Raw genomic sequence first — 288,358 nt, 5'->3', positions numbered from 1 at the left:
TCCTGCTGCTTCCATTGCCCTTCTGTCTGACTACTGTACACTTCTTTTCAAAACCTCTGTGCTATTTTTTACATTTTGTAGGTAAATGATGACAGATTACATTGTTTCATTCTATTCTCTTAGGTGAGCTTGTTCACAGGTGAGCCTTGCAGTGAGGTTAGGGGCTTCCTCTTGATGCTACCAAATTCTGTGCCTCCCCCTTGGAAAATAAATAAATAGATCACTATTCAGACACCAGCAACAAAGGAAGATCCTCATTGTTCTTCTAAGCTCATCTGAAGAGTTTCCTCTCAGTAAGAGCCTGGCTGTAAATATTTAAATTATTTCTGAAGCAAAGAAAAGGTTTCTATAAAAATCTATTGCTGATTTTGGTATCTTTATACTGATTTTAAATACCATGCATAAACTACTAATTAGCTATTGAGTTTCCCTCTGCACTGTACACATCAAGGATATTATGTTTCTTTCTGTAACAGGGAAAGGGATTTCTTTTAAAGTCTCTTTCAGTTGATTATCCATCACAACACACATTGCATTGCATGTGTGATATGATATTCAGGGAAGGTGTCTTGATCTGGACAAGCAAGTAAGTTAAAGACAGATCCAGTGGCAGGCTGCAATTCTATGAATGTAACACTAGGTATACTTCTAAACTAGCTTTTCACATGCATCACAACTCTTTTTCCCTCTTTATTCTCCTCATTCCCACCTACAGATGGGCCTGTAGTAGGACCTCAATTTGCAAGTTTTTAGCTTTCTTCCGTGTATACAAGGAGTATGACAAGATGCCATCTCTTGGCTCCCCTATTCACACCGACAAAACCGTGATACTCCTGTCCCATATGCATCTCTTTTTTTTTTTTTTCATGAGAGTAAATAAATAAGAGGTTAAGAAAGAAAGCCATCAAGCCTTTCTCAACTTGTCTCATAGAAAGCAAGAGCCTGACCTCTCAAGAAGACAAGTAATTAACATGTAACCTCTTGAAACACATAACTCCTGTGCCAAAGCTGCAGGACAGTTAAAAGGACAGGAAAAAAAAAGCTAAAAACACTAAAAACACACTTTTCATAGAGACAGTAAACGTGAACTATGTGGTGCTGCACATGAACTAGCCTCAGTACTTGCAAACCAAAGCAAGAAATTACCTGGCGCCCCATGGGAAGGGATTCGTGGCAATTCCTGCTGAGCAGCTCTTGAAGAACTCTGTGGCAAAGACAGGCAGTGAAGAAACCACCAGTGACATTTGGAAAGAAAACAGTGCATCAAATCACTACAACAATGCAGCCATAAAATGAATGTAAATGGGTTTTACAACAATTGCTACATTCATAAATAATCATAATATCCAAATTTATTTCCTATTTGTGCTTTTTTGGCCCTTCATTGCCTACCAAAACTAAACCTTAAATAGTAGCAGTTTTCCTGGTTTGTTAGTTGTGGGCTTTTTTTTTTTCTTTTTTTTTTCCCCTCTCCCCTGTTCTCTTCTCCTTTTCTTGCTGGACTCTGCAACATCCTCTCTCTAATGTGGGAAATTGAACTTTCACATAATGGTACAATTCCCAATTGTAGCTCTCTTTCTAACAGCAGAAATACATCTCTGTTCCCTTTTAAGGTCAGTCCAGATGGTCTAGAGCAGACTTGCCCAATAGATGTTATTTTAACACTCTCCAAAGTGATTTTGCCCCCCCCAAAATTTTTTTTTTTCTTCTGCAGAAACTTTTATTACTAACAACTGGTGCAAAACCACCTACCTTAACTGAAGATTGAACATCTTTCACATCTATTTGAGTCAAGATTGTTGCTATACATTGTTTATATTGTACCAATGATGCTCATTTCACTTTCCTTATTGCTAAAATGAAATTCTCTATTTGGTGACTCAGCCCCCTGATGTTATTACTCAGTCTTTTCCACTGCTTCACACCAACTACAAGCACTGGGAGAGGACTATGAAGGTCAATCAGCAAGTACCTCCTCCTGCATTCCAGAGCATTTACCTGATCTGGTTTAGCAGAGTTACGGATTAATTTATTATTACATCTTACTGATGGGAGGAGGAGGAAAAAAAAAAAAAAACACTACCTGAGCACAAAAATTTGAGATTGAAAAAACATGTTTCTTCCATCCCTTCACTAGTAATATCAGAAGAACAAAGAGTCCCAGTTGTTACAGACAAGTGCTGTCATATTACCATGGCCATAAAATAAAGGTCGTATATTTGGAACTCTTCAATGAAAAGAAGGCAGCCTTGGGTAAAATGTGAAGGTGCAGGTTCACAATTCAAACATTCATGGTGGAACACTAGCACATGGGAATTTACTTCAAAAACAAATAAAATATTCTAAGAAACCATTGCACTCATCCTATACATGGCCAGTTCTCTCTCAGACTGGTAGTTCAGTCCTGCATATAACAGTGAAAATGATTCAGGGGAGGAGAGATGCGTAATGAAAAGACAAGGAGGAAGGAAAATTCTTCCCAAAGACTTCTCTCAGCCCTAACATCTAATTGCCATATGACCTAGGCTGTGTCACAGCTTCCCTGCATAACAAAGATTTGGCTTTAAACAGTCTTGAGTAGACCATTTTTAACCCATGAAGAATGCTGCAAGTAGGTCTGTCAAATATTTTCTGTTAAGACGCTTCAACTAAAATTGACACTAATATGTTGGGGGTCATGTTAGGAAAGAGAAGTGTATAGGCTTTCCACAGAACATATCTATTTCATCTCATATCTAAAATCTCTTTTGATAAGATGTTGCAGCTCAGAAACTGAATGTTGTATGCTCTGTCTGAACTGGGCTCCTCCAACAGATTAATACCTAACTATTTTGTTAGGTATCACATCACCTTCTGTCATGGGATCTGTCTATACATAGTGGCTTCTTTTAGGCTGGGGGCATAAAACAACTGATCAAAAATTCCAAACTGTTTCTTCAGAATTTTCCAATCAAATTACTAGATGCAAATCAAAATATTTTTGGACTTTTCTGAAAAATATTTTTTTCACTAAACTTTCTATAAAAGACTATGTTTTTCTATTTAAAAATTACAGATTTACAGGTTAATTTGTTCCACAGATGCTCATATGAAATCCATGCTTTACCCCATGCAAAATGGATTAGGATTTTTAAAGGTAGAAGGAATGCTTTGTTGGGTGGTGTGCCTCAGTCCCAACTCAGCCAAGGTTAATGTTCTTTTAGCTATTTAACCTTCCCTGTACCTGAGTCTAAGGGCTGTTGTGGTTTAACCCGGCTGGCAGCTAAACACCACACAGCCGTTCGCTCACCCTCCCCCCTCCCTCTCCGGGATGGGGGAGAGAAAAGGGAAAGTGAAGCCTGTGAGTTGAGATAAAGACAGTTTATTAAGACAGGGAAAATAATAATAACAATAATAATAATAATGATAATAGTACTAATAATAATAATGTGTATGAAACAAGTGATGCACAATGCAATTGCTCACCACCTGCTGACCGATGCCCAGCCTATCCCCGAGCAGCCGGCCCCCCCTCCACCCCGGCTAGCCACCCCTATATATTGTTCAGCATGACGTCAGATGGTATGGAATACCCCTTTGGCCAGTTTGGGTCAGCTGTCCTGGGTCTGTCCCCTCCCAGCTCTTGCTGCACCCCTAGCCTGCCCGCTGGCAGGACACAGTGAGAAGCTGAAAAGTCCTTGGCTTGGTGTAAGCACTGCTCTGCAACAACTAAAACATCAGCATGTTATCAGCACTCTTCTCATCCTAATCCAAAACATAGCATCCTACCAGCTACTAGGAGGAAAATTAACTCTGTCCTCACTGAAACTAGGACAGGGCTCAGGCTACTTTTCAACACAAAGATGCTGTCAGGATAACCATTCAAAATTTCAGGTATTTGGTATTATACTTCTAAGATCACTGTAAGAATGAACAGTGTGAGAGCTCACACATGAAGATTACAAGAGAGATTTTCTTCTTCAGCTCATCCACATATAGTAAAGTACTAATATATTTTAGAGGCAGTGCTTTGAACAGATCCCACAACCAGGATTTCAGTCTATACAAAGACGGTTGCTATAATGTAATACATTAGAAATATTTTGTCTTCACTTTACAATATAACCATTATATTTGATAAATATGGACCAAGTACCTTCATATACCAAAATATGAACAAGCTTGAATATATAAGTATGCTTCTTTCTTTTTTCTTCACCAAGAGGGTTGTCGCACACTGGAACAGGCTCCCCAGAGACACAGTCATGGCACCAAGCCAGTCAGAGTTTAAGAAGCGTTTGGACTGTGCTTTCAATCATATGGTCTGAATTTTTGGATAGACCTATGTGGTGTCAGGAGTTGGACTCAATGATCCTTGTGGGTCCCTTCCAACTTGGGATATTCTATGATTTTTTTATTTTTTTTTTTAATTCTACATAATATACAAGCAACTTAGATATAGGAAAAGAAAGACAAACAAACAACCTTTGGCTGTGGTATGTGACTTTTTGCAGAACTGTGCTTAAGGTTAGGTCTCCCTAAGAAGGTTTGCTTTCACAAGCTACAGATACATATTGAAATTTGCAGAATTAACATATGGGAGGTCTCAGACCATATTACCACATATTCTAAATATAATCAGTAATTACAAATTATGTCATCTGAAACTAATTCAGACAGCAAGCCTATATTTTGAGCTCACATCATACTGGCCACGTGCATTCCAATCTGTCTATATCTCCTGCTTCCTTCTTCAAAGACTTGCAGGTGCCTCAGGATCACCTTCCATGCTGCCCCTTCTGCACAGGGCATGCTGCCCAAGTCCATCTGCCAAGCTACCTTCCTATTCAATGTTTGCTTTTCATGCTGCCTGTAGGAATGAGGATAGTTATAATACCATGTCAAATGCACACTAGAAACATACACCTCCCTGAGCTGACCAGGTGATCTTTCTTCCACGACCCTCATTATCTTCCTGTATGCAACATACTATTCTTTTTGTTTGTTTGTTTGTGTATTTGTTTGTTTTTCTATTCTTCATATCAGAGTAAGCATTTTTGGGTCAGAATCTACAGACTGAATTCTTGGCTTGCTTCTGACCACATGCATAGATTACCTAGCACAAAACAAACTTAGTGACTATGGAATTATTTTTAGTTGTTTACTTCGTTACTAATTCTGCTCATGTTAATAGCAGTTGATGAGTACTTGATACTTTAGAGAAAGCTATCTTCCTTATTCAGTTACTAAACACTGAGTGAGGATTCTATCTTTAGGCACCATTTGTTTTAAACCTTGGCTTTTCACCAGATGCTTCAATTTTTCAAGCTAAATGAATTGCAACTATTATTCCACTGTTAATATCTATGCCACTAAACATCAGCATCAACAGCTTCCATTGAAGAGTTGCATTTGCTGTCTTATTGTTAACAACTTCTATTTCAGCATGTGTTGATGGAAAATATAAGGATTTAGATTTTAAGATGCTGGCAGAAAACAAATCCGTATTTTGTTGCTCTAGTCCCGTCTGGAATGTATTGGAAACAACTTTATCTGCCACCTCTAAATCCTATCCTGAGGACTGTAACACCAGCCAAGAATGCTTAAAAGAGGTTCCCTATCAAGATGCTGTTTTTGTTAGACTGTGACTCATTATCATGAATCACTGTATGTTCATCATTATGAACACTTAAAGTCTGGTAATCTTTTTTTATTTGATTTCAAATTATTAAAATCTTTAAAAGGAAGCACATATGCAACACAAAGCACACTGATGAGCAGCAGCATTTGGCAAATATGTTAAAGACAAGGTGATAACATCAATCATCATGTTACTGTGAATGCAAATAACTGTAATTATTAACATTATTTGTTAAGCGTAGAAAGTGTGATTTGTAGAACACATATCTGTACAAATTACACTGTAAATTGAAACTGACTTCTGTCGTCAGCAAAGCTGTGTAGGCTCATGTTGGCCGTAGCAGTCCTGATTGCTTAAAGCACAGGCAGACACAAAGGGTAGCCCTACCATCCCTGCAAGGCCCTGACAGACCAGAGGTATGGCTAGCAGTTCTTTTTCTTCTACTTGTTGCCAACTCTTTTTTCAGGAAGGCAACAAATGGGGGCAGAATGATCATGGTTTTGCTGACTAAAAATGTCAAATTTGTGGAAAGGAATCCGAAAGCAAGATTTAAAAACACAAATAACAAAATGAAACAGAAGCACTCAGGTTACCAAACTATTCATCTGAAATACCAATGCTGTCATATGTGGGAACATATTTCCCTGTCTGGAGAGAACCCAGTCATCGCAAACGTGAAACCATTTCAAAATGATTGAAAATTGACAATGCATTTGATAGGAGAAGGATATGGCCAAAGGTCAGGAATTACAGGAAGAAAGGACTAGTCTGTATGTACAGTATTCTTTCCATGAAAAAGATTTCAAGAAAGCAACAGAGAACATTAAGCTCAATAGAATAGTGCCCAGAGAGTTTTTGAAAACATTGATGAAATTTCTGCAAATTAGCAGACTGGACAGTGAAGATCTATCTTTTACATCTTCCATATCAGCAAAGTGAATCACAGGCATGATGATGATGTGACTATTTAAAGCAATACATAAGACAGTACCAGCCCTCCCCAGGAACAGATTTCTTAATGGAAAACTGGTGGAAGAACCTTCTCTATCAGTCTGTCTGGGAAACCTAATTCCTCCAAAAAATATGTGTGCGTGTGTGTAATTACATAAGTTTCAGGAAATCCTGGCCTGAACAAAATAAAATAAAATAAAATAAAATAATAAATAAATAAATAAAGACAGGAATATAAATGTAGGCCAGACAGGGGATACGACACTAACGACAAAGCAAAAGGAGATCCATAAAGAGACAGGGATTCCTTTACTAATGAGGAATTTTACAGAATCTCTAAATATTGCCAGTCTCTAAAACAAGTGAAATCATTTAAAAAATATAGTGAAGCAGCAAGAAAAAGCAAACTCAGAGACTCTTAGATCAGTTATATCTAGTATGTTATTTTTTATATTATGGGGAAGCATAATGGAGAAGTAATATTCTTGTGGAAGACTGTCAAAACTATTTTAGTAATAAAGTTTATTACAGTATGCAATTAGTCATGAAGTCAAGGATACACACAATATACAGTCACAAAACACAGCATACTGTCTCTGGAACAAAACGTTAGATGGAGAGATTGGTAAGATTCAGGATTTGCTTCAAAGACTTGTCTTGGCAGCACAGAATACAACTGGGATGAGATACAAAGAACGAAGTCCACCACTGTACTAGATTAGAACCTTTTAGCACTAATATTTGTGATGTCTCACAAGATTCTTACAAGAATAGCAAAACAAAAAGAAAAAGGCCAAGCTTGTTGCAGTTGAAGGATCTTCCAGAAAAAGGCAGAAAGAGGTATAATGGAACAGGATGGTGTTACCACTAATGAAAAGAAAAGGAACTGACAAACATTTGAGCCAAAGTGGCAATAGAATAGGGAGAGCTTGAGGAATAGTTGCTTACATTTGATATTAAGCTTGGAAGGAAATCCTGCAGTTAGTTGAGGGACTGTGGAGCTTGGCACAATCAAACTGGGATCAATTTCCACAATTACTGAGCCCACAAAAGGCTCCTGTACAGTTCTGTAATAGCGCTTCCCTGCCTCAGCTTACCGCTACAGCTGTCCAGACATAAAATGCTCATTGAAAATCTTGGCAGAGTATCTTTTTGGGAGCCACAGAACAGAATTTAAAACAGACCCAGACGGTTTTTTGTTGTTGCTTTGGATTCAGGTTTAGTGAGAAGAGCAATAAGCAGAAAACAAGTTTTAAGGAAACAGCCTGAAATGTGTAGAAAATACAACACACAGCTTCCAAAGAAATTGTATCAACAACCTTTCCATTTCGTATGTTTGGATGAATTTCACTGAAAGCTGGATCAAAAAGGCATTCTTCAAAAGCCTTTACCCGAATGTCTCCAAATTTGGTCAAAAGGAATCTTTAATCAAATCATGTTAAAAAAAAAAAAAAAAAAAAGCTCAATTACCACTGCACATTTCAAAGTTATATATCTAAGCTGCTTGCTTCATTTCCTATTTTGCAGCACAGTAGTATTTACACTTATAAAGCCAGAATCAACAGTTGTTGTTTTTTCTCTTCCTTCCTCTCCTAGAAAAAGGGACCGGTCAAGGCTACCCTGGCCAAAGACTAAAACACTTTGTACATCAACTCTCTGCAGGGAGGAAGAAAGGGATGAGGGACACTGGAGAAAATTAAGTAGTCATTTCAAAATAAAACCAATGACATGACACTGAAGTGCAGCCAGAACTGCCACGTGCCATTGTAAACAGATTGTGTGAACAACTCTATCACTGTAGTCATGAGCAGATGCTTGTGTCAGAGAGGAGAACTGCTTGGACAGGTCACAGGTCATGCTGCTCCCCAGGGGGAGCAATTGATGACACAGATCTAATACAGTTCAGCACAGCAGGATCATGTCACCGTGGGACAAGGATTCAGAATACAGCTATGTTGTCTTATCTAGCAAGTTTTATTTCTGGCTGACAGAGCCGGCCTTTAGGGTCTCCAAAGACGCAAATCCCAGGCTCCTTTGATTTGTGAAACTGGAAATGCTTGCTGTAATCTCAACTTGTTTAAAAAATAAGCATGTTTCTATCCCTGTTCTACCCTCTATCTTTCAAAATAATCTTGACAACATCCACTGACTGACAGAGTTGAAAGTGTCATAAACGTTTTTATACAATCAAGTTATTTCCACAGTCAGAACAAACAACTACCCAGAGCTGACCTCAGAGATCTCTCTCAAGTTTTTTAAAGGATCTCTGTTCATTTCAGCTGTGAAGAACAGCACTGCTCTGGCTACCAGGGCCAATTGCAATTGCTCACAGCTGTAACAACTTCAGCATGCAAGCAGGGTAGGCAAACCACTAATTCGAAGCCAGAGCTGTGGCCTGAGAACTGGGCATAGAGGGGAACCTTACAGAAGTCTCATTCCTCTGAGGAAAGTACTAAAAACCTAACTGGGCCCAATGGGAGCCAAAGAAAAGAAAACACTGATCACAATCCACCATCTTGTTTCTGCTGCTTCCCCCCCATCTCCAAATCCTGGACAAACTCCTTGAGATTCTGCACAGACAACATAGCACTCCTGTCCAGAGCATTTAACCAGGGTATCCCCAAGGAGTCATCTTTGCTGACACTCAGAAATAACTCCTGTTAAAGTTGTGGGTTGTGGAGGGTGGAAAGAGAGAAGAAAAATCATCTCTACTGAAAGCTCCTTTATCTCACCAGCTCTGCTATTTAGCTTCCAAACACTGTCATTGCTACTTTTTAGAATGCCAGTCCAAGTCCTTTGCAGCCACAACTACTATGATGAACAGTGGGTAAAAGGATTACTTCTAAGGCTACTAATGGAAAAAAAAAAAAAAGGAGATAAAACGCTCTTATGGACTGAAGAGTAAAACATAGATAGAGTAGCCTGTAGAGGGAACAATTTGGATGTGTACAGAGCAAGAGTGCTTTGAAAAATCACCTGTATCCAGGTTTTCTGGATCTGCCTAAATCTAGAAACAGGTTTTTTTTGAAGGGGGGGATCAGAACATTAAATGGTATTGCCGCCTACTTTTTCTTCTGAATGCTAGAACCATCTACATTAGCAGTTTTATGTGCAGCACAGGATTATTTTTTTAATTTATTTTAAAGTGCAAAACCACCTTGCATTTACAGGGGATATTCCATATACAGTAATTATTGCCTTTCAGCACAAGATGCATACTTGGGGAATTAGTCATGTATGAAGTGACACAAGTCACTAGAAGATCCAAGTAAACATCTCAGACTAACAGGATGGTAGGTATATTTTCATCTATGATATCTTGTGGATATTGCAGCTGTAGGATTCTTCCAGATTTTGACTGACACATCAACCCCTTCAATTTACTCCTGAGCACTAGGAGAATTAAAACAATCTTCTGAAGCAACCAACCTACTCAAATCCCACCAACACAGAAGATATAACTTTGTCTTCACATAGCAAATCATTCGTTTCATAACCTAAACACTACACTTGCATTGCTTACAGTAAATAAGTTTTAATATTTATCTATTTGACGTTTCCACTGTCATTACATTACCACTAGATTCTCCTACCTACAGTGTTATCGCTACAGCTCTTTTCTTCTGTTTTTACTATTATTTTAGTTGTAATATGGCAACATGAAAGAGCTCCTGTAATACAATCACATTTTACCAGCCAGTTCAAAGAACAATAAAAACAGTATCTGTCCAAAAGATTGTCCAAGTCCAAGTAATTTGCCCAATCTTTTCTTTGAATTTAATCTGTCATTGATGGATCCCATTTACTTTATCCTTTTCAGATACCCAAATTTTTGTCCATCTTCTGCTACAATTCCACTTATCTCAAAAAGCATACCTTTCCTGAACTGACCATATATTGTCCCTTTCTGCAAACCTTTTAGAATTACATAAAATTAGGCTCTTTAAATCATGTGGCTGAATAAGATGGGACTAGAGGCTCCTTTATCTCAGTAACAATAATTGAAATGAGTACCTTATGAAGTACAGAAACCCTTCACCAAGTAGACCCTGCTTACAATTTCACTGGACACTTATTTCCAACTTATTAAACACCTAGCAGCAACTTTCCGAACTTGTGCAGCCATCTTACTATAGATCATCGTTCTTGATATGTAATACATTACATAATACTCCAACACTTCATCAAATACCTTTCCAAGAACAGAAGTATTCTTTTTTTTTCCTTTGAATTCAACTGATCTCACACATACAAAAGATTGAAATCAAGTAACAATGGCATGAATACTCTTAACTCAACCCAGTATATTATCTGAATGTTCTCTTCCTGTCTTTGAGCTTACTGACTCCCTAGCCAGTTAACCTGAGATGAACGAAAGAAAATTAGCATTTCTTACCTTTATCCTATGCTTTTTCTGTATGAAGATTTGCACAGCCATGGCAAGAAACTCTAGAAGAGCACTACGAAAGTGGCAAGATATTTTGCATATTACAAATTAGTGGACTTTACTGGAAATATTAAAAAAAAAAAAAAAAAGCATGTTTCAGGAGGAGAAAAGAGCTCATTACTATCAAGGTCTGCAGAGAAAACTCGTTCTGAAATGCTCAGGTGGAAAGAAAAAATTGGATTTTGAAGTAAACTGTACTGAAATAGAATCAATTTAATTTTCTCTAAAATAGGACAGGTCTCTTACTGGACCTTCAGACAAGCAAAAATCTAATTTGCTATAAAAACAGATCAAGAGACAAGCATAAAAGTTTTGTTGTTGTTCTGAAAGACAATATCTGGTAGACAACATGAAGTGATGGATTAATTTGTGATTGTTAGCAGAGCAAAATACCAGGACTATCTGTTTTATAACAAAGCAATCTGAGACTTATTTTCTTAGGATTCCCAGAATTAAATCTGTACTTCAGTCATGGAGTCCAGAAGAGAAGGAAACCATCTCCCAGACAACGTGAAGGGTTCACAACTCTGGTTCTAACTAGCTGTGTTCTGGGGAATCCTCTTTGCTCAAGAAACCCTTAATGACTAAAACTTCAAGAATCTCTGAAAAATTCCTACAAATTAAATGTGCATAAATACTGAAATGTCTTGGGGTAGAATGCAGAAGTAAGAGATCATAACAAAGACAGGAGTTGTCTTCAAAGAATTTGTTTATTAATTTCTTGCATTATTGTGGTATCATCTGCCTGTGTGACTAATTATTCTATGAGGAAGGGAGAGGAAAACTGTATACCAGTCATGGAGTTCTGTGCTCTGAAATGTATGTATGCATAAGCAAGCTTCCAAGGTGGATCAGAGATCCTGAATTAGAAGGTAATTTAGATGAGTTTTCCCTCTACAGACCTGAGTCACTGAAGGATGCTAGCTGATTGCATCAGAACTGGAAAGCACACTCCTTGCATCTTTCAGGTCCATAAACCATAACAAGATGAAATGCAGGAAACATGGCTGAAGTCATCATTCAAAATTTGAAATGGTAAATGGTGTCAAACACCAGAGGTCATATATGTGCCTCCACTCCCTTTGCTTCTTTGAAATTGGAAAAGCATCAGGAATAAAAGCTACATACCTCTGAACTTTAAGAGCACCTCCGTCACCAGGTCCAAATAATGATGACTAGTCTTCTCCTCTGAAAAGAATCCTTTTGCAAAAAGAGAAAAAGACAAAAGGGTCTTTTGCATAAGCTGTGTAGATGTATCTGACATAATACATTTATGAAAGCTAAGATCTACTATGTGACAAAATTTCATGCCAAAGTCTTCCTCAGAGCCCAAGGACAGTAGAATGAAAAAAAAGTGTAAAATGTTCCTAGTGTTGTCAGCAAACCTACCACCTGCAGGAAGCCCCATCCAAGGCACAAGGTGACATTTCTGGTTCCACCATGTTAAACTTATAAGTCTTAGTGGCTGGTAACAGAATAGCACCACAGTAAAATATGTTGGCTGTCACGGACTTTGTTGTTGTTTATTTGTTTGTTTTAAAAGGACTGATGACACACAAGCCCCACAGAATTTGCCTGAGAGCAGGTTATGATGTGGAAACCATCACACACACTACTGACGAAGACAATCTCAAACAGATGTCCTCAACTGTTACATAGATCATTCAGAGGATTTCAGAAAGCTAAAATCATGATGGCATCCACGTAGTCATAGAAGCTGTCATTGCATACGCTGGAGTGCCAGCTATGTTTAGTGTAACCTAGAGATGTATATGTCAGATGATTTCTTTGGAGATGCAGCCAGTCTAGCAATCTTTAATGAGTTACACAGGTAAATTTTCTAACAAAAGTTATACTACATAATCCATTACTACCATTAAAAAACTGCAGGGTAAATTCTTTCATGCAAAATGCATCAAGGATGTCTTACCCCCCAAAGAATTCATTAAGGGTGGATCTTCTACTCAGTTCCCTCAAGCACTGCAGTCAGGCACAGAAGCAAAAAAACGTGTTAAAAGCTTTTGCAGGAGCTTGATGTCTTTCGTCTGCTTTTTTTGGATATAGTCAAGGGCTATACAGGTGTATGCCAGATGGGCATGGCTAAACTGCTTGTGTTGACAAGTGCAATATTTCCAAAAGTTTTGCTGTTTTTCTTGGAGAACCTTCCAGAGAATGCCTAAGACTTCTGCCATGTACTTCATTAAATCCTGGAAAATTTTAAACTTGTCTGTAGAGGCCAGGAGAAAATGAGAATATTACAGCTGGGATTGGATGTTGCTCTGCTGGAGTTTGAGGTTTTTCTCCACTCTGTCAGATAGCTGATGTTGGAGAAACCGAGTTGTATGAGAAGATTTAATGCAGCCTTTGAAACTGAAGAGTTTCTTTGGAATCAGTGGGCAATGCTGGCTTTGTGGGCTAACAGTAAGTATTGTAGCTGAGGAATGAGAGAAGATGGCAGTTCAGCCAAGCTTATTAACATGATGAACAGCATAGAGGAAGACATAGTAGATGGAAACACAATATACGGTGCAAGGTCCCGTGAAGTTCTTGCTGCAAAATCTCAGTGCTCTTTTCCGGAAGCCGAGCTGCAAGGAAAGAAGAATCTGGCAAAATGAAGGGAGAAAAGAGCAACCCTAAATGGGGGAAAAATAATTCTTTTCCTGAGGTATTTGGACCACGAGCAGAGGAGCTCAGCCTGAGGTCACTTCTCCAGACACTCACAACCAATGCAGTGCTATCACAGCCTTTCTGACCCAGTTCACCACTACCTTGCTGTGCTGAGTTTTTTTGTTCATTTGTTTTGTTCATTTGTTTTGTTTGTTTGGTTTGGTTTTCTTTTTCCCTAGGCATTTCCGGAAACTTAAATAAAGTGCAAGATATTAATTCAGTATTACTTATTCTTCTTGGTCTAGTTTTAATGACAGATTTCCTAAGAAACATAATAATAATCTCCCTAATCCAACTTTCACAGATGGCTCAGTTTTCCAAATATTCGGTATTGTTTAGTTTTTCTCTATTATGGTCTGTATAGTCTATAAACTACAAACATATGGTTTCACCTTTGTCAGCCTATCTGCATCTTCTGCAAACATTTATCTCTTAGAAGAGGCCACACCTTGGCAGAAGATCATGTCCCATCCCTTACCTCTGAAAAAAACAGTATTTTACACTTTCCTAAATTCCTCCAGAAAAGTTAACTTGGATATGCCACCACAAATCAAGTCATGAATTTGCATATATTGTTTCAGAATTAAGGCAACTAGTTGAATTCAAATGACTCTACCTATATAGAAAAAAAAAATAGACATAAAGGAAGACAAATTGAATAACAAAAATAATCCCAGAGCACTGGCACCGATATTAAGATTGATTTAGTACACAAGAATGAAAGGAGCACCCTATCTCTTGGACATCAACCCAGGGAACCTGAAAAAGAGCTTACTCCTTTCAGCAAGAAATGAGCCTATGCTTATGATAAACCTTCCGTCTCCTCCAAAAAAAAAAAATGGCAAAAATAATCCACGTCTATAATTATGACTCTTTATACCCCAAAACCCAGCACTGACACAGATGTAAGTGCAGACAAATGAGGCTACCCTTAACAGCCATGACTGAAGAGAACTGCTACCTCACTGACAAACAAAGCATCAGGCTGAGTTTATTTAAAAAAATTCTTCTTCCTCAATACAACAATTTTTGCAGCAGGCAAAATTTTATCCATGTCTCACTTGGACAAAGCACTGAGAGCATTCATTGACATTGCCTGTTGAATATGATAGATATTTTTTTAAACCATGGAGAGAAAGTTTCTACTTACACGTTTAACTTTCCTAAGATATCAAAAAAGTGTAGGATATAAATCAGTTCTCATTAGAGTTTTTGTATTTTTTTTTAAATACACCAAGCATCACTGTAGATTTAGACAACTGTATGTTCACTGACTTTACAGTGTGTTATATGTTACTATTCATGAACCAGTATCCACCATGTTTGTCAGTACTGAGCCTTTTTTCTAAGGTCCTCCAGAGTAGCAGGACATTTTCCCCCTTTCTGAATTTTCCCCTAGAGTAATTCTAGGTTCCTTGATCTCTTCTGCATAAATTGGCAATTACTCAGTTGCTAAAGTACTCAAGTAGACACTCTTTCTCAGCACAGGGCACAAATTTTTCCAATCACTTCTCTTTATAGCTTATTCAAACCTAACGGGTTGTTGACAGTTGCTGAATCCCTGTATTTCATAGGGATTTATTGTAGCATTTCAAAGTGTTTAAATCTCTTTCTGCACTTTTAGAAGACCCGCAACTTTTGAATACAGTTATTAAAAAATGGAAAGTGAAGATGCAGTGATTCACTTTAAACTGCAGATTTCCCAAAAACAAAACTTAAGCTGCCAAATGCAACCGTCTTAGCCAGCTTCTGATGTTGTTTTTATGTGGACATGACTGCCAAGTTATGTAAATTGAGTCAGTTTTTTCTTTGTCTTCTAAAGTAGAATCCAGAATCGGATTTCTCATTAAATTTATTTGTAGGGCTTTTTTCTTTTCTCCCTTCCTCCATAAATGATGACCAACTCCCTCTTTTTTGGATGGTTTTCTTGTTTACTTGTTCTTGGCTGAGCTAACAAACCAAAGAGCTACATAATCTACATGTAATTATTCTAATATATTGTTATCCAAATCTGTAATGAGTCGGTGTGTGTATCTGCAAATTTTCTCATAATGAAGTCAATAACAATGCTATTTACTTCGACGAGAGAAAGTATTCAAGTTTGATGCTAACACCTACAATGGATCAATTGTTCAAGGTGATAATTAAAAATAGCATCAGACCTTTGCGCTATAATTGTTTTTCTTGGCATATCATCATACTTCACAATGTTCCTTAGTTGATCATGGTGAAAGCTTCTAAATAAAACCTGCAAGCACATGACTGTGTTTCTTCTTCCTTTCCACTTGATGGCCTTTTTGATGCCTGTACAGGGATTATTGCAGCGGAAATCTGAGAAAGTTATGGTCTTCCAGACTGAGACTAGCTTTACCTTCATATCTTTCATTGATAAGGTCTGTTGCAGATTTTTCACAGGAAAGTTGCATAACATCACATTATTATTTGCTATGGTTTTCTTTAGCATGTAGGTGGCAGTGACAATTTTTCATTTATCCACAGATTTTTCCTGGTCTTGTGCTTCATCCAAGTCAGCAATTTTATCATTTATCTTGCCATCATATATATCTACCAATTTTTACAATTGCATGCTCTTCAGCTGCAGTTTTCCTGCAATTTTTTAGGGGTTTCTTTTCACAATTTTTGACTCTACTACTTCCTTTGTCAGTGTCCTGGGTAAACAGTACACATAGGACAATCTGAATACATTGATTCTCATTGCTTTTATCTTTCTCTGCTTCTATACCTTTTCTTGTTTACCCTTGGCAAATATTCCAAATTATGCAGACTTCCTGGGAAGGATTTTCTGGAGGTATTTGGAGGTACTACAGCATCTTCCTATCACCAGAAGTTTCAGCCTCAATATCTGTTCTATTCATGTACTTCCTCCTAGCTCATCTTTCACAGTCAATTATTATAACTACAAACTCATAACATTATGAAACCTAGCAAGTAACTTTGCTTCACAGCAACGGCTTGTAAGAACAAACTGAGGGGTAATTTGACAGACATCTCAAACATATAAGGTGCCTGCACTCCAAGTCATTTCTTTGAAATCCATTTGACTCCACAACTTAAAGAAAAAAAAAAAAGAAAAAGAAAAAAAAAAAGCTCAAATCCTACCATTCTTTTCATAGTAGAGCATCTCTTCCCACCCCTTCCTCCCCCATATTAAGATCCATGCCCAATCAATGTCACGATTTTTCCATTCTCTCAAGGAAAGATTTTTCTAACACCTTTTCTATTGAAGTTCGCAGGGTAGAATCACTCTTACCTCCTCCACATGATTTGCAAAGCAAAACAGTATGTAGATAATATAGATATAATGTATTCATTGATCTTAGCTACTATTTACCTGTAGAATTTTAAAATACCTGCAAATTATATGTTTGTGCTTTTTAATTAACAAAATTGGGAAGGGTTATATATACATATTTATATGGAATAGTCATTTTATACCCTGTAACTGTTATGATAAATTAACATATCTGGTATTTTTTCTGTTTTGTTGTTGTTGTTGTTGTTTGTTTGTTTGTTTCTCAGATAGAATGTCTGACTTGAGATGACAGAGAACTTTGAGCGTTTGCGTCTTCAGGTAGATTGCACAATGCTCAGGTGTGACTCAGTGTCTTTTTCTCCTTTTCCAGAAGTTCTTTTCAGAAGCACATAACATTTTCAGAGCACAAAAGTGACATTGGAAGCTAAGATCTGTTTTTGGAAGTGTCTGGAGCATTCAGAAGTTGCTAAAAGAGAGTTGCTCTTACTCACTTAACTAGCTTATGTGCAATCTCATGTGCTAAAAACATCATGCCAGACAAGGGTTTTCATCTGTGTGAAACTGTAATTGCCTGTTGGTTTTATCAATGTCATCATAATTATAACTTTAATTCTGTATTTTAACCTCTGCAGTGGATTGAGATACCCCAGCTTCAGTTGAAAACTCATTATGTTTGACACCTGTTAATTCTGATGCCACAGTTGTGCTAGGAGTTCATGTGCTTGGAATAGAGCTAACCTTAAGAGAATCACTCAGGCCAATATATAACAAGTCTCCTTTGCTGGACCTACAGGCAATTAAAGTACTGCTGTTGATCTGAATTACTGTCTACCAAGAAACTGGGTAAGGCTGGGTCAGGGGCCTTCAGCAGCTAAAACACATTGGCAGAGGTGAAACAAATCTTATTTTCAAGAAATGTCTTTTCCTGAGCACTGGCCCAGACCACCAGCAGAGCCCTTGTGTCAGGCCAGCTGCCAGGCCCTAGGATGCTGAACCAAGCCTCTGCGCTCAGTGGGGATGAGGTCAGACAGAGGCAGAGCATTCAGGTCCACTTGCTGTTTTCTAAAAGGCTATTAAGATCTCTAGAGCTTTCCAGGCTCTAGTTAAAAGTTATTTTGCTAATCCTACTTTCTTGCTTTCCAAACACACCTTCTTTTAAGGATTTATCTGGTCTCTTCCATAACCAGGTATTTTTTTGTGGTGAAACAACAGGAAGGCCATGGCACTTCCTCCAGAAGCTGTAGTTTTCAGATTCTGGGATATGCAGACCAAGAAAAGGACCAGAAGCATGGTTATCACCCAGGAGCACCTCTACCTGTGAATCATGCTGTGCCTATTCAAATTGCTGGGGGAAGATGGGAGAAGAGGGAGTGAGATGTATTGCATAGGTTCACTTTCAGCAGATTGGAGCAGCTACCAACCAGCTTCTGTAAATGGTACCAGGTTAAAAAACCTCCCAAAACCTACCTGAGAGAGACCAGTGTTTCTCTTTGCTTTTAGGTGGCCCAGGAGAGAAAAAACTAAGAAATTAAGTGATTTGCCAAAATCAGCCATGGTCTTTGTGACTTAGCCTGGACTGTAGGTTGACCTACATTCTTTTCCTTTCTCTATTGCCATGGTCATGTCTTTGATCCTGGTCTGTATAGATTTTTTGTTTATTTCTTCTTACATGATCACACCATTGCTAACTAAAGTTTTTCCAGGTGCTGCTGCACAGAGGTGCAAAATTCTCAGTTCAATTGCTGGTATGGTCCAATCTCAGCAAACCAAGCAGCAGAGGGTCCAGTCCCTCAGTGACAGCCTGCTTTATTCCTTTTTATATTGTTATCTTTGCATTATCACTCTTCTTGCCTCATGATTTATTTTAGAATGTTACAGTAACTGATTTAGAAAAAGTGATTTTTTTTTTTTTCTGCCAAGAGTGCACAGCCTCATCTATTGCTGTGATACTGGAGTCTATCCATTATTTGTTCTACACCCAAATTTTACCATCTGTGTGCTGCTAATCTGGATTTGCTGTCTAATCTGTGCATCACCACCACACTCTCAGCTAAAGAATATTAGGGATTTGCTTGAATTCACTTAATTAGAAACTAAACCATTCAGAGAGCTATACCAAAAATAACTTGATTTATGAGTTGGCAGTTTAAGTAGCCCCTCAGCAGCACTTAGCAACTACTGCTGATGTAAGATGTCTCTTGATTCAGTATCATCAAGGTTTGAAGTGAGTCAGGTAGCTCCAGCTCACATGCGTCAGAGTTGGCAGTTCACGTCTAGAGGAAAAAAATCTGAGACTACTCTACAAGGCAAAATCCAGCTAAGAAACCTAGCAGAAATTTACTGTGAAGTCATGAAGTCACTGTCTGGGAAAATAAATAAATAAATAAATAAATAAAAACCACTTCTATTAGGCATTTTCACCTTACATGTCAGGCCAGTACCACAAAACAGATAGATAACTCTGAACACACTTTACTTATTTTTTTCATTAGTATATTGAATTGTGGGAGAGGTGTAATATATTCTCTCTACTTCACCATTTCATCATTTTAAACACAGCTTAATTGTTGATAGTTATTTTCAGAAGAGCCACTACAGTGTGCTTGGAGGGTGCAAGAAAGTCAGGAACTTCCTCTGCTTCCTCAGTTTCAGACTGCATTCACTTAACATGATCCTTTGTCAAGACAGAAAACAAAAGGGACAGGTGAAAGTTGCTTGGTGGTGACTCAAAACCTGCTTTCACTCTAGTGTTTCTATGCCCATCAGAAAGTCAGAGTAACGCTTGCTAAAGTACATCAGGAAAAGTCAAATATTGTAATCCCATGTTCCAACACTTTTTTTTTTTACTGCCCCTTCCCCATGGCACATAGCTATTTTCTACCTTGATTATTAGAGGTCTGGAAGAAGGGGCAGAATCAGAGTCCCAGGAGAAGTAGGGTTACTGGCAATGGAAAGGAAAGGGCAGCTATGGAATGAATGCCTTAGGTTTATACCTGAAGATGCTCAAGGCTGGGAGAGAAGACAACCACCAGCATCCCTCCAGGTGGGAGAAGCAGCCAGCAATAGAAAGTGCACTGTAACTGTTCATTCAGGAACAAGCTGAGATGCCCAGCACAACCCTGAAGAAATATATATCACTCCAAATGAGATGGATGCTTTTGAAAAAAAAAAAAAAAAGAAAAAAAAAGAAAAAAAGTCCTCCCCACCCCCTAAAAAGGAAAAAATTACAGACAAGATATATCTGATATATTTCTGAAGATGAAATGGACTTAAATACATTTAGGGGTGGGGACTGATTATTATTGCTGTAAAAGAAGGAGTAATACCACTCCCCATGCCTGATGGGCAATGAAACACATTAGAAAGCAAGGCATCAAGAGGCTAGAGTGACTTGGGAAATCAGGGAATGAAAGGAATAAATGAAAAGGTCAATACATATAAATAGCACATCTAAGCACACTTTAAGTATTTTATAACCTGTTAACCAAACTGAGATTCCAGGAGAGTAGATAATAGAGAAAACAGAGGCAGATGAATGGAGAGGAGTAGAGGAAAGGAGATAGGATATAGTGATGAAGTAACTTATACATAAAATTCTGAGGTGAGAGGTAGTAGGAGTTGTACAGCTTTAAATTCATGTGGTGGTAAACATCAGTGCTTTGCTTCTTGTAGCTAGTCCAAGAATAAACACATCTATGTGAGAACTAGCCCATGTGACTGAGTCATGCACATGTGCTTCACTGAAGGAGATCTCATGTAGATCACAGATAATTCATCTGATGTAGCATTTGCTTGGGTAACCATGCAATTTTCTGTGAACAGCAAACTAAGCAGCCGTACAAAACATGCAGTTCATTTCTCTCTTCTTCCCTGGGGCAAATAAACTTCTTTATTTTTTTTACTGCATTATTTAACTATTTGATCCATTCAACTATTTGATCCATTCATATTTCTCTCTCTCTTTTTCATTTATGGATTTGTACCATATGCGAGTGCTCATTGCAATCCAGACATTCTGCATTCATAGAGATGCAGTAAAGACAGACACATTTACAGACAATATATATCCAACAGCTTGCCTGAGATGGAGATGGCATTAAATCACTTCAGGGTACACAGGGACAGTGTTTCAGAAATGCCAGCCATTAGCGGTCTTCCTGAAGGATGCTATCCTACAATTCATTAAATAATGCATGGTAGACACAATCATCTCCACTACAGTCCAATCAATTCTCCAATTTCAGTCCTTGGTTTTGAACATGAAACTCATGCTCTGCTATCCAGTGCCTTGTCTCTCACATATTGGCCATGCTGTGTTGTGTTTGCTCTCCCATCTCATTCTCTGTGCTAGATGTGGTTTGCCAATGTCCTTCGGGAGGTAGATCAGTTGGACTTATTTTTTCCTCCTATCAACATTTTGCAGTTCAGATTCAAACTAAGACAAAAAAACATCATCATTGTGGGCTGGACAAATTTAAAAGTTCATAACAGCATGGTGCTCTTTCAATTTCTTTTCTTGTTATGACATACCCTTGATTATGGTTTCATCTGTGTATCACAAAACATGCAGCACAAAAATTAACAGATTAAGACAAATTAACACTGCAGTAGAATTCATGAAGTTTTTCCAACTTGAATGTCACTGTTTTTTACTTACACACATACAGAGACATCTATAGCATTTAAATGAGTTTTACTTCCTATTATCCATGACCACACACATCCAGAGATGCTTAAATTTAGTGTTTTTTATAAGTGTTCTTACCAGGTGGTCTTTTTTTCCTTATTTTCTCTTTTTCTCAAGAAAGAGGGCACACATGCATAGAAAATCCTGTCTCACATAACTTATAGTATTGGGTTTTTGGGTTTGTTCTGTGTTTTTTATTTTGGGTTTGTGTGTTTGTTTTTTGGTAATATGCTACTGCTTATACAAAAATAAAAATGTGCAAATGCCAAAGATTTTCAAAAGGAATACCTTATAGGAATATATCATACCTGGGAAACAGCAGGAAACATGTCAGAACAGACATTTGTCTGCTGGTCTTCCTCTTTCTCTCTATCCAGTACAGCAGGTATGCATTTGGTTAAATTACTTCAACTTAAAATGAAAGCTCTGTTTTTGTACAATGACTTACTGAATTCTATCTTGCTATCACAAAAGGGCTGAATGTAATGGTATTCATAAAACCAAACTATAATCCCCACAACCTATTAGGAATACATTTATGAGAGTAAGAATCTTGAGAGTTATCCAGTGTTTTGAATCTTACCTATGCACCATGGATATTCCCTGCATGCACGTCTCCTGAGTGCCTTTTGATCCAACAAAAGAAGTTGCACACATTAGGCCACATGAAGCGGAAGCCCACTTCACTGTCAGAAAGTTGCATGACAAATATATCTCCCACTACAGACCTGTACCAAAAAGGAAGCCCACACTACCCTGCTGTTGGAACATGCTGCATCTTACCTGCATTCCCAGATTTCATGCATCATGTTCTGAAAATTGTCACACTAATTAATACTAATGGTGCATTGGCATGGTATTGGGAAGAAATAGTAACTTGCCTTTATTCTGGTGAAGAAATAGGATATAGATGCACAAGTCCTACATGTGAAACATCATGTTCATCTACATGATGTTCAGATGAGATGTCTCTGGGCAATCTGCCTTAAAGATGCTTTAGTGAAAAAACGCTGAACAGGAGCACTACTGTGGAGCACTTAAAAAGAGTGGCCAGAGATCCCACGGAGCAACTCTTAACAAAGTTGCCTATAAAAGTGTTTATGAGAGCTACATAGGCACAGGATCAGGATGCTGGTGGACTGGTCAGTATGCCATGTGCAGCAAAATCTGTGCTGAAATTCTATTTGCAGTGAAGTTCCACGTCTACTCATCTGAAACCCTGCATGTGCTAAGAAGCATTTTAAAGTGTTTTCTCTGTATTGATGCCAAGCCTTGTCACTGATTATACTAGAAGTACATCCATCCTGTGAAAAATCCCTATTGAATTCAGAGCTAAGCAAAATCAGACCTCTTGTAAAGTCCCCCTGTGCTTACGTGCAAGGAATAAGTCATTATTTGTGGAGGGGAGACAAAATCTAGTTTGAAAATGCAAATTTCTGTGTGCTAATAGAAGTTCAGCATTTTGCAGTGACGCTGATGCAATAAAAAGCAAACCTGCACTTCAAACAAGACAGGACAGACATAAAATCTTCCTGTCTCTCTTTAGGACTTGATTATACTTGCTTTTATTTCCTAGCTACTGACTGGATGCCATGACAACATGGAAAACCTTTATTTGAAGGCTTAGCATGTCATATAACAATAACCAGATCTCTATCCCTGAAAGAGGCACACAAACAAAACAGGAAATAAAATTGTTTATGAGGAAAGTCCAATTTGTACTTCTGTTGTTTAGCACCAATTATTTATCATGTGAATTACTTCTGGACAGGCTTTAAGCTCATAAACCAGACAATATGATAGCATCTGAAATTATTCCATGGGTATCAATTAATTATCTTGAGATACAAATCAAACTATCGATTTCCTACCCCACTGAAGGCCAGAAACATTCATGATGTTTCATGACATTCTTGAAACATAGCCTGCACCTATAATGGAAAGAGGCACAAGGAACAAGGTGAAGTACATAAAATTAGGCTGCAAAGTTCTTGACTCCTTGTTTCTACAACTTTAAAGACTTTCTCTTAATTCTAACACTCAAAGTAGGTACTTTTGAGTGAGTGGACGTGCTACATTTAGTACTATAGCAGGTCAGTACCTAGTGGGGTGCTCTGCCCCCCGTTGCACAGCCACCCTACAACATGTAAAGAGCCCAAGAAGAGGATTTCCCAATCCCCTGCCTGCCAGGTGAGAGACATTTAGTTTATTCAAGGGAAATTCAGTGGAGAGGATGCTGGCATGTAGATTATCCCTAACTATTCTTGGAAAGGGCACTCTGCTTCTTCTTTACTTACTGATGGGCTTCCTGCAGCCCTTCTTTTGCTGGATCCAACAGGGTTTTAGGTGTGCTTCAAAAATACCCTCCGGATCAGTCAGGGCTCCTCCTCCTCTTCAAAGCTTTCAGAATTAGATTGGATTGAAAACTTCAAGGATCTCATTAGCTGGAGAATAACAGCTGCTACAACCGCTTTAAACATGGAAGCCAGAAGAAATATAGATCATAGAATCATGGAATATCTGAGTTGGAAGGGGGCCACAAGTATCATTGAGTCCAACTGCTGGGTCCCCAAAGGACCACCCAAAAAATCAGACCATGTGTTGTCTAAACACTTCTACATACAGAGTCAAATAAGCAAAGGTTTAGGTTGTAGTTTAGGTAGTATCCAAGCTACAGATTTGAAATACTACCAACAACTTATTGGTACACTAGTAATCTCTTTAAATAAAAAATAATAAAAAAGTCTAAGAGTTAAATATAAGTTAACTACCATAATTTCTGTTGCCACTAGGCAATCCTCTCCCATACAAACTGAAGCTCATTATTTCTTAGTGTTTTAGAAAACTTAAACCTTGCTGGCTACATGTTCTTTTTCACTGCACATAAATGTATGCAAGAGAAAGGAATTAAATACCTAAAGCTCCACTTAAACAGATTCCATCTTCTGTTGTGACTTCTTTCTGGAAGGTATTGGGACATATGAGTAGAGAAATAGATTAACATGAAAGCTCCAACAGGGCAAGATTTATTAAAGGCCAGGGATCCTAAGTTGCATTATTGCTGTATCCATTCACGTCCTATTTGCAATGCTTTTTATCACACGATTCACAGATATTTGAATAACTGGATTATAAGCCTATATAACAAACTCTACCTATGTTTTCATAAACATCTAAAACTCAGTAGACAACTACTGTAAGCATCTTTGTTTTATAAATGAAAGCTTAACATGAACTGTGACCTTTCTATTTTGCACATGAATAAGAGAACTGTGACAAATGCAGAAGTCTTTACATCAGGTAAATTCTACAGAATCTGTGATCCCAAATAAAAAACAAAACAGGACTCTAGAATTTGAGCTTCCAACTCCCAAATACTAAGAACAAACTTTTTTCCCATGTCACCTAAAGTAAGCAGATTTCTGCTTTCAAAGAAGATGATCTAGGGGCTCAGAGGGATAGAAATGGATTAAACATTGACTGAAGCTCTTAATGACTTTCAGGAAGAAATTCAAACGTCAGGTGCTGGTCTAGGTTCCAGAGGCCCGTAAACATTATATAAAGAAATGAAAATATTGCAAATAGTCTCCTGCTCTTTGACAGACATTGCAATGACATTCCTGCAATTTTCTGTTTTCAGTACTCACATACTTGTCCTTTGGACATTCCTCATATTAAACTCATACTTATATCTGCTGTTTACAACAAGTCTCTAAGGCAACAATGAGGTTGGGCAAATAGTTTTACTTTGCACAAGATAATAGGTAATTCAAAACATCTTTTTTTTTTTTTAGCAGACTTAAGTCATCTGCACATTAAATATTACAATCGATTATGAGTCCAAGAAAAGTCAACTTGTCCAGCTAGACAATAACAAAAATTCCAAAGTGCTGTAAGCTCTCATTAATTTACAGGGTTAGGGCTGAATTTCAGGGGTGCGTAAAACAGCCTGCTGCCAAACATCCACCCATTGTAACCACAGGGTGAGGAAAAAAATGATTAACTGCAGGTTTTATTGCCAGAGAATACATATACCACATAGTTTCAGCCAGGGTGAAATTCACTTCTGTTCACAGGGTCTTACTGGCACCTACATACACACCAGGTGCAACACATGTAGGATCCAAAAGGATCTGATCTAGAGCTCAAACCAATAGAGAGACCACTCAAAAACAACTGTTATCCCCTCTGGTCTAAATTATAGATTGATTGATATAGCTCTGATTTTCTCTCAGTACAAGTCAGAAACAACGGTTTGATCCCACTAAGGCATGAGTTTCTGTGATTCCCTGAACTTGACATGGTGAGACTAATTCCCCAGCATATAAAATGAATCTGTGAGACATCCTTGAAGATGCATAGAAACAGAGTTAACACAGATAACACTGTTTTGTCATGAGGCAAGAAGCTCTTCTCCAAAACTTTCTGTTACTCTGCAATCACTAAAGGATCAGAGCTCTCAGGACCTTAACAAACGAGCCCTTGCAGGATTATGTATTTGGAACGCTGGAGCCAGAGGGAGTTGAAACAAGCAATGTCGACCTGGGTCAAACTCTGGTGGCTGAAAGCAGGAGCGTGTTACTCAGGCCGAGGTGTGGCCTGCAGACATCTCACTCAGCACACTGAGGTCAGCAAAGGGTTGCTGCAGGCAGTGCTGACAGCAACATGCAGCCCAGAGCAACACCCAGGTGATACCAGTGCCATGGCTGGACCCCGAGCCAGCTGCACGGTTCCCACCCTCTTAGCAGAGCTTCTCACTTACCACCTCGGTTGCTCCCCCAGGCCATAAAGAGCTCACTGCTGTTATGTTACGGCCTGTGCACTCTATAGCCATAATCTCTCCAGCAACCATTGCTGCCATGAGCTCCTGAATAAAAGATTATTTGAAGAAAAAGGATAGTTTATACAAAAAAAGGTTTAAATTGATTGATATATTTTGCTTGGAAAAAGGGGATGTTTGTTCTGCCTCACACACTGTAGGCCTAAGTACTCGCCCTAAGTACTGCTGGCAGTTTTTCCCTTGTAATACACACTTGCATCTGTGGCAGAAGTACAATCACACAACACATTGCTGCTCTGGAAGTGAACAGCCTAAAATCAGTGCCTCTTCAAGGCTTTTTACATGCTCTTGTACAGTTTAGGGCTTGATCCTGCTAACAGCTCACTCACTGAACAGGCCCCCATTGAAACTGGCTTACATCCTAGACTAAGAAGGATTGCGCCCTTGACATTTTCTTCCATTTCATCGCTTTTCTGGTTTCTGTGTATTCAGGTGTTACTAATTTCTAACTCAGCTAATCCCTATGCTTAATGGGAAGACAGTGATCCCAGAAATATCTGAGAATAGCGTAACATCAGCTTTGCAAGCCAGTAGCAACAATATCAGTAAATCCCATAGACCCCATAGAAGATACTATTGTCTCTGAACTCCAGTACTGTGGAATAGAAATACTTTAAAAAATAATAATAATAAAAAAAAACTTTATAAAACTACATTTTACTTCATGATACCCAAAGTGTTTGCATGGTAAAGTAAGGTCACGTAGCTTACCAGTAATCACTCTGGGACAGTTCAGTCAGCATAGATCTCACAAGTGATATCTGTCCCTCTGATGGGGGAAGGCCGGGATCTCTTGAAAACCTCGGTCCTTCATGTGGCAAACATTTGTTCCACCTTCCCACACGAGAGGGGCACCAAGGCTGCAACATGACTGTTCTAGAAGTCCTTCTATTGAACTTCATAGTACTTGAAAGTCCGAAAGCAGAGGCAATTTCTGGCTTCCACAGCAGAAACATTTCCAACTGCCACATAAGGTAAGTTATTCCTCCTTTATTGAGAATTCAGAGCAGATCCCATTGCAAGTCACACACCCGTTAGCATGGTGGGAGCCCATTCCCATGGTGGGAGATAACATTATGGTTACAAAAGCTAACTCTTTTTTGAACATCAGCAATGCTGAGGTGCCACAAAGTCTATCAGCTTGTCCTTTATTTTTACTAATGATAGATTTCAGGGGAAAAAAAAAAAAAGTCTGAGCTCTACTCCACTTCACTGATCGCGAAGGAGGAAATGGACTAGTAGGATAGTCGGAGTTGGACTCGATGATCCTTATGGGTCCCTTCCAACTCAGGATATTCTATGATTCTATGATAAGAAAAGACCAGATTGACCAGATTGTTAGAGTCACATCTAATAGTAGTACTATAGCTAATTGTTGTGATGTGATTAAACTATTATGAGCTGATATTATAAAAATCTGTGCAACTCCCTCACACAACTGAACAAGCATGGATTTATTATAGATTCATATGTATACATTTACATACGCTCATATATATATACACACACATACACACACACACTTAAATCAATATCCTTCTTGGAATCTCTCTGAAATGAAGCAAAATAACCAGTTTTGAGGATAGACTTTTTAAAAAACAGAGGGAAAATGACCCAGATCCACCAGAGCATGGAAGAAAAGGTAGTAGCATACAACTGGCTACACTCCTTCCCACATAAAGAATAACATAATATTTCCAGATCAGCTTTGGCATGATCTTGAAGGGCTTTTCCAACACCCCATACTACATCTATTGCCTTTGGAAAGAGACTAATATATAAGGAACAGAGAGAAAAGAAAGAAAGGATAAGTAGCTAGCTATTCTTCACTTGGGAAATGGTAGCTAAAAATTATAGGCAAAATACATTGCTCTGTGCCCTCCTGAGGACCAATAACTGGCATTGGAGAGGCAACACTTTCAGTACTGCTTTCAGGTTCATGAGGGAAGCATCTCATTCATGAGATTAATAAGACCTACAAGAGTGCTCCTCTATCAGCTGTCTGTCTTTTTCCTTTTTAATCCCCAATATTATCAGGGGAGTACTTTGGTTGACTCAACTCATGTCTTAAGAAATTATAGACATCCTAACATGACCCACCTGGTCTGCAGCTATTGCTAGAGAAGGAGAATGTTACCCAAAGGCTCTGCATTATCTCTGCCAGCTCTGTGCAAATACCCTACAGTTTAGAAAACATACCAGATGCCTATATTTAGGAGCTTGAATTGCTCCCTGGGTGACTATTGTAGCCACAAATGGAGACTTTGTTCATTGTAGCATTATTATTTATTTATTTATTACAAATATTTGCATTTTCTCTAGAAGCTATAGTAGCACAAACAGGAATATAAGACCCTTTTCTTCCAGTAGAGAACTAGGGTACAAACTGCTGATTAGCCTGGGAGGTGGTACATAGGAGAATGTAGTGGTTTGGTTGATGCTTCTCTTCCAAATTTGCATGAGTCTTGGTGAAATTTGATTGCTACCAGATGTTTTCTTCGAGCATTACAGCACAATTTTTGGATGCAGGTTAGAAACTAAACAGATTGACTGCTTTCATGGAATGCTTCCTTTTCTGAGACAGGAGGGATGTCTCCTGTGACTAATACTATAGCAACTTTTGCACAATAAATAGAGTGTAAATTGTGTGCGTTTATATCCGCCCTACCAGGCACTAGTACATACAGTATCTCGTTCTCTGTTACCCTTTGTTTTTTGGAGCAATGGAAGTTTAGAATTATTATTTTTTTTGAGAATGAAACAAGAAGTAGCAGATGAGAGACTCCAGCTTCCATCTTGCTGTGGAGAATACTAGTAGCCAACTTCACTAAAAGTCACAGATCCTGAACAGAAGCAGAGAGACATGCTCTCGAGAAGATGCCACTATTCAGAAGACTACAATACAGATATAGTTGGGGCTTATGCATACCTACCAGAAGATCCACATTGACTTGCACTTGAAAAAATGTTTTTCTTGAAAAGCCTCGTTTGTACATCTGAAGAATGGAATTTCTGGCACGTCCTGTTAGAATGAAACAGAGGTACCATTGTCATAAAGCTGCTTTACAAAAAAAAAAAAAAAAATCCTAGACTGAAAGAAAAACAACTGGAGTCACAGTTGGATCACAAGCAACTGAAGCTCTTGGGCTTGCATCCATTAGCTGGAGGTGAATTGAAATAAACTCCCCATTCCACAGACTTTTGGCAATCTCCTGGGAACTATACTCACCTCCAAAGCTATAAATAAATAAATAAAATCAGCAAGTCCAGACCTCCCGCACCATCCTATTTGACATAATAGTCCACACTTGGGTGGTCCAATTCGTAAACCTGCCTCTTTTATGACAGTGGAAAACACTAAATCATGCTTGTGAAAACTAAATATCGTTCCCAAGAAGATACAAAAAAGAAATAGAATATAAGCAAGAGTAAAAGCAAGTTAAGTGTTCAAGAATGAGGAAGCAGAATGAAAACAGTCATTTAAAATAAAACTTGCCACCCCTCTCCACTCTCCCTCCTTCCCCCCCAACATCCAAGCCTACAATAATACCAGCAGGGAATGTCTCCTGCCCCCAACTGTGGAACCACAATGACTCCAGTTTTGCCAAGTGTTGAACACCTGGCATTCTCCATATAAGAAAGTCAAAATTTCATGAGACCTCTTCTTCCTCCTGCTGACACACACTTTCCAGAAAAAAAAAAAAAAAAAAAAAGGCTGTTGAGGAGAAGTGCAAAAGCTTTATGTAGTGATTCAATTCTTTAACTTTATCCTCAGGCTGCACATGGTGCTTTTGCATTTCCCTATCACTGTTATTTTAACAAGGGCTTGTAATTCTCCCTACAATATAACATACAACTGCAATGTGACAGTGTAAAGTGTATCAAGTTGCATACAGAAACATTTGCACCTAAAAAGCTTGCCTGTGGTTGCATACAGTTCTTGCTGGAAATTATAATACACACCATTCCCAAAGCCTAGAACAAAACCAAGGAGTCCTAAATAGCCAGTTCTCCACTACTGTCTCACCTATATATATATATATATATATTTTTTTTTTTTTTCTGCATGGATTCCCAATTAATAATACATCATTTTAGGAACAAGACTAGTAACAATCTTCTTTTAGTTTTCATTACAAATCTTAACTGAAGCGCATCTAATATTGTACAGCTATATGCTCATTTCCCACTGCCAGAGTATATAGATAAAAATAGCCTGTAACATTGTAAAAAAAAAAATGGAACAAAATGGAACCTCAGGCATTCCACACATGGGATTAAGTTTAAATCTGTTTTTCCTATTTTATCTGAGTAACGTTCAGAGCTTGACATTGCAAATTAAGTGGGATTTACAATAACAGCCCTCAGGGTTACAACTTCTTTTATATGAACTCATGTGAGACTACATACCATGAGACTGCTAACTACATTTTTCACCTGTAATACCAGACTGAAGGGAACCTTGACCACTGAAGATTGTTTTCACCTGCTTAATCTTATTATCTACCACAGAGATAATCCTGATGGATCTCACTTCCACCCTCCCCTTCAAAATGTGTACTACTTTGCTTTCCCTACTTGCATAACCTCCAAAGATCGTTGTGTTCAAGAGATGCTTGCCAGTGCAAAGATCTTGTACCAGATCATGTTTCAGGTGTGTATGAGAAAACTTGTCCAGCTGCTGTCCAAGTATCCAAAAAAACAGGTTACAAGCATATCAGCTGAAATTAATGAAGTTAGATCGTTCAACAGCTTGCATAAATAGTCAATGAAGCTGCACAGGATTTGGTTGTTGGGGTTTCTGATCACATCAATTTTGCTAGAAAGATCAGGACTTTCCCTTCACACTCATTGGGTTGGGGTTCATATGCCCTCAAATCATAAAACCAAATTTTTGGTACTCCACCAGTCAAAATATGCACTTTCTTTTCAAGGCATTACATCATACCTCCTGAATTAAAAATCATTAATCTTGATCCTCCTCATACAGTTTTACACTCTTACACTCTTACACTTAATATACAGAAACTGGGGAAAACATGGACTCTAACCAGTGTAACACCAAGGATTGGGTTGGGCAGTCTGACATACAAATACATCTTATAGCTCTACTAAAGCAAATAATCAGACATCTGAAGAAAGTAAAAACAAAGTAAATGAGGTTTTCTTGCAAGAGAGTTCACCAAGAATTAGGCACCCCTTGACTACCATTTCTGAGAAAACCACATTACCCTCTTACCTTAATCATACCTAAGGACAGACATCCCAACATTCCCCACAATTCTTAGGATGCTTACATTAAAATCTAGTCTTAAAACAAACAAAAAGCAACAACAAAATCAACAAAACCCAAACCCCTTAAAATATAAATGATGAATACAAAGTCAAACATACATGACTTGATTTTCCTTTGCAGCACAGCTGACCCTCCTGCAGAGTGCAGTTTTAACTATACATGAAATTTTAAATTTCTCTTTGATTTTCCTAAGTATCTACACTATGACATATGTAGTATAATTATATAAGCCAAAATGATGAAGAGATGCTGATAAGTAGAGTATATATGTTCTGTACACAGAATACACAGATATTTAGTAATTTTTGTAGCATATATACAGAATATATAGAATACCCTGTTGTCTATTCTATTAACAACCTTTTATTAGAAAATAAATCTCGAGACCCACAGCTTTACATGTTAGCAGGTTTAAGGATTTCTGCTTCAGAAGGCTCTCTGTTTCAGAAATCCCAGTAGTATTGTAAAGCACACAACTGTCAATTTAAATAATGGATAATATTTACTGTGGAAATGACAGAGCCCATCTACCTGAAAACACTATCCTCATTTCAGTTCATTACTTAACAACAAAGTGAAATCTTTATCCCATATTTTATCTGTTTTATAAAGTATTTTGTATATAAGAGTACCCATTGTGCCTACAGTAGAATGATTGGCTTGTTTGTTGTTTTTTTTTCACCATAAAGTCAGCTGCACAAAATGTGAATGTATGAGTTGTACGCAGGCATGATTGCAACTGCATGTTCACAAACCACTTACACTGCCTGCAGCAATTTCTTTTCTTCAGACTAGAAAAGGGAAAAAAGCACTTGAAAGGAGACAATAACTTTTGCTGAATCCTCAGTTTTTTAAACGTGCACTCAACAAGAAACCAGATTTGAAGGACAGGGCATACAGAAGTAAACAGCAGGGCAAATCAAGTTGTTTGATGATATCCTGTAAAGAACTGCTATTAAGGCTTGACACTAAGTGTTGTATCACCTTTTAAGAACCTAGACACAAAGAAAATTTGTGTTATGCTCGTGTAGATGCTTTCAGCGCAAACAAGGAGCCAAATATCCTTCAGAGGGAGAGAGATATCTTTCATGAAACTAACAGTATGGGTAAGTGTAGATTCCTTACTATCTGTTTTACAACCTGTGTTTGAACCCAATTTTACCTCATGGTTTGGTCATGTACTACAGGCAGATACATTTCCCAATGCCTTGTAATTTATCACTACATTAGAACCAACCACAGTCTGCTGATCATTACTAACTGTACAGTTAGTACCTACCCTTACTTATGCATTATAGCCTACTGTCTTTCATTCACACAAACACGTTTTAGAATAAGACTAGTTAATCTATCACTGCCTCAGGGCTGGAAAACAAAGCCTGCACTGAAGAAAACATGATTTTTTCCTTTCATGTAATCATCTCAAAGGCAGCTGCTTGATAGAATAGTACTAACACAGTGAATACTTTGTTAATTTAGAAATACTAGTACAGCTAACTCAAGCATCAGTCCTAGACACTCTGTACTCTCTGCTCCTAAAAGAGGATTATCCGATAACTTGTGTTTACTAAAGACTCAGTTAATGCATCACCCCCTGCATTTCTCATGGAACCTTGCTAATAATAGTGAACAGGTCCAGAAGACTGGAGTCATTTGGGGGTCATTTATCTAACAGTATTAAAACAGATCAGGAATGTAGCAAAAAGGCTGATCACGCAAGAACCCAGAAGTTCATACAAAGGTAACTGACAAGTAGGGGAAATGAGAAGTGGGTTGAGGCATTAATGGGCAAATAGGGGTTGCCATTTTAGTATGGTTTCTGAGCACTTTTCCCACTCAGTGATGAGATTTCTTTATAAAAGCTAAAATCCACATACAGTTTCATGCTCCAGCCCCTTTCTGTTTCTCCCCCAACCCTAACAGAACTTTTTTTCTTTTTTTTTTGAAAGATTTAAGGCATAGGGACTCTCAGACATCAAATATTGTATGGTTTAATACATTTTAATTATAAGCTGTCTTTACCCTGAGAAAACAAGAACTTGTCTGCCCAGAAGTTTTACCAGTACATCACACCAATACGAGTTATACTCACCTCCCAATGTAAGCACAAAGGCATATTTATCCCAGTGACTATTCAATCTGGACTGATGTCCTTCCTAGCATGCATCTAACTGAAGAAAACCGCCTGGTGTCAGCAAAGTGACTACAAGGAATTTACGTTTTACACCAGTGTAAGCTTTTAGGCAAATTCACTCTTCCAGATCCAGATGTGCTAGGAGAAGAGTTCCATCTTTAGACTACCATTCCAGTAATTTATCACAAAGCATTCAGATCATTACACTTTACTTTTCTTCATTTAGTAGTAGGTTAACTTGAACATTTAAGATAGCTGATCTCATGTAACAAAAGATACATTTTAAATAAAATGTATCTGCTTATTCCTCTGTCTCTAGTTTATCTAGACACTATTTAATAAAACTGGTTTGAAGCAGTAAACAAACTGCCCTCTTTTTGCGATGCTTAGGATAAACTGGTTTTCCTTCATCAAAATATTTTAGAAAGTTAGGAAAAAAACTGTGTATGCTAATCAATGTTATCAGATGTAGGGCACCTGAACAGTATCAAAGTGTTGAATTCCAATTTATTTCCAAGACAAATTTCTCAATTCAGTTGTGCATCATTAAAGAAATTTCTCACAGAAATATCCACTATATCACATCCCGGTTGTATTTCAACACTGGTTAAGTGTGGCTCCTTTTTGGTAACACAGTTAAAAAGAAGCAGTGATCTTTTCTGATTTTCTTTTATAGTATATGGACTTGTGCCAGAATGGAACAACAGCAAATAACTTTGGATGCTTGAAAACACGTTTTTATATCCACTGTTAAGCAGCAGAATTGATGTTTTAAGCAGTAAGGGATAGAAAGAAGGTTATAAGAGGGCATATTCATTTATTCTTCCCTTTGTTTTTACTTTGTGATGTTGATTTCAGGACCAATTTTCAGTCTTCTGCTCAGTCATCATTTGGACAGAAATACAATCAAATTTGGCTATGGTGGTACCTTGGAACCTCAAATGAGAGCTTGAGTTCAGAGTCCATCCTGCAGACTTGTGACCTAGAAGATTGCAGAACTTCTGCCTCTATAGCTGTTTAGCTGGTGAGACCATCTCCATATACCATTCACCTCCTGTATCTTAGCCCTGACTACAGCGTGCACGCACGCTAATCACAGAACCCTTTTGCCACATCTGAGTCACCTTTCTTACCAGGATGCAAGCATCCTGTGCTCAGGTGAGATGCTCCTAAAATGGTCAAAAAAGGGAACGGGTAAGCAACCATTGCCAACAAATTTACTAAACCAAACAGAAACAGAACCCAGAGTTGGACCAGTTTGAAACCAGCTCCTGACTCCAAATCCTTTGCTGTGAGTGGTGTCTTTCGAAGCTGCAGCTCAGCTGAGCCAAAGAGAAAGGGAGTATAGTGAAATGTGGAGGGCTGCAGCAGTGGTAAATCACACAGAAGGATTTAGAGTAAAGATGCTGTGAGTTACAGCATACTGTGAAGAAGAAAGTGGCAGAGAACAATGGAGAGAACATATTAATTTTCGTTATATTTTAAACTCTATCTTTCCCCTCAAGATTTGCCCTGAAAACACTCTGCATATGGATGATGCTTTAGTACTGGAATTCTAATGAAAGTCATCTTGGAAGGTAAGAATGAACATTTTTTGCCTGCAAACCATTTGTTCCTTCCCTGTGGGTGCCACTTTTCCATGGAAATCAGCAGAGTTTCTTTTGTGGTAAGGTAGTAACAAAGGAAAAAAAAAAAGAAAAAGAAAAAAGAGCCCCCAGATTGAAGACAACTGATCTTCAAAGGGCGAAGGAGGAAGAAAGTGCACACAAGAATGCAATGACACATTGACTTTTGGATTTTTATATTTAAAATGTATGATCACTCAAAACACACATCTTTAAGACTGAGAACTAGAGTTTTGTCCCTTAACATATACGAAACTATGATGAAGTGCAGATGGCAGCTTGTGTGTTGAGTTGGCTGTTTCATAAACTCTAATTGTGGTGGATACAAAATGGAATTCACCTCATCCATCTGGAATAAACGTGGGATTATCACTTGACGATTTTGTGCTATATAGGATTGCAAAATATCTTGCCCATCTCTACTCTTTGGCATGTTGGGGTTTTAACAATGAGATATAAAAAAGAATGCAGAGCCCAGATTATCTTTTATTTACAGAAGTGATAAATTAACCACTGGAAAGATAAAACCTGCCCAAGCAATCATTTCTCCTAACTGACCTCATGCTTAGGCACTCCTTGGAATGAAATCAGCTTTGGAAAAAGTCATCCATAATTGAAAACAAATGGGGACAATGCACAAAAAAGGTACATCAATAACTGACTTGAAGCTTCAGACAGAGGTTACCTAAAAGCTCCATGAAAGCTTGAATTTCTGCTAAATAAGCAGCCAATATCTAGTGACACATTGCAAAGCTATATTCACCACCACTTGCCAAATTACTGTCCATGTGTACATCACAGATAGACCGAACAGATTTGTTTTTTAAAAGAAAAAAATAAAACAGTAACTGCTGTGCTCCTTTTAGCTGTGGAAAAAACAGTAAAATCTACAAGGTCTGCAGTGCATCGTACAAAACATACAGTCAAACACCATGAAAACATACACAATTTTGACCCAAACCACCACTTTTATGAAATAACATCAGGTTTTGTGATGCACATGCAAGTGGTCAACAACTGCTTGTGTACTCAGACCTACGAGCTAACTCAGGCATATGCAATAAATAGTTACCTGAGTTATAAAAACATAGGTTTTTAAATCTGAAGATTATTTGGTGATGCCACTATGCCACTTCTGTTGGGGACATGGAAAGAAACCAAACAGAGTAAACATATCTTATGCTTTTACATTTTGTAAAATGCAAAACATTTACACACAACAATATCTAAGAATAAGAAAAAAGGCTTTATCTCTTAAATTCCAACCAAAAATTATCTGATTTTTCCATACCTCCTGATAAGCACCTTGCTAATATGTGAAAACTGAAAAACACCTGGATCATAAGAAAACATCTTCCTTTGCACAAACAGAAACAACCAAGAAAAAAAAGAAATAGCTTTAAACCAGAGGATGAAAATCCCCAAAAGCATCCAAATCCTATTTTCAACTGTGACTCTTCCACCACTATCCCATTATAATTTCTAGTCTTCTTCACAGTTAATCATCCATTGCCTTTCAAGTAACGGCAGAACAAGTACATAAAGCCTATACTTCTGCTCTGGCAGCATTTTGCATCCATTTTGGATGACTACCAAATTGAAAAGCAATGTTGATTTGGCTCAACAAATTATTGCATAGCTGTTTGCCAAAAAGAACGTGAACTGAGGTTTACTCACCATCAAATACAGAACTGGATATGCAGAAACACAAAAAAGAGGCTGGGTAAGAAACTTGCGTCTTACCACCTTCTCCTTGCAAACCCTTGCCATAGCAAGAGTGAGATTTAAGTCTAGATCCTCAGGTCACCGGCTTGTCAGATTCATCGGATGATAAGCTACTCACATATTTTTAGCCTTCATAGTTGTGAGCAGAAATTGGAAAGCATGACCCAAGAGTGCAAAAGGTACTGATCTCCACCTGAAATTGCAAAGAGCCTGAGACTATAACCACAAGTACAACACATCAGAAACTTGAAGACAATACTATCACAATCCCTGGAAAGCTGCAGAGAGGGTCATAGGCTGGCCAATTGTCCAGACAACTGCTAAAGGAAGTAAAAAGGGCTGTAATCAAAAAATGACTTGGTATAAGGTAAGACTCAGGTTCTACAGTTCCTCACTGGCACTAATTCCTGGCGTAGGCAGGGAGCATGGCCCAGCCACTGCTATGTTATTCTTCTATGTCTGACTATAGAAGATAATTTCTGAGATGCCAGTTTAAAATTTCAGGCTTTAATCAGGAGCAATAAAGACATTGCAATACTTACTGCATTATCTTGCAAAGTAATTACCTTTCTTACTATACTGCATCACCTTTCATCTACTAGAGGATAAAGGTTATGTAAGTGGTTGCAAACCAGTAGATGCACAGCAAAGTTTTGGTGCATCAAATGTCATTAGAGACCTCATGCCATTGAGGAAATACATTAGAAAGCAAACCAGCTGTAATCCTGCTTCTTGGAAAAAGCATTTTATTCAGAGAAGTTCTAAAACCACCAGCTTAGCAGAAGGTTTGATACATCTTGCTGTTATTAATTCAATGCTTCTAACTAGTAAAAACTTCTACTGCAGCTATGAGTTCAGAAAGTTTGTTTTAATCCTGTCTTGTACGGGGTTACCCATTTTACAAACAAAAATCCCACCCTGACAAAAGGACAATCCAGATATAAAAGAAACTATGATTCTGATTTTAGCAGCCCCATTATCCATTCTCCTAAGGTGAATACTTGTATGAAAAGTCTTGCAATTGGTAGGATTTTTTTTCCTTTTTTTTTTTTTTTCCCTTCAAACCCATGCTGAAGGTGCCAGATTTTCACTTAAGCAGGAGAAAGCCTGACCTGACCAACTTCAGCAATAGATACAGAACTCTATAAACATACTTCTGTCATGCACCTTCAATAAAATAATCAGGAGGTCAAAAGTACAGTCTTAGGTATCACTGGGGGAGAAAAAAAAAGAAAAAAAAAAGGTAAATAGCAAAAAGAACTGACCAAGCACCATGATTAGCCAGCCTCGTTTTAGAAAATTTGAGGATGCTCAATTCTTTGAGTACTTAGATAATAAAATAAAGTATGTCTTTAATGTATTTTCACTTATTTAGTCAATTCTATTCTCCTCTGCAGCCTCTAAGCCTCTACTCTCCTTTGCAATATTGAGACATAGACCGTACAGTATTACAGGAGATCTGTTACAGCAATACATAATTCCATCCTATATCAACAAAGGCAACAAATTACACATAAAGAGACCAGTTTAGAAAAAGCAAGTAAACACCTGAAATCATATCACTACCGAGGATGGTGGATTGCTGCCACCTTTTGGTTATAGATTGCTATGAAATTAAACTTCTACCTAAAACAACATATAATGTTGCATACTGCGCATACAACATACAATCATATACTGCGATTGGGGTCTTAGGATCTGGGGAAACAGTGGAGTTGGGACAAACACCATTTATACTTTCCATAAAATGCAGTGTGTGGTCGAATGCCTTGAAATACACTTACCTTCCAGCTTAAAATATCTATTTTCTACCACTTAAGTCAGCTCCCGTTGAGATGCATACTATGGTTACTAAATTATGAAAAATATTCTAAGATTAAAATTACTAAGTATATTAGTTTGTGGGGACAGACATGACTCCATGGAGACAAATACATCAGAAACCACATCGTGCAGTTTGTAAAACTTGTAGTAGATTACCCAGATGAGGCATTAGTCAATATAAAGCTTTTGTTTTGTACTTTCCTCCACAATAATTCATTTTTGAAGAACAATAAAAAAGAACTATTTAATTTAAGAGGCCACCTTCCATCCCAAAACCATCTCTTTGATGTTTTTACAGAATACATTCAGCTTTCATGCTCATGTGTTTATTATGAAAGCTATTACCAACCAGTCAATGAGAAGTAAAACATTTTTAAAAAATTGCTGTCACCAGAAATTTGACCCATTGGAGTACTCTGGTGTACACCATAGATTTGACCCCATGGTGTACTGTAATGTAGGTGGCACTCTACCTTACCACCTGAGAACGTATGCAACATGTGAGGAAGTAAATACAGATGACTGTAACATAGAAAGTGTCCACCCTTCAAATCAACCACTTTCTCTAAACAACCATGGAGGGAACAGCTACAATGAAACTAACAGATGGGCACATGACTATTAAAAATCTTCCTACCTATTACCTTCCTTAAAAAACAGACAAACAAACAAAAACTACACAATCCAATCAAATGTTATTTGTATCACACAGCACATGTATCTTGGTCAGTGAGGACATGACATTCATACATAATGAATAGGAAGTAATATCACATGATGGCTCTGAGTACAGAGGGAGTAAGGTTTTTAATAAGTAATTACACATGAACTTGCTCACTGTCAGCAGAACGTCTCCTGACATCCTTTTATGTTTCCCCACCTTCCCACTTGTTTAAAAAAATCCAGCTGCAGGCAACTGCTAATTAGTTTGGCTTTCCGATACAGTTGCTGTATGCACACATCTGCTGTGCAATAAACACTGTTCTAAGTGTAATTGACGTATTTTCCATGCTCTAGGAGAGATTATTTATGACATGAAGAAAGAAAAAGCAAGCAGGGTCCAAGCTCCTGCTTCATAGTCACTTGAAAGTAAAAGCTGCAAACTGTTGTTTAAAGTTAAAACCATTTAACATGCCTTTATTGCTGAAAGGCAGCCTTTAATCCCACATTCCAATGCTTTGCTCCAAAACAACATATTTACTAATCTTTTGGCCTTGACGTTATGTAAATCCAAATATATATTTCACTCCCTATACACGTTTAAGCAGCTCACGTTGAACATTTTGGCTTAAATGAATCATAAGCAACATCCTGTCCCATTCCCCGATTTCACAATCTGTTTCAGACAATGGATTTGAACTGAGGTAGACAAGGCAAGTATCCGTAATGAAGTCCTCCTGAAGTCAGTGAGCCTCTGGGCAGACAATATGCTTGTACAAATATCACTGAACTATGTGAACTTAGATATAACACAGATAAAACAAGTCAAAAAAACATGAAGTGAGTAATGATATTCTGACAGATAGGGTCTCTAAGCTTGGTCAGTGGCATTAGGTTGGACAGGGATTTGGTCAGTCATATCTAGTGGAAGGTGTTCCTGCTCACAGCAGCAGAGCTGGAACTAGGTGATCTTTAAATTCCTAACTCAAACCATTCTATGAATCTGTTACAGAATTAGCTTTTGACTTCGTAATTGTGCATTACTAGTATTCAAGTGTTTCATAAGTCTATTTGGGACTTTGTTGTAAGTCAAAAGTTGTCAGGAAGTGATTACATTTACATAGTCTGTGGTTAGACTAGCAAAGCATCTGGCTTTAGGTAGCATCATTTTCATTAACTCATTAAAGCTGAAGCAACCCACTCCCCCAAAAATGCAGCAATAAAAATACACCATGGTGTTATCCAACAGTGATCTGAAAGCTGATGATCTGAAATGGCTATAATTGGAGACAACTGTTGGGAAAGGGTACAATATCTTTTAAGTCTTTTGCTGGATATTCTTGAAATCAGCTGTTCCCACAAACGTGTTGTGACATTTTTACAGTGACATTTTCATTCAAGTTCACCTGTCTCCCTAATAGAGTAACACGGCAACAATCAGAGCAGGTTAATCTTCACAAATAACTGCAAGAGTGGGTGGTCCCGTGTCGTGTCATGTCATGTCCCCCCCCCCCCCCCCCTTTGGCAAATGTAACAAATTCAGCTGTAACATACTTGAAGCAAAATTAGTTTAGGAGGAAAATTTCTTGAAAACATCATATATGAAGTTGGCTGGTATATTACAGCATTTTTCTTGGTGAACTAACCTACACTGAAAGATAGCAGACTGGCATACCTGACACTGTGGAATGGACAAGTCTTGTCAATTTGTTAAGCATTAATCTGGGAAGTTCACCCTCTAAAAATCAGCTCTTTTCCGATGGCTATCACCATAATGCCAAATTCCAAACAACAAGACAACTACTCACTCTTCGGTGTTGCCATCTGTGGGAGCATTACATTCCAGACCTGAGGAGAGGATAAGGACCTCCCACTCATCTGCAAACTCACCTTTTTTATTTATTTATTTTTTGCTTTATTTTAAATAATTTCTGAGTGTGGTCTTTTCACTAACTTGCAGTTGGACTTGCCCAGTCAATTCCAAAACGTACATTCCCTTTTCTGTTCTTACCTTTTGGGTTCCCCTCAAGTAACCAGCTGTTAACTTACACAGTCATGTACAATGTTATGAGGCAAGGATTTGTAGACCTCCAATGTACAATAACCTATCATTTTTTACAATGAAAACAGTTTTCACAAAAACTTCCAGAATTCCTGTACTTGGAAATCTAGTTCATAATTATTTCTAGCCTAGAATTGAACCCGGTATTCCTAACACTCAGCCTACACATACCTATCTCACAAGCAGTGTCTCCTCCATCCCCTCTTGTTCCAAGTCTGCATGAAAGATGACATCCACTACTGGTCTGAGTTACTGCTAGCTCTGATAGGACAGCTCAATACAATAAGCCTTGTGGATATCAACAGATACCTCCCAGTTCATTATCATCGCTGAAAATGATGGTAAAATGTTATTATTACTAGAATTAGTATATACTTCAAAGCCATTTAGGAAATTACAGATAAAAGTACTTACAAGACCAGTTTTGAAAAGTTAGGGCATGCAAGTATTACCGATACACACAGAACTTTACCTTGATCCACCTCTATACTTGTAGTACTGTGTACTACAATACATTGCAAATGGACTAGCACAGAAAGTACCTCAGGCCATGTAATTTATTCAAAAGATGGGACAGAAAACATAAGCAAGTTAGTTAAAATTTAAGGATTATAAAACATTCATAGAGCCAGATAACAGTATCCCAACTATACTTTTCATTAAAATGAAAAAAAAAAAACACAAAGCACTGATTACATATGATCTTGATAAAATTACGTCAAAACCCAAACATACATACTTTGTAGATTAGTGTAGCATAAAAACTAAGGCACCTAGACAAATAGTCTGTGGAGAATTTTTCACTGTTAGGACAGCTGCAGTATTTGTATTTGAACAAAAGCAAGTTCTTCATATTGTCAATTCTGATCAAAAAGCCAAAGAATACTGGTAGTAACAGTGGTCTACAATCATCTCCACCTAGAAAGAGGAAATTCTGAGCTGCTATGTCCTCGATCCAATGTTCTACTCTAAACAGAAACCATTAATCTCTTTTTCCCCACACACCCTCCCACCCTCACCACCAGAAGATATCCTGAGATTTGACTGCATATCTAGATCTGTCACCTCTATTTTTTTTCAACTATATTCATGGAAATTAACAGAATGGATGTTTGAAAAAGAATCCTAATCTTTCAGAGTAAAAGGTTTCACTGTTGGTTAAATTTTATTTTATTATATATTAGAAAAAATATTATACTGGCGATTACAACAGTGAAACCCTTTGGCACTGTAATGATTCTTCTCATTAATATACTTTGGGAGTCAACTCCTCTATTTATACCTGTGAACTCTGATTCATCTCATTATAAGCATTAGACGTCTGCAGCTGTATTAATATGACTTTAGTCTCAATACAGTTTATGTATTTGCAAGCAGTTTTTAGAAAAAAGGGTCCCAACTGAAAAGGCACGAAGATATTCCGAAGGACTTTAAAACATTTTTCCATCATATTGCTCAAGCAAAACAGAACAGTGCAGATGTGTGGGTTTAGTTTTTTCCAATAAGGAAATTGTCTAATTCAAAAAATTTTAGTAAAAGTTGAAGTAACATAGTCTACTGAAGAGTATTAGCTTGGAATAAGTACATACCAGGATAACTAATGGAACCAAAAGGCATCTCTACTTGACCAAGAAAATCCATGTGATATTAAGACCATCTTCTGCTGCTGAAATGTTTTGTTTAGAATAGATTGTTTTAGGGATCAAACTGCATATTTTACTTTCACAACCATGTGCATATAGGGGCCATTCACAAAACATCCACTTTAACGGTTTACAGAAAATGACTGAAAGAAACCATAGATACAGATCACTGCCTTTTTAAAAGCAAATGTTCTCAATGAGACTTTTTTTTTTCCTGTTACATTTGTCACACATTAATGTGAAAAGAGAAATACTTGTGATTAGGTTCATAAACCAGTGAAAAATGTCAAGGCAAGAAGTGAGGATAAATCAATTTCAGACTGAAGCATGAAATAAGACTGGTTTTCTACAATAAACAATTCACATTATGCACGTAAAAGCTGTAAGGTACAGAATCAACCACTTACATTCCTTTTATTGAAAACAATGCAGATTTAAACATAATTAACCTGTTTGTCCACAAATTAGTCCAGATGTAATTAGTAATTTAAATTGGAAACTACTTACATCATCACTTTATGGTTTATACTTAAGTCAAGAAAAATGCACCAAGTGTTGCACATACTGCAATTGAGCCAAAACATGAAAAATCACAGTAACTTCAGAGAAACTACTTAGATGCAGCCGATGCATTTCTACCCCAGTTTTAAAAGTGATTTAGTAGATAGAATGAGACCTATTATCAATCTAACAGCTGTATGCTATGCCCAAATGCTAGGAAGTATTCACAGAATTACACAATGATTTAAAGACCACCTGGTTCCAACCCCCTGCCATGGGCAGGGACACCTCCCACCAGACCAGACTGCCCAAAGCCCCATCCAGCCTGGCTTCGAACACTTCCAGGGATGGGGCATCCACAGCTTCTCTGGGCAATTTGTTCGAGTAGCTCACCACCCTCACAGAAAAAAAAAAATCTTCCTTATATCTAATCTAAATCTACCCTCTTTCAGTTTAAAGCCATTACTCCTTGTCCTATCACTACACTCCCTGACAGAGTTCCTCTGCTGCTTTCGTGCAGGCCCCCTTTAGGTACTGGAAGGCTATGAGGTCTCTCCAGCCTTCTCTTAATAACCCCAACTCCCTCAGCCTGTCTTCATAGGAGAGGTGCTCCAGCCCTTTGATCATTCTCATGGTCTTTCTCTGGACTCACTCTAACAGGTCCACATCCTTCTTGTGCTGGGAGGCCCAGACCTAAGGCACTGTTCTAGGTGGAGTACAGCAAGAGCAGAGTAGAGAGGGAGAATCACCTCCCTTGACCTGCTGGCCACACTTTTGATGCCGCCTAGGATATGGCTGGCTTTCTGGGCTGCAGGCATACAATGTTGGCTCATGTTGGGTTTCTCATCAACCAACACCCTCAAGTCCTCCTCCAGGCTGCTCTCAATCTATTGTTTCCAAACAAGAATTTCCATCCACTTAAGTGGTAGAGTAGTTCTTCATTCCCAAAATTCACTCAAAATCCCATTATTCATCTTTAGAAAACTCTGAGAGTCAAGCCAACATATTCCAAAAGGACTGGCAATTTTGGATATAGCTATTTGAGTGCACTTCAACTCCCTGAAACTGTAATTTTCAGAGAGCTGGGTTTGGCACTTGGTCTTTAAAGGTGTCTCAGAAACAGGATGACCTAAACATCCACAAACTCAGTTGGGATTTCTGAAAATCCTTGCTGGTGTCAACCAACAGTGAATGAGTAAACATTTCATCCCATGTCATTTTTTGCTCCACATCACCAAGCACCAGCATCTACTTTAAAACTGTGCCAGTGTAGTTCAAGCATGTAGCATGCCAAAACAAATGAAGACTAAAGCCTCTGATCCAAGTTACTGTCACAGCTGATGAATTTCCAAATCAAACAACTTTAACTCCAACCATGATCTATGAACATATGAACTGTTTGCTAACATGATCTAAACATAGCTGATGCCTGCCATGTCTGCCTGAGAATGTAGGCTGGAAGAGAAAGCTTATTTCTGTATCAAAGCACAGAATTATTCATGTTGAGAGGTACCTTTGGAAAGCTTCTAATCTAATCTCCTACTCAGCACAACACTAACAACACTGAATCCTGACCAAGTTGCTCAAGGCTTTGCTTGGAACTTGAAAACCTCCAAGAACAGAGACTTCATGATCTTTGGAAGCAACGTGTTCTAATGCTTAACCTTCCTCGTACTGAAAAAAGATCTTCTATTTCAAATTGTGACCATTGACTCATCCTCCTGCTGTGTAGTTCTAGCACCACCTTCTTGGTAACTCCTTAGCTACTGGAACACCACTGTTAGGTTCCCCCAAAGCCTTCTCTTTTCCAGTCTGAACTTGTCCGGTTCCCTTAAGCCTCATGGTACACGCTCTGGCATAGTTTGCCATGACTTAACTTCAACCATAAAATTAGTAATTTTCTTTAACTCACCTTCTGTAATATGTTAAAGAATACAGAACCTCTGACCAAAACTATATAAATGGGAATATTTATACACTTATTGTATCAGGCTGGAAACAGACTGCAATGAAGGGTAAAATAACTATAGGTTTGTCTGGATGGCATTTCTCTACAAAGAAAATAAATAATCCAACTGGGAGAAAATGCATTCTCTAGGTAATTGGAAAACGTATTCCCAAAGGAAAGTTGCTCAGAAAGACAGAAGGAAGCCTCTAGATGTTATATATCCAGAGATAAAGTATCTAGAACTACTCAAAAGGTGGAGGGAAAAAAAGCAAGTTCATTAATGCTTTTCAAGAAAAAAAGTAAGGAAAAGAGAATTTTTTTTTTTCAGAACTAATAAATCTCTACTGGCATACTGTGACAGTTCTATCTGTCTGGCACTCTATCAAAGCTGGAATTCAGAGGCAAAGCAAAAAAGCAGAAAGGTCTGAAGCAAAAGGTCTGAAAGCAGACCTTTAGAGAGAAGTGACTGTCAGTTGAGACAAAACACCATCAACTACATACATAATTTGTAGAATATAAATAATTTTTAAACATGGTTAAAATGGTTTTATTAATTCACTTGGATGACTTCAAGTTAAAATTGCCAGAAATCCACTTTCCTTTTGATTACTATGACAAGGTTAATTAATCCCAGCGTATCTATTTGTTCCTAGGTGTTTTGATTTTAAACCTTTAAATTTTTTTCCCTCCAAGAGAGAAGTTGTATTATGAAAACATCAGATAAGTATTTAAATATTTAAGTGTGTTTCACCACTTAGGGGCAAAATAAAAGAGACAGTGACATGCTTACATTTACCTTTGAAAACTTCATTGAAATCTTACAATTTTGAAGCTAATGAGGTTTGTTTGCTTTGTTTTATTAGAAAAAATACTCAGGCAAGGTCTACAATCATCTGTCAATTATAAATGACTTACAAGAAACTCATGAAGCAATAAAATTAAAAAAATACAAATACAAACTATATCTGAAACACTTCTATTTGGCAATTTTATAACAAATTCATAAAAGAAACAAAGATTGCGGATTACTTTATAGGTACAGAAAAAGCAGTAGGTGAAGTGCTCAAGCAAAAAAAAAAACACTGCATTTTTTTTCCAAAAATAAAGTCACATCACTACAGATTTTATGAGTAATACCCTTATTAAACAACCATTCCAGAACATCTTATATTAGTGGTGCTTTTAATCTGCACTTTATTTTGCTTGATAAGACTTTTTTTTCATGTATATAAGTAACATTTTTAACCCATTGGTGCTAAGCAAGACTCTCGTGTCAGTACCAATGCGGAACGCATTTGTATTACATTAGGATATGCTCACTTTTGCAACCAAAGGGTTACTTCTAACTTTTATTCTATTTAATAAAAATTTAGTGTAAAAACTGCTGGTTATTAGTTTCACTGTAGTAAATTCCTCCCCAATAAGGAGGACTAACTCTGCAGTTTGACTGCATATATCCATACAAATTTTACATATTAGTTCCTTCCAATAGCAAGGAAAAAACTAACTTCTTGTTCACTATTAGAAAGGAGCGCCATGTATTAATTATGGGTACTATTCATCCCTCTAAGATTTCTGGGAAGGATGTTCAATGTATTTTTGTTCTTACAACAGATATTAACAGTAGTATATAGTCCCTTAGGTATGTAAAAGAAGTTTTTTTTTTTATTGTTAAGGAAGGTGCTTTTTTAAACAATTCTTCTGGCAGCACTAGTGAATTACAATATCCTTCAATATTATTTCTACCGTAATATATACATTTTAACTTTCATGCCTCTAGAAAAACATCTACAGTACATTTCATAATATAAAAATATATTACAAATCTGCTGAAATATTTACAAGCAATGTCCTATCATCTATATGCAACATTTTTGTCTCCATACAAAGACTAACAGGTTAGACACATCTCTATTTGTCAGTTAAAAAAAATCCATGGCTTCTTGCTTATTAAGCAAGAAAATGATTTTATTTTTCTTTTCAAAGCCAACTTTGGTGCATAAAGGATTGATTTTCTAGATATATTTTTTTAAAAATACCATTTTCTTTACATCTAGAAAACATTAGGCCAAATAAAAAAGTATACTTTACAAGTGAATGGGGGGTTCTACAGGGACAAAAAAGTAAAATAAAACACCAGTAACACTAACTGCTAAGTAGAGGTTTTTCAAAAACCGTCCATTGATACAGATCACATAAGAGAAGATCTCATTAACATACTATACTACTCCTGAAAAGGGGATCAGACATACTGCAACACTCTTAACATCTTTAAACCGTACTATGTGTATTTGTAGTTGAGTGGAAAAGACAAGCATTCCATCAACATTTTTTTTAAACATTATAATTCAACATATCTTACGGATCTGAGAAAGGACACGAGGTTACAAATGACAAATGATTACTATCCACCATACTGAAAGGGTAACAGGATAATCCCTTGCTAGCTGTTTTATTGTCTGGCATATTATATTTTGTTAATATTGACAAGAAGCCTAATAGCTTGTTAACAGTTCTCCTGGGAATTGTGAGTAAATGGTGATGGTTACTTTTTCTTTTCATCAAATATGAACTACTGTATTCACTAAAGAAAAAAGCAGCTTAAGGAAGCAAGCATGCAAAGCCTTTCAGTTGTTCCACTAAGTTGCCAGAAGAGTGTTTGCTCAGTCTCCCACTGTACCATTCCATGAAAATGTGGATATACAGTAATATATTAATATATTCCACGGAAGCATCAACTTCATTCACAGAATGTTTACACTAAGCATAAATATTTATCTAAAAAAAAAGAAAAAAAGGATGGGATTTGACTAATGTGCAACTTTATTTCTAAATCCATTGTCAGTGACTAAGACTGAAGGTGTCCCCACTTGCTTGGTTTTTACCTCTTCAACCTCTTCTGGGGCATTGTTCTGTAAAAGAAGATAAGATAGTTTTTACAAAAAGACCCTGAGCTGTAAATTCAAGTCTGCTAGAGTATATTATGAAATCATGACTATATACAATCTATTTTCATTTATTTTGATTACAACTAAAAGCCATTCTATATGATTCCTAATTAGCATATATTTCAGGTGATGATTTCAAACTTTCTATTAGTGTCAACATTTTATCATGACATTAATAACTGTGACACTGAACTCTCCTAGCCACTTTTTCCTCTATGAAAAATTTTGGTCTTCAGTTTTATTTCTTTGATCTCCCCCAGTCGGTCCCAAAGCTCTTTTTAATCACATACTGATCTATACTGATAAAAAAATCTAGTAAAAGATTATGTGTAGGGACGTTAATTTTATTCAGACGAGGGAGAAAGGGTTGTTCATTTTTCCCAATGGACTTCATCCCAAAGGTCATTTTTATTTTTAAAGGTTATTTTTTTCTTTTCAAATCAAACCAATATATCAAGTTCTACAAAGGTAATCAATATAAAGGCAATTAACACCTAGATTAGATTATAAAACAGTCACTGTGTTAAGTGGTTTTATAATACATAATCCAATTTCCTCATAACATTTGTATGATTTACGATTAACAATAATAATTCATACACTAAAGTAAGTATTTTAAATACTTACATTTTAAAAGATAGCACGCATAGTATGATGATTTATTTTCATATTGTAAACCAAGCTTTCATTAATTTGATTAGTGAAATACACTGAATATTAAAGGTGAACTGAAAGGCTTATTGCATATCAAAACCTCAGATTAGCATTCTAGGTACTCCTTTAGACACTCGTTCATTGGATGTTAACAAACATAGAAACAACGAACTTTGGTTGAGGCTTTTTTCTCCCTCCCCAGCCATTTTCATGCATTTTTAAATAAGCCTATAAACACATATCTTTGCATCTTCAAAAACTTAAGAATGAATTAAGCATTTCAGATTACCTTTAAAAACTGTACACACATACAACTGTGGGTACTGACAATTATGTGAGCACATTAATACAGAGAGGGGAAAATCAGGAAATTATTAGAAACAAGATGGATTAGAAGCCAATCAAGTCCTAAAAACACAAATGTGAATGTAGCTTAAAGACAAGTGATATGTATTGTCCCCCTCCAAAGGATTTTGTATTAAAAAAATAACAGTACTTGTACACAAGTACAGATTTCAAGGTAATACTGCATGTATTACAGCTGAGTACAAATTATGTAAAGATAAATTTGGACTTTAAAAAAAATTGGTATACAAACCAGTATGTGATCTTAACAGAAGTGATCTTTCAGGATTCCACTGTATGTACCTCCTTTACTAGAATTTCTGTACACCAAGCACAAAAAAGTAAAATACACTTGGTAAATACACACATTCCCCGTTTCTCAGTAACTAGAGTTCAGTTCAAGAAGTTAATTCTGAAACAACTTAAGACCTCAGAACTTAACTACTGGACGCTGACAGGATTAAGGCTCCCTGTTCTGGTGTATAATACATTAACAATCCTGATTTCCCAACGTCAAAAAGTTAAGTGAGGCTTAAGACTATATTTAAGTAAAGAAAATTTCAAAATTAGGACATTACCTGTATATGTTTGGGTCCAGAAGCAAGGCAGTATCTTTTGGTAGTTTTGATAAATGAACTACTTTAGTTTTTAACTGATGTCGCTCACTTTCATTTACCCACACATCAGGCAGACTATGAATAAATAAATAAAATAAAAATATTCAAAAAAGATCAACTGTTTTTCTTACCATAAAATTATGCGGTAAACTAGTACATATGAAGTTTCTAAATGTAATCGCCACATTTCACTGGATAAAAAACACCTTCACTGGAGCAAGGAAGAGACAGCCAATCTTTACACATTATACCTCAAAGTCTTTCAAATTCTCAGCATGAAAAAGATGCTGAACGGAATTTAGATTAATCCAGAAGAATATTAAAACAAACATACAATGATAACAGTATTGCAGTGAAACAACAACCTCCAGTTTAATGGTTTAATTTGAAAATGGTAGCAGGAACTAAACAGATCTTTCATACCTAGTAAAATAAAGTGTTTTCAAATGATCTGATGCTGTCAAAGAAAAGAAAAGGAAAGTAAAGGCCAGAACTTCAGCCACTGAATTTCAAGTCACACTATTTTGCTTCCTCCAAGGTCAAAGCTTTTAGTGTCAAAATGCTCCTACTTAGCTGATGTTAATTTTTCAATTCCCTTCTGAGGAAATTCAGGCAATCACCATAAAGTATTCTGGCTATGTAACAGTTTTTATTGTGAGACAGAATAAAACTTGGTCTTTACACATTAACGGAAAGATCTTTACACGTTGCCTCAGTGCCACTTGCAATGAAACCACTGGAAGAGGGCTGGAGGTTAACTCACGCATTGATCTATATTTTGTTCTTTAAATCTTTGAAACCAAACCTGTCTGCTTCTGATCTGTTTATTGCATTATTGCTTTTTTTTATGGAAAGCAAATTAAGTTTTTAAGGCCCTGCTGGGGTTGTCAGGTTGTTAAGAGAGACAATGGGCTTATAGAGGTCATGAGTGCCTTATAAAAAACCAATTCCCATCTCTAAAATAAAAATAAAAACAAATCAGTATTTTTTTTTAATTTTTATCACCCATGGGCAAAAAAAATCATTTCAGGCTGGGGAAAAAGTTTGTAATTAAGAACCCTAATATTCTGAAACAAGTTTCAATTTGAGAAGAACATCTAAAACTATCTAAACAGTTCTTTTGTTTGTTTGTTTGTTTTTGTCCAACCAAAGCTATATGCAGTTTTACAGACTTCTGGAAATTATTTCTTTTAGCATTGAAAGTTAAAATTCAAATTCAATTTTTTGGTTAAAAGAACTTCTATCACAGAAGGAAAAAGAGTTTCTCCAGTGATACTATTTCCCCCTTTCAAATGAAGGTGTAAAAAAAAACAGGATGCAATGTATCTATCTATTCAGATTTAATATGGCTCATGAAAGATGAAAAAACATTGTCTATAAAACTTTTTATAAAAAGTGGGTATCAACTTTTTATAAAAAGAAACATTACGAAAACAATTTAATTAGAAACTGTATGCTGAAGATACAAAATGATTTTTAAAAAAAGTAAATCTTTTCACATAGAATCACAGAATCATTCAGACTGAAAAAGACCTCTAAGATCCAACCTTTAACCTAGTACTGAAGTCCACCACTAAACCATGCTACTAAGTTCTACACCTACACATTTCTGGAAGACCTTCAGGTAGGTGACTCAACCACTTCCCCAGGCAGCCTATTCCAATGCTGCAAAACCATTTCAGAAAAGAAATTTCTCCTAATATCTGACCTGAACAACTGGCGCAACTTGAGGCCATTTCACCTCGTCTTATCTGTTGGTGCTTGGAAGAAAAGCCCAATCCCCACCTTGCTAAAGACTATTGGAAATATAAAGACAGAACCTCAGTAAAATAAGTACTGCCCCCCCCCCCCCAAAAAATGAAAAAGGAAAAAAAAATCAGGATAAATCCCTGATCCAAAAAAAATCCAAGTGATAAAGGCGTGAAATAGGAAACTGATTAAAGACTATGTACTTTTCCTGAAAAAATACTTAATGTACAGAAAACCTTGAGCAATTTAACAGTTTCAAAATGACTCACATATGAAAAGGTGAAATCATTATTGTTGGCTCCATCTGCAAGGCTGATGAACAGCTCAACATGATGGAAAATAACGATCATGAACGTATTCAACTTTTCTAAAGTGTGAGTACATTCCTTTTGTAAGACAAACGGATGACATAAGCCATGATATCTTGCTTTTGCTGTTTCTAACTGTAATAAACGAGATGAAATGGAATCTAATGAATAATTCAATACCGCATCATTCCATGCAGGAAGTACACCCTCTACCTAACCCAACCAAGATGTAAGACATATCAATACAAAGGCCGCTATCCCTTTGAACTGACCAACCAGCTCTACATCTATCAGGGATGTCTTAACATTACAGTCTTCTCCAATGTAGAGAATCTAACATTGTATTTATTCGCATGAGCAAAAAAATCATTTAACTCTGTATTAAAAAACAAGTCCTTAATTACTTACTTTTCATGCTCTCAGTGTTTTATAATGCTTTTTCTTTTATCTTAAAATAAGTCTTTATCTGTAATATTTTAGCAAGAATAATCTCAAAATACTGTTACATACAGTATTACCAAACTGACCTAAAAGGCAGCAAAGAATGACATTTTTTACTACAATATTTTAGTTATTCTTTCCGACGTTTAACTGAAACTTGTAGTCTACAAGTGCTGCAGAGAGCTGAAAAAGCTACAGACAGTTTAAAATTGCACCAAAATGCCAAACACTGCTGCAGGTAACTTACCAGCAACCCTATTCCTCTACAGATTAAAGTTATAATTGACTCGCATTGCTGAGTTCATACTACTGCACATGACTAATCTGGGACACTAGAAAACTGAGTAATTTAAACCACTTCATCAAAGCAAAAGTTAAGAGTTTATTACACTAAGGCTCTGCATCACCTTCCCACTCAATCACTTAAAAGGCAGCACTGAATCTAAAAAGATTCCTTTGTTCTAAGTTCTAATTGCAAAAACTATGACTATTTCATCTGAAACTTAGAAATCCTTATCTAATGAGTCCTGCCAAGTTAGAGATATTTTCCTGGTAAGAACAACATTACTTTTAAGAATGAACCTCTAAACCTGCGCATCCTACCTAATTATGCAGCTATAATCTTAATGCAATCTTAGTATCTCTGTAACTTTACCTGTGCGCAGACGTATGGACCCAATAATAAACTATTATAATTATACTTATCTTTAAAAGAAAAAGTAAGTAATTATCTTTAAAATTGTGGAAAACATGGATCATGCAACACTTGCTAGAACTACTTCTCATACTGCCTGTCCTAAAACTACTCTGCCTACTGCTCTCCTAGAGCATAGTGGAAAACAAGTATTTGTTCTACTGTTCCATATAGTAAAGATCATAATATTTACATATAAATTCTTTCCTTTGTCAGGAGGAGGAAAGTAGATCCCAGCTATTTCAATGAAGTAGATAAATTATTTTTAAAGTATTTCAGTTACTACTCCATATATCCCAAGACTATCTGAGGGCAATACTCGTGTTCTGCATTAAGTAAGAGGCAACTTACTTGGAAAAGGGCAGAACGTGGAAAAAAAACAAGAGAAAAAGCAAACAAACATGGTGGAAAGGAAACTCCAAACTTCAGTGGGAAAACCCAAAGAAGCAGTAATATGAGATGGACACTCTGAATGACCAACTGTGGTTATTTCACTGTTAAATTGTAGCACCTATGCAAAGATTCTTGTAGTTCTACCATTAGACCGATGATTAGAAATTTTTCAGTGCCTAAAAATATTTGAGGATCACGACAAATCAATGGGCAAAAGAGCTGTCTCAGTGATAAATTTTCCCATGTATGTGGCTGGCAAAACCCATCTGAATTCCCCCATTCAATAATTAGAAGACTTTGTTATTTATACCCATAGTGGCAAAATGCATTAAAAAAATACAGCTTAAAGTTTACGTGAACTGGTATCAGAATCTAAAGACTCAGTAGCTAAACTAAAGTCAATTAAAAGTACAACACGGTTGCTTATTTTTTAAACTTCCAAATTACTTAAAACAAACAAACAAAAAAAAACATGAAGTACATAAAAACAGCATAACAATTAAGTGACAGTTCATTTACCCCGCCGTAAATCTTTCCCCGTTTAAATCCTATCATATCACTAGTAATATACTTACATGTCCTCTGGTGTCCAATGAAGCAAGAGTTTTATTTTTCCAGAATCTTCTTTTCTTTTAGCTATTACCTGATAATAGTTACATAAATCATAATTAAAATCAAATCCACTCTTTTTCTTGCTCAAATTAAGTATTCATGTTCAACTGGACATTCAGAAAATGCAAACTGTTTTACTTCTTAACAGCTGTATTAATTCTATACATAGGTAGAATGTACATGTCACTATTAAAGCAGTTCTTAGCAAGGTTTGGTGTTTTCATTAAAATTTTGTTTTAGTATTTGCTTACTAAGTGGTCCCTTTAAAAAAAAAAAACATGCATACACAGTCATCTTTAAAAGGGTTCAAAGCTTCTGGAGTAGCAGCTTAAAAAAAAAGGTGCATGCATTCTTAGATGAGGTTCACAAATGCCCTTTATGAATACATTCATGTTTTCACAAAATGTCTATAGAAAATCAAAAATTAATGCAGCTTATATTTTAATTCTAGTATGACATAAGGAAATATTCTCTCATAAATGCTTTGACATCTGGAAACCATCATATGTATAACTTCCTAGGTAACCTTTATTCATTCCCTTTCAACATCTAAGCCAAGCACTGAATGAAGCAAAGGCTCCTTGGAAGAATTCACAGGCTCACAGAAATTGTTTAACTCATACATAACAGGGACCTTAATACTGTATTTAACGCATACATACCAGGGACCTTAATACTGTAGAGTGCATGTTACTACTACTGTTATATGAATGACAAGTACAAATGACATGTCAAAGACCTGTTGACAATCCATAATATTTAAGCAGAACATACACATTCCCCTGGTAAAAGTTCCAGCTAAGAAATGACAACTCCTTCCTTACAGTTTCTCATACTAGCTCACAGTAGAGAAGCACATAAAATGCTCTCACAAAGAACAATGCTTTCAGGGGTATGACCCTGAAGCTTAACACCAATCTTTAGTCAAAAGTTAAAGTTAGAAATATAAAAAGTATAAAAAAATGAATCTGTTCACTCAGGTGTAAATATACTCATCAAAAAACAGCATTCGAAAGATAAACCCAAAATATTCTGGTATTCAGGGAAAACAAGGAAAAGCCACTTTTCTTTCACAAAAAGCTTCCACTTCTACTGATCTGCCCCTAGCTTCTCCTTTCCTACATGTTACTATATACTCCATACAGTTTAGGCACACAGATTTTCTGATTTGCTTCTAACATCAGTCCTACTTTTTGCTCTGCTAGGCACATTTATTAGATCTTTCAAAGTTTCTACACACAGCCACTGTAGATAAACTCAAAAAAAAAAGTCATTAGAGAACTTTTAAAGCATAGAAATGCGGCAGGATGGCAAATGTTCTTCATGAAAAAATCTAAACCAAAATGTAGTATATGGAACATAAAGTACCGAAGTCCATAAACTGCATCAACCAAAGTAATTCTCCACAACTGAGTATCATGGTAAATTAAACTTAGTCTCTTCTGGTAAGTTAAATGTAGTCATGACATTTTAAGGAATTCACAAATTTGTTTCCAGCTGTATTGTTACAACTATGCAGCAATCTTCTCAACAAAAATAAAGCCCAGAGAGAAGTACCCATGGATTTAACAGCCAGATTATTAATACAGATACATTTGAGGTATCTGAAGGTATAAATATACTAGCAGACATGAACTGAGAGAAGTGTTGAGGCACTGAGTTTCTTGAATTCAGAAGAGTCCCTGACGAGGGACTCTTTATTAGGGAGTACAGTAATAGGGCATGGAGTAATGGCTTTAAACTAAAAGAGGGTAGGTTTAGATTAGATATAAGGAAGAAATTCTTCACTCAGAGCGTGGTGAGGCACTGGAACAAGTTGCCCAGAGAAGTTGTGGATGCCCCATCCTTGGAAGTGTTCAAGGCCAGGCTGGATGGGGCTTTGAGCAAGCTGGTCTAGCGGGAGGTGTCCCTGCCCATGGCAGGGGGGTTGGAATTAGATGATCTTTCAATTCCCAACTCAAACCATGCTACGAGCCTGCAATAATAGGATACGGTAGATAAATGTCAGTAAAAATCATTTTTCCAGTAATCTTTGCCAATTAGACAAAATTTAATCAACTTTTCCATTAAAAATATTATCAGGTTCTTAAATTTAGCTATTTGGACTATTGCTACCATTTTTCCTCACAAGTCTCAAGCCATATCCATAACTCGATACATCGTTTTGCTAAGTTTGGAACAGGGATGAAAACCCTGACCTTTTTTTTTTAAATAAAGATTTAGAGAGCAGTTCTCCAGTCCCTTCCAACTTTAAGTTTTAGCCTTTGCCCAGAACTCAGATTCTTATTCTGCAAACTCAGTTTCTTTGCTGTAGATTGGAGCACCTGAGCCAAATGATGTTATAGCTCACTTTACAGGGCAAACAAAGCTCACCAGCTTTTCCATTGAAAACCATACATTTTTCTGTATTGTCAAGTTCATTTTCAAATTAACCTTCAGGTTTTAAGGAGAGGCATATGCTCTCTCATGTAATACAAGCATCATGGATATCATATTAAAAAGTTTACAGGTGACTTTGTGAAATATTATTTGGACATAGTAAACTAGCTATATCCCAGTCAGAGAGAAGAAATATTCTCCACAAACCGCTCTTCATCCTATTTAAAACTTTAAGAATATGAGCCAGGAAACCAACCAGAATCAACAAGCCCTACATATATATTACACCTAATTACTAGTTAAAGCTGGGACTGCTGCATCTACTGGGATTTACAGTGTAACACATGGTGATTCCAGAACCTCACAGAGAACCTGTGCAAACCACCCAGGATCTGCACTCATCTACATTCTCCAACACCAAGAACAACAAATAGTATTTATAAACTAACAGCTCTGACATTAACAATTTCTCATTTACAGAAAAAAACTCAGGACTCTTCAGTACTGCCATCACCAGACTGAAAAAAAGAGATGTTTGTAAAAACTTACACTCTGCATTCCTCCTCGCCCCCAACCCCCCCAAAAATAGGCCTAAAAGGGACTAAAGTAACAACATTATACACACAAAGAAGCTTAACGAGAGGAAAAAGTAACTTTTAACTGTAGGGAATAAAAAATGTTGTTTTTCAGAACAGAAGAACTAATCATGTACAACACAAACTATGACAAATAGAGTTAAGGATGCTTTCACAGACACACTTGCATCCAATGTGAATTTTGCAGATTGTTTCTCCCTATTATCAGCTTATCTTATCCTTGCTAAATACTCTGGTGTTGTTTAATATTAAAGTAGTATGTTTGCTGTTAGGAGACAACAGAAATATTTATATAGAGCTGCCATTGCTTCTTCCAACATGTATTTTGAAATTGTCAAGTTTAAAGTTGTGTTTGTTTGTTTTTTAAGATATAAAATGTACTACTTTAACTATAATCAGCGTAATGAGAATTTTACCATTTCCTAGGCAGGCTAGAGTCAGAAATGCAGCTATGATGTAGACAAAATGGCCAACTGAAGAAAAGAATCACTATTTTGACAAAAATAATCACTGCTGCAATCAGGTCTGTGAAAGTTACAACTGAAATGGAAGATATCTAGCTGGTCTGCAGTAACTGCTTTTCTTGCTCTGAAGTTTTTTACGAAGTTCTCTACAAAGTAGTAATTTTAAGTCCACTTAAGTTTTACATTAAAAAACATCCTGTAGATGCACAATACAGTTTTATTTGATATATTATTATATTATCTAAATTTCACGCACTGTCCCTGAAAGGAAAAGAAACTATTTTGAATTCATCTCTGTAGAGGAAACCTGCAAAGTTGTCTCAAATGAGAAGTGGAGTTCTGCTGACCTCTTCTGGAAAAAGAAACAAATTTCACCTTCTTGCATCTTTATTCATTCTCTGTGTTTCGAAGTTTTAAGATGTCAGAACGTATGTAAATAACATCAATGCATGTGATCACTGAACTAAAAACTCTAAAAAATATTTTAGAGAATTAATCCTATCCATGAAAAAGAAAAAAAAAAGATGGGGTAACCTATAAGGTACATTCTTTAACAGCTTTATACCTGTTCTTTAGGTTAAATGGAAATGGCTTGACATTTTCCACATGACAGTGCAGAGAATCAATACAGCAAGAATTTGATACCAATAAAAAAGCTCATCATAAAAATAAAATCATAATGAAGTCATAGGTGAACTGTAGATAGCAAAAACATTTCTGCAAAACACTTTTATGACTGTTTTACAATTCTCCATGTCTATAAAGAATGGGTTCAAAAAAAGGTTGATTTATCTACAGTGACTGCATAGAAATTATTTACATTAGAAAATTTTCAGTATATCTATCTTGTAAAATACTGCATTATGCTGACATACTTATGCTGCATAAAAAAATAAACTTACACCAATTACCTCAGTTTTCAGCGTTCACACTTTTCACCTTTCAAATTAATGCCCCTGATAACTATACATTTTTTCTTCATCTAAAGGTAGACCACACAAATCATACCACATTATTTAACCAGTGAGCATTCAAATTTAATTTCCTAATGCTTATAAATTATGCAAAATCTGTTTGCATCTGAGGTGACCTTTAGCTCAGTACAATAATGTACATCCATAAGACTGCTTCTATTCTTTTTTTTTTTTTTTTTTTTTTTTAATTTTAAAGCAAATTTTAGGCAGTTTCATCAGCAAAGCTGATGTCAGCACAGCTCCACACAACTGTAGCGGCACCTTAATAGGGTAGCAAAGTGCACTGTATGGCCAGAATCTTAAAGCAGCTCTGCCACTGAAACAACTTCTCCCACAGCTGAGGTGTAAGTAATTTCTAGTCTTCAGATCTAATCAACCCCCTACCATCCTAAGTGGCACAAGCATGGATGAACTGAAAGGGTCTGCACTGCTTCCTCCAAATTAATTCGAAGCACTTCTAGAGCACATTCTTCCCTCTAATTCCACCTCCTTATGAATTATTACAACAGACAGAGGTGAGCTTCCACAACTGAACAGTCTCTCCGTATAACCTTTCAGATTAAAGCAAGCTGTGAATTGAAAGACAATCTGCTTTTCTCAAAGAATTTTAAATTCTGCATTTGCCAGGAAAACTAAAATAAGACCTAAATTCAGTAACAACAAAATAAGGCACTTTTAAATCTCCATTTGCAGCTGGTGCTCAATGCACAGGAGTTCAGCAGTAATGTTTTCGGAAAAATGTCCAACGCAGGCTACAGAGATTTCTAACAATCATCAGAATGGGAGGAAACTAAGTTTCATGCACATAAAATCATACTTTGTTTATGGAAAGAGAGTGACAGTTCAATAGTTTGAATCACTGGTTAAGATTAAGCCATAGCTGAGAAGAGAGCAGTCACAGCATTCCTTCCTTGGACTGCAGTTAATCGTACACTGGTCTGGCAATTTACAAAGACCCTTGTTTTGTCCCATCCTTTGATTATTTTCTTCTTAAAGAAGAGTCTCTCTCTCTTATATGCCATATCTCTCAATTTAGTAAGAAAACATGAAGTATTAAGGTTTCTGAAATTCTGATCCCTCTATCCCAATTCAGAACTTCTTTCCCTATTTTTGAACTTTTCTAAATGAACACTGATGTCAATCCTATCCACAGGTAGGTGAAATTAACAAAAAAGGATATGGAAACAGGACTGAAGAACATTTCCCCACCTGGTACTTGCCTTCCTGCACTTCGCTGACATTTGGGTGTAAGTTTATTAAATAAAAAAAAAATGAAATGAACAACAATATATTTATATAGTATGACATCTTTTAAACTGAAAAAGGAGTAAACATAAATTTAACATCAACATCTTAAAATATTCAATTATACAATTACTTTTAGAGAACTCCTTGTGATAAATAAGCACTGTGACTCATGACCATAAAAATGCCATCTGAATTGCATTCTTATTTAGAAGATTTTTTTCTGTCAAATATACTTGCTGTCAGGTATTTCCTGGAGTGTATCAGACAGGAAATGTTGCAAGCTATTCAATTTGTGACGTAGAACCACTACTAACACCACTTTTAAAAACTTAATTTACTAATAGAAATGGGAAAAACGATAATGTAAAATACACACTATTACTTACTTCTGATTAAAAGTCTGCATTACTAAGAGGAACACAGCATTAGATTTTTCAGAAACACAGGTAACAAACAATGCATAATTTAATACTTACAGTACTATGAAATACAACACTGTGGCCTTTTCCTAAACTTTCTATATGTGCTGAGAGGTTAAAGCAGATGGCTCGATGTCTTATAGCATCCAGTGTTTGTGCATCAAAGAAGTCATGAGGTCTTGCTAGAAATAAGAGAGAGATCCTTAGTGATGAATGCACTGAAAGCATTCTAGCACATTCAGGCATGTAAGTAAATCTGAATTGTCATTAGTAAACCATTTATCATTATAAAAATAGGACTATCTTGTCAAAGAGCTGTAAACATTAATTTAACCAGGAGTATGTACTGACCCCAAATGTGGAGTGGTGATCCATTCAAGTCTGGTCAAACTATATTCCCTTTAGATGAAATAGCTGTTTTGACAAACTGAATTATGCTTGTTCAGTTTTTAAACTTCAAGTGAATTTTATTCATTTTTACCTTTCAGAATTACGAATTCATTTTTTTTTGTTGAGTACTTCTGGGATCATCCATTACTACCATCTGTTAAAAGAAGAAGTCCCCGTACAAAGAAACTAAAGCCAGAACTTGTATTTTAATGCAAGAACAGCCCAGTAAGTTTCCAATAAACATCACAACCTAACTGGCCAAATCACCCTTAGAGCATCATCAATAGTTTCAGTATTATGCTGTAATTTCTTATAAATAGTATTAAAATACTTCAAAACATGATAGCGCAGTCTACATGTTAAAATCTATACCTTATTTTTGAACTCTGTTAAAAACAATCTACCCTGATGTAATTTATAATTACATAAAAAAAAAAAAGTTATTTCCAGTGAAAACTGGGATGCTGCAAAGAGATCTATCTACACTGACAGTGAAATAAGACTGCTCGGTACTGCAGTGGAACACAAAGCAGAGGATTAAATAAGAATTATTGTTAACATACAGAAAATACAAGCTCACCAAAAAACGCTTTATCTCTGAAGAGTAATAATAAATAGTCATGTAAAAAAAAACACTGCTAGACATTTCTATGTAGAAGTTTTCATTTCACACTTTGATTATTAGTAAACATTTCCTAGCCAAGAAGCACCTTCTACATCAGAAACTACACTTCAATCTATAAAGAGTAGACTGCAATCAACATCCATCTGATATTTTATGAGTAGTCTATAAACAGCATGCACTAGTAAATAATTTCATAGATAAGTGTTTCTTGAACAGTAAAAAATTACTGAGCTCCAATTTGGAGTGTAAAGATCTATTAATTCTACACTAACAATAATCTAACTGAAAAATAACTGCTACTAAGCACGTATTTGCACATGCTTAGAAATATCTCATTCTAAGATTTTTAAAAAATATAACATATTACAGTAGCAGAACTGTATGAGTAAAAGTATTAATGAAAGCATTAACATTTTTAAGCCTTACATGAGAGCAATGATTCAGTATACAACACTAAAATTAAAACTAAGAACAGTAGTTAAATTATGTTATCAACTGTATCATCCTATAATCTGCAAAAACAGCGATTTGCCATTCTCTTGTCCTTAATTAAAACAACTCTTTTTCATCAAGATTATCTACCCTTTATTTCAAAACAAATTACAAATTCCACTTTCAACTAGTATTTTCTACTCTCCAGAGACTAATTGTTGTTAAGCATTCATTTGTGTATTATGTTCTGTCCTTACCGTATCTCAGTTGGATACTGCCACTTAGGCAATCATCTCTCTGAAATGTTTTCTCACTGTAAGTGGTCACTTCTCATGCTACAGAAGGTCACTGATGCAACCATTTCTTACATTGAAACTATTAGTCTATCATGTAAAAAGGAGTATGGGTCACATTTTTAGGCATGGACTAAGAGTTTTCTTTCTTCATGCAAAGTTAAAGAAGAGTTTGGGGGAAAAACACAAGCTTGTGTATACAAACAGACCAAAGAAAATGGGTTCACATTCTATTATTACTATAAAGTACTGAGTAGTAACAGATATGATACGTGAAATTTACAGAGTTCAGCATCTTCCAAGAGGTATCCCTTCTACTCTTTTCTTCTTCCAAAAAAAAAATAAAAATAGCCTTATCTCCCTTTGATGTGATATTCTGAAGTTCTCTACTACAGTAACCCAAATGCTGATTTAGGCAGTTTGTTATATCAGATGCAAGGAACTGTAATATAGTAAATTATATGATGTAATATATTTTGTACAATATAGAGATTCATAGAATCATCTAGATTGGAAGAAACCCTTGACATAATCAAGTCCAACTATCAACCTGATCTACTGAGTCCCATCACTAAACCTAGTGCCACGTTCGCACGTCTCAAATACCTCCAGGGATGGTGACCCCACCACTTCCCTGGGCAGCTTGTTCCAATGACTGACTGCCCTCTCTGTGAAGAAATTCTACCTAATGTCCAATCTAAACCTCCAATGGCACAACCTAAGACCATCTCCTCACATCCTATCATTTCTCAACTGAGAAAAGACACCAACACCCTTCTCACTGCAACCTCCTTTCAGGTAGTTGTAGAGAGCCTCCTCCAGTCTGAATAACCCCAGTTCCCTCAGCTGCTCCTCATAAGCCTTATTTTCTAGTCCCTTTAACAGCTTTGTTGTTCCTCTCCACACACCCTTGAGGAACTCAACATCGTTCTTGTAGTGAGCGGCCCAAAACTGAACACAGTACTCGAGGTGTAGTCTCACTACTATAATGGGACAATCGCTTCTGTAGTTCTGCTGGCCACACTATTTCTAATGCAGGCCAGGATCCCATTGGCCTTCTTGGTCACCTGGGCATGCTGCTGGCTCATGTTCAGCTGGCTATCAACCACCACCCCCAGGTCCTTCTCTGCCAAGCAACTTTCCAGCCACTCTTCTCCAAGCTTGTACCACTGCATTGGGTTGTTATGACCCAAGTTCAGGACCGGGCAGTTTGTCTTGCGACTGAACTCAGCCCCCATAGATATAATCTATCCAGACCTCTCTGCAAAGCCGTCCTACCCTCAAGCAGATCAACACTCCCGCCTAACATGGTACTGTCTGAGAATTTACTGAGGTTGTACAAACCCCTCATGCTGATCATTGGTAAAAACATTAGAACAAAACTTTCACCAAGAACTGAGCCACTGGTGGCTGGCTGCCAACTGGCTTAACATGATGCACTAGGACTCTCTGAGCCCCGCCATCCAGCCAGTTCTTCACGCAGCAAACTGCACGCCTGTCCAAGCCATGAGCAGCCAGTTTCTCCAGGAGAATACTGTGGGATGGTGTCAAGCAGTTTACTGAAATCCAGATAAATGACATCCACAACATTTCCCTCATCTCCTAAGCAGGTCATCTTGTCATAGAATGAAATCAGGTCAGCACGGCAGGACCTACCCTTCAAAAACACATGCTGACTGCTTCTGATCACTCCAATCGTCACATATTTGACAATTTACACAGGATGGTACTCGAGATGATCTGCTCCATAACCAAGGTCAGACTGACAGGTCTGTAATTCCCTGGATCTTCTTTCCCACACTTCTTGCACATTGGAGTTACATTTGCTAACCTCAGGTTAACAGGGATCTCACTGGTTAGTCAGGACTGTTGATAAATTATTTAAAGTGCCTTGGCGATCACTCCTGTCAGCTCCTTCAGTATCTTTGGATGAATCCTGCTCAGCCCCATGGACTTATGAACATTCAAAACATGTTAGGAGGGCACTTAGAGCTTCCCATTGGATTATAAGGGCTTCATCTTGTTCCCTGTCAGTCTTCCAACTCAGAGAGCTGTGTACACTGAGAACAACTGGCCTTACTAATAAAGACCAAAGCAAAACAAGGCATTAAGTATCTCAGTATTATCCTAATCTTTCATTACTACATTTCCCCTCACATCCAATAAAGGATGGAGATTCTCCTTAATCCTCCTTTTGCTGTTGATGTATTTATAAAAGCATTTTTATTGCCTTTTACTATGCTAACCAAATTGAGTTCCAGTTGGGCTTTAGCCCTTTTAATTTACTCCCTGCAAAGCTTGACAATGGCTCTATAGTTCTGCTGAGTTGCCTACCCCTTCTTCCAAAGCTCCTGAACTCTTTTTCTTCACAAACTGCAGAAAAAGCTCTTTGTTCAGCCATGCTACTCCTCTCCCCCACTGGCCCAACGTTCAGCACATTGGGATGGTCTGCTCCTGTGCTTTTGACTGTCCTCTGGAAACCAAAAGTAACAGTTCTGCTAATCACCTTCCTTACCTCAACAAGGAACAAAAACTATCATTTTGACGATCACTGTGCCCAGGGCAGCCTCTAACCATCACACCATCCATGACTCCTTCCCTGTTCGCAAACAACAGGTTAAGTGGGGCACCTTCCCTCGTCAGCTCACTCACCACCTGTGAGGACGTTATCCACACACTCCAGCTACCCCCTAGAATGTTTATTCTCTGCTGTACTCTATTTCCATCTAACATCTGGGAAGCCAAAGTTCCCCATGAGAACTAGGGTTAGCAATCAGGAGACTTCTAGTTGCTTGTATAATTTTTCATCTCTCTCTTCATGCTGGTTGGATGGTCTATTATAGATTCTTACTATAACACCAGCCTTGCCACCTTTCCCCTGACTCACCAAGAGACATTCAACCCTTTCATCACCACCGCTCAGCTCCCTGCAGTCAAGGCATTCCCTAACATACAGGGATACCCCACGTCTTCTCCTTCCCCATCTCTCCTGAAGAGCCCCAAACCACCTATCCCAACACTCCAAGGAGGTGAGTCATCCCACCACGTCTTACAGAAGCCAATGATAACATAGCCGTAAGACTTAACTAAAACTTCCAGTTCCCCTTATTTTTTCATGCCATGTGTTTGTGTAGAGGCACTTAAGCTTGGCCCCTAATGAGACTGTTTAATTTGGTGAAGTGGCTGGAATTTCTCTGTGCTGCTCTTCAGGTGCTCTCCCTGCTGACCTCTAACCCCTCAAAGCAGTAAGTTGGGTCAACTGAGGTTCACCTTAGTTTAAAGCTCTCTTTACCAGTTTGGCAAGCCTGACATGACAGATTTTTCCTCTGCAGTCCCCAGAGCAATGGAACAGTTCTGCAAGGGCACCTCAGGCAACAGGGGAAGTCTCTTCCTCCTGCTGGTCTTTGCTATAACAAACTTCCACTTCTCTGTGGTTTTGGTATCACTCCCTTCTGTGATGTTTCAAGAGGGAGTTTTTGACTGTGAGCTCACTGCAGACTATGTATAGAACCACCTACCTCCTCAGCTTTCCTGATATTGTATAGCCTTCTCACCACCTCAGGTGGCCGAGCTGCAGGAGGTCCTCCACCTGGAGGCATCTTTTGCAAGTGTACTGGGTCTGGCTGGCATGGAGTTAACTTTCGCTGCAGCAGCCCATATCGTGCTGTGCTCTGCACCTGTAGCTAGAACAGCATTGGTATCACACCAGTGTTTTGCCTATCACTGAGCAGTGCTTGCACAGCACCAAGACCCTCTCCAACCCCCCCAAAGCCAGTAGGCCAGGGGTGGGGAAGGGACATCACCACAGCAGCTGACCTAAACCGACCAGAGGGATATCCCGTGCCATATGGTGTCACTCTCAGCAATAAAAGGCGGGGAATGGGAAGGAGGGTGGGCAGGCTCTCCTTATGAAGACATCTGTCCTCCCAGACAACTGCTATGCCTATTGAGGGCCTGCTTCCCAGGACATGGCCAAACATCACTCATTTATGAGAAGCAGAGAATGACTTTTTCCCTCGCCAGTTCCCTCTTTGCTTCCACTTGGCCTTTGCTTGCTCTTCCCCACCTTTTCATTTTCCCTTTATATTATCACAGAATCATAGAATGGCTCAGCTTGGAAGAGTCCTTAAAGACCATCTGGTTCCAACCCCCCTGCCATAGGCAGGAATGCCGCCCACTAGATCAGGTTGCTCAGGGCCTCATCCAGCCTAGTCTTGAACACCTCCAGGGATGGGGCATCCACAACTTCTCTGGGCAACCTGTTCCAGTGCCTCACCACGCTCTGAGTGAAGAACTTCTTCCTAACATCCAATCTAAATCTCCCCTCTTTCAGTTTAAAACCATTCCCCCTTGCCCTACCATTATCTACATGAGTAAAGAGTCCATCTCCATCCTTTTTATAAGAGGTCTTATAAAAAGGATGGAGACCCCTTTAAGTATTCACCACAGTACAAAAAGGACGTGAAACTGTTGGAGAGGGTCCAGAGAAGGGCAGCAAAGATGGTGAAGGGCCTAGAGGGGAAGAGGAGCAGCTGAGGTCACTTGGCCTGTTGGCCTGTTCAGCCTGGAAAAGAGGAGGCTGAGGGGAGCCCTCATCGTGGTCTACAGCTTCCTTACAAGAGGGAGTGGAGGGGCAGGCGCCAATCTATTTTCTTTAGTCACCAGTGATAGGATCCGCAGGACTGGTGTCAAGCTGAGGCAGGGGAGGTTTACGCTAGACATCAGGAAGAGGTTCTTCACTGAGAGGGTTGTCACAAACTGGAACAGGCTCCCCAGGGAACCAGTCACTGCACCAAGCCTGTTGGAGTTTAAGAAGTGTTTGGACTGTGCACTTAGTCACATGGTCTAAAATTCTGGGTAGACCTGTGCAGTGCCAGGAGTTGGACTTGATGATCCATACGGGTCCCTTCCAACTTGGGATATTCTATAATTCTATTGAAAGGCTGTGATGAGGTCTCCCCGAAGCCTTCTCTTCTCCAGGCTAAATATCCCTAGCTCTTTCAGCCTTTCCTCATAGGAGAGGTGCTCCAGCCCTCTGCGCATATTTGTGGCCCTCCTCTGGACAAGTTCTAACAGGTCCATATCTTTCTTGTACTGGGGGCTCTTATCCTTATTGTTCTTATCTCAACCCATGAGCTTTCTTCTTTCCATCATACCTTCTTCTTCCACTCTTCTTTTGAGGAGGGGGGGAGTGAGACAGTGGTTGTTGTGCAGTTTAGCTGCCCAGCAGGGTAAAACCACAGAAGGAGGCAGGTTTGACACTCATCCCTGCCACAAGAGAAAGGTCTAGGTGCTTCCTGCAGTCGGACCTGCGCACTGCATGCAGCCTTCGCCTTCAGCAGCTCTGTCTGGGTGGAAGTGTCAGACAGTCCTGTGGTAGGTGGATGAGACGCTCCAGCTCAAAATTCAACCTTTATCCTAAGACCAGTGCCCACCGTCCCCTCTAGGCAACTGTTACTGGAGCTTGCATCGTCAACAAGCAAGGTGCACAGCTCTTCCCACACATCCTTTCACGCAAAATACTGCACAAACTGCCGCACCCTCCACATCCCTGTCTGCGTGCCCTGGTCACAGTGCTCCTGCTCACAAGCCCTTCCTAAGGCTGCCTTTTCCGTGACTGGGGCTGGCGACCCAAGCCTCATCAGACTCTCTCCCAGGAGCTGCTGGCTCATGGCAGGCCTCTGTTACCCTGGGGTTTCCCTGGCTCTGAAACATCCGCGCCCCTACACCCAGCTGCCAAACTAACCAGCTCCAGAGCAGTGTGCCTCACTATGTGACATAAATATATGACAACTATTTTTATGTGAAATACTTATAAATACAGATGTAGAGGGAGAAGAGAGGACAATTCCAAAATTTTGCTTTAAGTTTCACACAGCATTTTTTTCCAGGATTTACCATCAGACAACATTCAACAGACATAGAAGAAAGGGCACAATTTGTAAAATGCGCACGAACAGCTTTATTAATTCTTTAGTGAGTGTTCAGCCCGTATCTTCTGCTCCTCTTAACTCTATTCCCTCAAAATTATTTTTGGAGTAAGGCATCTCCCTTCTTTCTTAATACAAATTCTATATACATAGATTATTTACGTAAATGAAAAGCTTCTGATAAGTAGCCCATTAAACGAAATACCAAGTCCTGTGTAACTAATATATTCCCACTGTAAATTCCACAAACAGGAGATTTTCTCATCCCATGCATCTTTCTAGTAAACTCAATTGGTACAGGTGTTAGCAACTATAACGCCTTTTTTTCTACTGGAGAAGCAAGGTAGTATTGTAAATAAAATCTCAGGTTCTACAAAATACTTTGAGGTAGCTTAAAAAGAGCAATGCTAGGACCTCTAGGACCTGTTTTAGTGAGACACTTTCAATATATTTGGCTCTCTACCTATAAATGAGGGACTATGTGCGGCAATGAGGATGTTTAAAGGTATACAGAAGAGAAAGAAAGCTACTGTGATCCTGAATTGTTCTGCAACATCAAAATTTATACGACAAATCAGCTAGTCTTTATATCACTACTAATGTAAAAAGCTATAAATGCATGTATGGTAAAACATGCTTTTATCATAGAGGCACTCACTTCCAAGCTTAAAAGCACACATTGTTCACAGAAGAGGAAGAAAGAAATGCAAAACAGGTTAAGAAGAGCAAGATGTTCAGAAAGAAAGAAAAGAGTAGCTGCCTGAATTGTCTTTATACTTTAAGTTACAACATGTTCTTGTCATATATAAAGCCACAGTAAAGTATTTAATTTTTTTTAAATTATTATTTATGCATTAATGTCTTCCAGAGGGGTTCAAACCTTCAGATATAAAACACAGGTCTATACAGAGGAAGCAACTTTATTTTTTTGCTGTATTTAAACCTTTAATTTATACATGAGTGTGCTTCAATTGCAGCATGTATTAGCAATTAATTGTCAATATTTGTTTATTCATGAATATCATTAAATATTAATGTTCAATATTAATAATAAACAATATTAATAAGTAATAAAATGTTTAATATTAATAAATATTATTTATTCATAAATATTTATTAAGCCATTTGCTTGTTGAAAAAAAGTTTGAAAAAAAGTGTGTAATCAGACCATGAGGAGGTAGAAAGAATATGCTAGCAATATTTTTTTTCAGTAGAAAGTTTGTCTCCTGACATAAAAATAACTCTTCATTAAATGATTATTTGTGAATTATTTAAACATTGTACAGTACTGAATAGCATCTTGCATTATGGGAGGGGAGGGGGTGCTGCCCTCTACTTTAGGGAAGGGTTGATTGAAAGGAGGGGAATGGTTTTAAACTAGAAGAGGGGAGATTCAGATTAGGGGTTAGGAGGGAATTCTTCACTCGGTGGTGAGGCACTGGAACAGGTTGCCCAGAGAGGTTGTGGATGCCCCATCCCTGGAGGTGCTCAAGGCCAGACTGGACAAGGCCCTGGGCAACCCAAACCAGTGGCATCCCTGTCCATGGCAGGGAAGGGGTTGGAACTAGATGATCTTCAACGTCCCTTCCAACCCAAGCCATTCAATGATTATACCTATTTGTCATAACTTGTAAGCCTACTTGCAAAGAAAATGGTACAGAAGTATAATACCTCTCCTTTTGGACACTTTTTAGATATCTAAATATAAAATCTACATTCCTGGCTTTATGTACTCTAGACTGAAAATACTTTATACTCTTGTTCTGTTGCTTTGGCCTCTTGCACTCCCCACTTCTTATAAACACAAAATCTACGCACTTGCACACCTCATTCTTTAACTAAAAGTAAAGCTAAGAAACAGTAAGATGACCAAAATTATATCAGCCCTTTGTCAAGTTCAGCAAATCAACAATAAATCACAAAAAGTTTTAAAGAAAAGCTGCCAATACTTAGCATTTTCAGAAAATGTCATCAACTTTGGATACATTTCTGGGTCACATACCCTCTGGAGAAATACATTACAGTAGTCAGTTCCCAACTCGGTTAGAGATGAGTTTTTGCCTGAAGGCAAAACTATACAGCCAGCACCACATTTGTCTCAAGAAGCAACAAGATAAGAAATTGCTCAAGCAGCTGTCATTTTTCTTCCTGTGCAACACCTGATCAAGACAGCAAACCATTCAAGTTCTACCGCTGAGTAAGTATTATCGGAATGCTGAAGACCAATTATATTTCTTTTTGCCATCAATTCATTCAAGAACTTTCTATTTACTTCCCCCACCATTCTATGGAGATGACTCTGTGCATATCTGCAGAACAAACTCTGCAGTATATTCCTATTATGATTGAGACATCTTAGCAGATAATTCAAAGTTTTAACTACGAAGCCCTGATTTGAAACTGCTAAGTCAATAATGTTTATCAATTACGAATAAAATGCAAATGTGTAATAATACTTCTACATACATTGGGGAAGAAATTGAATTAGGATGCATTAAATCAGTCACCTAAAAAGATCAAAATAATTATACAAGCTAAGATGCAACTTGGTAATCTCTGAAAGCTAAGTAATTTGAAACAACCAGCCTTAGAAATCTGTATTCTGTTTGAATAACAGAGTCAACGAATCAAGATAGCCTTCTAGGGACCTACGTTACTTTAAATAAGTCTCTTCCTTTACACCTAAGATGAACTAATAGATGCAAAGTGACCGGTTAACTCTATTGATCAGCCTTCCCTTCTTGAACCTTCTCATTTACATAGATTGCTAAAGGGAAATGTCTTTGCAAGACAGAATCTGAGAACAGATATAGCTAACTTCTTTAAACAGTGAATCAGTGTCAAAACTAGAGGAAATCTTGAGATTTATGTATGTGAACAAATATAATTTGCTCATGTATGCTTTAAAGATACTCAAGTGTCCCCTCCCATCTCACCTCCCCTCTTCCCCTCAAAAAATGAATACAGACCACCATCATAACTAAAGTTAACAACGGCTCTTCCAGCACTGAACTGCATTTTTGCCACACAGTACAGAAGGAAAAGACACAGGAATAAACTATGGTGAATTCTAGGAGATACTGTAACTTTCCAGGACAGACTTCTTTTAGCTCAAGGCAGAAGAATGACCACTGTTCCATTAGTTTCCAGTTACGTGTAACACAGGTAAGGTTTAAAAATAAATCACAACCAGTTTATAGTAATCACTTAAGACCACTAGTATACGCATCCAGCGCTGCAGTATCATTTGAATAGTTGGTAACTGTACTTCTTCACAGAAACAGAAAGATCAACACAGTTTAGTGTTCTACCACAGAAAAGTTCTGGCAAAATAAGACTGCAATTGCTGACCCAGTGAAGTAACACGAGTCCTCCAAAGCACCATCACTAAAATCACACTGCCAGGCTGGAGACAAGACAGACAATTGCTTTCTTATGAACATAGTTACATCTTGTACTGTCCACAGAAACGCAACAGGCACAGTGGTTCATCTAAAAAAAGGGAAAAAAGTATTTTGTCCTTCTCTCAATCCTGTAATGTTGTAATGTTCACATCACAGCGGGAAAAAAAAAAATCATTGAAGCTTTTTCTTCAACTACTAGTAGTAGAAAAAAAATGAATGGATTTTTACATCTCTGTACTCTAAAATGCAACTGTCAAAAATAAGTTTAAAAGTTAGTAACTAATCAATTCAGTACTGAAAAGTTGTAGCAAAAGCAATTATGAGACAGTTTGTTAACAATTGCCTTTTCTAAAAATTTCTGCACGTAAGAATCTCTGAATAGATTTGAAATAGTTATTAGTCTGACACTAGGACAATTCAGGAATTAAACAACTGGATCTAAATGGACTAGAAAACATAGTGAATAAGCGATTATTACCACTGACAGTATCCTGGCTCGAAGAAACAATTCACCTTAAATTGATAAGTCACACTTCACAGAACATTGATTCATATAAAATTAACAAGCCTCAACTGTGCAGAGAAAGAATAAGAATACAGCAAGTCAAATCTCTTCAAAATTAAGCCTGTGTTATGCTCATAAAACTGTCATTACACTAATAAAATGTGTTGTTGTGGATATAAAAACATCTAGGAATACTTACGTAATGATCGTCGTCTCTTGTTCTTTAACTTTCTTCTTTTATTCATTCCAGCTTTAGATGGAGATTCCTCTTTGGCCTTTGGCTGACTGGCAACTTTTGAAGAGTTCTGCTGGCTGAAGTGTGTGGGCACGTGACGGGCAAGTCCTCCCTGAGATGCAAAGCTGGCATTGCACCCACCAACTACACACTGATGAGGGAAAAAAAATAAAACGACTGTATCAGTGCACTCTGCACTATCAAACTCATTCACAGAGGTTTGATAGATCTTTCAGTTTGCCTTTTCTGGCTCAGCCTCCAACACACTAAAAGACAGATAAACTCCTAAAGACCATGAAATTCTAAAGAGAAACGAAAATAATCTAAAATTTCCATCTGAACTTTGTAACTCATAATTTTTCTGTGGTGTAATCACCTTTTTAAATGCTATATAATATTCTACAATATTGTATAGCCTAAAATTAATCTCGAACAATGCAGTAAAACTCTCTTCACAGAAAAACACATCTGAAGATTTTTTTTCCTACACACCAGCATTATCCCCTTGCTTTTCAAAACGCTACATAGTTATTCTGTATTTCTCAACAGCTCTATGGTCTTCCCTAGTGGTAAATAACAGCAGTGTTCTCTAATCTCCCTCTTTCTTGTGAGAGATTAGAAGTAAACTTTTCAAATAAAAAAGCATCCCTACCAACACCGAATTTAACAAAGCTTAGCGCTTTTTATAAATGCTATACAAGGTCAATATCCTTCACTTCTGACTTGAAGTGACTTCAGTATCTTGAAAGTTATATTAACGCTATATATACACACTTATTTTGCAAGGTGCAATTACTTCAGAAGTATTTAAGAAAGTTCCCGCTCAAAGAAAATGGCCTCTCTTTCTCAAACAGAAAAATAAGACTAGACCCAATAACAACTAAGCAGAAACACAGAAATCACAAGATACATGCAACTAAACAAGTACTTTTTTTTTTTTTTTTTTTTTTTTAAGTATTTGGTTTATGTTTACAATTATTTTTATATAAAATAAATATTTAAATTCTATTGTTGGGGTGGAAGGCACGAACTTTTTCTCTTGTGCTCTCAACTTAGAAGGGTAACAAAAAAATAATTAAGATATGCATTTCATCATGGGCTGCAGTGAATTGTGTATCCACAACTGATTTTTCTTCTCCTGATTAAACAGTAGTAGGACAAATGAATTCAGTATCCAGTAGCAAAAACCACTCTAAACCATTAAAAAGCTTTCCTTCTTCCACATCTGTTTTGCTTCCCCCAATCCTTCCTCTCTTAGCTCTCTCATTTGTATCTCTCTTCTCTAGCACTCCCCTCCACAGCAAACTGATGAGGCAGCTGTGATAGGAGTTCAGCAGCAAGTAATGCTGCAACTATATACATAATGTAAAAATTTCTCTGAAGCATTTGCAAGCTCAAAGTAATCTGTCCCAAGCCTGCCCATTTGGTTGAAACACAGGACAACAGGAGCAGAATACCACTCAGTGTGTTTTGTCCCTGATACCCAACTTTGCTGTTTTCCAACTGGGGCTGTAAAAGAACTGAAAGTTTATTTCTATCTCAGACCCAGCAAAAGGTTTTCATTGATCATCATAAAACATGAACGCTATATTCCTAAAGAAAAACCTCCATAACCTCCAAGGACTTAATACTTGCTATAGGAATAAAAAATATGTAAGTACATTACAAGACAGTGAAAGACAAAAATAGGAGAACATTTTTATTTAAATGTTTTTAGTAAGCTTAAGGAAAGTTTAAGCACTAAGCTAACTAAACACTTGTAATGTTAATATAACTCTGTATGTTCCTCTCTGACTCCTCCACTAATAAGCATCTTAAATTTGAGCCGACCTCTACCAAAAACCTAACTATCTGTAACTTTTTACCTTGCCCTACAATTTACCAAATTCAAACAACAGCAATATTGTACACTTACACCGTAGCAGCCTACAATAAGACGTCATACCACATCTAAATTCAAATAAAACAAGAGATCTTGCTCTCATTTAGGGTACAGGAACCTCAAAGCAATCCCACAATCAACAGATATAGACAAAATACACGCATGCATTAGTTTGACCAATTTTTTATTCTCCAGTTTCATAGTCCTTGAAGCAGCTGTGTTGCTCATAAAAGCAGTTTCATGAAACTAAACTAAGCAACTAAATCTAAGCTTCGGTTTAACTTTCATTAAGGTGCTACTGACAAGCTTCTAGCTCTGATTCTACAAACACCAACAAAAGGAAAATGAACACAAAACTACTCTGAAGTTCAACCTTACTGAGGGATTAAAATTTCAGTCTTGCCAATGCCTGCTAAAAGTAAAAAATAACCTGAAGTCTTGGTACAGTGCATACATTACCATATGCCAAATTACTTAGGTACAGTATAAAAAGGCAATACCTTCTGAAAATAATACATAAACATTGTGTCAGCCACATTTCTAAATCACAAGTTCTTAAGACCTCTTATGGAATTCCTTGTCAGATAGGAAATATGGTTTTATGACTAACTACAGCTTGACACACAATGTCTTAAGTTGACTTTTGTCTAGTGTAGAAAAAAAAAATCATGGATATCCAATACAAATTCTCTACAGAAGCTACCAATTCTCTTAAGTTTTACTTTTAAAAGCCCCAAACGTTAAGTCCTCAATATATGTAACCTGCAACCAGAAATTATCTTTTTCCAGAAAACTTACTTACAGTCTGGAGCTCGGTATCAAATATTTGCAAAGACCATCACATCCACATTTTGTGTAGTTTGACACTACCTGTTATGTCATCGAATAATCAACAGCTGATATATAGATATAATATATCAAAGATGACACAATGTCTTTGTAGTGGACAGAAAATAGTAGAAGAGGAGAAAAATCTTACCTGCTTTTTTCTTTTTTTCTCTAAAATAATATATCCAGCAATCCGTTACTAACGGGTAAAGTCTCTTCTCTCCAAAGATAAAGGAGCAGTTCAGGCTGTCACTTCAGGATCTCTGGACGGTAAGTCACACCAAATCAGCTTCCCACCAGATAATCATATAGATCTAGAGGGCTTCTAGTAAATCAGACTCAACTATTATGCACAACTTTAAACCAATCTCTTAGTTTTTCCCCAAAACCCTGTATATCAAAATTTTGCATTCAGTTTGCAATATGATAGGTTGGGTCCGGATTGGTGGATATGTTACTTCAAGAGAAAATAAGTCAACAAGTAAGAAATTTAATTTCTCCAGTGTACCCATACCCACCATTATTAATGGGCAATAGTGACCAGTGACTTTAACAAACAGGATATAAAAATATCTAGTAATACAGATTTTTTCTATTAAATACAAAGTAATCAAGTACCCTTTTTAGAATATATAATGTGCAATTTTTTTCCAATAGATCTAACAATAATATTTTAGACATCTGGATAAACCTTACTGTCTCATCATCTAAGCGTTCAGGCAGAATGACTTTACATTTTCTATCTGAATCTGCAATGCTCTAATGGACAGAAGATGTCCTGCCAAAAGAATAACTGACATGAATTCCAAATGAGGACTGCATTTGCTTGGCTTTGTTGTCTAGATTTCAACAAACGTTCCTCTATTATGAGTCATATCATATCAATTACTCCCTAATGAATTCTGGAAGTTACAGGTGGTAGAATGAGCACAAAATTCCATTTTTACTACTACATTTTTCCCCCCTCTTAAGCAAAGGATGCAAACCTACAATAAATTTGTGTATCGTTACTTGTTGTTGCTACTGAAAGCATTTACCCCATGTGAGCAAACCTTGCATGGCTGATCTTAAACATTAAGAGCATATCCACATGTGAAAGCAGTTGGTTGCATATGCACAGTTTTATTTTCATAGTCTTCCTCTGCAGAGGATTGCTATAAGCAATTATTTTTATAATATCTCCCACATATTTAAGCTCACTCTACCATTTGTCCTTTCATTGGGCCTAACACCTTGCATTTGGTCATCTATACTACATGCTAAGAGTTCTTTTGGTATGTCTACAAGTAACTAACTTTTAATGCCTTCTGCAGCAGCAAGTAGCACTTCAAAAAATTCTGAGTACCAGAAACAGTGCTAAAAAAATGCAGATTGTCACAGCACAATAACTATTCAACTGTTTCTAACAGCCAAGTTAAGATAATTCTTTCTCAGCTTGCCAAAGACAGTCACCAGCATCAGTTTTCTATCTCAGAAAATTATTCCTCTAGTTCCATCTGTCTGTATGTTCTGAAAGCCTGAAAGTTTTTAAGTTGTTGAACTTCAGATAGGACAACTACTACGTGATGATGATACTTCGAGTATTTCACCCATTTCTAAAAAGCTGCAAAAATTATACAGTAAAACTATAAAAAAAGTAATATCTAGCTTTCTCTCTCTCAGCTCTGGATAGAAAATGATATACAAACATGAACATACTGAATATCTTCAGAGAAACAATTACATGCTCTGAAAACACCTATATTAAATGAATGCCTGTAACAACAAAAAAGGCTGGAAAAATGGCTAGAACCAGACTGTTATAAACAAAGAGAACTTCCAGCAGCACAAAAGCAATGAACTTCAGGTATTAAGAAGAGTAGTGTATCTCCAAAAATACCTAACAGTGGGCCCAAAGAAGGCCAGTAAGTTCTCAGATCAGAAATATTTTGCAAGACCAGTCTTTGATCCTCTTGACATGAGAAACAAATTTAGCAAACAGCGCATCCAAAGAATGACTAGAAAAGCATACTGCTTTGCAGAAATACTTGATTAGAGACTGAAAACTAGCATCAATGGTAACTGTGTCTCATTTAATTGACACACTTACTTTGGAGGGATTTATGGGTGCCCTAGGTAAGACTATTTTCTAAATAACAAAAATTAGTGATGATGGCCTCAAATAAAAATAAAATAAAATCCATCTATGTGTTACACATGAAACTTAAGGCCAACAGCACTAAAACGTTTAGGAAAAGGGAGGAAATTAAAAAAAAAAGGCAAAGAAATCTGATGACTGAAGGGGAACCAAGGTCCAAAGTTCTGCCCCGAAGATCGAACTTATCATTTTTGCCTTAGTTTAGCAGATGAATCAGATGTAAAATGTCTTCTAATTATCTGATCACACACTATTAGGAAATTGTCCCATATAAAAATAGAGCTAATAACTCAAAAATAGGTATTCATAAGCAAATTTACCTTTTCTATGTCACAGGTATTGTAGTATCGAGGGGGACATGCTAAACCACACAAACAGAAACCACAGGAGAAATTTACAACAATATGAAACAATTGTCTTTGCAATTTAGAAGTGGGTTCATCTCGGTGACAAATGAACCATGCAGTCATGTAGTTTATATGCATGCATGGAAAAGGCAGGTAAACCCACAAAGACCTTTTAAAATAAAAGCAGAGAAGCTAATTTACAGTAGGATACAGCCTTTAAATCAAAGGACAGCATTACATGCATCACAAAAATTGAGAATTAAACCCAAAATGGGCAACTACATAAAACGAATTCATTTGCAAACAAAAGGCAGACAGGACAGGGACATATTCTTCAACAGAATAGTTCTGCAAAAGACAGCTTTATGCCTGAGACAGTCCCCAGCTGCTTTTCAACTTAAGAAAACACTTTTTTCCTCTTATTTTCATTAGAGGTATAAGCATGTAGCAGCCTGCCATATATTTATTAATCTCCACTCATCATCAAACAATTTTGGTTTTCCTCCTGCCTTTACAACAGTCTTCCCTTTACAAGAGCTTCATCACCTTCCTAGCTAACGTTCTTTGCCTTTCTTAAAAGAATTCTGAACAGTTCTCTAGACAACAGCATAAAGCTCTATCATTTCCACTGCCTTCTAAGTCGATTCTTCACAAATCCTGACATTTATTTATTTTTAACAAAACACTGAATGACTTGGCATTTTCAGTGAGTACTATGAAGTGACAATGACTGCTTTTTTTATACTAGAATTAATGTATTCTTATGAAGCAATACTGGGGGGGGAGGGGGGGGGAGCTGGGAGACATTGTAGTAATCAAGGACAAGAGGTATTTAATACAACCAAATAGAAAAATTTTGGTTTTGCAAAAAAATCTGAGCCATTAGGATTTATAAGAACAGCTAAATGCAAAAAATGCTTAGTTTTTGAAAAACTGCCATAAAATGAAGCAGTAACTGTTCTTGAACTGATCAAGACTAATATTCAGCACTCTTAAATGCTTTTGTATCAGACAACAGATTTCAAAAGCTTGAAAAAGAAAAGGATCAAGTGAATAAAGGGGTCTAGGTAACTAACAAGTTATCACAATCACATACTTGGCTAAATCATGGGGGCTCTGAAGCCTATATTTAGCATAAATGAAAGGGGAACAAAAGAAGTTATGGGACCAGAATTATCCTCTATTCAAAGCCCCCATGAACAGATTGAGAAATACAAAGATAAAATGCAAACAGAAACACTGAAGACAACAGTAGGAAAAAAAAATGAAGTAACAGACTTTGAGCCATGACAAACTAGTGCAATAGTCGCCTGCGTTTTATTCTTTCCCCTAGTATGACTAGAAATTACAGAAAAGTATGTACAATTTCACCAGCTAGTTAACACAAGATGTTTATCAGAATTAACTGTTTGAAGTCTTACAGCTCTAGCTGTAACCAGCTTATCCAAAAAAATGGGATATCAGCTTTTACCGACTTTACTAGATAACTCACAAGACTCAAGAAATACTATTATTTCCTGAGGTATGCCTACCTCTTTTAAACCCCATGCCTCTAAATCGAGTTTCTTTGATCTACACCAAGCAGGTCTACAAACTAACCTACCAGAAGACTTTTAAGACAGAAACCTGCTATTACACTTTAAGGCACATAAACTACTTAGTTCTAAAATGAGAAGAAATAAGGTACAAGTTTCCTCTAATGACTCATTTTCAAGTTTGATTCAGGGATCAGCAGTTACAATTAGGTTACTAGAACAATCACATCTGCAAGATCTCAGGGATCTATAATCCTTACACTATGCTTTCAAGAGTATGTTAACTTAATTCCTTTGAACAAAGGAATAAACTCCAGAGCAAGTTTGCAAGTTCCCCCACCGTCATTCACTCTGTCAGAAGTTTTCACACTAAATTAAGCAGTTTGGAAAAAGTCTAGTCTTTACAAAACTAGGGGGAAAAAAAAAAAGCTTTCACTTGCATTGAACTATTTTTACTCTCTAAGCTTTGAGTATAGTTCTGTTATCTGTCACAACTACTGTTAAAAATCTGTGCAGAAGTAGTAACTTCTGGAAGAGGTCACTGTAATAGAAAAGAACTTTTTAGTAATAAAACTGCCCTAAAATAAATAAGCAGATGACATTACATGTGAAGAAAGAGAGGAGAGGGTAGTAGAGAAGTAGTGACTAAAACTTGGTGAGGCTGGGGCAAGGAGGGGGAGAAAGATATAAAATGCTACCTACATTTAATAAAAAGCCCTAATTCATTTTTTAAATCCTAGATGGAAGGAGAACTTCAGTCTGAAGTAGTGTGGGTGGAACTTACCATAAAGTGATCCAGGACTGACAGCTATGAACTGCCCCAACTGTATCCATAAGAGGATGAAGCAACTCATTAATAACGGATTGGTGGATATGGGAATGATAAACACTACTATACCTAGAATTGCAGGTACAGATTAGGGGGAGAAAGAAAGAGAAAGTTAGAAAATACTACGTAGGAAATACAGTCAGCTCAACGGTCCTGCATTCCTGACTTCCTTATTATTCTCAGAGAGGTTAACCATAAATAGTCACTGACTGTTTCAACTGAATTTTGTTAACAAGAACAGCTCTTATTCAAGCACAGAATGTGTACCACTAGGCATCATCCAAAGTGTAAAGCATGAAGCAAAATATCTCACTGTTACAGTGTGTAAACAACTCAACAGGAAAACGTACACAAAAGTAAACTTAACCATTATTTAGTTTTAGATTCCCCTACCATTTATAGATTAAAAGCAACAGGGACAGAGAAGAAATAATGGTATCTTCAACTGTTTTCATAACAGAACACGATCTTTGGGCACCATCAAAGCAAAGACCAAAGCTCAGCTAGCTTGATATGTTAAGAAATCCTCCTGTGATGGCATTTTTCAATTAATACATTCTATCAGAAAAAACGAATAGGATCGCTCTTAAAATAAAGGATGATGTACCTTGCTATGAACCTTACCTTGAAAGGTTTGTCTCCACTGTGTGTCAGCATATGCCTCTGCAACCAACTTTGACTTGTTGAAGGTGTATTATATACTTTGCAACCTTTCCACAAGCAAACAAACACCTAAAGAAGTAAAAACGTGGTAAGTTTACTTAAGTCAAAGAAAACAGAAAAAATTTCAAAGTAGATTAGCAAAGAAGGCTGTTTCCACAATACAAATTAGTTCAAAGAATTTTGAAACCACCATTTATTTTGCATCACACTTCTCATCTCACCAAGGCAAAAATAATTGCAACCACAAGTATTCAAAAAAAAAAAAAAACAGGTCAGTGAAACAAATGTCAAAAGCCAAAAGATGCTTCAGATAAACACAATCAAAAAGCCACAACATCCAGCCACAGTTTGTGTTTGTACTGCATATCAGTATCAGAGATATTGAGATAGAAAATTTGTAAGCGATAAAATTTACGTTTTACGGATAGCAAAGATAGAAAGATGGTTTATGCTCATAAGCAAGTAATGATTTCATTCTTTGAGAATGGCAAAGTCTTAAAATCCAATTATTTAAATATCAGTTTTATACTATGGAATACTTGATACCCCTAGTTAAGGCCTTCCACTCCCTTCCTGATGAAGAAAGGGAAAATTTTTCATAGGATTCAAAACCTACAGGTGTTTGGCTATTCTGGTATACAGATTAGTCACATGCACAATAGTGCATTAAAGAGTAGAACTTACTCATGCTGCTTTTCTCTCTCCTCTCATTGTGTCTATCTATAACCTAGAGAATAAAAGAGCTCAATGAACTTGGCTTTCATTAGAATTTCCTCAACAAGTCGGAGGGCAGAAGGGAGGAGGAAGGGATACAGCCCTAATTTTTAGCAGCAGAATACAGTCCCCAGGAATAGCATTGTCCAATATATTTTCAGAATACCTTTCAGAACTGCAGGGAATTAACTGAATTTGAGCTTCTTGTTCTCTTTCAGAAAGAAAAAAAAATGAATCATCAAAAGACTGTACTTTCAAAACAAAAGAACAGCCAGACGAGCGTGCGATGTGCTTTCTATATAACATACAGACACCTCAACTTACTAAAGCAAAGCTTGAAAACCATGCATGCCTGTATGACTGATCAAGGTCTCCTGACCGATAATGCCCAACTGATGTTTTAGTGTCCGCTGCTCATCAGTTTTAAGATCCCCTGCAGCCACAGAACTGAAGTGTGAGATTCCTGTCAGTGCAACAGCTACATAACTATCTCAAAATTTCCACCATCAATGGCAAACTGCAGAGCACTCAAAGGAGAACAACAGATAGTTGAAAAGCAATCCCCTCAAAAAAACATGCACTTGGTTTTACAACAACCCCCCAGAAACCCTAGCAAGGCTTCTTGTGACCACCTGTCTAAAATCTGAACCCAAAATATTTCTGACAAAGTATTTCAGAAAAGTAAAATTATTTCATTACAGTCTCCTGGGCTCTTCATTGTTCTGGTTCGGGCTTCCTGGGCTGGTTTGGAGCCATTATCATTATTAGGTTGAAAAAAATACATTATAACCATACAAGCAAGCTTATCACATTGCTTTTAAGTTCTCAAGAAGCAGATATTCAAATTTATAGTCACCGAGTTGAGTAATATCTGAAATCCTACCAAAACATGATCTCTAACAACACTTAAACGCCTCGCCAGCAGGTGGCAGACAAATCCTTGAAACCGAACAGCCAGCATCAGTCCCTTTCCACAGCATCTAATGCAAGAACTATTTGAAAAAGAAAGCAACTCCACCACGGGGAATAAAAGTGTGAACTGAGGGCAACGCTCAGGCGCTTGTTTGGTGCTTCCAACAACTGTCTCATTCAGAAAGACAAAATACAGTCTAACATTTTCAATGTGAAAATACCCACAAATCATGCCACACAATGTGAATGAGCAGAAAAATAGTTAAAAAAATCTGGAAAAATCTTCCGATTTCTTTTTAAGAGATTAAAAGGGGTTATGGGTGGGACAAAGGTCATGCAGTTACGTTGACAGCCCCCAGGATACTGATACGCCTCATCCATTTAATTGTCTTATACAGGATTCACATAACACTTTCATAAAACTGTGAATAGAACTACTGAAATCTATCTCACGAGTGACTAAAAAGCTAGCTCACTAGCTGGATGATTCTGCCTAAAGCTTGGACTTGAAAAAGAGTCACTAAATATCAAGCTGGAAGTTCAGTCATACCAAATAACAATAGCTAAATGCAACCAGTGAGTCATACCTGTCACGGTGACACAATTACATAGGAAACTACATAATGTGATGCAAATTTGCATCTTATTTAAGGCTCTTGTATCCTTAAGATAATACTTAATGACCTAACATTTGACATATTCACATTTTAAAGAAGAAGCAAGACAAAAGTTGAAAATAAAGATTATTCCAGGTTAAGAGTTGGTATTAGCTGTCCAGTTGGTATTAGCTGTTAGTTGATATAAAGGTAGTTTACTTGAAATATTCCAGGCGTTAAAGGTAATTTGGGAGGCTGGGAAGCAGGTAGTTAAGTACAGAATTGAAATTACACTATTTGGAGAGGTGTTAAAACATTAAAATTGTGAAACCAACCTAAACTGCACCACTTGACCAGGTATTAGACCAAAAGATGTGTGCTCATACATGTACCTCAATTTAAAAAATAATACTAGATGCAGTTATATTGAAGATATAACATCCAAAGACCTGCTGTCAGTACTACAAACAGAACTGTTTTGGTAAGACTTTGTACTCCCAAGATGACCAGTTTTACATCTGCCCTATAACATATTCTGTTAATATATAATTTCTAATAAAACTCTATTTGTAAAAATAATCATGATATAACTTTGCCTGAGTTAATATGCAGAAACACATACACTAAAAGTTGTAAGAAAATGAATTCCAAGTATAAGCACTTAAAACCAGCATCCTCAGGATGCTGAGAAATTAGCAAATCTATTAAATATCCAATAAGTTTGAATATTTCATTAGGAACATACTATATTCTTAAAGGTAGCCATTCAATCAAAACCACAGAATACTAAATCAAGTGTGTTACGGAAAACACTGCAGCTGAATGCCTAGTACCACACCACTGAGGGCCCAATATCAGTTGCCAGTAGCTAAACAACTGATACTTTATAACATAAAACATAAAATTTACTACTGTCACCACAGAATAAAACAACAGTAAGAAAGAGGGAGGAAAAAAAATTAACACCAACCCCTCCTCGTTGACCATCCACATGTATGGAGCGAATATGATCTGCCAAATCCGGGCTGGAGCTGAAGCAAGCATGGCAGTGGTCCCAACAACAGTTGTAAGCGATGCTTTTTGCAGAGGAGGCAGGAACTCCTTGCCCATTCATCATTACTGGAGTTGAACGCCCACTGGAAATTGTGCTATCTACATCCATAATAGTGCTGCTTATGCTGTAAGAAAAGGAGAATGTTTGTATTTGTTACACATTAATGGAACATATAAAAACTGTAGCTCTTTAGGGCTTTGCATCAGATTCATTTAGACAGGTTAAAAAGAAGACTTTAAACTTACTTATTATGGCTCATCACTTAAAATACAGTAAAATATTCAGTCAGGGCATAACCACTATCACTCCATAGTATAACTTCTTCTGGACACTGTCAACAAAAGGGAGAGCTGGAAAACTTTCCTCCCATTCACTGACTTGTGAGAAAATTGTGTGTGTTAACATGGTTATTTTTAAACTACGTCAGTCATTCATTGTTTTTGCTAAGCATAGTGTTTACCAGACATATATCTAGACCAGCATCCACAACTAACACTAAAGCCTTAAAAATAATACAGAAGTGAAGTTTTACAGAATGTTTAAGAGAGTCCTGCACTTAACTCCAAGGCCCAGCAGCATGTCTATCACACGCATAATCTAAACTACTGTGGTTTTTGTTTGCCTTTCGAAACTTTGCAGGGTCATTTTTGTCAGCTGTTCTGCTCTGTATCTTGGCAGAAAAAAAAAAGCATGGAGTACTCTTTTCATATTAAGGCAAAAAGCACAGAGATAGATATTGTTCCTGGATAAGAATTAAATAACTACTGACATAACTTTTTTTTTTTTTTAAACCTTGTAAACTTGCTCGTTGCCTTTTAGAACCCTTCAATGTTTCTGTCTTCCACAAAGTCATAGAACTAAAGAACAGCTCTTCTTTGAAAGGACCTCAGGAGGTCAGTTGGTCCAATTTGCTGCTCAAACAGGACCAAGTGAGATCAGGTTGCTCATAGTCTCATACAGTTAAGTTTTTAATGGATGTTTTCAAAGGTTGGAGCTTCTGCTACCTTTCTGAACAGTTTTTCCACTGTCTGATTAACCTCATTGTGGGAAGAGGGAAGAATTTCCCAGCGTCTCATCAGAATTTCCAGTAAAAAAAATAAGATTCCCTTTGCAATGCTTTCCCATTAAGATTTAGTTTTAACTACCCCGAATAATTTGGTTTCATGAGCAAACTCTGATCTGGAAGAGAGAGTTACCAGTAAGGTAACTTTGGAAAATGCTGACTACCACAACCCAGACAACCTTTTGAAATTGCCTTCCAACCCATTATTCTCCTTATATTATTAAAACTGAAAAGTTATTCTTAGGCTTTTGTTTTCCAAGTTAATCCAAATGAGAAAGTTTTAGAGACCCTGTCAACAGGTTTGGGCCTTAATAGAAGTCTATCAAAATATAATAAAAGTCTTAATAGAAGTCTATCAAAAATGAACTTGCTAAGTATTATACAAATGCCATGCTTTATTTTTGATTTTCAAAAAAAGGTCTAAATTTACAAGGCATGCCTTCTCTCAGTGAAAGCCATACTGGCACTTTCCTGCTACAGAGCATTTTTCCATGTGCCCACGATTATTCTCTTCCATTTTCCATATCCTGAATACACCCAGCTTTCCATGCCCCACCTGCCGCCCCACCTGCCACCCCACCTTCTTTCTTCTGCACTACAAAAAGTAGTCTTGGTTCCTTTCATAACGTAAATTCACAATCTGTGACTAGTGATAAAGCAAAGGTGGCTAACAGAAGCCTACAGATGTGGTTTTGAAACTGTTCCATATTTGTATTTCCCCAAAAGCCTGTTTTACAATCGCCAGAAACATCCAAAAAAAATGCAACTAGCACTGAGTTGAAGCTACAGTCCTAACAGCCGCTAACTGCAAACCACTGGATATAGGCATTAGTATCTTTCTAAGAAATTGCCATGCTTTAAGTGTAAAATACGTTGCATTCAATCCCTGTTTTTCCCCCATGCCAGGCCCACTACAATAGATGCACCAAGGAACCGACATTCCTTCCTCAGCTGATACCTATGCCAAAAATTACTCCTGAAAGTAAAATCAAGTTATGGAAGCAAAATCTACCAATGGGATGAAAAAGACAATTATATAAATAACTTAATGCAGCTCCCACACACCTGAGCTCTAGAGTTACCCAAATAGTTTCCACAAAATCAGCTTTCAGCAGCAGCTTTGAACCCAGACAAGATGACACAGCCCGACCACTTCTGTTGAACAAAGTAGCATTACGCTGATCAATGGTTCCAACAGGAAGTCACTTAATGAAGGCTGGGGAGGCACTACAGACACACTGCTCCTACAATAGCCCTCTCTGATCGTTTCAAGTGAATAAAGAGCCCTCACTTTCTCATGGCTGAAAGGTACTAACGTATGGGATTTGATCAACGTTTTATGCAAGAGCTCAAACTTCCAAGCTATTTACTGTCAGTCCACGTTTCACTGACAGCATTACTACCATTCCCAAAAACCCCACAAACAGGCATATTGCAAAGAGACTAAGCAGCAACACAGTGCTGGCAACCACAAGGACAGTCTAAGACTGGTTATTCAGCTTAGTTCTAAGGGTTCCCTGCTTTTAAAGCTTGGTCTTGAGTGGGAAAGCAATGAGAAAGCACAGCCCAATACAAGTTCTGTGAAGGATGGGTGCGTGCATGTCTGCATGTGTGGTTTCATTAGTTCACAGGCATGCAGCACAATTAACTTCTAAGCTGCTATGAAAAAAAATCATTGATGAACTTGTAGCATGAGAGAGTTTATTTCATATTATAAGTGCAATGCAACATACACTGACCTCCTCAAAACCACAAGTCTACATTTTTACAGCTCAGGAAACGCAGATACTCAAGCTTTTTTTTTTCCCTTCAATATGCTATCCTACTTGTAGAAAATTATTCTTATTTTTGGAGAAAAATATGTAAAAGTTGGAACTAGTAATAATGATCCAGCCAACAACACAATGGGTATGTTTATTAATGACAGGAGAAACCAATAACACTTAGAGAGCCAATCTGGTTGTAACGGTTTAAGTGTTTGCTTAGTCTAGTTCTAACAGCCTAAGTGCTTGCTAAAGGCTAATATTAGTGTTTCATCCCTGGAGGTTTTTAAGAGACGTGTGGATGAGCAGCAAAGGGACATGGTTTAGCAGCAGGACTCTGTAGGTCAGGCTGTCGGTTGGACTTGATGATGTTGAAGGTCTCTTCCGATCTAGATTATTCGATGACTCTATGATCAAAATTTAATATTAGAGCAACTGGAATAAAAAGATTGCCCACAGCATTTAAAATAAAAGGTAACGTACAGAATTTCTTGGAAGCAAAGGATGAAGTATTATACTGGACCATGCTCCTATAGTCTATTCAAGAGATATGAAAAATTAAAAATAGGTAACTGAAATCCAGATGAGTGATAATATGTCAGTATTTAACAGAACTCCTTCCTTTCTTCTAGTTTGCTTAACCAAGACATTAGAAGTGCAGATGAATATTGCTGTAACAGAACCTACTATAGAAATAGGTAAATTGCTTATAAAACACAACGGCCAGGGGTCACACAACAGGAGATCGCCATTCTCTGACTGTTCTTCTGACACATTCCCGTAAAATGCAAGAAACTTGCTACTCTAATATATTCCTTTTCAAGAAATAACCAAATTTTAAAAAGTATGTTTTTTTTTTTTCCTCCAGAAGCAACCTATTGCAGGTCATCTGCCATCTAGTACTGCTGTACTCTAAGAACCTAGATTTTTTTTTTTTTTGGGGGGTGGGGGGTTCTTTCTCAGTGAGTTCTGGGACACCTGGGAAAGAGGTAAAGCCCATGAAGACAGTCCATGAAAGACCTAAAGACCAGCAACATCTGACATGTTGTGTACAGCTCAAGCATGCGTACATTTTCTATAGTAGGCCATATGCTGAGAAAGTATCAGGAAGCTTTTCACAGAAAAGTTCACAGCCTATATGGCATCAGAGAAGACACTTGACTTGGAAGGTCACTTGCTCTTCAATTGCCATTTCAAGATGAAGGAGAAAAATGATGGTAGGTTTCATAATCGGAACAGTGGCTGCTGCTGAAGTCTGTCAAGAACTCGCTGCAATGCTTTTTGCTAGATCTGCTGATTTACCTACCCACTGTGTCATTCCTCTGGATTTCAGAAAGGACACGAGAGCAGGACGCTCAAGTGGGTAAGATGTATGCACACATTCCAACATTTTATCTAGCCCACTTGAGTCTTTTCCCAGCCTGAAGCATGGCAACCCAGCCCAAACAGGGCTGGACTACTATGGCAGTGTCCGTGTATCTTTCAATCTCTGAATAGGGATTTCCAGTCTAATCTGACACTACCTGCTTAGTATGATCCAAGGAAAGGAAAAGTCCTGTAACAAAAGGGAAGGTAATAATGGAAAGTACATCTCCTGCTCTGCTTTCTTTTTGCTTTCCCATCTGAAATCTGCACCTCCAAATGAGGAACTAATAATATGCATCAAAAAGAGAACATAAAAAAAGTAAGGAAAGCAGAGACATTCTGGAAAACTACAGATTAAAAAACTATATATATATATATATATATATATATATATATATATATATATGTATCGAAACATATTTTAACTAAATAATTTAAAGCAAGCTTTCCCTTGCCACCCCCACCCCCTCAGTCCTTTTTCCCCAGCCAGGAGATCTGTTTAAATCTGGACTGCCACTATCAAAGCAGAATGACACTAGTCGAACTTAAGCGCTTGTGGCATTCCCCTATTGCTAGTGACAGACAGGTCTGGGTTTGCTCCCAAGCTGTAAGCAGGCTCCAGCTCTATTGTAATGGATCTATAGACCATAGCCTGATGAAGAACATTAGACATTTGAGTTTCAGAGAGTTCAACTCAGAGGTCATCCCAAACAATAGAGCATCAAAAACAGTCACTGCTGGAGAGCCTGCATACACAATAGCTGTTTTTAAGAAGCACCATTCAAACGACTGACTAATTACTAAAATTTAAAACTGTTACAGCAAGCACAACATAGTCTTCCAGTTTGTTACTCCCCACTTTCATCCTAATCCAAGCATCAGAATCAACCTGAAGTAAAAAAAAAAAAAAAAAAAAAAAAAAGTGAGATTTTTAGGACTGAATGCCATTCCAAAACGCCTACTAAGCCACTACCTAATTTTTACCAAGCCTGTAAACACTGGCAAACAATGCCTTCCTTCCAGGTACAGCAAGGTAGAACTGAAAATACAGTCTTCTCAGAAGAGCTGGACCTTTTCCTCTTTTCCGATTTTTCCTATATTAAGATCAACAGCTTTGAAACAGAACTTATTTAAAGCGCATTCATTAAGCAACACAATTAATGTAAGCTTAAGTAGAGGAATCATTACCTCAAAGGCAGTTTGAGGTCTTATTTTTACATTTTACCTCTAGCTAAAAATAATCACCTTGATAATGAGGATGTATTAAGATTTTTTCTTAACCATCCCTTTCATGTTAAAACATTAGTACCTGCATAGCCTATGGTGTATGTGAACCAAATGCATCTTGCTGCTTAAATCCAGTCCAAACTGTATTTAGAAACAATCCTGAAACTAAAGCCTTAGCAATAGTAGCTTAAAAACTTGCTAGAAGTTAGCAGCCATTTCTACCTTATAGAGAGAGAACACACACAAAAAGTTCTTTAAGCATTTTCAGTCCTGGCTTGTTATTCTCCTTTAAGGATTTGAGTGAAATTAAGCCATTGTTGGAGTCGTGTAAGTACAAGTATTCCCTTTGAAGAAAGAAAAAAAAACACTCCAAATTCTTCCCGACTTAAGACACACAAGTTTCCAACCACTTAGCTTACCACATTCACATTTGGGTACTAACTGCTGTGTACAGTTAAATGTGAATGAAAATATAACAAGCCTGTGATCTAATGCATTCAAGAAAATGGCGTATTGCACATCATTCCTGACACACACACAGCTCCCAGAGGAGATTGATTTCCTCACTACTGCAAGTAATCCCTTCCATTGAATTTAATGAATGAAATGTCCCAAATTTTTTCTTTCCCTGTTTTTTTAATCTGTCAGAACAACAGACAGTAGGAGTCTAGAAAGAGTATCGATAAAAAAAAGAAGCAAGAACAGCATAATTGCATTTTTACTTTCCATGAACCCCCATTAGACACTGGGAACATCAAGAAATAGTAGAGCCAGGCACCAACCACATGCACAAAATCCCAACCAATTTACTATTATATTTTTAATGTTTGCTAGACATACTCCCTCTAGACCTTAACTGAAGTAACCTTCCCTCAGGCAAAATTCAGACCTAACAGATGGGCCTTATACCATGCCCTTGACGGTCAACAAGCAGTAGTTCAGCCTGATCAACAGGAGCTCATTGCAGAGCTACAGTACCTCCACTGAGAATGCTCAGCTTCCAGTCCCCAGATGTTTCGTACGTGAGCAGAGGACCCAGATAATTTCAGCTAACACCAAGGGAAATGACTTGACAGATCCTATAATAAATAAACTCATCTTGTAATGGAACAAATTTAAAACCAACATAGACTTCATGGAACATACACTGCAGCATTGCTAAGAACACAGCAGAATAGCCATCAAGATGCACTAAATGTGACTGAGTAATCTTTTAAAACACTTTCTTCTAAACTACACAGTGATGAAGTCATAAAGCATCAAATCCACAGAAGACTGTCTCTGACTAGATAGAAGCATAATTAACATTCAAGAATCCAAACACTGTCAACCTCACTGGAAGTAGGTGGCTATTTTAAAGGTAAAAAATACCGTGCTAGTTTCTTTAGCTTTCCCTAGCTTGTGAAATATCTTGTTATTTGCACGAAGCTTCAGCTGTTTTGTTCCAATTCATATGAGGTAAACTTAAGAAGACTGAACTGAACACTCAAACTTAGAATAATGGAAAACTCGTGAATGACAGGCATTTCTTACAACAACTTCAAGGGTTAAAACCTAGAACTCCTACAGAAAAGCTTTTACAACATGGAAGACCAAATCACAATTAGGTACTAATCCCCACACAAAACAAACAGCACCAATCCCAATCATTCAATTACAAATGCCAATTCAAAACGGAACAAAAATTTAAAGGAAAGAAAAATGACTTGCCTAGTGACACACCTGACTACTACATAATCTTCATTTCACCAGGACAAGTCAAGAGCGAAAAGAAACACGTCACAATTTACCTCATTTCTCTATCCCTTTTCAAGCCAGGGTGTAGAAGTCTGGGGCACAGCTCAGACCAACAGTTCCACAAAAACTGCAGGCCACCTAGCAGTTTTTCAGCTTTTTGAAGCCACCAAGTTCAAAGTGATTTACACTTATTATTTCCAATAGAATTCCAATGTAATCAATGGACAGGTGAAGATAAATCCTCAAAGTATGAAAGCGATTACATGATGAACCCTGAGCTCCCATCCTTGATAGGATACATCTGTCCTGCATCTGCCGTAAGATTTTATTTTTTATATAAATCTGTCACTTCCAAACATAGGAGCAGCTATATATTCTCCAAGCATTGCCACATGATTAACTTTTGCCTCTTCATGCTCTGCTCAAGAACAGGAACTGCAGAGCAAAGCTGTTAAAAACTGAAGTAGGACAAACATTGTTCAAGAGCTAACAATTTCAGTTGTAAATACCAGAAACGGCTAAATTAGCTCTGACATGAAAGCAGAGAAAGAATAAATACGGCTTTGCATTAACATTTAACTTTTGCTGACTTTGAATGAATATCAAGTAAACTTTACTACCAACCTCTTCACACTGTTACTATCAGAACATCAACATCATGACTACCAGTATTTAATAAAATGCAGTTCACTTTGCTTTATGATCTCCAAATGAACATGTCAATTTAAAAGTGAGATTAAAGCAGATCCAAAGAAAAAAGGAGAGCTCACAAAACATGAGCAACCACTATGAGCCAGCAACAGAGTGAAGAACTTTAACACCTGCCTGAGCTTTTTTTGTTCCTTTTTCCACCCTCAGCAAGTTCAGTAATTTATGATATATCTACATTAGTAACACACATTTCTACTACTAAATCTGCAGGATTATCGATTTAACTCCCCAAATCAAATGTTTGTGTTCCACAAGCAAAACAGCTCCCCTTATTTTAATGGATGTAGTTTGACTGCAGCATTAAAATGTCATGATGGTTTGGAGCTCCTGGAGGCTGTTTTTTTTGTTGTTGTTGTTTTTTCTCCATTTATTCAGCAAGTAATCCAAAGAGAATCTTCAAAGTTGAAATAGCTTAATCTACCTACATTTCTGAGCTTTCCTATTAATTTTCCTTAGAACACATCCAAAACCATTTCATCCCTGATAATAATCAGTTTCTGAATTCAAAAAAAAAGCTACCAGAAGAAAAAAATAGCATATGGAGATAAACCATCATCAAAACAAAAACGGATTGCAGAATACTAAATGGCTGCAAAAGAATAAGATCATTCATATGGCAGTAAGAATTGAAAGTATCTGGCTGAAAACAAGACAGAATTACATGAAGTAAAAGTCCACTACCGTGTTTTAAGCACTTAAGAACTTGTGCTTCTGAGTCATTTAGGCTTTTTGTTTGTTTGGTTTTAACTCAAACCTATGTTCACACAGATGAAGTTATTCTAACACAAGTTTTTCAGAATGAACAAGGCTTAAGTGTTCTGCAGCCTTGAGTCCTGTGTGCAGTTTTGGGTGCCACAGTATAAGAAAGATCTAAAACTGTAAGTGTCCAAAGGAGGGCTACAAATATGGTGAAGGGTCTGCAGGGGAAGACACATGAGGAGCGGCTGCAGTCCCTTGGTTTGTTCAGCCCCGAGCAGAGCAGGCCGAGGGTAGCCCTCATGGCGGCCTGCAGCTCCCTCAGGAGGGGAGCGGAGGGGCAGGCGCTGAGCTCTGCTCTCTGGGGACAGTGACAGGACCGGAGGGAATGGCATGGATCTGGGACAGGGGAGGGTCAGGCTGGGTGTTAGGGAAAGGTTCTGCACCCAGAGGGTGGTCAGACACTGGGACAGGCTGTCCAGGGCAGTGGTCATGGCACTGAGCCTGCCAGAATTCAAGAAGCATTTGAACAATGCTGTCAGACATAAGGTCTGGTTTTTGGGCGGTCCTGTGTGGAGCCAGAACTCAGACTCCACGATCCTTGTGGGTCTCTTCCAACTCAGGATATTCCATGATTCTATAATGCTATAAATCAATCTTAAAAACAAGTCTAGAAAACTTGAGTATCTGTAGATTACTAAGAAATCTACATAGTGGAAAACAAGAAGTCAGGGAGATAGTTTTATTTAGTGTGACTACTGGTAATATTAAAATTTGTTTTGAAGTTTTTTGAAGGAACAGCTGATTTTAGAGTAAAGCTATTTCTAGATTAGGTGTAAATACCTAGAAAAGGGAACAACACTGCAAACATTTCAGTTTGATGGTATAAAACTGGGAGAAGATAGAAAAGCTCAAGATAGAGAAATCAAAGAAACTTAAAATAACAAACGTGTACAGGAAACAAAACATGACTGAGAAAGCATGTTATGAATCACCAGCCCTCTAGAGCTGTTTCCACTCTCTTGAATCACCTACTTTGATTATTTAGATTGTCAGCCCCAGAATATTTGGGTTATGTATTAATTTAACAAAACCAGTTTATCACCTGAGCTGTAGCATACAGAGGAACAGATAATATTATAAGGAAACTTGGAATATAAAGTGTCAGAAGAGCACTGAGAAACTACAGCAGGTTAAATGTGCATGCCTTGTGATACAACAGCAAACAGACTACATATGCAAAAGCATTACACATATCAAGAAACTGTAAGTGGTTCTGCCTTAAAGATACAAATAACACTGACTTTCATTTCTGGGAAACAATTCATCTTCAACCTGATTATCACCTTTGAAACTTAGGGAACGGCAACAAGTGCTTCATCATTTTAAATCTTCACTGAAACACAATCAGTAGTTAAAAAAAAACCTGTCACTTCTTTTAGCATGCTTTCCATTCTAAGAACCATGATTAATACAAAGTGGAAATAAAAGCATTGGAAATAAAAACCTTCAGGTATAGTGCTAAGGAAATCCCACCATGTGTCACGATTACTTTCCCATTCACAGGATACCTATCCCCACTCCTGAATATCTAACTTAAAAAATAAGCAGAAGACAACCAGAAAAAGATGAAAGTGTCCCAGAGGAGACGCACCTCCCCCTCCAATTTCAGTTACTGTTGTTTGACTTAAGAAAAATAGACAGACAGGACAGCCTTCTATGAAATAGCAACTTCATACTTCAGTGAAGAGTCGCTACTTCTCAAGTATTAATCAGGCATCAAAAGCAGAGAAACCGGTGGAGTTTTACTTCTCTAACTCATTCAGTTCATAACAGAAAGGTCATAATTATGGTCTGATTCTGTTCCACTCGACACTAAATTAACAACTTGTATAATTTGTCTAATCTACAGTTTGGCATGTAAATCAGCCCCAGGAAATCTACCAAAGAAATGCCAGAAGTATTTTTATTTAAAAAAAAAGTTTACAATTCTCTGTTTACTATGTAATGAAAGTATTTCCTTAAGAACTTTTATATTTGAAGCCTTACTTACAACACGAACTATAATGATCAAAGTAAGGACCTCACTGCAATTTTGCAGGGGAACTGGTAATTTGTACAAAATGCTGCCTGGAACAACATTAATCTTAACAGTAAGTGGAGAATCTTTATATTGCATTCTTATTGAAGTATACTTAATAAATGATACTACCCCTAATATGTGACAATCTTGTCTTTTACAAGCCTCTAAACTCAGATCACTTAGGTTCACTTTACTGATACTTCACAAGCTTGTTTGGATTGTAGCAGCCTTATAAAGTGCATCATGACGACTACATGACTTTCGAGATGGTATCAAATTAAATCTTTTGCTTTTATATAGCTAACGAATATCTTAGCATATGCTATATATATATATATATATATATATATATATGCATACTCTATTAAAGAAAGTATCCAGTACAACTATACAACTAATCAAGCGAAGTTTAGCAAACGATAGTTAAAAAATTAAATTTTAGTGTAAAGAGAACCATAGAGAAGCAAATCAGACATGGAAAAATGAAATCCCAGGTTGCCATTTTTTTTGGCATTTTACCACCATGAAGGGAAAAAAGCATACCGCATCTTGAGTGAGAGGCTGAAGATTTCTTTCATCAATTATTTATTTTTTAGTTCTGCAGAATCACAACCTGACAATTGTAAACATCCTAATGCATCACAAAACCAATGATAAATAGCAGGCATAACAGAAAATGAAATATAAACATTCCATAAGGAACATTTATCTGAACATGTTCATTTTCTAAATACCAACAACTCTAGACATTAAGCATATAAAATGACAAAAAGGAACCAGTTACATAGCTGGATAACAAAACAAAAAATCTCTGACTTGAAAAAGCTTCTAAAACTACCACTTTTGGTTTTTTTAGCAAGCTTTTTTTTTTTTTTTTAAAGCAACAGGGGTAATGGTGGAAAAAAAAATCTGCTGCTTAAGGTAGATAGATTTACATTCCCACCTATTTCCCTGAAATTACTTGGCTCCTCTATGGCAGGCGCTGATTTTTCACTTCTTTCAGGTTAAGCTCTCACTTTTTCCTCAGGCTATTAGGTATAATTCACTCCCTATCATACAAGAAAGTTTTCTGCATGCATCTCACTTTTTCCCCTTGCTGGAAACACCTATTCCAACCTCAAAGGCTCTATCTGCTCCCTTCTAAGCTATGTCCCCACTTTTCACCCAGTAACAGCCTGCACTACAACAAGCACAACGCACTGGGGTCTACATTTACTCCCATACTGCTACTGCCACATTCCACGTCATATCTGCATACTGCTTATTCCCCCACCATTATTCTCTAATTGGATAGTTAATTGGATACTGTTTTATTTCTGTTTTAATTAAAAAAATATATAAAGCTATTGGAAAGATGTGCAGATCTGAGCTGCACTAACAGCAGCAATAATAGAATATTTTTACTGCATTACCCAAGAAGTTTGATCTGTGAGCAACTTCAGAAATGCACCTCACACTTTTCCCGAAGAGATGTTCAGGCTACATGCAATACGCAGCTTAACTGGAAAGTGTGTGTTGGGTGGGGAGGGCGTTGGAAATCAATGCAGCTCCTTCCACTACTGCCTAGGAAATCCCCTAAAGTTGCTCACCAATACAAATCTCACATTCAAAAGTTGCCAGACTTAATGGTGTCACAAAGTTAAGCAAAACGCATGTAGGCCTGTGTGAAGTACAAACCCAACATAAGAGTCATACCAATTATCTCTTACACTGAATAGGAAATTATTTCTCAAATTCTGTGAAGTGTATTTAAATATTACTACAAACACAGTTCATTACAGCAAGCTCTTTCATCCGGTCCACAAAAAGACCTCATGTTAACCACTCAATTATACCAAGCAACAACTCCAGTAATAAAGATACTAGCTGTTTAAAGTTTCTGTGCTGTTTTGTCTTCCCATCAAAAGCTATTTTCTTCAGTGCCAGAAAGAACTGAGCATAACAATTACAGAAACAGCAGTTTTATTCTGCAATTTGAAAGCAAATAACAACAAATGCAGACAATACAAATATAATTTTGAGCAGAATTTTGAAATCTCATGTAATCTCCTATGCGGCCCACTATGACGCATCAGTATGACACACACACTACAAAAATGGAATGACTTAACCACCTTGCCATAAGTGTTAATGAATGATTCTTCACTTCCTGGATAGGAACAAGTGAGACTATGCAGCAGAGAGGCCTGAAGCACTTTTTAATCTGGTCACATGGATACATGAAGCATACCTATTAGTACTACATGCCTTCCTGATTATATTTCAGTTTTACTATTCTGCCTTCATAAACATTACTCTTACAATTCATGTGTCACTGCCTAGCCTGCCTTGAAAATTACTCACTTTTGAAGGTTTAAGAACTAGATCAAATAAGAACTGCAATAAGAACTCTAAAGAACTAATATTTTTAAATCAGCGTGCATATTAGAACATTGACTATGCCTTCATTTTAAACACGGTTAAAAAACTAAGGCTAGATTCTGGATTCTTCATCTTTTCATCTAAATCTCTTATTGTTCAATCTGTTAGTTTCATTCTGCCTTACTTCATTCTATAAAAAGAAGAAAATAAAAATCTTAAGCTATAAAATGAAGAACATAAAAATCTTAAGCATAAAAATGTTTATTATTAAAGAAAACCTTCCTTGAAATGGGCATTTTCAAGACTGAGTGAAGAGCTGCTCACCTATTACACTGGGACAGAATATTTCTAGAAGCATTCTACAGGTCTAATGTGATTAAGATAGTTAAGTTTCCTTGAATATTATTTTTAGTCGGGTTCTCTTAGAAAGCTGAAGCTTACGTTGTCACATCGTCAGTCCCTCCCAATAACTGATTTCAGGGGCGAATAACGATAGAGGTGAAAAGGCTGTTCTGTGAAAAAGACTGCGTCTGAGAAAGAGATTGCTGCATGGGTCCAGCAGCCACATGTTAGGTTTGGCCTACCAGCTACTCAGTGAGCACTGGTACTTGGTCAGGAGAACAGCAGGTGCACACCTCTGGCTGAAACATAATTTCAGTGCCTCTTACCTGGTCAGTAAGAGGAGGGAGCAAAGGATAAACTTCTAAATAAGGCTAAAGATGATGTAAGCACAAAAGACCAGTGGTAACTTCTAAGCAAACTAACAAGGCAAATTCACAAGGGTAAAAAAAAAACACAAACACAACAAAATAAGTAAAGCCATATGATATTTTAACTTCTGCTAAACATTTTACTACAATTGCAAAGTCTACCCCTGCTCTCTAAATCAAACAACCTGGTAACAAAATTACTTCAGATTTGAATACACTTCTGTAATAAGCTTTCAACCTAATAACATTCAAACAATTTCAGCAACCTAAGTGTTTGTAAGTAAATATTGTAGTTCAGCAGTAACTGAGCTGCAGACACACCTTCACTGCATTCATATCAGCTATTTAAACCCAAATCCCTGCATACACTTAGGTCTAGCTTTGAAGCCCAGTGATGAACTCAGCTACTTTTTTTTTTTTTTATAATCAACTGAATCATTATTTTTGCTTTTAAAGACATAGCAAAAGTTTCTCAGCACTGTAGAAAGATTACTTGCCCCAAAGGACGGTGTAGAAACGTATCCATCCTTTCAGCACTTGTCTGAAGTTGGAGAAAGTCAAAAGAAAATTACCAGCATTCACATGCTAATAATAGCCTTAGTCCTAACTGTAAATCTGGAGGATAACTAGACCTGAATGCAGCCCATTATTAGTGAGACAGCTGATCTGATCTCACTCAAAAGTAGTAGGCAAACTTTAGCACAGTAATGGGAACACGGCATGGTTCCCAGGAAAAACCTGGGCCTGGTATCTCATTGATCTGTAACCATTCCAGAATTATTGCACTGAACTCTCCCTACTGATACCACTGAGCTGAAAATGCCACCTGGTTATCCTAGATATCAGTTTGGGTTTTGCTTTTTTAGGGGGAGTGTGTGAGTGTGTGTGTGGGGGGGGGTTAAATCTGCTTTAATACAACATGAAGTCCATCTATGTACATGGGAAAAGCTAGTTAAAATTCACCCCAAGTTTTAGGGCATCAATATTTAACATATTTGTTTCTTGTACTTTTTTTTCAAATGCTTACAGATTTCCTAGAGTAACACACCAAATTATTTATTCTCTATTAGCAGATGACTCTCAACATACTCTAAAAACATTAGTATCAGAAGTAGCTGAACAGTAGCTATGTCTTGATTACATGCAAGCTTTCCTGTTCAGTTTTAGATGTAGTTTGTTTTGTAGTTCATACCACTAAAACAAATTTAAACAGACAATTCATTGATAATTAAAGAGAATGATAAAGGCTGTACACAGAGAGAGAGGAATTTGATCACTTAACGAATTCAGGCACTCTCACCACACCCTCTTATTTATTCAAATTTTCTAAAGAGGAAACAAGAAAAAAAATCCTAAGCCTAGGGGCATGATCTGAATGTTCGCAAACCTGCCTACACCAGGCAAATCTTTACCAAGTACACTCTTCTGCCACCTTCCTCTTGCTTAACCTAGGGACTGTGAATTCAAGCGTGTTAGTGCAATCTCCCTCTCTCCTCCCTCCCTCGGGTAATCTTGCTATACCACAGTCTGTGAGACAACATGGCACCGAGTTTCTTAGGACTTCAGAGACAAAAAGTTAGATTCTTCATTCAGGACACAGGCAGACAGCAGAGATCACAGACTGCTGTACAACATACTACTCATATAAAACATCACTTCACAGATAAAATATCCTCCTCCAGTACTTACAGAATTTATACTTTAATTTAGCGGTGACCAAACCAATGAACGGTCAAGCCTTTAAGGAATTTAATACGTTATCATAAACCTGCATCTCCACCTCTACATCCAAACTGTTCCCAGTTTTCTGCACATTTCCTACCTTTTGCAACACTCCGCTTGTCTGATCATCTTAAAGACGCGCATTATGCTCTCAGCAGCTGCTAAGGGGCAGCTATCATTTGTATCAGTAGGCCAAGTGACTTGGACTACGCATAGCAAAAATAATAATGCGGTCTACCCCACACTGCAGCAAGGAGTGTACTCAAAACAATTTTTCTTTTTTTTTTTTTTTAATCATCAGAAATAAATGGCACTCTTGGTAGCATCACTCTTTTCCTACCCAACTCAACAAGCAGGCTGTGAAACTACACTACAAAACTCCCTCTCAGCATCTCTGTTTTCAGCGTGGAAGTTCCAAGATGAAACTTCGCAAAGATTAAAACCAAAAATGCAGCCCTTGCTTAAATCACTAAACACAAAGGGTCTCACTCGGCAGCTCAGTTTGCACCAATGCTACTGGAAAGGAGTGCACACAGATTTAATTGTGCCACTATAACAAGAGAAGCATGAAAACAATGATAGAGAAAGAAATGTACACTAGGTCTGGAGCGTACAAGTAAAATGTAATGCAGTTGTTCTGCCAGAAAATCCATGCAACTAATTTCTGTTATTTCCTTAACCTATAAATTGACAAGACTCAAAAAAGGTCAAGATTAGAAAATCAAAAAAAAAAAACCTTAAAATTCAACTATATACTTTTTGTTTCTCCAGAAATCTACTCCCATACTTATGGGATTTCAAGTAAAAAACTCAGCTTTCAAAAAAAAAAAAATACCACTTTCCTATCTTGCACAAGTTTGAAGGAAAGAAAACGTAACGCCTGTGAGCCCTGAAGCCTCAGAAGTCAGGTGGAAACCAGAAGAACCATTTTTTTTTCCCTCTCTTATGGCTTTCATGCAATTATACAGTTTTGGGGAACTGACTCATGCAGGTTTTGTTTGTTTGTTTTTAATCCCTTGAGGTTAGCTCTAGTGATGTCACACTTCTGCACCATGGGTATTTCTATAGCCACACAGAATTTGACCTAACATATTTAAAGTACGTGTCTGGGCCAAAATATGTAATTCTTCACAATTAATAATGAAACTTTCTCAAGAAAAGTAACAGAATTGTTTGTACTAACTCACTCATTCTACAATGAAACCTGATGCTTTCTTAATGCTAAACTGAAAAAAAAATAGAAGTTTCTTAAAGTATTTGAAAGGACTTACTAGCGAAGGGAGCGACAAAATTCTACTCCCACGCCCATTTTTCACTCTGTTTAGCCGTTTACCAAATAAATCGTATCACACACACCCAAGAAAGCCACTAGCTAAGTCATGTTCCTTGAAATGCTCGACTTCATGGGCTAAACGAGCCCTGAAATGCAGAACTCAGCCATGTGTGAGAATTTGCTTGTGCCTTTCCATGAGAATCAAGCCGAAGTCATGGCAGAACAAGACACATACCTTCAGCATGTGAAAAGTAAACGAATAACCTTTAAAATTTGCTGAATTCAGAATTCATCCAAAAAGGAATCTGAGCCTCAAATTACTGAGCCCTACTTAATCCCACACATGCTAATCACCCACACCTGCTTAGTGCTGAAAGGCCGGTCCCTTTCCCTTTGGGTGCAGCGGGATTTTGCCCTAGGCGGGAGGGATCCCCACTCCCATTTGAGCCCAGAGGAGGCAGGACCCGTGCCCAGCACATCTCCCCCCTCCCCGTGCCAGGGCAGCCTGTCCGGGCGCATGGCACTACCCGCAGGGCTCCCGACAGCAGCTCCCAAAAACAACACCGAGGCTGCTCGGGGAGGGGGGGAGCATCGCCCCGGGGACCCCTCGGGGCTGCGGGCGGGCGCTCCCGGGGCAGAGGGCCCCCCCACAGCCGGCGCTGCGAGGCGGGGAGGCCCCGCAGGACATGGCGCCCGGCAGCCTCCCGGCCCGGCCCGGCGCGGGCGGGCCCCGCACTGACCTGTCCTCCGAGTCCATGCGGCTCAGGGGCTCGCCGTCCGACGACATCTCCAGGCTGCCCCGCCGGCCCCCCGACGTGGCGCTGCAGCTGCTGCTGCCGCTGCCGCCGCCGGTGCCGGTGCCGTAGCCCTCGTCGCCGCCGCTGGACACGCTGCTGCTGCTGCTGGAGGAGCTGGAGCTGCTCCCCCCGCCGCCTCCGCCGCCGCCTCCTCCGCCGCCGCGGCCCAGCCCGGACTCCTGGCTGCCCCGGGGGCCCTTGGGTTCCTCCTTGGCGTCGGCCTCGCTGCTGCCGCCGGGGCTGAGCGAGCGGGTCTCGTCGCTGCAGCAGCCGCTGCTCGTGCTGCCGCTGCTGCTCCCCACCAGGCTGCTCGCCTCCTCCTCGCCGCCTTCCTCCTCCTCCTCTTCCTCCTCCTCGTCTTCTTCCTCCTCCTCCTCCTCCTCTTCCTCGTCGTCCTCGTCCTCCCCGTCCCCGGCCTGGCTGGCGCTCTCCGGGCTGGGCTCCGACATGCTCTCCGCCTCGCCGTTCAGCACCAGCAGCGGCTCCGGCTCCGCGGCGGCCGCTACCGACGACAACAAGGACGAAGGCGACGACGAGGAGCTGCCGGCGGCGGCGGCAGCAGTAACGACAGCGGCAGCCGCCTCCTCCTCCTCGGCGGCCGCCGCCTGGCCGGGAAGCAGCCCCTCCGGCTCCGCCATGTCGCTGCGAGCGGCCGCCATGGCGCCTGCCAGTCGCTAAGAGCCGAGCGGGGCCGGGCGCGCGCGCGCGGCGGGGGCGGGCGCGCGGCTCGGGCGCGCGTGCCCGGCGGGCGCGCGGCCGCGCGCTCTCGCTCCCTCACTCCCACTCCCACTCCCTCTCCCTCTCTCTCTCTCTCTCCCCCCCCCCCACTCCCGCCCCGCGCCCTCCTCACCCGCACAATCGCGCGGCGGCGGCGTGAGCCGCAAAGAGGAGGGCCCGCAGCGCCACCACCGCCGCACGCGCTACGGGAGGCGCCCGGGGACAAACAACGGGCGCAGGGCGGGGCGGTGGCGCCGCGCGGGGCGGGGCTGCGGGGAGGGGGGCGGTAACGGGCGGGGCGGGGCGAGCCAACGGTCCCAACGGCCGGTCCCAATGGCTCCCGTGTGGGATGGGGCGGGCCCGGGCCGGCTGCTGGGGTCTCGAGCCGGGGAGCTCTGGGCTGAGGGGAGGCTGAGGAGAGCGGGCGGCGGCGGGAGGCGGCGGGAGGGAGGGAAGGAGCGAGGCGCCGCGCTGTCGGGACGTGGGGTGACAGCAGGGGGGGACGGGGCCTTCGGCTGGGCCGTGGCATCGTCCCGGGGAATCGTCAAAAGGCGAGCCTGGCCGAGACACAAAGGAGGCAGAAAAAGGGATTTTCAGCGGCGCTGGCAAAAAGGAGCGAGAAGGTCCCGCTGCGCAGCCGGGAGAGAGCGGGGAGGGTGAGCCAGGCGCCGCCTTAAGCCTCCATTTGCTGCGAGGAAGCGTTTGGCTCCGGGGCAAAGCGGCATGGCCGAAGGTGAATGCAGAACATAAATTACTTCGTTTAAGTGGAAGTAAACCCAAAGAGTTTAACGTGCTAAAAGCTGGGGGCGGGGGGGGGGCTTGGTTTTGTCTCATAAACCCGAGGTGGAGGTTGTTAACTTGGTTGAGTTGGGAATTGTGCCCTCTGAAGGAAAAAATAGCTACGTACGTGTAGAAGTGATAGATGAACAGAATGATTGCCAATCCTATACAGGACTATCAAAAAAAAAAAAGGTGAAAAATGAAGACATTTTAATATAAATATAAAATGGGATAAAGTTCGCTAAAGGTAGGTCACGCCAGGCATTGCTTCTTTCCAAGTGTCTTGTCTGCATAGACATCAAGAGAGGATTTGTTAAATTGTCACGTGGAAGCGATTAGCAAAAGTTTATGGGATGGGGATTTTCAGTGAAACAGGAAGGTGGGTAGAAGCTGAGCACAGAGATGAAGTTAGGTAATTCGACATTTTTGGAGGGATGACGAAAATAATTGAAAGCAGAAAACAGTATTCTGCATGGATTTAAAATATCACATATAGATTTGTCAATTTTTAACCAATTCTTACAGAGTTTGCTACATTTAAGAAAAAAATCACAAAGTGGTTGTAGTTTCATTTAAAAACAAATGACAAAACAGAACCACAACTCATTCCAGAAAAACATTGTTCATTCTGCGTAATAGGAAGAATATCACTGATTCAAGTTATAGCAGGCATACCTGGCATATCCACAGAGATTTTAGATTCAAGGAAGAGTTAACCACATAGGATTAAAATCTGGAAAGGGTGCTCCTAAAACGTGCATTAGCTTAATTGGGGATGGCTCCTAGCCCATCAACATATGTAGCTGATAGCAACATCAGCAACACAAAGTGTAGCAATACGAGAATATAATGCCACAGTGGTGAAACTGAAAGTGGTGGACTACAGCGCTGGAGCAAAGGGACACGATATTGAATTAATCTTTCAAAAGCAAACGAATAACATCTTTAACCTGCAGAAAAGCATACACAAATTTATGAAACCAACAACAGTAAAAAAGTCATGCTAGCTTTCCAGATTTTTTCTAGAAACAAGCCTCAGCTAGAAAAGTGGAATTGGTAAGAATGTTTTTAACAAAATAAAACAAACTGCAATGCTGTTTCATCTGTGTAGTATATGTATCACTGTTCTAACCCTATCAAAATAGTCACCAAACAAAACCCTGAGCTTCTACATCCTCTTTGCCTCTCAGTACCCCCCCCCCAAAAAAAAAAAAAAAGTGCTCTATACTTCCTTCTTTGCTTGTAAAGGTGTGGCACTCCTGTGGGTGTTACTGTCACTAATCTCATCAAACAAAAAGCGAGGTTTAAAAAACAAATGAAACCCTTTGATTCAGTCAGCAGATAGCAGTAACTGAAGTCATTTCTATGCCATTGACCCCTGCTGGAGTTCTCTGAGTGCTAGCCGTAGCGAGGAACAGAATTGGAGAGGTATCAGGTCATGAGAACCCAAAAAGATAAAATAGAGCTAGGTAAAAGGCAGCTTTCACAACTTGAGAATATGAGCAAAAAGGGAAGGAGGAAAAATGTATCTCAAAGAACTCCGTGTACCTTAAGATACATTGTCCAGCTCCATCTCACCGTGTGCTCACAAGCCTGTCACCGTATGCTTTTTTTTATGAGGTCATGTGTGCACGCACAGCTCCTTGTGTTCCTGTACCAAAAGCTGACAGGGTGATTCAGACCGCCCACTTTCCACTTCCCTAAGTAGAGCAGTAGAGACGCCAGCTCATTAGGTAATTTGTGTATTCAAAGAGGGTCAGGGAATGAAACCTTGGGACACAAATGAATAGGAAGGATGGTACGAACCTGCCTAATGGAAATCACTTAGCATTTAAGCAAGAGATCAGTACTGAAAAGGTCAGTCATCAAAGACTCTGATGATCTTTGGTGCCCTGCTCTCAGTTTTTCAAAACCACAAAATTCTGCGTCCAGGCTTGGTCCTCGAGCACTATAATAAAGTCTTAATCAAGCACGGGGAGGAGTGATGACTTAAGTCTCTTGTTAGTGAGATTCCTCTGTAACAATTTATCCAGCTTAGTAAAGGCAAATCTCCCTTTTCTCCAAGGTTTTTGACTTTTTCATACACTGGCTTGACTTGAAAGAAGAGGTCAGTCTGAGAACAGGTGAGTCTAGAACTTGAAAAAGTGTCAAAATTAATTGTGTTTGAATAGTCTGATAAAAGATCAAAGCAGGAGATGTCCTGTTAGGAAATCCTTTAGAAAAATTAACTTATATGTCCAGTTACACTTCAAGTGTGAATGTTATTCTGTCATTCATGCAAAGGGCTTCTGGTATGCTCAGTCTAACTTGGTATGATCATTACAACAGGGACAGTACTTTGAAGCTGAGATAGTTCTGCTGAGAAATAATAATCTGTGGTACTTGGAAGTACCTATAAACAAGGTACAACAGAAAAAAAAATCAGTAGGCTAGCAAAACTTTGTTCATGGTCAAAGAGTTGAAGTAGAATCATTCTCCACTAGTACAAGAAAAAACAGCCTACACAAACCTCTGGAAGAGACTCATATTGCTTTGCAGACACAGCAGAGCAGGCAGAAGAAATGAAGAGTGTACTTTTTATTCTCTTACCTCAGGATCACATGAGTGCAGGGAATTCACACTGACATCAGAATCAATAATGAGCACACTCCAAAGTAGTTTCTTCTTTTCTTGAGTCACAACAATTCTGCCATTCTTTTTAAAGGACAGTTAGATGAGATCATCATCAGATTTGGTCCACATAGTGTAGGTTTTTTGAGCTTTTTTTCCTAATGTTGATCAGCATCATAATACTATGATATGGGATGCAAGAAAAGCAAACCACTTCAAAATAGTGAGAAAGGTCTTTAAGGAGAGGGAAAAAAATTACCATAGGCCCAAGATACAAGAAAAATTATATGCACCTGTTAAGATGCCACGGGAAATTCTGTAGAAGAAGGCATTTGGTCACTGAGCTCTCTTCTGCTCCTGCCTCCACATGCGTGTCTTAAACACTGCAGGAAATTCCTGCTGCGTGCACCTCATGACTCATCTTGCTCACAATATTCTGCCTGCTCAGCAGCTTCTGGAAACTGCACTCTTCCCTTCTTTCTGCCCCACCCTGCTTCATACAAATTCAAGGTCTGGAGGAAGAGGCTGCAACCTACCACTGCTTCAAATAAGCATCCAGCCCTCATTTCTCACCCTTCCCTTCAGACCAAGCTGAAACTGCCTCATTCTGCAATCCTGACCCCACCCTCTCCTGCAGCACCCAGTTAATTCTCCCTTTAAACTCAGCTTCCGCACTCTTTTCTTTTTAAAGCCGCCTTTAATCTTTCCCCATATTGTTTGCTTGAAACCATGGACATGACCATAGGAAAATTCAAGCCCTGTTTAGGTTGGTTCAGTCTAAGGAAGGCAGCCAGAAATGCATGTTGGGCCGGAGGCCCTCTTTTGTTCCTAGTGGGCTGTGAACCCTCTCTGGGGACGTACACTGGTGTTGCACAACATTTTTTGGCAACTGAATATCTAGAATTCGGATTCTAGGTATTGCTAGGGTCCCTCTTCCCTCTCTTCCCTGCCCCTGTTTCGTTGCAGCTGTCGTGGTGACACACTGCCCCTTCTGTTCTGCCAGCACAGCTGCCTGTGAAATTCATGCCATGAGCTAGACCAAGGAACTGAGTTTAGTGGTAATAGAAGGAAAAAAAAAAAAAAAAAAAGTCATTCTGTGGATGTTGAGTCAGGAAACTTCAGGAAACTCCAGACAGCTCAGTTGAATGAAACTGTGTACATTAAAATAAGGCTACACAAAGAACCAACAGTTTGTTCAGGGATGGAATGTATCCAAACGCACATTTTAACTTTAAGTATATTTGCATTTGTATTATTGTAACAACTTGCAAGATCAGAGCATCTGTGTGTTAAGCTGTGTATAAGCACAAACTGTAAGAGGAAGCCCAAGTTCTATAGGTATGCTGATACAATTGAAAGGAATCAAATATTTTACAAATTAATAAAACTTCTTTAAAATACATGCTAACTGACATTAAATTTGCTGTCACATGATACTGAAAGAAAACAAGAAGCAAAACCAGAAAGCAGGAATATTTCTTATAACTGAAAGATTTTAAAACTTTGGGTTCAAGGAATTAGAAGGCCTCATAATATGGTTCATTTATGTCTGTTACAGCTTGTTGCAAAAACTGAAACATAAGCACAGCATTTCAATAGATTCTATTTGGGTAAGGTAAACTCATAGTTAGAATTGAGAACCAGCTCAGAATTTGCTTTAAAAGGAAGAGTAACTTGCAATACTTCTATACTGGTATACCTAACTGAGTATTAATCCTGTCACCCTGTCTCTAAATTTTTGTGAGTTCCAGGGACTTGCTTAAGTATTTGCTCAAAATGTACTTTGCTTTCCTTTGAAACTATTCAGAAAGTTTTCCACATTGCAAAATTTACATAGTTAATAAAATACATCATAGAAGAGATTAAATATATATATATGCAATACTCTAACAGAAAATAGAGATTATTTTTTTTGTCATGACTATTGTCAATATTTTTGCATTATGTTCAAATAATGTTTGTATAAATTATCAGAGACATTTTTTTATCCTCCCAAAGTACCCTATACCTCCTTGTGTACATTTTTTACTTGATGTTTTTTTCTTTTTCAATAAAAGGCAGCCAAAATTCTTGCATCTCAGAAGAATCACCATTCTTAAAGGCTGCAATGTAGATTAGTTTTAACCAGAGATAATTAACATATTTGCTTCCAGATTAAAGAGTCTTTACATGCTGTTAATTTGGGGAATGCATGTTTTCTACATTCTTATGCAAAACAGAGCTGGGTTCCAGCATTAAATGAAGGTGTACACCCAACCACAAATACAGGGTTGCCACCACTATGTCCATTTATTTTCTGTAGGTCGGTTACTACAGATCATTACAGCAAAAGCAGGGGTAGGTTGTTGCAACAGAGGGGATGATTCTGCCCAAGCACGCTGGCCAGTAAATAACAGCATTTTTTTTTTCTTCTAAAAATGTAGATGTGATGTCAAGAGCGAGCCTTTCTTTGCACACATGGAGATTGTTTTCAAAACCAGAAAAATAATCAAGATCTTGCATATTGCAAAACCGGTGTGTAACCATTACAACCAAACAGAAATGAATAATGAATTGAATGCTAATTAAATACAAATCACAGCTTGGAAGGATTACAAATATACAGCAGCTTTTCCATGTTCTTCTAGGATTACTTTAAACTACCATTCTTCAGTTTGTGGTCTTATCTACAATACATGTTTTTCATAGACCAATCTTATTTTTTTTTACATTCATAATTTACAAAATTTAAATGAAAATTCCGTTGCAGAAATCTAGTTATAGTGTTTTTCCTCTTTTTTTTTTTTCTTCTTTTATTTTCTTGAAAGAATCTCATGATTCTTCAAGACCAAACTCTTATGAACACGTGTCCTTCTGACCACAGTTCTGGGCTTCCCAGAACACACTGCAGTGGGCCAGGCGAGGGGCTCTGGAGATGCTTAAGGGACTGGAGCATCTGTCAGATGAGGAGAGGCTGAGAGAGCTGGGACTTTTCAGCCCAAGAAGTGAAGGCTGAGGGGGATCTTATCAAGATGTATAAATACCTGATGAGGAAAGTAAAGAAGACAGAGCCAGACTCTTCTCAGTGGTGATGGGCAAGAGGCAATGGCACAAACTGAAATACAGAAAATTGTATTCAAACATAAGAAAAAACTTCTCTCACTGCGAGTGTTGTCAAGCACAGAAGAGATTGCCCAGAGGGGTTTTGGAGTCTCCCTTCCTGAAGATAGCCAAAACACTTCTGGACATGGTCTTGGGCAACCTGTTCTAGCTGATACTGCTTTGAGCAGGGCGTTTGGACTGGATGATCCCTAGAGGTGATTTCCTGCCTCAACTATTCTGTGATTCTCTATAAGTGAGATACTATCCCAAAGTTACACAAAGACCCAGCCATCATCAAATCTGCAAAACCAGTAAATATTTTTCTGTGTTCCCAGACATAACCATATATCCTGGCTTTGTCCCATGTCCCCATGGGGTTGAAAACCATGTTCACAGCAGTCATCCCTTGCACTGGGATTTCTGAAGAGCAGAAGGGAGGCCCAGTTAGCAGCTATAGAGGCTGAACCTCAGTTCATGACAGAAACCAAGTAGTGACACCCTGCAGGTAGGGTTAGATGCAGCCCGAGAGACTAATAAGTGAATTCAGAATTCCCGTGACAGCACGTATAACAAATTTAGGGTCCTGCTAAATTCTGTGAGATTAAAAGTAACCAGCAACTGAGAATACATATGTTTCATGATTGCCAGATCTTGGCACGCTAGAGAGTTAAGGCGGAGCAGTTATCCTTAAGAGGGGCATTTATCACAAAGGCTGGTCAGCCTCAGGCAAGATGCTGCCATGGATCAGGGTGTCAAACTCTAGATTTCCCAAAGCCTTAACAGCTGGACTAGTCCTCTCCCCCCTGCTCTGCTAATGTTACAAGAAAAAATAAAGTCATGGAATGTTTGTCAAACAGCTGGAGACAGACAACATTAGTGTATATAAATAGAAGCTATTATTTGGTAGGCTTGAGCATGAGCAATCGAGTACCTGAATTTCAGAAAAGTTCAGATCTACATCCAAAAACTAGCTTTTCCATTACTACAGTATTCACTGAACAGCAGACATCATGCTCAAAGTCATTGAAACTAATGTAACAATTACAATATAATTTTATTGTTATTTGCTACCAAGGACAATTATTTATTATAGCTAGTGTATTTCTCTTCTGAGCTATCAGGGTTATGCTTCCAATTCATAACTCTTCAAACCTCTCCTGTAAGATCAATGATCTCTCTGTCATGTTCATGGAAAATTAGCCAAGTCCACAGAAGTACAGTGTCCCTTCCTACTCTCAATCAAACAAATCTCAGAGAGGGAGATTGATGAGAACAACCTACTTTTCCGTGCGTGGCATTCACTGCATGTGAAAAGGGGTTTCAGCAGGCCCGAGAAAGTAGCTGTTGTCATGACAGCACTGGGAAGCCCAGGGATTGAAAAGACCTTCATCAGCTCACTACAGCGATTCTGTGCCAAAGGAACCGCATTGCCTGTCTGCAATACTGACAACAGAGCCAGGGGAGTGCCTGCTTGTCAAATACCCCTGGTTTGACTTTGCAAACTTCCCCACTCTTGCCTTTTGAAGCTGGAAAATACTTGCAATCTATTAAAAACTGGAATTCTCCTGCACACCTCTTCCCCTTCAGTACCCATGCCCCTTCTCTTGAATTAACCTCTCTTGTTTAACAGGGCAGCACCTAGCCTTCCTGTATTCCCTGTTGCCCCTCCCTGGCAACAAAAATGCCTTGGAGACAGCAGCAGTAACCTGCAGAAAACCTATCCAAGGACCAGCACATTCTGCGGTCCAAGGCCGTCAGTGTAACAACTGTCACTCCTGTTACCTCAGGTGTTACAGGCCAGTGTGCCTTACACTGTGATGTTTGCACGGCAGCCTTGGGGAAAGAGTCTGAGAGGATTTCTGTGGCACTGTCAGCTGCTTGGGGTCATACTCTGACAACAGTGGGATCCTATCTGGTCAATTCTGGCAATTCCATTGCACGTAAATGAAATGTCTCATGCTGCTGTTAGGAACCCTGCTGGGTAATTGCCACAGGCACCAATTTTTGGGGACCTGTGAGACTATTCCATTCACAGTGAACCTTTTATTTTACCAGTGACTGAAAATGATTGCTGCATGGCTGAGGTCCTCATGATGTAGACAGGAAAGGACAAAGTAAAGCTTTTTTGACTCTGCACAGGTTGATTGAGTTCCAATACTGTTTATTTGAAGCACTAGGAAATATAAACATGAACATTTGGAAACTTGCATTATGCCCATGCTGATTATCACTAAAGGAACAGAAATTTAGCTTTGACACCTCCCATCTTGGAACTAGCACCCTAATTTAAATATCAGAGATGTGTGCTCTCAGATGAACCCTACAAGCCATGTCTAAAATCCGGCCTCCCTGGGACTGATTGCAAAATTCCCATTGACCTCAATTGGGCCAGAATGTCAAAAAGCCCAAGAACTGGGGAACTGAGGAGTTTTGAGAAACACATAGCAAATCCTGATATTGTTGGCCTATGGTGAATGGCTGCGAGCAGGTGGGGACTCAATATGTATCACAGGGGAGACCCTAAGTTGTACCGTGACCCTCCTGTAATTCAGAATTTAAATAGTTCAGCGGGTCCCTCTCTCAGGAAGCTTGGAACATGCTGCAGAATCAGGAGACCTAAAGCCTAAATTAGCTTAATGCCCCAATGACCTGCCCTGCAGATGTGCTACGTGTCTTCTAATAGGCAAAGCAGCGATTCCCTCTCCTGAAGTCTGTTCCAAGCTCAGTTACTCACAGACTCACCAAAGCAGTAGATTATATAGGACTCCACAAACCATTTTATTATTTTGTACTGCAGCAATTTAAGCATGGTTAGGATGGACAAAACAGACTCTTTTTCACAGGATTTCTCTGAGCTCTAGCAGTCTGTCTCTGAAGCCTTCCACTGAAAGCTGTTGTGATACGTATACTTATACATGGAGTGCCTGCTACAAGTTTTTAATCACATAATGCTTGATGCTATTGAATCTTTAAAAAAATATTGTTTCAGAGATGAACGTTCATTGTGTGCTTAATAATTTTTGCCTATTGACACATTCAAATTGTATTCAAGAAGCAAATACCCTCCAGCACTACTTTTCCTAGGCAGTTCAGTGCCTCCAAACAACCTACTATACTACTTAAGATAAGATACAGAAATGTGGCACTATAAATTCTTAGCAATCTGCTTCTTGCTTGGAGTATCAGGACAAATGCCATTGGTTTTGCTTTACATTACATTTAACTAGATAATTTATCAGAACCATTATCTTCAGACTTGAATTTCTAGATGGGTTTGGCAATGCTAAGTACTTGTTTCATCTTGGTGAAAAGTAGATTCAGTTATTTAAAGCCTGGAGAACACATGAGTCATTTTTTTACTATAACACACTTCAGAGCAAGGTGAAAAAGATCTAATTTTAAATGTAGTGCATCTTACGACAATTCATGTCTACAGACATGTCTTTCACATAAAACTGGGAATGACAAGTTGAGAAAACTATTTGATTTAGGTTGTGCTAGTGTGTGAGAGGCACAATAAAGAGGCATATATTCTATAATAAGTGTAACTCAGGCACTGAAAGGTGTTACAGTATCAGCTCTGTAGAGAGCCATGACCTACTTCTGCCTTGTTTCTTCCAAGGAAAATCCTTTTGTCCCCACTTCAAGTCACGGTTTCTCTGCTCCTTGCTACTTTGAGCCCCCACTTCCTGATCTTACACAAATGTTCCTCAGCCATATTCACTTTCCAATTTCTCTCACAGCCCCAAGTTGCATGTAAAGAGGCAGCAAAGCAGCCAGTTTAAAATGGGACTTTACAGAGGAACCCCCCCACACAATTTATTTTCATGTGGTTTCATGTGGATTCAGTGCCAGACCAACAGCCACAAAACACTCATCTTTCAATTTTGTTATATTTGCACGTCTTGGAGATCTTTTTCATACTAATACAGTCAGATCTGGAGAGTTTCTTTTATTGCTCTGGGTGATCTCAGTCCATCACCTGCACTCGACTGCAGTAACTTGCTTTGGCATATTGCATGCACATTCCATTACATACAACTTATTATTATCAACTTATGCTCTGTAGTGTAATATATATGTAAATCTAAACAACACAGTTTATATCATGCTTAACAAACTATGATAAAATAAATATTGGTTTAAAAGGTATGCATATATTAAAACATGAAATATTTGAGTTACTCCCCTCCTCCCTTACCTAATTATAGTATTAATGAGCAACACGCTGAATTTTGACTGAGATGCAGTAACCACAAGAGGTTGGGCTCTTGCACAAAAGATCTCCTGTCATAATGTCTGCAGTATGTGTATATTTAACTTTTAATCATACAAGCTGTCCACCTGAAACCAAGGGGCCGCTCCCCTTAGGGCTCAGGTCTGCTGTATGAACACGAACTCTGTTGCCTTGATTGTACGAGACTCCAGATTCAGACGAGAACATATTTTCTGTTTTGCAGTAGTTCTGTAGTTCCAGTTTAATATGACTGTCCACTTCTTAATGGTTGCTGTGTATGATAAAACAGCAATACCGTAACATTTAAAAGCCACTTCATCTTATGGTTGGTAAAGCAACCCTATTTTATAGGGCAAAAGAAAAGGCTCTGAGATGTGGCTACAGCCCTGCAGAGAAACCTGTTTATGCAGAGTCACATTGGGAACTTCTTTCATGTAGTTTAAAATATCAAGCCCTTAATATTTGAAAATACACAATAAACATACAACACTGGATCATTGAGTATGGAGGTTAATAAAAATACAGCCTGGCATTACCATTAAAAAGGCTCTAATTTTTTCTTCACAGGTAATTAGTTCACACAATGAAACAATCTCCTTTCTTATCCTGGAAACACATGCATAAAACAGCTCAGATAACATCATTTACATACGGGCTGCCGTGTACACATGTTAATGTCTGGCAGTGAAAAGTTCAGACAAGTTTGTAATCCCAGATTTCCTGTGCGTGCTCCGCACCCAGATTCCCAGAAAGGATCCAAAAGGGATGGGGACACCCAATGTCACCAGGGTGGCAGGTCCGCTGCTCTCTGTGCTGTGTCTGGACAGCTTGCAAGTCACCCAGTTTCCCAGCACACAAGACTCGTGACAGTTCTGGACGTTTTAGCATCAGAGCTCTTTTCAGCACATGTTGGTATTCGTGTGTCGCAGTTTCTTTTGTCACTCATTTCTGCTTGTGGCAATCTTTCTAAGCCTATTGAGCACCCTCCACTGCCTTTGTTGGGGTTACTATATTGCTTACTATTGGAACCAATCTGCATTCCCATTTAAAGTGCTATCATGTCACCCATCACCAATCATTTGCTTTCATCCCTTAAAACTTCCATACAATGGCAACCACGCCATGAGGACAAAAGCTGGAGCAGAGAGGGAAAAGAGGCAAGCAACAGCAGCAGCAGCTGGGCTAAGCTTGTCCTGCGGGGTCCTTCCAGGTGTGCCCTCCACCTCAGGCTGACGGTGGGCATTGATCTCCTGCCCCTGCTTCCCCTGGCGGCACAGCTTCGCTCCCCATCACAGGTACTGGATATGAGCTCACGGTGACCACTTCAGTGTCAAAGCCAGCAGGTAGTCATACCAATTTTATGGCACAAGCCAGTGATGCTGTCCCTACTGAAAACTGCAAGAAAAAGGGAAGACGGTGTGGGAGGAAAAAGAGGGAAAGTCTCTTATTGCAGTAATAGTGATTGTTAGCGACACTTTTCTAAGCAAAAACCCAGCTTGCTGGGCACCTTTAAAACCAACAGCATATACCCCTACTCTTGTTGGAGGTGGCCATCTGATTAACTGACTAGAAAGTCAGTTTGCTGCAAAAAAGTCGTTATCCCCCGATACGCCAAAAGTTCCAAATTATATATACGAGTATAATTTTCCCAATGTTGTAATTTGAATATTAACCAATTCCTCTTCTCTAACACTGTGCACTAAATGGTTGAGAGGCTGATTCTCTATTAACTTCTATCTTGTAAATAACGATCAGTATCTCATATGTAACCCAGACATTTTGTCTTTATTACAACACTTACTGTTTGCAGCATAATGCACTAGAAACAATAGTTACAAAATAATAGTGTTGATACAGGCTAAGCAGACATTTTTTTTATTATTTTTTTAAAGGTGCTTTTAGATCAAACAGTTCCAGGTTTCCAATCAATTTCCTAGCTCAAGAAATGACAACTTTAGCTAGTCCCCACTAATACACAAGTTTGCTTTAGTGCAGTACCAGTGCCTGTATGTGTAAAGTCTCTGGGACAGCCTCCAGGCAAGAAATCAAACATGAAATATCAAAAGTCACAAACACCAGAAAAAGTTAATTGGAAAGTTCAGGTTTGTTTTTTTTTCTCCTTCCCATCTATATATGACCATTACAGCACTTAAAATGAGAAAATACAATAGCCACTAATGGCTCTTTCTAAAACAGGTAGATAAGCATGAAAATATTAAAAAACAATAATTTATCTTTAAAGCTAAAACATCTGAAACAGCCTCCTTTTTCTTGCTGACTTAGGATTTTACCAAGAATGAAGTTGCACAATACACAGGGCAGTCGACTACACATGGAATAACTGTCAAGAATGAACAGAAATTCGTATTGTGACAAGGTGACTTATGAGCTGAGAGTTGCTGAATTTTACATTTATTTTTTTGCAATCACTTTGAAATGTACTTCCGTCAACTAATGACAGTTTTTTTCTAGTAAATATATTTGTACCTACTAACTATTTGATTTCTAGCAATGGTACTAGTACTTTGAAAAAATCTTTTCTAAACAGGATCTATTGCCTGAAAACGGGATATTCATATGCAAGTTACTTGGAAGTACTGGATTCCTCACATGATAATGTTTTGAGTCTTCAAGATACTAACCATCTGAACTTTTTAGCAATTTCAAGCAAGAAACTGGTGAGCTGGATTCAGTTGTCCCTATGTTTCTGTAGGGACAGCTGTTGTATGGATAAGGCATTTTTTCTGTACAAGAAAAGCAGATTTTACACACTGGGCTGAAGGAGTACATTTAAAACTGCAGAACAGAATTCTGCAATCAATTCCCTGCAGTTCATGAAAACCACCAGATGAAAGATGAGGAACAGGTATTTTTTGGAAGTTTTCAGCAACCAAATCTCTAGGTCAGAGATAAATTTTGCTTCTTCTACATAAAAAGTTAAACCTGCAGGGTCTGTATTTTTTTTTTCCTTTTTAAACTACACCGATTTCACCTTCAAAAGAGGAAGAGGGTGTTTCCATTTTTAGTCTGAAATTCTTTGAAGTATTCCTGTTCCATAGAACAGGGATCTGGATAGAATTTGACAAAAAATTAATTCCTTATTTTAGGTTCGGTTTCAGCAATAAAGAAGTTAATGAGATCACATCTGTTTTTGTCCTGTTATACTCTATAGCAGTCCACTGGAAACAGCACCATTTGCCTATAGCTTTTTCTTTTATCTTGAACAGAGACTAACCCAGTCTAAACACTGTTTTTAAACACATCCATAGCAAGACTGCACATGAACCAATTAGCAACCATTGTGATGTTACCTACCCATAGCTACAATTAAGAGTTGCAGTTTCACAACAGCAGCTAGTGTCTAAGGCAGACCTTTAAAATGTTTTCTTTGGCATAGGGCAGAATGGAGAAACATCTCCAAAAACTACCAAAATCTTAACTCCACAAGTAAAATTTGAATATTGATACATCTGGAACAGCTGGGTAACAAGTTGTGCGTGTCGACTTCAGAAAGCAGCTGCTTTTAGCCTTCATTTTGGGCCAGATATTTGCTTTCAGCCACCAGTATATTCTATTTTATTTCGTAGCAGCTTCTTCAGTGTTCCCATATGGACAAGCTAAGCAGCTCCAAGGATATAACTGCAAGTATATATAGTGCTTTTTAGAAGAAATAGAGGCCAGATGTTGCTTTTTTATCTTCATGTGCGTGCATCCCTTAAGAAAGTTAAATTGTTTCACATATAGTATTAAAGCCAGGTATAGGCAATTTGCTCATAGGCCATTTAAATGTCAACTTTCTAAAAGACGGAAAATAACATTTTAACCTACAATTCAAACTGAAATAAAATGAGACTACCCTACAATAACTTCATAAAATAAATACAGCAGAATCCAGGATCACAGGGACAAAAGAAAAGGCATGGTGACCCATTTCTGAGATCTGAATGAGCACTATTTATGTTTTTATTAGAAAAGAAAGAAGTTACCTTATTGTTACAATACAGTTACAAGTTTGATGTAAAAGCTATCCAGCACCACCACTGATTAAAGACCTTTCACTCTGCTGCTTTACACCCCCAGGATATAACCTAACCCATCCATCCAAACACTAGAGAATTTAGTACATCTGTTACTACCACTGTAATCAATCCATTAACATCTCTCACGTATGTACTCCTGGTTACTACACCTCATGTATCCAACAGGGTGGGTAGTAATTCCTTCTCAGACTGTCCAAGAAAAGTAACTTAGATAAAAAGCAAACTGGTTTTAATTTCCCTGATTTTCTGAAAATAGGACATTATTGTATTAATGTTATGACAGATATTTGTAAGAAAATATTAACCAATTACTCTCCCCCCCAATAATATTTATGAGCTCTTTCTCTGTGAGACAGTCCACAACATACAAAAACTGCCAAGACACCAACTACAACTTTTTGAGTAATGTCACTTTATTAAGGGACTGAAAAGAATCACATTCTCTAGTAGTCTTGGAACAATGCAAACGGTGAACAAAAGACAAAAATAGATGTAATTGGTTCCGAAAAGCATGAACATCTGTAGAGAATGTGTTGCATTATTCCTAAGGTCTCTTGCTTTTGAAAAAAAGCACATGTTCTTTATATACAAGTGTCAGTGCAATAGCCAATAAAGCAATCAGAAATATAAAAATATCCCAGATACAAACTTAAAATAAATGTTTGAAAGCTGACAATATCAGTATTCTGATATTTCTATATATCTGGAAGGAGTATGATCACTGGGATGAGTTATTCGGATGAGGCAAGAGACATTAGATGCTCTGTGATAACACAAAGCCATTAATCTTTTTCAGTGAGACAAAAATAGAGCACCCAATGAAGCTGCAAGTTTTTGCTGCAAGTGCCCACAGGAAGTGAAATTATGGTCTGTGAGCATTACTACATTCCTGCACCATTTACGTTTGCCATCTTTGCCAACAGTTGTACTAGCAAAAACTTGCAAATTCTCCCACCCTCCCCCAACTTCAGTATAAACTGTACATACTGTGCAGATATTCCAAACTGACAACTGCTTTAAACACAGACAAGATCTATAAATGTCCAAAAACCACTTAGTCATTCTTTCCTTTATTGGTTGCATTTTTTTTTTTTGGCAGCAAAGTCAGGAAGAGATTGCAAAGCTTGACAGCTGAACAGCTCTCTCTATAAGAAGGAGAGAACAGGGTGTGTAGTATTTGTTTTGCCCCAGGTGTTTCAGTGATGACACCGAACTTAAACCTCAGCTGGCTGAGCTATAAAAATCACATTCCTCTTGTTTGCTCTGCATTTTGGATGGAAGGATGCACTAATCTGGGCCTACTGTTCCAAAAAAGGAGGAAAGGCTATTTGGTCAAACTTTCAGCTAGATACTGTCTGCCTACATCATGATTCATCTTCTTTCTTTCAGCCACTTCTTTCACTATGACCCTCCAAGCTCTGCTGCTAAATTCTGCCTCCTAGTTCTTCACTTTTCAGAGGAAAAGGCAAAATGACAGGTAGACAGCACACTGTGTCCTTTGTGGCAAAGAACCCCAGGAAGAACTGACAGCAGAGCAGGGACTGGCAGAAGAGTACAATGAATACAACCTCCTTTTTAAGGTGGTAATGAGGATTTAATTTCAAACTGTGTGTCAATCTCAGGCACTCCTCTTTGGAAAACACTGAATTATATAGTCTCTAGTACATCAAGATTAACTCAAACAGGATATGATTTGTATGATAAAAAAAGCACAATGAGAGCTGGCAGTTGCATTCTTATGAAACTTTCCTTACCACTTATGGCACACACATGCATTGAAGCACACAGCAGTTGCTGGAATCTTTAAAAGATTTCTTAGCTTTACATCCTAGACTCAAAAGCTTTCCTTTTATATCTTCGCATTTTTCATCATTCTTTTCTAAACCTCTTGTCTCAGGCAAATTCAGACAGCTGTGCAAGATGGAAAACTGAAGCTAGCAACATCTGTAGTGTGATGACACTTGACAAATGATTTCAGGTTTTCTTTCGTTTTCTGGAAGATGCTTTGCAGATGTCAAAGCCTCAATGAATCATCATACATCTCTCCTTAACCCTACTGAATGTGGCATTCAACATTTCCAAATATTGAATTACTGCTCACCACACCCCAGCAAGACAGGCTATTACGTCTCAAGTAAACAGGCAGGAAATGGAGGCACACAGAATGACTAAGTGATTATTCCAACATCATGATACACGTCTGGGAGAGTCAGGAGCTGAACCTGTATTTCTTGCATCTCAGTCTCATGTTGTCTTTTTGTTGTGTGTTGCAGCCTTTTTCTTTCCCATAGAGGAAGACTGGAATCTCTTAAGAGTCTGTCACTGCTACTCTGGTTGACAGGTGATGCCGCCAATGAGATAAGAATCGTTGCATTCCCCACATCAAAAGGTGGAACACACTGTATGATATCTGTTTGCTGGAAGAAATACTAACCATAGAAGTCCTTAAGAACATCAACATTTATTTAATATGATATAAAAGAAATGAGATATGAACAATCGTATTTGAACAGTAAGTGGCTTCTTATACTTACATTGTATATGTGCTCATTGTATAGTATATACACAATGAACATAATTACATTTTTACACAAACTAAGCACTGGATTGAAAACCTGCTTATTGCTGTACACACCCTAACCCAAAGGAAAAGCCCAGTACCTCAAAATACCTACACTCCATTTTATTTAAGAAAAAGTAAGCACTAACATTAATGTATTTGTTGACAGAAGTGTGGCAGTAACTGCTGACTTTGCAACCTGACCAAGAAGTAATTACAGCAGAAACAGGACATATTTTACTAAGCAATAATAAAAATGGCACATTTTAAATATATCTATATGCATATATATATATAAAAATTTTACAAATAAAATATTAAAACAATAAATTGTAGCGTTTAAAAAGTGTAAAACAGGGTTTAGTGGTGATATGTAAATTAACTGTTATGCATCTAAAAGAAGCAAAAAAGTAAACTTATATGATCCGTAATTAAAAGAACATTAATTCTGGAAAACAAAGTTCTGACTGTAGGCTGCACATTGAAAAGAGCCTTTATTTTATGTGCACAGAAATCATAGCAGCAAGCTGGTATCAGGAGAACAATCTGAAGGTTGTTGAGTGTACATGTGGGCCATTTAAAGCTCTCTTGGAATAAACATTTTCCAGGAAGTGATAAAATGATGCTCTGTGGCCAAAAGCATCAGAACTATGAATTTCATAGATTTAAAATATACTGTACAATATCTTCTCACATTTCCATAGGTCAGGTCCATACATCTCAGGCATGAATTGTTTCAACAGAAGCCATTAGTGCTGGAAGACAGACATAGATTAAGTTACTCTATTTCAGCAACAACAGAATATTGTATAAAATAACTCCTGGGATTAAACACAGCATGGAATTTCTGACCTCATCCTAGCAGGAGTTATCAGTGATGTAGAACATCATGAAGTATTTTAGGTATAAGTTGTTTTCAACAGCAGTTTTCCTGATCATTCTCTGACATCAAGAAGCAGAAGTAAGCTTTTTTTTCAAATTTACGCAACTTTGTACGAAAAACCTATTCCGAGAGTTTTATCTTGTTTTACATAACTATCTCCAAACATTTTTCATATAAAACCAGTAATAGTAACTATGACCCTAACTGTTTTGACAAATGACAGGTATTATTTGAAAAGGGAAGAAACTTTATCTGCATGCTAAGCTGTAATGTCAGTGTAGCTGTGAAGTGCTCTGAAGTTCAAGTGCTCCACCCAGAGATTGCTTCATTTTGGTTACTGCTGAAATGACTTCTATAAATAGCTTTTAACAGTTTGTTAGTAGAAGTGTTTGAGCTTTAGATACAGGTGCTGCTTAAAATTTCATTATCCCTCCATTACTCAGCATAAATGTAATGCTTAAAAAGTAACAGTGGTACACACCCAGATTCTCTTCTGCAAACCAAGAGCCGTAACGAAGAAAGTAGCTTTGCATTAATGGGTTTTTCCTTAGTCTTAGGATATCCTATGCCACCAATTTCCTATGCCAAAATTCTCCTGGCATTGTGCCAAGAGTATCATTTTACTAATTGACCGTACAAGCTAAATATAGGTATTATTTCATTATTTTCTGAAATCTACCATACATTTTCCAGATGCTGCGTATGAACAGGACTGATCCCACAGCTCTAAATTTCTCTCCAGTGCATAGTATTTCTTGCATTTGAGAGACACCAAATTCTTGTACATTAAAAGACCTGTCTTTCAGCATTGCACAATACTGGAATGGCAGCCACAGAAGGCAAGGGGCAGTAAATACTGCAGGCAAGCAGACTATGCCCCTTACATCTTCTGTGTATACTAGGCCCAGCTCGTGGCTTGAATTTGTTTTGGAGCTCCTAGGAAACAACCAACAGAGGCATCAAGCGCACCAAAGAAATGGGGAATGCACATGCACATTGTTGAATAGTTTTTCCAACTCAATTCAAACACTAAACAGCCAAAAGGGCTATATTTTAATTTCTGAAATCCTTGCTTCATTATAGCTGTGCATATATAAGCAGAGCATTAGTTTTACAACTACCATCCCAGATGCTCTGTTTTGCCGTAAGCATAACAATACAATTATATTGTTGCAAAAAGTAATGTAGAATCATACTTAACATGGAAATGTTTATAGCTACAGTACTACCTGTGAGGTTACATCACACTGTGGGATGTCAAGGCTTAGGCATTTAATTACAAAGCAGATCACAATATGAGTGATTCGTTTTTGCTAATCTCACATTTAGCATAAATACTTAAAAATGAATTTGCTGATCTGATCACTGGAGCTGATGACAAAAGGTGAAAGCAACTTAATGCAACTGGTAAAAAAAGTTCTGGTGAAGTTACAGGTTGCTTCCCCTTTCAGGACAGGTGTGCTGTAACTACAGAAAGAATTCAGCAGTGCAATTTCAGTCACACTACTGACCTGAAACTAAGTTGACAGGGGAATATTTGTCCTAGTTAAAAATAATATGCATAAAAATGCATAAACATTTATACAGTAAAATTAAAAAAGCATTAACACAAATCAGTGTTTCCAGAAAAACTGAACAGTCCCACTTATTTCTTTTTTTTTTTTTTTAAATAGTTCCACAACAATGCTTTTGAATAAAAGTACAATAATCCAAACTAAATTTAATTATGACAGACTGCATCCAGTAGGAATAAAGGAACACTGGTGAATGCAGTCTTTCCATGCAAAACAAGAAGAAAATGAGAATATCCCCCCCCCTTTTTTTTTAAAGAATATTAATAGTTTCCTGCACGTAGTTCATGTAAATAAGGTGTTTATGATGATCAATAAGTCTAATTTTGCTAAGATGAAAGCTTGGCAATACAGGTTGGGGCAGTAAATAAGAAAATGTATTTTTAGATCTCCCCATGGTAAGTGACTTGAAAAGTCTCAAATTTAAAGTTTTCTTAAGTTGCATTAGCTATGGCATTTAACGTTATCATTGAAACAAAGCTGATTCTTTTACTAGAAAGCTTACTTAAACAGTTACTTCCTGACAACAAAAAAATGTTGATTGATTTAAATGCTGGCAAAGTGCTGAAGTGTCTACACTGGTATCATATTAGTTTGTTTAAACATCCATATAAACAAATATGCTTCCTTATATTTCCACTTCAATTTATTGAGTGGGTAACACTATAGGTAGGAACATGTAAATCTAGCCAAACTCATGCTTTGTAACTTCCTAGAAAACACCTAAGATGAAGGGCGAGAAGCTGTGTAGAGCTATCCCTGTAGAAAGAAAAAAACCATACAGTTTTGTAATTGTTACATTTTCATCCACCCTCAATTTTTCCCCTTCCTGTTTGTTATATTTCATTCATCCATGCATTAAGCCATAAACTCATTGGACTATTAGACCACTCCCTCTGATGCATCACTAAGAGATCCGGCTCTAGTTGCCCGTTACCCAGACTGAAGCATCAAGATTCATTTGCACCTGAGCAGTGATGTTCACAGCGTAACTGAGTATCTGTTTTTTAATAGCCTAGGTCTCTCATGTAATACAAGTTCTATTATTTGCCAGTTGTGGAGAATGTGCTTGATAAGCCAGTTTGTCCCTTCTTTTGTATTTGAATATAGTATACATTACTTGCAAGCAAGTCAGTACATTTATTTCTTTTGTTTTCTGGTAAATTTATATTCAACATTATAGACACCTTTGTGTGTCTCTTGCCAAGTATCGTCTTTATTGTCTACAGATGTTCTCAGAAGGATAACGACAATATAAACACTCAGAAAACAAATATTAGAGAAATGGCAGGAGGGGTGGGGAAAAAGACGTACTTCTCTGTAACTATACACACATGAAATGTGATCCTTCTGTGAGCTGTGGTTGTGTAGATGGAGCTGGTGACAATGACGATTCTGGTGAAGAAGGCAAACTTTCACTGCGAGTCATACAGCAAGATAAATAAGAAAACAAGTTACAGAAGGCAAAAGCTAGCTGGCCTGAAATCATGATTTCAAGCCATAATAAATATAAGATTGAAAATCGTAATTTAAAACCATAATACATATAAACAGAACCAAATGAAAGTTACACAAGTTAAGACTTCAGATCTGATCAGCACAATGAGCACAACTTCAGGGGAGAAGACAGCTGTTCTCAACAAAGATCATTTCTTTCAAGAAAGAAAACATCTCAGGAAAGACTCAGGCCTTTACAAGTCTAAAAGAACATCGCAGGAACAAACAACAGACACATGAATGCTGATGTGTTATGTTACAAAGAGGAAAAAATATGTACAATTTAACTACTTGGGACACTTCCAGACCCACTTTTATATCCCAGCACAGATTAACTAAGCATTTGTTATTCTGCCTGGCACTATACAGTGCATTGTTAAATGGTTCTGGTTTTGATTATCAAGTCACAGAAAGGATTGCTGGCTGCACTGCAAAGGTCCAGGTCACCTTTTATACCCATATATTGAACCATTTGCTTTACTTAACCATTCCCATCACCAAATATCTTAATAATGTTTTTAATTCTATCATCTTCCTCCTCTCCTACCTGCTCCCCACTCCTTTTTCTCTTTGCAAACAATTTCGCTTTACTCCAGCTTTTCATTCTAGCAAAATACACCACCAAGTGTTTTACCAGTCAGATAGTATCTCCTGTTTCTTCATCTGCTCTTTCTTCTGAAAACATGACCAAACTATCTTTTACTTGCTAATTGAAAATCTAGAGAGTATATTGGAAACTTTCAAAGATTCCTCAATCTGTGCAAACCTGAGGCCACCCCTGGCTAGGATGTAAAGGTAAATAGTCTACACATATCCAAGATTGAGGTGGTGTTCTACAAGGTGAACAGGGAGGGATTTGCTCCAACCAAATCCAATAATAATATGACTCAATTTCTGGCAATAGTCACTTAATTCCCTGAATTAAATGCAACTACAAAATCTACATTAAAACCTCAGAAAAATGGAATTTCTGTAGTTATCTAGTGGGAATCTACTTTTCCCTGTGTTATAAAAACATATGCGCGGCACCTAGACTAGCTCAGAACTTTTCAATTCACAAGGGTTTCAGAGCATCAAAAGACATGTAAAACTTGATTTCATTGTGATATGTACTGTATAAGTTGTGCTTTAGCCAAACTCTTTTCCATACCTGCTGTTGCCTGATTTCCTTTTGAAGACTGTGCTGCTAATTCAAATGGAGAAATAATCCCTCCTTTCTCTTGAACACTAACTACTTCACTTTCTTCTGAACTGGTTTTGGGTTTGTGGTTTGTAACTGTGGTTACGCTCTGCAAGCTGATTGAAAAAAAGCACAGCATTTAGAACTCACTTGAACTTAATTTTAGGTGTTAACCACTGATGAGTTAAAATTTAATTTTCTTCTGTTAACAGAAAAAAGTTGCAGTAGGCAAGTTTGTGTAATATAAATTAATTATGTATTTTCAAACACGTCTACCTTATAAAGTTAGACTTAAAAAAAAAACCACACCAGAAACTGAATTCCCTTCTTTTACATAGCCATACTGTTTCCCACTGCGTGATACCTATTTTGATGAAGCATGCTATGAGATAGTTATGATCTACCGTAAGAACCCACTTAGGGTCTGCAGTGTAACTGTAGAATCTGTACAGCTTAAAATAATGTTATGAATCATTAAAGAGTAATATTCAAAACTCAATATTTGTCTAGTTCTGCAATATTGCTAAACCGTGATGTAAAGGTTAAAGCAGGAGGTATAAACTAAAATGTTTAACCTGTTCATAAATATGATGTTTTCCTAAATGTCAGTAGTAAAAAGCTTATTACAGAAGCCCTGGCTGAAGCTTTCATAATAAACTGATAAAGCTTGAACTGATGTTACTGAACACATTTTGTAAGGTAAAGCACGATTATGAACATATTCTATAACTGGGACAATAGCTGAAAATAAGCATCTCCCCTCCCACCAACTCATCACCTCTTACTGAATCTTGGCAGGGAGTTAGGTTTCTCACTAGGTTTCTCTATAGGTAAACCACTCAAAAACACAAAAATATACCTTATAAGTATTTATGACAGTATTTCATTAGTTGCTTGGTATGTTCAACTAATAAATACAGTATCTAAGTTTAAAATAGCCCCTGAACATCTTGTTTTGTTTTTACCTTATATCACCATCATGTGTTTTATCCAATTTATTATTCTTTTCCTTTTCTGCTTTCTCTTCATCATTCATGTCTTTTGAGTCAGATACAACATGTGTATCTGATAAAATATCACCAGTTTTTGTCAGCTATAAAAAATTGAAATCATGAAACAAAAAGCTGTAACACACAGTGGTAGACAAGAAATACAGTATCAGGAAACAGTTTTATTAACAGACAAATTTTGCCATCATGTATACTTAGTAACTCAGAATTACATACCTTAAGATTTTTTTTTTTTTTTTTTTTTATCAATACCATTCAGGTTAATAGAGTTATCCTGAAACTTATACCAGAGCCAACAGGCAGGGCTTGCCTTAATAACTTTCAGAACTTATCTTAACTCTTCAGATTGCAGCCTGCCTAGATTTTGTATGCTATCCCTCTCTTCAGAATGCCAGAGGATTCCAGCAACTGGAGTACATTGCAGATGAGCTTCAATTAGATACCTGAGGTCTGATTAGATATAACCTGTATTAGTGTATTACATAATACTCCTTTAAGGGATGTGTGTACTTAACATGGAACAATAGACTCTCAAAAGAAAGTGTTCTTAAAGAACAGCAACAAATACTACGTATTTGATTTTTATCTGTCAGAAATGTTTAAAAATAGCTAAATATAAAATCGGAAAGCAAAAGGAAAAATAAGGGAAGAAAAATACAGATTGAAAAAGAAAAAATTATACACAAGGAGATTAAAAAAACATGACACTGCAAGGAGGACATAACTATGTGGAAATACTTCCTGTGATCTGTTCTTCACAGTCAGTTTGCTTTTGCTGAGTGTTCAGGGCACTTCACTACCAGAAACACCAAGGTAACTCAGTGCCAATTGAATCTGAAACTATTTCAAGACAGAAATCAATCTGATGACCAAACAGCATGAACTACAGTTACTGCCTAGTTCCATGTATAAATCGCTGTGTCAGCTTTGTTCTTCTTCCTATAAAGTATTTGGTGCACTAAAGCCAAGCAAACAAAAAAGTCAGATGTATTAAATGATCATCAAAAAATACACACACAATGATTATTAAAGATGTATCAGTAGTGGGTTTGTTTCCAAAGATGTAAAGACCATAATTTTGTCATTTTCCAGTCAATCAAGATAGTAACAGATAAAGTTAATTTGAAATTAAAAAAAGTTAATTTAAAATTCAATAAAATTAATTTGAAATTAAAGTTAATTTGAAGTTAAGATAAAATTTAGGAAGACTATATACAAAATAATTAAATTTCTAGGCTACAGACAGACCTGAAACAGTTTTGCACTACTCTATAGAACATTTGTTTATACAAAAGATAACTTAATCTTCCAAGCAAAGGAATTTTCTTTGATTTCCCACACTCTGAGGTCTGTGGTTAAAAATATTTTTCTACTGAAAGACAGGCTGATGAACAGTTCAATTAAGGACAGTTTAGTACCTCTTTAGTAAAACCTGAATTATGTTCTTGTTCTCCATCATGCTTTAGTTGTGCTGTTTCTTCTCCACGACTTCCATTATTTTGTTTCAAATTATCATCTTTACTGGTGTTCTCCAGTTCCTTTAGTATGTTACTAGATACAGTATCATCCTTTTTCCGATTCTGTGGAACAAAATTGATATATAAATGTGTATTCTTAAAAAGTTATTACCATTTCAGTTCTGAGTCTTGTGCTGTGCTAAAAAAAAAACTACTTAAACATCTGATCGCAAAACAGTCTTTTACATAACATTCCACTGCAAAAGACACCACAATGCAATAAGGACTTTTTTTTTTAACTTAGAATTTTCTAATTTTTATACTTCTTAAAGCAATCAACCTAACCATTTTTTCTCTTCAATACTATTTCACTTTTTTCCCACTCATAAAAATCTCCAGCATTTTTATCTTCTGAAACTCCATTCATATTTAGCTTAGTCACACACAGGTTTAGCAGTATTCTTATTTGCATTCATAGGCATTGATATTTTTAAAAAATACTTTTTCTGGTTGAAAAAAAAAGATGGATAAAAATATGCTCCCGGTGCAAAATTCACAGTGCGCTCGTATGCTCTTTCACCAACTGTCTTGGGTATCTTCCAAGCCTATGCTGTTAACTGATTTAACAGAGGACAATATAACATCTGATAATGGCAGGGTATGATCAAAAAACCATTCCAACCAGGATATTATTCCTAAAAAAAAAAAAAAAACAACACACCAACAAAAAAAACCACCAACAAACACACGCAAACATTGCACATAGAATACAGCATACATGTGAACATTATGTTGTCAGAATAGCATACCCAACATAACTGAAGTTCATACAAGTCAAATCAAACTAAGCACTAGGATGGAGAAAAAGAGGAGCCAGGAAAATAGTAAATCTTGTGGCTGAATTCCTGTCTGATTTAGCACATGCATGCTGTTAAGAGGAAATTCTATTTAAGTCAGTCCACAAATCAAGCTATGATTTCCTAAACAAAGTATGCACCCATATCATACACTTGCCCCAAACAATAACAATTTCTTAGCAACTTGCTTTAGTATTTTGGTAATGATTTAAAAATTACATAATAGACTGTTTATAAGATATGTTTTTCCTTTTATTCTTCAAAAAAATCCAGCTGAAAAAACTTCCAGCAGTTAAATGCCACTGTATCATTTTTCTGTTTAAAAATGAACAGGCACAAAAATTATACTTTTAAAAATAAGAACTATTACTACAGCATAATACCTCCTTTTGGGGCCTTCTGACAAATTCCCTTCTGGAAGGACAGAAGTTGTCATAGGAAAATGATTTTGTATCATGGACAAATAACCAAATACTCAATTCAGACATGCTCTCACTTATTGTCTAAATTTCTCTTCTCAGCTCATCCACACAGCACTGATTTTGCACAGAAGACTGAAGAACATGCTGAGATGAATAACATCCTTTTGAATTCTGCATAGCAGGTAGTGCTGCCACTGAGGATTTGACCACTTTCTCACCGTGCTTCCAGTGTGCTGGCAAACTGGGTATGACACATACGACTACAGTTTGCTGGAGGTATGGAGGTATGAAATGATAACTGAGGAAGGTGTTAAGGCTCAAACACATGTGAAAACTACTAAAAGAAACATCTGCAAAGCTTTGTTTTGAACTTCCTCTTCTTGAGAAAGGCAATGTTAATCATAAAAAAAATTTGGAGGAGCCACCTCCTTCCTATATGGCATTCCTGATGTCATCCCAAATACAGATGTTCTAATGTCAAGGGAAAACTTAAATTTTCAGTGTCTTCTGGGCATCCAGTATTATTGAATGAACTTTTGTATAGCTCTAATAACAATTTAGCATGCTCAGAGGAAAAAAAATGCTAAAATTTATTGTAAGTGACCTCTAAATGGTGCAATGCATTTAATGTCTAGGTGAGGCAGATGTTAAAATATGTACAAAACATAAAAGATGGTATTCACATGTAACTTAAAAAAAGACAGGGTACTCTGAGGAAAAAAGTATACCAGAAGATGAAAGAGGTAACTCCTTGAAGCTACTGAAAATGAGAACTAACTTCCTAACTCTACAGTTAAAAAGTAGTAGTAAAACCTACTACGCTGAATCTATTTTAATTTTGTTTTTGTCATGAGGTTTGTTGGGTTTTTTTGGTAACATCTCCCTCTCTCCCCACCCTTACGCATTTAATAAACTCAATGCTTTGCCTTAAACGTTTAAGAATGAGTGAAAAACAAAAGTGAGTTTTATTTTTATGTATTTAAGGGTTCAAAAACCACAGCTAGAGTGCACCATTATAAATATGGTAATGCGTAATAGCACAGTAGAGAGCTACCATTATAAATAAACATGCCTATCTAGAAATGTTTTATAAATCATTTTACTGATGTTTGAATATATTACATGACAGAGAATCTTCATAATTTACACATCAAATGAATCACAATCCTCCCTGATATTGCTTTTAGTCACAGAGATTGCAATTTGATGTTGTTTGCAAAATTTGACAACAAACATAACTGTTAACAAACATAGCAATGCACAATCAAACGTGTAGATTTGAACTACTTATTTTCCAAAAAGAAAGGTGACTTCTATTATCATTAGGTATTAACATGAAGATTGTCATCTCTCTCTCTTATGTCTGACAGAGAATTGTGACTGTCATTTTGTATGAACAATCTCAAATAGACAGGTACCTATAGTATCACGTGACTTTGGAACCAGAATTACTCCTCTTTTTTTTTTTTTTTTTTTAATTTATTATTATTGAGCCCATTAAATGTTTTGAAGAACTTGGGACCAACCTGTGCTGATTTGAATGGATTATCTCTTACAAAAGACAGACTCTGTGAAGGCGACTGGTCTGAAACACCAATAATATTTAGTCCTTTTCTCTTTTCTCTCAGGCAAGCTTGTTGGTGTCTTTTTATTCTTTCCATCTGTTCCTCCACAGTCATTCGAGGACGCGTGCTTTCTGCAAGACACAACTGCTCCACTGCACTTCTTGGTCTTTCCTTAAATGGAAGAATATATACATTTTTTTTTTTTTTGAAGAGCAAGCTTCTAAACTGTTTAGCGTATCAGAAAAGGTCACCTAATAATAATTAAAAAGCAGAAGAACAGTGGGCAAGTAAAGACTTCCTATGTATGCAAAGAAAGCACAAGAATCAATGATTAATAAACACCAACATTCGAATGCACTTTTTTGAACAGTGACATTGTTACTGATGATAAACATCAAGAGAATGGGCAAATGCATTCTCCAAGTCTTCCTCTGAAGCTGAAATAACTTACCAGACATTACACACCAAAGCAACGCAGGTTACTTGATTGAGGCAGAAACGTAGTTGAAATTTAATGATCAAGGACATTTATCCCACTTGATCTAATATTCACTTCTACCTTTTCATTCCAAAAAAAAGTACAGCTAGACAATATTTAATGGTGAGTGCAGGCTGAAACAAACTAAATTTAGCACCACTTAAAATATATAGTTCTAAGCACTGCATTACTCTTGAAATAACAATAATTTTACTTGTTTTCCTGAAATTCACTGTTTTTCAAATGGCTGCATTCAGTACATTCATAATAACTGATTTCACTCTGAAAAGTGAATTCTTTCTCCAGTTGACACCTTCTCTCCTCCACCATTCTTCCTACTTCTCCTCTTCTGTTCATGCTACAAAAGTTTTCCCCCCTTTTGCCTGAACTACATGTAAATGTCTGTCTTCAGCCCAGCGACTAAAGAACTCTCTAACCTGAAATTCCATGCTTATTACTCACTTACCGCTTCATTTTCTGTCTGCTTTAGTTTTATCCCAGATCATTCTAGTAATAACAAACAAAACATGGCATTTATTATATACAGGCTGCTAAGTTTCTCCAGAACCCAAATTTGTCCTTCAAAAGTTTTAGTCTAAGATACTTCTTGTCCTTTCAGCTCAAGCCTGACTTTCAGTTTTCAGTTGCTTAGTAGATTTATCACTACCATTTAGTTCTTTGCCAGCTTCAGTGTAATGAAATCTCTGTGCAGTTTAACATACATGACCTTTGCAGTTTTGTCATTCTTTCTACAGCTGTCTCCATTAACCTAGTATATTATATCTTACTTTACAACGCAGTGATTTTTATCTAAAGGAAATTAAAAAGGTAACTACAACTTTTAAAGTAACTATAGAAATTAAACTTAGAAATTAGCACATCACTATCCATCAACACTTAATTTATTTTAAAGTACCGTTCTTAGATCTATCTTCTTATTCTTCCTTAAAGTGACATAGGATGCTATTGTTGAAGACTCTGGAGTTGGTGATTTGGTTCTGGGTGGTACAACTCCCACAGGAAAATGTGAGCCTGTGAAATAGTAAAGCAATATGCTAAGCACTACACAAAACATCACCAAAATAGAACACTTTTCTAGAACACTGTTTGTCAGCCTTGGAAACTAAAACTTATGCCGAACTCTGATGCCAGTTGAGGTACACAGGCAGATGACTAGCTCCAGGCATGAGGTTAGGCTGAGAAGTCCATAGTAAACTACTGTGCATGGCATGAGAAATTGCTGGACACGAAAACAGCAGTGAAAAACTGACAAAAGTTGGACAGCACTGTGTGTGGTGGCTGGATTTCACAGATGGTTAAGGGGGAATTGTGTGAAAGATGGCCAGACTTCAGAGATAACTGGAAGGCAGTATTTGGGACTGTATGTGGAATACAGTTTGCAAGGCCAGCAGTGTCTAGGTAACCATATCAGTACAACCATTTAAGGCAAAGCTTACCTATGAAATAGCGTTGAAATTTTTAAAAGTAGCAAAGTGGGACTAATGAAAAACAACCCACCCATAATAACTTTTTCACATGGGAAGAAACTAATTCTGAGAAAAGGAGAGAGCAAGGTAGACGGGAAAGAATAGGCACAGAATAATATAGAGGAGGGGGATATAGGAACGGTTAGCATTGCACAAGCAAGCTGTTTGTCAGTATGCTTGTTTGACCAAGCCCTGTGCCTGATTATTACATCTGTCCTATCTCGTATTAAACTTTATTCCTAAGTATTTTCCACGTGAGTAGGCTTTCCCTTCTGTGTATGAGTGCGCGAGAGATGCTAGTCACCTTCAAGCCAGGCTAGCTTGCCAGTAGGGTAAGAGGAGTGGGAGACAGCTATAGAGAGATCACAGGTCTGGGGCCAGAGATGGCAAAGGCTGAAGGTCTGCAGGCTGGCTTCCAGAGAGGCCGTAGGTCTGGACCTGCTATCCAGGAGGACTCTGTTGTCTATGTGAGATCCTGACAAACTTAAGGCAGTAAGCAGGATACAAGATGTGGGAGCCAGGTGTCAAGAGATTTTAGGTCTGAGACGTGGATACTAGAGAAACTCAGAGTTGACTGCTGGAGGTACCACAGGTCTGGCCACCTCCTGGAGAGGGACCCACTGGTGTGTGCACATGTGCTTATGTCTATATGGGTATAAGGTCAGCTAACAAGCTTCGAGTCTCATCAGCTGGCAAGTGAGAACAGGGTCATGCTATCTGCGTTGCTCCACTTTTTTTGAGTGATGTTTTTGTTTATGCAGTACCTGCAATGGTACTGATCTCAAATCTGTTGTTCAGTTGTGGTTAGCCATGTCTGTTCAGTTTATGTGTGCTTTTGCACGGAGGGAGCATGTGCTCAGCCTTGCAGCTCATTGTACTTAGGGACAGGGAACTGCAGCAGCCAGGCTGTGTCTGGCTGGGAGCTGAGGATATTTTGTGTCCTGATGTCCACCACACATTCAGCCTCGCCTAAAAATAACCCACCACTGGAGTTTTTCTACTTAGAGAACCCTCGCCAAAATGTAATTAAGCTAGTAGAAAACTGAAGTTAAGACCTACCAAAATATATACATGTAGTTCGATAACACATGCTTCATTTTTCCTGCTTGATACACGCAGGAAATCAAATATTAAAAAAAAATGCTTTCTTGCTGTTTTTGCCTAAAATAATAGATGTGTCTTCTCTGATAGCCAAATTATTTCTCCTAATTTTTCCTGAAGTCATAGAGATTTCAGGGGATATATTGACTGAGTGAAGGCTCAACTGTGTTTCCAAATTGTTCAATAGGCTGACAAAGTAGTCTGCAGTTATTTGAATGCCAAACACATTATTCAAAACACAAACTATAAAACAACAGTTTGGGTCTCCTTTACACATGAAAAGGATAAAACACAGCTTAAGTCCATTTTCCTTTTGTGTCACCTTTATGTGCCACTCAGGTCATAAATATTCCTTTGCTTGCAGAGAGCTGCAAGGGTTACTTTACATAGCCCCATTAAAACTTTTCTCTTAGATTATTGACACTTGAAAAGAGAGGGAAATGGCTGGCAGAAGAAACATGAGGAGTGTCTAGTACAGTAACAAGCACAACAAACTAGAAAAACATTTTAAAAGTTTCCTCTGAAATTTACTTAGTTTCCTATTTTGGATGCTTAGTTTCCTACTTTGAATACATCATTTAAGCATCACTTCTTAACACAACAAGAACAGAAAATTTCAGGTATGAACTGTCTTTGAATTTGCTTCCTTTTCAGCTTACAAACTGTTAAAATAGAATGGCATAAAAATGTTTGTTGAAACAGCACATGGTTATAATGGCGTATGCACTACAAAACAACACCACCACAGGAATGGTTTAATTTTTTCTACTGCATCATGTTACTATAAGTGAATAAACAGAACATGAAAATATCCATCAGAAAATTCACATGTTCAGAAGTGTGAACCAGATGATAAAACACTGCTATGATAAACCCACTTCACTGTTTTTTATGAAGATAAATAGCCTCCATCTACTTGCTACCAACTGCAGCTATTCTCTCCCCCAACCCCAAATATTATTTATATTAGAAGAATTTCTATTATTGGTTCCCCTTACTGATGGCTGTTCTACTGAAAAATAGACAGCAGACTAGGGTGCTCAAGAATTGCCAGTTAGCTTTATACAGTCACTGTAGGTTTTCTTGCAGTGTCTTTAAAATTAACTTCCCTTTTCTTGTAAATATCTATAAATAGTCTGGTACACTATAGGTCAATAAAACCTACATACGTTGTCAGAAAGGCAACTACTTCAATTTAGGTGGCTGATGATTAGTAAATCTCACACTAAATCTTGCATTTTTCACTACCAAGTTAAAAGAGATTTAATAACTACTCTAAGTGAACATTATACCTCAGCAAATACCATACTCAAACTAAATTGAGTAATAGTCTGGTAAACAGAAGCTTAATTGTATCATCTGTCATAGGGTCATTCACATTGCTTTGCACCCAAAATGTACACTACCTTTAGTTTTAAAAGCCTGTGTAACTGATCTGATGAAAGTAATATCCTTAAATGATCATTGTTCTTGGGTTAAATTCTCACACTGTTACACCAACCTGCTACGGATGCGCTTAGCTGAACTAACCAAAGCCATTGATCTTGCTGGCACTGGAAACATTGATCATTATGGAAAAAAAGGAGCAAGCTTAGGTATTCTGAAAGCTCTTAATATGGTTTTTGGGTAGTGCTCAAACTGCTTTTCCTGGAGTCACCTTTAACAAACTATTCTGTGTGTTTTAACAAACAGAATTGAGGAGCACTTCCTGGTAAAAGACTCTACCAAGCAATTAGTAGCTTTTATGGAAGCTAGATGAAGAGAAGAATCTAAAGTATTTAGCAACTCCAAAGACCTTTATTGTCTGTACATTCCAAGGTCATGATCATTATTCCTATTATATCAGAGGACAAAAGGCAATTCAACAATTACAAGATTAAAAAAAAAGAAAAAGACATTGTTTCCCTGCCTTATGAGAGTCTGAAAATTCTCTGGTGCTGCCTTTTTGGACGTTCCAGTGACATAACATTGGGAGCTTGATTCAGAAACTGAATAATTGTTCAAGGGCATGAACATAAAATGGGTAATTGTTCAGGGGAATGGTGTGTGGGGAATGTGAGTGATGTGATTAGACATGGTGTCAATAAGGATTTCAGGGTTGTTGGTGAGTATAATGTTTGATTTTTCTGTGGTGTAATTGACTGAAATCTTTCTCGTCATATAATTATTTTATTGTGGAAGTTGTTTCATCATATTAAGAAATGGACAGGCTACAAAAATACAAAGGATGAAATAGCTTCTGTAGCAGTTAAAGCTTTGTATTCCTTGTGAAAAAGGCAGAAAGGTCACAAACAACACTCCTGGGGACAAACCTTTAGCTGTAGATTCTGATTCTGACATTTGTTCTATTTTTTCTTCACCATTAGATTCATCCACTTCAGCTACAGTAGTTAACTCTGGTTCACTCTTATAAAGCCTATAATCAGGACCCTGAAGAATGACAAGTTATGAGGTAAATAAACTGGTATTTTTGTACAAGCATTTACGTCTTAAGACTCAAAACAGTTATTTTGCGATGAGACTGCTCACTTCAGGACAATAGTTCATTGTTCAACTGCTATTGCAGCAGTATTCCTTTGTAATTAATTTGAGTAACATTTACAGACTTTCAGAAATCACAGAAAAACTGCCATAAAAATATGAAGGGCCTTTTTTTTTATTGAAATGATCTGGAAAAAAACTGTACAAGGCTTCAGCAAAACCTGATTCTGAGGCTAGAGTTTTCATAAAAACTCATGAGTAGAAAAATGTGATTTTCTGAAATTTACTCAGATACGAAATGCACATATTTAAGTCTTAAGACTTTTTTTTTTTTAATATACACAGAATATATGACAGAAAAATATGAAAAGTAAATGATGGAGCTATAAGTAAAACCAAGTAGCAAAAAGTAAAAACAAATGCAAAAGTAGCCAGATGGCAAAATGAAATTTGTGGCTGTGCAAAGGAAGGGGAAATGCTTCAAGAACAACGTGGCAGTTTAAGCCACTTACACAGTGAGATCCATTTCTCTGATATCCTTGAACTTGATGAATCTTCTTTTCTTCTGGCAGATGTACTGGGCCCCTGCTATAACAGAGCAAGGAGCTGCTATCACTGGGCAGAGGGGGGATTATGGGAGGATGCTCTGTAAAGTCATAGGACCGAGGGAGTGGAGGACGAGGTGGGACTACTTCCTCTTCCTAAAGATTGTAGAATAGTCACCTTATTTAGATGTGCACACCTGTTACAATTATTTTTAACTTAAAAATTAAAAAAAATATATTACCATAGCTACACCAGCTATAGATTTTGGAATTAAAGGGACAATGTCACACTAAAAGAAAAGCCAAGACAGAATTTTTTATTTATTAATTACTACCATGTACATTGAAATACATCAACAGCTTCAGTATTCAGCTTATGAAGGTATTCAATTCTGTTACCTACACTTTCTGTTGGACATGTATGAATGCTGAATCATCATTTGAAAAATTAAATTCTTCATCTTTTTAAGGATTTGTATATACATGAGTCTTTCAAAAAGTTCTAAAAGCCGGATATATATTTTCACATACTTTTGACAACCATGACAATGTCCCTTTAAAACTGTTACTTCTAGCCAGACTTTCAGAGGAACTAAACATTTGGGAGCTTCCACAATTTCAGCTGCTCTTGTGGGTGCTCTGGCCATCTGAAAACCAGGCTCAATAGGTGAATGGACATATAAAGCAACGTATTTATTCCCATGAAAAGTGTGGTGGGGACAAAAAGCAAATCCAAAAATCAGGGTTTATATTTCTAGGATAAGAGCCTAGGGAGAGGAAAAGGTGAAAAATGGAAAAGAGAAATACTGGCGAGAATATAAAGACAAATAACAAATGAAAGTGTCAGAATTACTAGCTATCAGTCTTTAAACTAATTCAAATTGCAATATTTTCAAAGAAACATACTGAATACATACTTCATACCTTAAAAACAGTTCAAATGATGTTCATTTTTATCATATGTATATTAGAAATACAGTGATGCTGAAATTGTAAATATGATAAAACCATACCTCATTTTTATATTTAATAGCTGAAAATGTCCTTGATCCCATGATGCCTGTTTGGGGGGCAGAGAGTAGGAGGAAAGAGAAAAATTGTTTTCAATAAATAGCTTATAAAACAGTATAAAAAAGTATAATCTGTTGCTATCAAACAAATACACAAATCATCAACTTAAAACATCTGATTACTTCATCATCCTCAGCAATTGTGCCATTATTCAAACATACAAAAACAAATATGTTTATCTTACAAAAATGCATATAGAATACGATCCAATCTCACTTCCTAAGAGTTAAAAACAACCAGTTTACCTCCATCTGAAGAGCTTCTTTGCTGTTTATGTTTACTTAAACCTTCCATGACATCCTGAATTCTCCATAGCTCCTTCTGAATCTGAGCACGCTGTATCCCTGCTGACTCAGTCTGCCAGTAAAGAAAGAGCATATTTAAGTGACAAATTAGAATACACTGCAAGTGAAAAGAGGGGAAAGGAAAGCTTTTATTTCTTTTGACTATACCGCATATCCTTTCCCAATGAACAAAAATAAAATGCAATAATGACACTCTCCAATTAAAAGGTAATATTCAAATATTGTCAGAAAAAAGCTGCAAGATTAAGTCATTTATAAAACACAATGAGTCTTATTTTGATAGTAATTTGCCAGTTGAAACTCCATTTAACAGAATGACATTTACTCTTTACAAAGAAAATCAAACCCAACTTTGCATAGGAGACCTGCACACAACAAAAGAAAAGGAATCGTCGGTTCCAATCCTGAAATAGTTGGAGACGAACATGGTGCTTGCAGGCTAACATATAAAATGTAGGCTTATTTGCATTTGTGGTTACACGTGCGTTGGGCTGCATAACCAAATTTCTCAGCTCTTTGAGTTTCCTTCTAATCTCTCTTTCATTACTGCATACAAAATCAATCCCTAGAGCAAAGGGCCTTTAATACCTCACAGCATGAACCACACCCATCCGCCTATTTCAGATACATACACACACACGTGTTTGTGTCACAGAACAATTTCCTTAGAAATTCAGAACTTATACTAATTGGCCAATCCTCCAGAGTATAGCACAAGCAACAAATAAGATGCATATGAAGAGTTCTGATATTTAACAACTGAATACCTAAAGTATTTTTTTTATTTATTTTGATAGAATGATTTAATTACGTTTTAGAATATTCACTTAAAAGAAGGAATTTGTATGAACATTTAATATGACTGCCATAGCAATTAAGGTCTGAGAAAAATTCCCTGCTTGGGACATGATCACTGAAACAGGAAGAGGAGACACACAGGAAAACTAACGCCATAGCTTCAAAATATAGGAAAAGCTGAAGACCCCCTCAGAACTTTTAATTTCTTTTTATACTTTGCTAATACACCACACATTCTCCTTTTTTCCCCCCCCATTTGTGCACAGTTTTTAAACAAAACCACAGAAAACGAAAATGACTTAAATGCATCTTTAAGACCTGAATTTCTTCAAATGCCACACCTGAATTTCTCCAAGACGATCAAGTTGCTCCTGCATATGGTTCCTCGTTACTGTTACATCATACTCCAGTTTATCATATTCTCTCCAAGCTCTTTCCAGTTCCTAAGTATATAACAAAAGAAAAGAATTGAATATGCATATTCAAGTAAAAAAAAAAAAGACTTTTTTTTTATTCATTCAATGTCATGAAACTTCAGGAATTAACTCATAGATATTGGCAATAAGTATCATGTAATTTTAGAGAATGTCGTGTTTGAACAGCTTTTACATTTTCTGATGATACTGAACGAAATACAAACAGCATTTTGTCTATTCACAAACTAAAAAATAGGCCAGGGTGAAATCTTCAGAATATGCTGTTACAGTTAGCAGGCATGCGTGTCTTAAGTTGTCCTTCCACAAGGTCAGAAAACCCACAACAATGGATGCAAATTTCTCTATTTTATCACATAGAATAATAAAAAGATAGTAGCGCAAGGCACGTGCATGTATATGCAATTTATTATGCAAGACAACTGTAAGTCATCCAACCCTGCCTGTAAGGTTGGACCCTGGCTATGGGGTCCATCGTAGGGGTTGGAGTGGCTATTGGGCCTGTCACAGGACTTGGAGCGGCCACAGGGTCTGTCACTAGGTTGATAGTAGCATCAATTGCAGCTGGATAGGCACAAGCCAGACCCCAGCACGCTACAGTGATTTGTGTCACTTTGGAACTGCCAGAGTCATGACACCCTTTTTTCAAGCATTCTACCAGTTTTTTAGGATTTTGCAGTTGCTCAGGGGTGAATGTCCAAAACACTGGAGGTGCCCACTGCTCTAGAAACCTGCCCATATCCTCCCACACTCCCTGCCACTTGCAACTATCCCGCCTCAAGACAGATCTCCGGATGAGATTCCTAAGTAGTTGTTTAACCTTAAACAAAACCTGAAGCGCATTCAGGAGACATAACAAGAACATGCTGGTCTGAGTATCCCAAGGATATTCAACATCTTGGAGAAGTATCGTAACTAGCTCGGAGGATAAGAGGGTGGTGAAGGAGGAAGTGAGAGTGAACAAGTAGGAAAAAACATCTTCCCCTGTCCCCTCCAGAGATTGACTCCCTGACAAAAAAAAGGCAATAGGTGTAATTGTTAATAGTTTCCGAGATATGGTTTCCGAAGTACAGAGTCGACGACAGTGCTGAGTACAAATACCAGGTTAGAGTCATGACCAGAAATCTCATCATTTCATAAGCCATTGTTACACCGCACAGTACCATAACGATCTTAAACCAGGGCCCGGAAAGGATAAACAGCATGACAGGGAGCTCATACAGAAAGTAATGTGATATAAAACTCAATTTGGAAAACACCAGTGAATACCCCAGGCTTGCTAATACGTCACTATTTACATCTGTGAAACTGCAACACCAGAAGGAAGAAAATGCAAAAAGAAACCTACAGGCCAGGTTTACCATCCCCCTTACTAAGCCTGGATCAAGCAATTTACTCAATTTAGCATAAATTAAAAAAGTGATGAGGGGAGTATTTTGAATATTTCCTTTAGAAAGAAGATTTTCCCTTCTCTGCTTCCATTTCCCTCATCCAACCAATCCCTTTTACAACATAGTTCAGACAAAAAACAGTATTTCAGGGCCTACATCATATCAAGTTCACCACAACAAACCACTGTAACTTGATGCTGAAATGCTTTTTTGAATATACACAAGTAAGCAAAAATGATTCTTTGCCTTGTCTCAATGTAGAAACCATCATGAAGTGGAAAAGGACAGTAAATAGAAACTCCTTTCCTTTCTTCTAAGGTTTTCAAAAGTGCATGACTTGAATATCTTTGAAATACAATGGACCACTATAAAGACAGACCATGACAGTATTATCTTTTCTTCTTTTCATTATGTAGTTATTTTTTCACTTAAAATAAATTACATATCTGATGGAATATCTGATAAAATCTATGTTTTCCATTATTTACTATCGCATGAAATAGCTTATTTGTTTTATTTACTTCTTCTGTAAAGAAATACACATTATAAAAATGAAAATACCGCACCAACTGGAGTCAGTATGCACTCAATTCCTGGCAAAAGCAAAATTCAAGAAAGACTACTCGGTGAATAGAGTGAAAGTTCCAGCTTTTACAAAAACACATGCAAGTAATAGACAACTGAGGTTTGTTGGAATGTAATGAAAAATAACTAGAGACAAATCAATTAAGAATACGAAGATAATTGTTTATTAGGTCATTGAGTTTTAACTGGCAAGAATGTATTACTTACTGCAGTAGCTCGCGATACTTCTCGACAAGTGCCCAGCAGTCCGTTCTGCAAGTCATCTCTCTGTAAGACTACATTTTGTATGGCTGCTGGATTATCTGCATTCATTTCTATTTCCTGACTTGCTGATAGCAAAGCTTGCTCAAGCGTGTACTATTATAATAAAAAGAATTATTTTTAATGTTCTGCATCATTTTGCTGATTTTCATTTTATTTCAGTTATCATTGTTCTGATAATAAGCATGTAAAATAACATCCACTTTAGGTAATAAATACAATTGTCCTACTTTCTCCTTGTGTAGCTGTTGAAGCTTCTCTTCCAGTGCTTGTACAACTTTATCTTGTTCACATAGACGGCTAAGTTTAGCCTAGTATATAACAGAAAATGATCACAGTTAGAATTGTTTTTAACATCTTCAGTAACCAATACATAAGTTCATCAAATCATTACGAGAAGCTATTTAAAATTTTATTACCACAAAACATGAATTCTCAAGTTCTGAAGGCATCAGTGTTGCATGTTCAAATTAACTTCAAGAAACCTTCTTAAGATAGTACAAAATAAGTGATGTTGTAACTTGAAACAGCACTGCTCAAAACATAATTTATGATTCTACAACTGGACCTTTACAATATAATAATACTGTTTTAATCAACATATTCTTCATTATTATAAAGAATATTGTACGCATTCTTAATCCTTCCCATGGCTTACTTCAGGTGTTAGTTTTTGATAGTTACTTACTAATACCAGACATACTCTGCTCTGTTTTGGCTCCACTCTAGGCTTAGCTATGACTAAAATTGTTCCGCTCCGGCTCCCATTTGGAGTAACTGTTCAGTGGACTCTAATCAATCTGAAACTGTTTACTTTTCTATTTGAACAAATTTTTGGTTCAGTTTGTGCTACTCTGACTTTTTAAACTGTAAGTTAACACTGAAAGCCTGCTTTCTTTTGTAGCCTTAAAATAACTTGCTTAAATGTGCTTAAATGTTTAAATCAGTAAGTCTACTCTTAGTTGCATTATGCAAATATGACTAGACATGCATATCTACGCATACACAGTATGACTACACGTGCATTTTTCACAAGCAATTTCCAAACTGACCTTAATTACCAAGCCCCTTTTCTTCAGTAACTAGCAACTCAGTACTCTGAATGGTAACTTCCCATGCCAAATTTCAGTTTTGGAGCATCAGTCATATTTCCTGAGAAATTAGTTTTCTCATGCTTATAACTGAACTACATAGTTTTTTTTCTTTCTAAATAAATTCCTTTCTAGAAGCATTTCTTCTTTGAACAGATAGGATGCTTAAAGTTTCAGTCTAAATTGTAATCATTCCTGCATGTTACAAGCCTATGTCTTCTCTCAAGTTCATGGACCAATTTCTGTTGGGAGACACCTAAATGGAGTGCATTCCAAACCCCAAAATCAAAGGAGAAATTATTATCGAAATACAAAGGCAAATACCAACATTTCCAAGGAAGGAGAAACACAAATTACTTACATCAATATCCAGCTCTTCAGTTCTATATTTGTATAGTGTACCCCTACATTCTTCTTGAGTTAACTATAAGGAAGAATAATATTGCCATAAAACAACTTAATTTGACTATGAAAATGAAACTAACGTTCAGCTTAGATGTTTTAATACAGCAAAACAGCTTTTGCTTGAATGCCAATGTCACGTTGAACAACACATATTTAGCCAGTATACATTACTGAAGGTAACTAAACAGAACGACAAGCAGACTGTTGGTAGAAAGTTATATAAACAGAATAGGCTATGTTTCTGATGCAAACTGGATATTTAGGGAGATACAACTCAATCAAACATGGATGACGTAGGAAGAGTAAACTGCCAGAGTACACCCAAACACAGTTATACATCATAACATATGTTTCCATATCTGCATTCTAAATACAGGGACTCATTCTACCTGGAATGAATCATTCTATAGATCCATTAAGATCAAGTATATTAACAAGGAGGATATTCTGATGTGAATCTGAAATCAGAATGCTCTAAGTGTACAAAGTATCTGTAAAATATATCACATCACATAGGTGTACCCAGTAACTGTTGCCAAATACCTTTCTGCCTACTTTTTCCTATGGATCTCCCCCACAACAGAATTCATAGTATGAACACAAATGGCAGAAACAGAAATCCTTCTGTTTTTAATTTGGACCTATGCAAACTTGTCTTCTCATGCTAGTCGGCATGTAAGTTATCCTCCAACTACTTTTATACAGCCCCTCACATTAAGTTCTTACCTCTTTCAGTCTGTAAACTATCCAGTAACAAGATTTAAAAATATTCTACATGAAAAGAAGCAGCTTTCTATTTTAGATGGACTGTCATATACAGAATCTACTTACTGTTCTATATAGTAAATACTTACATAACACTATCAGCCTTCATATTCTATTTAATTAAAAACATGTGCACACAGTCTCAACATGTATGCTTTCCTTTCATGTGTATAGTATAATTAGGTCATCATGGCTTAGTAGTGCAAGAAAGACTATAAAAACACAAGTCCATGTTAAAGGACATTTACAAATAAAAGGACTAGGGAAGGGTTAATCAGACAAGCATTCCAAACATACAATAAATCTTCAACACACTTAAGTGTTTCATTTCAAGACGTTATGTCCACATACCTCATGCAAATGCACCTGGTGACAATTTAAAAGTATGTATAGTGTATTAAAACCAAAGAGTAACTTTCTTTGAAATGGACATTTTATGAAAATGAGAGTTGGAATATGAAAAAAGCCACAGCACTTTTGCACCTCATGAACATCATAAATATTAGCATTTTAAGATATCTACTCAAGCCCATACTGTTGTAGAGTTGTGTTTAACTGTTGATTTTATCTTAATGAGAGAAAAATGAGGAATGGAAATATTAAAAAAAACTCATAAACATGGTCAATATAAATTTAAGGCCAAATGTCTTTAACTTACAGTGAAAACCTAGGTACATTTCACAACAGATTTACATTAGAAAGATAAATACATCTTTGCAAGACACTGCTCAACATTCCATATGCCTTGCCTAGAAAAAAGTTTTTATTTTTTCAAGCCAGTATAGATATATGTATTTCTTTTATTAAGAGTAATTTCTTTATTCAACAGTTCAACCTTAATTAGAGCAGAGTTGAAAAAAGCTTGCCGATTTAGAATCCCTGTCCCTGCCTACCTCCTACAAGGAATGTTTTACATATTCAGACAGTGAAACATTTTCAAAGAATACTATGCATGTGCTAATTCCTCTTATTAAAATTCCACCACACTTTAAAAATTGCTGCCAACTTCTTGCTTTTGTCTGTATTTCTTAGTTTACCACACGAGACACTGCTGGAGAGCTACTTCCACTTTCTACACTTCTACTGCAACATTTTATGTAGACTTAACACAAAAGACTCTGAAAATGGTATGAAACAGTTAATCCATCTCTGACAAAACCGTGGCTTCTCTTTGCGCAGCACATCTATAAATCAGCTTAAGGCAGAAAACGTAGAATGCTATCACACTCTACTGGAATTGTAAGAGGAACTGCAGTAGACAAAATGCAATTACACATTACAAGCAAGGCTAACAACCTCATAAACCTGGAAAATGCATTATAAGAGCTCCAACGATCAAGTTATTGAAATGTATTTTATGTCACGTTCAACAAAAGCCTCCTTCACCAAATCGTCCATACAAACGCTTCACCAGAACAGTAATTTCAGAGAAAGAGTGCCACCTACTGAACCACTGACACGGCTTGCAGCAAGCTTCTACAGTTTTCCTTGACAATTTCCTACTCAAATACAAAATTAAGTCCATCTCTGTTAACACGCTGAAGTACACTGTGTGTTAACGTTAAGTAGCAGCACCTTGAATTCTGAAATGCAAACTGCACAGAGTTCAGCCAAACATGTACCTTGCATGTGAAAAAGTGACCTTAATTGAATCTTCTACTCATGCTGGAAATAATTTGTGTTAATATGCCAGTCCCACTAGTTAAAATGGCCACATTCATGTTCACCTGATCTTCATCGTGAACATGCATATACAACAGAATTTAACAATTTTATATTGTTAAATTAAATTTTCTAGAGAACGAGATGTCACATCTCATGTAGTCCCACCGTTAGATACATCATCTGTGTCAAAAGCCAATACCAGATGAATCATGAAAGTGGATAAACCCACCACAATGGACACTATACAAGATGTCTTTAGTGGGAAATTTCTTCTCAAATAAATGTAGATGAGGCAAGTTTCCCTCTTGAGACATAAGCAGTTAGACCTATCTAACCTGCCAATATAAAATACATTTATCTGAAGGTATGACTTCACTATCTTATAAGCTGTTTTCAGATTCCAATAACCATTTTGTCTCAATAGCTACATGGCAGCAAGTTTCACACCCTGAGAGGACACTAAGCATCTCTGCGAAATTACGTCATTTACGACATTAAAACAGGATAAAACATAGGACATTTTGTGGGGAGCATGATACTGAAGTCAGCCATGATTTTTTTTTTTTTAATTCTAATAATAATAAAAGGGGTAGCATTTTAAAGTACTGAGAACAAATATCCAAGTAAAGAAATGGATGTCATCTTGCTGAACTCAAATTTTCATTTTCCCCCATTAGTAAACACATATACACATAAAAGGAACTGAGGTTAATTCTCTCTCCCCCTTTCCCTCTCCCAGCAGATCCCACTTTAGAAAACAAGATTAACACTCCTCACCTAGCATTAGAAAGAAAAAAAAACAAAAAACAAATAAACAAAAACAAACAAAACAAAAACAAAAAAGGTAGAAATGGGCCCAGGCTGCAAAAAGCCTGTATTTTTCTTGTCTGTACATATGGAATCAATGCCCTGGCTTACACCTGCGTACTTACAATACAGTGTGTAAAACGGACTGATGCAAGTCAAAGTGATTTAAATAATTTCAAAGTGGTGAGGACTGAACAATTAAAATAAAAACTTTTTAAATAAGACATTTGGAGTAGTATTATTTCTAACTATTTTACTAAAGAACCACTGATTGTTGCAAGCAAACAGGCCACAAGACATTAATTTCTAATTAAATACAAGTTTTCTTCCTTTCCTTTACTTAACTCTGAATGAAGTCATAAAATTGAACTGAATAGACTTAAGCCAAGGAAGATCCTTTCTGTACCTGTAGGAATGGTTCTAGTCAGCAAAAACTAGTTCAACTTGACAAGAAAACAGATTTATATCACTTAAACAGAGGGTTCTCCCAATTGTTGATACTTCTTTTAAATTTCAATGGCAGACAACTGGTGAAAACAATTTATGTTATTCAAATAAAAACTTATGTTACTTAATCTTTAAAATAGGCTACCAGAACTTTAAATGTGCTAACTTTGCATTACACAAATTTAGAAGACCACCTAAGCAGTAAAGTTTTATGTATACTTTAATCCTTTCCAGGAAGTCAGCTTATGCAATATTTTGTATAGGAAACTGTCTGCTTTGTCTGTAAAAGCAGAAGATCTTTCTTGGTGTTCTCCAACACATGGGTTCTTCTGCACAAGCCTGCCAACGTATCGCTAGAGCTCTTACCTGAAGAGACCACATTTCTAGTGACAAAAGGTTACTCAATCTTTGTGACCCATTAGACTCACCGTTTCTCTGACAAGAATGTCAAAAAAGGTGCTTATTCAGCATCAAATATGAAAGAGCGGCTATGTCTTCAAGGTGAAGACAGTACTTTGTGGCAATACCTTTGCAGCACAGCTTCATCAAGACAGGAATACCACTAAAATTCAGAATGCTAAGTCTAAGTAGCTGGGCAGACCAGACCAGGCACAGCTATACCTCCAATGCATCTTGAATAACATTTCAAGTTTTACCCTGACACATCCAAAGCACCTCAGTTCATTAGAAGTATGTTGACTTATTTCTCTGATGTACTCTAAAACAGAAACTTGATTTTCTTTTAAAAAAAATGTTTACAACAGTGAGGCTTCTTTAAAAAGTAACAAAACTGCCTTCATTTAGGATTTGAGGGCACCTTACTTCACCCATTCCTCTCCAAATGGTTCCTTCAGGTTCTATGTTAAAGCGCCTGTTTTGTACATGGGAGCAGGAATTGGATGATTCTGAAATCAAAGGCACTCAAAGCAAATTCCTTTATTCCTTTGGAAAACTGAGAAGTCTCTAGCATCTTTTTTTTTTTTTTTTGAATCTCAAGCAAACCTACAACGTGGAGTGGACTTCCAAAAAAAGACCATCCATGAAATTAAACTCCAGCTGTTTTTTGCACCTTTATTTACAATTTTTTTCATTTTTGGCTCACAAGGACAAAAATGTGAGCTTAAGAGAGCTGCTCAGGTACTCCCTTCTGACTGGCAGCCAGAATTGCACACTTCATCTGCTGCAAAACAGCACCAGCATTTAAGTAAGAACAATATCTTCATTGCGGTTGTGGCTAGAAACTTCTAAAACATTCTCTAATATGACAGGAGCCACTGACCTAAGCCCCAGTAAGCCTAAAACACTGCAGTGCCAATGGATATGTATTGGCCATGCTCATAAGTTAATGCAGGTTTCAATTCTTGGACAATATTTCCATTCACATTTCTGATTCTTCTTCCATCTTACCATTTACAAGCACCACTAGATACTCTCTAAGTGTGCACTGTTAAGTCTGCTGTGACTTTATTAACAGACACTGCCTTTTGGATTTACAGTCCCCAGATCAAAGTAATTTTGATCCTTTCTTCAGTAGCTAAAGGCTTGTAAGGTGCAAACAAAAACCTGTAAATCCACTTCCTAGAACGAAACAAAATTGCCAGAAATGACCAGGTAAACGCCACTCACATGCTTTTGTAGTGGTCAAAATAAAGAAGCACCTTTGAACACTAATAGCATAGGATCATGCTAAGACAGATGTTGGAAGCTTATTGGAAGTTTTATGAATTTACTGGACACCTGCATAAGACAACCAACTAATTAAATAGTCCAGACAGTTATTCAAAGGGGTACATTTAATACTTAACAACAAAAACGCAGCAAAAGCCATGCTAACGATATTGCAGCATTTTATAAAGCATGGATGACTTGTGGTTTTCCAAAGCAAATAAGAGAAACACCGATGTTATGAATAAATCTGAGGAACAACCAAAACTGTCACTAAGAAAAATTTTCGCAGATGATAAAGCAATTTCATTCACTATCCAAGACCTTACTTGCTGGTACAGTTGCGGTCTTAGCGCCGAGTTCTCAATCATAGTGTGAACCATGGTGATTAAAGGTTCATTCTCTTTCATCTATTTCAAATCAGGAGGAGCATACAGCAAACATCAGTTTACAGCATGGCTAGATTTGAAAGACGACACTGTAAAATATAGCCTCTACTTTAATTTTTTCTAATAATGCAGTAGATTACATTTTACCCCATGCTTTTTATATATTCCATCATTCAGTAATATCAAACATCTGACAAGTTCAATGACAGCAAACAAATGCAGCAAAACCACATAAAAATGCTCAAACCAATGAAATATTCATTGACGAAACCTCTCCTTTTTAAAAATAAAAATGCTTAAAATAAGCCTGGCTTTGCCAGATACGTAAATGAAAAATATTATTGGATTATTCAGTAAGAACATTCAAACCTTTATCAAAAAATCTTTTAAATTATAGTTTTAATAACTCAATGTACATTAAAAAGATGTAAGCATCCTCTTGGAATACTGAAGAAAGGTTTAGACTTATGTTCATGTATCACAAAATGCCTTTATATACTGCACTGTTTCATATACTTAGGAACTTTGAATCATTAGTCTTTGCATTTATCCACCCTCATATATGGCTGTGCAGCTACTTCGGAGTTACATTTCTGAGCTGGTCAGACATCATTTAAAATAACTTGTATTTATTGCCACATGTGCAAATGGAAAAAACAGGTCCAGTGGTTACTACAGTAAAAACTGCTTACATTTAGGATTTCAAAAGAGTATGCAAAACATACTAGCACTGGATTTTTCATTTTAAAAATAGACCTTCCTAACACTAAGTGAAAAATTAAGAAAACTTAGTTTTCATCTCCAAAACTGCAAAGTAACTTAAAAACACTATCCCCCTACTATTTTTGTTAGGCACTTCAGGACCTCTTTAACAGTAACTGCTTCAAGTATGGTTATGCAGGAAAGAAGAGTGTTGTATGTGTGTGTACGGATATTTATGATCTTTCACTCTGCTTTTATGTGTGTATACACACACCATAAATTTGCTTTGCAATGTTTAGTTTCTCAGATGGAAAATGCTACAGAAAGCCAGAGTTTTTGATGCCTTTCAGAATTTCTTGCCTCTATCTAATTATTTTAGTTATTTACAAAAACAAAACCAAAAAACACCTAAGTTGTACATTTGGAGAAATATTTTGTTCTCCTTATAGGAAACATTTTTATTGTCTCAGATACAGGACTTCTTTTTGTTGTTGTTGTTGTTGTTTTTTTTTTAAAACTTTGTATGATCAGGTGGTAAGTTAATTGTTCAAAAAGGACAATTATCTTAAGAAGGCAAGTTCATGATGCTCTGTTTGTGTAAGGTAGGAAAAAAAAAAACAAACAACTTCCATTTGCTTCATCTTCTACAGCACTACATAAACAAAACTAGAACTGATACAAGAAGTTGTTCTCCTTTACATTAAAATTTTGTCCAGAAAGTGGGTGCATTTGGTGATACCAAAAGATATATCAATAGTAAGGTCCAAAGCCAAGCTAACGAACTACAAACTACTGAAATATTTGTAAAAATTAAAATTACTGGCTGAAATGTTTTATTTGCAGTATGCTGGTTTGCAAGGATTTTTATTAGGAGGATTTCAAGAGCTTAAGCCTGTTCAACCTTTTTTTTTTTTTTAAACAATATTTTTCCTTTGACTGATAACAGACAGTGCCAAAAATAATTTCTATGGAACTGTTAAGATTTTTTTCAACCACATGCGAAAAAAATGAAAAGCGTTTGCTCTAAAGTTGTTCTGAAATAATGTTTTGTCCTCCAGCCAGCTCCAGCTTCATCTTATATGACCTTCTCCAGTATTTTTACTACCACTGGCGCTTAACCATGCTTATTTAACACTGTCTGAAGACACCAGTTATTTCCAGAAAAGTTCCAGTTCCTTAAGAACAGAGATCAAAAAGCAGATTGATAAAGTAAAGCCGAAGTATCTTCATAGCAGTCAAAAATATCCAACTTTTTTCCCCTTTAGGAAATCAATGCTTCCAAAAAAAAGTCAGATGTTTAACTATTGAGACATTTGTGAGAGAGTATGTATCTATCACAAATTTGTTAACTAAAGCTAGCACGCACAAGGCAATGTGCACTGAAGAACTAACTGCGCAAAATGTAGTGCTGCTGGATACAGTGGCAACGCTCTCAGGTAAAGAGAACACCTCTTTTGTGCTCTTAAAGCATTACCACGAGGCTACTCTCAAACAGAAGCAGGATACTATTCACATTGAATAAACTTCTACATAGGTCAAGGAAAAATACTTGTTCATAACAGAAATCAGCCAATTTTCTCTCACTTAAAAAAAAATCTATTTTGTTTCTCAAACTCGTGTACAATAAAGGGGACCTCTTAAATCCTGTAATACATTTGTTGTCTCTCCAATTATAGATGTCACAAAAATCTCTACAAATTGGAATTAAGATTTTCTTTACGCATAAGCAAACCAAAGCGTAAGCTTCCTGATGCCACACAGCAACAAAACCAAATATAATCCAGCAGTCTTAGTTTTCTCACTCAGTCATTCTAGTAAATAACTGTTTCTTCCCAGACACTACCTTTGCTTTTCTCTTTACTGATGTAGGACATAAAAGCCTTTCGCAGTTGGAAATGCTGAAAAACACCTCCTTGATCTGTGACATACCTGAACAGCTCCATTACTGATGAGATAGCATCTGACTGGGTACTTTGCATTTTAAACTGTAAACCCAAGCTATTGACTACTTTTTTCTTCCTGCCTCTCCCTAAACTCTCTGCTGCACCTGGTAACGCCCTAGGACAGATGACATTTCAGTCTGTACTGTTCTGGTGGCATCCATCGGCTGGAACAGTGGCTCCGTACCGGGACAGCTGACCTCAGTGACGAGATAACACCTTATGCTATAGGTGACATCAGACTGCGCTCAGCTTGGCAGTTTTATCTGTTTCTTCTCAAGCTTCCTAAAGGTTAAAGTAGCTGTAACAGGACCAGCCCAAACTTTTCTCCTGCCTTGCCTCTGCTCTTTACTTCTCTGTCCAAAACAAAGAAGGATAAAGCAGTTTTCCTTCCTGCGTTCTTTTCCAGCAATGCTGCCTCTGTGCAGTCTTTTTTTTTTCCACCCAGCACTGCCTCAGTCCTTGGGCCTGTCTTGTTCCTCTAGAAAGGAAAAAGGAAAAAAAGGAGGAGCAGAAAGAACAAGAGTGGCAGCAGGGTCACCTTGCTACCCTTTCCAGGTAACTTGAGAAACACAATTAAGAGTAGTAGTAACACAAAGTGCTGCTAATATAGGACACAAAACTTGAGGCTGAAACAAGAAATCAGGTACAATACAAGATATGTGGCAACTCTATCCAAACACCCATTGCTCTGTTCTGTCCTCCTCTAATTTACGACCTTTTTCCAGAACCACCTTCATCATCCCAGAAAAAAGGCAGTGAAGAGGAGGAAACAGGAGCAAAACATTGAGACAGTAGGGATGCTGGCTATTGGACCTTCACTTCTTTATTTGACAACTTCTTGTTCAAGTTCTGTTTATTTTTTTGACACACCCCTTGGAAACTAAAAGAAACCAAAAAGTGAAGGTACCAGAAAAAGTGAAATAAATATACAAACAATTTAACACCTAAACAATACACATAAATAGCCATTTCAACAAATACTTAAAAAAAAATGTAGCAGTGCTTATTAATGAGACAAACCAGCCTGGGATAGGCTGAGATCATTACGACAACATGCACAGAGAATTTGAGATAGCCTGAGTTCATTAGAAGAGGATTTTTCAGCCAAATAAAAGTTTTATTATTAATATAAAATTCAAAAGTGTGCTCAAAGACCAGTTTTTGCTGGAATTCTCTGTAGCGACAGAGATTCAAGTGGGACCTCCTGCCATAGCTGTATTTACAAATGAGAAAAAACAGTATGTCAAGCCATTACCTGAAAAATACATTTCTACTTTCTATTACTGCTATAAGCTGTTACTGATTACTGGGTAAAAATTCATTCAAAAAAATACATTAAGGAGAATGCTGTCTTGGATTTAGCAATGCACAATAAGTGATCCCTTAAAATGTTATATGGCAGAAGACTGAGATTTTATTTGTCCTCACAACATGTCCCATGTTGGCAGTCATATCACCATTGCCTGGCCTTACTAGCCACATCCAACGAACTGCTTCCTAAAAGGCACATCAAACTCTCTCCAGCCTCTCTAGGAAGCTTAAGCCAGCAGAGCGATTCAAAACCCCATTTGAAAAAAGGATGCTGAACAATAATTCTTTTAGCTGTAAGACATCAAAGAAACCATATGGCTGAAGAGACTGATGCACATATATCCAATCTTCCCCCCATCCCTAAATTCCAACAACAACAACAAAAATTCTGAAAAAAATACATAAATGCTGAAAAGTGTAACACAAGAATTTCCAAGCATCTCAAAAGGAAACAGCTATAGAAAAAAGCAAAACTTATAAAATGCTATGGGATATTCTTGAGTCTTGATAAGAAAGCCACCTAACCAGTGGACAACAACTCACTGCAACAGTGTAGAAACCAACTTCTACACATGCATTTTTGCCTGTCTGAAAAGTCCTCTGTGCAACCTTGGCAAAAACTTGCTAATTATTGTGATGCAGAGTGTTGCGTTCTTTGTGACTAAAACATGAGAGCTGAAGATAACAGGACTGGAATTCCACCAAATGCTCCGAAAAAGCATTTGGAAAAAAGAAAAGGAGTTTTTGATACTATTTATTTTCAGAGATTAAATATGAATCAAGTGGAAATACCTAGTTTAAATACATTGTGCATTTAAAATTCAGAGGGTAAGTGATTATGCAATTTGGTTACAGATGTGGACAATTAGGAAGAAAGGCCTCAGACTAAGAGAAATGTAGGTCTTTTCTTTGCAACATAAAGGAAAAATGATAAAGGACAAACTAGTAAAAAGATATAAGTGAGACACTACCCCTAGAAGCAGGGGTACTCAAAGTAAGAAGAGTCTCAGGAGACTTATTCAATACAAGTTGATGGCAGTATTATACTAAAATACGGAAAAGAAGAAAAACTGATGAGAAACTAGGACAAATATTCCAACCTGCTCTTCCATGATTTTATGATTAATATATTTTAGACTTGATAACGGTTTCTTACTGCAAGAAGTGCAGTAACTTCTTGCATCTTTTGTAGAGGCAATTATGACATGTTCATAAAATTTAGGCACTTCCCTAAATTAAACTTATTAATTCAATTAATAAGTTTATCACATTATATTTAATCTGATGCAAGTTAAAAGGAAATCCTTTGCACCACTTTGCACAAAGGCCATTCTCCCCTCTTTATCCTGCCTATTACACTGACAAGCCTTGCTAATCAAGTAGCAGCATGGAACAGTTTCACATTTCACATGGAGTTGTTGTTCCTTGGCAATGAATTACATTTTTGAATATGGAATTATTCCCTTATTTGAAAACATCATGAACTGGAAATATCTGAGTTGGATGACATATATCAGTCTAATTTAGCAATTAGGAAGGGCAGTTTTCCCTACTTTTAGACCCCCTGCAGTCCCTAAAAGAAGATAAAATCCTTAGAAATGCACAGCTATCTAAGTGGATTGGTCACTATTTATGCCTTGTTTCCAAGAGATCATTGGAAGATAAAATCACTGGCAAATATGCACTTGCACACACGTGTTGAAATCCTACCACGGGAATATAGAGGACATAAAGCTAACTATTCTTAGAGCTTCGAAGTGCAATGCTGTGAATTATGCAATGCTGTTCTAAGTATTCTTAGAACTGTTAAGTGCAATTTCATTAGTAGAAAGAATATGAGAAAAAGCTCTCGAGATTTCCACATTTTTAACTAACAGACACGTATGTGCTTATATTTCTTTTAAGCTCTTATGATTGTCTTTTATACGTGCTATTGAAAATTCACCATTTAAAAACTTCTCAAAGACAACTTGCAAACAAGTCCCATTTGATCATGCCACAAAGACGTAAAAAATGTGGTATCATAACTGTTCCCTTGGCAATAAAGTAAGTTGGCGAAGACAGAATTATATCCTCAGACCAAAAGTTAGCAGGATTTATAAAGAAGTAAGATCTTATATAAATCTTTAAGAAATAACTGAGTAAAAGGAGAAAAAGCCATTAGCCACGCTAAGATTTATTTAAAAACTTTCTATATGTTTGACTTCTGTTTCATTTTATGTCCTGTGGAAACATTCAATTATTCTGAATTTAGAAACCAAAATAATCAATCAGAAGCACTGATTTTCTGTAAACTGTATGTGTATCATATGAGCTTGGAAATATAGTACCACTTTGGTTAACAGTGGTAAAATGCTACAGTTAGTGTAGTTACAGGAAGGATATGAAGAACAGAAAAATTAAGTGGAGAATGGCTACTGTACTTGGAAAAGTTTAGTTTGAATTTACTTTTTCCATCATGTGCCAAGTCTGTAATAAATTAAGATGCTTTGTGCTACCTAAAATCATCATGTATTAAATATCCAACTTCATAAAAAGCACTAAAAATCATTCTCCCCAAATATTTTCAGCTTGACAGGAGCAGGCAAAAAGCATTAAGAAATGTAAACACACAAGAAAATTGCAAATCCCACCTGATGATCCAAATATATGGCATTCCTTTGAAGGTGATGCGAAAGAATCTCACTCTAGCAGGCAGCAGTCAGAGGGAAAAAGGAAGGGAAGGGACAGAAGGTGCAGAATGCATGAAAAGAGTTTTAAAAGATGTAAACTAGATAGTGATCTGTTTTATGTAGAAATACGATGCTTTTTTTTTTTTAATGATCTATTAACAAGTTTTGACCCCAAAACAGAAGAAATGAAAGTCTGCCATGAATCAGACTACGAACTAACTACTACATTAGATTTTGGTTTTACACATAAAATATAGTATGCTCACGCGAAATGCCTACTTAACTACACAGACAACTATAAACCCCTTGATAAATCTGTTTTAAACATATCCTGATTTCTGTACAGAATTCATTAAGATTATATCTGATACAAGGCAATATAAACAATGAAATTAATATCACGATCTTTCACTGCTATTTTTGTTTATAACAGCAATCAGTTAAAAGCCTGTAACTTTAAACTAAACTACAATACATTTAAAATATTCCTATGTCATTTTAACTCAGCTAATATCAAAAAGCTATGAGCTAAAACCTCCAAAGGTTAATAGCAGAACATCACATACACAAAGAAACAACCGTACTCTATTCTACACCCATGGTAGTCCAAGAGTTTTGCACTCAGGTACAATGCAAACTGATTAATGAATAACTAACAGCGAGAATGGTACATGACACACATTGCTTTATAGCTGACCTTTGGGCTGCTGGCCTCAAGTTTTAGTTGCATGAGCTGTGCTAGTGTGTGTTCCCGGATACTACTCAGTTCAGCTTGCTGCCGTCTCAGCTTTATTAGCAGCAGCGTGAGCTCCTCTGGCTGAAGGAGTGCAGTGTGAGAAGCCAAAGAGTAGAAAAAAGGTTAATTGGTATCCTAAACAACACTTAACTAAAATAAGGGTTCTTAGAATCTTTCTCACAAAACCTTTTTATAGCAATACAACAAAAGATATACCATTTTTCCCAAATTGACCGTTTTCAAATATATAACAAAGGGTTAAGTTTTAACTACTCAAAGCAACTAACACTTCAAATGTCGTAAAAATCAGAGCATTCTGAATAAAGGACAAAATAAGTGGGGATTTTGCAGGAGAAAGTCTGTGTAGCCCTCAAACTTTTTCTGACATGCATATCAAATTGAAGATATTGACTTAAGTGAAGGGGGATTAATTCCAGCCCTTAGGATATCATTAACTGTACAAAGACAACCTTGGGGAAAAATCAAAAAGTGCCCTCAGAAAATTTAGGTTTCTAAAATAGTTCTTCAAATTTCTGCATCAAGATTAAGAGTAAAAACAAAACAAAACAAACAAAAACCATGAGATAACTGAACTATGTCAGAAACAAGCATCTTTAACAAAAATAAAACTGAACTAGCAGGGCAAAAAAAATTTCAGTCCCTCCTTCCACAGGTCTGAGGCATTAACTTTTATGTCTAAGAGGTACAATACAGCCTTAGGAAGGGATAAAGAACAGTATTTTAAGCCCAAGATTACATGAATAGAGTTACACACAAACTTTTTTTTTCCCCTAGGTAATTCTACAAAGCTTAGGTCAATTTGGAAAAATCTACCTGAACCGTTCCTGGGAACCACTTCTATTAGCAACACTTCAAAGAAAATGAAACATTATTAACATCACAAGTATTTTTGTTATGTTCCTGTTTGCTTCTGTTTCTTACACTTCTTCAGAAGTGAATCTTATAATAGGTTAAATATTAATCCAACATTTTGATTTACTTACAAGTTCCGTGAGCTTAAAAAAAACAACAAAAAACAGCTGCTTGTTCTCTGCCACAGTCACGGAATTTCCCCAAAGCAGAGAATAAAATGGCTCCAGAGAACAAGGTGTTAAATTACTGAAAACCAAATGCCAGTTTTTTAGAATAAAGAAGAAAAATGTCTTAGAATAAGCATAGCACTGTTGTGAGCTTGTACCTAAGTAGCCCACAAGAGGGAGCAAGGGATTTCCACATAGCTTCAGTTATCAAAACCATTTGCTTTGAAGGAAAACCAACACCAGAGCCAAATTGTCCAGTGGCCAATCTTGCTCTTACATTACCCTTTCAATACCTGGATTTTAAATATTTGATTTCAGAAACAATGCATAAGAATCTAGACTGTTATACAAGATACTTTCAAGTTCTCTCCAAAAATAAGTGACAATGCTTTCAGTCTGAAAATTAACATTTTTTTTCAAAGCCCAAGAAAACATGTTTGGAAACAAGAGTAGTGGAAGTAGCGTCTTTGAACAAAAGGAATAACGAATCATTTTTTTCAAGATCAAAACTTTTCTTCATATGGCCAAATCCCAGTTTTAGCACATTAAGAATCAACTAGTTGATGGTACTTAAATACAATGTTTGCAAGCATTTTTTTTTCTCATAGAGGAGTCCTACTCTTCCCTAGACATTCAAAGTATTGCAAAGAATTTTGACATTTCTGTAAGTGCTGTAGTTTTGATATAACTCTTGGGACTCTTGCAACAAACATAACAGACTTTTGTTTAAAGAGCTACCTGCAGATTGTCCTCCTTCTGGCCCCTGTAATGCTTGTGCACTTCTGGTTTCTACAGGCAGAAGCTTGGACCTCCTTGCCCCCTACACCCTGCTTATCACCCCAACTCCAGTAGCACAGCCCAGGAGAGCTGATGTGGCCATGAACCCAAAGAAATGTCTGCGAAAAATAAGGCACCAGCTGCCAAAGGCTATCCGTTAAGTTGCTAAAGACGCCAGAGATTCATGCTGGGAAGTGCAAGAAACAGGGGGGTTTAAACTGTGGAAGGATTAACTGGGGAACTGTTGCCCACAGTATGATTCACAGTCTGTAGTCTCTATTCATAACTGCCTCAAAGATTACAGAAAAGAGATAAACACAGTTAAAGAAATAAAATAAATTTAGGACAGCTTCTTTGCTTTTAGCCAAGAGTCTTGTTTCAGTTAGGGAGATGGACTGTATTCACCAACATTATTTTGATGAAATACCTTCAATAAGGGTTCCAAGTTTATCACAGAAAAATGGGAGATGTTCGAAAGAGCATCATTTTACCAAATGCAGTTTTAGTATCCTTAAGATCTCCCCAAAACAGTAAATTTTGTTTCTAGAATTTTCTTAGTAAGTATTGGAGAAGTAAGTATTCTGTGATACATCACTGAAATTCCTGGGAGAGGGTGGAATAGATCAAAGATGATTAAAGAAATCCTTATTTCTGAAAGAAAATCTGGACTTAGTGACTAAAGAATATTCTCAGAATTCAACTTAAACACAAAGAATTTCTTTACTTGCTTTAAAAAAAAATCCTCACCAATTAAAATAAAGGTTTCATTTAATGTAAACTCTGAATAAACTAAGATTTCAGTGTTGCCTCTTTATACTTAAAGAATTATTCTTTAACTAAAGAAAGAAGATAAAAATGGTGTACCAAATAAAAATACAACTCACTGTTTTGCCTTGGAGGCTCTGAGGAGTAACAGGCTGTAAACTCAGACCTGCTGGCATTGACCTTCTGTCAGGCACAAAGACATGCTGTACAAAAACAAAATTGCACAGTATGATCCATAGTTATTTAGAGACTGAGCAACTATTCAATGCGAAAAAAAATTAAGCCAACTTCATGCTCATGACTTCATGCTCTCTCCTGACCTACCATCTACGACACTTCAGTAGGCTACCTCTACATTTTAGAAATACCTGATTTCATTGTTCATATATTGTTAACAGCTATCTCATAGTTGTTGCCCTACTGATAGCCCACATAAACAACAGCAATTTTAGTTTTTCACTTATCATTGAAAGCTGTTTAAAAACCTAAGATCTTTACATAGGTGAGGTGGCTTAAATCTTAAGCTTATTCTACTGATTTTAAACAGTCTCCTAATCACCTACCTCTTAAAAATAAGTTAGTGTTTTAAAGTTAATGGGAAAGGCTAGTTATGTAACTAAAAAAATACAAACAACCGAAGGGCATGAAAAAAATGAAGGAAACCAGGAGTCTTGCGTAAAAGATGCTAAATATGAAATGAAATACTAATAGGAAGCATTACAGATGGTAAAAAAATATCAGAAAGCAAAACATGGCTGAAATGACAAATAAGCACATACTCTGCATCACTGATCATAGTGATATTTCTCAGATTTGCGAGAATTGATTGCTAAATTTCCAGTGCAGTTGAGACTTAAAGGATGCCAAAACAAAAAGACTTCTCTGTTTATACGGAACTAAAAATTTTTCAAAAAGAAGACAATAAATAACTGTAAGATGTTTAAACTGCTTTAAAATGAAGTTAAAGACTTTTTGCCTGCATCAGGAGACACTCCAAATTATAAGGACACCTGAGCTAAAGATTTAGGAAAAAGTTTCAGGAGCATTTTACACAGTCAACTCTAGGAAACCAAATTCTAATTTTATATTCAACTGAAAGAACGATTCTTTTGTAATGAACTCCAGTCTCTTTAAAAACATGCATAACACAAGCATGACAGATAGGCTAGAGCCACAGACATCGGCACTCAGGTTTACAATTTTTAGTCTCTCTTCCACTGATGAAGACTAGCCAAGTTATGCTAGTCAGGGGCTAAGGTTTTATGCAAATGGTCTGGTCTTCGTTAGTGATTTCCCTAAAAACTCCAAGGCATCAAAAGAAACTCTTACACTCAGTTTTCCACTGGAACCCAAGGCAGCCAAAGTTGTGGCTGAAGAATAGACTAGTAATATACGGAAAGAAATATGGGACTTCAGTCCTCTTGGAGTTCCAATTAGAGAAGCTAGAAGGAAGAAAGATGTCTGTACATACAAAAAAGGTATTATATTCAGAACAAACTATTCTGAATAATTCACCTACTGTCTTCTTTTCTTCCTTTTAGAGAAGTATAATATCACAGACAGTAATATTAGGACATGCTTTGCCCAGCATTTTGAAAAATTATTATTATTATTATTGTTTTTTTTTTTATAACTGTTAGATTTTTAAGTGCTTTTTTAAATCAAACCTTTCTCCATGAAAACAGCAATGCAATTTGATCTTCATTGCAATCAAATACGACAGTTCAACATGAGCTCTAGAGTAACTGTACACTTTCTAATAGAAATCCTTGTAAATATGTTTGACTATTAAAATAAGTATTTTACCTTAGTATGATGCACCCTATGTCTTCGATCAATAGTGACATCTCCTCTTTGCACCGGTGAAGACACTTCTGACCTGTAGGTGCGCTGTGGGGAATATCCTTGGAAACCAGCTATTGAACCATGAGAAGGTGAGGTGGGAATTGAATGCATTGTCTGATCAGAAATATTAATCATAGTTTTTGGGCTACTTAAAGTACTGTGTCTAGTAAGAGTTGTTTGCTTATTGTAAAACTGGCGTTGCTGCCACTCATAGAGCTGCCACATCGTGTCGTCACGCATCGACCTTCGTTTTTCCTCGGCTGTTATTGCTCCCATGGTTCTGTCGTAAGTTGAAGGTGTTACACTACAGATGCTTTCTGGCCTTGCTTTGCTATTTCGTGGCAGTGTTCTGTAGCCTTCTGGGTAGCGGGGTAAAACTTGAGGTCGATGGCTTGGCATATTCCTTGGTAACGTCTGATAGGAGATTATGCTGAAACACAAATTTTCTTTTTATTAGTGGACAGCATTAATATTATGGCAATATCAATTTATTCGATATAGATTAGGTTTATCTAGCTATTACCTTTTTTGAGTACTGCAAGTATCATTTTAAAAACATGCAAAAAATCAAGATGATTAAAGAATCACCTATCTTGATTGAATGCATTGTAGCAGCTGAAACTGGATCCTATCTCTAATGAAACACTTAACTACTTGATTCAAATTTCATCTTTTTACCAGTTTAATAGTCTAGTGATGACAATTATAGATCAAATCTGTTCTATATGCTAGATAGGTCCAATTTTTTTATGCTTATAATTTCTGTACTGTTCCAAATATAAGCCCCTCTTAAATGTTCACTGTTTCAAAAGTGAGAAAGTTTCCTGTTTCTTATCTAAGAAAGTCTAAAGCAATTACTATGGATATTAAATATGCATTTTTAACAGCACAGTAAGAGAAAATAGCAGTAATTGTCAGAGGACAGAACTGAGGTCATAAACACAAATAAGGATTAATTCAATCCTTATCTAAAATTCTGGTAAGTCCAACTTAAAGCCATTTTCTGCTGATTGCATCTATGACAGATACTTGCCCAAAGACAATGAAATGATCTCAGATTGGACATGATGCAGCCATCAGAGGGCAGCAGCTTCCAGCTACACCCTGGCAAGCCTACTTCAAACTGAAACCCTGGTACCACAAGGCAACAGGATCTGAAGTCAGTTCTGCATGACTTCTGTGCCACAAACACATTAAAGAAACGATGTAGGGCAAAAGGCAAGATAAAACAACATTATGTATGTTAGGTACTTATGAAATAACTTAAGGAAATTGATGATGGTAAAAAAAACACTCTTCATTGAAAATAACTAAATTGAATATTTATAATCACCTGTATCATTTTGTTGATGAAAACTGATACAAAAAGCTTTATATACAAAGTCTGCTACAGTTTCTGAAGCTTTCCAAGAATTACTGAAGTATTATCTCCATTCTGTAGGTTGGACAGCTTTCTATTACCACAGAAAATTTACAAAAAAGGGAAAATGGATTCTCAATCCTGCTCTTTTGCTGCAAAACCTACCTAAATGCCTCTAAATTTCTTCATACAATGTATTATTAATGATAAGGGCTTTTCTCCATCTCCGTACTAGAAAAAAGCAACCAAGACACTTCTAAGTTTAATTTCAAACTTTCAAAATACAATTTTAGCTGTTCACAAACGGGTCTGGCCAAGTCTGATATTTTCATGCAGATGGCCAGTAAGCTAGATATGCTTCAGTCAGTGAAGCTCCTCTTCTATTTTATTAAGGGCACTGTAATCCTACTGGATTCTTTAAATATCCCAGACAACTTGAAGAAAAGCTGCCTGAAGTTCTTAATACACAAAGACTACAATTTAAAGTCTGCATGCAATTAATTATGTGTATTCTTGAACATTTAGGAAGGTGACGTATCAATCATTTATTGGCAAACAAAAAAAACTGTAAGAAGTCCAACCACCTCAATATTAAACCTTGGTTTACATTGTTTGATACAAACAAACAAACAAACAAACAAAAAAAACAATTGATTCACTAATGTCCTCTAGATACTTGCAGAAACATCCTTCTAGTCAAATCCAAAACTGGAGAGTATTACAGCTTGCAACTGCCTGGCATGCAAAATGACTACCAGAGTCAATCAGGCAGTCACGCAGACCATGAGGTTGCAAAATATTTCTGCAAACGCCATCATAAATAGCTCACTATATGTGTTCCCATACATAAAAAAAGGGCTCCCACATGAGTCCATAGACTCTTTAAAAACTCTTTCAGAAGTGCAAGCTGGACAATTTGGGAAAGGGACTGCTGCTATGGCCCTGGGGGCTTAGTATTCAAGGTTATGAATACCTTCAGATCAAAGCCTCAAAATATTCCTTCATCCTAAAAAATGTGAATACCAACTGCCACAGAGTACTCAACCTCCACGTGTAAATCACGGAAAGGGTGACCAAGCGAAGACGAAAACATGGTGCTGTACAGCAGGCATTTACTACTTAGGATGAGGCGTACATGGGCAAGGTGAGGAGATGGAGGTTACACCCTGGATTAGCAATAACAAAACAACACACGTGATACCATGAAACCCCTCTTCTGTCTTTTTCACTTTTCAGAAAGACCACTCACTTTTCACCAAAGGTGTTTTTTTTTTGGTGGAGGAAAATTAACTCTATCCTAGCTGAAACCAGAATATTTACTCATGACGGGCTTGTGCAAAATTCATTCAATAAAATGATACTAGGTAGAATGATTTTGTCTTTAATAAAACATACAGGGTTTGTCCTCCTTAAAGCATCAGTTCTCTTTCAAACCTATGTCTAGATCCATGGAAGTGGCAGATAACTTCAAGAATTAAAACATGTTACCATCAATCCCATTAATTTCTGAGGCAATCAAACTACCAAGTAGGCAGCCTATTCTTCTGAAAAATTAGTAGTTTTACAGTGAACCCTCTTCATTCCAGACTGAGGATAGCTATCAGCTCTTATTTCATACATAATTATTTAATCGAACCTCTTTTTGCTAACACTTTAGTACTATTAAAGTCCTAATTTTTATTTTTCCACAGAGATTCAGCTTGGTCCTTCATGATTTCTCTGAATGTAGAGATGTAGTACAAAGCATTTTTGTTACAAGTCAGCAACTTCACCCCATGAAGTGAAGACTACTTTTCTCAAAAAACAAAGAAATGAGTTTAACAGGTCTTACCACAGCCTAACTATTCCCCCACCCCAAACTTTAATATAAACTGGAGCTTCTTTCTACTCTCAGTCACCAACTTCAGTTGTACTTAAATTTCTGTCTCCAGACAGAATCTGACAAAAACAAAACCAAAAAAAGCTGCACATTTTGAACACACCACTAAGCATCCCGGTAATTATTCAAGGCCACTTCCACACAAAAGTAAAAAAGACAGCACAAGGTCAATTCTTTCTCTATAATCAAGACTAAAATATTGCTAATTAGTAGCATGTTGTTAACAGTACTTCCCAGTACAATGAAATCACTTTTAGGGTTTTATGCTTGCTCACAACGGAAAAATGGCACAGCTACTCAAGTCTCTACAGTTCAGATGCAAGTTTTAAAGTCCAATTTAAAAAAATCTAATTGCATCATAGAACTTTCTCAGTTCTAATTATACAAGCATGCATAAGAAATAAATGTCAGGTTGTGCAAGTCGCTTTCTGTAGTGCAGATTTCAAACCTGATCAAACCACTTATGTTGAGTACTTCATGAAACAACACATTAACAATTCCTAATTACATTTAATGATTGAGTAAATGTAGTGGGGAAAGTTTGAACCAATTTTGGCAAGTGTAGGTCAAACTAATGTAACATTTTTGCTGTTTTGCAAAAACTGAAAAAAAACCAGCCCCCATATTCTGACGTTTGAGGAAAACAGATTTTCTGAACTTGGTTCTATTTTAAGCTCTAGTTTCCAGCTCTTCGAAATATCTCCTGTGATACCATCCCCATTATTTCTAATCTAATGTAGCATAATTATTGTTTTATACTTTATGTCTAGAGCTGCTTGCTTGTAAGCCAGCCACAAAGCAGCGTCCCTATACTTCTGTCAGAGAGAAATTGCTATCAGCACAAAATTCAATATCGTCAGTCACTCACACGTAATTTTAAATGTTCAAGAATAAGCATTGGAGCTCAATATTAAAACTGGAAGACATTTAATTTCACAAGAAACAAATTGCTAGGCATCAAGTTAGACTTCTATGACTTACTCCTACATAAAGCTTCTCCCCCTCTCTGATTAAAACTTGTTTAAAGTTTAAAAAATGCATGGAATATATTTTTCAAGATTTTTAGATAAATATTAGTACAAGAATTTATAAATAAAAACACTGGAGACAGGCCACTTTCAAGAACAGACTTTAAGAAGGAAAAATATTTTTTTACAATTTCTCTCTGCTAGGACAGAGATATTTCTAACACCCCAAAGGGGTATCTGGCCATTTGTATTTTTTATTAATAGTTCAATAGTTTATTATTAATAGTTTAACTTAATAATATTTCAATGTTAATAAAAGACAAACAAGAAATCTGTTCTGAGTAGGCGCCCAGGTCCTTCTTACAGAGAACAACAAATTATTTATTTACATAATAGGGACTGAAACATAACATAACTAGCCAGTTTAAATATTATTTGGTAGGAAGTCTAGTTTAAAAAAAAACCAAACACATAGCACTTACCCTCTCGCTTCTTCCTCTTGCCCTTTTCCTCTTTGTATTTTAATCCACTGTTCCAACTGCAGCATTGAATTAGTTCTTTGCATAACTCGTTCAGACTCCATATGTGACTGAATTGCATTGTGCTGACCTCCATCTCCAGCATCTGCCAGGACAACACCAATGGCTTTATTCTCAGACCCATTTAAATGAACTGGTCTAAAGTGTCCAGCCTGAACTGTGCTTATGGGTAGAGTCCTGTATTCTGATCCCAAAGGATTTAGCTTTACACTGTTAATTTTTGTTAATGGTTTATCTTGCCCAACTTTCTGAAATCCATATTTTTCAGCTTCCAAAGCTTTCTTCTCTTCATTTTTGTTTGCTTCTTTGTTTTTCTGGTTATTCTGTGCCTCTGGCTTAATTAGCACCCGATGGTTTGAAACATTATTGCCCTCTTGAGGTGGTGTATTTTCAGTGGTTAACTTCTCAACTCTACAAAGGAGAATATATGACATGCTATAATATCAACAAAACATTCATTAAAAAAATAATATTAATAATTAATAAGTGAATCCCTTTCATGTATACCAGGGTTTTTCTGGTTGTCACTATCCAGATATTTTAAACTAGTATCTTGTCTTTGAGAGAAAAATCCAGGACATATTTTCCCAATCATCAATGGTAACTTCCTTCCCCCCAACTCCCAGCTTCTCTGTCTTTGCTGTTTCAAAAAACATTTGTAACATAGGCTTTTTAAGCCAGCTTTATATTAATGCCCCTTCACAAAACATGCACTAAACAAGGGAAATAAAGGAAGTCTGAAAAGTAGATGTTCAATTTCCAGAGGGCTAGACATTTAAACAGTAAAAATACTCAGTAGTTATTCCAGAACCAAAGCTTCCAGATGTCAACAGCCTTAAATTCAGACTATTTTTAAGTCTATCTTTAAAAATGGTAGCAGATTATGCTGTTAACTACCTTGTGATTCACAATACCACTGAATTTAACATATAACGAGATCCTTTAAAGAAAACAAACAACTTTTCATGGTCACTCGCATCAATTAGGTTTCTCTGGTATGCTATCACTTCCGCTGTCGTACATTTTAAGGAAAATAACTGTGGCTTCCCTAATTTTAGGGGAGAAGACAGCTGCTGACTAAGGGAACTGCACCACAAAAACAATGGTATTTTTAAACAGCTACTGCTTTACAGTACTTACACAAGTAGCCAATGCATATAATTCTATTAACTGTCTTAAAGTTTCAAAATGTCAAGAAACTGCACAAGGACTTGATCTTAACATCCAACTCTGATGGTGACATTTTTTTATTTCAACTTACCAAAAAAAAACAAAAAAGCTGAAACATATCGATCAACATTTTTGGGTATGGGATGAAGGACGAAGAAAAAAATGTTTTAAACGTGTATCTCTTTATAAAACGAAACTAAGAACAAAGCTATTTTAAGATGATGTCAAACTAATCTTTCAGACTGCATGTTTTGGCAACATTATTCATCTTTACAGTTTTGTCCAGTTCAAGTGCCTAATCCATTTGCAGAGAGGCCAACACATATATTTAATTGACCAATAGCAAACGAATGACCACTCCACTGAAAAGTGTTCTAGTTCCAGGTAAGTACAATCATAACAGTAAGCATTTTTGCTTACCCAGTCTTGAACATAAGGCCAAAATGTATAACAAGTCTACATGGCTTAAAAAATGTGTTGGGGAAGTGAACTGCCAACAAGCCAACTACTTGAGACAGAACCCTAGTAAATGTATAAAGGACTTAAGACTGTAAGGTCCTTATGTTATCCGCTGTTAACGAAGTTGGATGCTTAATTTTAGGTGCATCTCCCATTATCAGCGTACTCTTGCTGTGAATTCTTGGTGATATGAAGGGAATCAAGAACTCATCTTGATAACTACACCATTTCAAACAAACAGCAAGACACCAATGTCTGCTGCATGTGGTACATGAGTTAGTATGAAATGCACATGTACTTTGTGTGCATTTCATACTGTGATATTTCATATGTGCATATGAGATGTGATTTTTTGTGCATTTCTGACACAGCTGTGATGATCCCAATGTCTCCTGGATACTTCACTATAGTATGAAAGTCCTATAAAATTAGTTCTATTAATGTAAGCAGCTCAAAACAGTCTTTTTCCTTTATTTTCTTCCAGTGATTATTCCTGAACTGCTGACACAAAAGTGTGTACACATCAAGTGTACTGCAAATAAAAATATTCACATCAATGATCTAAAACATATATCTCTGGCTACTTGTATCAGCATTATTTTTAAACACCATTTTTTTTCTTGAACAACATTATTAAATGAAAAGGCTAGACACATCTGATGCTTTTTCATAGCAGAAAGGGGAAGCTAAAATTTCAGCCAACAATAGCTTTTAGAGGAAAAAAAACCCTTACGAAGATGTATACCCAAACCGTATTTTCTATAGTTTCTAAGTATCAGCAGAGAAATACTAAGCTAATCTCCTGCTGTGCTTTAAAAGTGATTAATTCTTTTTTTTTTTTCCCCAATAAACTTTAGAGTATTGCCAAGACCCAAACATTTCTGACGAGGTTCCTCCTTAAGGATATATGAACAACAGGATCACCTCCTCACTCCACCTCAAAACTGTACTACCTAGTGATTTAACATAAGATAAAGGAATTTCCCAAGAAAAAAAGTGAATTAAAAATGCTATTTCCTGCAATTATCAAGCCAAAAGGGGTAATAAAATTTAATCTTTTAGCCAGCACTCAATAGTTTGCAAATAAATTCTAAGTACTACTTTGGAAACAATACTAAACACAGGCAATATTATATGTAGCATGCCTTAATTGGCCTGGAGAGCAGAGGACCTGCTGTGCCAGCTTGTTTCTCCCAGTGAAACAAAGCTCAAAAGGAAAACTCCTGAAAGTGCGAAAACTGAGAACTGCTGAAGTGGGAGAAAAGGGCAGTTCTGTACAAGCTCAGGTATAAACTCGTATGAGTCAGGTTAGCCTGGAAATTAGAGGGGAAAAGAAAAAACTGAACCAACGGAGAGGAGCAATCAGAGCAAAGCCCTGTGCAGAGGTTGGACTTGGTGATCTTGGAGGTCTCTTCCAAACTAGATGATTCTGTGAATCTGTTAACACTATCATCTACCCCTTATATAACACTTTATATCAATCTGCCTCAGGGTGCTTTACTGTAGAGAAGCAGTTGAGATTTTATGGATGGAAAAACTGTGGTGCAGACAGTTTGGTGAGTGCAGACAGACAGGTGCAGACTGTGGTGAGTGTGGCATCCCTAAGGACATTCATCGGATAGGTGGCGAAGTCAAGGCTTAGCATAGTGTTCTATCCACGTTATCATACTTCTCACTGGAGATCTTAATTTAAAAAGCAATGAAAAAGAAAACCACATAATTGTTTTTCCATGCTATCTATGTGCTTTATCACTTGTTACTATCATTATATGCAGCAGAGCCAAGCATTTCTATTTGACATCCTTTCTGATGGTGCAGTGGCTGAATGACTGATGTTCAAATCAATAAAAATAGACTTTTGGGCTCACCTTCAACTTTGTTCATCAGATCAGTCAAATCAGTGTGAGCAAGAGATCTCTTTCAATAGCAAATTTTCCAAGAGGGGAAGAATTATCAGAAACTAGCATGTAAATCTAAGAAATATAAATCCATATTTATTTCTCTCCATTTTAGTATCCAGCTCTCAAAGATATTTAACAAGGCTCATGGGGTATTCAGAAGGATAAGAGAGGAAAATGAGCATCAAATACATGTGTTTCAGCTTATAAATTGCATTTAGTATAGATTTCTACTAGAAAATATGTATGGAACAGTAATACATGAAAAGTACTAATTTCAGCTCTTACAAACAGATGTAAAATAGTAAAATGGATGGGAGGGCTATGTAATCAATTATCAGATGGACATGAGGACTGCAAATGTAACAAAGCCACCTAGAGGCACTTAAAAAGAAAAAGCCATGTTTTTCAAACACAGCACTGTCAGTGAACCCCCACTGTGGATGCTGTTATGCTAACAAGTGCTTTTTTGGCAGCTTAGCTTATGCTGTTCAGGGAGAATAACTACTAGGAAAAAAAAAAAAACAGTTCTTAGTACATGCTGCATCACTCAGAAGAATGAACAAGGGCTCTAGCACACACAGCTGACAGTGAGAGTACAGTAAAATCATGCTCAAACCTAAGAGTGTAGAGAAATCAACATTTAGGGTAAAATGATGGTTGATTGACATCAGCATCCACAAGCACAAGCAAGCAATCAGTAATCAGACAACTTGACTGGGGTCTGCAGTGTTACAACACTGAATGAATAAAATGTTCTGCTAATCCAGAGAGGTTGTTTGAGGCTGTATTTTGAGTGATAGGCTTAAAGTAGTTCCTCACTGATTACAGTATTTGTTGCTAATGATTTTGGTAAGTTCCTCAGTACATTATTAAAATTGAATTTACTGCCTAAGTAAAAAAAAGCATAGTAAGGAAGAATTACAGTTAAGTCAATAGGACCAATTTGTAATTGTCCTTTCCCACAGTTATATGTCATAAGGGAGTTTTTCTACTGCAAGTTTCAGTTTCAGATCAATTCTATAAGAAATGGTTGTATTTTTCTCACCTCATTTCTATATTATGTTGCTCATTATACGTGGAAAGAAAGAATTTTTTTATGGCAAACCATGCAAAAGAAACCCACAACTTATTTAAAATATTTGTTTTATCTTTTTTTCCCTCTAAGGAAATCACAGGCTCAGAAAAAAAATCAAGACAGATTCTAGCTCTGAAGTTATTTCAATCTGAAATATGCCATTTGACAAACTCTTGTGTTTAAATTTTCACAGTACCATAAGCATGGAAGTCCCTTAACTTCTAGATTAAAAGAGCTATACCTGTAACAACTCTGATTTATTACTGGCCAATTTATATTAACAAGCACGGAAGAGTTCCTCGATGTCAACTTGCATACATATTTAAGAAAGTAAGTTCCTAATAACTCCAACAATTGTACCATAAGTAACTTGGTCTGTTAGAAAACTATATTCAGTGTAATGACAGAACCTCTATGAATGATAGAATTGAGAAACAAAGGCACTAGCTGAATTTTTCTTCAACCCAAATCATTTATTCTTAAAGCTACTTGCATGCCAAACTTTAGGTTACTTAAAGATGAGGTAATATGATACTTAATACTTAACAGAATTGTACAGGGAAGAAACAGTATTTCTTCTGGATAAGATCATATCCTGCTATATGGTTCATTTTAAGAATTGGATTGATAGCCAAGAGACGGGTTCTTTAGAAACAGACGTCCGAGGGATTTTTTCCTTATTATAGCTAACAGACATGAAAGTTTTTAGAGACTTCAATGGTTTTGAAATGTGTTCTCTCTCAAGTAATTATTTCAAGACTACTAGCAAATTTTTCAAATAGGTCAAATTTCTTCTGTTCATTTTTTTTCCTTCCTGAATTAAAACAACAGAATAGTGTTACAGAGATGCTTTTTGTGTTTCTGTCACTTGTTTTGTCTGTCAGTAAGCCCATTCATCTTGATAACCAGGCAGGAAACTACAGATTTTGCTGCTGAGTGCTTTTCTACTAGTTCAGCGTACTACACTGATTCACCAAGGACTAAGATAAGCAGCTGAAGCAATGCAAGTCAGATAGCAGGAGCATGTAGCTGGATGAAAAGCATTATATAAGTCCAGCTACACTGGGAATCCCCCCCATTTGCTTATACACTATCAAACAAGCAGACATCAGTGCTGGAATAGGCACTGCAGCCGAAAGAAGGAGATAGGTGCGTGACCAAATGTTTGGGGAGGCTGGAATACCCTTAACTGCAATGGACTGCACATCAGTCATGATAAAGCAATCATGGAACCGCAGCCTAGGAAGAATGACAATCACACAAAGCTGGACCAAACACCAGCATAAGATTACTATGCATCTCGATAGGCTCTAAGGCAGGAAACAAGACTGGACAGATATATTACAAACCAATAGAAAAGTGAATGTTTACATCAACGAAACTTTTGATTGCTTATGTTCAAACAAATATCACAAGTAATACTGTAGCATTTGTCTATATATTTGAATTCACTAAGTATGTTCTACACAACATACGCGACTATTATATAAGACTACGAAGACAGTTATTAAAGAGGTTCTGTCAGAGATGTACCTTTTTCCAATTATTTTTTTCTACTATAGAGATGTGCTTTCACATGTTCAATCTTACATTACTGCATACCCCAAATGAAGGTCCTTTCACAGGTTCAGAAAGATTCAGAATGACCCACTTCAGTATTACTACCCCTACAGAGTGTTTATATAATCAAGACATTATTTTTGTTTAAAGTTAAGCGGATCTGATTTGGGTTAATCATTTCTCTGTACATAAGCTACCACAGCTATCTGCAAAACATTTGCAATGAAAGCCAACCCAGAGTTTTAAATTAAATGTATTTACTCACTAAGTGAAATGAGATATTTTGTCAAGGTAATCTCATTGCTTTAAGTGCAATCTCTTTTAAAAGCTCTAAATTGAAAAGTTAAAAGGTGAAAATGCTATTATCAAAAAAGTATTAACGTTTGTGCTCTTATCTCACTCTGCTCATGCCTTCCCCACATCATCTACTGTTCCCAAACAAGAGGGGGGTTACAGGAGACTAAGAATAAAACATGTTTATATACAGTACGAAATCTTACATCAATTTTATAACAGTAATCAGACCTACCACTCCTCATTTCTACAAGCTGAAATCTTTTATTTTCAGCAATCTGGGGACAATAAACATGATAGCTGACAGACTGAAGCATGTGTTATTTTTTTCTGAACTATAGAGAACAATGTGATTCCTATTAATCTATTTCACTATGCTATCCAATGTTAAGAACAAAATACTTCATATGCTCTGTACCTATTCAAAGAATATTACAGTAGACAGCTAAGATTTCAACCTTTTGTTTAAGATTTGTTACTAAAAGACTGCACAGGTACCAATTTCGAACTGTTCCTTGTTTACTTTTATCTGTCTGAAAGTCCCACAAATTGATGTAAAGAAAAGTTTCATTATATTTGACTGAGAATCTCTCAAAACATTAAAACATCTAAGATTAAAAGTATCTAATCATTCTGCATCCCATTTAATACTTCTGTCAGCACCATACCAGAACACTAGATGCAGAAATGACGCAAATGAGTTAACAGCAATGACTTACCCAAGTGATGCAAAATTGAGAAAAATTCCTTGTACTTTGACAAGTTTAATGTGCTCACTCAAACAAAAAAAAAGGTACCTTTTCTGTCTTTAGTATCCATGTCTATGGAATTTTATTTTATTTTTTAACTTAAGATTTCTTAGCATTGCCACCACTCATTTAGCTCCAACATGGCAGGAACCAGCAGACCACAGAAGTAGATCAACTGACAGCAGCCATCAGCAACAATTTCTGTGCCATAAATAATGAGGAGCTTTTACATTTTGTATTGATGAGATTTCCATTATAGATGCCACGGAGCTGACCCAAGGGACCACAATCAGGGAGAAAATGATTTTTACTGGATAGACAACAGCAGGTAATATTCCATTTCTGAGAACACATGGCTTTCAGTGATGACTCACTTTTTGTTGTCAACACATGGGTACATAAAAGATAAGGCTCCAGATCAGGTAAGTATAATTTTAATGATCTCTTAATGATATAAAAGAATGTGAAGACTCACAGACGCAACTGTTTAATTTGGCCAGAACCTACAACTGTGAATTTGACACTTAAGACAGGTTTTAGTCAAAGACTAGCACCATTTGAGCTACCGTTGCTCTTCAGTCAGGAGGGCAGAGGACATCAAACACGCCTGTACATAGTACTTGCCATTGCACTCCTGATGCACCTGGCTAAAGGAACTAGTCATTTTTTCCCCCTCTCCCCTTGCACTCAAAGCATCCGTATTCAGAACATAATTCCAAAACTGTATCCAATATTGTTAAATTAGCAGGGAGTCTTCAATACAAGGAGGAATTATCTCAGACAATTGATGTTCTATCTCAGACAATTTAAATGAAATGAAAGGTACACCCTTTCATTTAAATAAGTCAAAGTAAACGCGTGAAAGAAGTACACTGTTCCACTGTTTTATCAGTCCACATTACCTTTTCACAGGCTCTGTCTGTACAAGTGCTGCATCTGTCATGGCTTTCATCCACAACTCCATTTCCTTTCCTGTATCTGTGCAGAAATAATACGTCCTCATGTTTGGATGAGCTGCCTGATTGGAAATGACATGGTCATTGCAATTAAAATATAAGATTCTGTAAAAGAAAAGAGGCAAATAATGTTATTTTATATTTTCTGCAATTTATTCTGTAATAAAATTTCTGAAAATAATATCAGAAAAAATACCAGAAGAAATATTTCAGTTATATTTATTTTTCACTCCATTCATATCTTCAAAACAGAATCATACAATTTTCAGTCACAGCCGTCTCTATATTAACATACCTGATAAAAGATCCTAAATTTTTTCATTCTATTAAAAACAGCCTCAATTAATCATTAATGTAAGTTAATATAGTTAATTAACATGAATAAGACTGGCATAGATCTTTGCCATCCTAATGATACAGTATGTTTTAATTTGGACTTACCACAGTAAATCATGTGCTGTTCAGCAGGCCAAATGAAGAATCAAAAGGAGCTCATAAAACACAAAAAAGTAAAGAAAGAACATTTAGTGGAGTGAGTTATATCATGATTATAAAGATTAACTATGAAACATTAGTGATAATAAAAAGTCAAGTGATAAAACCTTATTTTTATGTAGAGTTACCTTGTACCCAAATAACTACAGAACTTTCATTAGTGGCTAAGTCTAGCGATGGTTGTAGTTTACAATTCTAAAACACCACACAGCATTTAAGAGCAATGAACTAAAAATGAAGGACTAGCTGTATGCAACACTTATCCATTCTTATTCTAGTAATAATGTCTGTATTTACATCAGACTAAATACTTGAATACTCTACTACTGTATTATGCAAAAGTTAACCTCAGAAGCTGTTTGTCAATCCTATTTTGCATCATAACTCAGTAAAATGAGTTCTCATCACTAGGTTATTGTGTTATCACACAAAATTAAACACCCAAAAAATCATTCCCTTACCTTAAAAGCATATTTGCGGTTAATATGGTCCTCAGGAGAAAGCACAGATATCTGAAAACTAGGTAGAAGTATGCTACCTAGTATTCCTTCTTCTTTCTCATCTGTGAATATATATATACATATATTCTTTAATTAGAGAAACAAAGTATTTTGATACATAATACTCATATTCAAGCACTTAGCTGAAACTCTGTATTTAACAGTACATGATCAGTAAGAAGATTTTACCTTGGAAAAAAATGCATTAAGGAATCACAAAGCCAGATCCATTTGTTATGTAGGTATCTGTATAATCTCATAAGTGTGTAGCCCACAATAGTAATTGTGCAGTCTGTCTCTGCCAACTCGTGCCACACAATACATATCACACTCCCCAAAACCTGCTCAGCACCACAAAATCTATGCCATCGGAATATGGCCACCTTTATGCTCTTCCATCTCGGAGGAAAAAGTCAAAAAAACACCTCCTGAAATTGCCAATTCTGTAAAAGTTAAAATATCTCAGCTACCTTATAGCAAGCAACATGAGTAGCATTAGCTAGAGTTTTTCTGTGAATCAGTGCTTACCTACAGTAGACTTCAAAACTGAAAAGCAGAAGGAAGTTAAGACTAATTCAGTGACAATACCTACAATCGATTGTTTGCTTAGTAAAAAATTTGCACATCCTTCTAACTGTTGACTTATATCAGGCATATGAAGACAGGAGATTGTTATAATTCTCAGGAACAGTTTACGCTCAATTACATTTGATTTGTCAGAATAGATGTGTCAGACCACTTACAAAAAAAACAAGCAAAAAACCCACCCTTTTCACTGAACCCTATTTTACATACAACTAAAAAAACTTATAAATAACAACTTGACATTTTAACTGGAAGCCACAACCAGCTGTCAAATCCAATTATGCTTTAATAGAAGAATAATTGGACACAATTCTCAAAGTCAATCTTAATTTTGTTTCAGACACAGAACTTCTATTCACAACCAGAATCTTAAGATATGGCCATATAATGCTTGTCTTAGTTGAAGACACTGCCCACAATAAATGACTACGTGTCCATGAAACTAAGACGAAAAATAGATATTCCAAAGTTTCAAGCACAGAAAATTAATACTGCTACAATTAGAAGAATTATAGGAAAATACATGTAAACAGAACAAAAGGACTACCTTATATGTGGATTTACAAATCTTTTTCTTGTTCTGATCTGATCTATGTACTAAATTCTGAAAAGCCACATCTTTCTTTTAAGTTATTCATAAGTGTAAAGCTCTGCTCAGCTATACTAGCATTACACAAGATGTTAGATGCAAAAATTAAGCTGTCTTGGATAGCTATTTAATTGAACTTAGTATAAAAATATTTTGTATAAGATAAAGGCATGAAGGGAGGACTTTCAGGTCTACTCAGAAGCATGCCTGAAAAAATTCTCCCCCACCCTTCCCTCATCCCCAAATATTTACTCCTTACTAGACACACAAAATGGAATATTGCTGTTTTTTTCTGTGTCCCAGAATGAATGGCAAAGCTGGGGTTTTCTACTTTATCTGGACTGGTTTTGGGGGAAACATTTTTTCTGCTGCTAGATTACACTTCAACTTGTTTATTGCACTCAGTAGTGCCATATAAAAGCATTAAACATTTTTGTTCCACTAAACAGCTGTGTGTCTGGAGGTCTTTGGTCTTTGTTAAAGACATACTGCTACATTCCATTTCCAGATTTTTGAAATCTGTTTCCCATCAGAGTAGCTTTTATCTACACATTACACCGCCCCATACCCATCTTTACTTGTATGCTCTATATGAATAATACAAGGGAAAAATAGCAGATCTTCTGTACAGCTCAAAGATCTTTTATTTGTTCCAACAATAACCTTTTGATATGAAAGCAGGCAGTCTTTTATCCTCCAGTGAAAAAGAACAACATTCTCTAAGCTCTGAAAAAGTACAGTGAAATCATTTTTCATCTGTAAATTAAAGTATTAGCTGCTAACATCGTAACAATATCATAAAACTTCAGTAAGATTTATGAAAAATGAAAAAAAACACACCAAAAACAAACCGCAACAAACCACCAACAAACCAGTAATCATAAACAGACAGACAGCTAGAAGCACTGTTTGTGGTCTAGCATTAAGTGCACTGCTCCCCTTTTCCATTTTTTTCCAATATCTGAAACGTAATACAAAAATTTAAAAGCACAGGGTTTAGAGTGTGCATCTTTTCTTCTAATATTAGTAGCCATTTCTAATACTTTTAAGATTCACTATACATCAGTTTACTTAAAGTTTATAAGCTTTAATTGCTTTCTCGTTAAGACAATGACAGCTAAAAGTGAAGTTTATCATGTAAACAATTTAGACTACTCTGCTTGTATTTCAGCTTATTAGGTACACTAGGATGTAGAAAAAGAAAGATTATAAAGCTGCCTGGATTTATTTTATTTTTTTTCAATCCATTTGCAGCGCTTTACGTCAATTTAATCTGTTCTTAATGAAATGACAAAGCAGCAATTTCTTTACAACCTTTGAAAGAGAAAGCCTGAAGACTTGTTTAAAATAAGAAAGCCCCATAAGAAAGCACAGAGTATGTAATGACCACTCAACTAACTGCAGTGTAATTGTAGAACAATCAATGCCTGCATGACTGAAATGACAGATTAATTTTGACTCCACAGCTGTTTATCCACCAATGTATATTTTTCTGGGTAAAGAGACATAGCTAGATTATATTTCAATAATTCAGAATTTGTTAACTAAAACAGTTACAAAGACTGAGCTTTTGTGTTTTATGACCTGATTTGTCTTGATTAGCACAGAAATCTGCTGCACTTAAACAGAAAAGCATTTTAATTTAATCAGTCACTGCTTTCAATGTCACCAGCACCAACACTTCTGCCAATTCCAAGCGTCTCTCGTAAGCTGAAACCCTCTCTTACTCTTCACAAGGCTGCGGAGTTCCGTTCATTTTCCTCTATTTTGCCATGCTTTACACTCTTCTTTGATCTTAGCCTCCTTTAAAACATTATTATTGTACACCTTATTTCAGGACTGAATATGTTTCCACAGGCACAAGTCCTGTTGGTTTATCCTCTCAGGAGCACTACAGTCAATAATCTGTAATGGTGAAGAAATCAGTTTTCTAACATATGTATCTCCAGACTAGAATTGCAAGCAGCTTGTTTTTCCCCTGTAAAATACATGTGACGTAGCTACATAAAGGTACTAACAGATTTTTTCTGTTTCAAATGCAGCAGAGACTTCTACTCATATGAAACTGGACAACATTTACAAGTATTCATGAACACTGATTAGATTCCCAAAAGGCATACATAAACTCTTTTTCTTTCTAAAGGCAGAGTTTCAGCCCCCCTTCACTATACCTTTCATATCCCCATTTCAGTTACTTCATTTGCATGAGAAATCAGATTTAACTTGGCATATTTACTTTCTAGCAACAGAAGTAGTGAGAAAAGTACAATCTAGAATGTGAATGTATTAAAGAGGTGGTTGTGAATGGATTTGCCCTTTGAGCATACTTGACAGGAAGGAAGTAATTATATGAAATTGCTAATTAAGAAAGGAAAAGGAAAAAAGTAGCGGGCCGGGATATTGGCAGCTATACAACTACTTCTTCCATTAAGTTAAGTAGCATCTTCTTTTTTCTTACATTGAGTAGTGAGCCAAAATTTATCTGCTTGCAGTGAAACTAGCAAACAAATCTTTCCTGAATGGAACTTACCTCTGTAATAGAAGAGGCACAGATCGGAGAGCACAAACCACCGCTTCTTCCACAACTTCATTCCAGTACTGTCCTGTATTAATAAAAGCAATCACATAAGTACTTCCACATCTCCAATAAACTGTTCACAAATTAAACCGAGTACTACGAAACTGTGGTGGTATGCTAGTTTTCCTAGCTAAGTACTTAAGTACCTTTGACTTCTCATTACAGACCTGATGCTGCAAACCCAGGAAGCCTGATGTTAACATGGTTCAAGAAGAGATGCAGGGGGAGCCCATTATTTCAGCATGCTAGAGACTACAATCTACACTAAACAGAAAAGATCTACACTTTTTCGTTAAATGAGCAAGGTAGCACTTAAAAAGCCATCCTTTGCTTTATGAAGAAACTGTCTACTAAAACTCTAATCTTCTACTACTGCTCAAGTATCTAGAGCAAATTCTTTCCCACAAAGTTTATTCCTAAAGCTATTTCGTTTTCTTTTATGTTTATAATCAATTTACGCTGCACAACTCAGAATGAAGGACTGCCACTACACTGCAGTGTAAATAAGCTGAAGCATTGCAGCATGCAGATCCTAGCAGGATTAGATTTCATAAATATGATAATCTGCTCCAAGAAGAAAGGTACGAGTGAATTACCAGTATTCTTTTCGTGAACAGGTTTTCTGACAACCAAGAAGGATTCTATAATTAAATCCGAAATCTTGAGCTATACTCAAGAAAAACTGTTGTTTTTAAAGAAACTGCATCATGTTTAGCCTCTGCTCTTTTTGGGGTGGGGGCAAGATCTGAAGGATGGAAAAGGAATAAGTCAAGAATTAGCTATGAAATATTATTCAGAAAAAGTTAAAATAATCTTTTGCTACACAAGTTTTGATAAACAGAATAACTAAACATTTTATAGCCCCTTTCTTCTAAGGACTTCAAAGTGATTTAACAAATACTAATGAAGTCTAGAAGCACTGTCCATAGCAGTCAGCTCCTATTTCACAGCTGGTAAAGCAGACACAAAGGGGGCAGACTGGCTTCCTCCCCTTACTGACAAGGTCACTAACTCGGTAGTGGATTAGAACGCAGGACCCGTGGCCCAAAGGACACTGCCCATAAAAATCAGCCTTATGATTTGAAAATTCCTAAACTTGTTCAGTACAAAGGATTAACTCAAACCTTGACAGGCTTGCTAAAGAAGCTGTTATGCAACAGCACATTTCTCCCATCACTCGAAAACATCAACAGGTTTCTACATGGTCATGTGCAGAAGTCTGCCAAAAATGAAACACTCCAGGAATGATATTTCTGCCTTCCTTAGACATAGCAGGAAGGCACACAAAATGACTATGGGGTTCTCATATTTTATTTTTTTCTTACTTCAAAGTAAAACCTTTCTGTATCGGTAATTTACGAATTACTTTTTCCTCATGATTCTGATTATAATAATTAGACAGATTACAGAAAATTGGCATTACATGAAATAAGATACCATACCCTGGGTCAAACAAAATTTACTGTACTCTGTGATTATATGATTATGTTAAGAAAGCCATTTTATTATCAAAAAGAAACCTGCACATACTTTTACTGTAAGTTCCTGAGGGACTGTAGGTTCCTGAAGATAATATCTATTAGTGAAATTCATGAGTAAATTAACTTTCATTTACTACTACAACATGAAAACATACAGCAATCATTCCTTACACAACACAATCAAACATCAAAGCATTTAAATCATTTTACACACAAAACCCTTCCAATGGACAGTCCACCTCATTTCGACAATGAGATGGACTGAAAACTGGCTGAAATGCCAGGCCCAGATGGTGGTGATCAGTGGCACAAAAATTGTGGTTAGCCTCCATCTGTGGGAATATTCAAAACCAGACTGGACACAGCTCGGGGCAACTGGCTCTAACTGACCCTCGTTAAGCAGGAGAGGTTACACTAGATGATCAAGAGCTCCCTTCCAACCTTAACAAATTTGCAATCTTAAAATACAGTTACTGTTTCTTCATGAGTTAAAGAACTGTACACTATAATGGACTTAGAACATTAAGCAAAGTTTTGGGAAAGCAACATCTTTACACTACTTTGTATGCTGAATATCCATTCTGAACATTTCGCTATTGGATTGAAACAAATAAAAGACACATAAAACAGCAATAACCTTTACACCATTCCACTAAGTTGATTTAGTTGCTTAACTTCACTTTCCATACATGTAAAACTCAATGCAAAGGACCTCAAAATGAAAAGCCAAACCATCAAAATGAGGAATTCAAAGGGCTCTAACTTCTTCAAAGTATGAAGCAAAGTATCAGCAAACTTCTGTTTCTACTGCAGGGGGAGATTTTTATACTTGCATGTATACCAGAAACATAGATTGCATAACACTGATACTCATCCGCACAAATACCTGTGCTGTAATTTAGACTTTGTATTTCAGTTGAGTTAGTTGATCATCTCAGGAATAAAGTTGCTTTTTCTATGCCAAGAAGCGTAACATAAATCGCCCCATAAAGCAAAAAAAAAAAAACAAAAAACTGTCATCCTTGTGAATTTTCTCTCTCAACACTAAATGAGAACAGAGGCCACAAGAGTATCTAAACAGGGAAAAATCTACTACTAAACAGATACTTACTACTGAAAAAATCTGCTAAAAAATCTGCTTAGTAGTAGATTTTCAAAACTGACTCAACAGCATCCAGAAAGCTGGTCAGAGTATCAGAGTAGGGAGAATAAATGACAATGTATATTCAAAATTATATACAGGCATTCACAGCTCGACAGAATTTAAATGACAAGTTCTTAGAGGGTTCTTGTTGGACTTAAGAAGACATACTCCTAATATGACAATCAGTTTTGCTGTTTCTTGCAGAGTAAGAAGTAGTCTGGTATTGCAGACTAGCAAATCTACAGGTATACTGTCACTAAAGAATAAAGTTTCAGATTAGTTTACGTTCAATCCGAAAACTAAACTGCCCTCTATGTTTTAAGATGCTCATATTTGATTTAAGAAAACTATCATGTATATTGTCATTCCCCCCATCTTTTCATATGTGAGAAATTTGCTTGACTGACAGTTTGCATTGAAAATATTTACTTACTTAAAAAAATATATGTTAACAGATACAAACTAACACAAGAAATTTCAGAATTTCAAAAACAATATACTGGATCATACGTCCTTGTCCCATTATGTAAGCATGCCTCAAATTCATTTGTCTATTTACCACCAGCATCTGCCTAGACTTTTCAAGCCCATAGGGGCTTGGAAAAAAAAACGCATATTTCTCATTTATGATGAGACAATGATACAATGTTGCCTAATAGGTAGATACTTAATTAAAATATTATGTCAGTTTCTCCCACTTTATACTTTCACTCTGGCATTGCCACCATTATATTTTCTACAAATGATCAACTTCTGCACACCTTACCAAAAAGAAACCAACGCCAAACAACCAAAAAAGCCAACAACCACAAAAAAACAACCCAGGATTAAAGGGGAAAGAGTACCTGCTTGTAGAGCCAGCCACGTCTGACAACTGGTGCATTAGGGTTCCTCTTTATTGAGTTTGATCTCTTTCCAAAATTATGAACCTTCTTTGAAGATCGTGATGTCTGAATTAAAATGAAAAGGTTAAAGAAAATGTGGTATCAATATCTGTGAAAAAATCATAATGAATTTTCTTTGAGATCTTTTTCTTATACATGTCCCTCAGAGGGATTACAGAATGCAAACTGTATTCCTTTTTAGGTGAAGAATCATGATAGTTACACTGGCTTCAGCATTTCTTCCTTATTCCTTTGCAAAAAATTTAGAGACAAATCCCAAGACAGACACCTAAAGATTTTATTTTTTTTTAAATGATAAAAACAAATACATATCTGACCTTCTTATCAGTCAGGTAGAAAATCTTCCAAGCTGTAGGTCTAGTTCCATCCAATGGAACTGTTGTTAATTATGAAAAATTACATCACAAGTATGAAAATTCTACTCTTTCCTGCTTTAAAACATAGGCCTAATGAATGAAAACATGCTCAGATTTCAACAAGATATAATTCACAGGCTTCTTGATGAGTCTTCCACTTTCCTAACATACAGGGTAACTTTCTAAAATTTTCTTCCCCCTCAAGAACCTCCACTCTATAAATCCCTTGGCTAGTTTGAATATTCAATATTTTACCTACTTGCACTAAGGCCTACTTTGAGTCTTTAGTCCTTAAACTCCAGCATTTACTTCTGCTGTCGCTTATATCTTTTACATCCTTACAGCTATGCAACAATCACAGATGATTAAGAGAGACAGGGAATATAAACCGTTTTAGATTTCGTTCTTCTTGTACTTGAGAAACCCAAAGAAATTGGAAAAAGCATAAAGAAATGTGCAGTGCTTTTCCAATTCACACTTCATTCTTTTCAGTCTACATTTAGAAAGTTTGTTCTGCAACTAGATCTACTAAGTATGTGTGTTTTAAATTCTGTAAGATTGGTGCCTCAGAGACCATGCAATGCAATACAGGAAAAGCATCCCATTCTGCAGAAAAAGGAAAATTCAAATAAGTTTTCTAAGCTGTGTTCTCAGCTCTGCTCCAAAACTACTATTTGAATTTAGACAATATAATCTTGTGCTTCAGCTTCCCCATCTCTACTACTGAGACTAATTGAAAAGTTATGCAAAGTTTCTAAATAAGATGCTCAAATAGGAAGGCTAAACACACACTCAATTTTTGTTGCAAATTAGGGTATGGGTTTCTCTAGGAAAATTCAACACGCCTCACGGAATTGCATTGTGATTTATACATGCTTTAGAGAGAATTCCACAGTAGGTTTAAAATCAAACTGAAAGCTGCAATTTAAAATGATGTGCAGCTTTTGTCAACAATGCCATTTACTGAAGAGTACAATACAGCTTAGTCTAAAAAGAATGACATTACAAAAACTATGCGTGTGTGTCTTAAGTCTACAACACAATGAAACAAGGACGTTTTGTGCTTCTTTTTTTTAAAGAATCAGGAGGGAATATAAAAACAATCGGAATGCTTTTGATTTCCCTTGGAGATACAGAAATTTGACTCAGCTTTGTTTGGAAAGCAAGACAGAGCAAGCAATTGAAAACTTAATTCAAACTGTAAATCAAAATCTTTCACATTTTCATCTGGAAAATTCTACCAGTGTAAAATGGACATTTTTAAAGAAGATAATAGAAATATGACATCTAGATGTAAAAAAGGAAAAAATAAAGAGCCTCTAACAACCAACAGCAATTTATAAAATTAATTCTACATCTATTCAATTAAACCTGTAAGGCATGTTACCTGTAAGGCAAGTTACACAAGAGCTGTGCCAAGATTTGGATCAGAAATAATTTATAACACTCATCCCTTCTCTAGCATTAGGTATTCAAGGGTCAAAAACTCTTAAGATTTTTCCAGACCTCCATTACTTGTAACATGGTTAACACATGACTTCTGAAAACAAAACCAACCACAAGTACTACTAATGTCAAGTCTACTAACAAATTCATGTAATTTAAATAGATTTCTCTTAGATAGGTCTGACAATAAACCATATTGACTCCAATTTCACTGAACTCTGAGCAAAGACTTAATGCATTAATTATACATCTTTGCAACTGTAAATACAAACGTACACTAACTAAACAGAGCACGAAGTGATTTCTAATTTTAGCTAATACAGAGAATGTCTTAGATGACTTGTGATTATTTTACCACAAGAGAGCATTTGTTCACAATGATTTCTCAGCCTCCTTTGAGGCTGAGAATACAACACATACTGTGGGATTTAAATATTGTAGGTGTATATATATAATAATTATCCGCTTTCAAACTTTTTAGACCATCTCCTCCTCTTTTTATGTCTGTCATCCCAGACCATTCCACCACACATTCCACCACACTGTGTCATACTGAGGAAACAGTAAGAAAGGAAACAATTAAAAATGGAAGAGTTCAAATACTTCTCACTCCACGGCACTGTAAGTACTATTTATGTATTCTGAGGAATGGTCCCAACAATTGTGATGCTTCTGAAAACAGAAGCTACAGGACCGTGCACAGTCCCAGTACCGAGAAAGATGCCAGGAAATCCAGCCAGTGATAGTTACTCTTTCCCCAGCCTGAAGAAAAACACGAGCAAGGTTTTTGAACTCTGGACAAAACCAGAATAGCTGGAGCTGCACATTTAATCACTATATTAGCTGCTCTTCTCTCTGTTTAGCTGCTAAGGGACACAGAATTTATGTGAAGCTTCTTTCCCATTTTCAGAACTGCTAAGTATACTTAAAAATGCTCTTCAACTACCAGAAAAGTGATCAACACTAATCTTACTGCTTCAATATTTGAAAAAACAGGGCTTGAGAATCTTCTGCACGTAAACTCAAAACAGCAGGAATCTAAATTTTTTGAACTTTCAACTTCTGTTCAAAAATATGTTTCTACTCTTTAAGGCTCAAATTTTTTTCCAAACCACAAACCAAGATGATACTGCCTTCTGGATTTTGTAGGCAATTTCGGTGCCTTCCAGTATTGCAGTTTTCCATGAACTGAGTGGGTTTCTGCCTCAGCACTTTATCTTGGATTAGGAGGTTACTCTTGAAAAAAAATCTCCCAATCGTTCCCTCTAGCTGTGCTTTGGTTTGCATAGTAGAGAAAACTGGATTTATTTTGGGTAAGACTAAAATGTAAAATGCACAAGGAACACTTTTGGACTAACTTGAAGATAAGACATGAAAATATAGTACAGATGTTTGGTCCTGAGCACCAACAGTACCGCACATGTATAGCTCCTGTTTACTGTGCTATTTACTAATGTAGATATATCTCACAGTTATTACTCTGAAATTTCTGGCTAACCTGAATCCTGATAAGATGTGCATGGCTACGCCTAAACTAGCCATTTAAGGCTGGACTGGCTTGAGTACTCTGTGAAATATCTACCAACAAACTGATGCGCGTATTTATAAACAATTTGACATATCTCCTGTACCGTAGATTTCATTCCATTTACTGTGAGAAAACTGTTAGCGCTGTTCTGCTGATAATCAGGGCAGCGATGAAAGAGCAGGGGAGATGAACTGTGAAGGGGAACTGGCATCATGCCTTACTTTATGTACACATCAAAAAAATGATCCCCCAAATTCATTTCAGGATATGTAATCATATTGGTCTAGGTAGCACTTTTAACACCAATAAAAAAGAGGAAGACTTCTTCATTTTAAAAGGAAAGGTAAAAATGTATATATCTGTAGCAGTCATAAGCCTATGGAGATCTTCCTCAGAGGTCTATGCTAGTGGTTTTAAATTTAGAAATACACTCCAAGCCAATACAGGAGAAACAATACTTAAAAAAAAGAGTACTCTGCCCAGGACTATGGTGTATTAATTGGTCACCATGCTTTATACAGTGGGGAAGAAGGAGCAGCAGTAGGACTTCTGTCTGGGAGAGAGTGATTTTTGTCTCACCTCATACAAACCTTTGAACAACAGTATCAGACTCAAATGAGTCTTTCAGCCACAAAACAGAAAATTCTTCAAGTGCCATGTCTATTCTGGATCAATTAACATTCATGAAAGGGAGAACTTATTTCTACACCCCTCAACTGTCTTCAACTTAAGTTCTACCATAAACTTTACCTCCATTCCTCATTATCTTCCAACATTAAGCACATTCATTAGTTCTCTCTGCAAACAGGAATATGTAAAAAAAAAAAAAAAGGTGTTGTCATTTTCCTACTCTGTAACCTACTTTCCTCACCAGTATTTTATTCCTCCTATTGCACTGTAATACACAGAGCCTCTACAAACTATATTCAAATGTTGTGAAGACAGATAAGAATATCCCAGTTGGGAGACACGAACAATAAAAACGTAGATGAAAATTAGTTGTTGCATCCAAGTACAACCAGTGGGCAACTTCTATGTAGTTATCTTTAAAAGCAACTTAAACCATTAGCCTTAAAGAGCCACCAGAAAAGGCTGACCAATATTAATCGTGGTTCCACTTAGCAATTATTCACCTCCTGAAAACAAAAAATTAAAAACGGCATTGCAGTAATTCAGACAAGTTTACCTTTGAAAACCGATGTACGGTAATTGCATGTACTGTCAAATGCACTTATAACATTAACGATTAATGTAAAAACTAGAATAAATAGACAAGAGGAATGAAGAGTAACACAAGAAGTCCTTCTTCAAAAGACAGAAGTTTCCACAAGAAGCTGAAGTGTCACTAATCAAAGACTGTAAAGAAATTAAAATTGGCCTGTAACAATCTCAACTTCCTTCTCAAAAACTGGGAAAAAAACAGACTACTCTGAACTACTCTTTTGAAGGGAGAGTGTGAAAATGTTTGTAGAATGTGTGCTCCCTAGATTGGAATTAATTTCCTACATTTAATCCAAAAGTGCTTCCTAGACAGCACTACTGTAGCTAATTTTCTGTGTAACTATTACTACAATCTGCACCACTATTACAACTCTTACTGCTTCATAAGCTGGCTGTCCTGCACAAATGGAAACATACAAAAATTGAGATTATGGATTTTATTACTGTTTATAATTAATTTGTGCCTCCTTTTTGTGCCTCCTTTTTTTTTCCCCCAGCAACACTGATATATGAAGACACATTTTGAAAGCTAGACACCTTTTCTCATTAAATAACATTTTTCTTATGTCTCATTAGACAGGCAGAATCCTTAATTTATATTTAAAACTACAAAAAAGGTGTTTCAAAAAAGCACTTTGAGAAATCTTAGGATATTTCTTTCCTACTACATGGAAAACAAATTATATCAGTTCTTTGAAATTAAGGAATCTGCTCAATTAAAAGACAATCCATAATTTATTTTCTCTTGCACGCCATTAATCTGCCAAAAAACACTTCTCAGGGCTAAGGTTTTCAATGGGTAGTAAAAATGTGCTTTTTTTCCCCACTTGTTTAAATGATAACTGCTTGGTAGAAGATATTAGGGGGCTTGCATCTGTCAGCACTGATCACAGCGTTCATCTTGGTATTCTAACAAATTCAATGAAGGAAATTAATTTTGTAGCAAGTGCACTTTCCTTTTATGAAAGCTCTCCAAAATTGAAAAAATGCAAAGAATAGCTTTGCCAACTTTATTCAAAAAACTTAAAGTAGATATAATTGAATCCATCACCTGGATAAACATCTGGGCATTCATCTTAGCTTTCTGAGAAGCTGGGTAAATGAAGAAAGTGGGATACAACTTAAGGTAGTCTTGGAATCTCCACGATTTTCCCTAAGAATTTTCTTAGGAAACCAGTATTTCTGGTTCAATGTCAGCAAATCATAATATCTGCCCTTTTGGTTTACCACAGGGTCACTTTACACCTCTCTCTCTTGTAACCACGTCTTACAGATAGTTACCTTACCAAAAGAAATCTATTTTCTTACCAAAAGAAATCTACACAAACAATTGTGTATCCCTAACAATGCCTGCACCCAGATGTCTGAGCAGTGACTCAAGATTTTGCTCATTCACACTTAAGTAAAGGTTAGATTCTGTCAATAATTTAAGTAAGTGCAAGTCATAAGATCTGAGATATCTGATAAAAATTACAGCTTCAGTGATAATTTCAAACACCTCAGTTTCCAAGTAAAACATCTAAAGAACTGAATGTCCTGAAAAAGATAACAAATACACTTTATTAGTATTCCATTTTAAAAGAGAAACAAAGCACTGTCTAGTATCTGGTGAAATAACTAAATAATTTTAACTTAATTTGGACATACTTACTCTGCCCACAGGGCTCATTGGATGAGCAGCATAATCTGATGTCAGATTATAGTTAGTTGCTTCACCTAACATGCTTACTGGTCGCTCCTTCTTTTCTTCAGACGTCATCGCTGCAGCAGTCCTGAAAATAGAGTATGTAATAGCACTAGAACATGCTGTGTATGCAGACCGCTATTAAAAAGCACTCCTAGATGTAGCCTAATATGGGCTGTGTCCTACTTTTTCAATTTGAAAGCAGTTCATACTTCATTGTAAAGTTACCTGCATTGCGTTTTAAACTTAAATCTGTCATAGATTAATTTCAAGATGTTGTTTTAAAACAGGATTTCTCTATTAGTTTACAGTGTTGGTGGGAGGGAAAAACATGAGACAGAAACAGGAAGAAATGCTCTCCAAAGGCTCCAAATGGCTTTACCCCACTTCCGTGAGAATACGCATATTTGTGCAATTTCACATACTGCAGTTATGGCAGTTTCCATTCTAGCTACGATACAACAGGTGTCACAGCAATGATGAAGAATTGGACACCCAATATCCAGCCACATATAGTATCTTGAAGTCAGGTCTTAACTTCTCACTTTTACATTTCGTTGTGTATGCTACAAGATTAATGCAAAGATAGCAAAGCCAAGTTATTACTCAATGGTTCAGAAACTGTCTCAGCTGGTCAAGAAAATAACCAATAAAGGAAAACCATCAGATAAAACAAGGTAAATTACACTTGATTGTTGCTATAGGATTAAAAATGAATTCCTTGTTAGAAGTTTGTTGGATTATTATATAGTATATACATTGTTTGCTAACACTGTAGAATAACCAAAGTGACAAATAGAAATCCACACAGTTAAACAAAGTGCATTTCTACCATATATACCCAATTTAGGTTATGGCTTTTATCTTTTTAGACAAAATAATATTAAGCATTTAATATTACTTTCAAACAATTTAAACAACTAAAACTTTATACATGCTAATGTAACATGGAAAAAATAAATTAAATGTCACAATTAGCGATCACTGAAGCTTAGCTCAATACTATAAAATATACGGATTAAAATTTGTTAGCCACTTACTGTTCATTCACAACAAAAATACAGTTGTCCTGTGAAGGCTGTCCTGTTACTGGATGCTTACAGGTTACTTTTCGTTCATTATGACTGTGGAGGAGAGATAAGGAACAATTCAAAGGCAATTCATAGGCAAAATTATTTTTCAATTTTTCAGCTTAAGTATATAAACCCAATACATCAAGTATATCAAACCAGTGAAAATCATTACGAATGTTTTGTTATGACATAACACACACACATACATATAAACAAAAAAAGGATGATAAAAGGATCTTAGAATGACTCAAAAAATCTTTATGAATATTCTGGAAATAGAAGACATTTGTGTTAGGTTGGTATTAGTTTTGAATTTAAAAAATAGTACTGTAAGAGTATGACTAGTTCGTATATGATGACTAATAATTTACTTCAGCGAAATCTGTATATACTTTTAAATAAGACTTCAGTTATGCAAGGAGTAGGCAAACTTAAGACATAACTGTTCCGTAAGGATAAAACAACAATACACCGAAGGCAATTGTCTTCTAGCCTAGAACACAAAGTTACTCAGTTAAAACCTTCAGATAAAGCAGGTAACTATCCAGTGACTGGAACAGAGTGAGGTGCCACAGGCACAGGTCTGTTTTGGCCGATGACAAGCTCAGCGCACTGCTCCCCTGTGCCTCCCTTGGGAGTACCTTCAGGTGACAGGCAGCCTGCCAGCCTAGGGCTTTGCCCTCACCGACACGCACCGCTCATTTCCCACGATCTCGTTCCCCTGAACCGCAGCTGTTGCTGTAACACAGCAGCTTCCAGAACTTAAAAGAAATTGCCAAACTTCAACAGCTATCAGTTACCGCCACTCGAGAAGGAAATGTTTCGACTAGAGCCTTCCAGCCCAGGAAGGGACAGGTGGGATGGGGTCAAGATGAGTTGCATCTACTGCCCCCAGGACGTGCCAACCAGCTCATTCCTGCTGCAAACCAGGGCTTCTGTACCTGTGGCATCCCTGCATGCTGCAGGGTCTCACAGCCCCATTCATGCCATGTGCGAGCACACCTGCAAGTGCGGAGCTGCCAACTGGCAGAGCAGCAGGCCTGTGACACTATGAGGAGCAAGGGGGATGACGGACTGCAACACTCTCCCGCTGTAAACTTCTCCCCCTGTCATGAAGAGAGCTGGAAAGGGGCACTGATGAAATTTAAACTTGGCTCAGTGATTTAAAAGCACACAGGCTGAATTCAGACTAAGGGCAGGCAATGAGCACAGAATGCAGGTGGATGTATCACAGGTGTCACAAGGAACTCACCTCATATATTATTTAAAGTGTTAAAAGCATAAATGTCATCCAAATTATATAATGCACAAAGCAAAACAACAGTAACTGAAAACAGCACTGTAAATGATGAAGAAACAATAATTCCATTTAAAATATTTACTTTTGCAAAGAATATGATTTTTTTTTTTATTCGTTGTAAGATTTTATATAACACTATGGCTTCTTTTATCACAAGTCCAGCCCTAAAAATACTCCTGGACAGAGAACAAATCTGGAGGAAAAAAATGTGCTTCAGCTGTAAGGTGGCAGAAGAGGTGCAAAATACCAGGAGTCCTGAATGCCACGCTGTCCTTTGCAGATACCTCTTTTATTGCCTGTTTGCCTAACTTTTTCAGCTTTCAAAACTAGGAAGGCACAACTCATCTTGAAAATGTTCTGCTCTCTACTGTTCTCACTTCATAAAACAACCTAGACTTTACAAGACTATCTTAATGTTCCCCAGGTTCTTGAAAATCCCTTTGAATCATAATCATTTTGCAATTTTTGAGCATAACTTAATTACAAGTTACCTCCATATAAAAGCCTAATAAAATATCCACTCTACTTTCACGAACAACGGATAGTTGGACGAATCTACATAAACCTAAAGTCTAAGATTAGAATTATAACCCAGCTCTTTGCACACTCTGCCTCCCCTTACTGCAGTTTACAGACACCTAAATAGACAGACATGTTATGGAGCTTAGCTAATGAGATAAACTCCAGTAATTAATCTTTATCTTCTCACTAAATTCAGCAGAATTCTAAGTTCAGCTTCTAAAGAAGCTTCTGTTGGAGAAGCTCATCCATCCCAATGAGGGGACTGGAGACAGACCACTGGGAGAATCTTTGTACCATTCCAAACAGCCATGATCCCACAAACACCTTTCAAGTGAAAATGGTCCAGAAGAAAACTAAAATTAAATATTCCTGAAGAAGCATCCTGTGTTTGTTTCTTTGTCTAATTATCCCTCTTCTTCACTTCCAAAAAAACTTTTTTTTTTTTATTCACTCAAACATTTCAGAAATTCTCCTACCAAACAGAAAATAAGACGGATATGAGCTAGCACTCCATAGGTTTTGACAAAATGATGCTGTTCACGTTAAACCTTGACACCTGGCTATCAGCCGACATCCAGAAATGTTCAAAAAAATGGATCAGGACTTCTGGTCAAGGACCAGCAATAATCAGACTGCTACAGCAGTGGCACATCCCAGGAACTGTGTGAGTGCACCTGGCCCACACTGACACAGGAACATGCAATATTCAAAGATCCTAGAGGAACAGTCATACAAAACCAGAAGGGAAAACGGAAATGGGGAGGAAAAGAGTAGAGAGAAGAGTGGCTGCAAGGACAGATCTGTTTAAGAGTATTTTGTTTCAGTCTCAAATCATATAGTGAGTCAGTACTCCAAAAGTATCAAAAAGTTTTTGGACAAAACACAGCTTTCCTTACTACTCAATTTGACATTGAGATGTATCAAAGTGTAGTTGACATTATATACAAAAGGCAAGAAAAACCATAAAACCATAGACATGAAATACTCTCCTGTGGGATATGAAGTTCTTTCTAGCATTTTAGAAATCTTCACAGTCACTTCTCTCTAAACAGGGGAGACAATGGAAGAACAATCTTTTCTTTCTCTTCAGCTTAGAAGAAGATGAAATCTCATGAGTAAATGCTGGAAAATCAGCTTGTACAGAAGTGTGACTACTATAAATACTATAAAACTGGATGAATAGACTTCAAATAATTCAATTTGAAAACCTGTTCATTACTCATCTGAAATAATGCATTTTTGACACTCACTCAGCTGGTATTTTGACAAGACTCCTCAAAATACTTGTGTAAGATACAGAGTATCTTCGTAATTATTGTCATAACTCTCCTACATAACAGTAGGTAAAGGCATTTGTTTTAAACCACATCTTACAGAAAGTTTCATTAGAAGCTACCACTCAACAGTCACATCCAACTTAGACAGTTGTTCAGTTATCTAAGAAATGTCACTTTGGGTCTACACACAAGCTTTATATCTCATCAATAAATCTTAGGGGAAATAAAGCAAAAATATGTTCTTTTATTGAGAACATAATTTTCAATTTTATACAAACTCCAGTCTGCAATGCAGAGTTTCAACTCTGCATATTTTTGTCTGTACTTTTATTACATGGTAAAGACTAATTTACTTTGATAAAGGCAGCTAGAAGCCAGCATGCTAACTTTCCAGTTATGCAGAGATAAAGCCTCCAAGACATATAGAAATAACACAATTTTCTTCTTTCTCTCTCAGGATCACAGTATGGTTGAGGTTGGAAGGGGTCTCTGGAGGCCATCCGCTCAAGCAGGAACACCAAAAGCAAGTTGCCCAGGACCACATCGAGGCGGCTTTTGAAGATCTCCAAGGAAGAAGATTCCACAAAAGTCTCCGATCAATTTTTGGTAACAATACTTTGATAGCACAGGGTAACTATATGCATACACTGCTGTGCGTATACTAAAGGATGTAAACTGGCCTTTGGTATTTTAGCATCCATAGCGAGGTTGTATTAATGGCTTGCTACACACTAGAGCAAAGGTGGAAAGAAATTCCCCATATATTTCATTAGTATTTGTGAGGATACTCTCAAGACTCAGTATGTGGCACAAACTATTACTCATTAACATTTTCCACTGGGATGTGTTGGGCTCCAGAAATGGACACAGCTGACTAAAATGACAGGAGAGAGAAGCAGGATAAGTCATAGTTCTTGCATGTATCAAGTTATTTCTTGGTTCTTGATTCCCATAGTGGGCCTGGACAGTCACCTGCTGTAAAAGGATTTAAACCAAATCAAACAACAGAAAAAAAAGCCACACTAAAATAGCTTGCTCAGGTATAAGTTACATTTTTAGCTATCTCAGTGCAAGACAACTGAACAGGACTATTTGACCTATTTTCTCTGAATTTCTAAACTTCTTCCTGATCCATTCCTCTGAACACTGCAGGCTTTGGCATCATTTAGCAGGTAGCTCAGCTCTGGCACACGGACAAGCCCTCAGAGAAAAAGAATTTATCTTGTTCAAGTTAGAAGTTGACTACAACCTTGAATTTGACTCACATTATTTGCCTTCTCATCCACTCTTTTTTCCTCCTTTCCATTCCTTGAGAGTCTGTCTCTTTAAAAGACAGTATTATTTTACTTATTTTCACCAATGCTAGACATGTTTAAAAAAATCTTGGTTTTAATCTACTCCATACAAGTACAGTAAACAGCAATCTTTTTGATGGCCAAATGTGATATAAGGACTACTAAAAAAAGCCCTCAAATAGATATATTATTCTATTTGTGAGTAGCAACATAATGCAGAACTCCAGGAGCAGCACTTGCTGTTTTAGTTTTACCTTGTGTTTTACAGGATTGCTGACCCCAAAATGCTATGTACCAATGTTTTCTTCTAACCAGAAGCACTGTGAAATCATCAAATCGAAAATTCTGTCCAGTTTTGTCATTTTGAAATTGACATGATCTTTATTAGTACAAGGATTTTCAGGAAATCAATTCAGATTATAGCACTAGAAATTGGAAAAAAAAGATGTCTAAAAAAGATGTCTAATCCAGTTGGTAGAGGAGGATGCACACAAAATTGAAGGGTCACACTATCTTTCTCTGGAACAGGGCAGTTCACTCCAAAGTGAAAGTGGTGAGAAAGATCTGAGTACAAGGGTGAGGATATTCGGTTTGGGGTCTCTCCACTGTATGATTTGCTTGAGTTCCCTGTACTCTCAAAAATACAGAACTGAACCAGAACTCCCAGAGACGCATCTGGTTTTCTCCCACTGAAATTAAAGCTAGATGCCACTTCAAAGCTTCTCTCATGTCCTTTCTTTATATACTTTATTTATATGGCCCTAAATGCTAAGGTCTTCTCATTTGCTCATTCTCATTGTGACCATCAAAGCAAAGGCTGAGTTCTACTTCACTGAAAGAATACAAACAAAATCATAAACCAAGACACAGCTTTCAACAAAACTCTATCTGTAATTTAGAAAGACTGCTCCTTTTGACAATGCTGAAGAATACATTTCAGAAGACTGATATACCAGACATATGCCTCCTAACATTTATTCTAAGCCTTAGGTAAGACTTGCAGTCTGACAATCGAGACTGTATTATGCAAGCATGCAATCCTTTTATGTCATACATTTACTTAGAGTACATACAGATACTTCAGATGAGAGGCAAATTTATACATTTTTTTATACATGCTTCATAACAAAATATTTTAAAATTACAGATAAGGCAAAAATTACAAGAGCAATGAACTTCTCTAGATTAGTGCTATTTTTTTTTTGCACTGACATTTGAAAGTAAGATTAAACTGGAAACACACATAGGACAAGTCCAGTCCAGTTTCGTTCAGCTTCTTTGAAGCATTTCATTCCTGAACTAGGGAAAAACCAAAAAAAAAAAATCACATCAGCAATTTTTTTTTTTTTTTTTTTTTTTACCATGTATGCTTGCTTTCTAACATAAGAATGTCTCATTACTAGCTGAAATAAATGCAGTAACTTACAGTTATCTAATAAAAAGTTGTCTGAATTTGGAAAAAATTTAAGTAAATGCAGTCCCTACACAACTGTTAGAAAGGATGTGGTCTGTGGTTGCACCAAGTCTTCTACTTTACTAAATCTGTAATGCCACATTGTACAGTAAATAGCATATGCAAGCATTTTTTTGTCAGTATTGTCATACTCTCCAATTATGAGTCTTTTTTCAATTAAACTTTTTAAACAACTTTGGAAACCACATTGCTTGGCTTCACTCAAAGACATACGAGTACAGTAATTTAACATCAGGGAATCTGTACAAAGGAAGGTATAAAGAGACAGTAAGTTTCAAAGCACACAAAGTGCTGACAGACCTGTATAACATCACGTACACTGCTATAAGCAAAGCGTTTAGGATCCTTTGGGCGTGCACATACTTGGGAAGGTGCTCACAAAACTCTAATTTTTCTTGGCAGACAATGCAACAACTAATCTATAGTTGCTGCTGCCACCAATTTCTTTATCAGCTACAAGGTTTTTCAGACAAAAGGTCTGTTCTCCAGATTCTTTCAGTTCAAAAGGAAGGCTGTTACAGTCATGGGAGTTTGGGTATCATTGCTGCTGCTGTAGTGAAAGAGCACCTGGACATCTCTCTACAGCTGATTGTACTCCAGCATTTCAATCATTACTGATATTTATTTCTCAAAATAAATAAATATATATATAAAATATTAATATTTATTCCCCGCCCCCCAAACACTATTGCCCTGAAAGCATAACCCTTTCCTACAATGGGACCCTTCTAAAACCAGATTTATATTTTAATGAAAATAATTATATAAAAACAAAGCCTTCTCACCCAAGCAGATAGAATTAACATTGTTTTCCCAAAACTTTGGGGGAATGTCCCATTCACTTTATACAGAACATTTGGGAATTTTTAAGATACTAAGATTCCGTAAAGGCCACAAAAGTGTACCGATTTGTGAAATGTACTTGCTGTGTGTCACCAACGTACGTAAGATTTTGCTACACACATTTTAAGCCCTGTGTACAGCGTATAACTTAGTTTGATAATAGCACTGCAGTTGAACAAAATTGTCAGTTCTGTATTATTCTACAGTAAAAATGGCTACAACATTGCTTGCTGCCTGAGATTGTTTGAGAAAACAGGAAGGTAGGTGTTTACAAGGCACAACTATCCGTAAATCTCAGATTAGATATTGGAAATCTTAGTGCTCCTTAATGGTTAACTACATGGAAAGCTTCCAGAAACTAGCGTAACATAACCCTTTTGTATTAAAAGCCTACAATGTATTTTCTAAAGAAAAATAAGATTTGAAGTAGCATGGTTCAGCAGGTGGCTTGTGGACCAGAAGTAACACTGGATGCTCCAATCCAGCTGCTACTGTCTCTCCCTGTTGAAGACTGACAGCAGATGTCCAACCAGCTAATGCTGCCCCAAACCCCACCTCTCCCATCCAGCAAAGTTGCAGCCTCTCCCGAAGAGGCAGTGAGGGCAGAAGAAATAAAAGCTAAGTTTTGGAGAGGACAAGAACTGACAGTCAACAGCTGTCCTGACACAATGAGCTAGCTCTCTTTGCTCCTACAGCTAGATCAGTCATATTAGCAGACTACATGAAGCCAGTGAGTTTCATTAAGAAGAGTTAACTAGAAAATATTAATTGGTATTTAGTTATATGTTAAGGGTTTTCAGAACCAGAAATAACCCCAACTTGAACTTACATAGTCTATGTGCATTTGTCTCTTGTAACTGCATGATCACAACTGTACCTCAACCTGGAGCAATTCATCACACCAGACACTATAATTTGGAAATTAGACAGAAGCCAGGCTTTCTTAGCCACCCTCCACAAATTGAAGCATAACTTTCAGGAAAAGTTTTTTAGCAAATGTTTAGCTATTTGATAGCTGTGTAACAACTTTAAATGTTTTTATCAAAGCTCACTAGACAGAGAATCATCTCTAACACATTATTGAGCTTAGTTCTGCAAGCCTGGGCCTTCATGGTTTATTACAGTGTTGAAAGCATAAGTGAAATGCACTATTGAGAAAACATTAGAGAGAGAAGTATGAACTTAAAAATCAATCTTGATTTATGCTTCCATTTTACTTCATTATAAATTCTAGGGCTATTTTGCAAGAGAAGCCTACTCTAATAGTTCCTTAAACTAATTTTACATGTTTTTCAATAATTATGCTTTGAAAAAAATATAACAAGGAAAATGAACGCAAACAAATTAAGCTGTTTTATATATATGTGTGTACACACATACACCACACACACATTGATATCTGTCCTATGCCAACAATAATCTCATTGTCAAAAGTATTTTCAACCAAGAATACTCTGCAAGCTCATATGGTCTCAAGAACAAAATGTCTCCAATTAATGTACACTAAATAAGGTCAAAGCCATTGTGCAATGTTTTAATTTCCATTTAGCTTGAAGAGACCGTCACTTCTCTTCACCTCTCAAGCACTGACAACCATGACTATCCTGTAATTCACTCCAGACTCCTCCCCACTTGTGGTTCAAAAAGGAGCTCAACAGAGCTCAGAGAGACAGAAAAAATAAAGAAAACTCTTCTGTTTCACTGATAAATAGTTGTGGATGTAGTAACAAGAAAAACAGATCTATTAACAGAAACAGTAAATCCTACATATACTTTGGAGCACTCTGATATAGAACAAATACTCCAGGACAATAAGCAATTTCTTTTCACAAAATCTAGGTATTTACTAAATTGCTGTAACCCTGCTCTATTTACAGTTCTCTGAACTAATGATGATCCCCCCCAACATACATTATGTATGGAATTTCTTTTCATACTAATTTCCACCATACTGCGGGGCTGTTTTCCTTAAGCACAGAGAAAAGAGTACACTATGAATTTACAGCAATCGAGCAGCAGATCATATACTATTTTCAACATTTAGCATATAAACCAGCCTTATCTCTCTCTCCCTCAACTCCCCCCCCTCCTTTTTTTTTTTTATTAGAACACCGCAAAATTATTTCTTAACTGTGCATGCACTTCCCTCCCCAACTTTCCACTCTTGTTGTGCAACTATTCCATGCTTTCACTGTCATGTCTTCTTCCCTTCCCTACTTACCACTCTTGGATAGAAACATACAGATTACTAAAATAACCGCCCTTTTTCTAAAATAACCACCCTTTTTAAACTCTCATTCTCTCAGAGCTCATATTTCACCTTGTTTCCATTTCTGGTTACCTTAGATCTCAGCTGCTCATTATCTTCACTCAAGACTGCTTGCTTGTTTGTTAAAAGACACAACTTGCTCAGTACTTTTTTTTAAGCTTGTATCATATAACTCCAAATCTTGTTTAGTCTCAAACTACTTACAGCAATGACATCCTCTACAAAACACTTTTTGAAGTATAATTGTAGCATTTACAGCACCACTCAATTGTTCCGTTAAACTCTTGCTGTAGAACTGCAAAGAAGCAAAGCTGCTTAATTTTATTGAGTTATAAATGCAATATATGCATATATATATATTTTTATTTCAGTAAATTAGTACCTCAAGATCAATGGCAGACTTTAAAGAGACTCGGTGAAATTGCACTGCCTTCACTCACAAATCAAGCTAAGCACATCAGCAATCAGTTTGCTACGTGTTAACAGAAATAGTTAAACTCCTTATTTCTCTTGAGAGTTTTCTCCTTTGGACAAATTTCTATGAATATCTTCCCCTTATCCCATCTGCTATTATTAATGATATATTTATTTTAAACATTAGGTGAATCATGCTGTCAGTGAAGCAAATCCCATTTTAGCCAACATGTTATGCAGGAGTGTAACAACATAACATTGTTTTCAGCTACATGACTTCCACGATTTCTTGATGATTTTTCCAGTGCCTTATAAGTGGGCATACTTCCACAACCACATCCATTTTTATTAAATATCAACACATTTCTGTTAACTACCTAGTAAGTCTTAGAAGAAAGCCATGCTTATTGAACTCTTATATCAGAATATATTAGGTCACAACTAGACATTTCCCCAGTCTATTGAGCAAGGAAAACGGCCTGGCAAGCTTCTTCAAAGTAAATGTATTATCATCTGGGAAGTGCTTAGAAATATTTCTTTTAACAATCTGACAAAAAGAAAGCAGCTGAAATGATGGTGTATCCACTCATTTTAATCGTGGCACCGCATTCAGATACATCCTGTATTTCAGGCTTTCACTCACAATAGATCCTATTTCATATGAAGTAAAGGCAGACATTGAGACTTTATAAAAAATAATTATTGTAAAAGTGAACAGCCATCATTAACACTTTAATTACAGGTCTTCTTAAAGCCACTGCAAGGATTTAATTGAATAATCTTGGTGGTCCATTGGTACAGCATATGCAAATATGTCCACCAAACCTCAGAGGACAATTAATTAAAGCTTACAGCGTGTGTGGGCCTGCATTCATCTCAGACAAGAGAGTACAAAGCCTATTAAAAATATTCATTGCTTATGACGTAGAGTTCAAGTGCATAGACACACAGGGTATAAACTGTGGCAATGAACTGGAACGCTGAATGTGCTGGTTGTCATCCGCAAGGTCTGAGGGCACAGCTCAACCTCACACAACTCTACTGTTGTCTTCAGCCTTAGGAGAACAGGACCAAGTTGTTTTAGGAGACTCCAAATGACAGAAATGTTAGCAACAAATAAGCAGTTTTACATTTGCTTGAAATCACAATAACAGAAATTATTTTAGATATTCTCTGCACACACACATACCTCAAAAGACTACATTGTCTTCTTGAAATGGTCGCATGTAATGTTCATATAGTTGCCTGCTCATCTTTCAGATGAAAGATCTTAGAGGAGATGGAACATACTTTAGTCTAGAGGTGTGGACACCAATCAGGCTTGTGGGAAACCTTAATACTAATCAGAGCTGATCTGTCAAGAATGGATCTAGCTGCTGAGAGGTCACATTTCCTCTCTTTTCTCTGGTCTTACATCTATCATTCCCTGCTATTCTTCATCTTACTACCTTCAAGTATTTCTAAAAAATAGGCTGGCCTCAACAGTTTAGCAAATACTACTTTCCAGAAAAAAATAGTATTATAATATTAAACACAGAAATACTGAAGGGTTCCTAAATATCACACTTCAGTGTGGCGTTAATTACTCTTACACATCAGCACAGCTCATTAGCAGGGACAGAATGCGAACCCAGATGGACCTACAGTCTGATCTACGGGGATAACACCTATGTTCCTACAGCAAGTTTAACTTTGATTGTCAGAGTTAACTGTCTTACTGCTGCCTAACGCCTAATTGTTGGTGTTAAGAACATCCATCGGCAATTAGCAAAAACAGCTCTTTATGGCGTTGAATCTTCCATGATATTTAATGATATTAGTCTGCAGCACGAATTCCTTTGCTTTGATGCACGTCATCAAAAAGCACTGAAGTTCAGAGTTTTATCCTACAAGGAAAGGGCTGAGAAACATGCCCCAGGAACAGGCAGAGAAATTACGACTGGGAGCTGGAGATCAGCATCCTCCCTCTGCTACCAGACACGAAATGGAAAAGTGGGGAGCACACAGAGGTGATGGTACAATGGAAACTGTGCAAAGCTAGGTAGCAGGTGATTAATTTGATTCACATCCAAAATGCAAAAGATCAAGTCTTCCTTCAAATCTAGTTTTGGTATGCTTTCTCTTGACCAGTTACTCTATGCATCAGCTCAAGTGTCAGGAGTCCCAGATACCTGAGTAACTGTCTGTTAGTTCAGAACGCAAGCAGAAAAAGATTGTTATCAATATCTTCCCACGACTCTTAAAAGATTCTAGATGTTTTACATCTTTCACAAATCTTCCCTTAAAGAACTCAAAAACGCAAACTTAATTGAAAAAGAATACTAAGAAAGAAAAAGGGATACTCCCATATATAGATTTTTCACATTAGAAATGGTTATGATACAATGCAGTTATTTTAGAACCAGACTACTACAAATAGGGGGGGAAAAAACACAAGTCAACCTGAACACAAGATTAAGAACTGTTTTCCTTTCTGTGGTATTTTAGATGCTTTTTCCCATCTTGGCGCTAAGTTTCTTATAAGGTAAGCCCGTAATTTAGACAAATTTCTGAAGTAGCAACAATAATTTATGAAACCTTCAGCAGCACCATTATTCATTTTTAGATAAGGAAATGGAATAAATGAAGGGTAACTATAATATACATTCTTCTGTAGATGAAAACAATTCAGCTTTTTTTTTTTTAAAGAAATAAATGAAACAAAAAATGTTCTGTGATGACTAAAAGGAAATGAACTACTTAAGTTATTTTCTTCTAGGAAATGTCTGCATTACATGAAAAAATTGATCTACTGCTTAGAATTACTTCTGTGTTTCAATGCCTCTAGTCAGCTACTTTAAAAGCTCAACTGGCCAAAGCAAGTACAATAAAAAGAGGGTCTTTCAGGTAATAGGTTACATCGTTATTCAATTTATCAGATGAAGGTTCAGCACTCCCTCTGATTAACAGTTTGCATCCACCACTCAGTGCTTAAATGCAGACTATCAACCCGTTTGATGCCAGTTGGTCTTAAATAATCAAACTATTAGCTCTAAAATTTTGGAAAATCACACACACACAAAAAAGCATTTATTGGCTCTCTCCCCTTGTATTTTCACATCTTCGGTTTCAACACTGACACGGATTGTTCTGCATTTTCCATTTCCTTTATAAATGCAAAGGAATGACTCTAGCTTATTTACAAAATGAACTGTTAGCAGTTTTGATGGCTATGCAAGAAACATACATGGCAGAAGAATATTACAATTCAGTGTCTTAATTTTACATCCAGACCTTCACAACTGCGTCCTTATCCCACAACACAACAACTGAAATAACATTTAGTTTTTATTAATAACTATTACTGCCCTAGGAACACAAAGCTCTTCATAGAATGGCACACTGAGAAGTCTTTCTATTATAATTATAGGGCAACTACAGCAACAGAAAAAACTGTGGGACAAATACTTCCCTCTCAACAGACACAATGCCACTAATGACCTTGCCAGCACTTTTGTTAATATATATTAAGTTTCTACCTCAGTGGGAGCTAGAAGCTGGAAGCTGTTTTCTTTCACAGATGGTTTCTTCAAGTTGTTGCGAGACTCCAAGCTTCTGGAATTGTGGCATGCCATTCAAAGTCCACATGCAAGCCATCTTTGGACAACTCTGGTAGGATGCTCTCCCACATACTGAGTAATAAAATGCTAAACAGCATCAGTGATGACTTCCTGAGTCTTAACCCCAAGAGCTAAAACTTTCTGACATGAAGTGCACAGAGACACCTGCGACAGACCACTGAAATGAATATAATACAGGGGCAGCTCTAACAATGAAGTATTTGGTATTACATAAAAATACAGCCCACTACTTGTAACTGGGATAGAAGCAGCGCAGGCTACCAAGCTCAGCCTCAGGGCTACAATAACGCAGGTACGTGGCTGTTCATTGGGAGTCTGTGTGCCTGGCCAACCGAGATGGCTGTCATCTGTGCAGATACGCTCTGTACAGGTCCATGTCTTCCACTCAAAGACAGCTCTCAGGGCTATCCTCCACCAACTGCACTGAGAAAATGGCTGTTCCAAAATGACAAGCCCACTCCACCCTTTGCTCTTGCACCAGCACCGGTGCTCACACAGTCACGCCGTGATCCAGCTCACGCCACTGAAAATGAATCATTGTTCCCAGCACTAACCTTCCTGCAGCACCCGACATGGTGCAGCGAGGGAGATGGAAGCGTCCTTCTGACAACAGCTGACGATTGCATTGCCTCAGCTATATCCTCAGCATCAAGACAGCAAGAGTGACGTTTTTAATGCCAGAGTAGTTCATCTGTCCTGTTTCTAACAGTGTAACTACAACAATGGAAACCATTCTAGTGAAGATCCTCCTTCCATGAAGAAACACTTTATGTAAAAAAGAAAAATCACTTTGTTCCAATGGTGAGCAAGATGTAAGGGAAAACAGGACACTTGGATGGCATAGGTCACACTCAATGTCAAAGTAATGTCAGTGGGATTTTTAAACGACAAAAGCCAGTACCATGCTCCATACTGGTGGGAACACCATCTTCTATTCACTTAAGAACTTATTTTACTTTTTTGTATGTTGAAGGTGGCTTTAGAATGAATTTTAAAGGACTAGTGTATCACATTCAAGAATATAAATTAACTGCACTTTACCATATGGAGTATTACTCATTTCTCCTTTTACCACTAGAAAACATGAACATAAGGAAGAGATTTGTGAGGCAGTGATTTTTCATGAGAAGCCCAGAAGTGAAAACTCCTTCCCTCAATTTTTTTCTTTCCAGATTACACAGACATTCTACCAGAAAAGCAGATTTTAGGCTACAGTTCAAGACTATAAAATATATAAGTATTTGTAAAGAATGATGTTTTACAGTATCTCTCACCTTATACAATGTTTCCAGAATCAGCAACCTTAGAGATATTACAGATCTATAAAGTAATTTATGCTATGCAGAATTTTTTATTGTATTTTTTTCCAGATCTCCAGCCACTCCGTTTCACGTGTTATGTGCCTTCTGACATAAAACTGTTTTGAAATGGTTTTCCTCCAGTATCAAAGTCCCAGCATTCCTTACTGGAATCCAGCCCTCCTACTTGCTATGAAGTTTTGTTTTGTGTTTTTAAAGGTGTATATATATAGCCTGTGGGCTTGAAGTCACACAATATCATCACAAAAAGAAAAGAGTATTGTTCACTTGTTTGTTTGTTTTAAACTCATATTGCTGCTGTGTCCAACAAAGATTTGGGCACAGGGAAGAACAGGTATTGCAGACCAGCTTTAACTCCTTATCAGCATTTTATTGTGTATGGCTGCTCTCATCAACACAGTGATGAAATATCTAAAACAGGCTACTGCCTACAGCTTCATGTACATTACTGTTACACCTTAACAGTGCACATCACAATAAAAAGAATCAGAATGAAGACAGCCTTTGAGAATCCTTCTATATCATGTTTAGAACTGACCATTCAGTAAACATCAAGAGATCACAAAATGACACCTACTTTAAAGACAGCAACTCTGTAAGGTTGAGGTCTTCACTCAGACTTAACTACTATTTATGAGCATTACTAAGTGTCCTATCCTGGTTGAGTCTCATAAAGCAAGGGTCAGGAATTTTAATATTGGAAGGGGTGAGGGGCATGGGAAGACAATTCACCAGCTATTTCTTATTTTGCATGAGAAATGGGCATAAGAGTAAGTCTTGATGATGAAGATGAAATGCCACTTGAATAACTCTTCCAACAGAGGATGAATGTAGAGAGTTTGGCTGCACTACTGACTTTGGCTGGGAAGTTTCCAGATGTCTGTTGACTGCACGATGTGATAACACTCAATTTGCTCATGTTCCCTAGCTACCCAGGGCAAGGAGTCTGAAAACACTCTGCCAAGCTAGCAAGAGTCAGCAAAAAGCTTGGTGTGGTCTCCCCTCTTCATATCCTTTCCCTCCTTGGTAGGCCCTGAGGGAAATGTGTGCCCTCCCCACCCAATACCTGAATAGCCCTGGAAAGGAAATAAAGAGACTAAAGCCAGATTTATTTCAATACTATGTACTGAAGTACATTTTCAATTTCACCCAAGTTTTGTCTTAATAGCATTGCATGTAAGAAGGAGTACTTCCATTTTTGTTCTTCAAGAACATATGGGGAACTTAAGAAGCTGTTTGAGTATTTGACTGACAGCTTTGTTCTTGAGTTTCTGATAAACAAATCTTTGTAGGCTCCAGGACTTCTAAAACATTAGTAACTCAAAAATCAGAAAAATTAAAATTGACAAGGAAGGAACTTTTGTCAGACCACTCAATATGGCTTTGTTTTTATCATCTTTTAGCTTGAATAAAACAAAGATGCTATTTGTACAAAAGTTAAGAGCCAACAGCATCAAATCCTTAATATAAAATAATTAAAAAACTTTTATTTCCCAGACCACACCACCAAACCTTCTCCTATAAACAGAGAAAATTAGCTATGACGTTTAGGATAACTGAGGCAAAAACATCCAAATTAAAAAAAATAACACACTTTATACATTTTAAACATTTTTTTTATATATATACTTTATACATTTTAAAGGGGCATAAAACGCACAAGCCAAAATCGGCTATCAACCTCAGACAGAACTTATTTTCTCTTTTATGCAGATAGTTCCAACCATGAAAAATATTGATTGAAAAATCATTTTTCATGATTTAAAGCTAAGTTAAAAGTCAGATCCCATTACGTGTATTTTATATAAACAAATATTTTCTTCATAAAGTGGAAAGGCTACAGATCAATGTATGAGAAAAATCAAGTAAGACATTAACATCAAGAAATAAAATCATCAGCTTTAACAAGAACAAGTGTGAACAAGTGGTTATACTTGAATGCTGTTCATACTTCTCATTAGGCAGAAGATATTTTGAGGTAAAGAATTTGTTTAATGATCATTGCTCTAAACTATTTCACTGTTCAGATGAAATCAGAAATTTGTCTCTTCCTCTCTCCACTCTCCCCCCCTGCTCCAAATAAACACCACACTTGTAAATTGTTGAAAACTTCTGGTAGTATTATAGCTTTCACTCTTTTCATGACTGAAGTTTGTTTCTAAAGCCAGTTAAGGGAAAAAGCACGTTGCAATGAATGTCCACAGTTTATGCTTATTTAGAGAACCTATTATTTAGATAAAATAGCAGTTTCAAATAACAAAATAAGCGTATTCAAGTGCCACTCCCCATTTTTTGGCACTAAAAAACAGAAACAACAAAAAAACAATAACAAACAAAACAAACCACCACAGAAAAAAAAAGACCTATGAAACTGGCTCAGTTCGGAAGCTAAGCTGGAAGTGTCTTTCCATCACTTGGCTAGGTAATGTATACTTTTAAAATACACCAACATATTCCTCTCTTTTAACTCATTAGTTAGCCACACATTTCAGTCAAGATGTACTTTAAGACTTAAAAATGCTCACTCATATTTAAACTGCGTTCTTCTCTCCTTTAAAAAACGAACAGAAACCTAATCCTTCAAGAGATTGGGAAACTTGTGAGCAAGACTATTACTCCTATAGGAAAGAAAAAGTAACTGGAAAACTCCCAGTATCACAGCAGTAACTCAGACTCGCTATGGTGCTATTCAGACAACCAACAAAACCAGAGTTTCATATTAACAATTATGTGATAAAACTAACCAATGTAATAAATATCCGTAGACCTACATTTAAGAAAGGCCTCTCATTTCATGTTCTTTACACCCCCAGAAAGGATTTAAGCACATTACACTACTGTATCATAAAAAATCCACTGGAAAGGACTTGAGCAAGTGATCCTGATTCATTTAGAAGTACAGCTGCATGTTTTATTTTGGTAAAAGAGAAGCTGAAAATTAGAAGTTTACACACATTCTTATATTCCAGTCAACCGAACAAGAAAACAGCCATTTGTGTCATACAACTCATACAACTCCTAACCTAGAAATCTACAAACAACTGATTTGTGTACAACTTCTCTACCCTTTTCCACTTGTTAATAGAACATTCAAGAGGGTTCACATGTATCGAAAAGCACACTTTAAACTTTTTTGAAGACAGTCAGAAGCTGACATAACTGCCTATAAAAGCCTGTTTCAGCTAAGCCCAAATTACACTAAACAAACAAATTGGCAATAAAAATTCATTCAGCTTAAAAAAGAGCAAAGTAGGTATCCTAAAAATCTCATTAAAAATAAACATTAAGATATTTTTGAATACTATAGCCACATAATAAATAGGTATATTTGTAGCAATATATTTTAAAAGTATTTAAAAAGCATTTACCACTATTATCACTTTCACTTCTGTGTTGGAAGCCAACCATCTACATTAAGGCTCAGCTACAAGCAAACTTTTATGCTAATAGTAATCTGCCAAGTATCATAAATACTAAATATATCAATTCTGTATCTGCAATATAATATCATCACAGTACTGTATCATAAAAATTGTCAGCTGATGCATTAAAGACATTATCTTGAGCATAGGCTAACGCATTATACCCACAGAGCTACATAAAGCTCTGATTCAGCCCATCTAAATTCAATCTGGAAGTGATTTCCTGCTGGAAATCAATATCTAACTTCTACCAAGATGAGTTTCACTACTCCCAGAATCTTCAAACATATGAAAAAAAAGATGCTTTTGCATGTATTCATCCATCAAGACCTTAAAACAAAACGAAAATCACCAAAGTGACACAGCAAAACCCTGGCTTTCTCTTTTAAAATACCTCTGTGCAGACAGAGGGGCTGTAATTTTCTAACTCTAATATGGAAGATTATCCACATGTTAGAAGACAAAGCCTTTGAAAATCGGAATCTGCCAAGATTTCTAAATGTAGTAATACTGCAGCACTTTTATAACTAGGCTTTTGATTGCTAGGGAGGAGAGAAGAGGACACGTATTTTATATTTATTCTGCAATGAGAGAACAGTTACCTTGAAGTGGAAACTACAGTGCATTTCAGTTATTTAAAACTTAAGCTGTAAATGGATACAGTTCTGTGTTGTCGTCCTCCCCTCCCCGTCCCAATTTTAGGCTGACAGATTTTGCAGCTCAATATATGACATTCATGGAGAAATTAACATACATTCAGGCAGATGATATAGATACATATACTCACTGGAAGTGCATCTGTTACTCCATTTGTCCCCCCTCCTACACACTTACAGAACCCCCAAGATAACATTTCTAAGATGGTCAACTATTAAAATTACCTTATTTTAACATACAGCTTATAAGGCAACTTCAAGTTTCTATTTTGAGAGTATTTCCACTCAGTGTTGCAAGCTAATTAAAAAAGCTCAAATAATTCTTGCTACATTCAATCTCTTAAACATGAGCACATCTACTAGATTACATATGAATAAAAATCTTGGAAGTTATACACAGAAAGTAATAAATCAGTGAACACAATTTCTACATAAAATTAGGCTTCTATTTAAAATCTTAACTTTGAATGTTATAAATACTGTGTTACTCTGCATATATTGTGAATCACTGAATACTGCATTTGAAAAATTTGTTTTTCCAAAGAAGGAAAGATGTTTTATGTCTAAAAAACCAACCAAAACACAGTTGTTAAAATGTACATCAAAGAATAAGAATTACTCACCAGTCTCCAATGAAATTCAATCTTTACTAAAAGCTTGACATGCAAACAACAAAATGCACACCAAGACGTGAGGTACAGCCCTTTCCTATCTGAAGCTGCTCCCCAATGAGTACTGCACAGCCCTGACCCAGAGAAAAAGCAACTTAGCTGTCAGGATTGCTAGCCTCCAGAGAAAGCTGATACTGAAGTGATGTCACATACTTCTGAAATGTTGCTGCAGCCCCAAATTATCAACTCCCATCTACCAATAAAATCCCTGCTTCTAAATGATGGAAGACAACATATTTAACAACAGCATTAAATTCCAACAGGAGCTAATAGCAAAGATTTTTTAGGAGCGTGTCTTGGGTTAGACAAAATGTGGGTTAGCCAGAAAAAGTGAAAAATAACAGATGTTGGCAATGTTGTTCAAATATGTTCTTCACATTTACCTTCACCCTGAAAAGTCTGTCTGTTGTATATTCATAAAATAGAGGAATGACACTTCACGAGCTGGAGGAGGAGGAGGAGAGACTAGTACAGGGACTACGTCCCAGAGCACAAGACATCTTTCTGTGGGGCTCCAGCTAATCTAGCTAAGAAGTTCTTGACTCTGCTTAGTAGCCCACAGCAGGGCCACCTTTCTCATTTTCTTCACCTTCTCCTTCCCCAGCCCTCACCCCTCTATCTGCCAGTCAAACAGAACACCTTGGAGCACTCACGATCCTCAGAAAGCACTTGCCTAATTCCACTAGGAAACTGGACGAAAAGATCAGCAGAAAGTAATCCTCCTATGCTAAGGTCAGGAACTTTGATACCAAAATGGATGCTTCCAAACTACTAACGCAGGCTGTGAGGCTATATACACCATAAGGAATACCACGGAAAGAAAAGGAACAACCAAAGCAGAGGTGCTGGAGAAAATTTTTACAGAGGAAAGAAAAATATGGACTAACAATCTACTACAAAAAATTAAATAAAAAAGGAGATGAATTGCATACCATGTAATTTATTCATACCAAATGTACTTTCACAAAAATAATAACAAAAAGCAAGAACAAAACACTAGAGTTTCAGCTGTATGGACAGCTGGGGTCTTCTACAAACCCCCAAATTTAGACTTGGATATGGACAGAGATCTTATTAAAGTCTGAAGTACAAAGGATTATCTTACTGAATAGCTTCAAATTCATGTAGCACATTTTAAATATGACAGCCCACAGATTTTAAGCAGCCCTGAAATAGCAATATCATATTTAGGTTTGGTTAAGAATCAACAGTGTTATGCTGTTAAGCACTGCCTTCAGTCAGCTAAACTGAGGGCAGTGCAGGCCTCTCAGTACAGAAAAGACCAGAAATTATTTGACATGACTAAAATTATTTGTGATCCATGAAGAAATGGACCTCCCAAAAGAAAGATTCTAAATTCAGCAGGATAAATCACTCATTTAAAAACAAAATAATGCAACATGAGTAAGGTGAGAAATTCTAGGGAAAGGATAGAAGAACAAACCAAAAAGAAAACACAGACCTCTGAATTGAAGAAGTTGCAACTAGATCTAGATACTAAAAATATTTTGTGGACAGAAAAAAAAGAATTGGTATGCAGACGGAAAAGGGTTCAAAGGAGAGCTAGCCAAGACAGAGCCCAAGAACCGAATAATATTCTATCCCATTTTTCAAAGTGAACAGTGTCAATCCCAGGAACTGGGAGGCAGAGTGAACTAAAGGAGATAATGCACGCAGATAGGCACTGAGGCAGAGATGAAACTGGTTCAAGAGAGGAAGCCAAGTGCAAAAACAGGAACCAACTGATGCACACAGGACTACTGCCAGAATGCAATCCTCTTCAGAGGGATAACTTAAAATTAGTATTTTCATTAGTAACTAAAGAAAAGGCATATGAAGTCTGCTGGTGACATAAAGCCAGGGGGCATCAGACATATGAGCGGTATTTGATAAAATATGAGAAATAGATGAGTTTCACATGAAAAGAAATGAATAACCCAGAGGAAGAAGAATGAAAATGGAACAAAATTCAGGAGCACAAATGTAAGGTCATACCCTGAAACGACAAAGTATCTGTTACAAAATAGACAAGAGGAGACAATCACTGAGAACAGCATCCAGTATGTTTGCAGTTGCTTCTAACCTGAAATCTCTATGCCCTTGTGTCCTGTGTCTACTTCTGTGGTAAAACATGCAGAAGTCTGCATTTCCACTGATTTTTTTCTCCCTTTCCTAAAGGATCTACAACCTGAAAAGGCTGAAAGACAGCAAAATCAGAATATGATTAAGTAACATACCTATGCCAATTAATTCTAACTATTAGTTTAAATAGGAACAAAAATACAAGTTTACCAGTGTAAGTATGCACTTTAGAGAGAAGATTGCAGGAATATGCCTCATCTGACCCAGTGGACCATCTGAGGTGGGACAGGGCTATATAAAAGAGGATTCAGAGCTGCACAGATAAACACTAAAAAAGGTAAATAACGGAGTTAGAAAAAGTAGATACGACTTGTCCAAGAAACGTTAGATTTTTTTTTTTTAATTAAGTTGGTCTCATTAATGAGATTGTTAGGATCGTTAACAAAGAGGTTAACTTCAAAATCTCATCTTTAAGGCAAGTGACCTATTTTGAAACAATTTCTCGTATCTGTCACACTTGGAATGGCAAAATTTGGTACTTCAAAAGTGTTTTGGGAAAGGTTTGGTATATGAGATTTAAAGCCAAAAAATAACATTCCAGAAATCCACCAGTTTTACCATCAATCACAGGTTAAGTGGTCAATACTACAGAGACTATGTTTCCCTCTCTCACCTGCTAGTATGTTTCATGTATAAAATTAATGCTCTGCTCAAAATTAAGTTGTCAATCTTTTCCTCCTTTTTTGTTAGCATATAAGATTCATAGAAACAATTAATCCTGTTAGTTCCAAGACATTAATGCCTCTCTTTGTAAGATCTGTGCTATTTCCAGAAAAAAATCTGCCTTTCATTAATAGCCTCCAGCCCTGATTTCAGAGTACGATTTGATAAAGTATTAGCATATGATGTTTGGAGACACAGGCAAGCAGACTAAGGCAGCTGAAAGAGAGAACTATCAGGTTAGTTCCTACTAAGAAATGGTACCTTACCGTGGTACCAGTAAGGGCTAATTTTGAATTAGAAAAACTTAGTATTGAATTACATCAGCTTTTCACTATTTTTCAGTTTTCTGGTTCAGTAAAAAAACAAACGAACAACAACAACAAAACAAAACTTCAAAGCAAAAAAAACTAGCTCTCCACTCCCGAACAGCCTGCAAACTGAGATAGCATCCAGTGCTGAATCATTTTAAATTTTAAACAAGTAGCTTAATATCATAAAAATGCAAGTCCCTAAAAATCTAAACCAGAGGAGGGCAACTAGCCACAATTTGTCACTGTTGAACACACTACTCCAGAGGGTTATGGACTGTTCCAGTAAGCCTACCTTGATACATTCAACTAGAGAGAAAAAGTATTTTATGCTGCAGTCAGGCAAATATAAAGACAAAATAATGTAACTGTGTCAAAGAAGCAGTGGGAAAATAAATTTGCTCTAGGCACGTACGTACAGATGACCTCATGGCAACCTTACCTATATTTTCCACTGGATTTAGGGTTGTATGTTCATGTTGTTATTAAGGTCTAGTCTGGTTTAAGGAATGTGCTTCTGATGACCGTAATGGACTATTCTGAGACGGTCCAGAAGACAAGTGCTATGTTACATAAAAACCTTAAGTCAAAAGGTATTCCATATAAATAAGACGTACAAAAACTCAAGTTGGACAAGACCCCTGGAGGTCATCAAGTTCAATCTCATGCTCAGAGCTAAATTTAAATCAGATCAGGTTGCACAAGCCCATGTTGAGCTGAGTTTCAAAACTCTTCAAGAATGATGATTCCACAGCTTCTCTGTGCTCAACAGCTTTGTGATTTATTTTAACCGTTTAGCATGTACTTCATTTCAATTCATGACCACTGCCTCTTGCCCTTTCTTTACACACTTCTGAGGAGAATGCCTCTTTCACAAAGCTCCTTTAGGTAGCAAAGGACTGCAATCACGTCCCTGTTCCAGCCTCCTCTTCTGCTGAACAAGCCTTCAGCTGCTGCTTGTACATCAAATGCTCTGGACCCATAACCAGAGGCCTACTGCTCTTGTGCTAGACTCACACATTTCTCTCTGATACTGCTGGGACCCAAACTGCACACAGTACTCCAGAGACAGCTTTGAAAGTGATGACCTGATGACAATCACCACTCTGGCCAATGGAGCTCAACATACGGTTAGCCTTCACCATCCCAGCAGATGGGATCAAGGCACTGACTCACAGCTTGCTCACCCTCCAGTTTGTTGAGGTGTCTCCGTAGCTTCAGTGCCTTCTGGCATGATCCCTTCTCCCAAGGCCAGGGTTATCCATGAACTCACTGGCTATGAGGATACCACATGAGGCTACATCAAAAAGTTTTAAGTGACATTCACTGGTTTCCCCTCGCTTGAAGAGGGGGTCATCACAGAATGTAGTCCGGTTGGTCAAGCATGACTTTTCCTTGACAAATCCACGCTAGTTGTTTCTATTCAACTCCAGGTCCTTCACAATCCTAGAAATAGTTTCTATGAGAATTTGCTCTGTAATATTCCTAGGGACAGAGGTGAACTTCACTGGTCTTTAGTCCCCTGCATCCCCTTCCTTGTGTTTTTTTTTTTTTTTTTTTTTTAAACAATTGTAATGCTTGCCTTTTCCCTGTCATCAGGTTTATCCACAAAAACCAAAGACCTTTCATAGCTGATAAAAACCACTCACAATGACATCTGCCAGCTCACTGCGCACCCTCAAATGCACGTCGCCTGGTTCCATGGACTTGCACATGTAACTCACCTAAGCAGCAATGAGCTATTTCCTTGCACAGGAAAAAAGTAAACCATAAGCTACTCATCTGCATTAGACCACAAAACTCTTTAAAGAGAAGGGATTGTAATGGTGCCCCCCTAAAAAAAAAAAAAACAGAAGTCTCTCTACTTAATGAAGAAATCTCTTAAAGAAACAGACTATTGCAATTTCTGAGTAACACAATGTAATCTATGTTGTCTGGATACTAATGAAGTGTAGACAATATGCATGAGAGTTACTAATTATTTTTAAATGACAGTTAAGCTCAGCTGAGCAAGCAGCTCCAAATGTCTGGTTATTCATAGCAACATGGACTATTAAAACCCTAGTCTTTAATAAAATGCAACACTTGTTGTTTCGTTTTTTTCTTCATCACGTGTGTAAAATAAAAATATTGCTTAGGTTACAGGGTTCTAAGAAGAAAAGGTTGCTGAACTGCTTTTGTCTGGTCAGTTGTTTTTTAATGGTTATGTTCTCAAATTAAGAATCCATAGCTGTTTCAAACAATTCAGAAAATAATTTATAACAGAATGCAATATTAAAAAACAAAAAGAGCAAGGGGGAGAGACCTTGAGGGAGCTTATGTTCATCAAAATTAAAAAGAAGAGGCAGAACAATAAATAACTCCATGGAAAAGATATCAGGAGTCCTGGTTGCAACCAAGCCCAGCTAGCAGGTATGCTCCAGGACCTTCTGGCTGGCTTCTGCCATTCTGGCTATATCCTCTAAACTGCTGTAAATCTACCCCTGAAAGCACTGATGTGTTGTTCTAGCATTTTATCCTTGTCCTGCTTGGTTCATTTAAGTTCTGTACAACATGAACAACAAAATTAATGAATTTTGAAGTAAGAGTTTTGACTGTTGGCAGAACAGACAGAACAAGTTTTTCCAAAGGCAAAGCCTAATCTGGGCTTGCAACTGGAACATCTAGCTCTGCCCTAAACATCAAACTGGTTAAGGATATGCAGTAGGATCTGCATGTAGCTTGAACATTAGTTCAGCAGTTTTAGCAGGGAAGGCAAGGCCCCAAAAGCCTGTGGGACACTTTCTGAAATACACTGATATATAAAACACTGACAGAAACTTAAAAAACTGTCTGGGAATAAACAGAAGCAGCACTTATAGGTGTTAGTCTTTCTGAAGCGAGATGTTTATAGTACCCTAAAAGTATATAGCCCTTGATTCTACGCAAATAAAAAGTAACAATGAAAAATCAAACTGTTTCCTCTCTTCCAGTGCTTTTAGAGAATGGAAGGAGTACTTTTAGGTTTACTTCTGGAAGACCAGGATTAGATCAAATGGCTGTTAAAACAACAGCCATATGTACATTAATTAAAATAAAAAAACCCTACATTGCTCAGCTGTAGCACCTTTTATTAAATAAAGCAAACTGCATGCCAATCTGAGCAATGTAATTACTTACATTAGGTACAGCTATAATAAAGTTTCAGAGCAGAATTTTAGGACTTTACTAAAGCTTACACCAGCCACAATCAATTCTTGGTATCAGTAATATAGAGGATAATTTCCTCCTTTCCTTTCGTAAAGCATACTTTGTGATCCAATCCCAATTTGGAAAGCAACTATCTGAAAAAGAAAAAAAAATAATAAAAAAATAAAATATCACGCAAGAATCTAGGGCTTTTTCAGTGTAGAGCAGATTTTCAAGTGTATGCCAGACATGAATGGTCCACGGTCAGCAGCCCTCAAGCCAGCACTAAGGCCTTAATCTTATTCCATTCCCTGAAGCTTGTGAGAACCTTCTGCTCCCCCCAGTGGCAAAAGAAAAAAAGAAAAAAGAAAAGAAGAAGGCAGCCATTAAGAAGTTTCACTTTTACATACAGTGCTGCTCTTCAATGTTCTTCAAACCCCCAAATTCTGTACTTGAAAGAAAAAAAGATTTTGACCTACAAAAGCTATGCAGAAGAGTCTAAATCAACATTTACCCTGAACCCTTATTTATGGAAAAAAAAAAAAGCTTTAGGAACTGATAAATACAAAGTAGCTGATAATGAAAGCAAATTTCAAATTGATATAAATATAAACTTGACAAGAATTTCCTCAGGTCACGATAAAGAAAAAAGGCTAATTTTTATAGGGAAAAAAGCACTCTTGATAGAAGTCTTAGAAGCAATCTTCTGTTAAAAAAAATCACATAAATGACTAGACACAGAAAGCTGCTGCCATACACAGGTATCACTTGCTTACACTTATCAGCATCCTGATGTATCCCCCTGTAGTAAGCTTCACGAATTTTTTGTTAGTTTTTAAATGTGAGTATAGTAAGAATAGTATTTCTGAAACCTGAAGTGAAAAATTTTAAAAGGAATCCTGACATTTAGTCTATATATTATATATAATAAACATTTATGCAAGTAGCTTTTCTATGCTCAAAGTTTGGCTGCAAAATTACGTAAGTTCAGACACTTTGGACTTGTAACAGTGACAACTAATATGTAATTTAGCCTCATCTAACAACTTCCTCAAATTTTACAACGTTTACAAAAAGTGACTTTTGATCTTACTCTTCAAAATCTGAATTCAATGTGATGAAGCTAAAGTCACTGAAAAACTTGATTTTTGAGATGTGTGTAGTAACTTCAATATCACCAGAAAATTCAGCAATTTAACAGAGGAATGCAACTTCAGTATCCGTAACATTAACACTGTACCATTCTGGCAGGCATATTGAAGTATTACTAAAAGGCTTGATGAACAGTGTCATGCCATTTTCTAACCAAGCAAATGTTTCCGTGTAGGCAGTTAATAATAAGCAATGCTGTGGATGCTCTATTTAGAAAGAGTGTGTTCTGTCAGTAAAATGAATCTAATCTGTATGGAGCAATCATCTCAGTGTTGATGTGAGCATTACTACAAGAAGGATTGAAGCTAGCAAGGCAAGGTTTGAACAAGGATCAGCATCTTTTATTGCACCTAGTCACAAAGCTGGAAATGAGTTGTAAACTTACAAAGCAAAAGCCATTGTTTAAACTTGAAATAAAAGCAGCAGTGCTCACTGATTGATGCCAGCTGAAAATCATCATCTTGAGTTGAAATTAGGTATGTTTATCAGACCACCTGAGAAGGAAAGGAGGTAGCACCCAGTACAGGAGAACAAGATTTATTCATCACCTTGTTCTTCCCCCCAGCTTAAAGGGAAGGTACAAAAATGGGGGGATTAGCTGAAGTGAACAGGAAAATTATATAGTGTAAAAACACAGAATTCATGATTTTTAAGATCTGATAGATCTCTATTTCATTACTCTGCTTGTCTTTCAAATGCATTGTGCAGACTTTCCTTGAAGATTAGGACCAGAGTATGAGAAATAGCTTTACATTTGAATTTTTCTTCAACTCTTTTAAGGAATTTGAAAGAGTTTATACTGGCGCACAGTGTCTGTGTAGCCTCTCTGGCAGTTTCCATAAGAGCATTCCATTGAGGTACATCAAATATCAGTCATTTTGATATGTTGAAAATATCAAATATTCAATATCCAAGACTGAAAAGACATTTTTTTCCCAATAATTATATGAAGATGCATATGCAGAACAGTTCAGATCTTCACAGAATAAATTCTGGTGATACATATAATTATTTACACAAGTGAATACTGCCTATCAGAAAATTTTATTTTAATATTTTGACAGAAATTGAATTATTGGTAATCATCTGTATTGTTAAAAGGGATTTGCCTAATAAATTATAATTTCTGCCTCCAAAGTAAGGATTCTGATGCAAACAGAATCTACAAAAAATCAGCAGAGAAATCTTTTGTCTCCGCCTGACTTTCTAGATCAAGAGCAGCAGGGTCTTACTGATTATTATTATTACTTGTTACTGTACTTCCTCGATTAAACTTTTATGTTTGTTCCACAAGAGAAAATCTAGAGAACTGGAAGTATATTCACCAGTCACAACGTCCAGATTTTTAACGGTAAGAATGCTATTGATGTGTGCAAGAGGCCCAACTTTTTTTTTTTTTAAAGGAGTACACTGTTTGTAGATAGACTGAAATGTTTTTCTCTGAAAAAGGGGTCAATCTTCTAAATCACAAGCTTTTCCCCAACACCAGAGTTATCAAAACTTCACAGAGAACCAGCTGGAAACATTTTACATCTATTAGTAACATTTTTCTCCTAATGTCTTTCAGGGAAATGGCTCTACCATTTTCATTTAACTTTTTAAATAGAACTATGAAGATGAAAAACAGTCTGGGAAGCCAAAGTTCTTTCTAGACCTGAAAGTCTAGAATCTAAGTGTTACAGATACTACAAGATGGTAAATAATGTTATATACTGGCTCGACTTTACATATACAGATACATATACACACCCCCTCCTATCCATTCACACTGCAGTGACTCCTTAGTTTCTATTTCCTTGATTTTTGTGTTGCTGCTTTTTCACAATGTTCTCATTTTTTTTTCCCCAGCATTACATAGGCACAGAAGTTTTCACAAATGTTTATGAAAATGAGGAAGAGGAGTGCAGTCAATGTCTCAACATCAACGTAACTGTCAGATGACACACTGCTAGTCTAATAGCTGTGTCACCGTACCAGCAAAATGAAGAAATTAAATATCTTAATCTGTGGGACTTCAACATTGGTTAATAGACCAGCTGAAACAAAGAAACAAAACCCTAAACCATGCTTGCTTGATTTCAACACTAAGTAGTGTTAAAGAAATTAAAAACAATATCCAATGGACCAAATTATCAATCTGAACATATGCTGCAAACGAGAATCGCTACAGAACAGAACAAGGAGGAGGATACCTTAGAGGTCAGGATCCCAAGTTGATGAAGCAAGGACCTAGAGTGAGCAACATGTAAAGATACCAGAACCAGCTGCAAGTGATCTGTAATTTCTACATGGTGTAACGCAAAGCCAGTAGCCAAAGTAGAAAAAGCACTACAGCCTAAAGTTTCTCTGGGGCTATTTGGCTTTTCTTCCTGTTGGGCCAGGTGAAGCTTTGCACTGACATGCATTTCAGTTCCTGAGATATTTCACTGACAGCTGCTCAGGGATCACATCAGGCTAATTACATCAGGGATATGCCCTTTGGCTTTACTTTCTGCTTCATGAGACTTTGTATGCGACTGTGGTTAAGTAAACCTCTGTCTTCATTCTCAATTTGTAATACCGTGATAGCGAATACTCCCCACCTTTAAAGCAACTAAATGCAACAGAAACTGCGAGATACTAATGCTGCAATGGAAAGCTATGGGAATAACATCAACCTATTCTGATTGTTAAAGCAGTCAAACTAAATTCAGCCTAAATCTATCATGTGCCAGTTTCAAAACTCAAATCACTGGGCCTAAAAACCAATCAAGAGAAGTCTCAACTGCTTAGTGCTGGAGTCTCCAAAGGGTAAGCCATTCAGTAGCTGGTTTTGCTTTTCCTCTTGACCAATTACCAGTTTACATATGTTTCTTCATTCTTTAAGTTGCATTTTAGGATATAATTTTAGTCATCTGGCAAAATTCCACCACTGTTTCCTGTGATTGTCACCACCACCTCTTTCCCTCATCCTCTGGGCAAATCCTGCCTAACGCTGGCAGTGCTGTCACCTACTGAGCAGCAGCCAGACTCTACCAGAAAGGTAACAGAAGTTACCTCCTCAGGGAGTGTGTAAGGGCTGTAACCATACAGCACCTCTAGGTACTTTTAAAGGCAGTCCTAATGCGCTTGTTTTGACAGTCTCAATGTGAGGGCTAGTAAATGACGTTTGTTTTTTTTCCCCCCTCATACAGAAAACGAATGTACTGGGTGATGTGGGATAAAACAGCATTACAGAAAATGCCACTGTTCAAGTTGTGCCTTTCCCATTGCTGCTATAATGCAAAAACCTTGACGTCTCAGACTAGATTTTTATTTTTTTTTTTTTTAAGAAAAAAGATCATACTATTTCTCAAAAAAGTGAAAAACAAAGAAAAAACTATTCTAGATTTCCCAGTGAAGATACAATGTCTTATTTTAGTGATATTTCTGGAAACCTTTTCACATTCCTTGATTCTCAGAACACTTTTTCCCCTCAAAATGCTTCATCATATACTGAATACAGCTTCATATATCACAGCTTGTCAGAAAGTATTGGCAGGGTTTAAAACAGCATGATGCAGGCATTTTGTTTCTTTGGTTTTAACATAATCATGGTTCACATTTAATTTGGCCAAGAGAAGACCTCTAAAGACTGCACAGCAAATATTATTCTATTCAATGTAAGCTTCAGGGTCATTCCACCAGTTCCTTAGTTTTGTCACCAAACACAATCATTTTCACTGATTAAAATGTCTTCATTCAATTGCCCATATGTTAACTTTCATGCAAATGAGGGATCCTCTGCCAGCATGGTTATGGTATGATGCCAATGTAATTCCCTGGAAAAAATCTGCACACTTACATATAAATGCACAAGATAGAACGTGAGTATCTGAAATATAAATACAGAAGGAAAGATTGCTGAATGAACTTTAAATACTGAAATACTAATTAAGCATTTCCATATAAATAGGAGACTAGGACATGGAAACCTTTCTGGATTAAGGCTTTTGGATAAGAATGTATCACACAAAATATAAATTACATTCAAGCCCCTTTCAAATAGCCTGACGTACACCAAAATCAACTCTCCCTTCCTTTTGATTATAGTGGTTTGGAAGAACAAATCTGTGACTGGCTTAGAAACACAAATTACTGTATGACATATGCTTTCGTTAAATTCAGATCAGTTTCATGAACACCCTATGCCATTCCAGTATCCTTAAAGCCACTGAGATATTTAAATACTAAGCCAGTGTCTCCTCTACCACAGTACTGAAACATGCATTAGACTGAATATCAAAAATATTTCAAATGTTGATGTTCTCTGAAGCATAAACTAGTATTCCACATTCCCTTAAAAATACTGGTGCACGCACATAGGTAAGGTGAAAGATGTTTCCATTATTTTTGTTGCACTGCCTGAAAACACATTGAAACAGTTAAAATTTATGTAGTATTTTGAGAAACAGTGCCATACATCTGCCTCCCCCCCACTTTTCCCTTCCCTGTGCTTTTTTTTGGCTGATTAAAGAACTTCTGACCTATCAAATAGAATGTTTTAATCTTGGTCTTCTTTCAGAAAATGTAAAGCCCCCGTATAATTTTCTAATGTTTTATTGATGGAAATCCCCACCAAATACCTATTCACTACTGAATAGCAATGATCTAGTAAATTCATGGATAAAATCTGCCAAAATTCACAGGACTGTATCTAAACCCAACTTTAAACCTCAATGTACTGAAAAGGCAGAGACAATTCTCAGCTCATTCAGACAAGAGTTAGCTAACTCCTTTCTTGTACTCCCTTGTTACAGGCCAGCCAAAGAATAAAACGAAAAAACAAATGAAAAAGAATAAACAATTTGTGGGGGGACATGAAACATTTTAGATTTGCATTTTAATAAAACTGTTTCTCAAATTATACTACATACATATAGGAAGAACTAATAAAGCCTTTATTATTTTTCCATAAAAATCTCACGCTCAATGCAGACATCATAGCCAATTAGTTTAAATGAATACTGGTGTGCAGCTCTTTCATTTTGAAAAGTAAATTTAGATCATGCTTGTGAAACAGCTCGACTCCTTCCTTCACTCTATAAAGAAAAGTAACTAAAAAATGGCATTCTCTTGAAAGTATCAGATTGTAGCATACTGTCTAAAATGGATCAAGACTTGGTGCAGAATGCTGACAAGGATTTTAGACACAACCTTCAGTCTAAAATTGTCACAGCTCTCCATCTGGTACATGAACAGACTACACTAAAATGTCAGCTGTACTAAAATCTTTCATTTAGAAGACAACCTGAACAAAATAAGACAGAGCCTTCCCTGGCCAGAAGATTTAACCACTCAAAAAACAGCTGGAAGGCAGCTTGACTGCAAGATATCCCCCTTCACCCCACGTCCCTAACTTCCACATCCTTTGCTAATGTTTTTCCTTTGTTATGTACCAACACTGATATTCAAAAAAATTCAAGTGGTACAATGTTTATTTAAACATTATCTCAGCAGTGGTACTACCTCTAAATGCTTCAAAGTGACTTTACTACATTCTTAAGACTACACAGCCCTCCTAATGAAAAAGCGCCAAAAAACTTTTTTTTTAATCCTCTTCTAAAAACAATAAAAAACAAACAAACGAACAAGGTGAATTATATGTCCTACATTTCCAGTCACGTGAATGGACACCTTGAAGATGCTTCCAGAAACTTATAGTTCATGAAAAATTGAAGGGCAGCAGAGCCATACTTAACTTAAACTTTGTACTCTAGTATTTTACTGCAAGTTAAAATACACTGAACCACAATGAAGTAAAATAAAATCCTACTGATGACTGGCTTGTGTTAAACAAGTAAATCACAACATGATTTGAAACTGAATAAATCTGACTGCTGTTTTAGTTTTCAATTCAGAATTTAGTTGCATTCTAAATAAAGGTATACAATCAGCAGCCCTTGTACTCGATTCACCCTCTCAAATACAGCCTTTATAACTATAGGAATTCCTCTTTTTGGAAAACTATCTAGAGTCAGCATTTAATTCAAAGGAAAGGATAAACATTATTTTGAAGAGTAAAGCAGGCAAGATACAGGTTATAAAGATAACTTGGGATGTTAAACCCTTAAAAATTTCTGCTTTCCTTGAGACTACTGCTGTTCCCTTACAATCTGTAAAACACAATTTTTTATAGCTTAACATTAACTGTTATTTCAAAGGGATAGCTCAGGAGAACCACATCAAGTTCAAACTCCTTCAGTGATCCAAAGCAGAAGTCCCCCAGCCTGCCATGCTGGCACTGACAAACGAACACTGCCAGGGCAGCTGATTGCCACTGGCTCAGCACATGCTTACCTTTCACACCTCTGTTCCTCTTACACTGCCATTCCCATTGCCTACTCTGCAGCCACGAGCACAAGTCTTCAGCTTTCTCATCTCTTCATTCCCTTCCTAGAAGGTCTTAGGTTTCCTAGGTCAGCTGCTCCTCTGGAAACTCTCCTGTGGCAAACCTGTATGGATTCTTCATATTTCCTACATCTCCAAGACTCACAGCTAACAGAACCTGAAGGTATCAACACTATGAAGTTGTCTATTCTAGTTACACGAGCAAAAACAGAAATATATTACATGCTTTGAAAAAAACAAGTCAGCACAGTAATATTTGTACAAGTTCACAGTTAGCCCTTACTGTCCTTCTTCTATCATTTGTCAAACAACTGCACCCTAGCATCCTGTTTTAGCAGCCAAAGTGCAGGTTTTCTGATGGGTTCTGACAACCTTTTGCCACAGCAAGGCCTCAATTAAATGCATTATCCTCAGGCTTTCATAAAAATCTTCTCTTCTATCCATTTAGACCATTTCCCGGGGAACTCTGTATCAGAGGGTCAAGTGACCCGGCCTCCAACACCTCCAGATCCACACACACCAACCTCAGGCCTGCCTCCCTTCCTTCATGAGTGTCGGAATGACCACGAAATATACGGGTTTAGGAATCTTCCTCCTGTGAATCCAGTCAGTCTGAACCGTAACAGGGGTAATGTTTAACAGCAAGTACTTCCGTGAGGCTCAGGGACCCTACTGACAAGCAGTTTTTCCCCGTTGTATTTCAGCTCTTCTATCCGGAGCAGTATTTTAGGTCTATATGCACCATCACATGATAAAGTGCATCTTGTTGCATAAAACAAGCAACCCTCTCCAACCCCAAAATGTGTTTGCTTTTTAAATAATTAAGACCTCCACTTTCAATCCAGTGATAAGCTGTATTTTAGGCAGTAATATCACAACTGAAACCTCAGAACACTCATGAAGCTTAATTAAAAGGTGGATCTTAAATCATCTGTATTCACTGGGGGAAAAGTGCAATTAGGAACTGACTTGGGTGGGGCAGACGTTTTGCAGATGCTCTTGGAGGAAAGTAAGTTTTTAAATCAGTTGCAAGAACTAAGCTTTGACAATGCTTTGAATCATAAATACTGCCTTTCTCCAGTTAATTAAAACCTAATTGAATGTTGAGCTCTATCACACACATCCATCAGCTACTATGAAGGCTAAAAATTTGTTCAGAATTTCCAGTTATTACATACTGAAGTGCAAATTCTCAGTCACAACACAGACCTAAGAGATGTTTTTCTATTTCTTAGCTGATTAAAGAAGAAATACGTGCATATCTATCAGCAAAATTAACAGATGACAACAGTTAACTTCTGCTGTTTAGTGATTTGTGCTGAAACTGAATACTGTATCTTTCAATACTGTCTTACATAAATACAATTCTTTTACAAGAATATTCAAACTCCCTTTAAAATGTTAGATACACAAAATAACCTAGATTTAAACCAATTTACTAAGGACATAAAGAGCACAAAAAATGACTGAGAAGTGACGGTTCCTTAACAAGAACTGTTGTTATATTTGGAACAGTTAGCTAATTTGAAGTCAGAAGAAAAAAAGACCCATTTTTTGGGCTTCTGAGTTAAACAGCCTAACATTCTTGCTAAAAAAGCAATTCTTTTTCACTAAAGAAATTAATACATATATGCCAGAATTATTTTACTGAAGCAGCAGAGATATTTCAAATAGATGCCATTATTAGAGAATAGAGACAAGTATGAAGCTGAGCTTTATCTGAGGTATCTAAAGGCGTTCGAAAGGAAGAGATTAATCTCAACTCACCGACACCACTGACGTTATAACAGCAAGGCTGAGCTCACATCTCAAGTTTCCAGTTCCCAGAGAAATCATATGCGCACTGATAGAAAGACAACAAAAGGGCATGCTGTGCTCCCCCCTACTTCAATTGAATGACAGCTCTACTAACAGGGAACCGAGACACGCTGCAATATCAAAAAGAGTGGATACTTGGTATGAGCATGCTCGGTATCTCATTTAAAATGGCCTGATGTTTCAGCTCAGCATGAGATGGCCTACTTCCAAATAATTTCAGAACTTTAAGTCAAATCTAAAATCATTAATTGGAATCATTAATTGGAATACACAAAACTCAGCCAACGAGCAGTTCAGATTTTGCCTGATTTCCCCCCAGCCCCCTCACCCCATTTATTTTATTTTATTTTTTTTAATCTGAATCGATGCACATATAATTGTTCACATTATTTCCCTGCAAGGCATCCTAAGGCTTAAATACTATCATCATGTACTTCAATGTAATTGCAAGATGACACAGTAATAAACGGAAACCCTTTTCAGGATAGCATATGATCTGAACACTGAGCAGCACGACTCATAAATCGGACAAAGGCAACCAATCTGCTAAATATTCTCCAAATCAATTTAAGAATTATCCTACCCAGTGATTTCTGGGCAGCTTTTTTGGGTGTAGGAGAGGCAGTAAGGGAGACTAAATGATTGTCTAGCAAGTGGTTTATGTTCAGAAGCAGATTATCTTCACTTTAAATCTTTTTATGTATAAAGAAACCATCTAGATTCCTAATGTAACTATTCATGTTGGTATCAAAAGGCAGGTTTATTCACAGATAAAAATTCTATGCCAAAGAAAACAGATATTTAAAACCATCCCTTCAGAGATTAACATCTTTTAATTCACCCAAACACAGATACAAGTGGTATAGAGGTCTTCTATTTTTTTCCCTCCCTATCTCACAGACTTCTTTCCATATTTATTGTATATTCATTTTTAAAAATGAATATGCTACACCTTCCTCCTCTTGTGGGAAAACAAAAGCTATGCCCCAGGCAGTAGATACTTTATTCATTTATTTTTCCTTAAATGCTTTCTTGTTTATCATTCAAGCTCAAAGCAAAGCCAAGCAGGCTACTTTGTCAATGCTGTATTTTAAAAGCTGCCTTATAAACACTACACAGCTCACCTCATGGCAATTCCATGCCACCACAGCTGGACATGGAATTACTTAGCTGAATTTGAATAAATACTACCACTTGGAAGGCAGGTGTCAAATCCTCTTTAAGTACACAAGACAAAGATTAATAGAATGGTATGCAGGGAAGCAAGACATTATTCTTAAGCTTCACTAATATCTTGAACTTAACAATGAGGTTTTCCGTGCAAAAAAGTGGTTGCATTTAGTATGAGCATCTGCAGCTTCAGCTATAGTGATCTGAAGTCTAAGGCTCACACAGTGCACTCCTACGCTTTGAAAACCCTCTTGGCATGAAAACAAAATATTTATTAAGGTAAATAACTTAAAATTCATCCTTACCCTTTGACTGTGAACTTGGACAAAATGAATGGAAATCTTTCTACTTCAGAAATTCCTTCTAGGCATCAACCCGGATATCAGGATGCACAATGGAGCTATGCCACCATTAAACCCAATTTTCATGAACAAACTGAAACATCCTATTTCATATTCGAGATAATATTACGTGATTATAAAAAAATCAATCATAATCATGTAACACTAACTGCATTCATTTGATTTTTATCACATAATACCTCTATTTCATTTTCTTACACCAATACATAAGAAAACCCAACTCTTGGTACAAGGTCTGTCCAGAATGCAAAATTCAAATGAATTCTACCATCTAGTGCCAGGCTAGGAAAAGCCTGCACCATGATAAGCATTTCAGTACTTCTTTGCCAGCTAATTAACTTTTTAAAGAAAGAAAGAAATGAGTATTAAATTATATTCCACATTTTTATCTAAGCTCATCTTCCCGTATCACCTAACTTTCAATTATTTACTCCTTTGCTGTTCTTGGAACTTTCTCAGAGATACAGATTGGTGAAATACAGCACAAAAAGAGGTGTCAGGAGGCAAGAGTTGCCTCCTGAATGAGAAATATTTTCATCCAGGTAGGTTTGATTTCTTCTTCTAAAAAACAAAAGAAACAACAACAACAAAAAATGCCATTGAAGGAAGATTAACTCTACAAATCTCTATCTAATAGTTTGTATTTGCCACAGATGGATGTCGAAGTTGGGGGGGGGGGCGGGGAGCAGAAGCTAATATAATCCACTACAATTGAAGCAAACACATCTCTTCTTTCAGGTATATTCCCATTTGCTTCCCCAAATCCCATTATGCTGAGCACTAATTATGAAAATTTTATTTCAGTTAAACATTTTCCAAGTTTAAAAGCTCTGCTCCGAAGTTAAATTTCTTTATGGATACAACCTGCCATAAAAGACAGTTTTTCATGAAAAAACTCTGCATTTCTTGGACATCTGCTCAACTTTGCAGAGAAGTTTAAGGAAGCTTCAGAACAGGTTTTTTCTTTTCTTTTTTAAATGTATCTGTGTTCTGTTCTCTTAATGACCTACCAAATTTAGCTACAATGACAAAATTTTAACAGCTACAAATAGCATGCAAAAGCAAAACACTTGGTTCCACAATCTATGCAAAGTGTTACTTACAAAAGAGAAGCCTCTCACCGAATCTGAAACTACTTCTTTGCAATGACATACATTTGAGTTTCAAGATCTGCACGTTTGATAAGAAACTTTTACTGTAAATGAGCAGAAATTTGTCAATTTGATAAACATTTACTGAAAGAAAAAAAGGACACAAATATGTAAGTAGGGAAACATATCCTGTATGTATGATTTACAAAAAACATTCTTCTGATTTGTACTCTAGCTTTCCCCTGACAAAGCTAGTATTATATTAAAATCGGAATTGGAAGCTGAAACATTTTTCTAAAGTTTCTGCATTGGTTTCCAAAACAAAGCCTTGTTATCACACAACACACTAACACTATGCCAGACTTCTATGTTGCTATAAAGATTGAATTCAATGAGCCCTGGAAGAGTATTACAGGCAGAAGATTAATTTCACTGATCTCAGCACACAGTTAGAAGACAAGACAGAAAACATTTAATGACTTAGGTGTTGCTCCCCTCCTTTAATATATTTGTCAAGAAATCAGGTGGTGAATACTTAAAACACCTTTGCTCTTTTCTAAAAGCTTCTTGGCAACACACACAAACACTTTATCATCTGTTCTGACAGGAGAGCAGCTCATTTTAATAAGACTGCTGTTCTGCATTGTGCTTAGGTCCATTTTAAGTCTCAATATCAAACTCACCACTATTTCACAATGAAATATGATTCACTTTTAAGCTTATAACTAGGCTTTATATGGATTTTATTAAAGGCTTGACTTATTCAACTGATATTTTTTAAGGAACATGGTAAATTCTTCAGTAAATTATATACAGCTGCGTTTCGCAAGAGCTTAACTATGCTTCTGGCATCCTAAAAAGATTTCCACAATCATATCTTTTACACACGTCTGTTATACATGAGGTCTTTTGGCTCTCTTCTTGGTTTTGGCATGGTCACACAGGCAGCTTTCCTGAATTTGGTCTACTAAAAGCAATACCTCAAAATGCCTTCTCAAATACTGTATCACAGAAATCTGGAATTTCTTCCTTTTCTATACAGTTGAAAGCTATATTCTCCAGAGACGTTCACCCATTTAAAACACATTTCCCATTAAGTTTTTCCAGCTTAATTATCAACTGACTGTTTTATGATGGGTCACCTACTCAAGTGGATAAATATTTTTCAAACAAAACCAGGACTGTGTATCTGGGTCTAGAGAACCAAAGGAGAAAAAAACATTTATCATGCACAGAATACTACATATACAAAGTTCAAAGAGTAGTCATTTTCTATTATTTAAGTAATATAACTTCCACTTTTGTTTCCATTCACTGTTTTGCCTGTGCTAGATATTTCCAAGTGTGCTAATACTGTAATATTTAAGTCTTCCCACACCAGCAAGTATATTTCTCCGAGTCCTTCTTTTGTGATTATTCTTTCAGCTCATTTGAAAATATTGCCTCACTTCACAACTTTCCTTTCCCTTCCATATATGCAACTTGCTTTTATTTTTCTCCTGCTGTTAATGAAGATTCAAACATCCTCAATACTGAAAGCAAATTAAATAGCTGGTTACTATTACTCAAGGACAGTAACTTCAAACATTCAAGAACAAAAACACTTCAGAAAAAGGAATGCACATCTTCTCCTGTTTTATTAATGCACATATCATATGGCTACCAACATCAGAAGCTGATTAATACCTAAATCTGGACAAGGACAGACAAACATTGTAGAAAGACAGCATTCATTTTTCTGTGTTGTTTGTTTTTCTTCTGTTACTATCTACATTTTCACAACTTACAGGAGTGGTTAACTCCATGCATTCAGAGCCAGAAATTCAGAAGTTTAGCACCTACAAACTTAGCACCTACAAACTTGAAATGAACAGATAATCTTCAACTATCTTACAGTGCTTGTACAAACTGCAAGAGTACGTTACAATACCCAATGCTAAGCACCTTCTCCAAAGCATATCCTCCCTCACCTCATCTCTTCATTTGAAGGCTTCATAACTTGCAAGTTACAGGACATGGCATGAAGGGGCAAATAAGGTATACAGCATCCACAAAGACATTTACTAAATCACAAGAGAAGAGACCTGTATTCTATTCTTCATTAAGTTATTGCAAGCCTCATTTAAGTCTGTCTTTTTGTAGTCTTTCACTCTTCGTATGACCACAATTATTTTGAATAGTCAACTATGAGTTCATGCTCTACCATTTACATTGTCATTTCATTTCCAAATATAGGTATACTAAATGTTATAGATAAAACAGTTTGTGCTCCTGCTCTTGTAGAACTACAATAGAAAAATAAGGTTTATATCTGTTGTTTGCAGCTTATAAAGGCACATTAGTCTTTAATATATCACCATAGATGATTCATCTGGAAAATTATACCAGCCTCTGCCAGAGCATATAAAACTGTCACTACTGCTCTGATTGTTAATGTTGTTTTCTAAGTTTATATATATTTACATTACAGGGTCTCTGAGACTAAGACCAGGCCTGAACCAACCACCCTTCCCAAACACAAGCCACATTCTTGCCTACACTTATGAGAAGCTCTAGCTACAGAGACAGACAACCCACTTATCCTCAATGTAGACAGAATCCCCCCAAACCCACTACTGTCTTCAAATTGCTTTTCTTTTAAAAATTAGCCATTATCTTTAGAAATACATTCAAGGTGAGTGAAAGAACAATAGCCTGACAAAGGATCCCTATTTGGTATGGCAAATTCTTGACCATTTCTAAAACTCAATCTGTTTGTGCTATTCCTTTTCATTTTATGACTATTCCTAGAATTGCCATTGCAAATCTAGTAAGTGATTCCATACACAAATATGTTTATGTTTGGATTCCAGAAATTTTGCTTAAAACAATTTAAATAGTTATTCCTGATGTCCAAATGAATTTTCCGCAAATTTCCTATCCTACAAAAATGGTACAGTATTATTTTTTTTATGGCAACTTCACTACGGATCTGGCCTGCTGATGACACATCCTTCAGTTTTATTTATGAACAAAAGCAACAAAGTATTTTCCAGTTTTGGATGCAACTCAATACAAGCAAAACAACCTGTCAAATACAAGTTTCTGTGCAGGAAACATTGAAACTCAGCAGCACTTTAGTGCTGCAAGACCTACAGTTATTTTCCAGTCCTTTTTTAATAACTGCGACACGGCACAATCCCTTTTATTAACTAATAAAGTCCAAGTTAAAACTGCTGAGATCCCATTTGGAAAGTATCTGAATTCTCTAACTTAATAGCTAGCGGAAGCTCTTTGCAAGGTTCTTAAACTTACTCAGAATGACAGTTATACAGGCATCCATTAAGCTTATTCTTTATACTAATGGAAGTAATTCTAAAAGTAAAAGCATCCTTTAGTAGATTTATAGCTTAGTATTTATAAAACAAATGAAAACATTTGCTGCATTTACAATTAACTATTTTAAAAAGCCATGTTACTCTGACAACTCACTATGTTGTACAGAATACAGAATTACTGACAGAAATCAAGTCGATGACATACCTGTAGTGAAAGACAGGAAGACAAACTTCAGTATGACAGAAAATGTAATGTATTGCAAAGAGAGTATTATTTATTTCGAAATGGTTTAAAACCAAAAACATAACAGAATTCTTAAGTAGAGAATTTTACTGAAAGAAAAATTCTGAAAGTGTTCAAATTGGAAAAGGAGTACTTGTAGGTTCAATGAAAACTCGCAAATGGGCAAATCAAAAAATATATTGCAGGCTCTGGGGAACCATTTGCAAATGTGTGGAGGGTAGAAAGAGGAGAGACAGACCCTGTATCTCAAGCCTAACATAGCTCCTCAATCAAACTTCAGAATCTGGAAGCCTTCCACCAATAAACAAGTAAATACATATACAAAACCCAAGAGGGCTGATGGAAAATACGGTCACTGCAGAGAGCTCAGCTACCTGATTTTCTACATTTGTTTTCACAGTTGGAGAAGCCTTTAAGGAACACATCTACACCTAACTGATTCAAGAATCAAGAATTGTCCAGTGAATGCAAGTACCTGTAGGAAAGGGTTAAGCAATCAGTCCATGTTTCCCTTCTGTAAAGGAATGAGCTTATCTGTTGTCCAAGGTATCCAAATTGCCACAGTCCCACAGAATTGGAAGGTGCCTGACTTTACATCTGGTTTTATGGAGCTACTAGCGTCAGCTAGAGAACCAGGTGCACCTAGAGGATGCACACAGTAAAGTAGAAAATGACATTTAATAACAATGATGTAAAATGTTGCAAATGGAAAAATCTGCCATATTTTACATATTCATTAACGGGTTTTGAGATGACCATTTCTACTAGGGAATAAAACCTTAATCTTACAACAAATACTTTTTACAAAGAAGTCACAGACGGTACTGTGTGCAGACTAATCATTCCACGTATTAACATACACAAAACAAAAAAAATACTAGAGAAGTTTGAAAAAAATGGCAACAAGGATGAATAGAGGGCATAGAAGAGTTTCCACAAATAAACAAAAACAGATTAATAAACTGGCTATGGTGGTTTCAGCCTAATGGACAACTAAATTCCACCAAATCACTCCCTCCCTCCCCCATAAAGGGAGAGGGAGAAAATACAATGAAAGAGGGGTAAAGGCTTGAGATAAGGACAGGGAGATCACTCACAAATTACCATCACAGCCAAAACAAACTGAATGTAGGGAGATTAATATAATTTATTGCCTACCACTAGCAGACTAGAGCAGTGAGAAACTAAAAGCAAACTAAGAACACCTTCCCCATCATCCACCTTCTTCTACCTCCTCCCCCAAAGGGGCACAGGGGAATGGGGGCTGCCGTCAGTCTATAGCAGTTTGTCTCCACTGCTCCTTCTGGTCCCTCTCTGCCCCTGCTCCATGTGGGGTCCCTCCCACAGGATGCTGTCCTTCCCGAATTGAGACTGCAGGGGCTTCCCACACGCAGCAGCTCTTCAGGAACTTCTCCCACATGGGTCTGTACCACAGGGTCCATCCATCAGGAGCAAACTGCTCCAGCACCGGTCCCCCACAGGTGGCAGCTCCCCCCAGACCCCCTGCTCCTGCGTGGGCTCCTCTCCACAGGCTGCAGCTCCGGCCCGGGGCGTGCTCCTGCGGGGGCTCTCCATGGGCCGCAGCCTCCTCCAGGCCACATCCACCTGCTCCACCGGGGCTCCTCCACGGGCTGCAGCGTGGAGATCTGCTCCATGTGGGACCCATGGGCTGCAGGGGGACAGCCTGCTCCACCAGGGGCCTCTCCACAGACCGCAGGGGAACCGCTGCTGTGTGCCTGGAGCACCTCCTGCCCTCCTGCTGCACTGACCTTGGGGTCTGCAGGGCTGGTTCTCATTCCTCTCTCCCAGCTCTGTCACCCAGCGGTTTGTTTTTTTTTTCCTCCTTTCTTCAATCTGCTCTCCCAGAGGCCCAACCAGTCTCACTCACTGACTCAGCTCTGGCCAGCAGTGGGTCCCTTTTGGAGCCAGCTGGAGCTGGCCCTGGTCTGACATGGGGCAGCTGCTGGGTTCTGCTCACAGAGGCCACCCCTGCAGCCCCCTGCTACCAAAACGTTGTCATGTAAACCCAATAAACTGTCATGACAAGAGGTATGATAATGATCATGTTATCAATGGGTTTTATTGTAAAAAATGCACTTTCTCTCTTATACTAGAAGTAGGATGCTAGATGGTAGTGATTCAATACAAAAAAGGTGGTAGCCCTCCACGCATGTAGCTGCACCTTTGAACTGTGTTCAGCCTCCAAAACAACTTGAGGAGAGCTGCTGTAGGCTTAGGAATGGGTACAATAACCCATTATGTGCAGCTAAATACAGAAAACAGTACCTCCACCTCTGGAGGTCACTGAACCACACATTGCTATCGGCTGGGAATTCACATGTAGGTTCTAAAACCAAGCCAAAACAACAACAACAAAAAAAAAAAAGAGCAAATCCTCATCTTCCGCCATTTCAGTTTCTGGCAATTAGCGAGAAAACCTTAAATACACTTTGTCAGAAACCTTGAAGACAGTATGTATCCAGCTACTAGAAATCATTTCTCATATTTGGCTGCTTTCCTCAGCCACTGTAAAGCTCAGTAGGATTGGCATTAGTATCAATGTATTAAAAACACAGTTTCTTCAAACTTACAAATTTCTTCAAACAGTTTTTACTATTCCCCTGGTTTCTCCAAAATCACAAATTTCTTCAAACAGTTTTTACTATTCCCCTGGTTTCTCCAAAATCCTTTTCAATAGAATAGGGAATGATCCACCAACTTGTGGCATTGGGTTGACTTCACTTCCAATTCCACTAGCTTGTCAAATAAATACATCTTCCTCCAGCAGGCCAGAACTTACAGACCACTCCCTATTTTCCTGAAAATTTACACAAAGGTAGCAGTTTTGGTTGTGGAAGGAAGAGGTGAGTAATTCTCAAATCACAGACATTGAAAGATTGAAAGAGTATTGATCCAGTAAGAAGGGTAATTAACTCTGAATGATCGACAGTTAATTTACAGTTCAACTTTACTAACACTGATGTGTAATGGTATTTCCAATCATATAGTTGATATAAGAATCCTTGTTAGGGGGTTCCCACTGATATATGCCTAATACGAAGTTACTGTATACTGGACAACAGATTCACAAGCTAGCATAACTGTTTAATTCTATTCTCAGCTGAATTGCCAGATCCAGCACAGTGCCAGATTAGCTGCTAATACCATGGGCTTCTCTTTGGTACAAGCTGAGACCAGTTCAGCCAAGCCATCCTTAACAAGAACTCCCACTGTCAGACACCAGTCACTTCAACCTGCTGAAAGCAAATCTCAGAGACAGTTAAAATAAAACCAGCACAAATCAAAACCTTCATATTATGGATTTCCCTTTTGTTGAAGTCAATTTAACTGACCTAATGAGCTTCATATTCTTCAATATGAAAAAGTCTATACGATTCAATAAAAACTAGAGAGAGCAACACATTAAATGCTTTTTTAATTGACTTTTGTTTTCAGGCCAACTGCCCAGGGATAAAGTTTTATTATTACTCCAGTATTTCGCATCCTTCAAAAAAGTGCCAATTTGCACTTGGCATACCGTTCAAACCAGGAAATAAGCTAAAAAAACAAACAACACAACAAAATCCACAATAAATTGGACTTACTTGACTAGTAAACATCTCTTTAATTTTGAATCCTACAGTCAGGTTTTTGTTAAGATAGTAAACTCCAAGGATACTTTGCAAGATATGGATATTTTTTTAAGATACCCATCTTAAAAATTAAGATGTATACTCACACTGGCAGTGGAATAATGTATATATACAGTATCTTTAAGAACAAGAAGGTAAACACTGGAGATCTGACTTTCTATAAATATGCAACCTATAAATATGTAAACGACTTATTCTCATCCAAAGCCATTAATCACAGGAAATTAAGTTTCTCATGAAAAATAACCATGTGATATATTACATGCTGAAACCAAAATCCACAACCTAATTAGTCCAGGAAGGAAAGAAGACAAATTTGTGAGAAAGACAGCCAACACCTGTGACTTCAACACAAGTAAGAGGAATTTCACAGAATCTTATCAAGACACAGAATGGTTGAGATTGGCAGGGACCTCTGGAGGCCATCTGGTCCAAACTCATGCTCAAGCAGAACCATGTGCTGGTGGCTTCTGAAGATCTCCTGTGCCAGTGCTCTGTCAACCACACAGCACAGAAGTGCTGCCTGATGTTTAGACGGAACCTCCTGTACTCCAGTTTGTGCCCATTGCCTCTTGTCATGGCACGGGTAACCACTGAAAAGAGCCTCACTGTCTTCTTTACCCCCTCCCTTTAGGTATTTATATACACTGATAAGATTCCCCTGAACATCCTCTTCTCCAGGCTGAGCAGTCCCAGCTCTCTCAGCCTCTCCACACTGTGAGGATGGCTTAGTCCCCTTGATGATCTTGACAGCCCTCCCCTGGGCTCTCTCCAGTACGTCTAGGTCTCTGGTACTGGGGGACCCAGAACTGAACACAATACTCCAGGTACAGCCTCACCAACACTGAGTGGAAGGATCACCTCTCTTGACCTGCTGGTGATAACGTTGCCTAATGTAGCCCAAAATACCATTAGCTTTCTTAGCAGCAAGGGCATGTTGCTGACTCATGTTCAACTGGTGTCCACCAGGACCCCTAGCTCCTTTTCTGCCAAGCTTCTTTCCAGCTGGCGTGCCCCATGCATGTCCTGGTGCCCTGGCTTGTTCCTCCCCAGGTGCAGGACTTAGCACTTCTTGTTGAACTTCATGAGATTTTTGTCAACCAAATTCTTCAGGCTGTCAAGGTCACTTAGAGGGCTGCACAGCCACCCTCCCCAGTTTTGTGGCATCTGCGAAATTGCATGTTCACTCTACCATATGAGTGAACTATTGTTATAGCAATTATCAAACAATATTAGTTATGGATTAATATTCCTAATTGGTAAATCCTTAGCTGCTGCCACTGTACCACTCAGATAATTAATAGTATTACAAAAATGCAATACCACGCTCTCAGTAACACACAAACACCAGTCACACTAAGTAGGCTGCAAGTATGTCACTAGTGAAAAACAAGTTTTGGGTACATTTCTTGTTTAGCTTGTTTAGTTCGGAGAAGAGAAGGCTCCAGGAAGACCTCATTGCAGCCTTGAAGTACTTGCAGTACTTGAAGGGAGCGTATAAACAGGAGGGGGAACGCCTGTTTACATGTGTTGGTAGTGATAGGACAATGGGGAATGGTTTTAAACTTAGACAGGGGAGATTTAGGTTAGATATTAGGAGGAATTTTTTCCACTCAGAGGGTGGTGAGGCACTGGAACAGGTTGCCCAGAGAGGTTGCGGATGCCCCATCCCTGGAGGCATTCAAGGCCAGGCTGGATGCGGCTCTGGGCAGCCTGCTCTAGTGGCTGACAACCCTGTCCAGAGCAGGGGGGTTGAAACTAGATGATCTTTAAGGTCCTTTTCAACCCAGGCCATTCATATCATTCTATGATACGCTTCTTCAGAAAAGGGTGCATTACAGGTGTTTGCTTCTGGCAATATTAGAACTGGAAGTTTGATAAAGGAAAAAAAAACAATAACAGTACTTCTTAAAAAGTTTCAATTTAAGTACTAAACACTAAAACCTTAACCTTTGCTAGCAATCCTGCCACACTGCCAGCAAAGGCTACGGTTTTTAAAAACATAATGCAAGGTGGGTTCAGACTTACGGGTTGTTTCTATCTATATTAGCCTAGGGTTCTTACCAGACTGAAACATCAAAACACTACATGAGTAGAATTTAAAAAGTTAATTCTGCCATGAGTGTTTTTTTTTTTTTTTTTTTTAATATAAGTCAAATACACTTACCACCACTTCTTGGAAGTTATTACTAAAGACTTGCTGTTAACAAAACGCAGGAGTTGCAGCTTTTTTTTTTTTTTTTTTTAATAGTTTGCTATAATTCTTAGTACTCAGAGAAAATCTTCACCCACCTGCCCTCGTATTTTAGAATTACTATTTCCTTTAGGTTTTATAGTAGGAAGTAAAAACCTCCCTAAGCAATAGTGTAGTGCTCCACTGCCAATCAATGTAATTAAGAATCATCCAGAAAGAACACAGAGAAACAGACATATTATCCAAAAATGTATTACAAATACCTGAATTACATGCATACAGACATTTTAGTGACATTATTGTACCTTTATTCAAAATTATCACCACTTCACATTTCAAATACTAAAGAACATCAAGCCAAACTTTTCATATATATGTAAAATATGTATGAGTATTTTGATTCTTTACCACTACTTCATGACATACTATTATACTTTTTTTTTTTTTTTTTTTTTTTTAAATCTGTTTTGATAAATGGTTCCAGACATCTGGACGACTTGTTTAAGTTGACAGTCATTTGAATTTTCTGTTGGGTCTGAAGATACAAGTAATCTTTGATAATTATTCAATTTATTCCTTCTGGATAAGAACACTGAAATGTAGATATTTATTTTATAGACAAGATTTAACATTTCTGCTCTTTTATACCCTGGTAAGAGATACTCTAAAGTGTCAGCATTTACATTTGTCTGTAATGTGCAGTTACCCTGAGGCTCTCAATTGCATTAACAAAGAAGCAGTATTAACCCTCAAACATTCTAGACAGGTTTTATAGTTTAGGAGCAACATTAGAAAGCTGCACTACACTGCAACCAACTATTCCAGCCAACTTTCCGCTTCCAAATAATCTACATATGATTTGTGCCTCTTGTATGAACGCACAAGACATTTGGCTACAGGTCTTATTAACATTCTCAAGTCGTCTCTTCAACTCCTCTTCCTTTTTGAAAACTTCAGGGAATTATACTGTGAACTTCCTTTCCCAGAATCCTTACCAGTAACCCAGAATAATCCATATTTAATTAAATCATATTGGCATAACTTAAAGAGTTGGAAAAACAGAAATTTACAAGTTTATTCATGATGGTAAGTGTGATGCAATAACTAATTGTAGGGAGTACATCTGCAAACAATTACACATATGCTAGTCTTTCTTTGGCACTTCAGCACTTGGCACTATTTTTGCACACTAAAGTCACTCCACCTGGAAAAACCTACTCCTGTGCCAAGGAGTCAAGTATCTTCTCTATTAATATTTTAATGTGGAACATACATAACTTATTCACTTGAAGTATTTGAAAGAAGTTGACCTGCAGTGTAATTAATATACAAATGCAACATAAAAACGCAGGCAGAAAAACTAAATCCCACCTAAACATTCAGCTTGTACCAAAATGAAAAAAAAAAGAAAACTTGAAAAGAAAAAGAAACCCTTGTAATAGAAAAAGGTCTGCATTTATTAAGGTGAGCCTTATATGTGGTTTTGTTCTTGGTTTGAATAGCAAGAGCAGCAAGGTTGTCACAGAGTGTAACCACACACATCTCAAGTAGTAGAATGGACACAGTAAATTTATTCAGAAAAGAAAACACTCATTTGTTTGTCTGTAACTTCACCTAAGACTTCAAAGATACTGAAAAAGGACCTACCTAAGTTTGTATACAAAGAACAGAATTTGCCTTTAGAGCATGGAAAAAAAAAGAATAAATTTATTTCTTCTGGGCTATACACTCAAGGCTGGAACAGAGATGAATGCAAAGCAGAAAGCGGGATAGGACAAGAATGGATTAAACCAGGTCACAAGTGTGTATGCTTAACAATAACTTTACATATACAATCGTTACCTTTACAAAAGTCTTTCCTCTTCTGAATTAATGATTTGATTTATTCACATTAAGATACTCCTAAAACACCAGTTAACTTTGCCTTGAAGACACAGAAAGATTTGCTCCGTTTCAGTAAATTATTGGCCCAAAAAACATGCTACGTGTTAGAGAGATTCATTAGCTACGTGACACGACTTAACATTTGTGGCCCAGCTATTACGAAGTTCCTCCAGAAAGGCTAATGCTTTTACCAGCCAGTGAATTTTAAGTTCATCAGGAGATTTTAGTGAGAAGCTGCAAAGCTTAAGCTACCTTTCTTGCTGCTTACCCTGCCCCGCCCCTCGTTTGGTACTACTTCAGTCCCAGTTTACACACCCACTAGACTTAATTTTTAGACTTAATTTTTTAGTTAATTAAAATAAGGACATGAAAAAAATTGTTATGTGGTAAGACTGCAGTACACATTTCCACATACTTATAAAGGTTGCACACAACACGCCTGCATGTATTAATGAAATTGCACACGCGATAGAGAATAGCACGCAATGTTAATATAAAGCCACTGAGATCAACTTTCCAGATAGAGAATTAAATAGTGTTACAAAAAACAAACCCCAACAACCCAGTCACTAAGCATTTAGTCATTCCTAACTTCTGAGTTCCTCAAATCCCAACATATGGATACACTGCTATAAATAGTCAAACAGTGCTGTAACAAAAACAGCTTTCTAAAAAGCTCAACAAACCAGGGGCATGCACGTGTCAGGAAATAAAACACTTTTGCCAAGAAGGTACTTATTTAATTCAACTATTTAGCAGTAGTGTCTAATCATGCATGTCACATTTATTAAAAAATAATCAATACCCATTTCACTTAATTCAGCTAAATTGCTTTTGAAAATTAATTAAAAGCTAGGAACATTTTCCGTATGTCATTTAGGAGTTATGTAAGAAATATTGCTGCTGTCACTGCCAATTTGAAACAAGTTCCATCATTAGTCATTAATCATAAAATAGATTCCAGGTTTCTTCTTCCCAAATTCTGCTTTACAACAGGAATGGATTATGTTACTTGGATTTGAACCATTATATCATGATTTGTCCAGACTAACATGAATTTTAATCAGTTTGCATATTACTGTGTGCTTCCTGCTGGTCTTACTATCTTGCCTTCCTGAAGAGAAAGTTAAAGAACTACCTCTGAATGTTTTACTCTGTGTCTAGGGAATGATGTCTAGAGCCATAATAAACTAACCCAGTCTTCCAGGTGATAGTTCAAATCAGACAACACACCACTCTTCTTCTTCCCTCTGGCATATTCTGTTTATTTTCTTTGGCAATTTCTAGGTGTGCAATAAGGGGATATACTCTATGCAGGCCATTCTGTTGGGACCAATTTCAAAGACATTACGAAGGATTAACAAGCATTGTGCACTTTGGTGTCACCAGAATTCAACACAGAATGATTTATCCAGAAATAATATTGGAGAGGTAATGCAACAGAGATGATTTGCTGGTAATAACTAATCATGAAACTGAATGACAGGTCATCAATATAACTAGTTCAGAACACCTAAAGTAACAAATCACTGCAAATTACAATGGTAATTTCAAGTAGCCAACTCAACATTTGATTTCCCATACATGCTCTGGTAATTTTAAAGTATTTTCGATATGATTGGCAGAACACATCCAGTGCTTTTATTTACTGGAAGAACATAATGAAAAATACAGTTAAAATATTCGTTCATTATGTTCCTTGGAGTCCAAAAAAAAAATCAGCATTCCTGTACTGCAATGAGCTATTTTTGTTCCCTCCCCCACATTCAATCATGTCAAGGATATGCAAAGCAACAGTCGATCATTTTTGCCATTCCCCTTTTCCCCTATATACACCAACTGGTTTAAAGCATACGGTTTAAAGCATCGCCATCCAATGAAGCCAAGCACACTTGTGTTTAAAGGAAGGACAAAAAAGCTAAATATAGCAATCCTCTTCACCTGACATACCTATTACTCACATTCATCATCATTTGTGTCCCTTGAAGTTTTACTCCACATCCTACTCCCACATTACTTTTTTGTCCTCAGTTTACTTTTAGGCTCACGACAAAGTAAAAATAATAATCTGGACACTGACTGTTTTCATAACAGGTTTACAAGGGGGAAAAAAGATACTGATAGACTGAAATAAAGAATGAAAATCTGGAGCCTGGATAATCTCTCCTGCTAAAGTAAGACAGTCCTAAAGGCAGACTTCTTACTAGAAGAAAAATCTTAGGGTTTATGTTCAGATACAGAGCCTCACCCGAGTTTAACTAGCCTTAAATATATAGTATCTGTATTTAAGGTATATGTAGACTGCATATAGCATTCATATAGCATTTAGCATTTGCAACAGACTAGTATTCCCTCCTACACAGACGCTGAGCTAATCAGGCATCTCTGAGAGCTATCATAAAAACTAGAATATGAAAAAGGAAAAGCACTCATCAATTGAGGGGCTTACAGCAAGCCATGCTAATGCTTCAGAAAAGAGAACAGCACATCTCAGAATCTGTATTGCCGCCTTGGCCATGCTCACTCCGAGTTCAACAGAAGATGACAAAATTTTTCCCCCTCCTCTCCCTTGTTTTAACATGCTACTTCTTTGTGAGCACATATTAACTAGTCATCAGCTCCTCCAGCAAAGCACCGGAACAGGAAAATACTCAGTATATGCTGCCATCTATCAGAAAGTCAAGAATTTTCCATTTCAACCAAGGTAAGCAAGTGGGGAGGTGCGGGAGAAGGCAGAGAGGCTGCTGTACAAACAGCAGCCTGTTTTTTTGGCTATAACTGCAAAAACACAAAAGCTAGTATATATACTAGCCACACACACTAAACCACACACACAAAAGAGAGCTTTCAAAAGTGGAACTCATGTCCAAGTACAGACAACGAAAACGTGAAGCCGTGATTTGGCAGTCCAAGAAAATTGCCTCTGGCATGTGCCACAAAAACTTTCTCCAAGCAATCAGACAAGTATCTTCCAGAATGTGAAGAAGTAATAAAGCAAGATGAGAAAGGTGCATTTAAGACTGACAAAACCACAGCAGAAGAGCTAGTTTTCCATACAGGAGAAACTAAGTTCCCCCCAAAATGGCTGAAGTCTTTCTTTGTAGTCAAGAATGTTTTATAAACTGTCTCAAGACAACATCACTACAAGGGATTTATTTTGCTGAGCTGACAAGTGAACTGCAATAAAACCACCAGGTCATATTAGTATTTACTCAATAATTCAAAGGAAATAAGAAAAAAAGTAATATGACATGATGGCACACCTCTCAAAATGACTTTTTATCAGAGGGATGACACCTGACAAATTGTGATCCTATACTTTAAAACATGCTCTACTGTTCTTTTTTGTTGTTGTAAGAGCAGTGCAGTAAGTTTAACTTCTGTATTGGATAAGTTATCAGTTGTAATAATGAAGAACAGAATTAAGAGATATATGAATATATATGATACATTGCAAGAGAGTCAGCATCACCTCTGTAGATGAATGCCTCACCTTGCAAGTCTACTGCAATCAAATCATCAAGTCATATTAATCAGATCCATAGGCTTATCTCAAAAAAAAAAAAAAAAAACACGACTTTTTTTTTTTTTTAAAAGTCCTTTATTTAGACCTTTGAAAGGAGCCCAACTGTCATGAGACTAAACAGTGTCCTCTGTATGTATTACTAACAGGTAGGAAGGTGCAAAATACAAGAATGGATTATATATTCATACCAACTTATTCATAAGCTATCTGAAAAAGCAAGTGAGTAACACTGGAATAATTTGCAATTGATACAAAGTTATTCAGGACAGGCAAAATTAGAGTGAAGGAAGTTGCTGAGAAAGCCCATAATAGTCTGTGCCTGAGATACAAGATAACAATTGAAACCAAGTGCAGTAACTGCAAGTGATTCTTGCAGGAAAAAGCAGCACAAAGATCAGGTTTAAATTAGGCGCTACCTCTCAGGAAGAGGTTGGAGATCCACCCAGTAGTTTCAAGGAGTCGGCTCAGTGGCAATCAAATAGACAAACATCTCAAAAAACTGCAAATATTCAACAATCCGAACTCTGAGGCACTGCAAGCCAGTCTTCCTCCCCCAGCTCAAAACATGTGCTCAAAAGCAAAGGACAACCAGAAATATGGAGCCATCTAAAGGAGCAGACGCTAAACTGAGCAGGACTTGAGCTTAGAGAACGGGGGGGAGGCCACTAAGTGAAAACTGGTGCAGATAAATCAGAAAGCTGCATTCACAAGTGATACTGAAAGTTATTTCTACATTAGAAGCAGACATTTCCTCAAACTGTAAGAAATAGTAGTATTAACAACAACTTTACTAAGATGCAAATTTTATTCAACAGAAGAAATGAAGCTTTAAAAAATCTGAATCTTCTTACTACAAGTTATTCTGTACAGAAAAAACAACACATTCATATATGCAGAATAAAGCGCTAACAAATACCATGATGTGCTCTGGTGTCGTTTTTAGCTCAGAACTCCAAAAACCGAAGGGCAAAGGGTGTGGAGGAACAGAACACTGCACTCTTCATAGTTACCTTACTTTTATTATGCTTTTCCATAAAGGTCTTCGCATTCATTACACAGATGTCTTTACTCTGCAAAGGACAGCCATTTTGAAGCTATAATCTAGATGACCACTGATTAAAAAAATAATTTAAAAAATCTTCACGTATTGCTCAATTAAGATTGAGCTATAAACTACCACCACTTGGACTAGACATCCCCAGGGCAGTCTTAATGTTATTTCCACCATAGGAATGTGTTACCACTGTAATACATTAGAACATTTAAGATCACAATAAAAATCTTATCCTTGAATATGCATTTAGGGAACACATTAGCATTGTTTTGAAACTAGCATATAATTCTTCATGAGAGCAGGCTGATGTTTATGAGTCTTTTTTTCCCCTCAACCTATTAAAAAAAGTTAAATCAACATTCATGTCATAGCACAGAACCTATGCTCTCAATTCACTAGTTCATTAACAATTAAAAAAAAGAAACCTATTATTCCCAACAAGAACATTTCTGCACCCTAGAGCGTACTTTAATTACTAACGGCACTTTAAACTTCAGTCCAAACTTCCAATAAAAGCCAAGTTGTGGAGCATCCTATGACATACGCTTTAAAACTGCATGGTCTTGCATCCTACCTTATGCCGCAGCAAGGTTAATGTTGTAAATTAGGTGAATTAACTGATCTTTCCAAAACGAAGCTTCCCAACAACAGTCACAGAAAGCAACATTTTGGTAGGGAAGAGAATTAAAAGACCATTTGTTTCACAGGCAGTCAACTCAGCCATTGCTACACATGTATACACAAGAAAAATATCTTTAACTCCCTAAAGACAAAAAATAATTTCCCTGCAGAAAGAGCATTTACATACAAAAACTACATAGCCAGACAAACAAAGGAAAATCAGAAATTCAGCTCCCCAAAGAACGTGAAAACACTTGCTTCAGCATGCAACGCTAAGTTGATTCTTAAGTATGCCAGACAGTAAGTTACAGTACACTACTTTCAGTCTTTAATAATGCACTGAATAGACACTGCGTAAGCCAGCTGCATTGATGCACTGATATCATTCATTATAAATGTATGCAGGAGACCAACTCTGTGACAGTTTCGACTTCGAAGACCTCTCTCTTGTCCAAAAAACTACGTAGCATTTTGAGTTGTACATGACACATGATATGGGAAGACAAAGTATCTTTGTGAAGGACCAGTACCTTCTTACCTTTCACAGAAGAACAGAACAAAAACCTCTCCACTTCAAATAGCTTATATTCAGATACAGAGAGAGAGACAGACAAACCAAAAAATGCAGACAATATGCAACAGCAAGACCATAGCAGTCAGCATGCAGACAGTTTCACTGATGAAAACAACAAAAAAAATACCCGAAAGTGATATGCATTTACAGAGTCATACAAAATGCAAAGAGCAACATAAAAATAAAAACAGCTCACAGGTAATGGTCTAGAAAGTTTAACATGTCGAAAGTGACATGTTAATTTGACAACTGGAGCAACAACTTTCATGTGCAGTGTATTCTTAGCCAATAAATCCAGGCTGTACATAGATATTTTAATGATTTCATCACATTAAAAACAACAACAACAAGCAAACAGAAAGAACACACAACAAAACCAATGATTTGCAGGTACGGTAGCATCATGAATGCATGCAAACACAGGTCAACACTGCAGCCTGCCCTACCAAGGCTTAGTGAACTATCAGGGACATTCTTCCTTTCAGACCACTTTACCCCAGATCCAATTTAAGGCCATTATTTCTTGTCTAACTACTAGAGACACAGAAAACCAATTATTCCATTCACTTTGCTGTAACCATTAATGTATTTCTAGAGTTACTTTCCCTTTCAGCTATCTCTTCTTCTGTACGCTACATAATCTCCCTTCACAGGCTGTTTCCTTACCCACCTCTCCATTTGGCTTACAGTACTTTTTGATATCTCAGAAGTTTTCACTCACTGGATGTAATTTCACATGTGCAATTATTCTTGCTTAAATATAGTCCACACATGAACTTACAGTCATTTCACTAATTCTTACAATACGTTTTAGGTGACTTGTGGAAAAAAAACAAGAATTCGTGTATTCTGAAATCCACTACTGCCTTTCAACAAGGGTATAATTAAACTCTGAACAAGTTATGAAGGCTCCAGCTCTAACAAAGTAGACTGGGGACAACTGTCTTTCGCAATCCAAAATTTGCAGCACTGATGAAATCACTGAGACATCTCATTCTCAATAGGCAAACTCCATATTTCTAGTACTGGTTATTTTCCATCTTTCCCCAGTTATAAATATACTTAGAAAATAAGTCTTAAATGATTTTGTAACACAGACAAGATTTAAACAGTCACAACCTCCAGATACTAAACAATGGATACCTAATCACAGATATAAACACAGGTATCTAATAAATGATGGAAACAGAAGCTAACTAGCCCTCAGGATTAGCTACGTACCCACTACATACTAGAGCCAACAATCTTACACTGGAAACTTCCACCACACATTACTAAATGCAAAGGAATTCTGCTCTATTTTTAGAGCACCTCCAACAAAAGGTTCTGCAGCTGAGGATGGATCTATGTACTACTCTCACAATAAGACAAACACAATAAGACAAATCAATTGTACAGCAACCGCTGAGAATCAGTTTCAAGTCCTATCCAGCATGATCAATTTGTGGCAAGAAAGAATACTAACAAGATTGTCCTCCAGCAAGGACGTAAGAATTAGCAAATTATTATTATAAACCACCACACTGCTGACAAGGAAATCAAGATGCTTTTGAAAGTCAATTAATTACAGATAGGCTTGAAAGGGATCTTATGTGGAAAGCTTACTGGAAGGTACACAGCAGGATAACCTCCTATTGGTCTTAGTATAACACCCACGCTTTCTTTTAAATAGAGAAAATGCATCACTAGAATATATACACACCATCAATAAATTTCCATTTTGTGGAGGAATGTTTACACTGTTTTACAAGCACACAAAACTGCTTTAGAGTTTTTCTAAAGCAACAGTAATGGTATGAACATTCAAAATACTTTCTTGATCTGAACCACTTGTGTAAATGTTCTAATTTTTTCTTGAGAAAGGCAAACAGTTTTGAGGTTCCTTCCTTGCTGCTTCCTCGGGATGAAAAAAACAGAAGCAACAGGAGGACTGCAAAACCCACACAAACCCTTGTGATGCTCGTGGACACTGTGGTTTGGGAGTGGTGCAAACACTGACAAATATCCTCAACTTCTAGACAGAACTATTGCTTCATAACTACAGGTAACACAAAACACAACAACTGGATCAAATATCTAACTTTACATCTCTTTACTCATCATCTATGTATTTATTTTTTAATAAGAACTTGTTTTGATTAGCAACTCCAATGCGTACTAAATTAATGAAGCTTTTTCAAGATTTACACTTTAAGTACATCAGTTGTCTAATGGAGTAATAGTGGTACCAATCCAACCTGTTAATTTTACCAGTACATCAGTACTGCACGAAAAAAAAAAATGAACTGCCATTTCCTTAAATGAAGAGAGTTATTTACTACCAATTCTATTTTAGAAGTTACCTGTGTATAGTTTTATTTTTATATAGCTGCATTTTTATGCGGGTACTCACTCATTCCAGAAAATAGAGCAAAAGTAGATAAAGGAATCTCATTGTCAACATAACCCCCTGAAGCATTCAGAGAGCTTTTGCTCCTAAAACTACTTCAGAGGGGATTAGTTTTAATGGGACTTCAGCACCAGATGTCTACGTATCAACTTGTACAGTAACTGAGGCTGACCAAAGAGGTCAATCTCCAGGATGCTCTTGAGATAGAAGTGGATTCAGCATGGAAACAGACTCAAAAGTTTCCCAAAAGGATAACAACCTAGCAGCGCTACCGAAACATAAGCAATACATTGCATTTGCAGTCTTTGCTGTCCCTCTTCTTACATGAGATCTGATGGAGTGAGAAAACATGCAACAAGATGAATCAGAGAAGAATGAGCTGAGTGCAAGACTACAGCAGTGGCAAGCCTGGTTTTGCTATTAATTCCACAGATACTTACCGAGGGATTAAATTTCATAAGAATATAGATCAAAGAAGGAAATCATTAAGTATGAAGTCAGGTAAGAAAGGATACAGCATTTATAAAGGAATAGACTGGTCATAATCTGGAGAAAACACAACAAGCCATGCAGGCACAAAAGAAAGTTTGGCCAAACCCAGTCCTTCCTCTCAAATCACTGTAGTTGATCATTTAACTCAAGGTTAAGGAGCTAGACAGAATTTCTGAAACAGAAATCAAACTCGTAAGCTATCAGTTAATTCAGCCTACTGTTGAAACACTTCAGGGCTACTCTAGTCCAACTAATTATTTTATTCTTCAAAGACCCTTCCGAGACTTAGAGACTGTTCTTCCACTTCCAATATTCTATTGAATGTATTATACCCTGTAAGAGCCACCACAACAAAAGAATGTTTATTCCTATTTCCCTTCTGTTTTGCTCCACTCTCTTCCTCTATACTGCCTTCTCACTTTACTTCCTGTTTCACACATCTACAACCATCTTAACTTCTCCAAGTTAAGAAATACCTTTGTGTCAAACTCATCTCTTGCATCAATTTGTCTCCTCTCATTTTACTTCCTTTTATAGCAGATTCAGTTTCCTTCATACCCCCCATATATTAAAAATGAACAAATCTAACACAATCCCTAAAAGTTTCTCACTAGGAAAACAAAGATTAGAATGAAAAACTGCATTTTAAAGGTGGTATCTCTCTGAGTACATCCTAAATTGCCTCTCATTTCACACAGATTAAGAATATTATTCCTCATACATTGGTTTAGAATTTATTTCCAAAGTCAGTAGTAAACATGATATTCAATTTCCTTTATAAAACCATCCCATTTCATTGATATTATGGCAGCTTTTGCATTTCTTGTGGGATCTCAAAAACCAAAACAAAACCTGACACCCAACCTTAAGTCAGTTACAAAGTCCTTCTTCATGTGGAATGACTCCAGGGTGACAGCCTAAAGACACTGGTAGCAACTTCCTCAAGGCATCATTTTTATTTCAAAAGCCAGTTCACATTAGGCAATGTGGAAACAAGCTTTTGTTTATACAGAGTCACACGTGAGGACCACAGGGATCCAAAGAACAGATGCAAACAGCAGCCTGAACGTGATGGTGGTGATTCTGACGCTGATGTGATGACATTCTTCACCTCCTGAACTGAAGGGTTCAGTGTATTTTTAAAGCAGCAACACAGTCTCACATTGCACTTAACACTGAAAATCAGTTTAGTAAGGAACAGTCAATTTAATGAGGATATTACACTTTCATCTGCTATGACACCACGATCTACAGTTTCCGGACAGCTGGTATAGTGAACTCAAGGGACTTAACATTCTACATGACATTTCTTTAAGTAACTCTACTGCCTAAGGTGGTGTCAACTCTGGTAACAGCTGAAGGTCCCACACTTTTAGATTGCACTTCTCATCATTGATACCTGGCTGATGAGCAGGAACAAGAGAAACAAATACTCATCACGAGAAGCTCTTTGAGTAACAGCTCCTCTTGGAATTATCTAGTATTAAGCTACATGAATGAGGTGATTTAATTTGCAGTTCTATTTTGCAAAACACAGGGCAATCTTGTTAAAAAATACAAAAGCATTTAAAATTCAGCAGGAAGCAATACACCATTACAGATGGGTAACAAAGGAATGGAGAAGCTGTCAAACATGCTTGAAATGATGAGCTTCACCTAATCAGCAGCAGCAGAAGAGAAGAGCCTTGTATGCCCTAAAAGCTGTCACAATAGAAAGTAGATGAAGTAACAGGTGAAAATATGAAAACAAAGGAACCACTAGTGAGGATTTTCAGAGGGGGGTTTAAGGTGAAAGAAGAACTAACGCATCATGAAGACAGCTTCAAACACATGTCAAGTTCTGTCTTGTGCCATGGTTAAGCCGATTTCTGTATGTAAGTGAAGTCTTTAGATGTCAGCCGAGGAATCTCTACTGTACAGTGCAAGTGTCAGCACAGGCATCACTTTTGAAATAACCTCATAGCTTTGGCTACCTGAAAAATTAATTCCCTTAGGAATTCCAACTCAAAACACTATCCTATCTGCAATAACAACTTGAGCATTGTTGATGTGGAGGTTCCAGCAAACTTTTTTTGGCAGGCTAACCTTCTCAAGCTCAATTTACTGTTCAGCTACATCCAACATACCACTCAGTTAGGTCACTTCGACTGAATAAAAAGCAAAGACTAATCTGTAGGCGCTTTTCAAAAACTCACCGGCTGTCTGAAGTGATGTGATTTATTCTTGGCTCTGAAATCAGGACAGAGCACTGGAACTGGTAGAGCAATAGGCTGAGAACCAGAGCATAAACATTCTGCTTCTATTCATAATGGATTGCAGCAACACAACAAGGTCAGAAAAACATTCTTCAGCAATCAATTTTTGCTGCTGTTTTCCCAATTGTTTCCCAAATCATTTTCCAGCTAAACAACACTAAATGTAGATGATAATTATGTAAAGTTTTATCACCATGTTTCTGCCTAATAAAAAAAAATCACCTGGACAGTGCTATATAAGCCTATAGCATTCCAGCTATTCAAGCGTTCTCCTGGAGTTTGAGAGGAAAACATGGGGAAACTTTGCTGGAATGCACTGAGCTTTCTAGCAACAGTAAATAACCACCCATTGCTCTGCTGTACATGGAAGCAGGGATGAAACTACAACTTCATTTCCATGTTGCCCATTAGGTAATTCTAAACAGTTGCAGGACACTGCTATGGTGAGGCCATCCTGCATGATTAGGAAGATCACTCTGCTGTTATGCCTTAGCCTGAAGCAGTGGCATTCAAAACATCTAGATGTTATATTTAGTAGTAGAAGATTGTTATGTTTTCAGTGACTAAGCAGAAGTGAAAGATGATCTTTGCTTCCAATACAAAAAAAAGTGCCCAAGGCAATGTTTTTTCCTTCTAGAAATATTAGTAATTTCACTTCTCCAATGATAGTTCACTAATAAGCAGAGCGAGCACTAATCCTGACTTAACACAGGAATAACACAGTACACACAGTACTTCAATCTCGCAAGCTGCAGTATTTTTTCTGCAAACATACCACGTAGTTGCTGGAACTCATAACAGTCAAATTATGGAGGTACAAATCAACCCTAAAACTGGGCATTTTGAGTTAATTGCTATGTTCAGTCCACACAGTATTGATCATTTCAATAAGCATGATGAAAGCTCTTTAAAGAAGACAGTGCTGCAATCTGAAGCTTATATTATGCAACTTGGGTTAATTAGGCACTTCATTGTACGGCATGACTCCATTAGCTGCAATCCATGTGTGGCTACAGTAAAGGAGTAGACTTTAAGTAGACTAAGTTTTTCCATAACTAAATTTTACTGTTTTAAAATTTGAAATGTTTTATCAGAAAACCAACTTCTTGAAGCTTACCGAGACATTTTTTTGACAGTTTTAATATGCTGTGCAGCTGAAGTGTCAGATAGAAATGCTCAGTATTAAAAAGCTTTAAATGAAATTCAGTATAAATTCATTTACAGCCAGCTTCTAGACTACTATTTTTTGGTTATTACTGTTTATGTATCAAAGCCTTGCATCCCTCAAGAGGCTTTTCCAAGCCCCTGCTATTTCCAAGAACAAGATGTAATAGTTGCTGATAGAATTATTATTATTTTTTTTAAGTAAAGGTCTTATTCAAGAAGAACATATTAAGACAACTAATTTAAAACAAAATGAGTAAATAAAACAATAAGGAAACCCAGTAAATAACAACAGTTTGGTTGGGAAAGCAGAAAGCCGTAGTGCAGCTCAATTCCACATGGGGGACCCAAACATAACGCTTAACAGCTCTGACACAGAAAATTATTGAGGCTAGATATCAAAGTTCTGGAAAGAGTTAAGTCTTTCTAAAGGTACATGTCCAATCAGACAATGAATCTTTTGGATTACCACATACGTTAAGCATTACAGGTACATTAACGTTTCTGATTTCAGGACTGGGGAGAAGAGAAAACACACAGGAACTAAAAAGTAGCTGATGGTCACACAGGTAAAGGATAAACGATGAATCCAGTCTACTGACTCAGTGTCTCGACAAACTCAACTTCATATTTGCTTCTTGAAAAACTCACCCATTAAACAGGGCTGAGAGAGTTGCGAGAGAGTTGCAGAGACCCACCATTCCTTAGTGTTTTGAAGTTGTATGCTAAAAGCAGATACCTATATTGCTTAAATAAACACTCCCCAATGCTAGGATGCTTGAATGCTAGGATTTTTTTCTTGACACTTCATTGGTTGTCACATTAGATATTCCAAAATAGTTTCTCATTACTTCTCCCCGGAGCCATTCCCTTCTTAACAGTGACTACTTAAAAAGCAAAGATGACACCCAAGAAGCATTTTAATATTGAAGAAAATTACTTCAAGTTGAAGCACCATGGCAACTAGAAGTTACTATGCATTTTTAAGTTTATCACTTCTGAATTTCCATTTATAACAAACCAGTGTTGTTTCTCTAACACCTAAACACATCGATAGCCCAGCCCTTCAAACAATGACATTTGCGAATGGGACACCTCCATCAATCAAGAATCAAAACAAGAAAAAAAGTTAACAGAAATTTGACATTTGCGTTTTATTGGGAAGAATAAGTGTTGAAACACAGAAGAGAAAGTCCCTCATGACTTGCTTATTGCTATAAAACCTATTAACATTCTTGACAGCCCTCTCACGTGGCAAAAACACGGGCCTCACTGAAGATCTAGTGCACGCATAAGTAAAGGGTATGTCAGAAAAGCTTAGAACATGAGTGGACATCATGGTATGGTAAGTGAGGATACCCAGTAGAGATAAAGACCTAGCAGGAATATGCAAACTTAGAAAAAAAATCACTAGTGGCTGCAGAAAGTCTTTACACCTCCATTTACAAATATTACCCAAGTACAAAACGCTAAAAACCATATAAGTATAGTGCATATTGAAAGTATAATGAGAGGATAAGTTTTTTTTTTTTTTTTTTAAGAATGATTTTTTTTTTTTTTTGGAAAAAAGCAAGTTCACAGAATTTAGAAAATGTATCACTATGGATTCTAAGTACTCTGCATGTTTTCGGTAACAAAATATTATATAGGACATCTGCATGATTGAATGTATTTATTCTAACAAATTCTTCATATTTAAGCTGTTTAATACCTGTTCTAATTACTGCACAGAAAAAAAAAAATGCACAAACTACCCCCAGTTAACAATACAGCCTAGATTGAGTTCTTGTGACTAGGTACCTCAGGTGCCTAGATTGAGTTCTTGTGACTAGGTACCTCAGGTGCCTGAATATTTAGCAAAAGATTTTTTTTTTTTAAATAAGCCTGTTTATTTTCAAGTTTTCATATACATTTCAGAATTCTGATGAACGTGAAATATTCTGTTCTTGTATCTGAACAGTTACTGAACTCAAATTTTTAAAGGGAACATTTAAACACCAAATAATTGGTAAGCACACAGTAAAACAGTAACCTTACAGAAGCTTACCTTTTGGATTTATTCCAGTCCAATTTCTGTGTTGAGAAAATGGAAATCAGAACTGCTTGCTCATTTACAAAAGGGAAAAACTCAAGTAAATGAATAAGCAAGTCTACTGTTCTACTCCAAAACAGTTTGTGCATTTGCTGCACGGTGCAATTGGGTATTCCTCTTGCACATAACAGTATCCCAGCAATATATAGCCATCAAAGGAGGCTGCATCAAGGGCCCAAAACATATTTCAGTTCAGTGATACAACTTATTCTAGCTTAAAGAACTCTTAAGAAAATATTGCAGACTCTTATCAACTACTACCTGCATGACAGCCGTAATATGCCAAAAAAAACATTTCATACTCAAATGGACCACTTTGTGATAATTCTGCTATTTACTCTTTCTAGGATACAGCACTTTGGGACTCAGATTATAATCTTTTAAGGAACTCAACTGCCAGGATTTGTGTTTGCATCTCTCCTTAAAAAGTCAATTTGTTTTGTGAGAACAGTTCATATTTAAAACATATTTCAGTAGTTTATTCTATAATGGCACAAGGAAAAATACTGCATATTTGCTATTTTTGTTCTGTGTTTTTACAGCTGTGTGTGCTACGACAGTTACTTTTGATAAAAAAAAGCTATAGTTAGAACTAGCACTGGCAATCTTTACTCACTTAAATATATTTAAGATAATGGATGATTTTTCCATTGCTACAGCAAGTATTCAAACAAAGCACATACGTCCAGTTGCAGGCTGTGTAGAACTTACAGATTCTGGATAGTAAGTGTGTATATCATATTTGTGTAACTACTTTCTTTGCAACCATCTTTGCTGAAAGCATACAACAACCAGAACAAGGGAAGAAAAAACGTAGGCCTTGATGAAATTTCTTACAAGCCAACAAGCTAAACAACAAGCTAAAGTGTTTAACAAATTAAGAATTACTACTTTGCTGCCCTACTTGTCATTGACATTCCAAAACTAGGAAGTTTCTGAAGCATCAGCAAAGGATCAGAAAAAGGGCATAGCTGAAGGCTCTCAAAGCCTTACAAGAAGTAAGATTATTTGATTTCTGTAAAAGGACAGATGTCCAAATTAGCTCAAAGGTACAGTGAATTAGAAAGATTCAATAGTCAAAAAGGCATATACCTTCATGAAATATAAATCCTGAACAGTCACAATCCAAGAAAACTTTAATAGTGAGGAAGTTAAGCAGGAAAAAAACAGATATTTGATATTTTATTTTGGCCATTGTATATTTCCTACCAATATACAGCAAACAAAAACATTGTGCATGTTATGCTCTGTATATTTTGTACATTTAACTGTGACTATGTTAGCAAGTGAAGGATACAAATAGGAGCTGATCTTTAAAGCAAAGCCTTTGGTGACAACAACCTGGTGTAAACATGACACATTTCGGTTTGGTAATGCTTCAGACTAGCTACAGATTAGTTCCACAGACTTAACACCTGATACAGAACAGCAGGAGAAGGAAACTAAGCTACTGACTACTTCCTTCAGTGGCCCATACTGACTGGCAAAGCGCACAATAGAAGGGTTGAAAGGTTGCATTTCCTAGGGGTAACAATCTATGTAGGAAATGCTTCACAGAAAGAGTGCTTCAGCTTATGGAGACTCTCAGCCTACGATGACAGAGATGTTACGAATTCCCAACAGAGGGAGCTGGCCAAACTTGCCGGGTAGGTTCACTCTTCTCAGAAGAAAATTAAGAAATAAACCAACCACACAGAAGAACCGATCCACACTTCTACAGGAAGCTGAATTTAAATGTGTCAGCATCCAAGTTATTTATAAATTGGGAAATGTCATATTACTTTACAAAAAGATTTGAAGGCAAGCAACTGGCAGTATAATTCATTCTATTTTGGGTATTTTAGTTGGATGTGATGATTAGCTTGAAAGGAGTTCCTTTTTGTCTACATCTCTTTTCCTGTTTTTTGCCTACAAACCTGAAAAGTATGCTCCAGGAACATCTTAAATAGCTTCGCGCAAAGTTGTGCTTTGTTCCAGCAGACAAATGGTATCTTAGTTGGTGAAAGTTTTAAAAGGCCTAAAACTAAGTTTCAGTTCCATAATCTTTTCTGATTACTAGGTCTGCTTACAGGCCAATAAAGGACCATCACGTAGGGCAAATACCATCCAGTGGAGAGGGAATGAGACACTGCAAATTAAAAGCATGCTCCCAATAATCTAGTTTTTATCTAAAGGGACTCTCAAGATACAGACAGGATTGCAAGACAAAAAGAACTAACTTCAGAAGACTCTTTCTGTTGTTGTTGTAAAAGCCACAAAAATTCCAAAAAGGAAGAGATGCAGAAAAAGATAAGATTTAGTAGTCATCCATTACAGAAACCTTCATAACAATTACTTATTTGTGTAACTGAATGTCAGTCGGTGGCTGTTCTGACTTTTCAATTACAAGGGCTCTTCCACTTGTCCCCATTATGCAGCACAACTCAGATGCCAAATTCAATGTCTTGGTCTCATTTATAAGCTACTTTTTGACTGACAGAAGACTAAGACATTTTCTTTAATGTAGTTTGGAAGATAAGAAGTTGGCAGTCTTAAGACTAGACAGTCTTAAAACTACCAGGATTTTAAACACATTTTTAGTACTTAAAATTACTACAGAAGCAAAATCATATCCTTAATATTACCCAGAAGAAAGAGTTTGGTACTTCGGTACTTTCACATGTAAGAGCTGCCACCATAAAAAGCTGAAAAGGATCTATAACTAATTAGTTAAAATGCCAGTTAATATCTACCGAAGATAAAATACAAATGAGCAAAACCCCTTTACATATTATATGCCCAACGGAAAGCTTTTTTTTTTTTTTTTAAAGTAGTACTTGGAAAAAATGGAAATATTAGTTCCTTTAGGTTATTTGAGGTTATGGGAAGACTTCCAACATTCCTATGCTTCTATAGACACACACACACTTTCCCCTGAAGAATATCTAGAAACATAAAAGCTGACAGACAGCTCAGAGATGTGTTCTGGCAATTCAAGATCTAAAACAGGTTAGAAGAAAGCTAACTGCCTGCCCCATCTCAGTCCTAGGCAATTCCGTTCCTGCAGCATGGTAGGCAGAATCCTAGGTCAAAGAATAATTTTAACTGGAATGAACTTCTGGGAATCATTTGGTCCTGTTCCCCACTGCACACAGGGCCAACTCAGATCAAGTCGCTCAGGGTCTTGTCATGTCAAGTCCCACATGGAGTTTCAATGATCTCTCTAGACAATGTGTCCTAATTTGTGACTACCATCACAGTAAATTTTTTTCTTAATACTTGATTAATTTTCCCCCTGCTGCAGCTTGTGTGTGTTGACTTTCATCCTATCACTATGCACCTCCAAGACGACTATGCTTACCATCAACTCAGCCATCAATACACATGCTGAATTGTGAACTGAAAGCCATGGTGTTACTTCATGATGTGCTGAAAGTAAACTCATTAAGCGATCAACCCAACTTGGGAGCTCATTCACCAATTACCATCAGAGGCAAAACAGACTCAGCGTAAGGGAGATTAACGTGATTTATTGCCTATTCTTAACAGATTAGCGCAGTGAGAACTAAAAGCAAACTAAAAACACCTTTGCATTCCATCCACCTTCCTCCTCCTGCTACCCTTAAGCGACACAGGGGAATGGGGGTTGCAATCAGTTCGTAACATTTCGTCTCTGATGCTCCTTCATTTTCACTCTTCCTCAGCTCCAGCTTGGGGTCCTCCCACAGGATGCAGTCTGCTCTGTTGCGGGACCCATGGGCTGCAGGGACACAGCCTGCTCCACCAGGGGAACTCCACAGGCCACAGGGGAACTGCTGCTGCGTGCCTGGAACACCTCCTGCCCTCCTGCTGCACTGACCTTGGCGCCTGCAAGGCTGTTTCTCACTCCTCTCTCCCAGCTCTGTTGCACAGCAGTTTTTCCCTCTTCCTTAAATCTTCTCTCCCAGAGGCCCACCCAGCGTCACTCCCTGGCTTGGCTCTGGCCAGCAGTGGGTCCCTTTGGAGCTGTGTGGAGCTGGCTCTGATCTGATATGGGGCAGCCGCTGAGCTCTGCACACAGAGGCCACCTCTGCAGATCCCCTGCTACCAAAATCTTGCCAAAATCCCTCTACAGATAGCTAGTCGACTGTATTATTTCAGAAGCTAAAATGTTATTTCACCGTTTGCTAACCATTTAAAGTAAAATAATTTAAGAATACAGTTAAATGAGGACAACAGACCGCACAGAGGACTGTCCGATGAGCCCAAATATTAAAAAAATGCTGAAAAGTTGTACCAGCTTCACAAATATCATATTCGTGGTATGTACTAGAAGAGAAAGTGTTGCACCACTAACCTTATTACTAACACAAGCATCCAGCTACAAAGTGCAAACCACAAAACTCTTCTTTTAAATGCAAAATACATGTCTTCCAAGAGTCATGTGTGTGAAACATGATTCCCAAGAAGAATCCAAAATCCTGAAAGCTAAATAGCTTTTATAAGCACTATTTCAGGTCAAACCTTCCTTCTGCACTTGCACTTTTTTTTTTGCTTGTTTCTTTGGGTTTATTTAAACTTATGAATTCTTACATTACACATCCTATTTATCCCCATTCTTCTGGTAAACACTACTGTGATACACCATTTTCCATACTAAGGTTTATGAAAATACTTGAGAAATCTTTTCCAGTTGTATCTTCTTCCAAAAAAGATTAAACTTTAATCCCATTAAAATTTACTAAAATATTTTCATTTGAAAAGTTATAAAACCATGTTATACAAAATAATGTTTACAAAGTAATGTAAGTTCCAGTCATTCCTTCTTTCATACCACCATAATGCATTATTTCTCAAGAAAGCAGAAAAGTTAACATTAAAATTTGCATAAGCCTAAATGATTGGAAAAAAAAAAAAGAACTAATACAAGAGCTTCACAACAGTCATCATGTACTTGCCCAGAGGCCTAAAACAAGTCTTTCCTGTTGACCACACCAACCATAAAGTTCATAGTTTAGCAAGGAAGAACACACTCCAATTAAGTAGTGGTATACAAAAAGGATGTTTACTTTTTCTTTCTGTGCTAGTCCTTGTCCATTTATAGATTGAGGTAAGATAATTCACTGCCAAGAGTCCTCCGCCCCAGCATTACTCATGTGTTTTAAGTGAGAAGACATTGTGCTTTAATCAAAGCAACGCAAAGCAAGAAGCTGGCATTTTACTACTACTACCTATTTAACTATACATGGCTATACACACTTGAAAGACGAGGTCCTAAACTGGTTGTTGTAAACTGCTGCAACTCTAAGTTCATCACCTGCGCCACCACCCAAGTTATGATCACATGAACGTGGAGTTGTGCAACATGCTAATAATCTTAAAACGGATCTTGCTAAACTTTTATGTTCAACACAGCTCCATTGCATAATTCACAATAGCTACAATATTGTTGAACTTGAAGCAATAAATTTAACTTTACTGAACAACGTTCCCCATTGTCTGAGTTCAAAGAAAATGAATCACACAAAAACAACTGACTATTACACTTGCCTCCAATGACAAGGTTTCATATTTGACTGAATACTCATCAAAAGGGAAACTAAGCAGCTATGCAAGAAGTTTCACAATCACTTGCTATTTCATAATGTCAAATCAGAAAAAGACAAAAGTTTTGAACTGAGAATAGCTAACACTTGATAGGTGTTTAAGCAAAATATTGAGGGGATTTCTTCATTTGGAAAACAGATTAAACATCCAGACACCTTTTAAGCCATAAAGCGTTAAAATCAAAGTAAAGATAGGAAAATATTACACAATAGTTCTCTGAAGCCCTCCCCCCCACCCAAATACCTATACAACAGATGTAATAACAGGATTCTATGTCTCCCAAAGATGAAAAGCATCAAGCGTTGCTTTATGCTTTCAAGTACATTTTAAATCTGAAATCCAGGTGTTTGCTCCATTTTCTCTTAACTTATGTCATGCCTTTTGAAAGAAAAGACAAGGGCTACAGAATAATGTTTGGCTCATTTCAACAGGAAGCTCACATTCCAATTCTCTTGCTTCCAACAGTCAAAATCTAACTTCCCCCCAAAGCTGGTCTGTCTTAAATTCTCAAGTTAATCTTCCTCAGATTTCTGAACTAATGTCTTGACAATCACTATCCTCTTAAACAATCAAGTTGTAAAGTTGCAAAACCAATACATTCAGAACTGGAATGTCCCTGTGCAACAGGGACAGCCCTCCGACCAGCACAGATACACAGAGGAGTAATGGCCTGAGCCCATTCAGCCTCCTCACTAGCAACTTTTCATTTGACCCTATAAGTACTTGAGCTTCCTTGCCCTCTGCTAAACTGCCTCCTGCAATATATCTAAACAGTAACATTTCTCATAGAATGCTATTTCAATGCTAAAAAAAAAAAGCCTCCACACCACAACACATGCACACCGAATTTACTTTAAAACGCACTGTCAAAGAAATTATCATGAGTTGGATAAAAGATCAAAGCCTTTCAGAGAAGGTGATAGTACTGCAGTCATGACTCATGCTTCATTCAGTTTCTGAAAGAAATGGGTTTGATCAAATGAAAAAGCTGCAGGCTTGACAAGTCAGGGGTTCCAATATTCTGTTCCATAAATGAGCTGCCCTACTATTTTTAATATTCTTACAAATAGTTTGCCATGTCCATATGAAACAGCTTACATTCAGAAAGAATCACCTCAACTTTTTTCCATGGAGGTCTGGGGTAGCTCACTTATTTTCCCCCTTCTCCCCGCCCCATTCAGAACAGCTACTGCTACCACAGCACAGGCATCTGGGGTTGCTTGCACCAAAATGCCAAACTTTGATTTATGCACCCCCTCAGAATTACTTCGGATTTCCTCCTGTCTATTCTTCATTGCAGCACTTTTTCATCTATGCTTCCAAGTCTTCTTCAGAAGCCTGAAATAAAATCAGCTGCAGTGGTGACCTCAGGAACGCAGAAGGTGCTCAGAAGTTTATCCTCGCTCTGCTTTCTGAATGATGGTGAACACCACTCTTTGGAAGGCATCTACTATACAGTCCTCTCTCTACTCTACTAGCATCTGGTAAGCCCTTTAGGACATTTTAAAAATGCAAAAGCACAATGGAAATCTGTAACAGCAATCAAACTGGAAATACTAGCACACAGCACAGAGCTACTGCAGTATTGCAGCTTTGGTCTGGGACTGGTACAGAAGTATGCCAGAGATTAAAAAACAAAAACAAACCTCAAACAAATAAACATGCCCTTTTTAGGCTCCAGAAAACCCACTCAAGAAGGACTTCTTGAGTGAGTAGTGGACTCTAATATCTAACACAGCAAGCAATTTTAGTCATTCCATAATATTCTTCCCACACAGAATAGATCCCTCTACGTGGTACCTGCTTTCACAGAACTTTGTAGGAGTTAATCATCTGTGTGCTCTAATCGACGTCAGGCATGCCTGAAATTAATTTCTTATTCAAAGGCTCATTAGATGAGAATTAAAGATGCCTATCAGTGCCTCTCTCCATAGTCACATTTGCCCTCTATTAATAATAATAATATTATTCTTGCTTTCCTTTGACTGATAATCAGGAGAGAAGGAAACACCAAGCAAGTCAACAGTCCTTTAGTAACAGTCTCAAAGACCACTCCAGCTAACACAGACAGCCTTCTCCAGGTGCCAACAGCTATAGGACAATATACAGAGAAGGGGGAGATAGGCATGTGAGGAAGACCAGGATAGAGAGGACTGGACACCAAAGCTGTCGTAAGATAAATCTGCAAATTTAAAGAAGCTCTGAGTTTTTACCATATTTACAGGTAATAATTACAGATAATATATAATAATATATAGATAAATAAAAGCTATAAGAAACAGAAAATAAGATGGCACTATTTTCTAGCCTACTTACAGGTGAGCACAAATGTCTGAAAAACTGTTTCTAAAGAGCAAAAATAAAAAAGCACCTCTATTACATCAGTAAATATATATAATACAATAATATTACAGAAGGATGTTTAATAACTAAAAACGTATACACCTAAGACTTCACAACATGCAGTTTGCTTGAATGGATTCTATCAACGAATAATCAACTCAAATGATAAATACATAATGGTAGCTTATATTTGCACTGTTACCATATAATTGGAGCACTACTCTTCTTTAGCAATGTTTAATGCAACTTATTTTGCGTATATTATATTACTGAGACTCTACAGCAGCAGCAATCCCATTAACCTAGCTGTATTATTAGCTACCTAGGTAAAAAAAAAAAAAAAAGGAAATGTATCATTCCTTAGCTCTGCCTTCTGTGTTTATGTAACAGAAAAACAATATTTTAGACAACACAGCATGTAGCAAGCCACAAGAAGTCTATACCTGCAACTGTAAGCAAATAATCAGCTACAACTGAATTAAAAAATATTAAATTCTCATTTTGTCTGGTAACACCAATGTGTTTTTATAACAACCAGAAAAGCTGTCACACTAAATCCTCCTCCAGTTCCTTTTAAAATGTTTTAATAGCAAATGATTCATGAATAGACATGCATATATAAAAGCACGAAAACAGATAAAATCCTACAACAATCCTGAATAAAATCTCAAATTTCAACATCTGAGTTCTTCTCCTGTCCATTCACAGGAAAATAAATCAGCAATATGAACCAAACTGAGAAGTATTACATCATCATCCATATTACTGAAAACGTTTATAAAAATACATGAAAGATTTTCCTACCCATGTAGCTCTCTTGTACCAACTCACTGTCTGCAGCACCTAGCAAGAAAGGAGGCAACTGGCTGTATGGCTCTGCAGCTTCACTGTACTTTCTGTCTCTTCACTGTACTGTACACTTTCTACTTTGAAGCATACCACAAAGCTTTCTCAAGAAGGTAACGTATTGGTTTCTTTTGGGTTTTGCTGTTGTTTTTAAAACATGCATTTGAAGATGCTGATACTAACAACCAGGAAAAATACCTTGTCCTGGACAGGTCTGGGTCCTGAAAAAAATGCAGGTATTCTTCATTTTTAGGATTATTTGCAACAATGTTTTTATAAGTTGAAAAGTTGTAAGTTCTGAATTGGATATAGCCTGGAGAGGAGATTTATTAGTAACTATTAATAGTTACAGTAGCATTTAAGACTTCTTAACAACCCTATATAAAGTATTACGCAGTAGAAGTTCTCCTTGCCTTCAAAAATATAAAAATAAGACTACGAACACACTAGAAACACCGAACATCTGATACAAATTAAAAAGCACCATAAGTTTATCCTCCTCAGCTCACCACATTCAAGACAAGATGGTGCTTTAACTCATCTTTTTTTAAAAAAACTTTTGGTCTGTATTTCAACTATTATTTGTCAACCTTTCATCATATCTGCTCATATATGAAAGGTTTTCTCCCCTAAAATACATTTCAAATATTCTCTTAATATCATGCAGTGATCCAGAACTGCAAAACAACTGCAGCTTTTTACTAGAAGCCTGGGGGTGGGGCTTGCTCCCTGTCTTCCCCTGTTCCAGACTGCATCACATCCATCTGCTCTGAAGGAAGCATCATCATTTCAGCTTCAGTTCCCTCCCAAGTACACCAAGAGAAAAATCCAATTTCTACATTCAAAGTCTTTGGTTTTTAGTTCCAGAGACCTCAACTGAAAATTCACCTCTCCTCAGCACTGGGATCTATGGAAAAACCAGTTGTGCAGTCAAGTTTCGGAAACATCCAGAGACAGAGACCCCACATCCTCTTTGGGCAACAACTGAGATGCGGCGACTCACAGGTCATGCGCTTCAACTGTATTTACATTTTCTTATCACCAAGAGCTGGCAAAAGCCCCCACCATTTCTGGCAGAATGATAGTGCTATGTCAGATATCACTGAAAAAGGCAGTAGCACCAGCTACATATATATATATTCCATATAATAGTTTCTGCACTGAAAGCTTCTTTCTGACAGTATTTTTCATGGCAGAACCATTTCCTGAAGTTGTTTTGCCAAAACTGACAAGACTCCTAGTATTCAGTTAGACGCCCTTGGCAGGTACGTAAGTCTGGGTTTTTAATAGTATCCTATGGTAAGAGGTGGGGTAAATATGACACGCTCTCTTCCTTTAAAGCTAATACAGACATCCATCACATTAGGAGAAAAATGTATTTACAAACAAATCAAATCAAATCAAGGAAGAGTCCTTTCATTTATCAATGTGATAAATGACTCTTGAAGAGGACAGGCTTTTTTTTTGTTCCTTTTTTTAAAAATTAGCTTTAGTAACAAACACAAAGACAACCTAAGGATATAAATTCCTTTGTAGCCAAGGTAAACATTCCTTTTTCTAATTCCAATTACTTTTTTGGTGCTTCCCCCCCCCACCTCCAGTTCTACCTTCACCGCTTGTTTTACCACAGAAACATTAGCGATGTTAAGTCAATTCCATACCGGTTTTGCCAGAATGTTAAAGATCACAAACATGAATCACTTTAAATACACCTTCACCTTTTCTCCTAGTTATTCATTAGGAATTGATGTTTAAAATAAAATTACTAGCATGGAGACTGAAAAATCTTTACCTGTTCAGGGTTTCATTTTCTTATGAAAATTTCAATAGTCCTGTAGCTATCGTCTGTAAGTTTAAGAGAGGACCTGAATTTTTAACACAAAAACTAGCAGAAAGCCATAGGAACCAAAAATATTGTTTCATATGTATACATAAGTGGACACACACACACATATAAATGATAGTTTAGAAAAAAAACACGAAGGGAAGTAGCCTTCCTCCCATCCCCCAAATCACTTTTATAAGAAATTCTTTAAAAAGTTAGACTTGTACCGATGAGTTTAAAACCTTTGATTACACTTAACTCAAATAGTTACAATTCCTAAAGATCAAGACGCATTGCTAGACCGGAACAGTTAATTCTACCATTTTAACCAATTCCTGTTAGTAAAATTAAATTTTAGATACTCATCTACAGTTTCAGCTGTGTATTACAGCAATCTTCAGATTTCTGTGAACAGATAGGCAAGCTGTTTAATTCAATAAACACTATTATCAGTTTTGTTGGATTCTAAAACTTCTGATGATTTTAGAGGCAGCCATAAAAGCAGACTTGAAAGAATATTTTTATATCTCTATTTCTAGAAGCAGCACCTACTTACTGTTTAAGCTACCCAAAGAAAACAGTAAAAATAAATAGAAATAGGAACGAGTTACAGGGAAATACTTAGCTGGCATTACTTAAGTACACACATAAGAACACAGTATAAAAATTACAAGCAAATCTACATAGCCAATTTTTTTCCCATACAGCAGTACTATGCAGAATGCTACTTAGTAAGCAAAATTTAACTATTAAAAAACCCTCTTATGACAGATGGAGCTATACCAAAATAAAAGGCTTCTCTCTGAATAGCTTATGCTGCCTGATGAACTGGTATTTGCAGAAGCACTCCTTGAAAACGGTACACATTCCATCAGCTCACAGATCTAACTGAAAAATATTCCTATAACAGACAAATTTTCAGTTTGATTTGACTTGCCACGTGACTACATGATTGCTAAAGGCATCACGAGAGACAGGACAGAATGACATGACTGAGGGAAGAGGACTCTGTGGGACAGGACTGAGAGACTGATCCAGTAGATTCAAATAAAGGTAAGCTCTTTAAGATGTACCTATCCTAGAAAAAGTGTTCCAAAGGTTCACTAAAAACAAAAGCCTTTCTCCTTGGAGCGAGTCTTTACCTTCGGACTTGGTAAACCTACACCTGTACTATACATTTCTTCAATCCCAGTTATGAAAGAGTAACTGGTTTTATTGCTGCTCAGGTACAGTGAACAAAGTACAAAGTGATTGTTTTCACACAGCACTCTCTTTCTCTTTAAACTGTTACACAGTTAAGGAAATTCAACTACCAACTGCATGCATAATCAGAGATTTTTGTTACAGGGTTCACTTGTCTGTTTTTTTATTCACCTACCTTCTACTGTCAGCAGTTAAAGCAGTTTCAGTTCATCATTGCTTCAAGCCCACTCAAACAGCATACACCAAACAAGCAGAGAGAAGATGTGACTGTGGAAGACTTCAACATAATTCCTAAGAATTCTCCATGTTATTTCCTGTATTCCAACTCCTTCATCTATTACAAAGATTTTTGCAAAGGTTAGGTCTTAAAAAGAGAATGAAAGTTAGAAACAAGTGTAGCTGCACCCCGTAATTTACCATTTTTGATAAAGAAGTGCCATCATATGGATTAAAATGTATGCATAAATAACTACAAAAGATAACTAACCTGTACAGAAAACAGGACCTGTTCTTGTATAAAAATATTTTTCAATTGCTATTATTTTACACAGAAGAATTTTAAAGTAATTGCATAAATACATATTCTCTCTAAAGTAGAGTCCATTTTCCATTAGACTTACTTTTGAAAGTCATGCGGAGTTTTTTTTTTTTTTTCCCCTAAGTTCTGCTCATGCTTTTGCTGTCAGCAACCTGGCTTAAACAGCTGAAGACAGTGCCAAGACATTAGTTGCTGACTTCTCTGCCAAACAATTCTTCTATTGTTTTTCAGGATTTAAACAGACATCTTTTTGGGTAAAGTAGTAGTCGCAAAACAGTCCAAATTGAAGAGCCAGAGAACTGGGAAAACATGGCAAGATCTTTATCAACATTTGAAAATTCACTTGGCTATTCTAGAGTTTATTATTTTCCTAATTTCTCCTAGGAAGTGGATAAACCTTGCAAAAAAAAAAAAACAACCTCACCAAATGCTCTTAAATGCTTAGTTGAATTCCTGTTAGGATTAAATTTAGGTAGTGTTGGTAGAATGCTCCACAACTTCATTTCTGGTGCTGAGTATCTTAAAGGAACAACTTGGATTTATGAATTACCAGTTTTCAATATTCTTATTACTCAGTTCTCTTTTATGTTAGTTTATTTGACAAAATAAGAGTCTGGGTTTCTAGTATTATTACATACTTAATCCTAATCTTGTTCTTCCCAACCCAAACAAGAAATAATTAACTGCAAATAAATCCTAGACTAGGAAGACAGGTGGTGTCACACTAGGCAGCTTTTCCCAGCTAAATTCACTTTATAGCACTTTATATTTTAAACATACTCCAAAGGTATGCCCAGCAAATTTTGGAACTCGTTCTTATCCATTGAGACAGTTTACACGTCTATTTCCACAAAAGCTACCTGAACAGCAAGAACCCTAACTCATGCCAGCCAGAAGTCTGCATTTCCACTCTTCAAAATATCTGGGAAGGAACACCACTGACTTTTCCTTAACAATGCAAGGTAATACTGATTGTAAAAGGCTAAACCCTTATCAGGGCCTTCCAATAAAAAGTTCTTACACTCCAATGCCTGTCACTTCATAACACTAAATTCTGATATCAGTTACGGGCTGCATGCAGGAAAACAAAATTTTACTTTCAGAGTTGAGAAGCTGCATGAGGACTATTAAAGCTCTACTGTATTTGTAACCCACTTGTTATGTTTTCCAAAGGATTTACTCCTTGAGACAATAGTATAGAAAGTACAGTTATTCCCTAATAAATCGAGCACTGATTTAGAGCTGAAAAAATCATCCTTCAAATGCCCATGCACTTCAGTAGAGTAGCCACGTCTTTCATTAAGGGAGAAAAAAATGTTTTATTTTTGTCAGTAAGCAATCATTCAATTAGACCATTGAATATCTCTCTCTCTCCCATTCCCAAACTTGTATCATCTAAGCTCACCTTCAAGTCTCTTCAAAATGATCATGAGATTGCTGAAAGCAGGTACAATTTTAACAGTTCAATTCCATTTACAATATGAAAAACAGTTCAGCTTTAAAGTCTTCTTGCCAGGTACCTCTCACTCACACAAACCTCTTCTTCCAAAACTTTAAGTCTGTTACATCAAACCAAATCACTGCCAATACCCACCTGGCAGACAGCATCTACTGATTCAAAAAATGTTATGTTCCTCTTGTTAAACCTCTGCGTGTAGTAAAGCCTAAGTAGGAATATCAGAAACATTTTCATGTTTACATAGGTTGTTTTCAAAACAAGTTAAGATCAGCAGATTACTATAGGTAGAGTATTAAGTCTTTCCATACAGCAATGTTTTGTGCACACACAGCATCCATCAAAGCTTTAGTGATAACAGGCACAGATACTCTGCAAGACTACTCCTAAGAATTTGCATAACCATAATTAACACAACATTCCTCCGATTTACTACCAGTAAATGAATATTTATGACTTACTGATTATTGTTCTTAGGTACTTAAGAGCAGCTGAACTAGGTCAGATCAAGAGCACGCTTAACAGAGCGCCCCATTCCCAGCAGTGATTAGCAGCAAACACCTGGCAGAGACGCACAGCAATACCTTGCTTCAGCAATTACAAGCCTCAGAGGTAGGATGCAAAATGAAAGAGGTGACCACATTTTTCTTCTACAAATGCCGACTTACAGTCCACAACATCCTGAGCTGTAATTTTATGTAAATGTTTTCAGTCACTTTTCTTCGTTACGTACATGCGCCTTTCCAACCTTATGAATACTAGTCACAAGTGCCGGCTCTTTCAGATCTGGGATACATACTGCTGCTACTTCTATTCCAACGTACAGCAAACGAATGATTCTGCTCCCCTTCTTTCCACCATCTATGATTTTACAGACTTTATCATACCCTCCACGTCCGTCCTCGGTGAGGTATTACAGCATTCTTCAAATGAAGAGCTTCCATCTTTGATCACCCTCATGAAACTTCTCTGTACCTTCTATTTTATCATTTTCCTGTCAATCCAGTACTACTACAGCATGAAACTATGTTCTTATTTCAAGCTACGCTTAACTGGAACAATATTATTTCAGATGTCAAGCCTTTGCAGTTATTTTCAACCAGTGTCTAATTTTAAGAAGTCTCTTTTCTCACACTGTGGATCAAGGGCACAGTTTCTTTTTTTTTTCTTAAGATGAAACCAATAAAACTTAATCTAAACATCAATAAAATATTTTCTTACATCCTGAGGGCAAGGGATTCTGTCAATTCATAAGCCTAACATCACACAGGTGTCAATTAAATTTTAGAAAGTAGTGCTGCTTTTCATATAGAAAATCTTGATAAAATAGAGCTAGAAATCCTCATATAAAAAAGGTCAGTTAGAAACAGTGACTTAATGACAAAAAAAGCACACAATACACACCCCTAAGAATCAGAAAGACATACCTCCTTTTTCCATTCCAAGTAAAATGATTTAAACAAATGTTTCCCTGAAAGGCCTAGGATTCTTCCAGCATTGCCAGGAGATTGCAGCAACTGGGAATAAACTGAAACAGCCCTTGCTTCTCACACTCTCATCGCATACGACCGGGCAGCCCTGCTCACGCAGAGGATATATAGATGCTCTGCTTCCACCTCCCTGCCACTGCAGTGGGAACGCCGCACATCGAGGGGCAAGTTCCCACAGCTGTCTGGGAACACCAGTAAGGCAACAAAATGCTACATGTGCATGTGCTTTTTTTTGGTTTGTAAATACATGCAGAGCTTCCTTTCTAAGACTGCAGCAATATTTGCTCTATGAAAAGACATTTCTCCTAGATTTACTTCAACAAAAGGGAAATAAAAGATTCAATTAAGATTTTGGCTCAAAAGGAAATAGAAAGAAAAGAAAGAAATCTTACATGGCTTTGTAGAAAGACATACCTAAAATTCTAGGACCTAGTGGCTCCATAGGCTGAAGTGATAAAATAGCATCTATTACCTGCAGATTGCCAGTGTAGATGTCCAAATCACACCAGGGAACAAGAACACCACTATTATTTAGCTGCTTCTGGGAAACGAGACTCAGCTTAACTTTAGTACCCACTTCACAAAATCTGTGCTGCTATCCACAACAATTGGGATTTGCATGGAAATCTGAAAGAGTCTTAAAGAACATGGGGCTTATTCTCTCCTTCAGCCAGTATATTCTTGATCACTCAATATTCAACACAGTACATTTAAAGTGGGAGGGCAATTTTCTTCCTAGTACCTTAAATAAGAAGCCGATCACAATTTGCACATTTTTACACTGGTTTATTTTAATTTTTTTTAAAAGAAAGTTATTTCAATTTCCAAATCATTACCTAAAGAACAAACACTACAAGTCAGCTAAAAAAAAATCACAACTCTTGAACTCTTTTTTTTGATTATTGTTTTACTTTGGGAAAATAAAGTCTCATTCCCCAAGCAAATGCAAAGAAAGAGAAATTCAGTTAAGTAATCATAACTAACAACAATCATATGAAGTGGAAAAAAATCATTACTATAAGTTCTCTACAGAATATCATAACAAACAGCAATTTTTATTTATTTTTTAAATGCTGAACTACTTATACGCAGTGAACAAGAAAATACTTTCATTGACTTCTAACTTCATATTCCTTCAACTATTAATCTTGTACCAAAATAAAAACCTTTAATTTATGTTTGTACCAAAAGACCTCCTACAAGCTAAAGGTTAAGTTTGATTAGATTAAAAAAAATTCTTCAAAAGGGAGAACTGAGGAATGTGAAATATTTAACATGAACCACATCATCTGCCTCAAAATAGGTTATAAAGATGCACAGACTTTTGAAGAGTTCATACTACTCAGTTCTATCTACTGCCCAGACTGGTCGTATCTTGAAAACGCATCCATTTCCTTTAAGCTCAAGAAAACAGTAATCATATGTAAATTCCTGCGTAGCTTCATATAAGGTATTAATATAGTCTCAGCAGCTAAGGAGGGAATGAAACCAATCCTATTTCTGAGTGCAGAAGGACAAAGCAATCTTCCTTGTATTTTTTTCCCCTAAGAAAAGCACTTACTCTGAAGAAATGGGTCCATTCAGCAGCATGCTGCCTCTCCCCATTCAGCTCCCTACTTATTTACTAGCATAGAATCATAGAATCGTTAAAGTTGGAAAAGACCTCCAAGATCATCTGGTCCAACCATCCCCCAACCACCAATACCACCTACTAGAACAATCCACAAAGTATTTGAATCACTCAAAAGGTTGGCATACATCAGTAGCGGTAAGCAACAAATATTCTGATACTATTATCTTTTGGGGACATTTATCTCCTCAACTTTGTTGATCAGTATTAACCGAGTCATTACTGTGCTACCAGGTGAATCATAGAAGCATAAAGTAATTAACACTAGAAGACAAGTACAACCAATTGCTTAAGAGAAAATCACAGCTTCAAAAATTGTTCCAGAATCACATGCAATGTTTATATTACACCTTAAGCAATTAAATATGTATTTATTAATTATCTAAGTATAGTTTACAGACTAATAATGGCCTAGCATAACTGCCAGTGGCCCCAAAAGCACCAAAGAGAAAAATGAACATATACAGAAATAGCTCAAAGCAATATCACCAGAGAATCTAGAACAAACATTTCCATGACATTCTGTGCAGCATAAAACACGGTCAAAAGCATGAAAGCTAAGCTTCTTTGAAAAATGAAGAAACATGAACGGTGGTTTTGGATGCAATTTAAAAAAGTAAAGCATTTAAACACATAGAAATCTAAGTTGCTAAGTTACGGAAATGTATTATGAAAAGTTGTGGGGAGCTGGGGATCAGCCTCTTCTTGCAGATAACCAATGACAGGACTAGACGGAATGGCCTCAAGTCGCACCAGGGGAGGTTCAGGTTGGAAATTAACCTAATTTCTAAGAAATTTATCCTAGACGTTTCTTAGAACAGGTTGCCCAGGGAGGTGGTGTGGTCACCGTTCCTGGGGATGTTCAAGGAAAGGTTGGACCTGGTGCTTAGGGACACAGTTTTGTGGGCGACATTGGTGGGAGGGTGATAGTTGGACCAGATGATCTCGGAGGTCTTTTCCAACCTTAATGATTCTATGATTTTTCTCCTTTCACATTTCTTTTATTCAAGTGCTAAGTATCATTATTTGAAATTAAGTCAAGCAACCTTTTTTTCTTTTACCATTTCAATACATAACTCAGAATGCAACCAGGAAAATAGCACAACTTATCTCTAAAAATTGGCTCTTGATTATTTTTGCCTTACAAGGATCCCTCTTAGAAAAGTACACGTTTCAGTTTAGAACAATGATAATTAATGCCTGTGGGAATAAAGCAAACTATTTTTTCCACAGCAATATAATTTCCTGTAGCTTTAGTTTTTAACATGATAGTATTTCAGTAGTTGCTCAGATACAGTATTTTACTGTCTACAGTATGATCGTGATTTGAAACATTTAGCTATTTTCAGTTTAATTCCCCCCTCCCCAACTAAAAAAAGTTAGTCTTAGTCATAAAAAAGAAAAAGAATTTACCAATAAGCTACACTTACTTGTAAGGATGCTAACCATTCCCTGTAACTTTGGATTAAACTATTAAAATGACAAAACCAAACAGATGCAACTTGTAACAGCACCTGGACTATACACGTTGACTCGCAGCCACCCTTTTCTTGGTTTGTCTTGCAGTAGCACTCATTTCCAGAGCTCCAAGAAGTTCATGCCCCCTGACTAGGAAGTGTAACATCAAACTTGTGTAATAAGGGGCATAGCTGAATTGATTAAATCCAGATAGTAGAGCTGACATTACCTTGCAGAGAGACACCATTACAGAGGTTACACTCCAACATCTAGTGTTAGACCCAGGGTACATTTAAGAGACAAAGTCTGTATGCGGTGCAAGCTACATAGCCTATAAACCTCCTCAGCTGTTTTTTTTTCCTTCAGGAACAGTAATAAGCAGTGTTTTAACAGGCATGCAGCTGGCCAATAGACAAACTCAACCAATTTTGAGAGAGTAGTACTACATCATTGCCTACTAAAATGAAAAAAAGTGTCAGCACTTTTTAAAAAAAGTTTTAATGATGTACAAGAAATGTATCCGTTTAATCATACTCATGAGGAAGATTCATTAAATACTTCAAAAGAAACTCCTAAAAAAGGTCAACATTCTATTTTATAGAAAAAACACCTGCATTCCCTTGTAGACTTCATAGCTAGCAGCACTGGATCTGTCCCAAAATAAATTCAGGGGTTACACAACTAGACTGAATTGAAAAGCACTGATGCAACAGTGAATTGAAGGGATGCAGCATCATTCACTCAGGCAGTTCCAGAAGCCAAAGCAGAGTCAATCCATATGGTGAAGTTATGCTTGTATTAGTATTTACAACATCCTTATTCCCCAGCTCTAAGACTTAAGATTCACATATTCCACTGCTGCCGCAAAACACAAAACCAAACAAACCTCACAAACCTCACAGTGTAGTGGGTTTACATGGCAAGGTTTTGGTAGCAGGGGCCATAGGGGTGGCTTCTGTGAGAAGAATCTAGAAGCTGCCCCATGTTTAGTAAGGGCCCCACTGCTGACCAGAGCTGAGCCAATAAGTGATACTGTTTTGCGCCTCTGTGAGGCCATATTTAAGACAGGGAAAAAAAAATGCTGTGCCACACAGCAGCTGGGAGAGTGAGGGGAGTGAGGAACAGCCTTGCAGGCGCCAACGGCAGTGAAGAAGGAGGGGGAGAGGTGCTCCAGGTGCCGGAGCAGAAGTCCCCTGCGGCCTGTGGTGAGGACCATGGTGGAGCAGGCTGTCCCCCTGCAGCCCATGGAGTACCACGGTGGAGCAGGGTTCCATGCTGCAGCCTGTGGAGGAGACCACGGTGGAGCAGGTGGACCTGCACTGACAGAGACTGCGGCCTGTGGAGGACCACTGCCGGAGCAGATTCCAGGCCAGACCTGTAGCCCATGGAGAGGAGACCACGCAGGAGCAGGTGACCTGGCAGGAGCTGCTGCCCGTGGGGGACCCAGGTTGGAGCAGTTCACTCCTGAGGGATGGACCCCATGGTACGGACCCATATCTGGAGCAGTTCTTGAAGAGCTGCTGCCTGTGGGAACCCCACGCCGGATCAGTTCAGCAAGGACAGAATCCTGTGGGAGGGACCCCACAGCACAGGGGAAGAGAGTGACCGAGAAGGAGCAGTGGAGAAGAAGCGCTATAGACTGACCATAACCCCCATTCCCCCGTTCCCCTGCACCACCTGGGGGGAGGAGGTGGAAGAGGGTGGATGGGGGGGAAGGTGCTTTTGGTTTCTTTCCTTTGTTTCTCACTTCTCTAGCTTGTTAGTAATAGGCAATAAATCTTACTAACTCCCTATGCTGAGTCTGTTTTGCCCGTCACGACAATTACTGTGTGATCTCCTCGTCCTTATCTCAACCCTTGAGCCCTTTTCATCATATTTTCTCCCCGTTCCTCTTTGAGGAGGGAGAGTGAGAGAGCGGTTGTGATGGAGCTCGTCCGCTCACCCAAGTAAAACCACCACACACAGCTAGTCACATACCAGACTTTTTAATTCTGCAGATTAAATTCCTGTTATTATCATCAAACTGAAATTAGAAATGACTATTAAATCATTTAAAACAAAAACATTCTTTTTATTTACCTAACAATTAAAAAAAAAAGAGAAAGGACAGGAGCAGCTAGTCTATCTGTTCTGTGACTTCACAGTCATTAACCTGAAATTTTACTTGAACATTTCTAAGAGTTGCCCTAGCAGTATACAGGTAGTTTTGCTTTTTATTTTTAGAGAGAGATGGCACTTAAAGTTGATCTTCAAATAAATAACTTCTTAAAGTATACTAAAAATGCTATTCAATAGCACAAAACTATGTATTAATGAAACCACTCAAGAAATGTATTTGTTCCATTCTTCAAAGATGGCTTTACACTCCATTATGCATTTATTCTTGCTTCAGAATGAGCCATTTCATAATGTATTAATCTGAACTTAACATTATTTTACTTCCAAGACAGCCACAAATGTTTTCCCTTTCAAAGCGTTTTATTCTCAGCTCAGCGCTGTACTTTTTCACCAATACCCCCAACAATCAATTTCAATATACACTTTAATCCACCAAGAAAATCAAAGCACAGCATTCAATAATCAAATATTTCTTCATCTCATTGTCATGAAAGCCTCCCACACAAAACCACAGACATGTTGGTAAAACTTTACCAGGAACATTACAGAACCACTGTAAAGCAGTTTGGAGTTATCTAATGACCACAAAACTATTTATCTCCTCACTAAACCAAAACAGCTTCAATACAAGGAAAGCAAAAATTCCCCAACTGTAAATCATAGTTTTCTGTTGTCGTTTCACAGTGGCGTTAGCACCATACCTTAGAGACCTGGAAATAAAATGAAGAACGAATCTATCTCGTCATGGTCCGGCCAAAAGAATACATCAAAGAACAACTGAATCCCTAACTTGTCCATTAACATCCACAGAACAGATGGAACTTACTTTGTTCTGGTTTGATCAATTAGACAGATTCCTTTGCCAAGACTAATAGCAGCCAATCCTTCACAGACAACAGCTGAAAAGACAAATAAGCCCAAAGCAGGCCAACCTAGCGCTGCAAAGCACAAAAACTCCAGTTCAGTTGTTAATCTATACTTCCACTGCTTGTGAAACTGGAAGGGCTGTACCGAGTCCTTGGCAGCACATACAAGCAAGTAATTCAAAGTACCACATGACCAATTACAGAGCATCACTGATCTAAAGGAAACACACAGCACACTTCTCCCTGAAAGGAATGGCTGAAAAGGGGTCTGAAATGGGCAGGTTTGTATGAAGTACAGGAGAAACTCATAAAAAGCAGTTTGATTTCGCCCTGCTATGTGAGCAAGCTTATCACTGCCTTCTCTCCCCACCACTCTTGTCTGGGGAGAAAGGGAGGAAGGAAGGGAGGGGAAACATGGAAGAAAACGAATGGGCTGAAGATGTTCTTTGCTATCAGAAGTACATGAGTTCAACACAAATATCACTGGTTTAGACACGATGCAGGCAAGCATGTACACACATACACCAGCCCCTCTGGGTTACAATCTCACAGCTCGATTACTCAGTATATTTCTGCATATAGAGGGAGAATTTTAAATGCATTTGTCAATCACCATGATACTGAGTTGCATCCAGCACTCTGTTTTGCTTTCAGTTTAGGAAAAAAAGTAAGCTTAATTAAAGTAACAAAAAAGTTATCTGGAAATCAATTACATTTTGAAGTCTTGACTTTAAAGTCAATTAAAGACTTGACTTCCCAATATTTAACATCTATCCTAAGTGGATCCTAATTTTGCCTGAATAGCAAAAGATCCTACAGGGTTCATTTCAGGCTGCAGGCATTTGATACTGAACTGACCTCACAGTTATTTACATTCCCCTTAAGAAAATTTGGCATGCAGTCCAACTGGGGAAGATCACATCTAACACTACTTGAGCTACCAGTGCTAGAAGCAAGCAAAAAAGCAGTAGGGTGAATGATAAGGACACATATGTAAGAAAAAAAACAGAAGGTACAAGAGAAAGAGAAGGTCACACAGCAGGAAAGTAAGAGTTGGAGAGACAAGAGCTGGAGACATTTGCCTTTTCTTTTTTATTTCAACTGAAAGTAAGGAAACAAATTGGAAGACTTGATATATTTGCTCAAAACAAATTAACAGCTGCCAACTACAGCTTTGTCTGCGCTGCATTTGATTTCCTGTTGTGGTTGCCATACCTATGTCAAAATTTAGACAGGAAGAAGAAACAAAAACAGAAATTTGTGCTCTTATACTCTGCTTTTGACCATTTCCACTATGGGAATTAGACACCTGCTGAATTCAGCAGCCAAGTCAAATCCTCCTAAGATCACCCTCCCCCTCCATTCATTACAAGCCCTGATTTATGTTCCTACTGCTGCAAATAAATTAGATATAAATTTAAGAGACAGTCAACAAATCCTACCCATGTTTTCCTTCGAAGTACTTATCCTATCTTTAAGCAAGTGAAAAATTGTGTTTGTTCTTCACAGATTCACTCTGCCAGCTATATAATCTCCTATATAAAAGGCCTGCTGAAATTATACAATGCAGATGCAGATTCTGAATCAACTTCAGATGAATTTCTTGACCTCCTTGAAAAATTCGATAAAAACCTTAAACCATCATAATTTCTCAAATAGCCCTATTTCCAATTGCACAAGGCAATCTCTAAACAAAGTAATAAAATAAACAGAGGAGTTCTTGGAAAAGTTAACATTGATTAAAACACTCATCTAAAATGACAGTACCTTCCATGCTCCTTAGAAGTTTGGGGAGATTTGAATGCTCTCCTGCTTTAACAACTTACAAATATCACCACTGAAAGTCAAAAAAAAAAAAGCAAACAAACAACTCAACTATAGAACAAAGACTGCAAAAGACTTGTTTAAAACCAGGATCCCAATAATTGCAACTCCTGAGGTGCTGCGTCTCTCAGTATCCCAAGTTTAAATCACCCAGCACTGTGAAACACAACAAACCCCACCTACAATAATAGGACATTACTGATTAAATCAACAGTCTTACTACGGCTGTCTCACTTCACATAGTTCTTTCCAGTCTGCAAAAGTGCAAGATTTCCACATAACTTACATATTTAGGCTGCAAAGTGTTCCGAAGCAGAATGCATCTAAACAGAAGATTATAATGAAGATGATAAAGCAGTGGCATTTGAACCAACTGCTGAATTTGATAGTACTTTTTGTTGTTTGAAACCACAAAGAGAGCGATCTGAGGCAAGAGTGATCCCGAATTTCTTGCTCGGCAGGTTTGGCACTCTCACCTGAAGTGAGACAAAACCCACAACAGAGTGAGTTCTGATATGGAGCATATTAGAAAATCTCTTTCGTGTTTTGCTTAGGATATGAGAATAAAGAGAACTTCAGGAAAAGATTCAGATTTTTTTTTTGACGTCTAGAAATCTTTTCATAAATTAACACTGAAGAAAGCAAAAATGTTCCATGTAAGAAATTTCAGGTGGGGGTCTTTCAAAGAGGAGTAAAGAACAACATGCCCTGTGAAGTATATACCAGTACTGGCAATGACAGGGCCCAAAGGAGACTGTTTCATTTCATTTATAATTAAACAGAAGTCACTTTACCCTTAATACTGGGTATCACTCATAAATAATTCCAAGACTTCACCTTTTTTGCTGTTTAGTATGTACCGTGCATGTGTACTCATCTGGATAACTGAGCACTTTTTTTTTTTTTTTTTGGGGGGGGGGGGTCAGTTTTAAGAGCACAACATTTTTTAACATTATTTGTTGAAAACACTGGAGGGAAAAGTTTTAATCTGGGAAAGTTTTTATCTCAATTTCCAGAAGTAATTTTCATTTAGCAATTTCATTAGACAAGAGCTGCAGAAAGAGAAATACAGGGCTCAGTATAAAATGGAATAAAAGTTAAACCTCCTCCTCCAGCATCGTAACCACATTTCTCAGTCTGCTTCCTTCTAGCCTCAGCATCTCAATCTCACTAGAAGGCAAAGCTTAAGTGGCATTGCCACTTGTAATATTGTCAGCTCGGTTTTACCTCAGGTTGAGCAAAAGGAGCGACAGAAGTAGAAGGCAGCATAGATCAGAAAGCATCGGCGTCTCTATGTTCATCAGCCCGGTGTAGTCACTAGGCATGTTCCTATAAACAGGTATGAAACCCTAAATCAGCGTTCCTCCCCACCACTTTTTTTAACTGACTAAATACTACTAACAGATTACCAAGAGTCCCAGTGGTGAGTGTAACTACTTAGGTTCCAAACTCTTCCAATTTACTGTAGAACAATTTTAATAATACCACTGACCTGAACAAGGAAAACTTTAGTGACTTCAACTCATGAAATCTAGTGTTATCAGAGTTTTAGGTGCTCAATTCAGCCAACTAATAATATCGGCTCAAAGGTCAAATGCTGTTAAATCTGTAGATATAATAAAGATAAAGCTTTCAACTTTTACTAGTTGATACGTTAATTACAAAAAAAGAAGTAATATTTCTGTGTTTTATCAACTGAAAGCATTTCAATGTTTCACATCAGCCAAACAACTGATACCCCCATCAAGAAAACAGAAAGCCTACCATAAGGGAGATTTTAAGATCAAAAGAGATCTTAAGAATTTCTAGTGAGCTTTAACTTGCATTTTTATTCAGATTAAAATTACTTGTTAAAATAAACGTTTGATGTTGTGACATTGTTTAAAAACATGGTTCTGTCTGTAATTTTTTTTTCCATCTTCCATATCAAAGAGGAGGTTTCAGCTAAGAAGTTTTAAATATATCTAGATGATTCTGTGCATGGAAAACTACAAAATAAAGTAGCCTTACAAAATGGTGTGGGCAATATACTAAAAACACACACACTCACCAAAACACAACAGTCTTGGTCACCTTTACTCTCTCCATCAAGAAACCACGTCATCCTTTTGGACATACAATCAGATTAAAGGTTTTTTGACTCCTGAATACGGATTTGAGAACACCGCTTGTTTATTCTTATTACTCCTATTTCAAGCACAGCTTTCTGGCTCTCTCATAAACCAGGTGCACAGATAAACTTAAGATGTTATGTCATCTGTTTTTACACATCCTGAAAGATATTCTTGAGAATGGTAAACATTAGACATTGGTCAAAAGTTGCTTAGTCTCTTTAGGATTTAACACAAACAGTAAACAAAAAAAACCACCACCACCACCCACACCAAAATCTCAGAATTTTTCTAAGAGCACAATTCAAATAAAAGTGTCAAAAGCTGTATTTTTCACAGAATATATACAGTTTCATTAGTCCTACTTAGTGAATAGTAAAGAAGTTTCCACAAAATGCTGGAATTGAGGGATGGCAAAGATGGCACCTTAAACCAAAAGATTCACTGAATACTTCCCTTTGAAACACCTTTGCTTACAAGGACCCCTTTTACCTGGTCTGACACACTGAAATGTTTTCAGGTAATAAAACACAAAATCAGGTCAGTTTCTACAAAACACAGATTGTAATAGACTTTAGAAGAGAAAACACAGGAAGCTAATTTTAAAGGATAGGCTGCTTGCTAATATACTTTTCCTTACTTACAGAAATAACTGTTCTTACTAAGTCACCATGGAGAAAACCATGAAGAATCAAGTTTCTGAAGTGTCCTGAATACGCAGGGTTTTTTGTTTTTAAAATCGTTTACATAAAGCTCTATGATCATTGCAGGCCACACAGGCATTCAAAACACTGTCTAAAAACCTTTTTCCACTTCACAGATATCAAAGTGTTCAGCTCCAGTTTTATATCTCCAGAGCATAAAGACACAACATCACAAACAACTATTTCAGCAGACCTTTGAAATCTCCCTGGCCTATCCAGAACTGGGAAGCAGGAGTCTCTCCCATATGGTTTTATGGGGTGCCTGTGCTATCAGGTCCCCACTCTGGAACTTCTGCTTCTGAAGGTGGCTACTGATGCAACTTCTTCCTCCCAACCTCACCGTCAGAGAACACCTCCCCTTCAGCCAAATGCAAGAGCAACTGAAGAGAACAGAGGAAAAGTGCTATCTTCCATACTAAGAAAGAAGGCAAGGGAAGGAGGAGAAAGAAGGGGCAAGTGTTTAAATTTAGGTATTTACTTACTGAAACACGGAAAAAACACACATATAGCTCCACGCTGGCAGAAATTCCAGCAGTCAGAGCTGAGGAGCTTTGCTTCTAGCCAGTGTCTGTCTCGAGCTTCACAGTAGCTTTCTCCCTCTCTCACACGCGCACAGAAGCATACTGAAGATCAGTCTGAACTGCCAAGCCAAAGTGTATCTCAGGTTTAATGAAAGTGTAATTCATTATAATAAGAGCCAGCATAACATAAACATATGCAGGAAAAACAGGCTTAGCACAGCACCACAACAGATGCTAGTTTTGATCCAGTAGGACAGAACACTCACAGACCACAGAGGGGGAAAAAAGTGCACAATTCCTTTAAGTAAAAGCCAAACATTATGTGCACTGGGTAACATTTGGACCTGTAGAAGTTATACAAAAAAAAAAAAAAAAAAACTACAGCAAAGAATACCTCCCAAACTTTGCCAGTAGAGATCTATCTGCCTGCCAGCTCAGCCATTTTTGGAAGCAGCCCTCATCTCAAGGTACTGCAGGCCATGGGTACTGAGATGGGGAAAAGAAAAAGAATCTGTACAACACTGATGGAATAAGGAAGAGGAAATACTGATGGGCCCCGAAGTACTTGGGGGGAGGGGGTCAATACATCACTGTATTTATGAAATAACACAGCTACAACTGCCACCTACGTGAGAGCTATGATCAGACAGCATTTCATTTGCTTTTCACCAGCCTTCAGACACTGTAGACACCAAGAAATGAGAGACCACAGAAGAACTCACTTCACAGTAATAACATATTAAAGCATGTATCAGCTTTATCTGCTATTAACTCAATAACCAATTAAGACCAAAGTTAGAAAAGAAGTATTACCGCTTCCAAAACCCACAATCTAAAACCACTTAAGTTAACTTACTAGTGTGCAAGTTATCAAAACGCCTGACCGCCTTCAGTGTCAACATTTCTTGTTGAAATCAGTGTATTTCAATATTCCATGTGACAACCTCTATACAGGTTTTTTTTTTGTATCTTTGAATTTTCCATTAATTCTCACATACATTTAAAATGTTGGTAATAAAAAGGCAGTAAGTTCTCTATGGTTTCAAGTCTATTTTAGTAAAATTAAAGCATTCAAGGTATTACCCAATTTAGAAACACACTTCATGAAAGAGACAGCTCAAAATGTCAACCACAAGATGTCACACTCAAAAAAGACTTTGTAACCACAATAATTCTTAACTTTCACATTTTATATTCTACCTGCCAGACTAACTTTGAAACAGCTTCATAAACAAGGTGTAATAGTCCCCGTCAGACCCACACACGAGTCTGACAGCATGTTTTTGCAGGATGCACTTTTGCCACCCTCCCCTCTGGGAGAAATCCCATCAAGTTTGCTCCTAGGAAATTAACTCCCACCCCTGTTCCTTTTGCTGACTTTTCAGTGCTGCCAGCCCCTTCTGCCTGCTGTAGTCTCCACTCCTCCCCTTTCTCCAACTAGTCCCACCTTCTCAGCTTTCTCCTTTAGTACACCACATTCTCTACCTTCACCCTCCTCTTCCTGACACGTCCCCCTCTAATCTGCTTTTTGGATGCAGTCCTCTCTCTCCTCCTCTGACCCACGCCCATTTCTTCTCATGTCAAGAACCCTTCCACCTCCACTCCCCATTTCTACGCTGCACCCACTCCACGGTCTCCTTTCCCTTGTGCTGCTGCAGCCCTATTGCAAAGCTAGCCCCTTTCACAACTCCCCCGCAGCAAGATTCCCAGATAAATGTCCTTTTTGTTTTCTCCTACCTCCTCAGATTTTTTATTTTTCCCTACAAAGCAAGAGTGTGTGCTTCCCCCAGGGCTCCCAGGAACACCACCTCATCCTTCCCATGGGGAGACCTGCAGCAGTAGCTTTAACACAGCGAGAAGCATTTCACTGAGTGGCAGCACTGTGAAGCAAAATGCTCCCCACACGAAGTATTTTTGGTTTTTGAAACATTTCAGTTTTGGATCTTGAAACATAAAGAAGTAAATGTTAAAATAGAAAGCAAGTTTGCAGGCACTCCTAAGCTCTCATTTTCTGAGCAGCCTTTCCTACCGAAGGCAGCAGGCAAGGTTTGTTTTGCTGTAATGTTACGTGGCAGTTCACCCATTTACCCATTATTCGATCCACAGGTCTCACCATGAAAGAAGAAGAACTAATGAAGGCCAACAATAAACTTCAGCCTTTCCTAAATTTTACTAACATAAATGTTAGAGGTAACCAGAAAAGAACTAAATTCCTAGGAGGAATGCCATTATTCTTTCTGTTGGAGAAAAACAATCTGTTCTTATCTTTTTTCAAATCCTATTTTCCCCCTCAAGAAAGAACTTCCCAGAAAACCTGACTAGTTGTTTGATTTTTCTGGAGAGCTGAATGGGAGAGGATCTTTAGAATGCATGTAACAGACAAAGGTTCAAACAAAAGCTGAATTCTTAATTAGCATGGGTTTATTTTAGTAAACAACAGAACCTTAAGACTGAAAAGATCTCATCTCATTTAACTGCCTAATGGATTTTTCTTACCTTCCCAATTTTCAAGCCACTTGCCAACTTTATTGATGAAAGTTTCTATAAAAGCATGCAAAACCTCTACTTGGTAAAACAGTGAAATCACCTCAGCTTCAGCCTGGGTTTACCAATGCTTTGCTTCAGCAAGCAACATGCAAAAAACTTCTGGCAAACACAGGAAAAGGTAACCTTTACAAAACCCCAATATGCAGCTTTAACCTTCTTAATTCTTTGCATTCTTAAGTGCACTCACAATAGTGACTTCAGTCAGCCTTTGTATTGTCCAAAGAGTATTGGTGCTATAGCAGGGTTAAGAAATATGAAATTCTAACACCCAAACAGTGTAGATAAAAATACTTCTGGAGAAGCCAAATTAGATGCAAAATTCCTCAAATATCTTTCTCGGATTGATTTTTAAACAACTTGATTTTGCAAGTTAATAACCCAAATAACATAAACCTGGTTTAAAAGTCAATACAAAAATCCTAGCGTATGTTTAGAACTACTGAAGTGAAAAAAAGCAGAAAAATCAAGTAAATGTCTGAGCTTAATTAATCAGGTGGTTTTAACCAAAGACAAGAGTTTCTTAAACACATGCATACAAATACGTACATGCAAAGACATATTTATGTAATTTTGTAGTATTCTAAACCAGTACCTTTGTGCCTAATGGTGATGCAGTCAACACAAGTAACTAAAAACATCAGGTCTCAAATTCTCATTAATCTTAAGAGGTAAGAAGTCTGAAACCAGTGACCAAGCATGCCTTCTCTATTAAGAAGTACCATCCTGCGATTGTCATGTGGGTCCATTTCCTTATGCACTTATAAATCATGTAAGTAACTTAAACTTCCCATATCACTATCCAGATTAAGTCCGTTTTGGGGATAAAGCACTCAGCTTTCCAGAGCTCATAAGTGCTCAATGTGGTACGCATAAGTAAATAGTCCAATGGAGTATTCTAAGACAAAAGAAAATTCTGAACTTTTCAACATATAACGCCACCATTTCCAAATGGAGCTTTCCCCATACCTTTGTTTTACCTGATTTACACACACAATTTCATATTGAACCGACAACACATAATTAAAGATTACATTTCAATGTGTCAATTCTATAGTCACACAGCCCTCCACTCCAGGTAGAAGTTCAGTTATTAAAAGGAGCAAACATTTCAGAGAAGTTTAACGATAAAGTTCCCATTAAATGAAAGGCTATTGATGCACATTTCTAATATTAAGGAAAGAGATTTTCTCACTCCCAAGGAGTGAAACAATTAACAGTGTAACCAGATCTCATGAGAACATACACAATATATTATGCGACTATGCCTTTATTTTTTTAATCCAAATAACAGAGAATACCTTTTCTCATTTGCATTTAGAGGAGAGAGGTGGATGTGGGAGAAGGACACCATCATTATAAAGTAATACAATACTTCTATTAATCCAAAAAACTGCAGAAAACATTAGAGTCCTAGCTAGCATCAACTTACTAAAATAACCCTAGACAAAAAACAAAACCTCCTTATGTAGTGGTAACAACTCTGCATCTATCCCTGTTTCAGAATATATTTCCTTTTTAAAGCCAGAACAAATTCAATGTCATGGAAAAAAAAAAGTGTGCAAACCAGTCACCATTTAGTATCTACATATTACGAAAATGAAGGGGCACATCCCAAGAAAAAAATAAGGTGTCCTTTAAAAATAATCACATCTTGATGCAGTCTGTATCCTGAGTCATTTGTTTGAAATACCAGTCCCAGAAATGCTAAGATTTAGATGACGATTATCTCCCCGACATTATCCCAATTTGATTATACAGTGTTTACTACATCAAAGCCAGAAAAAGCACAGTAATAGATTCAGTGACACACCCACTTGGAACAGTGAAGACCTATTATTAAAGAACCCTAAGAATCATTTTCAAAAGTTTTTTACTTTCAAACACAGTCTAACATAAGATGTTACCATAAAGCAAGGTTGTTAAATATTTTTATTCAACCCACATATTTGAAGCTGAGGCTCAGAAGCCAGGTGAAATTATTTATGTGATCAGGAAACTCAACTATCCTTCTTGTATAACTCTCTTATTGGACACATTACAGAAATTCAGCAGCCAAGTTTCACATGGTTGAACACATCAGTAGAGTGTCATTAACGCTCATTCCCTCGTAACTCCACAACTCATACCAGAACACGAGACAATATGTTTCCTTCAGGCCTGACCCTGAGCAAGTTCTCAATATTTTTAGCTTTTGCATAGCTTTATTGTGCTGTGGTCTGCATAATAAGCATTGATACCTAGCAAATAAGTACATTCAAATAAGCAGGTTACAGTTAAAAATCCACAGGTGGGGATGCCTGTGTAGACAAGGTCATAACAACCTGTGCTGTTTCCCAGTTGTGTGGGCGCACCATGGTAGTTTAGACTCAGACAACTAGAATGATTATAATCAACACATCATCCAGAGTTACGCTGCATAAGACAGTGATTATAACGTTGTCACCCTGTCTACGTTACCTCTCACATCTTCTTTAGCACCAGTAGAGCTGAATGCTAGACAACTTTAAAAGGAGAAGCTATCATCAGGCAGAAGCCTAAACTCAGCCTGAAAACCTACACCTGTGGAGCAACGAACAGGTATTTAACCAAGGATGCCAAACTGGTCATACCATCCGAACCCTTCAGCAGACTTGACAGCACTATCCCTGCTGTCCTCCTACATCTATCAAATCAGAAGTGTTCGTGCAACACGTTTTCAAAAGATGTGGCACAAATTTTTAAATATAAACAGAGCTATTTAGCACTGGCTATCAGCAAAACGATCAGCTTAATGTATATCTTCACAGTTATGATAATGCCTTGAAAACGGGATCTCATAAGGACAAGAGTACACAAACAAGCTACCACTTGGTAAATTCATCCACAAGCACATCAGTCACTCTACAATAGCTGTCCGCACACTTTTTTTTTATTCAAAGAAAACCCCAGCTGCTATTTTCCAGTTACTATGGCTAATAAACTATTTGTAGGTTTATTCTACAATAGCTAGCTCAATCTGGAGGTATAGAAAAGTATTTTCTGTATTATATACATAAATGCAGCTATAATTTTCACTCTTCTATATTTAGCAATGTGAACAGAACACCAGAGGTGAGATTCTTAGCACATTCCTGTCCTCAGTCCCATGTAGTTCTTGCCATTTGTTATACTAGTGTAATGTAAGCTACAAGAAGGCAGAACAGAACAGTGAAACAAGTGTGTTGTCTAGTAACAAGGCCCCTTCTAGAGAGCCTGGCACCAGTTCTGGTCACATTTTTGGAGCACTGTCCTTTAGTATATTCTTTGGAATTTTGTTTAGCATTTAATCATAGATTTTCCTATCCGTATATAAAATAAACCATGCAACACTTGGATAAAGCCCATCTCACAATGTTTACAATGCTACTTACACAGAGAGCTATCTTTTGCCTTACACTAAGACACAGGCAAAATCCACCTGCACCCTAAAGCCTCTATGCCTATTGGTAATATTCATTTGCAAATGTTATCCCACTGATGACATCATTTGTTTAAAGATGACCAACTAAACAAACAGCACTGTGAGCAGAATTACTGAATGAATCAAGTAAGGCCTGCAACTTGTTAAATAACTGGTAAAAAAAAAAAAAGTCATATTAACTGGACAAGTATCCAGAAGTGCCACTTTAAAATTTCCCAGTTAAGGATGGTCTGACTATCTGGAGGGCAAGTGTTTGTAACAAGATCTGATCAAAATGACCTCTGGAGTCCTACAAAGCAGCTCTGTTTCCGTGCTCCTCTTTCAAAAAGATGATAAAGTAAGTCTACCACAACAGACACACTCTTCCAAGCATATTAAAATCCAAATAAAAGATACTGAAAACAAAGCAAGCAAACAAAGAAAATCAATACTAGAAGCAGAAACAGGACATCTGCAAAGAAAAGAGTCGCATTAAACATTCAGAGTGGCCTTAATGTAATTACTACAGAGTAGGGCTGAATCAAGCCTCTTCTCCCAATAGCAATATAAGATCTTGCCTTTCTGAAAGCATTTATGATGTGACAGTGCATACACACAAGTGTCAAATATGCAGAAAAACGCAAGGTCTTCTTGACTTGCACAGACATTTGTTACCAGTTGGTCACACTCATAGCAGAAATTTCATTTGAATACTTCAGCAACATTAAAAGCATTAACACAAAACCTCAAGAAATTGTTTTTATCTGTGCAGAATTTCTTTAACAAAGAATTTCATACACTGACAAGCTTGAACACTCCTTTTCGGTAACACGCAAATTTCATTTGGCATATGTGCAAGACTACAGCGACATTCAGACAAACTAATTAAAACTATAGTATTGTGACAGATAAACACTCAACTTACTTTACATAATATCTTGCACCTTCAAAAGTGTAAGCTTCCTCCCAACCTGTGGGTAAGTCTGGAAAACAAGTAGCAAAACATTGTAATTAACTTTTGAAATGATGCTAGCCATACTGGTCTAGTCCTTGACTAAGGTAGTTAAAATATTGCATCTTATTCCAGATTGTTGAAAGCTCTAGTCCTACAAACACGTATTTGTAAATTGACTCAAAATACTGCCTCTCAGTTTAAGTTCGGTAATCTAATACAAGCAATATGCAGAAAAATCTGATTTGGATTTCTCAAACGATAAAGGTTTAAGCGTGTCTTATGTAGCAATGTTTCTTCCTTTGCCCAGTAACTAGAACTCACTGTTGTCATGAGTTCTTTCTGCCTTGAACTTCAGTAGCATCAAATCACCTGACAGACAAAGATCTAAGCGAAATCAATTTACTGAGTTTGCGTTACATGCAAGTTGCAAGCATCTTAACAGGCATGGTATCAACTACACCACAGAGCTATTTTGTACTAGCATAATTCCACCACCAATGTGACTAACAAGTGTTCCTGCAGTGTTTACAACTCTATTCAATTTCACATGAGAATAATTTTCAACGCAAATCTAGTGGAGGAAGTGCGTACATCTTTTCCCTCTCTATCTCAGGAGTCAAGAGCCCAGACACAAAAGAAAGTATCTCTCTGGAAAAAACATCATCAACAACAACTACCAACCACTAATGGTCAACTTTTTTTTTAAACTAGTTGTTTCCTTATGCAATGGAAAATGTGAAGATGCCGAAGAATCACCTCTATGCAACTCTAGATGCATCACTACCATTAAAAGTGTGCTCCAGTTGTTAAAAGCAGTAATTGAAATGTATGGCTCACTGTCTGAATTATAAAAGCAACGATATATTTCCCAGGTTTAAAAAAAAATATTTAGTCTGGATCACATGACCTTTCCTGTTTGCTCATTTGCTCTGGCTGACTTTTTTTATTTCACCTCTGTCTTCTCTAGAAGAAATGAAAATCCAGGTGCCTTGATAGCGACACAAGGCAAAGTACATCAAACAGGAAGACTCTCTGGCAGAATGACTTATGGCTGCTAGAAGAACTTTGCAAAAAGAATACCTTTCCAGGGCTGAATACCTCCAGAAGTAAGGAGGACTTCACTTTAAAGGACAATGTTTTCCTCATCATCTAGTATGTATTTCACAGTATTATTTACTAAAAAGCTTCACAATAGTTTCCAGGAGAAATTTATTCACTCAAAAATCATCTCTTAAGAGAAGACATGTCTTGAACTTACTTTGACTAGGTTCCAAAACAACGGTCAGGACAAAACAAGATAAAAAACCCAGAACTAATCTGTTTGATTGTATCTACGCATAGAGAGACAAATTAACATACACATGAATGAGGAAAACACAGAAACTAGTTTGTTTTGCAGGTACTTCAGTATCTGATCTACAAATCATGGTCAGTATATCCAAGGTCATACCTCGCTATGTGTTCGGAAATAAGTTTAATTTACCTGATAATAACTCTCCTAGGTTACATACAGTACTCCAGATACTCAAAAGCAAGCTGCATTTCCCTTAGAAGGCACTTAATGGCCAAAATAAATGAGACACTTGGAGAATTAATGGTAAATCACCATCAGTCAACGGAGACACTGCTCGCAGTGTGAAGAAAAAAAAAGGGAATTAATACTTAGCTCATATTAATGGCCAACTAGCAGAGCACTTCACATACATCTGCCCCCATGCGTACTGCTGTAGATGAAAGCCAGTCTCTCAATTAATCTGAGTACTGGAAGTGGGGAAAAGAGGAGCCCGATAGCAATCAGCAATTCTATTTCCTGGCACTAAATGACTTCTCCCAAGCATCAGCCCCTCGCTGCAGGCTGAGCTGCAGAGTTCCTTCCACCAGCCAGAAGCCCCGGCTTTTCGAACTGCTCCCAACTCACGCAAGACTGCCCGCAGTTTTCGAAGGGGCTGTTTCCGATCTCCTGACACCTAAGCCCTAAGCAAACCCCAACAGCAAACAACCCGATAAGGCCCAACTGAGCGGCTGCTCGCAGACAAACAGCCGCCCATAGAGCTGCCCTCCACCACCTCCCAGCGGCACGGCTGGGCTCTGGGGCTCGGCAAGCCTTCCTCCTCCTCCTCCTCCTCCTACTTCTCCAGGAGGAGCAAGCGGCAGCAGCAGGACCGAGTTACCCATCCCTCGTGTCTCGATGCCTTACCTCCCCCCTGTCACTGGGAAACCACCCCCGCTCTCCGCGGGGACGGGAGCGGAGGGGGAAGGAGGGGAGGGCTTTGGGGGCGCTCAGCGCGCTCCTCGGGGGAGCCCCGCTGCTCCCTGGGGCTGAGCCGCCGGGCAGGGTGGGCAGCGCCCGGGGGTCCCCGGGGGTCCCCGCCCGGCAGCGGGAGGGCGGCGAGGAAACGCGGGGGGGACGCACGGGGCGGCGGCGGGGGGAAACCGCGGGGCACCGAGCCCCGGGAGCAGGGGCGGCCATGTCGGGGGAGGGCGGGGGGGGCTCCCCGCTGCTCCACCCCCCCCCCCCCGGCCCGGGCGGGGTCCTACCTGCGCTGCGGCGGTGCCCGGTGATCACGGCCTCTCCGGTGAGCGGGTGCAGCCAGGTCGTGCTCTTCGCCTCCTCGCTGCGGGGACGCACACACGGAGCGAGTCAGGAGAGCGCAGCACCCCCCGGCCCCGCTCCGTGCCCCCCTGGCCCCCGTCCCTCCCCCCGCTGCCGCCGTCCCCCCGCCCCGCTCACTTGATGAAGAAGACGCGGCCGCCCTGGCTGATCCCGTAACTCCAGCTGCCGGGCAGCGCCCGCAGCCGCTCCGCGCTCAGCTCCGCCGGGGCCGCCATGGCCGAGCCGCCGCCGCCGCCGCCAGCGCAGCCGGGGAGAGCCGGGCGGGGGAGCGGGAGGGGAGGGGAGGGGGGCGAGGGAAGGAGGAAGGGAGGGAGGGGAGGGGGCGCGCGGGCACGAGCGAGCGCGTCCCCGCCGCCGCCAACACCTTGGGGAGGGGGCGGGGGCAGCAGGAGGGGGCGGGGCGAGGCGGCAAGGCACGCCCCCGAGCGGGCACGCCCCGACCGCCGCGGGGGCGCGCAGCACCCCCGGACGTTGGGGCGGGGCAAGGGAAATGGCGGGGGGGGTTCGGGGGGCGGCCCACGGCGCGGCTGGCGAGGGGCCGAGGCAGGGGAAGGCGGTTGGGTGTTGGTGTTTGTCGGGGACAAGCCGAGTGTGCGTGCGTTTTAACTGAGCTAGGCAGGGCTTCGATTTAAGTTAAAAAAGAGAAATTAATAAAACTGTCGTGGTCGTGGTGTTTCTGAGGGGAGCTTGCGGTACAAAAACGTGTCCTAAAACGAGGAGGGCTGGGAAGCCTGAAGTGTTCCTGCTGACAACATTCCTGCGTCCGCGGAAACGTTTGAGATTCACAGCTGAGAGCTTCGCCCTCCTCTGTCTCCTGTTCTGAACAGTTAAGGAAAATTAAAATCTGACAGAACAAGTCGCCGAGTGGCTTGTTCCCCACCACACCTTGCGGTCAAAGCCCTAAAACCCAATTGTCCTGCACAAGACGCTCCAGCCCTGAAGAGCAGTGAACACATGGGCAGGCATTGTTATCTTAAAGTAACTGGATTTGAGATAAGAATGCCTCCCTGCCCAACGTTACCAGTCACCGCTGACGGCACCTGAGATTTACAGA

The 288,358-nt window shown here is 37.4% G+C and overlaps 2 protein-coding genes and 1 long non-coding RNA gene across 10 annotated transcripts; 1 reads left to right on the top strand and 2 right to left on the bottom strand.

Moving 5' to 3' along the window:
- Positions 1–46,418: 46,418 nt before the first annotated feature.
- AEBP2 (AE binding protein 2) lies at positions 46,419–102,242 on the bottom strand. 2 transcript variants are annotated; one of them, XM_035550790.2, is made up of 9 exons: positions 101,508–102,242; positions 83,973–84,180; positions 80,742–80,849; positions 72,524–72,710; positions 60,803–60,927; positions 54,629–54,696; positions 50,430–50,543; positions 50,105–50,171; positions 46,419–48,816 (listed from the first exon to the last, which is right to left on the bottom strand). In XM_035550790.2, the coding sequence occupies exons 1-8, from the start codon at positions 102,221–102,223 to the stop codon at positions 50,117–50,119; spliced, it is 1,581 nt and encodes a 526-aa protein (XP_035406683.2). In that variant the 5' UTR covers positions 102,224–102,242; the 3' UTR covers positions 46,419–48,816; positions 50,105–50,116. The 2 variants fall into 2 exon arrangements, with proteins under 2 accessions (XP_035406683.2, XP_035406684.1); XM_035550791.2 differs by lacking the exon at positions 50,105–50,171 and having other exon boundaries at positions 46,421–48,816.
- A 644-nt stretch (positions 102,243–102,886) lies between these two features.
- Positions 102,887–128,847, top strand: LOC118250101 (uncharacterized). Its single transcript, XR_004779301.1, has 4 exons — positions 102,887–103,014; positions 105,127–105,184; positions 119,303–119,541; positions 128,566–128,847. It is a non-coding gene; the product is annotated as an uncharacterized LOC118250101 (long non-coding RNA).
- Positions 119,479–287,685, bottom strand: PLEKHA5 (pleckstrin homology domain containing A5). Of its 7 annotated transcripts, XM_050710483.1 has the most exons (30): positions 287,422–287,558; positions 287,229–287,305; positions 284,661–284,718; positions 188,456–188,539; positions 187,383–187,503; positions 181,121–181,225; positions 177,603–177,675; positions 173,860–173,960; positions 172,850–172,965; positions 164,683–165,150; positions 159,955–160,423; positions 158,268–158,351; positions 155,528–155,647; positions 154,792–154,845; positions 148,143–148,223; positions 142,421–142,483; positions 141,199–141,279; positions 140,915–141,064; positions 138,639–138,740; positions 137,440–137,551; positions 137,137–137,183; positions 135,410–135,527; positions 131,426–131,541; positions 129,993–130,202; positions 127,149–127,310; positions 125,686–125,813; positions 124,691–124,836; positions 123,821–123,827; positions 123,378–123,455; positions 119,479–120,344 (listed from the first exon to the last, which is right to left on the bottom strand). In XM_050710483.1, the coding sequence occupies exons 1-30, from the start codon at positions 287,517–287,519 to the stop codon at positions 120,326–120,328; spliced, it is 3,648 nt and encodes a 1,215-aa protein (XP_050566440.1). In that variant the 5' UTR covers positions 287,520–287,558; the 3' UTR covers positions 119,479–120,325. The 7 variants fall into 7 exon arrangements, 6 of the variants coding, with proteins under 6 accessions (XP_050566440.1, XP_050566428.1, XP_035406688.1 ...); XM_050710471.1 differs by lacking the exons at positions 123,821–123,827; positions 148,143–148,223; positions 154,792–154,845 and adding an exon at positions 136,091–136,279 and having other exon boundaries at positions 123,378–123,438; XM_035550795.2 differs by lacking the exons at positions 123,821–123,827; positions 148,143–148,223; positions 154,792–154,845; positions 155,528–155,647 and adding an exon at positions 136,091–136,279 and having other exon boundaries at positions 123,358–123,461; positions 287,422–287,685.
- Positions 287,686–288,358: the final 673 nt, after the last annotated feature.

This window comes from Cygnus atratus, chromosome 1 (genome assembly GCF_013377495.2).
Source record: "Cygnus atratus isolate AKBS03 ecotype Queensland, Australia chromosome 1, CAtr_DNAZoo_HiC_assembly, whole genome shotgun sequence".
NCBI classification, from domain to species: Eukaryota; Metazoa; Chordata; class Aves; order Anseriformes; family Anatidae; genus Cygnus; species Cygnus atratus.
Note: the sequence above shows the minus strand (reverse complement) of the source record. Positions and strands in the feature narration are given on the sequence as shown.

Bases quoted from the DNA above. Each gene is read 5' to 3' on its own strand.
- PLEKHA5 (XM_035550794.1), bottom strand. From the start codon at position 287,519: ATGGCGGCCCCGGCGGAGCTGAGCGCGGAGCGGCTGCGGGCGCTGCCC. The intron at 287,306-287,421 runs GTGAGCGGGGCG...GCGTCCCCGCAG, and splicing joins GGCCGCGTCTTCTTCATCAA to CGAGGAGGCGAAGAGCACGA. The intron at 181,226-187,382 runs GTAAGTATGTCC...ATTTTAATTCAG, and splicing joins CAATGAGCCCTGTGGGCAGA to ACATCACGATCTTCAAAGAA.
- AEBP2 (XM_035550790.2), bottom strand. From the start codon at position 102,223: ATGGCGGCCGCTCGCAGCGACATGGCGGAGCCGGAGGGGCTGCTTCCC. The intron at 50,544-54,628 runs GTAAGTATATTA...ATTTATTCATAG, and splicing joins CATTGGACACCAGAGGACAT to TCTGCCTGATGTGTGGGTAA. The intron at 50,172-50,429 runs GTAATGTCCTAA...CTTGGTGTACAG, and splicing joins CTGGACCCAAACATATACAG to AAATTCTAGTAAAGGAGGTA.